The sequence below is a fragment of the Xyrauchen texanus genome, chromosome 50, assembly GCF_025860055.1.
Source record: "Xyrauchen texanus isolate HMW12.3.18 chromosome 50, RBS_HiC_50CHRs, whole genome shotgun sequence".
Classification (NCBI taxonomy): Eukaryota; Metazoa; Chordata; class Actinopteri; order Cypriniformes; family Catostomidae; genus Xyrauchen; species Xyrauchen texanus.
In genome coordinates, this window is record NC_068325.1 from 8,598,085 (window position 1) to 8,807,425 (window position 209,341).

Genomic DNA, 209,341 nt, shown 5'->3' on the forward strand with positions numbered 1-209,341 from the left:
GAGCTTGCGATTTGCTGCAAATGTCTGCCAGAAGTGACCAGCTCTTTCAGTAAACCTTTGGCGAAAAATAAGAGTTTGCCAGAAATCTCGATTTTTGTAAGGAAATACAAATTAAGCTGTATGGAACTAATCCACAAGACCATGCTATTGATTACCACAGAAAACTTTTTTTTACTTGTCCCTCAGTTTGTAAAAACACACATATATCACGCTTAAAATTACAATGGAGGTCTATGGCGCAAGGCATTGAACTGGAACAAACATTAAAGGATTTTTAGAAGTTTAGCTCAATCGACAGCATTTGTGGCATAATTTTGATTAGCACAAAATATTTTAGACTTATCCCTAAAAAAATATTTTTAGACTTATATATATATATATAAAGCATAAATCGTGGTTACAGTAAGGCACTTACCTTACAATGGAAGTGAATTGGGCCAGTCCATAAACATTCAAATACACACTGTTGGTAGTAAAGCTACAAGGCGTGCATATTATATGTGTTAATATGACTTTTGTGTGATAAAATCGCTCACTAACCATGTCAGTGTACAGATATATCCAATATAACAAATACGTTGCCATGATGGCGCAATGCCGGTAAAACCTATAAGTGTTTTTATTACACTAAAATCATGTTAACAAGTATAATTTTTACGTTTTCTGGCTATACTTTTGAAATGGTGTGTATTTTAACGTTCATGGACTGGCCCCATTCACTTCCATTGTAAGTGCCTTATTGAAACGTGATAAAAGAAATGTGAGAAAAATGAAGAGGAGAAGCAGCTAGCAGTATGCTAAGCTTATAGGCTAACTGGTTAGCTTGTGAGCGAACTGGAGAAAACAGAACATAAAAATGTTTAATGTCACTATTTATACAGTATGTTGGATTTAATAATTATTGCTAATAATAACAATATTTGTGAAATATAATTTAAAAGTTATTCTTTGTCAAATTTACACAATGAAGATGGAAGACAACATTAATCATATTGCTATTGTGTAGGATTTTAAAAGTTATTTTAGCCAATAGAATGACCTAAAGTGGGCGTTACATGGAGTGGGCGTGTCATGTTTTGGGTGTTCCTTGTTGTCTTGAGAGATGCACTTTAAAATGAAATAACACACTTTTAAAGATGAAACTTAACACAAGACAATTTGACAATTAAAGATAAAGACATAATATCTTTTGCATTTTTCCATTTTGTTTTGTAAATGTATCTTGTTTTAAGGATGTTCACTATTATAGTAAATTTGCTGTAAAACAAGACAAAAATACTGCACAATTTATTTATTTTTTGCTGTTTCAAAACAAAGATGGTTTTCTTTTCAATAATGCAGGTGGCATCCCACATCCATGTTTTCATTGGTCAACGATATGAAGTGAATGACTCATTTTTTTTATATTTTTGATGTCGGATCCCTTGGGAGAAAAAGGAGATATTAAGAATAGGAGGAAGGAGGGATGAGGGGGTGTTGTGGAGAAGGGCAAAAGCAACAGACGGGTGACACATCTCTTAGTTGGAGATTTTCTCCCCTCCGCAGAGGCAAGGTCTAAAACTATTGTAACCTAGTGCCTTCATTAGACCAGACAAAGCTCTCCACACACACGCATACACATGCTTTCATCGCAACATAGCTCTACCAAAACCCAGCACACATCAGCCATAGTCAACTCCTCACGAGCCAGTTAGAGGCCAGGAGATGAAGAGCAAAAGGGATCTTGTGCATCTCTGAGGTTCTGTGACTGCAGATGCTACATGACCCTGCTATGACTCACTGTGTGATAAGAGTGTGGGTGGAAACATGTGTGAGTGTCTGAATGTGTTTCTGGGTGAAGATAACATTCTTCAAGATGAGTTTGGTGGCTCTGACAAACTGTTAATGTGTGTCACGGAGAAAACCACTAATTAGGCCGAATTAGGATGTTAACAACAAACCAATAGGAAGAATATTGCTTAACTCTAAGGCCTTTAATTCATTTTGTTTTTAATTTAATTTGATGGAACTGTATTATGACATTGAAATGTGTACATTTCAAAAATAGGCAAAAATATTTTTGAGTGAGATATTATGAACTAACAATAAACAATACATTTTTCAAATTGTAATAGTAAGTTTTCGCATTAATAATGTCCTGACTATACATTGTGATCAGTTGAATGCCACTTTGGTGAATAAAAGCACCAATTTCTTTCCATAAGAGCAAAATCTGTACATTATTCCAAACATTTGGCCTCCAGTGTGTGTGTGTGTGTGTGTGTGTGTGTGTGTGTGTGTGTGTGTGTGTGTACACTGTATATACGTTATATAGTATTACAGTATTTTCTATATTTGTTTTATTATTTTTGTATATTATATCATGTGCTTATTTTATTTTCAAGTAACATTAAATGATATGGTATGATTATAATTCTTTATAATTTAGGAGTACAAATCACATAAACTGAAATAGTCCATGTTAGTTATTCGGATTTATAAGAAACATTTTACTAACCTGTATTTCTATTTTTATTTAAATTCTAAATTCATAGTTTGTATAATTTTAAGGATTACTCAAGGATTATTTTAATGATTACTATTTCAATTTAATGGAAATTTGTTATGAAATAAAAATTCATAAATCTAAAAAATATGCTTTTTTTTCAGTGCATTATTTGTTAATTGTACAAAGCAAGAGAAATAATTTATCCTATTAGTGATGAATTAAAATATTTTTTAAACATATTTAATACACCACATTTACAACAGCATTATATTCTCATCTTCCTCAAAGATACATAAAATGATACTTAATTTCAACACTTCTCGATTTGTTCCCATGCAAAGCATGCTGGGAAGTGGAAATCCCATGCCCAGTTTAATCAATGCTACATTATCACCACAAATAGTGTTTATGTAGTTCCAACTCAAATGGATGGAATGCAATGAAATCACGTTGTAACAAAACGGTCTAACGGTTGCTTTAGTTCATGTCATTTACGTAAATTGAACAAGCAGCAAAAAAAATATTTTTTTAATGTGTAAATTCATGAGACTGTATCATGTTTTTGGTTCAATGTGCTACTCCATTGGTTTATTAATGGTGCAGAACAACACTATCACAGGTTTCACAGTCTGATAATGGCTGAGAAACAGACAGTCCCACTGAGTGGGAGGACTGGTGGTGTTGAAGTGCTAAAATCCACCATCTTATTAAAAGTATGCAAAATTATTACAATGAGTCAACCACTTAAAAGTCACACAAGCTATATGAGTAACTGCATGCACCTCTGGAACAATCAATATATGAGACCTAATAGGCCTGTCATATACATACACATTTACACACACATTCAACATACTTTTACTGGTAGATACTGTATCTTTAACACACATGTTCTAACATCATGTCAAGTTTAACCACACACTGCTATTGCAGCATTTTTCCTGAAGTAACATGCTCACACTCACACACAAACACATTTAAAACAGATCCACAGTGTATTTAAAGATTATTCTTTGATGTACATAAACCACAAAAACACAGAGAATTGAGGTGAAGTTGCATAACAACAAAAAAATATACTGTACACATTATACATAGTTCTTTCTAATAGTAACCATAGGTCACACTTTATATTAGGTGTCTTTAACTATCGCATGCAAACATTAAAATACATACAAAACCAAGTTTTATGGTGTAACTACATGTTGTTCTGCAAAATTCCCACAAGATTCACATCTGCTGCAAATGAGGTTGAGGTACGGATAGGGTTAGGGGTAGCGGTTATGTTTCAGGGTAAAGGTTAGGATTAGGAAGTAAGGTTAACAGTGTAACTACAAGTGTAATTAACAGTTACAGTTACTTTAAATGTAAGTACAATTTAAGGACAATAAGTACATTATAAGTACATTGTATCAAATGCATAAGTGCAAAGTAGTTAAAGACACCTAAAATAAAGCGGGACCTAATCATATTTAAACTGTTATATTTATAGTCCATATGGACTATAAATCCACGGGTAAAACCTTGGATGGCTCAATGAATGGGTTTACATACACATCATTTTCTGATTTACACATGGTTTCTGGCATATTCAGAATAAACTATGAGATGAAAATTATTTTCCTGCTATCCTTCTTTATAAAATCTGGGTAATTTTTATTGCTTATTGGCAATTCTAAGCTTGTAACTGCACTTTCGCTTGTCTGTATATTGATTTACGATACTTTTCATTTAATAAAGTAAAAAATGGTCTTCTTTTTACTCTTAAATGACTTTGCTTTTTTCAAACTGCTTGTATTACAAAGCGTCCATAATTACTTTCATTTGGATGTGCAGATGCAAAAGAATTCTCAGTTAGAGAGAATATTGTGAATAAGGTGTTTTCATACGGCTGCTGTTTTATTCCAATAAAAAACAAAAAAGAATCCTTGCTAAGAATAATAAATAATGTGTTTCATTCTGTGCCATTTGTGTCATCATTGAGTCTGTGTCATGTACTTGATGCCATCTCCTGATGGCCATATGTAACAGTCACCAATCATATTTCTCTCTGCACAAATATGGATGACTTTTTTTGCACAGGTCTGAACCCAATCCGACTGGTTTAGCATTCCATGATGCTACATCATTTCCGATTACTTCATCTGATCCAGGAAATCGGGTTTTAAGCCAGACTGCAAGATACCAGATAGCCAGATGCTGTGTGCACATTGTGCTGTGTCAATTTCTTCGGATCTATTTATCCGGGCTGTGATAATCACCTCCTCTAAGTAATGGTATGTTATAATTTATGTTCTGTTTATTTTTTGAGAAGTAACAGTATAAGCAAAAATGCAGCATATGAGCAACATCTGTTCACAAGAAACATAAATGTCGAAGACATATATTTTGTTATTACTCTCTGTATTTTTGTCTGTGAGTTAAACAAATAGGTTGAAGAGCTTTGAGAGCTTTCCAACAACATATAACACACTCATATTTGATGAGTTTGATGTTTTTACTGATTACAATATATGTATAGTGCAAAATGTATAATTAATGATCAAAACTGAACAATTCTGATTTGTCTGCAAATTTTGAAGCAATTGTACAGTTTTGCTCATAATGCCATAATGCATTGTTAAGTATGGATTCTAAGCTTTTAAATGATACCTATTTTGTGTTGGTCAAGACCATAGTTTTTAATATATAGTTTTTTTTAGCTTAAAGTGTTAATGTGTTTAGATGATGCATATTTTGGAATATGAACAAATTCAGATTATAATCAGAATATTCTACATAGCACACATTATTAATTTCAATTGGACATTTGCAAATGAATACTTAGTTAAAGTTAATTTTGATGATCACACAGAATGATCACATCTGGTTAATGTGTTTACTTTGTGGATATTTCGGAATATGACCAATTTCCGGTTATAATCAGAATATTCTCGTGCATGTACAAATGTATACACAAATATTCTTCAGTAAACTAATACATTGATTGTGTCATGTAAACATGTTAACTTGATTTTAAACCATTTTATTAATTAAGTGATTAACTCATAACCACAACACATTCTGTATTTTGCATATTATTTAGTATAAGTCGAAATTCAACATTTACTGCCATTAGTGTTACTACTGCAATAAAACTGTTGTAAATTTCAGTAAGGATATCTGTAAGTCCATGCCATTTAAAAACACTTCCTTATTTTTATATGTCGAGAGTGAATGGTTTGGTCAAAAGCAGCTTGTTGACTGATGATCCATTTTTGGCAATTGGTTTAGAGAAGTTTTAATGGCAGTGTCTGTCCCTGCACACAATAATGTGGGAAAAACCTGTGTTTCTCTCGCTTACCAAATCAGTCTCGCTTTCAGGAATGAAATGGGGATGTACATGTCAAAAGCTAACCACAAATACCCTTTTTCACAGCCCAAAAATGGCTTCAGGCTGCTGAGGGGTGTGAAAGATGTGGGTGTATGTGAATTGGTGGATGGGTGTGAGAGTCACAAATGTGTATGACCATGCTCTAGTTTCTCTCTGGTCAGGTGACACTGCACCTGTGTTACTTCCCGTTAAAGACATGTCTAATCAGTGGGTGTCCCACACTAGGGCAGCAATACACATTATACACTACTGTTCAAAAGTTTAGGGTCACTTACTTATTCTTTATTTTATTTTTTTTTCATATTTTAGAATAATACTTATGTCATCAAAACTTAATGGAAACCATAAATGGAATAACATAAATGGAATTATGGGAATTATGTTGTGACTAAACAAAATCTCAAATAAATCAAAACTGTGTTATAAGCTTTTTTAAGTTTTATTATAATATAAATTAATATGTTGCCACAATTATATTTTTGTCTACAAAACTAATTTCAAACATTGAAGAATACGCCTTCAGATCAAAAGATTTTTAAGATCATAAGAAACATTTTGACTGGTAGTGTGTGTGTGACTCTTATAAATTATTTTCTATAAGTGTTTTCTACAGTTGTGGTGACACTTTCAGCTTTTAGTTATTTTTTTATTTTCCCCCATGACACCGATTAATTTTGTTTTAGACCTACTGCTGTAATTATTATTATTTTTTTCATTTCATTCAAGGTCATACTAAATAATAAAGATATTATAATAATAAAGATATTAATAATTGGCTGCCATTCTCTTTTGACATTGCTGTTACATGTTGTAACAATTAATGAATCAATTACACAATTAATTATCTGTAATGAAAATAAGTAACACCACTTATCATTTGAATTATTTACAATTCATTTCACCTGATTTCATGAATGTATATCCTTTATTAAAAACGTTATCAAATACATTTTGATAAAATAAATAGCATAGAAGAGTAACGCCACTGATTCATCATGGCCCTTCTAAAGTTTTTCACAACAAAACAATTTACATGTGTACAATTTAAAAGGATTAATTCACCCAAAAATGACATTCCCGCATCATTTACTCCCGCTCATGTCATCTCAGATGTGTATGACTTCCTCTCTTCTGTAGAACACAATGATTTTTAGAAGAGTATTTCAGCTGTGTTGGTGCTTACAATGCACTGTAAAATCTAATCAGTTCGCCATACTTAAAAAAGCATGCAATTAGATTGCTTTAAAAAAAATCTGCAAGTAAATGTTTTTATTTGGCTCAAGTAAAGTGATCTAGGAATAGCCCACTTTACTTGAACCAAATAAATGCATTTACTTGATTTTTGAAGGCAGTTGGGTTCCTCACTTTTTTTAAAGTAAAGTCAACTTATTACATTTTACAGTGCAAGTGAATGGTGGGCAGAACTTAAGCACATAAAGGCAGTATAAACATGATCCATAAGACTCCAGTGGTTAAATCAATGTCTTTTGAAGAGATATACTAGTTGTAGATGAGAAACAGATCAATGTTTAAGTCATTTTGTACTATAAATCTACAATTTAACTTTCTCTTTCTTTTGTATTTTTATTTTGGTGATTTACATTCTTCATTCATATCGCTACCTACTGGGCTGGAAGAGGAATTTATAGTATAAAAGGACTTATATGTTGATCTGTTTCCAATCCATGACTATCATATCTCTTCTGAAGATATGGATTTAATCACTGGAGTCGTATGAACTTTTATGATACCTTTATGTGCTTTTTAGGCCTTCAAAGTTCTGGTCACCACTCACTTGCATTGTATGGACTTTCAGAGTTGAGATCCTCTCCTAAAATTCTTCATACAGATCGTGGATGGCATTAAGGGTGAGTAAATGATGAGAGAATTTTCATTTTTGGCTGAAGTATCCCTTTAACATAGAAAAATTGTTTCAATCACACATAACCTTTGTAAATCAGTGACAAAGAGGCTTATGAAATGTATATATTTCTTAATATTAATAAAAAGAATTATAACTTATATAAAAACTTAAATAACTGCTAACAGTAAGATCAAGTAGTAATATCTATTTTTGCAGTATATTTTACAGTAAGGCCATAGATTGAGGCCAGATTATGTATGATGATTCTGAGCAAGTGGGGGAGCTGTTTCCTGTGGGCCACTTCCTCTTCCTGTCTCTCTGAGTGACAAAGACCAGTGGGGGATTGCTCTTCCTTTTTAACAAGAAATGGAAACAGCTCTCAGCAGATCTACACTGGCAATGAAGGGCTGCTACGCAAATGCAGGCATCAGAAACAATGCACTTCCTCAGGCCATGTAAACAATGGTCATCTGTCCAATACCTCGACGACTCAACAAAAACAAAAGAGAAGATCTTTTTACCACACCTAACATTCTGTGTTTAAGGGGAGACCGGGCTAGTTGTCACACGGGGAAGTTGCCACAAGGGAGTCAAATTACACTAATGTGTGTTTTTCTCTAGCAGTGGTTTTATATGTTGCACTGAAAAATGTTTAGCTAAAAATGTGCTTCATGTGGTAACATCTAAATTAATTGGTTTGATTTCAATCAAAAATATTAATCATGAACCAACCTGAAGTTACACCAACAAAACTCATTTTGTAAAACGGGCCTTCAGAGTCCAACCACAATTTAGTGGCAGAAACTTAAACGTAAGAAAGAAACTAGAGATGTTTAAAAACCCCATTCCTCTCCGGTGGGTGTGCAGGGTGGGGTTAAGGTGTGTTAGTGAGTGGGTCATTACTAATCAACCACAGACAAACCCTCTCATCTGTTCCTCTGAAGTGGAAAGCTTGTACTCAAAAGGCTGACAGTTCCTAAGAGGCTGTAACATGTCAGCACATGTTTCCAAAGATAGTGGGTACAAACATAGCTTCAAGCTGGTGTCATAGAATCACGTTTCAATACCTTGATTTTTACGTGGGTTGTTGTCGCTGCAGTTTCTGGTGAAATGAACACTAGAGGCACTTTTGGTCCCTTCCACACAAATCACAAGTAAAATGGCAGATTATCAAACACTTCGTCATGTTCCTCACGCAATGCTTTTTTTTTTTTTTACATCAAAACTCTACTGTAGTGCATGACTTGTAAGGTTATTCATGTAAACTGTTGCATTAAATAACCAACTACATTTACAAACTCATTCAAGTGTGATATAATTGCACGGTTGCTCAACTGATAGAGCATTGCCCTTGCGATTCAATGGACTAGGGTACGAGTCATGAAGAGCACGCAAGTTGACACGTGAGTTGAAAGTCACCTCAAACTGATGTGGTTGCTTCAGGAATTCTCACATTTGCCATTTATGACACTATCGGTTAGGTTTAGGCTTAAGGTTTATGGTAGAGAGGTATGTTTTGTTAATTTTGTCAGTTTGTTGCATTAACCTTAAAAACCACATCTGATTTCAAGAAAATGTAACTCTGTTTTAGCGCCACACAGTGGATATTTCCCCTCGGAACTGCAACAATGGGCATAAGGAATCATGTAATATCATTTTGCAAAAATGTCGCTACAGTCACATAATTTCATGAGATCAGTTGTGTATTTTTGCCAAGCAACGTAGCAATGTATTGGTTGTCTTAGCCGTTTTGTTTTGTGTATTGCTATTTAGTTACTAGAGTGATGTAGTAGGTTACCAGTACACTACTACGTATTAGCTAAAGTGTTGCTATGTGGTTGTGTGGGTGCTCTATGTGGTTGCTAGGGCATTGTTATGGTGTTGTTAGGGTGTTCAGGGTTATTACTAAGTGGTTGCTAATTGGTATGTCAAAAGACATTCTGATCCTTACATAAGGTTCAGGTTCCTCATTAGCCTCGTTTCCACTATCGGGCCAAGTGCCTCGTTTCCACTATCGGGCCAAATGTGTCGTGCTAGTGCATAACAGAGCCAGTTGCATTCCCAATGTCACTTCTGGGGCTTCATAGTGCCTCTTCGGGCTTTCGCGGGTGTCAAATGCGGGTTTCGCCGAACTTCCCAGGTTGTGTATCCAGCGCACCGAAGTACAAGTTCAGAATTTAAAAAAAAATATATGTGGGCCTAGTACAAAGCCGCTAAAATGCCCAATGGACAAAGCGGTGCCAAAAGAAATGACTTTTCACGGTACAGTGAACTTTCATAGACGGTGTACTGGGACATCATCCAACTGTTAGTGGAGAGACCACTCGGGACACAAGACTAGCAGTTACTGTCGGTGAGCTGTCAGCGCTAACGTAGCTTGCCGTTTAAATTCGATATTCTAGATAATTAGATAATGTGATAACTCAGCTCAATGGGTGGGGTGTGACATTAGCACCATGGCTGTGTATTAAGGGCAGGTTTTTGGGCAACGCTGCAGAGTTATTGGGCCAATGGTGGGAACGCAGATTGATTTTGGTCTTGCGACTCAAGATCCGTGGCTATTGGCCCTGGCTGGCCAGTTGATAGCCATGGCTCACACTGGCCCGATAGTGGAAAAGCGGCTATGCGGTATAAGTCTATGGGATTTTTTTTCTAGACCATTGGATTGCTTAGAAATGTGCGAATGCATCTCTACTCAGCAAGCCATATTATTTTATAATATAATGTCTGTGGAACAAATGTGTGGAATGGGCAAATTTTCCTTAGCAAGCACCATTATTAATGAATATGATGATACTCTGGTGTAGTTAGAGTTGATCATAGTGGCTCCAACAGGCAAGGGACCTTGTATCCCCCTGGCAACACCCCTGGCTGGGGAAGGAAACAGGAGAGAGACGGCCCGGCTGTGGAGCCCACTGTTTATGGAGCAGCATCCTGCCCATCGCCCCTCTACCCACTGAGCACACGTACACAGACACAGAGGCACACACACAGAGCTCTCACTATCTCCACACAAAGGCAATACTGCTACTGAAATCGGTCAGTGTTTAACAAAATTCAAACTACTGCCCCCAGTGGCTGAAGCTGGAGTGTTGTTGAACATATGGGCACGTGTGTGCTTCTGTTTCCAGGTGAAATTTCCACAGAGTGCCACCAAAAGAGAGTTGTATTTTAAATTGTAAACTATGTTCAGTCAACAGGAACGCATATTTTATTAACCATATTCCCTAACCCAACCCCCAACCCAAAATCCAACCACCAATGAGAGTGAACATGCAACCTCTGAATATTGCTCACCATTTTATACATGAATGCAATAACTTCATGGTTTCCCTGAGACTAGAACCCACGCCTCCGAGGTTGCTCATTAGCACCACAGAAAGGTAAACACATCTGAATAGATGTAAAAATGTATGTGGATGGCACTTGTCTGTAATTTGGCAGAATAGGGTTGATTTCAGTGTAAAAGCTTCAAAAGGTCCAAAATCTTCAATACTTGTATGTGTGTCGACGAGTGGAGACTCACACACACTGTGTTGAAATGTCAAGGCTACATGCTCTATTTTCAAGGTCCTGCTTGCGAACGGTCATCCACCGTTAATACAAGCCCCTTTTTGCCAGTCAAACTGTTATGTGCGTTGTACAGTAAGTGGACGTGTGTGTCAATGTGTGTGCAAATCTTCAAAACTGATGATGCACACACTAACAGTTCTGTCTCACCTCATAATGTGTGTGTGTGAGAGAGAGAGCGCTAACAGAGGCTGCTATGTGGGAGGCTAGCAAGTGAAACACGCCAAACACTGACGTACCTTTAAATTACACTGAAGATTACATAGAAAATGGAAGTGGAAATTGAGGTGTGTGTCAGATAGCAAGATAAATGATTTGACAACAGCAACAAAGCCTTAAATGACAGTGCAACACACACACACACACACACACAGTTCAAAACATAGTGAGCTGCTTTGCCGTCTACTGACTACATAGGCAGCTGCCTTCCTAGGCACAAAAACATAATCTGCTCAAGTACGCAAACAAGACACAATTATTTTAGTGAATGCTTTGCAAGAACATTGCATTGTTCATACTACACTAACATGCATTTTTGTGTTACAGTGGTTGTAACAATACTAAGTACTCAAAGAAGGCGATAAAATTATCTTTAAATGTCTTTACTATTAAATTGGATGTGTTAGCAGTGTTGGGTGTAATCGGATTACAAAGTACAAAATTAGTTATATGTTATAAATGGTTACTGTAATCTAATTACTTTATAAAAAAATGTAGTGTAATACATTACATTTTAAATTCTTTAATAAGATTACAGTTGAATTTCAGTAAAGGTAATTCATTTAAAATTACTTGGGTTACATATTTCTAAATAATATTACATATAATAAATTTGAATATGAATACTGTTTGTATGCATGTCTGTTTGCGTTTCTGTGACAGCTGAAGGGCTTTTGACCATGGACGAGGACGAAATAAAGCCTTATTATTTTGAAGTCATTGAGCAAAAAGAATCAGAAACGTTTCTGTTTTTTCATGCAACTTAAAATAAACATATCCATAATGTCTTTACTTTTTCACTGAGAAGTAGAGTAGTCATTTGTTGTTGATTTCAGTAGCTGAGTAACTTACCCAACACATGTTATTATTTAGTTAGCTAGCTAACTAGCTAGATGGACGGATGGATCGAACAGACTGACAGACGCTGTAGACAGACAGATTTGGTGCTCGTATCTTTCACCGCAAATGTTTGCCAGAAGTTTGCAGCTCTTCACCGGTAGTGGTGAACCTCCGGCAAAGCTTTGGCAACAATGGACAATTTGCCACAAAGCTCATTTGCATTTGAAAATTATCAGTGCCGAATTTGCAGCAAATTTGCCATGAATTCTCAATTTTTGTAAGGGAATACCAACTGAAATATAATTAATGATTTTTAACACTCTCCATAAGCAGCAACTTTGCATGCCTTGTTTGAAGTGCATGAGAGAATTGACTAATTCAAATAGTGTTTGATGTTAGCAAGTTGCTAAGCTAACAACACAAAAAGCTACTACAATAAGCATAAAAATACATAGCACTCACAAATTTTGTGTACAGTTTTTACTGATACATTATTGAATGAAATATAAGTATATTTATCATTAGCGTTTCTCTCGATTTGTCCACCATCTTGTATTTTTGCACTTACCTTGTCGCAATGCATTCTCGGGTTGTAATGTAATGGATGTCTGAAATTCTGACTTCGAATTTGGCCAAAAGGAGGTATAACACTGTTGTCTACCTTTTAGAACAGCCCTCACATCAGGAGCACCCCTATCTGTGATGTCTTAAAATACTGCCTAGCTAGGCATCTAACAAGGCTTTTGGGACAGAATCACATACACACAAACACACCAGCTGTATTAAGTCACTTATTACAGCATCTGTTGCGTGAAATACAGGAAATGCGTCTGGGTATCATGTGCCTTGTCATTCAGAGACAAAATCGAGAAACATTGAACACAGTGTTAACAGAGACTTACAGAGCACACTGACTCACACTTTACATCCTGTTGGCCGAATCGAGAGAGATTTTGCAATATATCCAGCAAACATTGAGATTTACCAAGCCGTCGTGCTGTTATGCCAGTGATTTTGCATATATTGGATTTAGGGTGTAAAAATTCTAATGCCACATTTTTTTTTTTATTATTTTAAGTATTCATTCTACTTTTGATACAATTACAAGAATGTGTTTATCTGACAGCAAACTTTCAAGAGTGATCGGCTTCAATGTAGGTGTGTTAGAGTGTGTCTGAATGTGTAGATAGCTAGCCTAAAGTATTTTAGATGTGTGTGCGTGTGTGCTGGCAGTATCGTGGCAGATACTGAGGGATGAGCTCGAATTTGTATCCAGTTGTACTGTTATGACATAAATCACTTTGATCTGCGTGTTCCACATTACACATATTCTGTTCCTCTGTGTATATTTCCCTATAACTAGATCTCTAATTTATAGTTATTCAAGATTATAGCCATAACTGATCGACTGTAATAGTATACTGAAAATGTCTGTTAGAAAATAAGAAATAATGGTTTTGAGTCAAATGCCTATTGCAAAAATGTGTGTTTCTCTAGCAGTGGTTTTGTATGTTGGTTGCTGAAGGGGAGGTCCATGCCACCCCTGGCAAGAAACCCCCCGGGCAGCTACCCATGTCGCCCATGCCTAAATCCGCCACTGTAAGTAGGTGTCATTTGTAAAAGCATAGAAACATCCGTAAAACAACAATTTTAATTTTAAAAGCAAAATTGAATAAAATGTTAATCCTTTTCAGTTCTCAGACAATATATCTTAAAATAAGTTAGGGTTAGGATAGCACTTATTTTACCCTAATTGCATAATGTTTTATCTTGTTTTAAGCATTACTCTGCATACTTCCTACGAAATTTAATAACGAATGGATGAGACTTTAGAACATTTAGAACAAAATCTGTCAGAAGAAACTTTTGGGTAAACGTCTTACTGGCTGATAAACACCTTCTTACTGCCATTGGTCCACGTTTTCGGTGAGGTAACCTAGAGCTCCACCTACTTGGAGACTGACAGTTAATTTCCATTCAGTCAGAAAAGATCAGTCAACATGAACACATCGGCATGTAGAGTAATTACCTTCATCTGTATGATCGTTCGCTTCAAGACATTTTCCAAAACCATGTCATATTAATTTTTTTATTAGAATCAAATCTACTCAAATACTCATAAGGTGCCATTCACTCATGTGTCTTTGCAGTAGTATCAGTGACATCATAAATTATAATAACTTTGTGTTAGTGTATTAGCGTCATGAATTCAGTATGTAAACATGACAAATTACAGAATATCTCCTACATATATATGTATACTGTTGCTTTAAATAATCAATGAGGGGTTAAAACAGCTTCTTTTATTGCTCTCATATGAATTCCACTCATGGAGTTATTGCTTACACATTTCAATGTCACAATTTTTAACATGTAGCATCCTCATATTTAAATACTTCTCTAAACACCTCCCACAGCGGTGTGGCCGGTGTATGAATGTTCACTAACAGTATGTCGTTGCTCAGAAAAATTACTTTGTAAAACTGAATTTATATTAAGGAAGAAGCCAAACTTATTCTCCTTGATGAAATAAAACACCTTAGGCGAGCAAAGCATTTACTCTACGTGTTACGATCCCGTGTTGTCTGCCCCGTGTTTTCTGTTTCACTCTCCACTGATCACGTTCCATGTCACGTTTTCCTTGTGCCCTGTGTTTCACTGTCCTTGTATAAACTACATTTCCCACAATTCCCGACCTCCCTCACTGCCTGCACTCATCATTGTTCTCACCTGTGTCTCGTTTAGTCTTCATTGTGTGCGTGTATTTAACCCTGTTTGTTTCTCCATTCCCCTGTCGGTCTTTGATGTATGTAGATGCCTGGTTTCCGTGGTTGTTTTCCCCGCCTGTTTTCCCCGCCTGTTAACTCCTTGTGTGCCTTTCATGTTTTTGTTTTACTTTTTCCCATTGTGGATGTTTCATTTGTTCGTGTTTTTCCGTATTGCACTTGTATTTCAATAAAGTCCCGCTGCATTTAGATCCTCGCCCCTCGTCTGCTTTCCTGCTCACCTACAAGCATAACACTACGTGACTCAGTTAACATTTAAAAAAAACATGTCACGGCCAGAACACATCCATGATTAGTTTTAACTAATAAATCAATGCTCTTGGACTAGCGGAGTTCTCCTTGGTCAAGAATTTCAGACACGTATGCGAACAGGAGAAAATGTCACCAAACGAACACCATGGCAGGACAAAAACGTCACTGCATTTCGTCATAATTTTAGTCAAACTAAAAGAAGCCTGTTAGCCTAGCAAGTACAAATTAGCATTAAGTGTGTTGTCTTAAATCTGACAACATTTGTGAGGTTTATGCTTAAAACAATAAGAAATCTGCTACTGGTGTAAAATACTATACTTAACTAAAAGTTCATTCTCTGAAAACAAGTCTATCATATTCAGTTTTGTTTCTCAAATGTTATCTTGTTTTATATATATTTTTCCTCGAAAACATGACAAAAATATTGCTTAAGATATCGAGCTTCTGTTCTGATATTAGAGCACAGAAAGGCTAATTTCTGTCCAACACAACACCTCATATTGACAAAATGCAATCCTGCTCACGTGGGCCGCAGAGGACAGTAGACAGGAAATGTATCCACAGCTTTTTTTGCATCCAACACACACACCAGCCTAACACATCAACAGAGGTGTCATTTGACGTCACTAACTGAGAGAGCAGTCAGCACATTCATGAACTGAAAAAAAAACAAACTGAGCACTGCTCTTGCTGTTTTTCCAGTTCATCAGGGACATCTTGCTAATGTGTGAAGAAACAGTGTGACCGAAAACTATGCCCAGTATTGACACACTGGAGAGAGGAACATCTTAGACTCTGTGAATGTTTGTTTGGATCCACAGAATGGGATTTGTCATTGTCATCCATCTGTCCCCTTATGTAAAGAGCAGGAAGTGACCGTTTACTTCACTCACAAAAACATTGCCGATACTCACCTCTGTGAACATCATTTAGAGCAGTGTACCGTCTCAGGGCTGATACTGCAGGACAGATTTTTTCCCGGATCTCTCTCTATACCTTTTGTCACAAAACCCCTTTTATGCTGCAAAAGAACATTGTTTTAAAAGACCCAAGAAATAAAAATATAAGTTTGGTAGCTTTTGGTTAGTTTATTAGCTGTAGGTATTTACTCTTTAAAATGTATGGGCAAATCTCACAAAACCTGTGAAGAACAATTCAGGGCCATAATTCAACCCCAAATATTATTATTTTTTTTTTATTTGTAGACAATGAAGCCTATTTTAGGACAATTATTTTATTGTATTTTTAGATTACATTCTTTGCATTGTAATTTTATTTCTATGGCAACTTAAAAGGAGTGCTCGGCATTCAGTACAAATCAACAGAATATGGCATAACAGCCACTTTTCCACCATCGGGACAGTGTAAGCCATGGCTATCAACTGGTAAGCCATGGCAAATAACCTCGGATCTCGATTTTCGTAAGGTTGACGATTTTCCATTCTCCATTGATCTGTTTAGGTAAGCTGGTAGTTAGATATGAAAAATTGGTTAGTGAGTATCTTGGTGCTAAAACCTCTGACCTAACTCAGCTAAACTCTGGATTGAGGTGCGGTCAGTGTCAAAGGCAGAGTTGGCCTTTTTTGGCCCATGGGTAATCGGCTGCCATTGGCTGTTGGCCCCAAGGAAACATGAGTTTTACACAGATAAGGTTTGTAAGTGATTTCATCACACTAAAATAATTTTAACGCATATAATGTTTGTTTCGTGACCCACCTTCATGACAGGTTCTGGTCCCAAACCAGGAAGTAATCACGTTCAATGATGAGCATGACTCTGTGGTTACATTTTCACTGTAAAATAAAAATTTTACTCCATTAACAGATAGGTTTGTATTTCGGGTTTGGGTTGGGGAATATGCGTAATAAAATATGCATTCCTGTTGACTGTATTACATAATTTACAACATGCCTTTCCAGCTTTGGCCACTGGGGGCATTGGTTAAAAATTTGGTAAACTCTGATTTCACCAGAAGAAATTTCAACCTACTGTCACCAAATTTATAGTGGGCATGTCTCAATCAGCTCCCTAGTTCAATAGTCAGGGCACTGCCATTACAAACATCAAGAGTTCATGGTAAGTTTGCTGCAAATTTCCCACTCGAACTCAAACTCTCGATTTTTGTAAAGGTGATCAGGGAGTCTGTCATTTTTAGGGCTGTCTCAATTGCAAAATCTTTCCAGTGCACTGAAACGTTCACTCCTTAACTCCTCGAATCCACCGTAAAAATCAGGGTGCATCGTTGCTCACCATGTTTTCTTACCAGTTACAAATACACTACTTTGAATATTTTTTTCCATTTATTTCATTTATCTTTCATAATAACACTGTACATTTTAATATCTCCCATGAAACCGCACAATGGTGCCATTTATACAGCGATGTTGTTGATTAATAACATCTGCATTTATACGTGAAAGCTCGTTATCGTATTGCAGGTGAATGAGTCATAAGTGTCCCAATATTCTGTGGACCAACACCCTTGCCAGTGCCCAAATTCGTGTTCACAATATACTGATTCACAACGTAGTGAGTTGATTGAGACTTAAGTACAATCCCCAACTATAAAGTATGACAGATGCTTTAACTTTAGCAAGAAATTTCTAAATAACTGCTTGATTATGTCTAGAGTCATAATAAAAAAGAAAAAAAGAAAAACAGAACATTTATAAATGAATTACTGCTTTGACCCCCTCTATCAGACACCATGTTTATTCTTTTTAATAGTGTGATTTCACTGATTTTGATTGGGATGATGCATCACAAAGACAAAGAGGAAAAATGCAAGGATTTGTAAAAAGTGATGCTCTGTCATTCTGTCACAAAAATGTTTTGCTGAATCACATTCTGATGTGGGCATCCATTGACCAATGAGAATTTCAGACAGGCAGAAATCCAATTTGATGTATTCCTGCATGTTTTGAAACTGACGCAGGCTCTTTCCACACATTCAAATTGCTTACGCATTCATATTCGTTAAACCCTAGTGTGTAAGCACCCTAAGCCCTTACCTATGACCACACTACCAGCTGTCTCTTTGACCTCACCAATGGGTGAGTCACTGATGGCCTTGAAGGCTGGTCATGGATCAGTGGTATAGATTCCTTCTTTTGGAATGAGAAAATTTGTGTCTATTAGTGATCCAGTGAGCTCTTAAGAGAGGAAGAAGTAAATTTTTGTACAGATGATTACATGACCTTATCTGATGTCTTGGTCAAGATAGCGTGGCACTGTAGGTCAATAGGTCATCTTGGAATGGGCTCAATGGAAAGTAAGCAGACAGTATGAATCAAAAGGCCAAATAGCTTGTTTTAAATTGACAAAATGATGTATTGTATTGAAAAAAATGGGTTGATAAAGAGTGAGGTGAAACCATAAAGGTTTAAGTGTCACATTGAAGGATTCAGCACTGCATTGAATGCACTACATGAAAAATACTAGTGTATGATAATAAATGAATGAACTCAATGAACCCTTTTAATCCTTTTTTTTTTTTTATCTATTCCTAAGAGGACAGCCTTTGTTGCAATAGAGGAAGATGGGAAGGAAGTCTGATTCAGATCATGTATATAGGTCCATTCCACAGCTCTTTAAGTGTTTTGAGTGTTGCTTCCACGCTCCGTCATTAAATATATTTTTCTGTGTCAATACCGCATTTTAATTTTTTTTATTAAAGCGAAATCTATTCGTGCTTTTGATTCATACGGTTTGTATACTTTTATTACGGTTATATAGATATTTTGCATACACATCTACTCAGCTAAACGGGGACTCACCATTGATTTTGATAGTTCGTAATGGAATAATTCAGGCAAAAATTTAAATTCTGCAATAATTTACTCATTCTTGTGCCGTGCCAGATCTTATTTTCTCTTCTACGAATATTCAAAACTACTTTTTCGTCTTCTGTGAAATATAAAGGATTGTTTTGCAGAATTTCCAAGGTGCTCTTTTCCAATGAAAGTGAATGGTGATTTCTAATGTCAGGCTTCTACTAAAAACAACCATAAAAATACTCCAAGTCTTCTGAAGCCATATGAGAGCTTTTCCAGACAGCGCACGTATATCTCAGAGATGTCGGTTTTAGATCTTTTAATCTGGAAAGCATTACAATTTAATTAACATCTGCAAAACATCTTACAAATGATCAGATTTATTAACATTCTAAATCATAAACATCCCAAAGACATCTGCTAAATGTCTTACTGACGTCCGAGACATACTTAATTGACAAATGTCTTCTAGACATATTGTATACAAGCAAACGACCTAAAAATTCCTTTTCTAGATGTAAACACACATCAAATAGACATCTGGGTGTATGTATTAATGCTATTATGTGGTTATGTAAAACTTTTAATGTAAAATATTGTGAACTTTTATACAGCACCTTCTATACAGCTATTGAAGCCCATTTCCGCCACATAGAAAGTAATCATTTTTAGATACTAATTCATAATTAGTATTTTTAGCGCAAATGTTTTACCTCACAATTAGGACTTATCTAAAATAAGATTTCTCATAATTATGACCATCATATAATTTTGACAATTTTATCTCAAAATTATGACTCAGTCTCTCATAATTACGAGATCAAAAACATGATTCTCATATTTTTGACATTTTCACAAAATATCACTCAATATAACTCCATATCATAAACACATATTTTATTTTTATCTCATGACAGCAATAGCATCTCATAATTTTGTTTTAGTAACATGAATCGTTTGCACAATTTTGATTAAGTATCTCATAATTATGACTTTCTAAACGTCATAATAACTTTTTACCTCAAATGATGACTTTGTATCTTACAGTTTTGACATTTAAATTTACAAAAGCAAAATTTGTTATTGTGTGTGGCAGAAATCCTTTTATTGTAATGAAAAGAGCAGCGTAAACATTCTGCTTAACTATCTATATTTTATTTTGCACATTTAGAGGTGAATAACGGTATAATTTATTAACCATTTCCCTTTTAAGGACATAACCTACATGAGTTTTTCATTAAGAAATCAGCAACACGCAAAAAATACAAATAAAAATGTCAATCATAATTCAAACGTGGCCTACAGACATCCATGATTATGCACGCCCAGCATATGCCTGAATATTAAATACATACAGAATGAGTCACACAACACGAAAGTGCTGTAGGAAGATATACGTCACGCAGGGAGCTGTCAATCAATTCTCGCAGTGACACATTCACGGTTCACGTCAGTGAGACCCTCTGCTGCTTGTATTATGTAAAATATATGTATTTAAACATCATTCATTCACATCCAGCTGCAGACCAAGTGGCTCTACCGATCTTGATTCGTAGGTGTTGTTGTTACCGACAATGAATGGAAATGTATAAAGCTGGGGCTCCATCTATTGATGTTCACACGCTATGACAGGAGTAGATTGTGTATTGACCCAAAGCCGTCATACAATATGGGGCAAGTTGTCACAATGGCACAAGGCATTATAGGCTTTTCAGCCAAATTTAACACTTATGAAACACAAAAACAAGTCAGAGAAAGCAAAAATATCAACCAATAGATACAACACAATCTTTGACACTGTGATCATTTGTTCGAGACTGTCCATTTAGAGCTGCTTCTCCCTATACAGTCACTGGCTGTGTCTCGTTTTGAAGGCTGTGTACTAGATAGGCCGCGTCCTTTGAATGCTGCAGTATACCGAGTGTCCTCTAAACACGTTTAAACGAGACGCCTTCGTAGGACAAACGGAACGTAACCTGGTTGCTATGACAGCACGCCAATCTATAAGAAGCGCGAGCGCTTTGAGTGAGAAAGTAACGAAGTCACTTTAGAAGATACTATATGAGGTACATTTTAGGAGTTATAATGACATAAAGAGAAACGAAAATAAATTTTAGAGATGTACTTTTAGTCTAATAGCTCTGACATGCATTGTTAACTGTGGGACCTTATATAGACAGGTGTATACCTTTACAAATCATGTCCAATCAACTGAATTTACCACAGGTGGACTCCAATCAAAGTGTAGAAACATCTCAAGGATGATCAGTGGAAACAGGATGCACCAGAGCTAAAATTTGAGTGTCATGGCAAACGCTGTGAATATTTATGTACGTGTTTTTTTTTTTTTTTTATAAATTTGCAAAGATTTCAAACAAACTTCTTTCACATTGTCATTATGGGGTATTGTTTGTAGAATTGAGTAAAATAATGAATTTAATCCATTTTGGAATAAGGCTGTAACATAACAAAATGTGGAAAAAGTGAAGCGCTGTGACATAAGTGCACTGTATATATTAATATAATTTTACTCTGCATCCATCTACTGAGGTACCTCAACTTGGGGATAAACATTACTTGCGTTTGAAGATTTAATAGGCCTTTTTTTTTTTTTTTTTTTTTACATACGTTGAAACAAAGTATTGTGGGTTGCGAGTGCACACGAAGTATACAACTCATGCATCCTCCGTGAAAGATCGTGAAAGTATCCTACTCGCATTTCTGAAACGAGACAGCATTGATGACTTATGCGGCCGACAAATATTTCTTTAAATGTATATCAAGTACGACATTTCATGCATAATTTGGGACTTTGGTTGCTCCACTGACTACAGCCGGCTAATCTCGACATTAACACTTGCTCGATATTGTGAGTAACTCATTATCACTGTTATTAGTTAAAACAACATAGGGTGATGATATTAATATTCTCACAACAGAATAGTTTGAGTCTCTTGTGATTAAAAACAGTTATATGTATAGGACGTGTAATGTTGTCTCTACATGACATTTTTTTACGACGCATAATAACAAGGTAAAGTTTGAGTTTCAGTTTCTATCTCTGAGGCGACATCACTGAAGTATCGTTGGGAAGTCCGATTCATTTATAGCTAATCGGTTCGTTCGGTCAAACGATTAGGCTACCGTATCGAGTCACCACTCAAAATTGTACTCAGGCCCTGTCCCAAATGGCACACTCCGGACTTGTGGACTTCCTCAGAGTCCACACTTCGGTGACGTCATGTAGTGCAGACTTATAGGGCCCCTCGCGCAAGTCCACAAGGGCGCATTGAGAAGTATTTTTGGGACAGACTCGATCGTGAAGCGTGGTTATTGTTGGACAGGAGCTGCAGGTTCGGTTCAGGGAAATATGCTGCCTATTGTTGTTGTTTTTACTATTGTGTTTGCGAGATGGCTTGCCATGCAGAGAAATCACATTTATACGCTCCGACGTCGTAGAAGACAAGATTATTTTTCATGCATACAAATGCTGATGTTATGCACGGAGGAAAGGGTAAGCAAGTAAATGTTATTGACTTTGTAGATAAACATATAACTTGTCAAAAGTCGTTAATGCATTAAGTCATTATTATTTGATTTACTGTTTAATTTTTTTTTCTTTATATACATATATTTATATGTATTTTATATTTTTATGTGTACCTTGTTTTTTTATGTCGTTTTTAATTTACAGGTTTAAATATCCATACTTCACTTACATATGACTCAGTAAAGCCCTGCCATTCGGTTCTATATAATGAATCGTTATGCGATCAGCCTATTATTCAGCGCGCTATTACTATGTTTGAGACATCAACCACTGGTCGATGACCATAATGTTTGTATAAACTGTAGGTAACAACTGGTAAAATGTACACAGTCATAAAAACCATAATGATACTTACACTTAAATATTTTCTTCTCAGCCATGTTATCAATTGTCTGTGTCCGTGAGCGAAAGCGCTCTTCACACCAGTTGTCTGATTGGCCTTTCGCAAGGACTCCTGGGTACTTGAAGTGCGTGAAGCCTGGATCTATGCGGGCTTCGCGGAAGACCGCTTCAAGGGTACAAAGGGGGCGCTGCTGAGCACACTTCAGAGCGTTAAAATGCTAAATGGGACGGCCTACGGACTCTTAGACTCAGCGAGCACGCGCAATTTAAGTCCACGAGACCGAAATGAAGTGCGCCATTTGGGACAGGGCATCAGATGTCCCAGTTCAGAATTGTACTGCTTCCGCGTTCTACATAGTGCGGCTCAGGCGTTTCCGGTTACTGGTACAGCTAAACTCTGTCCGAAATAGTTCACTCATTCACTATTACCTATATAGTGAATGGCAGTTAGTGCACTTTTTCTCAGCAGTGAACGAAATGAGTGAGTGAATTCGGACGCTGACATATGGTAAAGCAGAAACAATGACACATATGAACTTTTAAAATACTTGGGCCTTGTTATTCTTATTAATAGAATAAGCAGTGGGAACGGCCGCCACCCTCTGGTGGTCAACAGTGAAATCAACAAGTATTTGTAACGACGTCGACCAGTTATTGATGTAACAAGCACCCTTGCCTACGGTATGTTGGAGGAAACAATGTCAGTCCTAGAAGGAGCTTTGAAGAACAAGGTTGAGGATAGAAATACATTTGTATGATATTTGCAATTAATCGATCTTACAAGGAAATTCCGATGCATCGATTATGGAATTTAAGAATCGATTATTATAACTATATTAGTATCCAATGTGATTGAGGTACCGCCTCAGATGTGGAGCATGCAAGATTGAAAAGAGAAAAGGACACTTTAAAGGTACACTCAGTAATTTTTAAATATGTCTTCAACTTACATTAACACCTAGTGGTTTGCATGCAGAATTATTGAAACACAGTAGTTTTCAGTTACAGTTGCCATTGTAGAAATTTAGTATTCACAGTCAGCCATAATTAATGTAATACATGAGTGAAAGTGTCCAATAGCATGGCGGTTACTGAGATTACGTGAGTAGTATTCGGCTGGTCATGTGATTCTAACATGGCAGCCCACATGAGAGGACCTGCTCCATGTAGATTATAAAAGATTTTATAGGTTACTGATATGACTGGACTCTTCATCTCATTTGAGTGCTCATGAATTTAGACATTTGTATAAAAATTACTAGAATTAGTAGTGAAACTTTTTTAATGAAGAAACATTACTGAGTGCACCTCGAGGTCACTCCCTGTGACCCTACATGGGATAAGCGAGTAAATGGATGGATTGATGGATACTGCCAAGTTTAAATTTTTTGTATCATTATTCATAACTGTTTGCACCCATTTGACCAAAGTATGTTAATTGTCATTTTTTTCTCCAATGACGATGTATTATATTTATATTAATTTATAGTTCCATAAAATAGTTTAACCACGAATAGAGCTGAGCTTAAATAAATGTGAAGGAGCAAAATCACTCGCTCATTCACTCACTCTGTTTATAGTGAATGCTACATGTGCATTATATAGCGAATTAAGGATGTTCAGTAAAAACTTTTAAGTTTTTTTGTGCATATTTTTGAAAGTAAATATGAATCGTTCTAAACTAATTGGAGCGAATCGAATTGTGACTAAATTTCAAATTTCACGATGTATTGTAATTGATAGGGAGAAAATCGTAAGTGAATCTAATTGTTGTCTGTACAAATACTGTATTTTACACCCCTATTGTACAGGATTTGTTTTTTGTTACTTCTACAGTGGGAAGGACAATATGACTGGAAACCTGCAGCAGGATTTTCACCAATCTTTGGATGATGTCCTGCAGAGAATCAAAGACAGACACAAAACAAGCATGAAGAAAAAGTATGAGAGCTTATTTGAGGGTTCCAAACCACAAGAGAATAAAACCCCTCTCATTTACACACAGATCTTCATCATAGAGGGAGAGAATGAAGGGTTGAATAAAGAACATGAGGTTTTACAATTGGAGACAAGACCCAGAACACAAGACATTCCAATCAACTGCAATGACATATTTGTTTTACTTGAATCAGGACAAAAGAAGGCAATAAGAAAGAGAGGAGAACAAATCAAGACTGTTCTTACTAAAGGCATCACTGGAATTGGAAAAACAGTCTCCGTGCAGAAGTTTATTCTGGACTGGGCTGAAGGAAAAGTCAATCGGGATGTTGATTTCCTGTTTGTTCTTCCATTCCGAGAGCTGAACTTGATTAAAGATGACAAGTTCAGTCTTCACAAACTTCTCCTTGACTTCTATCCTGAACTTCAAGATCTGGATTCAAAGATTTGCGATGAGTCTAAAGTTGTGTTCATCTTCGATGGTCTGGATGAAAGCAGAAATCCACTGATGTTTTCAGACAGTGAGAAAGTTTCTGATGTGACTGAAACATCATCATTGGGTGCGTTGATGTCAAACCTTATCAAAGGAGATCTGCTTCCATCTGCTCTAATCTGGATCACCTCCAGACCAGCAGCAGCCAATCAGATTCCCTTGAAATACATCAACCGTGTGACAGAGATTCTGGGATTTAATGACCTCCAGAAGGAGGAATATTTCAAGAAGAGAATCAGTGATGAACATCAAGCCAGCAGAATCATCTCACACATTAGAAGATAGAGAAGCCTCCAGATAATGTGCAGCATACCAGTCTTCTGCTGGATCTCAGACACTGTGCTTCAAAACGTCCTGAAACAAGATGACAGTGTAGAAGTCCCTAAAACTCTGACTGAAATGTACATACACTTCCTGCTCATTCAGACAAATATGACGAATCAGAAGAACGATGAAAGTGATCTGCAGTCCAAGAGAGAAGTGATTTTGAAACTTGCTGATCTGGCTTTCAAGCATCTGATGAAGGGCAATGTCATGTTCTATGAGGAGGACCTGAGAGAGAGTGGCATAGATGTCACAGAGACCTTAGGGGTTTTCACTGAGATTTTAAAGGAGGAATCATTGATTTTTCAGAGGAAAGTCTACTTCTTCATACATCTGAGCTTTCAGGAGTTTTTAGCTGCTTTTCATGTATTTCAAACCTATTCTAAGAACATGGAAACACTGCAGTGGTTTTATACCTCTGAGCAAATGTCTTTGCATGAGCTACTCAGAGCAGCCGTTCATAAATCCTTGCAGAGTGAAAATGGACACCTGGATCTGTTCCTGCTGGGCATCTTGCTGGAGTCCAATCAAACACTCTTACAGAGTCTACAAACACACACAGACAAGAGCTCAAAGAGCATCAAGAAAACCATAGAGGACATTAAAGACATAATCATTTATGATGAACAACTCTCAGCCGATAGTTCCATCAATTTGTACCTCTGTCTGCTTGAGTTGAATGAACAGAGTCTGTACAGAGAGATTCTAGAGTTTCCAAAGTCAGAGAATGAACACTCCGCTGCACAATGCTCGATATTAACTTACATGCTTCAGATGTCAGAGAAAGTGCTGGATGAACTAAACCTCAGGCAATTCACCAAAACAGAAGAGGGTAGAAGGAGACTGAAACCAGCTGTGATGAGTTGCAGAAAAGCTCTGTGAGTGTTAAATGAAAGATTACTAGGGCTGTCAATCGATTCAATGTTTTTAATTGAATTCATTTCATAACTTGCCAATTAAAATTTTTTATTAATCACATCTCATATACAGTATCAATATTTGCTGAGAAGTCCCCCAAATAAACAAAACAACAACTAAATACTAGGGATGGGCATTTTCAAGTAATTTTGTAATCGAGTACTATAACCCACAAAAAACTAGTAATCGATTACTCAAATTCAAATGCTAGATAAAAATAAAAAGTATGTGAAATGTATATTTTGTTTTATTCACAATCATTACAGAGACTTCAACAAACTGATTTTCTTTTGGGAAAAAATAAATGAACAATATACATTAAAAAAAAAAAAGAAAAAAGAAACCAATATTAACGGCATTAGGATAACATACACATTAAGTCTACATAAGTCTAAATTAAGGATTTAAATTTTTTATTTCACATGTTAATATTCAGAAAACCAGTGGTGAACGTTGCTCTTTACAAAATGCTCTGTATCGCACATACACACATACTGAACTAAGCTTCTGAGTTTCTTGTACCGCTTCACAGTTTCTTTCCACTATAAAAGCAGATCCACATCCGTTGTTTTGCATGACTCCAACAAGATCCGAATACAAATAAAGTGGAATTCAATAAGAATCAAATATTACAAGTATTGCCACGCTTTGCTTGAAAGCACACAAAGACCCTTCATGTCTCCTCTCATCCAACACCACAAGGTAAAACATCCGATATTAGAGTAATGTTTTTAATAGTTGATTAGCAGTTGCAATATGAGTACTTGATTACTCATGGACATCACTAATATATACAGTATATATAAAGAGATGTTAATATGTTTGGATGTTAAGCAGAAACGATGAGGATATGTGTTAAGAGACCTTGTTGTCACACAGAATTTTACCATGCCATGTTCCATACAAGATAGCATTATTGAATCCTCCTTTGTGTACCGTTTTTTTGTCCTATGTAGGCTTGTCAGCTGTAATCTCTCTGGTAAGTGCTGTGAAATTTTGGCCTTTGCTCTGCAATCATCAAACTCTCACCTCAGATATCTGGACCTGAGTTACAACAACTTGCAGGACTCAGGAGTGAAGCTGCTCTCTGATGGACTGAAGAGTCCAGAATGTAAACTAGAGATACTGAGGTATGTATGTAAAAAAAAAAAACTGTTTTTAGCAGGCCCCAGTGTTTCACTGTGTTGTTTGTTTGATTCTCCCCCACCCAATTTGGCATGCCCAATTCCCAATGTGCTCTTAGTCCTCGTGGTGGCATAGTGACTTGCCTCAATCCAGGTAGCGGAGGACGAATCTCAGTTGCCTCCACATCTGAGACTGTCAATCTTATCACGTGGCTTGTTGAGCACGTACCCGCGGAGACACAGCGCTTGTGGAGGCTTCACACTATTCTCACCACTTGTCCCACCGAGAGCGAACCACATTATAGCAACCACGAGGAGGCTACCTCATGTTACTCTACCCTCCCTAGCAATGTGCCAATTTGGTTGCTTAGGAGACCTGGCTGGAGTCACTCAGCACACCCTGGATTCAATATCGTGACTGCAGGGGTGGTAGTCAGCGTCTTTACTTGCTGAGATACCCAGACCCAAATCTGTTGTTAGGTTGATTTATTCGATTTTTTGTTTAGTGCAGGGGTGCGCACACTTCAATGAGATTTGCTTTTTTTTGTGTGTGTTTGTTGCCTGAATGGACAAATAAACTTCAAACTCCCATCTTGCGAGGTATTCATACAAAACACAGTCAGTAATGTCAGTGTAAAAATGCAGGCAAAAAAAATATTGTGACAAAATTAGAGCTGAAACAATTAGATGGAATTATCAACCATGTCAGAAATGAATCAAACTTCATAAAAACTCTTCAAGTATTCTTTTTCATTATTGCAGTGAAAGATGCTTTAATCCTCATTATTTTTAATTTCTCATATAATTTATATATTTATTTAGGTAATTTTTATTAATTTATTTTGCCTTTAGTACAGTGACACTATAAAAGACAATTATTTAATTTTAAACATGTTTAAAACATCTCATCATCTCAATTCTCAAAAACTCATTATCCAGCTTATTACAAGACTACTTACCAAATGAACCAGTAACTGAACATAAATATTGATTTGTATTGAAACTATGTTATTATGTGAGAAGAACAAAATCGTTGAACAGCTGAATTCCACATCCAATTTGTCTGTTGGGTTCTGTTGGGGTTTATTTTGCGAAAATGACCATCTGACTGCATTATTACAAAAGTACTTGCCAAATAAATTAAATGGAAAAAAAACGTAAATGGACATGAAACATTGAGTTGAAATAGATTACTTATAGAGATTGTAAGAACGAGAAGTAGGAAAGATGACACAATTAGAGCTGGGTGATTAATCATTTTATTTTCAATTACGATTTTTGCTTCCAACGATTATGATAACAAGATAATCGAGATGAAACGATTATTGTGCCACATACCATTTCGCAATGACACACTCCGGTGTTATATCTTTAAAGCATCCTTTATTAAAATTCAAATAATAAAGAAGCGGGTTATGAAAAGAAACTCTGAAACTGGCATTTCTAAGTGCGGTCAGCACCACGTCCATAAATTGCGTGAAATGACCGGGGAAGAGATTTAATAATGCCAAATGTATTCCTTAATAAATTCATAATAATCTGAGGTTATTGCTGCTTCAAGGACAACAGCGTGTAGTCACGTGCACTTCATCTTTATCAGCACACTTGGTTGTGATTTTGTGTCTATACTGTACACCTAAATACGCAGAGTGGCAAAATGTCCAGCAGTTTATTAATTCTTTTCTTTGTTAAGTTATTTTATTCAGTGCACTTGCATGCAGACATATAAATTGTAGTGAACTAAATGTTATTTAGTATTTACTTTTGTGTCTTTTCTATAATCTCCTGATTATTTTAGTGTTGCACTGCACCCAGAGCCGCTTAGCTCAGCATGAGCTGCATGGCAAAAATAAGTTCAACACCGAAACTATCCGCTCAGTGCCCCTTCTGGGATGCATCACCTCGCGACTCACTCATAAACGGTGTCATCTTTTAAAATGGTCGCTGAAACAAAAACGCGCCCCTCACACCTCGTTCATGGAGGATGTGTGAACCAAGCGTAATGTGATGGCTTGCGACAGATTGAATCATAATACATGCGTCACGTTCACTGTGTGTATCTTATCATGATGAAAATCTGCGATATGGAGCGCTATTAAGAAGAGAGAGGGTTTTTTTGTGTTAAAGATGGGTCAAAGTGAACTTAAAGGTGAGAGATTGTAGTCTTGGCCATTATACACTGGACCAAAATAGGTTTTTGATTAGTCTTTTTTGGCTTGTTTTCAAAAATAAGATCTGTAACCCCTTTAAATCAACATATATTTACTTTAGGAGCTATACTGCAGAAGAAAAAAAATTTAGCGGCGAATGTTGAATATAATATTTAATCAGGGCTCGTCGTTAACGCTTGTCAGCTTGACAGGCGGCGTATGTGTGTGTGCTGAACATGCTTGTGCTAATGCGCACCTGAGCGGTCAAATACATTTAAAAAAGGCCTGTCTTTGTGAGGTATTCATGTAAACACCGAGTAATGTCTAAAGTGAATGTAAATGAATTTGTATTAAAATGTCATATGTATAAATGTAAGCTAATAGACCTGCTGCTGATTAGTGTAGTGTGTCATTATAATAATCAAACAACCGTAATGTGGGAGACAAGCCTCTCGTTCATTGGGAAAGGAGAAAGCAGGAACCAGAATGACAATCAAAAAGACATTAATTCAACATAAAACACTGAACTACAATAGTGCACACACAAAACACTGCTGCGTACATCTCTCTCTGTCTCTCTGGCATCCCCGGCTCCTCTTTTTATCTCTCACCCACTGATTAGGCAACTCAGCGGCGGGTGTGAATCCTCTCAGCCTGACCACGCCCTCCTCCTTGTGTCATACCCCACTGCCCGATTCAGACCAGGGGAAACTTCTGATCTGACTTACTACTTACTGACTTACAGACTACTGAAATTTTGATATTGTGATAATGTGAAGCCTTTATTATACATAGTATATCTTGCTGCAATAACATGATGAAAAAGTAGATCTCATTCCATAGAAGTGTGAGCATCCCTGCTGTTGACTACCATATGTAACCTAAAATAATTATCATATGACAATAGCCTCCTCCCTTACCCATTGCAGTGTACATTTCAAGTTCAAGGAAATCCACTGTTAAAAAAAGTTCAATAAATGTGTGATGTTTCCAAAGTCAATGAGTGTTAAATAATCGTGATCTCAGTATTAACCAAAATGATCGTGATTATGATTTTTGCCATAATCGAGCATCCCTACTCACAATATCCGGATGAGCGGTATGATTATCTTAATCCCCAGATGTGCAGATGTTTCTCAGAAATACACAAGATGGCACCACTGACCAATCAGAATCAAGTATTCCAGTGAGCCTTGCAATAAATGTTCATATCTACTGTCACTGTTAATCTCATCCAAACTGTTAATCTGTAGATTATCTGGCTGTATGGTGACAGAGGACGGCTGCTCTATTCTGGCTTCAGCTCTGAGTTTACACTCCCACATAAGAGAGCTGGATCTGAGCTACAATTACCCAGGAGATTCAGGAGTGAAGCTGCTAAATGCTAGACAGGTGGATCCATACTACAAACTGGAAAAACTCAAGTATGTTGATCATGTTTATCACAGTCAGCAGCACTCTAACAACAGAGTAATGCTGTGATGGCAAGCATTTATTTACAAATATATTCAGGCAGTGTTAAAAGAGCTAAGATATAAGCAAATATGATTGTAACTAATGATTATTTTAATAATCAAATAATTTGTCGATTATTTATTCGATTAATCGATTCACCAGATACCCTTTTTGAAGCATTTATTATGAATTGCTCCCACACTTTGGACAAATTGGGTCATGCTCTTTTTTTAAATACAGTAAAGTGAGGTACAACTAATCAAAAAATATATATTTTGAAATTATATTCACTTTTGCTTTTTAAGATTAATTGTTGCAGACCTAATCCAATCTCTACAGTATACATGTTAAATGAGAGTATTTACAGTATGTGTTTATGATGAAGGATTTCTTGTGTAATATATATATTTGTATTGTATAGGATCTGATTGTGAATCAGATGAATAGAACATGACACTATGTGTTCATTTTTTCTTCTACAGTGTGGATCATGGTGGAGAAATCAGGATTACAGCAGGACCACAAAAATGTAGGTCCACACACACACACACACACACACACACACACCGTTTTCTTTTCATATGGTGAGGACTTTCCATTTACTACTATTGATTGTTTATTGAGCTAAAAGTATTTTCTATTCCCTCCCCCTAAAACTAAATCTCACACAAACCTTATTTAGATGTTTCTATTATCATGAAAACTTTATTTAGTATGTTTATTAAAGGGCTAGTTCACCCAAACATCAGGGTAAATGGGGTAAAATGTTCTGAAAGTGTCCTAAAAATAATGTCAATGAAAGAAATCTTACTGATCCTAAATGTAGGCTTCATTTCTTCAATGCAAAATAGAATGTCATATTTTTTCAATAGTTTTTGGGGGCCAGTTAAATATGGCCAGTAGCCCTGTGTCTCATGATAAAGCACAGCTATATCTAGGTAAATATCTAGGACTGGTATTATCCATTTTATAAGTGAAATTAAATGTAATGTACACGTATATTACTCTGTATCTCATTATCTGTACCTGAAAATGATTATTTTAATGGCTTTGCAGTGTAAGCATCATTAAAATATGTAAATACATTAATATGGTAATATATGCATGTTACAGAGCACACCAGTTGAGTTCCGGAAGTAAAAATCCTATTAATTTTGTCCATAGGAAAATGCATTTTAATAATATCTTCTAAACCTTTAAAGACAGACTTACTGTGAGCTCCGATGTTGTTAATTGATGTTATATGATTCTGTTGAAGCCATCAGTCCATAGTATTTCAACTTAGTTTTTAAAAAATCGTATTAAATAACAGAATTCCTGGTGAAGAACTACACTTCCCATGATTCTGAAGAGAAAGATCGACCAATCAGAGAGCTGCAGCAAAGAAAGCATGCCAAAAGAGCTCTGCAGTGACCTAAACTAATTATATATTTGTACATATCTGAATATTTTACAGTACAATTAAAATATGTTGTTTCTATACTCATTATCTACAACTTTAAATCAATAGTTTTATGTTTAAATAATGTTTATTAGATTATATCATTCGCAATGCTTCATGGGATTGTGGTTCATTCAAAGTTTGTAATGTTGTGATTCACCTGGTTGGTTTGGTTCATGGCTTACAACTCTTTTATAAAGAATTTGATGAAATCCCTATGACAGACATTTATGGGAAAAATACTTCTAGAACCAAAACGGCTAAAAAGATGAAATAGGTTTAATGGCATGATGTGTTTTTATAAATTCTTGAACATATTTTGTGTGCTCTCTCTTCCTGTGCACAGATGCCTGTGATCTCACACTGGACCCAAACACAGCATACAATCGTCGCGAGCAGTCATATCCTGATCATCCAAAGAGATTCGATCACTACCTTCAAGTTCTGTGTAGAGAGAGTCTCTCTGGACGTTGTTGTTGTGAGACTGAATGGAACGGATTGGGTGATATGGCAGTGGCATATAAAGGAATTGGCAGAAAAGGAGAAAGTTTGGACTGTAAGTTTGGAGCCAATGACAAATCCTGGATTCTGAGCTGCTTTGGGGAGAAACTAATTGCCTGGCATAATAATGGGGGAACAAGGATTTCTCCACCATCACCTCTGTCTAACAGAGTAGGAGTGTATCTGGACTGGCCGGCCGGGATTCTGTCCTTCTACATGGTCTCTGACACACACACTCTCACACACTTGCACACATTCAACACCACATTTACTGAGCCCCTCTATGCCGGATTTGTGCTTTATACCTCTTCAGTGTCTCTTGTGTAACATTGAAAAGCATTGAATTTTAATTAATAGTTTGGTGAACTATGCCTTTAATTAATAACCTGCATGATTCCTACTCACTACAGCTGTATGTCTTTCAGTCTGTATGCCTTTTACAATTTAGCATGTCTGAGAAGATATTAATATAAGAAGATAAATTACGTTAAACTTCAGATGATCATTGGGTTGCGTTCTGCACCTTCAACCTGCCAGCTTCACCGTAATAGTGTTGGTAGCAGTGTGTATCATGAAAATGCTTTTGTGCAACACTATAATCAGCGTTGGGTAGTAATGTATTACATGTAATCTGGATTACATAATAACATTTGTAATGTAATCAAGAGATACATTAAAAGATTTAATTCTATTTTATTATTCTGGTGCACGTTGATACGCATATTAAAAGAAGATCAACATATGAAGCTAAATGAGCAGTCCAGTATTTGAGTTTGAGTGCAGTGTTTCTGGTCACCATTCACATGCATTGAATGGCCCTACAGAGCTGAAATATTCTTCTAAAAATCTTTAGAAAGTGATTCAAATCAGTGATAATATGAGGGTGAGAAATTATGAGAGAATTTTCATTTTTGGGTGAATTGTCTCTTTAAAAAAACGGAATAAATTAGTTAACGGTGAAATAATGGAATATGTCATTATAAATACTGCAGATGACTCTATATAAGTAATTGAAAGTGTTTGGTTATCTTCCCATGCCAGAGATGATGCCATTTATTATTTTAACCATAAATTTGTTTAAATTATTGTTTACCTGGATTAGGGTTACGATGCTATGTAGTATTGGCAACGAGGTTGTAAAATATATAAGTTCACACAGAAAAGGTTAGTAAGCGATTTTATCACATTAAAATCATGTTAACAAGCATATTGTTTGTGTCTTTTAGCTATAAATTTGAAATGGTGAGTATAATTAACTTTAACGGATTTGCCCCATTCACTTCCATTATAAGAGCCTCACTGTAACCCAGATTATTCTTTTTTATTCTTTTATTTATTTTTTTAAGAAAAAGAGGGTTTTTAGTAACCAATATTGTGCCATTAATGCTGTCGATCGAACTGTTTTTATGTTTTTACTGTTACTGGCCTCTAGGGCAGAGCATCTCATCATTTGGCAAAATTGGAGTTTACTTTCTTTTTCCTAAGGCAATACAGTCATTCGAAACATGAATGTATATTTCATATTTCCAAATGTCCCATTTTATATTTATCGTACAAGGTTTTGGTTTAAAGTCAAATTTCACACTAAATTGTTGCTGTTCGTCGATTAAGACTAATCTGTCAAAAAAGGCGCGAATATCTGAGAGAAAAGGCTTTCAGTTTCCCCTTTTAGAGACAAAAATCACTTCAGATCGATTTAAAGTAGTTTATAGCATCTGGGCATCACACCCCCAGATGAAAAATAAACCTAAAAAAAGCCCCATGATTTATCAACAACTGCAACATTTTACTCCTAATTGAATCGTATTGAATCAAATGCAGTAGTTACTTCCTGCCATATAATGGACAGAGATCTGTTGTAGTAGATCTGTATAGCATGAAGATCAACATAAGCCATCTGAGCGCGTTTGTGGCGTCAATCACTGTGCTTTTCACATCTGTGCAGCGCTACTGACCTCATGCGGTGTTGAAGGGAAACTACAGCAAACTTCAGTTCAAAACACTCGTGCTCTATGGACTGAATGTGCGGAGGGACTGAATGAAAGTACCAGATTGGGCACAACTTCCCAAACGCGTTTCAGGTAATTGGCTTTTAATACGCTTGACTTTTTCACGCGTCCGATCTGTTATTAGGCATATATTAGAATTAACAGGACTATATGTTGTTTATATTGAATGCAAATGCTTTCACGCTTGAGAAAATGCGCTCGTGCTGTTTCATGAATGCTTTCAGTTGCATTCTGATGAAGCAGCAAAGTGATGCATTTACGATGGGGTGGATGCGTGGTTGTCTTTGATGTAACAGTTTGCCCCTGCATTGCATTAAAGTTGTTAGTAGGTTTAATAGAGCTTTAATATACACGACCGCCATGGTTAAGCAGCAGTATATACAAGCATTGAAACGCATATGGAAGATGCATATGCATTGGCTAGTTGAGGTGTAGAGGTGAAATTGACACTGATTATTATTAAGATACCTATGCTGTGAGTGTAGGAAGGTGATAGGTACTCAAAAGTTTGATAAAGTATGCAGATGACTGATGTGTATGCAAGCTGTTCTTGTTTTATGTATTGTTGTAATTGTTGCATTACATCCTCAAATTTGGAGATCCTGATGCATTTTCATCCCAGTTGTGAAGTGCCTTTTATTAATTTGTTCTTGTAGTCAAAACACTTTAAATCTTAAGAGGTTAAGTAAAATATTTAAGCTGTCTCAAAACCTATTGAGCAACCTATCTAGTCAGCTTTTTTGGGCTTCTCTTTGTGTCCCATGTTAGAGTTTTGGGTTTATTATCAGTGTTGGGTATAATCTGATTATATATTAATTAGTTAGTAATCAAAAGTAGTGTAACACATTGCATTTAAAATTCTCATTATATTTGCTGGGTCTCAGTTAAAGTAACTACCTGGGTCACACATTTCTAAAATAATGGTATTTATAATTTAAAATACAAATTAATGTGTCTTTTTGTGTGACTGCTAAAGGGTGTGCGACAGTAAAAAATGATTTTATTTTATTTTTTAATTAGTTGAGCAGAAAAACATAGGTTTCTGTAAAAAGTGTTTTAGAAAGTAACTTACAAGTAAAATAATTTGTAGTGGGTTACATTTGAGTAACTGATTTATTATGCCCAAAATGCTGTCTAGGTAGGAAGGATGTAGGCTATACAAATATTCAAAATCTATATTGATATACCACTAATCTGAATATTAGAGTGCACGCCCTTCTCAGTGTCTATAGTGGTTACGGCCCTGTTAGATAGGCAGCTCCAATGTTAATACACACCCTGTGTCTCTTGAACAAATATGACCTCTGAGAAAACATTACTTTTCAAATCTATCTACTAATCTCTCTTTCCTAGCATTTATCCTGTGGTGTCACTGTCAAATATACCTACTAATATTGCCTTTAAATTGCAGAATTCAACTGTAGACTGTGAGACACGGGATATGGTCCTGTAAAAATCTGAAAGTAATTACATTCATATAAACAATGATTTGGAGGTTGCATTTTCACACTGGTTTAGAATTGGGTTTTGGGTTGGGGAGTATAGTTAATAAAATATGCATTCCTGTTGACTGAATAGAGCACAAAAGTGACCTCCCTCTTTTTCAGCCATCTGGGTTCCGTAAGTAATTTCCCACTCATTTCTTTCATGGACTTTTAATCAAATCCTTCATAAAAGAGTTGTAAGCCATGAACCAAACCAACCAGCTCCGAGGTGAATCACAACATCAAAAACTTTGTTTTGAGGCAAAAAAGTATTTGAAAACCTGACATAAAGACAATGGTACAAGACTGTGTACTTACCGTCTTTCATGAGGGCACAAACTACAATCCCATGAATCATTGCGAATGATGTCATTGAATAAAAAACAATGGAAATATATTAAACTATTGATTTAAATTTTGATAATAAGTATAGAAACAAAATATTTGACATTTATTGCTAAATATTCCCATATGTACCAATATATAAGTAGTTTGAGGGTGAAGGGAGACTGACTTGATTGTTATTCACAGTGCGTTATGGAAGTGCGCGGTTGCTCTGAAGCACCTTTCGTGGGTTTCCTTGGCCATAGTTCTCTGATTGGTGGATCTTGGTCTGCTGTACCATGGGTAATGTACTTGTTTAACATGAATTCTGCTATCAAACTCAATCTTTAAACAATTAAGTTGAAAACGCAGATGGATGTCTTCAACGGACGCATATACTATCGATGAACAACCTCGGAGCTTATGGTAAGTCTATCTTAAATAAATGTGTAAGTTATCATTGAAAATCAATTTGTCTATGGGATAAATGAATGGGATTTTTACTTCCAGAACCAGACTGTTGCGCTCTCTTACATAATTTACAACTGTATGACACCAAATACAACTCTCATTTGGTGCCACTCTTTGCACATTTCACTTCAACAACACTTCCAGCTTTGGCCACTTGGGGAATTGGTTTGAATTTCGTTAAGCACAGACCGATTTTATCAGCAGAACCTTCAACCTCCTGTTGCCGAATTCACAATTTGATTGTTTTTTTAAACAACCTGTCTACACCACGCATGTCCATGTACGTGACCTCTTGAGGCTGTCTAAACTGGACGTGTTGACCTGAATGTTCTAAACTGTTTATTTGTGTTCATAGCAGTAGCTGCGCCAGCGCATGCAGCACAAATGGGAAAGGGACACCCTTTTACACTTCCAGTGTAGACAGCGTCATTGATTATAATGGGTTCTATTGGTTTTGACTTGATGCGGTGCTCGTGTCAGGTGTAGACGGGGTGTGAGGGGCGGGGGATGTGTAGAACTTCGATTATGACAGGAAAACCAATTCGCCAGCAATCTGCAGATATTTCCATGTTCTGCAGGCACTCTGGTTCTGTGTAGGCCTCAAATGTGTGACCGGTGAATCTTATCGCTTTACGTGCGGTGCGATTTATTTAAGATATGTTTTAGTTTTGTATCATCTGGTCTTTCTCTTAGGAAATGGCAATGTTCCCTTTTATTTCCTTGCTCAGTGGGTGTGTTTGCCTCTGTCTCTCTCCTCACGCATTTTGCTGTTTATTTAACAAACTATTTATATACTATTGATTTAAAAAAATATATATATTTATTAATCCATTTTAATAATTAAAAAAATGTATTTAATATATACGTTTTTATATATATTGTTAATATATTTATCAACACAACCCAAAAATGTAAATGCCACAAATTCTGTCGATTGAGCTTAACATGTATTGAACCCAGAATATTCCTTTATCTAGAGGATAAGGTTTAGCTTAGACACTGAGATATATTTGACATGGCTAATATACATTCATGTATTAGACAAACACAAACTCAAACTGTTATTTCTTGCCTTGACAAGCTCTGTGGGCCAATTGCATTTCTGTGTGAGTGCAAGCGTGTTTGCACACAGATGTGTGTTGGTGCTTAAGTAGGAAAGCTTTTGGAATGCACCCGTCACTTTTATTTGAATCTTTATAGTGGACAAGCATGACTTCATCATTACCTCACTGTTGTCCATTAAAGCTTATCAGAAACAAATGAGCTCCACATGCTGACTACATTTAGCCATGGAAATGTTTCCTTTTGTTTTCAGGATTTGGGATTTTGTGTGTGTGTGTGTGTGTGTGTGTGTGTGAGCGTGTATTTATCACTTTGTGGGGACCAAATGTCCCCATAAGGATAGTAAAACCCGAAATTTTTGACCTTGTGGGGACATTTTGTCGGTCCCCATGAGGAAAACAGCTTATAAATCATACTAAATTATGTTTTTTGAAAATGTAAAAATGCAGAAAGTTTTCTGTGTGGGTTAGGTTTAGGGGTAGGGTTAGGATTAGGGGATAGAATATAAAGTTTGTACAGTATAAAAACCATTATGTCTATGGAAAGTCCCCATAAAACATGGAAACACAACATGTGTGTGTGTGTGTGTGTGTGTGTGTGTGTGTGTGTGTGTTGGTAGTATTGTTTTTATTGTGCAACTGAGTCTCGCTTTCGTTGGTCTTGCCACTTCATTTGCATCGAATTTCTAGTTTCCAGAGTAGAGACCAAAATGTTCTCTTAGTGTTATTGGAACACATGTAGTTCAACAATCTATAACCCATTGGGGAAGAATGTGGTTCCAGATTCCTGTAGTCTGCCAGTCAAACACAAGATATACCAGCCCACAAGATGCTAATAAGTAGGCCGTGGTCAGTGACATCCACATAATGTTTAGTAGGGGTATTTGATTTATAGCTAAACAAGTTAAATGACAGAGAACGCAACATATAGACAAGCAGAGTATCTGGTAAAATTATTGGATGATGTGTTGGGGCATATGACCGAGTCATTGGTGGAGTTTTGGGTATGGTGTCTCTGTGGGATTGGGGTAGGAATAATCTCTTTATACATGTGTGGGTGGAATCCGACCCCATAGAGATGCTCTCACAGGCTGTTGCACAACTCTATCAAGCCACAGGAATTAAGAGGAGGACAGGCCCCAAGGGGCCACTCTGGATGTGACACTAAGGGCCTATTTCACAGACTTTCAATAGGACTATTTCTTGCCTAAGGGTTTCTTTAGTTGTTGTTGTTGTTTTTTGTTTGTTTGTAGGAGTTACTATCAGGCACAAAATAGAATAACCAAAACAACTTATTTCAGCCAATTGTCAAGAAATAGGTCTACTGAGTGTTTAGTGTGCTCGACGGGAATAAAACACTGGATTTTCATGAATTACGTCTTTTTAAATGAGATGTCTGTCTGCGGCAGATGTAGAGCGTTAAGACTCATCACCTGGGTTGTGATTACTCTTACACCTGTCTCTCATTATAGTGATGGTGGAGGGAGACCTGATAAGGCACACCAGAGCGTCAGTGTGGGAGATAGAGCCACCGAAAGCACGATAGCAACAAACTGAGTGTGTTCATTATTTGGGAGTGCTTTCATCACAATTGAGTGTAATATTTAAGTTTCTGACGGATACCATCTAGAGTCTGAATGAGAATTATTGAATTAAAAACAATGACCTTGAACCTGTTTTGTTGTCTCCTATCACATACAGTACTGTGAAAAAGTTTTAGGCACTTGTGAAAAATGTTGCATAGTGAGGATTCTTCAAAAATAATGCCATAAATAATTTTCATTTATCAATTAACATCATACAATGTTCAATAAGCTTAAAGCTAAATCAATATTTGTTATGACCTTCTTTGCCTTCAAAACAGCACCAATTCTCTTAGGTACACCTGGACACAGTTTTTCTTGTTTGTTGGCAAATAGGATGTTCCAAGTGTCTTGGAGAATTCGCCACAGTTCTTCCATCTATTTCGGCTGTCTCAATTGCTTCTGTCTGTTTATGTAATCTCAGATTGACACAATGTTCAGTGGGGGGCTTTATGGGGGCCATGACATCTGTTGCAGGGCTCCCTGTTCTTCTATTCTAATGTTTTCTGTGTGTAAAAGTAATGTTTGGGATTCTAACATTTATATTTCCTATTGACACACTAAATTAGCAGATATAGATAACCATCTTAAGACAAATGCTTTTGTGAAACATCTTATGTTCCAAAGACTTTTGCACAGTACTGCACATCTGTTTAAACGAGATATGCATATGTTATCAGATGGTATATGATATTAGTTTTATTGCTATTTGCCTTTTAATAATTAGACAAAGTAGTTAAATGTTAAACATTTCAGAATATCAGCCAATATATCGGCATCTGTGATATCGGTCGACTGCAAATATGGACGCATGGCATAGCCTTTTAACAGGATAACTAATGGATATTCAACAAAGAAATAGCCTAAATAATTAGAAACTCTTACTGCACAAAACTATTAAAGCAAGAAAAGTAAGAGAGGCTCCAATACAAACATCACAAAATCACTTATGCCCATCCCGGATGTAGAATGACGAGCTTCATTGTACTCAAAGTGCTTTAAGTCGCAGGGATATCCACGTTCCGCTTTCAAAAGTGCATGGCTGTTAGAGTTGAATATTGCAGAGGCGCAACATTTAATTCACCGCATCCAACAGTTTGATGAGCCTTTTTGTACTGTAACTATTTACTAAGGCAGTGTCAGACAGAATCTGCCGAATAACTCCTGAAGAATACTAGACCCAAAATCCATTTACATTGGTATTTGCAGCCTTTTGCCATGGTTACGAGTTCATAGCCTGACCAAGAGAGAGAAAAAACAAGAAAGAGATGCCAAGAGCTGACTCAAATGAGTCTCAGACAAAAACGTTTGTTCCAGCCAGTTTTGTGTGTGTTGGGTCTGCTTGGCCATACTTCAAGAGATAAAAAAAAAAAAACTTAAAATGAAACTAACGAAAAGGAACAAAATCAAAAGTTTATCTTTTAAAGCGGCAATATATGCTCTTAGAAAACTGGGAATTTTCATGGCTAGCTTTCAAAATTTTGTAACAATTTTAAGTTTTACAGTTGGTATCGGGCAAGACGTGACTGTGGTTTGCAGTTACTGAATCAAATAACTCTAATTTAGTTAGTGTGGGTAACAATCTTGTTTCCTGGTGTTTTGGTTGAGGGTCGCCCATGTCAGTGTTTGGAACATTAGTAAAAATGTTCCAGGTCAGGAGTTTAATGGGCCCAATCACTGCCAGATGGACCTTTCTGTCTGCTTGCTTTCTGAAATACCAACTTTTCATTGGTGGTAACCCTGTGAACAAAAACTTAAATGTGGGAAAAACTTAAATCTTAAAATTTTGGCGAAGGAGTTCTTCATATTCATCTTATTTGCTCTGCATATTTTGATCCAGTATAATGTCATGTGTAAAGTTGTTTACAAGGTTCTGTGTTGATATAACGAGCACAACAGAGCATTACAGATGTAAGATATTGCCTAAATATAATCCAATTACTATAATATGTTTTATTATTATTATTAGTAGTAGTAGTAGTATAACAGTATATATTACATTTCTGTCATAGTTCTTTCATTTAAATTGAGCTTTTATTTTGGTGTAGCTTTTATTTTGAAGTGTTTCTGTGTTATGACCAAATAGAAATGATGCTATGACGAGCTTCCCGCTCTGGAAAAGTTATTTATTAAATCGCAAAGGCTGCTATTTAATTAAATAAATATGTACTCAGTGCTACAAAGTGAATTTGCGCTCTGTTCACTGTCATCTGCTTCAAACGGAGCACTCAATGCTCATGACTGTTTTTCCTATATTAGCCAATGAAGATTAAAAGGTACGCGCAGCTGGCGTCGCAAAACACTGTCTCCATACTTTCACAGTGCGTGGCTCATGCAAACTATATATTTATTTCATTAATTCGCAGCTTTTGTGATAAAATAATCTCACAAGGACATAACGTGAATTTTATTTGTGCGCAGAATGTTGACTTGACGACATTCGTTTGTCAGATGGTATTAGTTTTTAGTATCGGAGCATTATTATGAGTTCCAGTTAGGGCTGGGATAAACGATTATTTTTTAAACGATTAATCTAGCGATTTGTTTTTTCGATGCATCGATTAATCTAACGATTCATTTTTTTCAGTTCGATTCGATTAATCGACTTGTGACAACACCGGTAATACCGGTTTCATCGGGGGTGGGGGTGTATAAAAAGTTAAAAAAAAAAACATTTGCCGGGAGTTTGATTGACTGGCGATCTGATCAATCAATCAATCATAATACGCCATTTTTGTCCGACAAAGTAGTCAGGAGAGAGAACATTAATGTTGGTGAATTTGAATAATGGATTGTAGGCTACTGTTCTGACATCTTTCCGCGGTTAAAACAACAGTCCTTCTGATGTAGGCTACATTCATGTTTAGCCTATTTGATGCTATAAATTAACCAAGGAAAAGATGATCGGTTCACAAGCAGCTTTAACTGAGGCAATCTGTCATGACACATTAAAGAGCCACAAAATAGTAGGCCTATTTATGGTTTAATTTTCTTTGAATGACCAAATTTGAAAGTTGAGACTTTATTAAATGTTACCTGCTTGGTCCTGTCTGTGAGCACGTTGTCAGTGTCCTCTATGTATTTTTCACGACATTCATAGCTATAAGCGCATTATTAATAGCTATAAGCGAAAACTTTAGGTGTCGACAACGTATTATAGCCTACTACAACATCGAGTGCAAAGTGGGGAGTTGAAAAAAAACTTACGGTGCTCTGTCATCTGCAGATGCAACCGGGTGGCGCCTCTTCAGATGCTGGTGCATTGCCATGGTGCTAGAATGGAAGGCCATCTCCATTTTGCAAAGACGACATATCACGGAATTGTTTCCTTTTAAATTAAAGAATTCCCATACTTTAGAGGAACGAGTGCATGCCGCCTTGCACTTCTGATACTCTGAGGAGCCACTCGTGTTACTACTTCTAGCCGGCGCCGCCATCTTTGTTTTGGGTCCGACGAATCGACGCGCATATTTTGCGTCGACGAGTGTAGTATTGGAGATCTACGGAAGAGGATTAGGGCCAAGCAATAAAAAAATAAATAAAGCCATCTCGAGATTAAAGTCATTATAATGCGAGATTAAAGTCGTTAAATTTCGAGAAAAAATTCGAAATACAATCTTGAGAATAAACTCATTAAATATCGAGAATAAAGTCGTTGTGTTTTCGAGAAAAAACTCGTCAAGATTGTATTTCGACTTTTTTTCTCGAAATTTAACGAGTTTAATCTCACATTATAATGACTTTAATCTCGAGATGGTTTTATTTTTTTATTATTGCTTGGCCCTAATCCTCTTCCGTAGAGATCCCTACTTATAATCAATATTGTGGATTTTTGTTTTTATCTTGATAAATATCGAAATCGTTTTATCACCCAGCCCTACATCCATGAACAAAACTACTTGGTATTTATTTTTTTTGGTGTGTGTGTTATTTCAGTGAAATAGTCTATATTTTCTGGACATACATTCACAGAGACTGACGGGCTACAATATTTCATATTGCATATTCATATTTTCACATCGGGTTTCAAGTATTTCAGATAAACTAATTTATAAACTAAACAAACGGTGGCTTGTTACAGTAATTATGACATTCTGACTTGTAAATACCATTCACGCCTAGAATTACGAGTAGTATATTCAGAAATTTATGAACGCTTCTACTTGACCGTTGTGACGTCCTGCAAAAAGAACCAAAATGACAATGATCTAAACCATTGAAGGTAGTTTATGTATATTCCTGTTCGATATTAGCCTACATTTTATTGTAGCCACTGCTACCTGGAGCACGATCTTTGTTCTTAAACATTTTACAGGAACATGTAGAGGTAAATGAATGAATTCATGTTATGATTATATATTTTGCTGTCATCAACAACAAAGCATCACATAGGTCCATTTTGGTGTTATTACCCATAGAAGCTAATAATTCCTCAGTCTAAGGATCTGAAAAGCTCAGAGTAGAATATCTGAGTTGTCTTCTCATTGTCATTGTGTAGTCAACTCTGGCTATTACAACTAATCTGGCTGGGTGACATTCAGTGCTCTGGGTGTAAGGAGTCAGGGTAATCCTGCCAAGCACAGGGCCTTCACATAGGGCCTTCATTTTGAGTCTGATCATTGTGATCCTTTATTTTTAATGAAAGACATAAATATGTTGAGACTGCATAGAGCCCTGTACGGTGGTTTTACATCACATCCACTCTAAATGTATGATGGGCCTTTTTTGTGGTTTAAAATCAATGCAATTTCCATGAAAATAAAGACATCCAACAATTCTTTTTTACTGGCATTGATATATCGTTGTCATAAGTATAAATACTCATCTGTTTCTGAGCAGTTTGAGCTTGGTAAGTCACCATTATTATGTTTATCATGGAACTTTGGATCTATTCAGCAAGTTGCTGAGATTGAGTTTTAAATGACAATCAGTTTGGAGGAAGTGGTGTTGAATTCATGAGTGAGGTTGGTTTACAGCCCACGAAACGCAGTTTGGGGTTAGATATAAATTACAGCACTTGTCAAGCACTTTTCTTAAGACACCATGCCTAAAGTCTAGTGTCTCCCTACAGATGACATAATTGAAGGTGTGAATTGTCAAGCTAATCCTTGACTTGGGCCAATTTGCCAATGAATCTTACGGAATTATTGGGGTTTTATGAGTTTGGATTTCCAGGCCTAGAGTTCGGTTCTCTCTCACGGTTATGTACACAAACCTGAGCGCGTGTGGGCTAATGAAGATATATACAGTACATGTTGGCAGCTGTACATCCTCCCTCTGGTAAACATCTCAGCTTTCCAGGAATGCATAGAGAGCATCTTCAGGTGCGAATCTAGCCTGCAGTTATATACGTAACTTTTGTGTGTGTGATTTCTAATCTGGATCAGTGCAGTACAAGTGCGTAGATGTTGTTTTTATAGTTGCTTGTTGTTATACAGTATATTGCAAAATGGCATTTCATTTCCAGTTTTCCTGCTGCACCTCTTTTACTGTGAAAGAACAAATGGAAATGTTGTAACGTCCTATGAAAAAGATCATAAAACTTAAAATTACCATCAACATGCATGAAACAGGTACAAACAAAAGTCACTTTCTGTGTCTTGTTTTATAGTTTTCGATGCATACACTTTTTTTGTACTTGACGCAGGGTCAGGGTTCGGGGGTTAGGGTCAGGGTTCGGGTTAGGGTCTATTTTTGGCGTTAGGGTCATGGTATAGAAAATATCGTGACCTCCATATAAAAGCTGTTGCATCTAAAAGACGTCCTCAGTAATATAATATAGTGAAACAAACATCTGTGACCCTCTGGCCATAAATCGGAGGGTGGCGTGTGGCATCCCGCCCACAAAGGAAATGTGCTTTATCGCACTGATTACGCAAACAGACAAAATAAATGACCTAAATTTAACTGCTCATCTGCCTGGACGGGCACACCCTACTTTTAGTTCCTGTTTTCAAGTGGTGAATCACATCAGTGTAATTGAAAACAGCAGGGGAATCAAACTAGCTACAGGTGGTGGTGTATTCCATCAGGGGACAGTCAAACAGTTACATCAATATTTCTAATATATACAAATATTGTTGGGTATATAGAAGTATATACAGTTATTGGGATTTGTTGTAATAACCTAGGCTGCAATTTCACATTTACATTTGTGTTCTAATCCTGTAGTAAGTCATGTGGAAATATGTTTTAAGCTACTGTTCTGCAATCTTTTAAGAGAACTAGGTGATTGCAGAATTTCCCAAACCAAAATGCAGAAAGTGAAAACAGATTAGCAGGCTGGGCGATATGTAAAAATTATTTGATTGATAATCACCTTAAAAAACATCGCAGTATCCGATTACATCAACCCCCCGCCGAGGGTCTGTGAATGTTTTTGCTTTATTGATTTTGTTTTAAAAATGTAATTCATTTATTGAAACACAAAAACATAAACAAAAGACATTTCTAAATTCGAATTGCACTTTATACGAAACTAAACAGAAAAATAAATTTAAAGAGTGATAAATAAGAAAAAAATCTTATTTAACCACCTCCCCAAATCCAAACATTTATCGTCTTCAACGGCTCCATTTGCCATCATGCAAACATTCGTCAATGACAACAGGTGAAAAATTACTAATAGCCACAGATTAAGAACTAAAGATGATTATAAATGTAAAGATAATAATAATCATAATAATCAAGCCTAATAAATGTCCTTGTGTTCCTAAAATAACGCTACCAAATGTGTTCTTATTGAAATTGTGTTTTTATTGCGTTTGGAAATACAGTTAATGCTGCCTAAAGAAAAGAAAATAAAATTATATTTTAGGTTCCAGGTGAACGTGTCTTTTATTATTTTATGATTGAATCACTTTCATCTTTGTTTCTGCAGAGTTGCGTTCACAATGCCTGTCAACCGAGTGGAAATAAAGCAAACTAAATTAACAGTTTTCAGATGAATGAAACCGAGAAAAAAAGAGTGAAAACTCTTTACATGCGCTTGTTCCACGAGACCGGCTGCTGCTGCACGCCTCTGAACAAACAGCGAATCAGACACCAGCATTGAAGGCATTTCTTTTGTCTGTTCTTAAAAATATAATAATGTGTGTTTCTTCAAACGCATATATTTGTGACTAGCAGCATTTCTTGTCATGTGTCACTCCGAGACGTCTTACAAGGTCTCCCGTCTGTTGTGGGTAGATGAACAAAATTACCCGCGCATGAAATGCATTTAGACGAGGAGCTTGCGAACTGCTAGTATCACACCCTCGCCACTGTTTAATATATTTGGCGACTTCCCAGATCCATGGTTTTGCCATTTCCCGATATTGTCGATCATATTCTGTTCGCAATCAGCATCGGGATCTTTGTAAGACATCGTTGATATCCTATTACATGGCCCTAGCAGGCCGTATTGTTAAGGATAAGCAAAACTTTGAAAAGGACATTTTTCTTTTTCTTTTTTTCTTGAAGGGTTCATATGACTTACCTCAACAGGGCTTTGACGTTCGTTTCTGTCAGGCGCCACGTTCAGACATAAATAAAACGCAATTAAGTGAAGGTCAGCTTTTGGAATAGATACTTCTTGGTATCCTGCAAGGTTAAACATGTAGAGCTAGAATAAAGCATGCACTAAATGCATCGGGTATTTGTAAAGCACCATCAAAGGGTTCTAGATTTTGTCAGGAATTCTACAACAAAGAGTTTTTAGAAACATTCTAGGACAATTATGAGTTTATTGATTGTTAGGAGTGTGAGCTAGGAATGATGATTCTTCTTAAGCTGCATCTTGGGAGTCCGTTCACTTCAAACTGATAATGATTGTTTATAGTACAGGATGTATTTAGGGATGCGTTAGTCCGTATTTAATGACCAGTAGGATCGAGTTCACTACTTTGTGCTGAAATAAGACCTCTCAAGCCTTCAGAAGTTGATGCTTTTGCCAAGCTAAGAATGGACATCAACTCATTCCAAATGCATGGAATTCCCTTCTATAACTGGACCTTCAGTGTTTACAGCACTGGTCATGTTTCTCAGAGATACAAGCTGCTAAGGATGGTCAATATATCTAAAATATTTTTATTTCATACTTTTGGTCATATTCAATATTAGGTTTTATGTGATATTTATATGTTTGTTTAAAATAGCTTGAAAGAGTGATTAAAAAAAAAAAGAAAGAAATTCAGTGGAACCATCATTTCAACAGTCAACGTTGCCAAGTAGATTATCTTCCCTGTGGTCCACTGATAAATTTCCCAACCAAAACAGTCACAATTTGCTAATATATGATAATTGTCCTCGCTGTTTTTGGCCCTCTGTCTGAAATGCTCGGTTTTGGCCTGAACGCCTCCTTAAAACGTCAAAATAAATGCCAACTGTTTTTATGTTTTTATCATACAGCCTCTCAAATTCAGCAAACTCAATCAGAAGAGAATGAACCTGGACATTATTACATACGACATTATTAAACAAAATTGCACAACGCACATCCAACACATTGCATCTGAATATATTAAACCGTTCACCTCATGCACATCTATTAGCACCACAAACTATTATACAATCATGACATTTTAAATATTCATGAATGAAACTGTTCTATTTTTGAAGTGTTTTTAACTGCCCCATCCTTCAATAACAGTGCCTTTGCAAAACGCTGAAACACACACACACGAACACTGTTGTGTCTCTCTGTCTCTCCCGCTGACATAGAAATAAACAGCAATATTTGCCTGCATGTATTTTACTAACACATTTTAACACAAAAAAATTACACTCAAACTGTTTATTAAAGAAAAGCTCTGTTGCAAGTCACGCATCATCTTATTATAAATAAAAATTATAAATATTTCATGGCGATTTGAGAATTTAAACAAATACCCAACGCGGATGAAAAGCATGGCTCAAGGAGAAAAGCTTCCGAACCTCCCCTTTCTAAAAGGATGAAGGAAATATTTGGCACGTTTCCATATAATATTTTTTTTTTGCATGCCCTCACTTAAATTTAGATCTCTTGATTTACTAATTCAATTATAATATGCATTAAAATGAGGATATATTATGGATGAATATTGTCTATGATGAAAGATTTGGATACAACAAATCCCAACGAGGTGTCAGTGATTGTATTTATTTCACCTCTGTTATACTGTAGAACTGAGCCGTTCTAAAGGTAGAATCCTCTGGAATAAAAAATTATTAAACTATCGGTTAATAATTTAAAAAAATCGGCGATTTTTGCCGATAACCTATAGTTCCAAAAAACAACTATTGGCACAGATTAATCGGTAAATCCGATATATTGATCTACCTCTAAATACAATACTGCGATTACACCTTATACCGCAATAAAAGACAATTATCAATCATCATTTATCACAGTATGAAAATTTGATACCAGAACATGTATAGTTCAGGGCTCCAGACTGCTAATAATATGTTCGCAAATGCAACCAAAAGTTATTTATTGCGACTTAAATTTAAAATCATCACCATTGGCGACAGTCGGGTTGTGTGCGTTCATATGCGTTTTCATCAGATATCATCTTGTGAGTTATTGAATACATCTTTTAGAGTGCGCACCATCAATGTGTCTTGCGGCACTTTTCACCCATTCTGTTGTGATGACGAGCTCGCTGCACCTCACACAACAGCAAACACAGCACGAGAGAGTCGTGAACAAATTATTCTTTTGAACCTGATCTTTTTAATGAATCACCAGAAAAGAACTGCGGTTATAACTCAGGAGATCAGGCTAGCAGTTTGAATCAGATTAACCTTCTCAGCGAATCAGCCGTCAGTGAACTTAGAACTGGGAGCGTAGACATAGAGTCCCATGCATATTTCAGGCTTTTTTATAACAAAGTTTCTTTATTCACTTTTTTTCTTTATTGATTGGGGTTGGAGTAGTACAATAAACTGCATCTGGGATTTCATTCAATTTGTGCTCTTGTAGTCTCTGTGTCTGGACCATCTGTTAACAGTAAAAGACAATATTGTAAAGCAATTTATATAGTGTGTGTGTGTTTGTGTGTGTGTGTGAGCGTGTATTTATCACTTTGTGGAGACCAAATGTCCCCATAAGGATAGTAAAACCCGAAATTTTTGACCTTGTGGGGACATTTTGTCGGTCCCCATGAGGAAAACAGCTTATAAATCATACTAAATTATGTTTTTTGAAAATGTAAAAATGCAGAAAGTTTTCTGTGAGGGTTAGGTTTAGGGGTAGGGTTAGGTTTAGGGGATAGAATATAAAGTTTGTACAGTATAAAAACCATTATATCTATGGAAAGTCCCCATAAAACATGGAAACACTACGTGTGTGTGTGTGTGTGTGTGTGTGTGTGTGTGAGATCCAGCTTTTGACTCTAGTGACCATTGAGGGACTTGTACACAACTATAACACAAGGTGCAAACATTCATTGATGTTCAAGAAGGCAGCACACTACTATTTGCATACTATACTTTATACAATTATCTGTAATGTAGATTCTGAAGAGCAGTACTAAATGAGAATCTTTTATCTCTTATATTTGTATAAATTATGAAAGGGGTGTGAACATTTGAGACAAAAGGGAATGCAAACTTCTCAACTTTTTATTAAACCTCAGATTAATGGGTTATCCGCTGTCATCAGCAATTCTGTGATTTGATGACTAAAAACCGCCATTTGGCTCCTTAATGTTTCAGTTTAGGAGCCAATAGCTCCTTACTAATTTTTTTTAGTCTTTATCCATGATAGTATATTTATCAATTAATTAAAGTTTGCACAGAATTATGGAAATGTATTGAACTTGCAAATTTATAATTTCTACTACTGAAATTTAAATCAGAGTTGCAATTTAAACATCTCTCATACTTGCCAGTTGTGAGACAAGGAAGGATCGTGAAACTAGTCTTAATGGCTGAAAATAAAAAGTGCATTAAATCTTTGTGATTTTTGCCTGCAAAATCATTGCGAAATATACTGTAAATATTTGATATATCACCCAGCCTAATAACCTTTCCTATTCAGGTATCTGGTACACCAAATCAAACTGGATCCCAGGGGTATCCAGTTTGATTTGGCGTAAAATGACATAAATGATCTGGTTACAATAAAATCTCAGCAAACACAATACTCAACCTTTTGGCTCCAGGCTGTTAGTTTCAAGGAGAAGAAATGTAGCTATTTTTATCCAGAGTTTGATCGTGTCGTAATGGATAAAAGTTTAACTTTTTAACCTATGGTCACGTTGCAGGGTTGACGCAGGTTTGTCTGATCTGGTTAAATATATGGTGGTGTCCCCGTCCTTCAGTCTCTCATGGATTCTCTCAGCAACAAATCGCAGTTGACTCTCTTTGCGTCTGCCAATCACAGCTCTGTTTTGAGATCTTCTGGCTAGTCTCTGTAAATAGAACTGAACTCTGGGGTAGACCAACATCAACTGTGATTGCATACAACTTTGAGTGTGTGTTTGGGTCTGTGGTCTGGCAAAAACTACTCTTGCAGAGCTTGGCTAGACTTTTGGTATAAAGTTTGGTCAACAGTGAAAACCCCTTTCCTGTCAAAAAGGGCCATTTTGAACCACCAACCACAGTTCATTTTTTAAAGTGACATTTAGTGTAGGGCTGAAATGATTAGCTGACGTTATCGACAGCATAGACAGAAACAATTTTTGACCAAAATTTCCATTGTGGAATAGTCGTTTGATGTCATTTAACGTAACATGGGATCACATTAAATTCTAATGATGACACGCGAGAGCAGCACTGCAGTTCGTGCCTGACCGAGGAGAGGAAAAATTACACGGATCACAGTCCAGATGCACTCTAAACTTTCCAAACAGCTTTAGGTGATGTAGATCACAAAGTACAAGGGAATTATACAAAAATACCAAATAAGTAAATACAGAAGCACTTTTGTTGTGACACCCCGGCAGTACATATTTAATGCAGATTTATTTCATGCTTTATCGCTTAAAATTCAAATAATACAGAAGCAGTTCATGTAAATAACTACAAACTCTGAAACTGGCATTTCTCTGTGCGGTCAGAGCCTCTTCTATGAGTTGCGTGAATGTCCCGATCTGAGGTGAAGAGATTGAAACTGCATCAGGCTAATGCACACTCTGTCGCATGGACGCTCATCCCTCGAGCCTGCATGCTTAAAGGGCACCTATTATGGCATTTAAAATGTTCCTAATATTGTTTTGGGAGTCCCCAACAACAGTTTTACATGCATGCAATGACAAAAAAACACTATTGTTGTCTTATAATATGCATTTATGTTTACCTGATTTGCTCACCGACTCCCAAATGATTCGTTCAACGACTCATTTTTCCAAACCCCTCATTTGCGTGACGCTAATCTGCGGTGATTGGTCAGATGACCCAGTCAGTTGTGATTGGTATACTCTGTGCAGAGATTGTCGGAAACAGAACGCCCATCACCACTTTGTAGTAAAAAAATCAAAATCAGAGAAGAAATTTGAGTTGATTTATGTTAGCGATCATAGCCCAAAGTTCGGTGGTAAACACCCAATCAGTTATTGTTTGCGTTAGCCCAACGCATAAACATATTGATAAAGCACTGCATTACTACAAGTTATTGCTCTATTCTTTATGACAACTCCAATAACATCGACAAACATTTCACATATTTAAAAAAAATTGACATTGGAGACCTAGAAGCTGCGCTGAGCGTAACGTACACAACACACACAAATACTTATTAAGCATGCTAAAAAACACATAAAAGCAACAACTATTAATAAAACTTACAGGTTGTGATTCGGAGGAGGAAGCTGATCCAAATAAACTTGGTACTGAACCTTCCTTCAGTATCAACTGGCTCGCGAATCCACACTTGAAAGCATTCATGTTCGTAAAGCAATCGTCACTAAAATGACGCTAACACAGCACAAGGTTCGGGCTATACTTGTGTGGTATAGTTGTAAATATAAACTCTAGCCACTGATTCTTCACATGCTCGTCCCTGGGCAGTGAAAAAAAGGTCGCTTTTGATATGCACTTGAGAACACAGTGTCTTGTTGTCGACATGATGTTTTCAAGTTTTCCCTGGTGTCTGCGCGCGCAATGAGTGGGCGCGGCCAATTTGATAATTTTTCGCCTTGACGTCACAACGAAAAGGAAAATGACTCGTTGGAAAAACGATTCATTACATTGACTCAGAGTCGACGACTCCTTTTGAGAGACAATAACTTTTTTTCCGGTGAACTTTCATATATAAAACTTTGCAGGATGTTTTTGTTCACTTAAATCTATGTTACACACTACATGAAAGGTAATTTTCAAAATTCCATAATAGGTGCCCTTTAATGCAGCTAGATTTTAACACGAAGTGACACGTATGAATATATGTGTCTTTGTGCATTTCTTAACGTGAATAATTGTCAATATGCAGTTTTATTGCTAAAGAGACTTTTTTTTTTTTTGTGAGTTAAAGATGGTTCTATTACGAGAGGTTCTCTCGTATTGCGTAAGCTAGCTTACGCTACGGGAAAGATTCATCTTTTCTGAGATATTGAAGCCAAAAAATTATCCTTAATTTTGTATCATTTGTCAACGCAGTGCAGCAACTGCAGACCTTGAGCGGGCTAGCTAGCAAGCTCATTGGTTGCTCTACGGCAACTGCTGCAGCCTATAGACGAACTTGGGCGAACTCGCGTCCAATGAGAGGCGTCCGCGCGCTTACTGCATCAAAGCCCGCCAAAATGGGCATGGCTAGAGTGCATATAAGCGTAGTTCGTAGGCTGGAACCTTCATTTTCATCTCTTCAGCGAAGCTCTTCGCATCTCTGAACTGGAAGCCGTGTCGCCGTTCGAGGGGCATCTAGCAAGCTTGGACAGCGCTCGAAGAAGCCAGCCGTCTCCGCCACCTTCAGCCATCCTGCGAGCTACGCCATCCGGCGACGTATCCTTTTTTAGAGCAAACTAGTTCTTAACGAACTTCACAAAAGAGTAACGAGCGTCTTTTTTAAGATGCCTCGCACCACTTGCGCTTCATGCCGCGCCCCTCTCAGCGCCGGAGACCGCCACATCATCTGCGCTCTCTGCCTGGGACTGGGGCATGCAGAGCTCACCCTCGCTGAAGGCGGATGCGACCTCTGCGAGGAGCTTCCGATGTCGACCCTGCGGGCTCGACTTGAAGCGCTCAGAACCGAAGCCGCCGGCGCCTTCCGTTCCGCCCAGCGCAGGAAAAAGCGCCGCTCCCAAAGGCTGCCAGAACCGGTGATAGAAGCGACTGGCTCGCCGGAGCCTCTCCCTCGAGCATCGCTCTCACCCTCCCCGCCCCCCCGGGACGCGCAGTTGACGCCCAGCGGCCGCACTGCTGCCATCTCGGAGGACGAGGCGGAGGATAAGGGCTGTTCCATCATGGCTTCGGACAGCGAGGAGTGGTCAGGCTCCCACGCCTCCTCCTCGGCCCAGGAATCCAGCAGGACCCGCGCCAGAGTCGAAGGGGAACTAACACGCCTCCTCACACAGGCCGTCGACCGCCTCGGGCTCGAGTGGTCACCGCCCCCCGAGCAGGCTCCCAACAGACTCGACGGCTGCTTTCTTCAGAGCCGTCGCCGCGCAACACCCGTGGCCCGGGCCGCTCCCTTCCTGCCGGAACTCCACACTCAAGGGCTACTCCTCCATCCCCCCGGTCGAGGATTCGGTAGCAGCACACCTTTGCCCGCCCTCCGCGAGATGGCGGTCTAAGCCAGTGCTCCCTTCTAAGGCCTGCAGAGCAACTTCCGCCTATGTTGGCCGCGCCTATTCCGCCGCCGGCCAAGCCGCATCTGCTCTGCACTCCATGGCCGTCTTACAGATCCTCCAAGCGGACCTTCTTCGGGAGTGGGATGAGAAAGGCAGGCACCCAGATGCTGTTACAGATCTAAGAAGCACGACGGACCTCGCCCTTTGCGCCACCAAAGCTGCAGCCCAAGCTCTAGGGAAGTGCATGGCCTCGCTGACTGTGACCGAGAGACATCTGTGGCTAACGCTAGCCAACATGGGAGAAGCAGAGCGCTCCACATTCCTCAACGCACCGCTCTCTCCGACCGGTCTCTTCGGCTCCGCGGTGAGTGGCATTGTTGACTGCTTTTCAGAAATCAAGAAAGACAGACAGGCAGCCGCCGCAGACCGCCGCCCCCCCGCGGGCCTCGGTCTAAGGTTGCGCTGAAACCTGAGCAACCGAAGTCCTCCTAGCCTTGTTGAAAAAACGACGGCTCAGTCCTGCCGCGGCCGGACCACCGTCAAAGCTTCGCCCCCTGTCAGTCTCCCTCTCTCAGGCTACTACAGTGGTGGATTCAGCAGCCAACAAGCCGGTGATACTGCCCGCTTGCCTGCACTCAAACGCCGTTTTCACGGCGACCCAAAGAAATCTTGTAAAGAGCAAACATGCGTTATGTGTAGAAAATGTGCCCACAATCCAGTGTTCACCCCTACACACAAGCATTACACTTCCCGTGTTCCTATCAGAGCCCACTCACATAAAGCGGACACAACCCGCTCGAGTGTTAGAGTCAATAAACGCGCTCACGAATACATGCGCGCGCCCATTCTCTGCCCGCTCTGTCACACGGCCAGCAAACACTTCTCTGTATGTAAGTCCCGTGCCCGTGACTATGCTCGCGCATCACTTAACAGATGTGACTCTTTCCCCATTCACCTCAATCGGGAAGTCACTCACAGAACAGCCTGTCCCTGCTGTCTGCGAGCAGTCATGCATAAGCACAGTAAGCGCGCTCACACATTCCGTTCAGCGCGCTGTGCGCGGCAATCAGGGCGATTTGGCCATTCACCCTCTAGCGTTACACTTCAAAGCGTGGGAAGCTATCCCAGGATATCCAAATGGGTGTTAAGCACAATAAAACAGGGCTATTTGCTACAGTTCGATCGTCGCCCTCCCCGCTTCAGAGCTCGGCTCGAAACTATTGTGAACACGGAAGCAGCCTGCATGCTTCGTTCAGAAATAGCAAACCTTCTGTGCAAAAGGGCCATAGAGAAAGTGCCGCCTTCGCTGAGCGAGTCGGGGTTTTACAGCCGTTAATTTCTTGTTCCCAAGAAAGATGGCGGCCTCGGACCAATATTAGATCTCAGGGGTTTGAACAAGGTGCTTGCAAAAAGACCGTTCAAAATGCTTACAATCGGGAAACTCCTCGCGCATACGCGACAGGGGACTGGTTTATCTCTCTCGATCTGAAAGATGCCTACTTTCAGATTCAGATAAATCCCGTCACAGGCCATTGTTGAGATTCGCCTCGACGGCCAGGTTTATCAATACACCGTCCTTCCGTTCGGCCTGTCTTTAGCACCCCGTACTTTCACGAAGTGCATGGATGCGGCGCTCGCACCCCTGCGGAGTCAGGGCTTGCGAATTCTGAACTATTTGGACGACTGGCTGATTATGGCACAGTCACATACGGAGCTTCTGTCTCACAGAACAGTTCTCCTCAGCCATCTGAACAGTTTGGGTCTTGCAGTCAATTGGACCAAGAGCTCACTACAGCCCAGTCAGGCAATTTAGCTTACGTATTGCGCAAGCTAGCTTACGCAATACTCGTTCCCTCATCTAGAGAGAACCGAGGTTACGTTAGGTAACCGATTCGATTTGTGAGGTTAAAGAAGTGAACAGAAAGGTGAGAGATGTAGTCTTCGCCGCATTTTACACGGCAACAAAATACTTTTTGGTTTTGGCTTGTTTTCTAATATAAACTTTAAAACAACGCACATTTACTTTAGCAACTATATGGCAGAAGAAAATTTGTTATCTGAGAATGTTGAAATATAATTAAATATCTAAAAATCCTTTAAAAAAAAGTATGCATTCACCTGAGAAGCAGCATAGAAGGTCTTTTTTTACTGCACTCGCAGAAGTACCAAGTGAAAAAATACACGTATACACAAAATACACTTATATTTAAGATCCTAAATATCTAAATATCTTACATGTTGCTTCTCAAGTAAATTTAGCTTGTTTTAAGGATGTTTAGACGATTTTAAATGGAAAACAATACAAAAACACTTGATAACAATAGGATTTTTTTGCCATGATTTTTTTTTTACTGAATTAAACTTCCCCTTTAATTTAGTAAATGTCATTTAGAATTATTTTTAGATGATTTTGTCCTCTTTATTGTTAGTAAGCATATTTAATACAACCTTTTAAGTTGGGGCACAAGCTGAATATGATTAATCGTTGCAATAATCAGCAAAATAGTCAAGAATAATTCTAATGATTGTTAGATTAATTGATTATCAAAATAATAGTTAGTTGCAGCCCTAATTTAGAGGGAGGTAAATCTGAACTTGATTATGCCATAATAGAGCACAACAGTCCCTGTTCACTTTTTTCAGCAAAGTATTTTTCAAGTGGGATTTCATAAAGTTCTTTATAAATGAATTATAAGCCATGAACCAAATCAACCAGCTCCGAGGTCAATCGCAACATTAGAAACTTTGATTTGAAGCAAAAAAGTATCTAAAAATTGGAGTAAAGACAAAGGTACAAGACTTTGTTCTTTTTCTTTCTTGAGGGAACATACTACAAGATGATCACATGACAAGTTGTGTCGAGAATTCTAGAAACCTAAGATGGATAACATTAGGCTATGCCTACTCACTGACAAGTGCCACCTCCCATCAGAATTTTTTCCATCTGCTCAAGTGTGTATCTTCTCTTATGGCATGACCAGAAGTGTGGTTTGTTAGCAGCGAGGTTAGGCTTAGGTTTGTGTTTATAAAATACCTATGCATTCCTCTAAACTGTATTACAGCCTGTATAGCTGAAAATAACTAACTTCACAACTCCGTTTTGGTGCCCCTCCCTAACATTTAATCTGGAAAATGAAGCTCACACATGCCCATATGCCCAACAACAGTTAACGATTTGGCCACCTGGGGCAGTGTTTAAAATTTTGGTTGGCCCACACAGATTTACCTAAAGAACTCAAACTAGGGGGCCTGGGTAACTCGGCAAGTAAAGATGCTGACTACCACACCTTGAGTCGCAAGTTCGAATCAAGGGTGTGCTGAGTGAATCCAGTCAGGCTTCCTAAGCAACCAATTGGCCCGATTGCTATGGTGGGTAGAGTCACATGGAGTAACCTCCTCATGGATGCTATAATGTGGTTCTCACTCTCGGTGGGACACGTGGTGAGATGTGCGTGGATGCCGTGGAAAATAGAGTGAAGCATCCACACACGCTAGGTCTCCGCGGTAATGCGCTCAACAAGCCACATGATAAGATGTGCGGATTGACAGTCTCCGACATGGAGGCAACTGTGATTCGTCCTCCGCAAGTCGGATTGAGACGAGTCACTTTGAGGATGTAGGGAGACTGACTCGATTTAATCATTCACAGTGCATGATGGAAGTGGGTGGTCGCTGCAGAGCTCTTTTGGCGCACTTTGCCACAACTCTCTGATTGGTGAATGGTTTCTCTTCAGGATCTTGGGTAATGTAGTTCTTCACCAGGAACTGCTAATAAACCTAATTTCTTTTTTTATTATTATTATGTTGAAAAATGGATGGCTTCAACTGAAGCATATACCATTAACAACCTCAGAGCTCACTGTAGATCTGTCTTTTAAAGGTTTAATTTATCGTTAAAATTAATTCGCCTATGGGGAAACTGAATGGGATTTTTATTTCCGAAAACATACGGTTTAAAGTGTAAAGGTGCATGTAGTAAAGCTTTGTTGTGCTGCCAGTTGTATTGGACATATTCTGACACTTACCGGCATGGATACAGCATCATATAAAAACAAAAGTTGTTGGTTACCGTTGGAGAAAGGATGATCTGTGAGTGAGACTAGGCAAAGACTGTTGCAATTTGTCCTGTTGTGGAGTTCTGTCTTCTGTTGTTTTGCTTAGCACTGTTCATGGGCAGGGCCCACACTACAGCAGGAGTTAAGACTTGCGTTTTGCTGTCCTAATTTTGTTGCCGGGTTGCTAAACAGGACATGACACTCTTGAAACATGTAAAGTGCAAATGGAGGGCAATATTCTTGCATAATGTCTTCGATCTAAATACAACCAGCTCTTTACTGCTTGGAGGCTTTCTGGATATGGCAGTTTAGAAAAGGTTGAGGCCTTGATTTACAAAAACAAAATGACCCTGAAATTATGTAGCACAGCAGGTTCTGTCTGCCTGAGATTTGACACAACTGAGTTTCCTTATCTTTTATAGTGATTGATGTCCCAGATGATGTTTTAAGACTTATTTAGTCCATGTCTATTAGCTTTAAAGCCTTTTTGTTGTATACCCCTAAAAGTTGACCTCCGAGAGAACAAGACTTTTGATATGTTCCGCCAAAACTCCCTTGATTGATACAGATTTCACAATTAATATTTTTGATTCACAGGCTCTCAACTTGGTATGATTCCAAGTTTTATTCAATTTGATTCCAATTCAGTGGTTATACACGATCAGCCACAGCATTAAAACCACCTGCCTAATATTGTGTAGGTCCCCCTTGTGCCGCCAAAACAGTGCCAACCCACTATTCTTGCTATTCTTCTCAAAGAGTGTTTATCTGAGTTACCGTAGACTTTGTCAGTTCAAACCAGTCTGGCCATTCTCTGTTGACCTCTCTCATCAACAAGGCATTTCCATCCACAGAACTGTCACTCACTGGATGTTTTTTGTTTTTGGCACCATTCTGAGTAAATTCTAGAGACTGTTGTGCCTGAAAATCCCAGGAGATCAACAGTTACAGAAATACTCAAACCAGCCCATCTGGCACCAACAATCATCCATGCGATTATCTAATCAGCCAATCATGTGGCAGCAGTGCAGTGTATAAAATCATGCAGATACTGGTCAGGAGCTTCAGTTAATGTTCACATCAACCATCAGAATGGGGAAAAATGTCATCTCAGTGATTTTGAGCATGGCATGATTGTTGGTGCCAGATAGGCTGGTTTGAGTATTTCTGTAACAGCAGACCTTTGCTGGTCTGAAATATTACCACAGAGTCTTTGTCCTGTTGGTGGTGCTAAAAGGTTTTGAGTTAAAGTTTCTCTCATGTTTACATTAATAACTTTTGAACTGTAAGTCAAAATTGTAAGAGAATAATTTTTCCCCTTATTGCTGAGCTCATGCTTGGTTTCGATTTCCGCCCGACTAGATTTTACACCATTTAGAATTTTAAGGAAACGCTTTTATTTGGCTGCCTCTCCTACAATTGATGTCCAATTTCCACCAAAATTGTTTTAAAGTGATTGTGAGATCAAAAGTACATTTTTTTTTCGATCTTTGAAATCGTTCCTGAGAAATGGCTTCAAGAATTTTACACCGAGCATACCAAAATGGACTTCATGCTGTATCTTCGTAACACTTTGACAGATTGTGACAACTTGGTATGCGTCATCACCATCATGCCTCGAGGTCACCTGCAGAGTTTTGCCTCACTGCCTACTACTGGTCAGAAGATAGGAAAATGGCTATTTTGGCTTATAACTCTAGATTCAGTGAAACAAATGAGTCAAATGATACCCAATTTTCCCATGTCGACCATTTTGTATTCTGTTGCAAAATGCTGTATTTTATGAACGCATTGGCATATCGTTATGAAACTTTGTGTCATCAGGACCGTGCCCTAAAGGTGCCTGAGAAGTTTGGGTGCCACCTAGTGGTGGAATGTTTTAAAATGTTTTTACATTGTGAGCTTATAACTTTTAGTGGTGTTGCTCTATTTTCACAGGACTGGTCTCGTTAAGTTCTGGTGGAGTTGCCGAGCACAACGATACCATATTTGCTTTGATGCAATTCGCTAAAGTAGTTTCTGAACTATTTACAAAGCTGTTTGTTCGATCGGAACGAAACCACCAAAGTGTCATTTGAAAAAAAGTTTTGCAAAATATTGCTCGTAAATGCCAAAAACAAGCAGATGAATTTTTAAAGTGGTCTCTGCTTTTATAGAAATTGATATAACTCTTAAGTGCAATGCGATATTTTCACAAAACTTGACATAAGGGTTCAAACTGAGCACACACAGAAAAAGTAGCAGGATTTGGCCAGTTGGTGGTGCCATTTCAGGGAACAATATGAAAGTGGCTCAAAATACAGAAGCATTGGTCTGATTCATTTCAAAATTTGCATGCAGTATCTTTGCATTCATTGTCTTTTTGGGAGTTGCCATCATTAATCATGAGGACAGTTGCATATAATGAGAAACATGGCTGCCATTGGCCAATCATCAACAAATTTGACATTGTAAAAACTGACTTTTCCAATTTTTTCCAAAAAACCATACAAAGTGCTTGAGAATACACAAGACAATGTAAAGTGTGCAATGTTGCAATTAACACCCTCTGAGATTTGAATGTGCAACTAGTAGATTCAAATAGAACAGTAGTGTATCTTGAGAAACATGTTTTTTTTTTTTATCTTTAATTCCTAGGCATTCATCAGAATTCTAACTTAATGTGTCACAATGCTTCTTTCGCTGCTCATGCTGCTGATAATTGGCTTGACCCCGGCATTGATGCGTGCAGCTATATTTTATCATTAGTTTCATCATTTTAGTCATGTTTTAGCTTTTTATTCTTTTTTAAATGTACAAATCTATGTATTCCATCAATAATTATGACATCTTGAAATTACACATATTACATTGTACTTACATTTACATTTATGCATTTGGCAGACGCTTTTATCCAAAGCGACTTACAGCGACTTACTTTTTACAGGGACAATCCCCCCGGAGCAACCTGGAGTTACGTGCCTTGCTCAAGGGCCCAACAGTGGCCTCTTGGTGGTGCTGGGGCTTGAACCCCTGACCTTCTGGTCAGTAACCCTGAGCCTCAACCACTGAGCCACCACTGCCCCCGTACTTATATTTTGTTACACGTCTACCGTTTACATGCATAATTTGTACTATTAACAAGTATTTTCTACAAACATTTATCAGCCATTGGCCAATCACAGACATACTTAGTTACATTGTGAGAAATTTGTTTTCATATGCAAGTGATTTGCTTCATTGTTGCCGCATTGATAAAAAAATCAGTGTTGGGATTTACGAATCTATATTGAGAGCATTGGTATTTTGAAAGTAAGCACACATTGGCCTCCATGAGCAAAGTTGAAATCCTTGTCTGAGGATTCTCCTACTCCTGTGTGCACACTCAGGGTTTATCTCAAGGAATAATTAATCCAAAAATGAAAATCCTGTCATCATTTACTCATCATTACCATCCTTACAAGTCTTTTAAAAGATGTATTACTATGTTTGTGAAGAAATGTTCTCCTTACAAGTATAGCAACATCAGTACACACACAAATGGGACACTGTGTTGTCACGCTATCCCTACAGTGTTTTCCTGATGGTGAGAAACACACTGGTCACTGTGAGATAGCAGAGACTTGTATGTATCTGGCTTATCAGAGCACTGCTCAAACCTCCTATCAGAGATTCTACTGAGGATGTGTGGCCATGAAGAACATATGAAGTGTATTGTGAGTGTATGTACACACTCACTCTGTGTAGGGCTCAACAATAAGGATCTTTTCTGCTTTCCAGACCAATATATCAAATTGTTACTCGCTCTGCCAACATTTTCACTAGTTCCTGTACAAAAAAATACATATATTTTAGTTTTGCTTTTTAAAAATTTTCATTATACATCAGGAAATTCCATTCCTCTAATCTGTTTGGACAAACAACAAACCAGGAGTGCTGATATACAGTCCAGCAGCACTGGGGCACTTTATATGTGCATCACTCAGCTTCTCAGTGTTCGTGGCTTTCCAAATAGTGTTGGTAATTTTGGTTCTTGGATCATTTTTATTTCATTCACTGATTTGTTATAGTGCACATTTATGGAGATTGCATATTTACTCTAGTAGGTGGTGACAAATAAGGGTTTTTTATGTTATGAGTTGTTCAATAATTGACTGATTCAAGGTATGCACACATTGATTGGCCTCTGATGTAGATTGAGATTCTGTTATTACAAGCCCTTGCGATATACATTCACTGAGCACTCTATAAGGAACACCTGCACACCTACTTATTCATGTGATTTATCTAATCAGCCAATCTTGCGTCAGCAGTGCATTGCATTAAAAAACTTGCAGATATGGGTCAGGAGTTTTAGTAATTATTCACATCAACCATCAGAATGGAAAAAGAAATGTGATCCCAGTGATTTCTAGTGTGTTATGATTGTTGGTGCCAGACAGGCTGGTTTGAGTATTTCAGTAACTGCTGATCTCCTGGGATTTTCATGCACAACAGTCTGTTGATTTTACTCAGAATAGTGCCAAAAACAAAAAACATCCAGTGAGCAGAAGTTCTGCAGATGGAAATGCCTTGTTGATGTGGGAGGTCAATGGAGAATGACAGAAAGGCTACAGTAACTCAGATAATCACTCTGTACAATTGTGGTGAGCAGAAAAGCATCTCAGGAGGCGCAACTCATTGAACATTGAGGTAGATGGGCTACAACAGCAGAAGACCATGTCCGGCACTCTATTAGGACCATAGTGTTCCTGAAAAGTGCACAGTGAGGGTACATATTGCAATGTGTTCATTTGTAATAGTATGATAAATGCATTTTGAATGTGCAGCCCTATAATGTAATGACAGAAATACATTTATAAATGAACTTTTGCTGGAAAGTGATAGGTTATGATTCAAAACATTTGTGATTGGTTTATAATTTTCAACACATTCTAACTGATGCTACTAAGACGATCACGAGTTGTTTCTCGCAGTTTCAACAAAACCTCATCTAGGTTAGCCGGCTGGATAACATTTGCATAACAAATTGAAATAATCAGAATTTGCCAAAACAATGTTCGACACAATGACAAAATAACTGATTAGTGAAATCTGAACATTTACCAGCCAGTTGCCAAATATATATATATATACACTGTACATTTTTCTATTCTCTGTTAAGTAAAGGAAGTGCTCTTTTTTTCGACAGAGATTGGATAAGGATGATCTCGCTGGTCAACAAGCTGACAAAACGGGCTTTGAAGAAAGACAGTGTTGATGGTGTCACTTTTGTCCCTTAAATGTGCCTTTTGTCAGTGGAACGCATGTAGGTCGCATGGAGCAGTCATTGTGATCTCTCTGTTAGGGGAGGAAGAGGAAACTCTGTGTCACCAGATTGGTCTCCACCCAGTGACTGCGGTGGACCGGATAGATCTTGTACATGGTCTGTGTCACACTATCTTCATGGATATAATTTATTTTTTTGCTGTTCTTAAAGAGATAGTTCACATACATTTTTTTTAATTCTGTCATCGTTTTGGAAGGATTGTGTGGATAAAATCAAGACTGTCAATCTGACAGCAATTCAGTCTGACATTTTGCACCTTGGATGGCAGCTCTGCCACCATTGGTTTGTGAATGGTTGATTGGGACACCGTGTAAAGCGCTTTAGTAACCTTTAAGGTAAAAAAAAAAAAGCGCTAAATAAGTGCTGACCATTTACCATGTTTTCTTCATTTACATAGTTAAAACGAGATAATTCGCAGTCATAGTTACTACTTCCTGTCTTCCATCTGTTTGTTTGGGTATGTACTTGAACAGATCACACTTCACTGAACCTCCATGCCCATTACATCCGTTAGGCTTTCAGTGCTAGTTGAACCTGAAACACTTCTGCCTCGACAGTCATGTCTGTAAGAGTCACATCATGTGCTTTAAGTGACAGGGTGTGACAGCTGTACATGCAGAAGATTATAAAGGCAGAGATTTATGGCTAGTTAGCTTGAAATACTTTTAGGAAGTTGACATGTCCTGCAGTGTGACATACACTATAAAACAATTATAATCTGCAACAGTCCGGTTCCGGAAGTAAAATTCCCATTAAATGTTTCTGTAGGTGAATGAAAATGTATAAACCTTTAAAGACAGAACAACCTTGAGCTTCGAGGTTGTTAATTGATGGTATATTCTTCTGCTGAAGTCAGAAGTCCATGTTAATTCATCTTATATATTTTTTTAAAATTGTGATTAATGGCAACATTTCTGATGAAGAACTACACTACCCGTGAATCCTGAAAAGTAAGATCGACCAATCAGAGAATCACGGACAACAAAGCGCACCACAAGAGCTCTGCAGCGACTCCCATGATGCACTGTGAATGACACAATCATGTTGGTGACCTAACACTCTCAGACTATTTATATACAGTTGAAATCAGAAGATTTCATATTAGCTAACTATAGTTTTGGCAAGTTGTTTAGGACATCTACTTTGTGCATGACACAAGTAATTTTTCAACAATTGTAGACAGATTGTTTCACTTTTAATTGACTATATCACAATTCCTGTGGGTCAGAAATGCACATTCACAAGTTAACTGTGCCTTTAAGCAGCTTGGAAAATTCCTGAAATTGATGTCAAGCCTTTAGACAATTAGCCAATTAGCTTCTGATAGGAGGTGTACTGAATAGGAGGTGTACCTGTGGATGTATTTTAATGGGAAAATCAAAAGAAATCAGTTAAGACCTCAGAAAAAAAATTGTGGACCTCCACAAGTCTGGTTTATACTTGGGAGCAATTTCCAAATGCCTGAAGTTACCATGTTCATCTTTACAAACAATAGTATGCAAGTATAAACACCAAGGGACAATACTGCCATCATACCGCTCAGGAAGGTGATGCATTCTGTCTCCTAGAGAACGTAGTGTGGTGCGAAAAGTGCAACAGCAATGGACCTTGTGAAGATGCCGGTAGACCGGTAGACCAGTATCTATATCCACAGTAAAACAAGTCCTATATTGACAAATCCTGAAAGGCTGCTGCTCAGCAAGGAAGAAACCACTGCTCCAAAACAAAACAAAAAATCAAGACTACAGTTTGCAAGTGTACATGGGGACAAAGATCTTACTTTTTGAAGAAATGTCCTCTGATCTGATTAAACAAAATTTAACTGTTTGGCCATAATGACCATCATTATGTTTGGAGGAAAATAGGAGAGGCTTACAAGCCGAAGAAGATCATCCCAACCGTGAAGTATGGGGGTGGCAGCATCATGTTTTGGAGGTGCTTTGCTGCAGGAGGGACTGGTGCACTTCACAAAATAGATGGCATCAAGGAAAATTACGTGGATATATTGAAGCAACATCTCAAGACATCAGCCAGTAATTTAAAGCTTGGTAGCAAATGGGTCTTCCAAATGCAATGACCCCAAGCATACCTCCAGAGTTGTGGCAAAATGGTTTAAGGACAACAAAGTCAAGGTATTGAAGTGACCATCACAAAGCCCTGACCTCAATCCAATGAAAATTTGTGGACAGAACATGAAAAAGCATGTGCGAGCAAGGAGGCCAACAAACTTGACACTGTTACACACATTTTGTCTGGACAAATGGGCCAAAATTCCATTAACTTGTTGTGAGAAGCTTGTGAAAGGCTACCCAGACAATTTAAAGGCAACAATACCAAATCCTAACAAAGTGTATGTGAACCTCTGACCCACTGGGAATGTGATGAAAGAAAGCTGAAATAAATAATTCTCTCTAATATTATTCTGACATTTATTTTGGTACGGTTTGGTATTTATTTTGTTCAGAAAAAAATATTACTGCCAAATCCAAAGAATAATCTATTTGGTAAACATTTCAACAGGTTTGCCCTTAAATAACAATCATTGTTTTACAACAGTAACCATAGATTAACCATGGCATTTGTAGTAAAATCCGCAATATAATATCCGCAAAAAAATTAACCGCAATATAAACATGGTTACTGTCATGGTTACAATATATAGTAAAATCATGGTACTATTTATAAACTACAGTATTACTGTTTTAAATCGATGGTTGATTGTATCAAAACCATGATTTCTGTTCAGAAAACCAAGGTGACTGCAGTCATGGTTATTACAATATTACTATAGTAAGACCATGGTACATTTTTGTCAGGGTCCTTTACTAAAAAACAAACAAACATTTTCTCTAATTTACTAAATCAACATTTTAACTTAATACCTGCACTAATACACAACATGCAACTTAATTTGCACTTCAAACATATACTATAGAAGGAATAACATTGCTATTAAAATGCTTACTAGTAGGGATGTTGTGATTAACGCTGCTCGAGTATTTTAATAATACGTGGAAATCCTACACCTCAAGCGCTTTAGTTATTATTTCATGCCTGTCTGAATTAGCACTGAGTGCCTGCTTAAAAATGTAAGCATACCTGGCACTAAAGTTGTAATCAACTTTAGTGCCAGGTATGCTTACATATACAAGGAATTTGTCTTTGTGACAAGAGCTTCCAGTGCACAATACAATACATCATCAAGACCGAGATAATAATAAAAAATAAAATAAAAATTAATAGAATAAGAATAAATAGATATAAAAAGACTAAACCGTGAATTGCACATAATTATTGCTCAATGGGGTAGTTTTATCTGTTCATGAGAAGGATAGCCTGATGGTGAAAAAACTGTTGCTGTGCCTGACGGTTCTAATCATGTATCAATGTATTGGCAAAATCCATTTGACCCATGTGAAAAACAGGCGGAGCATCTACAGAGCCTTACAGGTGCATTAGCGGAGGTTGTAACTGCCTGTCTGTTTGAAGCTTTGTTTTCTTGATCAAAACTTGTGCTCCACTTAATCCATTATTAAACTTAAGGTGAACCGACTGCAGTACCAATGCTTCCCGAACTGTGGGTGGCAAACCGTGTGATTATTTGTTTTTACAGAGAACCATTACACACCTAGTGGTAGCTGCTAAGCAAGTATCAGACTGGGCGATCCCAGGGAACAGGAGGAGATCAGACAATATGGCGGTCACTTGGGACTGGACAAACTGGACAGCAGCCACGTGGAACTGGACAGACTTGGTCACCACAGGGAACTGGACAGGCTCGTCAATGGCCTCAGGGAACTGGACAGGCTTGACCACAGGGAACTGGACAGGCTCGTCAACGGAAATGCTGGAAGTGACTGGGGAACAGGAGCCCTTCTCTTCTGGAAGATCGGAAGCACTAACCCAGGAAAAGCCGCTGCCTCCTGGCGGTCAGCAGCAAGCTCCTCCGCCTCCTGGTGGTCGGTAGCAGGAACAGTCGTCACCTACTGGCGATTAGCTGGGTAGATCGAGGCAGCGCTGTTCTTCCTCTTCCATTTACGGGTCATAGGAGGATTGGAGACTGGGCTTGAGAAGGAAGGGTTGATGTACAAGCATCTGGGTCCATCTGGGGAAGTCCCTCCTGGTATGAGAAATCAGAATCTCCAAAAAGATGATCAACAAAGTCCAAATAGCCCAAGTGCCTCAGTTTCTCCATCTCCCCCTGACTGAGAGGTTGATCAAGGCAAATGTTTAATACCTCCTCATCATGATCCAGCTCATCCACTGCAATCAAAAAAAAAAAAAAAAAAACACAGGTCAGTTCCCTCAAGTCAGTTCCCCTCTGATGGATGTTGTGAAGGTGGATGAGCTGGGTCATGCACTGGTGGATGGAAAAAGGAAGATGCGCATCTTGTCTCTGCTGTGTGCTGAATTGGCCAGATTGTTCTGTCACGGTTTGCTGAGGAAGGACCCAAACGCAAAAGGCAAACAAAAACTCTCACGAGGGAGAAACCAACAAAGTAAAACAAAATCAAGACATGACCAACTAGATAAGTGGAAGAAAACAAGGCAAATAACAGGCAGTACATACACAATAGTACAAAACAATCTGGCAGAGACATGAGGGAAGAAGGCACAATATATTGGCAGCAAGTCACATGAGGAGCAGGTGAAACTAATTAGCATTAACAAGGACTAAACGTGGGAGAATGATGAGGTAACGAGGAGGAGGATTCAGGAAGCACATGGCAAGACAAACACAATGAGACTTTAGTTTTTGACCGTGGAAATTTAGCTTTTCGAAAATGCTCTACCAAGTGGATAAATTTGAAAAAGCTGTCTTCACATTTTAGTGTGGACAGGGAAATGGAGATACCTGAAATGATGACTTATTTGTTGTCATGTGATTTCAATAATGCAATCCATTCAACCCAAAGCAATCAAGATGGTGGTCCATGTTGTAGTGGCGTTGTTGTGCCAGTTGTTCACTTTGATGGCACTGTTAAAGATAAATTACCTTGTACAACCTTCACATTGCATTCCTTCTAAGGCGATGGGATGTTTTCTCAGAATTGCTGTCCGGAAACGGAACACGAGCACAATTGCATTTCCGATCGTACATGGAACAGCGATTTTTCGAATTTGTAGCAAGGGGATTTAAGAGTTTTCTTACTTTTCATTCTGGCTAGCAACCTTTGAAAAACACTTGAAAACAGCAGTTTGTGAAAATGAAAATGCTATTTTCAAATGGTTCCAGATTAATGTGGACAGGATTGAAACAGGATATTCAACTAGAACATCAGGAATATGTATCAGGAATTGATTTGATCTTAAAAAGTGGGCGTTACATAACAAACTGGAGTGAAATTAGTCAACACAATCCAGATATAGGCTTTTTAGGTTTGACTCCGTTATCAACACAAATTAAATGTGAATAAAAAAATGCAAACACTACTGCTAGCTGAAAAGCTTTTATTGGGTTTTACAGCTAATTTAATCACCCCAACCCCTTTTATTTTTGTAAAAAAATTTTTTGCAAATCTAATAAAACACAAAATTAGGGCAATAGCCCTATCATGTCAAGCAGGGTCAGCAAGTTGGGTGAATAAAATTCAGTTTGTTTTTGGCACAAATGTTTGTATTGGCTGCTATGTAATGACATAGAGACTAATCTGCATGCAAGAGGTAGGCACGCTAGTAGGTATTGGTCTGACTGTATTCATGTTTTCAGGACTTGTCAGTCACTGTGGTAGTCCGGGAGGGGTTTCATCATTTAATGGAGGGATTCCCGAGCTCATCCTGTTCTGGAATAAAGAGAGCTCTGGGATAATCACATATTGAGATGGTTTACTTAACGCTCATCTGCCCATTATTCCGTCAGGTATACTTTGTCAGGCTTTCAAAGTGGACTTCCTCTCTGTTCTCTGATAACTTTATTGGTCCAGTCAGTGTCTAGGCAGTATCACATGGAATACTTGTGTATCTCCATGACTAAAGCACTAATAGCATTTCAAATTTATAATTTATGCCCATTAGACATGATTTATGGTAGTTAAAAATATTGACTTCAGTGCTACCCTTACAAAATGTACTTTAGCAGTATTGGTGTACATGATGGTTTCATATGGTAATACCATGATAATTAATGTATTTATGTTGTACTCTAAGGTGCCTCAATGAATACATTAGTACTTCCATAGTACATGTCCAAAAAAACGATGGTATTTCCATGGTATACAGTGGCCCCAAAGGTTATTCGGACAATTCTGTGCTCTTAAATCACAGTTAAAGGAGTGAAAATTCTGTCATAATTTACTCTCCCACATGTAATTTCAAACCTGTGACTTGCTTTCTTATACGGAATACAAAAGGAGAAATTGTAATATTGTCCTGGTCTGTCATATCGATACAATGGCAGTTGATAGTGATTTACTTTAAATCTTCAAAAAGGACCCAAATGTATCATTACAAAATTGTCCATCCACGAACTGTTACAATGACCAATTTACTTGTCTGAAGGACAAGCACATGACAATCCCTAATGTCAAGTCCTATAACATTTACTACAATAAAATGTATGTCTTCGATGATGTAAAATGGGGATGGAAGAGTGGGATCATAGAAAAACTGATTGAATTTGAAAACTTACAACTAAAGCCTGTCCCCTGACATCCTCTACAGATCAAATAAAATATGTTTTCTGGCTTGTTGAAATTCTGTTTATAGTGCCCCTTAGCGGTTTAGAGCTGCTAATGATGAATAAATATATGCAGTGATTGCAGCGGTACCAGCCCGCCTGGCACCGACAGTCATTCATGTGGATTATCTAATCAGCCAATCATGTGGCTGCAGTGCATAAAATCTTGCAGATACGGGTCAGGAGCTTCAGTTAATTCACATCAACCATCAGAATGGGGAAAAAATGTGTTCTCGGTGATTTGGACAGTGGCATGATTGTTGGTGCCAGATGGGCTGGTTTGAGTATTTCTGTAACTGTTGGTCTCCTGGGATTTTCACACACAACATTCTCTAGAATTTACTCAGATTGGTGCCAAAATCAAAAAACATCCAGTGAGTGTTAGTTCTGTGGAAGGAAATGCCTTGTTGATGAGTGAGGTCAATAGAGAATGGCCAGACTGGTTTGAACTGACAAAGTCTATGGTATCAAAGTTTTGGGACTTGCAACTGCATTTATTTGCATGAGTGAATGGTCTTCAGTTGGTCTAGTTGGTCTCTCAGTCCGGCCAGATGACAGGTGCCCAAAATCCTTCTAAAACCTGCAAGCTTGATCAGGCTGAGACACCAGCAAAACAACCAAACCATATTTAGAACACATGGCCAGGTTTGTGTGCAGGAGTTACATTTTGTTGTATTTTGTATTTTTTTTGACTTGTCTCATTTTTCATTTAACAACTATTACAGATAAGGTTTTTTTTTTATTGTGTCTGTGTCTACAATTTTAATCTTTTGGCTTTCATGTACACATTCCAAGCATTTGAAGAGATAACAAGGAACTTCAGTTGTGGAGGGAGAGCACCTTGTCATTTAGAGTGTTATGATAAACCTCTGCAGTCATGAGAGAAATATTGTCCTTGCTGCTTTTTTCCTGCTTGCTTTATCACTGTAGATGAATCAATCCGTATGTTGTCATTTGCATGAGCAGTAATTTTCAGTTGTTTTTTTGCATGTGGGTACATGATTGGATTGTTGCTGCTTCTTTCATTCATTTTCTTTGCCATGTAATCGGTCTATTTGATGTGCTTTCATTGTACGCGGATCTGTTGTGGGTTTCGAAAAAGCTGGCTCCTGTCTTTTTGGCAACCTTTTAAAAAAGTTTGTCAGTTTCCTTAGCTGAGTACCAAATGACACACTATACACGAAGCGCTTTGCAAAACATACCATACCATGAATTTTTAAAGTGTAGTATCATCGGATGGAAATTGAACACTTTAAAAAAAATTTCTACACGGAAGCATTTGCGGTTTAACAGCTGACGGAAGTGATGTTTCAAGCACACGTGATGTGTTGCTGCTAGCTTTAGCGTGTTAGCCAACCTCAGTTCAACACTTGTATCTTAAACAACGTGCATATTCACACAGCTTTGGGTGATGGTAAAGCATTCAACTCCTATTTGTAAGGTGCTGTATCCACTGATGTTTCGCTAGCTGCTACATTCTTCATTATTTACAACTGTTTTTCAGACCAGCAGTGCAGCCAGATAACTCCGCCCCTTCCACTATATACGGCAAGCCACTTGCACTGAGTGCATGAAGTGTTCAACAGTCCGCACTCCATTTTGATGGTTGAAATAGTGCATCATCCGGGTGCTTAAAATAACCTTATTTTTGCTGCCTTTACAGTGTAAACTTACTACTCGCACTACTTGCATTACAAAATCATGCAGAAGTGTGCAGTTCGGGATACACATCTTGTTTTTGATTTTTTGTATTTAAGAGCATTCATCTATGTCGAGTGTAAATGCTTTTGTCTGACTGAAATATATTTTTGTGGATATATGCGTATGCTCCATTAGACAGAGGTGCTACAGTTTCAGTCAGACTAAGGGCCACATCTACACGTTGTTGTGCCTGCTACCTACTTTGATAGTGTTGTTAGATAAATGTTACTTAGAACAACCTTCACATTGTATTCCTTTAAAGGCGATGGGAAATTTACTCTGAATTGCTGTCCGGCGACAGAACACAAGGACAAATATGTTTCACACTGCACATGGAACGGCGATTTTTCGCATGTGCGGCAATGGGATTTAAGTTTTCATGTTTCATATTTGATGGAAAACTTTTAGGAAAGGCTTGAAAACGGCTGTGTGGACCGATGGCATTTTGAAAACGAAAACGCTATTTTCAAACATATTTGGATTAATGTGGATGTAGCCTAAAGTGGTTACATGACATTTTAAAAAGATGAATTGTTATCGTTTCTGTCCTACTGAAATCAAATTCTTAAGTGCATGTCAACATAATGAATGCTCTGTTGTGTATTTTAAGTGTATTTTCATGTTGTTTCTTTCAGGTGATACAGCAGTGTGATTGCTAACAGGTGGTGCGGTATTGGGCTCCCAGCAGGTAAGACTGTATTAAGCTAATTCACAGCGAGTACTTCAGCTGAACCCTCACTTGCATCACCATAGAGACCTCAAGTTACAAAATTGGTTGAATCTGGAGATGTTTTTGAATTCAAATGTTTCAGATGTGGACACAAGGTCTTGGGGTGGGGAACTACAGGAGTTTGGCAAGTTTGTTTTATTTAAATTTTTATCATAAATCCATTTTGCTTCATGAAAATACTTTATATAAAAACAAAAGTGCTTGATTAAAACATAATGTTTCCTCCGTGTAATGTGTGTCCATCAAAGATGAGGCACACTCCAGTTTAATTGAATAATGTGTCTTAATATTCTTTCTGTTCTTTACAGTCAAATAAAAAAGTAAAAAAATATTAATTGTAAGTGACAGTAACTTTTTTAGTATATCTTATACAAATTAATGTAAACTCAAAAATAAATTAATGTTTTTACTAGTACATTTTTACACATTATTCAAACAGTGTTAGCTCATATCATTATTATACAAACAATTTCATGATATAATATTCATATCATGCAGAATATTTTTACTAAATTAAATTGATTATAATAATGATGACAAATGATTAGAAAATGAATATACACTTTCAACATTCTTTTCAGGACAGGTTCTATTCCTTGTTCTGCACCTGATCAGCCTGAATGTAGCCCACTATTTTGAAAGTTATTTGTTTGTGATCTTTTCTTATAGAGAAAGGTATATGAGCAACTTTAAAACTATTATTTAAACTTTTAAGCATTTTTATTATGTATTAAAGAACTTTATTTAGCTGAAATTATAATGTGTTTTTTGCCCAAAAAGGTTCGCATTGTATATCAGACCGAATCGTGAGAACCATATTGTCCCATCCTTAAAGTTTAAAACTTGAAAATGCTTAAGGATAACTTTATTTGCTGGATGTGATTTTTTTTTTTTTTTTTTTTGGCTAAATCCACTTAATGCGACTGTTCTAATCGGAGTTACGGGTTAAGTGGATTTAGATTGTAGGATTGTAATCCTCTAAATCAAAATTCATTGTGAGCAATGCAATGAAAAAAAATCTCTTTTTATAAGTTAATAAGAGGTGATTAATATCTGGACAGTAGTCCAAAACTTAACAGGGTTTGTGTAGATGTGCTGAGGTAGACTGGATGGATTTTAAATGACAAACAAACACAAACCGCTGTCTGCTTAAGCCTTTAAGAAACAGATCAGAGTTGCTTTGTAACAACCCATCGGCCACACAAGTCATTCTCTGCTGCCTCGCTCTCTGGCTTGGTTGCAAAAAACATCTCTTCAAGCCTATGCTTCACTCCCTAAGCTGTCTCCAATGTATTAGTACATTTTTGTGCTAGATGCATTTCTGGAGAGACGTGTAGTTGTGGAAGGCTTATCTCCTTGTTATCTCTGTCTCTCAATGATGTGGCGTTTGAGGGGGCGTCCACGTTTTTCCCCAGATTGCTTTTCTCTGGGGCTCAGATATTATCTTGTGAAAACAGCAAACACATGGTGGTTGGATCACTTCCCACTTTTTTGTCTCTCTCTTCCTCCCTAAAAGAGAATGCCGAGAGAAATTATGTTTTGTGGGAATCAACATAATGCTGTCAAGTAAACCCTGCGCTGTGGTCTTGTAATGTAATAAGAGCCTGACTGCATAAAAGGACTCACTCCAAATTAATTCAGTCTGTCTAGAGTGACTTAACTGCTGTAGAATGCTGAAAAAACTTCAACTCATGAGACATATTGAGGGTGGGATTATTGTGTGTGTGTGTCCAGTTGGGTGTTTCCCTTAATAGCAGCAGCTGAGTTAACTATGATGGGTCATGGTAATGTAGTTGCTCTGTTGTTTGTGTAATTGCATGTATGTTTGTGTCTGGGTCTATGTTTACCTAAGAAAACTTCAAAAGGCATGTGTGGCAGTTAACCAAAGGCCAAGGTTATTGCGTACTAACTGAAATTGATTTGAAAAAAACAATGATACAAGATTGTTTGGCCTAGGAATGGGCAGAAGTATTCTTAAGTGACCGCATTTTTCTAAAATGTACGTGGTTCATTATACAATACATGTCATGGCGGTTCCAAGGAGAATTGTCCAATGTATGGTGCTGTAAGCAAGTTAAAGGATTAGTTCACCCAAGAATTATAATTATCTCATGATTTACTCACCTTTCATCCATCCCTATGTGTATGTCTTTCCATCCTCAGCTGAACCGAAATAAAGGTTTTTATAAGCACATTTCAGTTTTGTTTGTCCATATATGGAAAGCAAATGGGTGCCATGATGCTGATGGTTGTTTGATGGTCCAAAAGTCATATTTAGGCATCATAAATGTATTCCACAAGAGTCCAGTCGATCAGTGAATGTGTTCAGAAGCAAAGTCACAGAGCTGAGATTTAGGTCATTTCAAACATCAATACGGCAGTAAGCTGAAGCAATGATTTAAAGTTAAAAACATTTTAATTATTTATTTGTTTCTTACACAAACCTATCGAATTGTTTAGAAGACATTCATTGATCGACTGGAGTCTTGTGGATCACTTTTATGCTGCCTAAATATGCCTTGTGGACCATCAAACAGCCAGCAGCCTCACAGAACCCATTCGCTTTCATTGTGTGGAAAAATAGAGCTGGAAAGTGCTTAATTTCGGTTCTGCTGAAGAGGGAAAGACATGCACTGAGATGGCTTAAAGGTGAGTAAATCATGAGAGAATTATAATTTTTGGTTGAACTAACCCTTTAAGTGTTCTCCCAAACTGATGACGTTTTGACAATAATGTCATGAAAAGCAAATGTGCACGAAAAACACAATTGCTAAAGCAACTACGCCATTATGTGGCACTTCTATGACAGTTTCGGCATTCATATTGATATGCTTGCTCTTCAGAACTTGTTTCAGTTGAGTTACCGCAATTTGATCGAAGTCGAACAAGATTGTAAATGTAGTCGGTAATGTATAGTATGTGTTTAGATGTCATAAAATAGTATTGTTTGATGAACACTGTGGAAAGTAAGCGTTTATGAACTGATATTCTGGCTGATTATTTTACTCATGTTTCGTGTGAAAATGTTGCGCAAACCCACTGGAACGCGCAGGGTGAATCTTAGGCAATTTAGGCCAAGTCCGAAGCGTTTTCATACATTTTGGTGTGGATGAGCAATCTTTGGAAATGTTTGAATTAGATTAATGTGGACGTAGCCTTGGTGATAGTGCAGAAAAGATCAGTTGATGCAGCATTGAATTGCATGGTCTGGAGGGAGTATTATTGGATCTGTCTGATCAGATTGGATTAGATGTTCTTTTGTGGAATTCCTTTGCATAATAGCAGTTCCTTTTATGAATTTGAAATATTGTCCATTATCAGAGATGACCTTCTTGCCATTAGTAGCTAAAATGGGCTACTTTATTTTTAAATGTTTTTATCAGTTACATTTTGGGCAGGGGAAGGAACATCTCACAATGTCCCCTTCCTTGCCAGCCTGCTATGATACTTTGTGTGTCGTCATCAACAGACACTGTAATGGACTGGACTAATGTGCAGTGATGTGTTTGGCTTCTCTGGCTCGCGAACCAGAGTGAGAGAGAGAGACACTATCAAAGGGCTGTTTTATTGGTTGGTCTCTCTCTCTCTCCGGACACTCTCGTGATTGTTTGGGGTGGCCAGAGGAGGGTAAAAGCATGCTGCGGATACTCTTGATATTTCTCAGAAGCTCTTTGATGGAAGACTGTGGTAAATCCCACTTGCTATAGGCTAATCAACTCATCCTGAAGTGATGTCTGTCACCTCGTCTGACCTTGCCCAGATACATATGAATGATGTGCTCGTCCATTGACATTTAGTCTAAATTTCAGTTCATGCACCCACCCCCATTGTTTCATTGAATATCTCTGCCTCTGAGTGGACTAGAAGTTTAATCCGATAGCTGTAATCCTCCCCTTTGCGTTTATGTATAACATTTTATCATCAATAGTCGATAACATATATTTCTGATGATTTGGTTGGCATGCTTTTCCTGCTGGACTGCATACTTTGTTCTGGACATCTAAGATAAAAATTGTATTATTCATACAAGCAAGGTTACAGACAAGTAAAAACCTTTTTTAGAAAGTAAGAGCATATATAAGAGAAATAAGTTTTTAGCTATTTTGGGCTTACAAAATCTTTTTAAAAATCTTTGAACTGTGGTATTAGGGCAAATAATTAACTATGCAGTCATTCCTGAGAATGAGAGCTTTAATTTAATATATGATTTGTCTATTTAAGTGATATATTTTAATTAATATTTCTACCACATTACATCTAGGTGGCGCTGATTTGCGGTGCAAATGTTTTCAGGCCATATTTTGTTATGTTATGTAACGTAAATGTAGAAGAGATGGATATCTATGAAAAGTTCAGATTATATGCTTTCAAACGTTGCCACAGATAAGTGTAAGTCATTAGAGACTATAAAGGTTCTACTTTTATTTGAGTACACTCAAAATAACCTTGTGCTTTTGTAAAATAAAGAAATTAAAAAGGGTGCGCTTTCAGCAGTCTCGGTGTTCACGAGCATATTTCTGAAACACGTCAAAATAATGAACTGAAACTCCGCGAATACTTATCACACAAACATGAAACATATGTCTAAAGAAAGCTTAAAATGTCTACTTTTAAATAAAACAATTCAAATTTAAAACAAATATTATCCTGCAATACAATCTGTTTGAAACAAAGCGATATACAGTTTTCCTGGCTCAGCTTCATTATAGATAATGTGATCCCACCCACCAGCAGAGCACGCTATTCATACACTAATGTGCTGAGACGATCAAGGGAAATGGTGCACGACCACCGACTGTGTTCAGAGGTTTAATGTAAACACAACACAACTCAACTTTTCTGCATGCGTGTAAACTCCTGGATGTAAGGATGAGTTAACATTTTCCTCAGAAGAAGAGCGGGACTCAGATGAACATTTGTATAATGAAGAGAGACTTGATCCAGCAGAGGATACAATTTCAAATGAGTAAGTCCTTTAGTTTTCATTAGTTGACATGCTATTTTATATAAACGTACATATTTTACTAGTGGGATTGTTTCCAGACAGGATTCAAAGTATTGACATTTGAAATATGTCCTAACAAGCAAGTTTTAGTTACATTAAATGCTGTTTCAGCTAAAGCAGGTATTTAAATTGTTTGCTGTATGATATAAATATGATATGTAATATGATATAAAAATAATATGACTGTTTAGATTATATTTTAACGTGTTTATGCTGCCTCGTTGTCATCAACAAAGCTTGTGCTTGCAAATATCTGTTCAGGTGTAAATGAGTAAAATGCAATTTAAATATGCCAATATTAGAAAATCAGCATATTATAAAGATTTCTGAAGGATCATGTGACACTGAAGACTGCAATAATGATGCTGAAAATTTCGCAGCTTTGATCACAAATTGCATTTTACAATATATTCAAATAGAAAACTGTTCTTTTAAATTGTAAATGTAGAATGAGTTCACACAATGTTTTTACTGTATTTTGGATCAAATAAATGCAGACTTGGTGAGCAGAAGAGACTTCTTTTAACGGTAGTGTAGGTCTACATTCATTCTCTGTCACATTCCTCATTGATAGGCCTAGGGGAGGGGTCTTTTGTGTCCTCAGGTGTGAATTACCTCAATATTCATAATAGTTCCCGCCTCCTCGCATATGACATTTCTAACACTAAAAGTGTCTTACAAAAGTTAAAGTACTATATTGTTTTGTATGAATGAATGATCAGGATGGTTTTCACATCATTTTGTAGCAAAAACTCTAGCTACAAGATCCAGTTCTCAAAAGTCTTGTGGATAAATGTTTAGTATCTGTTATATGACCTTATTTCAGCGACTTAAAATTAGATTTTTTTTTCAAAAACCATGCATAAACGTTATTTTCTCAAAAATACAAACATGTACACACATGTTGCTCACATATTATTGTAGCCCAGTTTGTGCTGAATACAGTGTTATCAGACTTTAGCCATTAATGTGTTTTTAAGCAACTGAAAAAAGCACAAATGTCAAGGCATGTCAAAACTTCTCCAGGGCCCAAAACACCCTCAGACCCCAGAGGGTTAAAGGGTCTTTGGATAAAGACAGTGTTATGTTGGCCCATCATTATAGACTGCAATTCTGGTTTTGATTTAACGACAATATTTCTATTCCTTGGAGTACAAAAAAGTGAGGCGTAAAGGCCCATTTTTTTCCATTTTGAAATATGTGTTTTGAGCATCTTGCAACAGCCTTTCCAAATCACAGGGAGGCCCATTAATCAGCACAGATCTCAGTCGCAAAGTTCTTTTATTGTCAGGATTTTCCTTCATTGATCGTGCTTTGGCTCAGGTAGCCTAAATGACCGTCTTGAGGGTCCAGCCCCTTTCATCAACCTCCACTTATCATTCCCGTCAAAAAATACTGTTTATCTATCATCAGCCATAAATCTGGCACAAAAACAGGAAAAAAAAATGAAATTGTTACTCTAATTCAAAAACATGTACTTGTCCTGCCAGTAATAGAAGACTTATAGCCGTTTCTAAGGAAATTAGGCACAGGAGACTTCGCAATCATACAATAATTTCAAATCTTCAACTTTAGTTTTAATCCTGATTGTATTTCATCCTAAGTCTGGTGGTGACGAACAGCCTCTTTCTCTCCATGTGGTAAAATACAACTGCAAACAAAAAAGTACATTTGTTATGAGATAGTTGACCCAAAATTGAAAATTCTGCCTAATGTCTTTGTCTTTTTTTGCTCCATATGGTATTTTGCAAGCCCCTGATCAATGAAATAATACTTGAGAGGATGCATTATGGCCTTCACAGGAAAATGAATATGTACTTGGTGGATGAGAGCCAGTCAGATGATTTCTATCTTAACATATTAAAGTGTTCACTACAGGTCATGCACGCTCGATGCCTGATTGCTTTTCAAAGAGCAGGCACAGTTCATTAACAAGCTGGCCAGTCAAAATACATAAGCGCACACCATATTTTATAACTAACATGGGCATTTGGAAGTAGGACAAGATGTAACCCTAATCCACAAATTGATTGGCAATCCTGGAACTAAGTCACTAAATTTGATTTACGACTCCTCATTCTTTGTTCTTGGGCTATTCCTTTTTAATGAAACGCTTTTGTAATTTGCTTGGCAGTTGACATTTGCATGTTTCAATAGACATGCAGCATACTATTAGCTCAACGTCATGGTATAGTATGTTGCTATACCATTGCTTTGTTGCCATTTTACAACTTCGAAAGTGGCTCATCCCATCAGAATTAATTTGGAACGATCCATTTTTTTTTACTATGGAATATCCTCGACTTCAGTAAATCTTGATGGGCGGTGAGGGAAGATAAACTCACCTCCATTTAAACCAAACTCCACACATCTATCTCTTGGGGTTCACACACTGAGGGTGGTTAACACCTCGCGTGTGAGAGCTGAGACTAGAAGCACCACACTTTAGCCATTTTGAACTTTTCGACTCGTGTCACTGGAAATCACAGTGAAATGGTTTTGATGGATAGCCCTAGGCTGTTTGTTCTGCAACACTCTAGTTTGTCTCAAAATCCCCAGCTGGAGACTCTTTGTCCAAGTAAGTGTTGTTAAAGTAAAAAACAAAATGCCTCTATTTCTGTAACTCGTGATTAAGAGATGCTTTCTAGAGCACCCTATTGACTTGTTTAATTTGATGCGAATGCAAATAAGGCTGACAAAAATAGATATGTTATCTGTTCAGTGGTGTATGCACATTGGAGTTGATCTTTCAGCTGACAAAACATTTAAAATACTACTTTCTAAAAACATTGCAGTGTAAAAAAATCCATCGCAAAACATATTTTTGTGAAAATTAGACCTTACCTAAGACCTCAAATAAATAGTTCACAATTGTATTCAATTGTGAAGGCAATGCAAAGTTTGCTCTGAATGGCTGTCCAGCGATGGAACACGAGGACAATTGCATTTCAGAGCGTACATGGAATGGCAATTTTTTCGCATGCAGAGTAAGGGATTTAAGAGTTTACTAGTGTGGATGGAGAGCGTTTCGAAAACAAAAACAGTTTTCATATGCATCCCGATTAATGTGGACATAGCCTAAGAGTCTTGACATCCACCCTAGCTCACCTTGGCACATTAATGAGAGAAGCAGCCATGTCTTATTCATGAATGGAAAAAAATTAAGTTATATGTGTTTGGAATGACATGAGGGTAAGTAAATAATAACAATTTAGCCGTTTAATACAAAAACACTGTACTTTTATCCCTTACATTCTTGTTTTTATATGACTCAATGGCATCTACCCTGCCTAAGGTCAATTGGAGCCCTAAAGACCATTTTGTTTTCCTGAAAACAACAGTGTTTGCCTTAATTCATGGTTTTAGTAGCAATGTGATTTCAAATTGTATAGCCTAATGCATATCCATATTCTACAAATCATCCACATAGAGCTATTTCCTATCCAACCTGTGGTTCCTGATGTCTTTTTAATTGCCTAGGGAATGTCAAGAGCTCAGCTAGGGAGTGCATACTGAAGAAGACAGTGAAGTATAAGAGTTACGGGATGACCAAGCCCAAATTAAAGCCCTCAGCAGGGCCTCTGTGAGCACGTGTCTCTCGGGGTAGGTTAAAAATCAATATACAATTAATTATTCATCCACATGGGAAGGCCTGTTGGACACTCCGTCCAAAAGCTGTCAAGAAAAAGCTGGGAGCTTCAAGCGACAATCTGCTAATGTATAGTTGATTTACGCAAGATTCTATGTATTCCAGAAATGAAATCCTGAGATTTCCAAGGTGTCCATTCTTAACTGAAGAAATGTTCTTTGTAGTGTTTGCAATGTTTTAGAATGGCAGTCACTGAGGGGGAAGTTCTGGAAATTTCTGAAATGGAGCCAACTGTGGTGTTCAGTGCTGATGTCCTCAGGTGCAACAACCTAAATATTGAAAACACTCTCCAAACACCACATACCTGCTTAAAATAAATAGATGGATGCATAGAATGGACAGTTGAAAAATGCACACTTTCCATGATAGAAGCTTAAGGCTCTCAGTTAGGGTTTGTGATTTGAACAAACCCCTAAATAAACTCAGCAAAAAAAGAAACGTCCCTTTTTCAGGACATTTTATTTTAAAGATAATTTTGTACACATCCAAATTACTTTACAAATCTTTATTGTAAAGGGTTTAAACCATGTTTTCCATGCTTGTTCAATGAACCATAAACAATTAATGAACATGCACCTGTGGAGCAAAAACGGCTACAGACGGTTGGCAATTAAGGTTACAGTTATAAAAACCTAGAACAATAAAGAGACCTTTCTACTGACTCTGAAAAACACCAAAAGAAAGATGCCCAGGGTCCATGCTCATCTGCGTGAACATGCCTTAGGCATGCTGCATGGAGGCTTGAGGACTGCAGATGTGGCCAGGGCAATAAATTGCAATGTCTGTACTGTGAGACGCCTAAAACAGCGCTACAGGAGACAGCATCCTTGCAGTGGCAGACCACGTGTAACAACACCTGCACAGGATCTGTACAGCCGAATATCACACCTACGGGACAGGTACAGGATGGCAACAACAACTGCCCGAATTACACCAGGAACACACGATCCTTCCATCAGTGCTCCAACTGTACACAATAGGCTGAGAGAGGCTGGACTGAGGGCTTGTAGGCCCGTTGTAAGGCAGGTCCTTTCCAGACATCACCGGCAATAAGGTCACCTATGGGCACAAACCCCCCTTCGCTAGATCAGACAGGACTGGCAAAAAGTGCTCTTCACTGACGAGTCGCAGTTTTGTCTCACCAGGGGTGATGGTCGGACTCTCGTTTATCGTTGAAGGAATGAGTGTTACACTGAGGCCTGTACTCTGGAGTGGGATCGATTTGGAGGTGGAGGATCTGTCATGGTCTGGGGCAGTGTGTCACAGCATCATTGGATTGAGCTTGTAGTCATTGCAGCCAATCTCAACGCTGTGCATTACAGGGAAGACTTCCTCCTCCCTCATGTGGTTCCCTTCCTGCATGCTCATCCTGACATGATCCTCCAATATGACAGTGCCACCAGCCATACTGCTCATTTTGTGCGTGATTTCCTGCAAACAGGAATGTCAGTGTTATGCTATGGCCAGCAAAGAGTCCAGATCTGAATCCCTTTGAGCATGTCTGGGACCTATTGGATCGGAGGGTGAGGGCTAGGGCCTTTGGGCTATGTACATTGATGATACTTCAATGCATAGCCCTCGTCGGTATCCCGTATGATATTACTTTTCAAGTCGATCATACCTATGATTTTGTTAATCGAATTTTAAAACAGATGAGATGAAACCATAAACTTACAGTGTTCAGACTCTGAACTCTTGTATGTCCCTGGCCATGTCTAGGCATCAGAATATACTGTAATAGAGACATGAGTGTGGGCTCTTTTGAATTGGGGCAATGTACACAGCCTCTGTGTGGGGCCACAGCCATATCTCAACACCAGAATAACATTGAGATATGGGGGTGGGCACTTTGAACTTAAGGCAGAGTACAGAGTCCACAAGTGTGACCAGGCACCAGAATGTAGTAGAGACTAGAAGTGGACTGATGTGGATTTTGCCCATACCGATGAATAAAGTGGTGGAAAAGGTAGATAACCGATTAATCAGCTGATTAGTTTTTAAAATGGACTTATTGCATGTTAAAAACATTTTCTTAATCTTTCTTTACTGTGACGGGCACAGATATATCAGTCCAAACTGAATAAAATCCCAGATACAATTTATTGTGCATCCAAAATGACTATAATAACCAGGACAAAAATATTTGGTGCATTATGCTGGATATTTAACTATAAACGTGTCCAAAATACATGACTCTTATTTTGAAATGTCTGTGGTACCAGCTCACACAAACACAGAAGTGAAACAAAACTTAGAATCATATACAATTTGTTACAATAGAAACCTTATAAAGTAAATATTGTGATATGGGCTAATAAATACTGGATGTGTATTATGTTCCAGAGGAACAAGGAGGGAAGAAAAAAACACTAGTAGCATTGATTTTTGCAGATAACCGATAGTTCCAAAAGACAACTACTGGCACCAAATAATTGGTAAAACTGATATAATGGTTGACATCAAATAGAGATATGGAAAGCCAACTCCAAAACTGTGGTGGCCAGTTTTGCAAAAACATTGTCTTCTGAAAATTATAATTTAGTCTTTTTACATGTCTGTTTAATCTAAGTTAATTTGAACGTTTTTGCCTCACAACAATGTCACCACTTCAGAAACACAGGTTCTCCAAATTAACACTGGATTACTGGTTTAATACCACTTGTCACAACTCTCCTCAACTCCTTTGCCCAAAAGAGTTTGATGTTTTTTCACAGAGATCAACATGTGTGTTTGAAAAATTAGGCAGGTATAAGTAGCACACATATGTAGAATTTTAATCGTGCTGTAGGGGGGGAAGTAAAAGGCGTTAACTTAAGTAATGACCTCTATATTGGGAAGATATCTACATTCTTTACAGTGACATATTATGCCATATACAATAACCGTATTTTTACAGTGTTTTGGATTTGTAATGGCAACCCAGGGTTTATCCACAGTTTTCCTGACCAACCATGGATGACGTCATAATGATTCTGATGTTGTTACAGTTTCCATAAGAACCTATGTTAAAACTACCAAAACGAGCGATCCAGATGAAGAACAACAACTATTTTAAGTGTTAGTTGCAGTAAATTGTGAATTAAAATAGTGAATTCAGGCTCAACTTGTGCAGTTGTCGGCTCCCATAACGAATCAAAGTAGTTAACATTATCAACATAACTAACCTCGGCCATCACTTCATGCCATCTAACCACTCCTTAAACTTTGACAGGAGAAGCACTGTCAAAAGACACTATGGACCACGTTTTGTTTCATTTGGCCATTTTTTTTTCAAATGCAAGATGTTAAATATCTCACTATGCGCTTAAAACAGATGCTAATGTGTGTGAGGGCACATGCGTGAACTAAAACAGGTTTCAATTATGAATCGTGGAACACTTCAATGTTCAAATATCTGTCCATACTGGATCTCCATCTCTGTTTTTAGATATGCAAAGCAAAATCTTGTCTCCAATCAGCACTCTTTCAGCATTGAAGGCCAAGCTATATTGCTATCTTTTGAAAGCTGCTTCAGCTTTGTTACGGTCTGATGCTGTGCATTGTTCGGACTGTGTAACTCTTTAGAGACCAATAGATTACCACATCTGAAAAGGAAGTGCGAATACGAGAGTGAAAGTATATTTTTTTACAACCGTGGGGGAAGGGCAAAACTTTTACAGTTTTTTTTCTTACCTAGTGAATTTTTTTTTATTTCGATCCCTGCCCTATACCTACCTCCAGTTCCAGAAACGAGTGCCAAAAGACAAATGGGCAGAAAACGAGAGAAAAGAGAAACTCCAGCTTTAAACTTGAACAAAAGCCAGTCGGCAGAGCTTTATTACTGCAATGGCCTTCTTCAACATGCCAGGAGAATTTTAATCAGAGAAAACCCCTCCCTTAACGTCTTTCTCTCTTTCTGGCTTTCTCCATCGGCCACTCCTAGCTGTTTGTGATAAGTGCTGTAGTATCGTCTCCCTTTGGAGACTAGAGAGTCCAGTGCAGGAATGCTAGAAATGTAGTTGCAGATTGTGAGATTTGACAGGATAGGAAGACCGAATCAGTCCAGACTCTGAGAACAGGAAGATCTGGAACTTGAGCAGTTGATTTTTCCACTGAAGTGATTTTCTTCCTCCACTCAGGTTAGTGTGATGCTATCTCCCGTGAATATTTAAGGTTTATTCCTTCTCATTTATTATGGAGCAGAGCTGCAATGCAGAATTTTATGCCTGGATGTCTCAGAAATCAAAAATAGTTTATACAAAGACCTAAGGCAATCAATTTCGGAGTCCGAATAAGTGTGTATGAGAGATACTTAACCTTTGTAATAGAGAGGAATAGAACGGAGTTGGTTGTTTGTATATTATTGTTGAGTTCAACCTGAATTCTCAGGGCTGTCATCTTGCAGCCTGGTAAATAAATAATTCATTAGTAGGCAAGGCAGCTCCTACTCTGGGCCAGGCTCCATCTCTGAATCAAAGTCAGATGGGCTTGCCTCAGCGAAGCAGTCGTTTCCTGTGTGTAGAAGTGTATATGTTTGAGAAGTCCATTTACACAAACCTTGACAGACAGATCCTTGCTCAGGTCAGAGGTCGAGCTGTCGACAGTATGCTTCAGCAAAAGAAGCCGCTTTGCCTAAGGGTTGACTTTTTGCGTGTAGTTAAGCGAAGGTGAAAGAGGGAGTGTATGTGCAGAAATTTGTGTTCAAGGAAGAAAAGTGAATTCAATGTCATCTAGGGATGGGAAATGCTGGTCGACTTATCAACTAGTCGGTAAGTGATGTTCACGAATTTATACAGACATCATCTTCATTATTAAAGTTTAGCGTGCTGACAGCATGTCTTTAAATTAATCCTCATTAAAGGGTTAGTTCACCCAAAAATGAAAATCCTCTCGTGAGCCACCTTTAAGTCATCCCAGATGTGTATGACTTTCCTCCTTCAGCAGAACCGAAGTGAAGATTTTTATAAGCACATTTCAGCTCTTTTTGTCCATAAAATTCAAGTAAACAGGTGCCATCAGGCTGCTGGCTGTTTGACAGGCAAAAAGGCACATTTAGGAAGCATGAAAGTAATCTACAAGACTCCAGTCAAGTAATTAATGTCCCCATCCATCCACATTAAGGCCAGAAACATACTGTACCTTATGCAAGTATGCGTATACAGATGCGAGTGCTTGGCCAGTGCATTCACAATCTGCGGTGCAGTTGATCATGCTTAACATGCTCTTGTGGTACTGTGCCAATAACGAACCTCAGTACTCAAGGGGGCAAAAGAGTTAGTCTGCACTTTTAAACTTGATGCAATAAATATATTAACTTACTTGCTTAGCAATATTTTCTTCAAACTGTTCCGTGCAGCAACGTTGAGAATGCAAAACATATTTGCGTTATGAATTGTGGTCTGACCAAAATATATGAAATATGCATCTCTTGCCATTTACACTGTTTTTAGAGCTTCCAGCCCAGAGTTCACGATGATGTCAAGTTAAATATGGTCCAAATATTAGAAATGCATCAGTTCCATTTCATTGCTCTCTCCATAGCTATTTGAATGCAAGAACCCATCTTAAGTAAACGCCTCCCAAAACATATCATTTTACACACATCCATTGTAAACTGATGCTGAAACACAAGGTGCAAGCGTATTATCTCACCTCTCCAAACACTCTTTGCATGACCCCTGAGGGCCGGATGCAAGGAAGCAGTTGAATACACCAGTCAACAGGCATGTTTTTGCCTTTCATATGTTTCTTGTTTACTGACATGATCTTAAGTGGGTTTAAAAGCAGGTTTCTTACAGGCCCTTTGGCCCATAATGCTCGGAGTTTCCAGATGAATGCTTTCCGTTCATAGATGAAATGCTGTGAAACCCACAACGCTCTACACAATTGCTGCTGCCCTTTTCATAAACCTTGTGATCCGTACATGTTTGAGTGAGGGGAAATGCATTTTTATTGTAGTATACTATAAATACGTCAAACTTTGATCCGCATGTGGGCACCATCATATCATATATTTGGACAAGATATATCTAACAGCAGGCCACCAGGCTTAATCCATATCCTGCCACTTAGACTTACAGCAAGAGGTAAAGACCACATTTTAAAACTGCCTTAAATGATTTCTGCAGCACAGGTAGTATCACATAGAATTTTTAAGTAATAACTTTGAATGATTTCCCAAACACTATACAAAGGTAGTCCTGCCACAATCTAACGCCATTGGCAGAATGCTGCCTTCCTCTTTTCTGATTGGCTAACATACCCGGGTCGCAGTCAGAACACCTACATTGTTTTAGTGATATCTGTCAGGTGGTAGGGACATTTTAAGCATTGTATTCCAAAAAAGAAAAATAATTGCTTGCAGGCACTTCCATTCTTTTCCAGTCTCATTAATCTTCTGTATTTCCAGATTTACACAGATGTGGTTCTGGTTTTTCCTATAGTTTGTTTCTTCCACGGTTAACAAACCTCTTACATTTAAATCCTTGACACCCTGATTATCTGGAGTGCATTGTCAGAAATGCCACTATAAATGGTGTTATATTTGCATGCTTTCCTGAATGTATGGTTCAAACAAATTATGAACAGTTGTCACATTTTGGCTTTTTATGTCATAAAGAAGTACACTTGGTTTTCAAAAGTGTCTTCTGCATTTACAAACTTCAAAGTGACCCATTTTGACCCAGCTCAATGTTCAGATTGGTGTTGAAAACTGAACACTATAAACATTTTTATTGGATGACGTATGTAACCGTTGTCCGGATGTGTTATTCTGAGCAAGCTGTTGTGCTAAATGGTGGCTGTCATAGCGAGTGTTGGGAAAGCGGAAGAGCCTGCTCCTGGGTCTTCAGTCTAACAGTAAATCATTCTGTTATCCCGTTACATTGTCAAAAGGTACCATAACTCAGCATCACAAGCTCTGCCCACATATCCCAGAATCCCCAGAGCTGCTCAAATATATACATAAGCATCATTAAAGAGTCAATAAACTGGAGTGTGTGTGTGCCACTTTCCCTATTACTAAAATTCCTAACAGTCATCCCAAGAGAATTAAAAGCAATATTCAAGAGACTTTTCGCATTTTGCCCAAAAGCCAGACAGTATCCGGTTGCGTGTGGTTTCGACACTTGCTGTAAATTACTTCAAGGTATTACTTTTGTTCTGTAAACTGGGATCTGTAATTGAAATCCACACTGGCACCAAAGAACAGTAAATCATAAATAAGTTCTCTAATATAAGATCTCTGTTGTACCTTGATATTGATATTTTCAACGCTGTTTCAGTGTCATAAATATCACTTTATTTTTGCCCCAAGCTATTTGATGTAGTATATAGTTTTAGTATGAGGTTGGTCCTTAGAATTGTGAAATATATTTTTCTCCTAGTCACAGTTGTATAGTACATGCTAGACTAATGGAAGTGTTAATAATCTTATATTATATGTTGTGTATTACAGTTTTTGATAGTGTAGTAATTTGGTGTCTTGATCGGTTTTGGTCTTGAGATCTCTCAAATCCAGCCTTGGGCTGGGTCTTATAACTTAAAGATTAAGATTTGTATCCGAGTTTGATTTAATGGTCTAGATAAGGCCATAATCTGTTTCCAGCATAATGAAGATTATAATTAGTTGACAAACTCAACCTGCTCTCATAAAATTGTTACTATACTTACAGTTTTACAGTGTTTTTCCCCGAAAAACTAGGCTACAAGTTCTGAAGTGCAAATGAGCTGACATGAGTCAAAAGTGTCATAGAAGTACCACAAAATAACATGGTTGTTGTACAGTGTTATGTGTTACAAGTTAGGGTGTAACATACGGATGTGTCTATGTGCCCTTGTTTGTCTTGGTTATCCATAGCCCCCAGAGTGTGTAGACTAATGGTGTTTGTTTGAGACAGATTGAGTAATGTTTTTTTTCTCCCCAATTTAGAATGCCCAATACCCATTGCAATCGAAGTCCTCATGGTTGCATAGAGACTCTCCTCAATCTGTGTGGTGGAGGATAAATCTAAGTTGCCTCTGCGTTTAAGACCATCAATCCGCTCATCATGTGGCTTGTTGAACACGCTATCGTGGAGACATAGCGTGTGGAGTCCCACGCTATTCTCCGCGGCATCCACGCACAACTCAACACGCCCCCCACTGAGAGCAAGAACCACATTATAGTGACCACGAGGAGTTTACTCCATGTGACTCTACCCTCCCTGGCCACTGGGCCAATTTGGTTGCTTAGGAGACCTGGCAGGATTCACTAAACATGCCCTAGATTTGAACTCACGACTCCAGGGGTGGTAGTCAGTGTCCGTACTCGCTGAGCTACCCAGGCCCCCCAGATTGAGTAATGTTGAGTCCGGCTCAATTTTAAACTGAACCAAATGGATTTGGGCTGGGCCTTACACTGCATTCTTCTTTGGTGATGTAGATGTGACATGCTCGCAATAATCAACGAAAACCATTGGTTTTCTGCAAAGAGAGAATTTGTTTATGAACATGCTGAACTTATTGTGATGTCACTGGGATTAACCCTGGTTGATTTAGGGTATCCGAGTCTTATTTGGCAAGAAGCTGATTTGACCCACGAGGATGTGTTTTTGTGTGGGTCTGCTCTCAGTTGAAGCTTGTTTGGAGAACTTGATTTTAAAAATGTTGGCTATTTGCAAGTGTTAATCAGTGTTTCTTTATAGCAAAGCTCTCACAATGGCCATGTTTACATACACTCTCATAATGCGATTTATAATGTGATTAAGGCAATACTGCGATTTAAACTGTAGCTCTTGTATACAGAATATTGCAATTATGATATTGCAATTATGCTAATAATCGTAGTAATGATAATCGCAGTAAGATATTTGGAGTACTCCTATTTTAATCACTTTATACTGGTATGTAAACAAATTAAGTGCATTTCTTTCAGTATGACCAAAGTTCGCCTGAACCATTGCTGCTGACGGATCATGTTCCACTCAAGTACAGGTTTAAAAACATTGCGAAAAAGGAGCTGCACTTACTTTTAGGTTTCATGTAAAACAGCAGTTCCATGCACAATTTTCCAGCAGTGGTGCTCTCTCATCTTCAGCCCCACGGCAAAAGTAAATATATTTTCCCGAGTTGTGAATGTCCGTTTGCAGTCTGAATTGAATGTTGGGGAGATAAAAAGACCATATGCCACAAAATAATGGGAAGGAAACACGTCTTTGAAATGTGCTTGTGCTCGTGGGTGAAACGCAACAACATTGCGTGTATTCCGACTCACAAATGACTCTTATGAACCAATTATTTTTAGTAAATAAAACAGACAGAGCAACCAATGTAGTGGCAAGTAGCATGTAAATGGGACTGAATTGGTTGGCCCAAATCATGTAAGCATGTTAATCTAATTATTCCTTATACATGTATTGGTGTACATGTAAACGTAGCCACTGGGCACCATTTCAGCTATTTTTATTTATTTTAATTTTGTCCCCTTTTCCTCCCAATTTGGAATGTCTAATTACCAATGTGCTCCAAGTCCTCGTGGTGGCGTAGTGACTCGCCTCAATACTGGCAGAGGATGAACCTTGGTAAGGCTCGTTGGGTGCCTTACCACAGAGTCATAGTGCGTCACGTGCCCCACCGAGAGCAAACCACATTATAGCTATCACAAGGAGGTTGCCCCGTGTGACTCTACCCTTCCTTGCAACTGGGCCAATTTGGTTGCTTAGGAGACTTGGCTGGAGTCACTCAGCACACCCTGGGATTCGAACTCTCGAACTCCAGGGGTGGTAGCCAGTGTCTTTACCACTGAGCTACCTATAGAGACATTGTGATTTGTTGTGGATTTTGAATGGGTGGTGCTTGTTTGTGAAAAATTCCTCATAGTGATGCTAGGGTGTTGCTATGGCATTGCTATGTGGTTGCCAAGTTGTTCTGAGTGGTATAGAGCATGTTGCTATGCAGGTCTGGGTGGTTGATAGCTCGTTGCTGACTTGCCCAAGTCAAAAGACCCCCACCCTCAAGTCACTGAGATTCTGGTCCCTAGATATGGCTTTGGTCCTTCCTTCAGTGCAAGTTATATTTGATTTGAATATATGGTATGAGGTATGGTTGCTTGGGAAAGAAAGAGTACACCTCCTCAATAATCCTCCATGATTTGAGGTATCATTAATTTCCGTATTTAAATTGATGTGGTATAAGCTATTTGCTGAAGTTATTTGTAGAGGAATAAGTGATTCCCCTACAGTTATGGCTTCGAACAAACCTTTAATCAAAGTATGAGCAATATTAATAGATATACTTGCCTTAGAATTGAAGTAAACGTTGTCTATTTATCCTGTTTAGAGAGCAAGGTAGAGTGAGGAGGCAGTGGGTTGGTGGTACACTGGATAGGGAATATTGCTTTACGTGTTCTGGCCTTGTGGGTTCCTGGATAACAATGGATATTCCATTTCCCTCCCTGAAGACTCTGACCGGCTACAGAGGCCCAAAGCTTAAAAACTTTGACATGACTTCATCCCTCCACTTGCTCCACCTTCTCCCCCTTTTTTCCTCACTCTCTTAGTCTTCCTAAATCTCTGTTCGCTTTCTCTCTCTGTCCCCCTGTGGCAATGATTCACATGCCGTATGTGTGGCCTCATGGCCTTACATTTCCTGTCCCTTTATTCTCTGAGAGCAGCCACAGGGTCCCAGGGCCTTTGTGTCCTTCTCATGAAAAACAGCATATGTCTTTCGAAGACACAAATGGTTCGCTTAGTGTTTCTATTTCAGGGTTGTGGTGACGATTTATAATAAGATTGAGTTTCATATTAAGTATTTGAGATTATAAACAAATATTAGAGATTTCTTGCAATATATAGTAGACCTATTAATTTTGGATTGTTCCTTGAAATAAAATAAAATAGAAATGAACATTTAAGTTAATTTAATGTCACTGGGCTTAATCCTGGAGGATTTAGGGTACCGGAGCCTGATTTGGTAGGAAGATGGTTAGACTCATACGGATGTGTGTTTGTCTGCATCTGGTCTCACTTGGATATTGTTTTGAAGACTTGAAGGTGATTATCAGGTGTGAATATTTGACCTTTTATATAGGGTTAACCAACATTTCCATGTAGCAAAGAGTTTACAGTTTACATTTATTTTATGTAAGCTTTTATGTAAACATATAAGCTTACAAAACACATGTAAACATATTGCAAATGAAATTATTGAAGCCTATCTAAACTATATTAACAGAGGCATTGCAGTTTATTGCATCATTAACTTATAATATTTCAGAGATGATACTCCTGGAGCAACCTGAAGGTAAGCCCCTTGCACAAGGGTACAATGGTGATATCCCTTGCTTATTGTGAGGATTGTGAAAATTGACAGGGGAATTTAGGTGGACAGGTATTTGAAAGAGAATCTCGGATGAATCTCAGAGTCTTGGACAAATCTGTTTGTTCCTTTGCTCAAATCCAGAATCTCCTATGGAGATAATTTGATAGCGTAGCAGACCAGATGTGGCATTTACTTTAGGGAACAGTTCTCTGGACCTGTCACGGTTTCAATATCATTACTAGATCAGAGGCATTCTGTCTTCGATAACAAATCTGAAAGGAAATTAGACTCCGAGGGGCTGAATAAAGGAATTCTAGTGGCGTGAGATGAACAGACCATGACCGAGTCATATCATAGTCCGCCTTTTGCAAGGTATGTTCTGACATCTTTGATTGCACATGCATGACAACCTGGACAGCATCTGGATCAGAACGAGTTGAGGGGATGGGCTGGTTGCACTTGGAAGACTACTCCTTCCATGGCTAAAGGCCAAAGTATACTTCTCTTTTCCACATGCCAGCATGCATGTGCCTGCCATTGTGTCAAAAGTATCACTAAACAGTTTTGGCTTGTGGTCAAAAAAGTACTTTGAAGGGCTGAGCTCTCGACAGTGCATGAGACACAACAGCGCTCAGAAAAACAAAGTATCAGTTAGGCTTAACTCTGCAAAAGAAAGGAACAAAGATATACTTTTGCAGTTTGCTATTTAGGCTTGGATTAATATCACAATATCTGAATAATTCAATCTTAAATACACTTTATAATACACACGTTGACTATTGTACTGCCTGCTGAGCAAAACAAAACAAGACGAATTGCTCCTATGGCACCGACCCTATTAACATTACTACCTTGAATCTCTAAACTCTAGACTCTTAACTCCATGCTTTTGTCCCTGGGTTTTTACCACCCTTAATCCCTAATCTTAGTTTTTATCCCAGTTTTAGTCCTAGTCATAGTAGTGGTTTTATATAAAAGCCTGACAGGATTCCTGGAGTGAGTATCCAACCTCCCCATCTAAGTGTTTGTTACTTAATTATATTTCATTATATTGTATATCCGATTTCAATGTCAAGACCCCTTTCACAGTTGAGGCAGCATCCACCACTCAAGAGATACCAGCTATAGAGAGAGACAGAAACCGAGAGATGGTTACGATTTGTGCCGGCTGTTGTTTTTCGAGCATTGTCATTTCCTCTGCAGCTGAAAGAGACGAGAGGGGAAAACAACACTAAGAGTTTTGGAAAACTAAACATTTACCCAGCGTGAGTTTGGGTGTTGCTCTGTGGAGTATCAAAGAAAACAAGTTCAGGAAACAAAGATTATTTTGCACTACTTTCATCAAAGGACCATTTCTCAGTTTCCAATCTTGTACATGCATAGTAAATTTGTTGTACTCCAAGGTTGGTACTTTGAGGAAGTAGGCGTTCTACTGACTAGTTGATTAGCTATACCACTAGTTGATGCTGTGGAGTAGTTATGGATCACAAAGCATGTAATAAGTGGCCTGCATGTTGGACTTCTAAGATGTTCTTAGTTCTTGCGATCCACTTGAGACCCCTGAGACTATCCAAGTGTCGTCCAGAGGCTGAACGAAAAAACTTTGTGTTTGTTTTTACATTATCACAATGAAAACAGCATCAGTGGAGATATACAAGCTTTAGTTTCTCATCCGCATCATTTCATACCACTGATGCTGCATGCGGTGTGGTGAGTCATTTACACAAGTTCTCTTCATCTACTTTATGTTCGGATTAAACTGAGTAGTCTTGCAAGCCATAGAAAGAGGCTTTCCACATACCAGACTAAGATGCCCTCAGCCTCATGAAGTGCTCTTGAGCAATGAAAGAAATAGAGTGAGCAAAACTCCAAAACTCTGAATTGAGTCCATTGGACCAACTAGCATCAATATAACCCCCAGTGATAGAGCTCATGGTAACTGTCTGAAAGCCAGGCCTCATTAAAGGAGCCATCTGATGGATTCTGATTAAACAGTCTTGTTTATTAATTCATGGTATGGTTTTGAAATGACACACAATTAGGCCTGCAACTAATGATTATTTTGATAAACGATTATTAGAACGATTATTTGACTATTCAGTGATTATTGCAATGATAAATCATTAGCTCTTAACCTATTATTCTGCTTGTGTCCCGAATTAAAATGTTGTATTAAACGTGCTTACTAACAATAAATAGGGGGAAAATCATCTTTTAAAAATACCTCTAAATGACATTCACTGAATTAAAGGGAAAAAATTATTTTTACAAGTTTTATTCAGTAAAGAAATTCACTGCAAGAAAGTCCTATTGTTATCAAGTGTTTTTGTCTTGTTTTCCATTTAATAATGTCTAAAAATCCTTAAAACAAGATACATTTACTTGAGAAGCAGCACATAAGATATTTAGACATGCTTTAAGAGGATGTATCTTAAATATAAGTGTATTTTGAATATACGTGTGTTTTTTTCACTCTTTAACTCACAAAAATAACTCTCTCGTATTAATAAAACTGTGTATTGCCAATTTTCTTCATGATAAGAAATGCACAGTGACATTATGATTCAATAAGTCGCAAGCCATCATGTTATAATCTAGCTGCAGCAAGTGCGCTCGAGGGACGAGCATCCCCACGATAGAGTGTGCATCAGCCGGATGCAGTTTCAGTTTCTCCCCTTCAGAACATATTTTTCATCAATAGTCTATAGCATTTATTTCCAATGTCTTTTCCAGCTGGACCGCATATTTTGTTATGGACATCCAAGATATAATATTGGATTATTCACACAAGCAAGTTCACAGACAAGTAAAAAAAAAGAAGAAAAAGATTTAATTAGAAAATGCCTAAAGTAAGAGCATATTTAAAGTTTTTAGCTATTTGGAGATTACAGCAGCAGTGATCGGAGCAAAAAAGAGACGTTTGTATTTGGTCTCTTACAGAAATCATATTTCACTTTGTGATTTAGAAAAGAAAAAAAAAATGTATCTTTCGAACTGTGATATTAAGTCAGCAAAATAAACTGTACAGTCGCATTATTGAGAATGATATATGATATACTAATATATGATTTGTCTATTTAAGTGCTATTTGAAAGACCTTTTATATTCATATTTAGATTTCTACCACATTACCTCTAGGTGGCGCTGATTTGCGACTGATATTTTCAGGCCTTATTTAGTTTTTATATGTAAAATAAATGCAGAAGTGATGGATTAAGTTCAGATTCTAAGCTTTCAAATGATCACAAATATGCCTGACTTGTGTATCTGGGTACATGAAAACTTAAAAGGTAAACTTTATTCGTGACATAGCACCCCCTTTTTTGACCCACTGGCAGGTCCGCAAAATTGAAGAGATTTTAATAGTACTAAATAGTACTAAAACAAATATCATATACCATCTACAAATATGCAGATTGAATATCTTTCAAAGATTTAATTCACAAACCTAAACTTGTGCCGATCCAGCGATTTCATCCTGTGAAGTGCATATTCCTTTGGAGCGTTCAAAGAACTTCCTCTGAAACATGCATTATATCAGCCTGGATCAAAACTGTGTCCTGACTAACAAATTCTCAGTTATGGTAAGTTTGTGACAAAATTCTATGTTATGGTCAGTTACTGTTGCTGAATCTGCATGAGTGAGCAATTTTAAAGTCAAATGCTATATGTAGGAGAAATAGCTGCTTTTAATGTCATATTTAGGTCTGAATGACTAATCGAAATAACATTTAAATTGCAATACAGATCTGCACACATACAGTAAATAGAGTGAGCAGCATGTGCAAGGTATATATTCATCACAGAACTGTCACTCACTGGATGTTTTTGTTTTTGGCACCATTCTGAGTAAATTCTAGAGACTGTTGTGCCTGAAAATCCCAGGAGATCAGCAGTTACAGAAATACTCAAACCAGCCCATCTAGCACCAACAATCATCCATGCGATTATCTAATCAGCCAATAGGGTGTCTGCAGTGCAAAACATTGTGCAGATACGGGTCAGGATATTTCAATTAATGTTCATATCAACCATCAGAATAGGGAGAAAATGTGATCTCTGTGATTTGGACCGTGGCAGGATTGTTGGTGCCAGATACAGCACAAGAGTCTCTAGAATTTACTCAGAATGGTGCCAAAAACAAATTTCCTTGCTGGAAATGCCTTGTTGATGATAGAGGTCAGTGGAGAATGGCCAGGCTGGTTCGATCTGACAAGGTCTACGGTAACTCCGATAACCACACTGTACAATTGTGGTGAGAATGTTTTGAGATTTTAATTTAAATTTTTTGAACAAATTTTTATTTTATTTGAACAGTTCACGTTTTGAATTTGAGTGTATGTTATGCTAAATACAAGTTTATTTAATATTAGCAATTTTATGTACATGTTATTTACTATGTGTAAGATCAGATATTTTATCTGCATTATATTGTCCTGTCGGCCATCCTGCTCTTTAGATATCAGCATTGGCCATTAAAAAATCATATCTGATGATCACTACACAAGTCTACTTTAATTTAAAGCAGAAGTTTGTAAATTCTGCACCACTAGCACCACCAAGCAGAACTGCAAATAAATTTTTTGTTAAACTCTCCCCATTTCCTATTGGGTGGACGAACTGGTAATCCCATCCATAACTTTAGCTGTTGTTTGAGCCAGTATTATGTAACGTCCAGCCAGGCCGCTCAAACAGATTGTGATTCCATTTGGTACCTCCAGTGGCACAAAAATGTCACATTTGACCTTTAATTTGAGATTTTAAATAGGACATTAAAACGGAAAGTCTACTCTGGAAGTCTACTTCAATTTGGTTCAGGAACCTCAAAGATGATTCCTAATAGTCATTGATTCTAGAGTTGTGGTGTATATTAAAATGGAAAAGGTCAAGACATCGGATCTGTATTATGGACTCACTGGCGTTTTGGCTGGTGGAAATCAGAGTTATGGAAGCCATTAACATTCCACAGCTACATGTGGAAATTTGTTTATTTTTCCATATCTGGGTGGGGCATGGAGAGTATTGCACTGTCCTTCAATGGAGAGAGAGAAAGCGGGGCTCTCTGAGGGGGATTAAACTCCTCCACCCTCTCCACTCTGCAGAACAAAGAGAGAGGACAAATGAGTGCTGGGAGTCAGTGAAGTGGAAGAAGAGAGGTATTAGAATGGATGGATGGATGGATGGATGGATAGAGGGATGGCAGCAGTGAGAAATGTGATGGAAAGGGGAGGAGATACAGTAGGCAGAGTAGCAAAGCAAGCAGTAGACTACAAGACTATGTCCCATTCTAACATATAAATTATGTAGTGAGAGGGACCGTGTGGAGCAGAAAGACTCCACACTCTAAAGGTTCTTTCTTTGTCTGGGTTTGATTCTTTGCAAAGTTATCTGATATTTAGGTGTTAGACAGTTGTAGAAGCAGTTTAAGGAGAAGGAGACTGTTTACTCTCATGGAAAAAATAATTTGGAGATATAAATAATTTTTAGGATGGTGACCGTAGGAAATTAAGTCACCCCTTTAAATTACAGTCATGTCTAGAAGGGAACCGTCAGACTGGAAAAGTCTTGCAAGAGTCTCATTTGCAGTTACAATGTTTAGGTTTAGAGGGTAGGGTTATGGTTATGGTTAGATTTTGGGGTAAGAGTAAAGGTACAGTAGGTGTAGGGTTTCTTTGCGACTCCACATTAACACAGTGTACAAATGTTGCATGCGACTCTAATTAGACTTTCCTCAGCTTAACGGTTCCCTTCTAGACACAACCTTAGATAGATAGATAGATAGATAGATAGATAGATAGATAGATAGATAGATAGATAGATAGATATATTCTAGAATAAATCTTTTGGACTGAGGATAAAAATGTATAGTCCCTACCAGATGGATTTCTCTTGTAGATATTTTGGAAGTCTCCAAATATCTATAAGACACATCCTGAGAAGCGTCAGTGTTGCTCTAGGGGGCTTACACACTTTTGCTTCACCTTTATTAAGGACTGAATCCATCAATAGATTAAAGTCTCCTCCCAATATTAAATCATGAGGGGTGCCAGCGGCTTCCAACATCCCTTCAAGATCTATAAAAAAGCCCTGATCATCAGCATTAGGTGTGTAAATATTAGCCAAAATCAACCTTTGAAGAGAGAGAAAATCCACTCATATTAACATTTGACATTTTTATATAATTTAAAGAATAAATTGTTAAAACAAAATTTTGTTTTAATTTTGTTTACATTTTTATTAACAAAACAGAAAAAAACAGAAGAAACAGAAGAAAGAAAGTTGTGCGCATTAACCCTGTGCCTCTAATCCATCCCTCTAAACTGAAACAGTCCATATATGCCTACGAGAGCCCCCATGTCAACTTTGCTGTTGGATTGCTCAAGTTTAGTGCTCCTATACAAATATTTGTAATACAGAATTACACAACAGAAAATTAATCTATAAAACAAACTCCAGCCCATAAGCAGAATAAACACAATACATTTGTAGATTCATCGACTTAATTGTCTCGAAGGTGTGTGCCTCCACAAAACAAACTCCAGCCACTAGTGGAACCAGCTAAAAAAAAGATAACCGGCCGTTCAGTTCTTTGGGCTGTCAAACTCACTCCAATGTCCTGCAAGAAATATTGCACAAAACCAACTCCAACCAGCAGGAGGCAAAGCACCCAAAACAGGCAGATTCATCCACAAGCTGTCCCGAAGAAATTATACTACACAAAACAAACTCCAGCCGCTTGGCGGAAACTGCACAAAAATAAATGAAAAAGGAGCTCTGTTTCCTCGGACAGTCGAGTGTATGTTCAGTAAGAAAGGTCCACTAGGCAGCAACCATTCCATTGTCTTTATGAAAGACAGTGCTTGCTGTGTGCATGTAAATATTTTGCGGCCATCCTTGGTATCTATTCTCAATTTGTCCGGAAAAATCTGAGCAAAAGCGACCTTCTGTTGATGTAAGACTTTCTTGCATTCTTTGAATCGATCAAATTTTTCTCTTGTCAAATTCGCAAAGTCTGGGAAAAAGAAAATACTGTGGTTCTTCTAAGAAAGCCTTCCTTTACTCCTCACATAAAATGAGATTTTTATCAGATGATCTTGGGAATTTGGCCAGAATTGATCGGGGCCTGTCTCCCTCAGCAGATTTCCTAACCAGGACTCTGTGAGCTCGCTCGATTTCCAGCTTATGGCCTGTTATGTCAAGCAGACTCTGGGAGATTTCATCCAGAAATTTCACCATATCTCGCCCTTCTTCATGCTCAGGAATTCCATCAATTCGGACATTGTTTTGCCGGCTTCGATTCTCCAGGTCTTCCAATTTTTCCAAAACGCGTTTCGAATCTCCCTTGGTTACTAGCGTATTGGCAACTAATTCCATCTCCAATAACTCCAGATAATCGATCCATCTCTCGACGTCCGACAATCTTGGAACAAACTCTATGGAACTCTATTGTCTCTATGGAATTGATTGATGGACGTATTACAGCAAGATCCTCCAAGTCTGCAACAACCTTCGGCAGCATTGAAGACACATTCATCAATTCACGCCAGATTTCTTTCAGTTGAGTCCAGGGCTTTCGGCCTGCCACTGAGGGGAATCTGCTTAAGCACGTAAGTGTCTTTTAATATCTCCAGAGCCCGAGGATTTTGAATTCTTGGACATATTGTCTTCTTCGAATGGTTAAGAATCCGGGTGTATCTAATCTCACTGGTTTATGACACAAATATTATTAAAACTAGCAAAGTGCACAGAGCTCACCGGCCACTCCTTGTGTGGCGTCACCTAGACACAACCTTAAATTAAAAATCCAATCGTCTTTTTGCCAGTGAACAGCAGCTTAGGTTGGAGGTCTTTGGTGGTTGTGTCTTGACTATGCCTTGGCTTGCTCTTATGAGCATCTTGCTGCATAAGCATTTGGCCCTACTCTGAGTAAGGTCTATTGTTGTTTTGTTTTGGATGAAAATAACAGTGTGCAGGCCCTGCTTAGAAGATCTTTTCACTGACCATCACCAAACCTCTCTCCACCGTAATGACCACACAGTTGTGCTCAGTATCTTTTTTTGGTTGTAAATCCACATCAGTGCTGGAAAAAAAAACATGGAAATATGAGAGTCATCCACCAGTTCTGAGCTCACACACCATACACTGCCCAGGATAGAGATGATGCCTTAAACAGAGAAATAAAAGAGAAACTGAGATCACAGAGGGTGTATTAAAGCAATATTTTCCCTCACTGCATAGAAACGAGACAGTATGGAAGTGTTTGGTTTAACAGTGACTTGTAAATTCAGACGCATACTGTCTCACCTATAAAGAACCTGTATCTCATTCCCTCCCACACTCCTCCAGTCTGTCTTTCTATTCTCAGTCTCACTCTACCACGTTCTGTCTCTTTGCATGATCTCAGTGCTTCTTTGTGGCAATAGCAGTTAGCCTAGTTTCATTTGGCTCATGGTGGGTCAGCTGCCTGTTTATAGACTTAGACATTGTGCAAGAGAAAGAGAGAAAATGAAATGAAATAAAGGGAACTTGAAGGAGATTTGGACAGAATTAAATCTTGATACCTAAATTTACTTGGCTATACTTTAGGGACCTTATAGGACAAAGGCTTATAAAATATGTATTCCTGTAGAGTGCATTACATTATTTACAAAAAAAAACAACAACTCTGTTTACAACTCTTTACAACTTTTCTTTTGGTGCCACTCTGTGGACATTTCACCAGGAAACTGGAACTCACGCATGCCCATTCTTTGAGCAACATTTTCAGCTCCACTGGGGGCAGTGGTTCGAATATCAGTAAGCACAGGCAGATTTCAGTTGAAGAACTTTCGACCTACTGTTGCAGAATTTATAACTTTCAAGACAATTAAACATTTTACCACAAATTCTAGTTTCTGAGATTACCCCAAATAATGTTTTTCTTTCATTCTAAAAAAAAAAAACTAAACTAAAAAGTTTTCTCTAAGAGGTAGTCAGTTGTTATTATCTTAAATTAAAAGCAATAGAAATAGTAGAATATGTAGAAGAAATATGGTATGTCCTAATCTAGATAGCTAGGTAAATGTGTGTTTTTATGAAAGAGAACCAGTGGCCATGAGATTTCTCTTTCTGTAGCTGTAGAGTATAAGCTGAGTGTGGAATGTGTCCATTCTGAACTGGAGTATCAATTAGCACAGCTGAGAAATGCATTGCAGCATTTGCAACAGTAAAAATGAGCTCTCTCAACCTCGCAAATTTGCTCTCTTTGCATTTCATCATTCTAAATGAAACTATTCCAAGGTGACTCACCTCACCTTTCAAATCGCCAGCGAATTGCATCAACTAAAGCCCCCTCTCTTCCATTGTTCCCACTTTTTGTTTCATTACTTTCTATCTCTCTCATCTCATGAGACAGTCCTTCATTCACAATGATGCTCACTGTAATGCTGATTTCGTGATGCATCGCCTTGCCTTGCATCAGGGCAGTGTGCCATCAGACCCAGCCCAGAATGGCCTGTTGAAGCGAGCTTGATAATTTGGCTCAATGTTCAACATTCAAGAAATGTCCATCATTCCCTCAGAAGAGAATAATATATCAGTGTTTTTGGCTTCTGAGGCATGTGGGTTCCACACCCAGCGCCTTTTAATTTGTGGTGCATTGAATGTCAACTTTGCTGTGAGGAAACTTTTTAAGAACCTTTCAGGAATAGTTTAATGTCGTCAAGGGTGTAAGATTTCAGGGGAATCTGCAAGCTCTGGCACTGCGATGCAAATCTCAATCTGATTCCTCCTCCATTTCATATGACCTTAAAAAACAGGCAATGTGTTACTACAAATGGCTTTCCTGTGTTGCATTGCATGTTTACAGCAGTATTAGCAGAAGTGCAGAGTTCTTTAGAAGCGGGAGCACTGTCATCTTTAAAGGTCTGCACTTATTCATTACTCCTCCACTTCATGGGGTGTGGAAGGAAACAGCTGGTAGGACCTTTAGTCTTAAATCAACATACAGCTCATCTCAGGTGAAAATGCACTAACATGCCCCTCGGACTGCCTCAACGGCCCTGACTGTGACAACTGTGTGTGAAAGATGGGTTTTGGTGGTACTCAGGAAAGGCCTTGGCAATGGAACCAAATTTTCCATACTTGTTGGGAATTGGTTGACTCTAAAAGTTGTTTATGATGGTTACAAGTACCATCAATGGTTTCAGACTGTATACTCTTTGCAGATTCAGAAAGCCCAATCCAGAAACCTTGAATGATGTTGAACATGATTGTGATGGTTTTCCTCAATTTTCTACAATTTTGGGCTAGAAGACATTTTATGTCTTGCACAAGAGCTCTTAACTGAATTTACTGTTAGTTCTGACTCATGTCTTATTCATGGTTCTGTCTCTTTGTGTGTCATCCCAGTGGAGATTGTAGCCTCTGGCTGGCTTCCCGCCTCTCGGCAGGATCCTTTTTGTCTGTCAGGAAGTTCGGCTTCTTGCTTTCGGTCTCTTTAGCTCTCATGATCCACTTTGCCCAAACCACTGAGAGTCATCAGCACTGAGACATCAATGCCCAACTGCACAAGCAGAATTTTTTTTCTCTTCCCTACTCTTAGTTCTGCTGTTTATCTTCAACCAGACCAGTAAGTCCAGTGACAGGTCCTGTTTTTTCTTTAAATGAAAAAGCGAGTCCCACAAAATAATCTGTCTGAACGGAAAGAGCTGAACTTGAACAGTGGTTTCTGTCTGAATGGCATTTCAGCAAGGGGCGGTGCCTCATAAATGGAGTTGGCAGGGGAATTTATGGCTCCTGCTGCTGGGTGAGTGGACATGTACGGGTCACTGTCTTGGCCTGCACGTTTGGTCCAGCTTGGGGAAACTGACCTTCTGCTAGAATTTTCCGAGCCACTACTGATGGGTGTTTAGCATTGTTACACAGTGGGACATACATAAGAGAAATAAGCAATGGTTACTTTATTGATTTCTGCCAGCTGAACTGCCTCTATTCCAAACTGGCCAGATTGGAACAGCCTTGCAGCATTCAGAGCTAATATGTAATATCAAACCCAATATTCTACCACAGTTTCCACTTTCATCTTGTTGAAGATCTTCAAGGCTAATTTATACTTCTTTGTAAACAGGCTTCTTTAAGTTTGGCTTAAAATTATGATTAAAAGGACTGACATTTTCGTTTATCTAAGGTGTTCGTTTGGTGATATTTCAACTGTTCACGCACACCCCTGAATTCTTGACCTTGGACAACTTGGCAACTCAGAGCATTTTATCATTGGTTAAAGCTAATTGTGGATCTGATTTGGGAAGTGGTGTTCTTTACATTTAGTTGTATGTTTCATATGTGCGATTGTATTTACTAGCTGTGAAATTGGGTGGGATTTTTTTATTTTGTTAAAGATAAATAAAAAACATATTATCACAGGTTTTAAAATTTATTTCATTACTAAATGTTTTAGCACTTGTTTATAGTTTTAAACAAAAATGTAGGCCTATCCAACAAATAGCTAGCTCTTGCTGCGTTCAATACACAATGAAAGTTATCCAGGGAATCTCTAAAAACTCAAAAAAATTACATTTCCATGTCTTACAACATTCATTCCTAAGGGCTTGGATTTCACTCTTCAACCAGGGCTGAGGGTGAGTTTTGGTTGTCTAAGCTTGGATGGAGCAACCACATCCAAAATGCCTGTGCATGTAAAATTAAACCAATTGGTAAGTTCTTCTGTACCAAGGCCAAGGGAAGGGAATTCTATGATAAGGGGGAATGAAGGAGCAAGAAAAGCCCTAGAAAATCTCACTGCTGTAGGCTCATTCTCTACCGGAGTAAAATGACCCATAGTTATGGGAATTGACAGAGGAAGCATAGCATTAAAAAGGATAGGAGTATTATCTGATAAATGGATGACATCGTGACTACATTAGTAATAGGAAAACCTAAAGACAGAACTAGATCTAGAGTATGACCGAGCCTTTTGAGTAGGCCCAGAGATAGACTGGATGATGTTGAGTTCGTAAGTTCTAAGAATTCTCTAACCAGAGGTTTGGATGGACTACACACATGAATAGTGAATTCTCTAAGAAGACAATTATCAACAGTAGGAACAAAAAAACATACAAAATCAGAAAACTCCAGAATAAAATCTTTGTGCACTTATTTATAGACCCCCTAAATATAACAAAGTACAGGAGATGCAAGCTCTACCTTAAACAGTTGTAAATCAAAGCTGGTGTATTTTTCAGTTGAGAGTTGACGACATTTAAAATGGTTCTTAAAAACAGTTGCTAAACCCCCGCCTCGTACAGAGAATCTAGGGGAATTTAAAAACGTGCAGTCATTTGGAGAGACTTCTGCAAGAGGACTTAAGTCCACAACATCCAGCCAAGTCTCTGTCACAAATAAAAATGTACAAATTATGAGAAAAAAAATAATCATCAATAATAAAATTCTTATTCACCAGAGATCTCGCATTCATTAGCGCTATCTTACTTTTGAAAGGATTACAGATTGAGGTGAATCCAACACAGTGTGTTCCAACAGTCTAAGTTTTTTAAGATTAGGTCCTCTGTTCTGTATAAGCGATCTCGTCTGTGCACACCAAAGAGTTTCCATCAGCTGATCTGGGACAACAGGGAGGAGCCATGAGCATCTCATCTCCATGGTGACAAGTTGTGCATTTTCCGGCAGGACGCAGACGTCAGAAAACAAAGTGTTTGCATAGCTAGAGGAGGCATTTTGGAAAGTCGGCTCTCTCTTTGCCCTTAGTAATTCACTTCCTATTTTGCCTCGTTTTCTGTGACGCTTCTTTCATTGGTGGGAGCAACAATACAAGTGACAGAGTCCTACTGGTATTGACAAAAGGAATCCAGGATGCACAACGTTCCGACCACCAGGATCCAGGCGGCACCTGGCGAGCATAGAAGTCTGTATGTTAATGAGAGTTTGGTGATCGTAGGAAAGTTTACTGCCATATGACGGTGTAACAGCCAGAGCACACAAAGCTATGAGAGCCATGAATATAAACGTACACATGCAAACAACAATTGGGACCCAATGGCTTACCTACAAAGATTCTGGCGCCATCTTGGATCTATTCCTGAATAGACCCAGGAATAGATCCAGTCCCTCACAGCTGTTGACAGGTCAGATAGACACGGTAGGTCCTACAGCATTGTCTATTATAAATAGCTGTCTAACGGCATTGTTGCTACTTGCTTCAAGCATGCAGTGGTTCAGCCTTTTATTAAAAACAAATTTGGATCCCAGTGTTTTAAATTAATTCAGACCTATATCAAAACTTCCATTTTTATTGAATGTTTTGTAATTTTTTTTGTCTCAGCTTTTTAATTAGATAATGATGTTTTGGATAAGTTTCAGACAGGTTTTAGAATGTACCACATCACAGAGTCCGCTATACTTAAAGTCACTAATGACAAAATGCTGGCTGTTGATTCTGGCCATGCAGTTGTTCTAATTCTGCTTGACTCAATTGCTGCTTTTGAGATGACCAATCATGAAACTTTAAGGCATTTGGAGGGTGAGGTTGGTATCCAAGGTACCAACTTAAACAGGTCTTATTTAACAGAAAGGGCCTTTTTCATTAATATTGGAAGTTTCTGTTCTTCATCATCAACCCTCAGTTGTGGCATTCCTCAGGGCTCTATCCTTGTGCCTATTTTATTTCAAAATATACGTGTCTATTAGGTTCTATTTTCTGCAAGCATAATATTTATTACTATCTTTATGCTGATGACACACAGTTGTACATTCCACTTAAACCAGGAGATATTCACTCTTTCAATTCCCTCCTTCAGTGCCTGAAAGATGTTAAGTTGTGGTTGGTGAGAACATTTCTCCATCTTTTGAATGTATTGTGTGAGTGCACGTGTGTCTGTGGACGTGTGTGCGCGCTTGAGTGTGATCATGAGAACAGGAACTTTTCAATGTAGAAATAATGCATAAGCAACTATGGACGGTTACAAATAGCCCTGATGCAAAATGCCCAGAGGTCAGTAACTTTGAACAACAGATTGACTACTGTCAATATGCCAATTGTGGTACAATTAACGTGTTAACATGCTGGACGAAGGTGAGCTACAATTGCATTATCTTGGTTTGTTAGTCGGACAAAAGCGTTTAAAAGTTTGATTTCAGTCAGACTAAAACAATCATTTGTAAAGTATGTGTAAAGATAGTGAGAACACAATCTAATTGTCAACACAGCCCAGGAGAAACTAGCCTTTTGACTTTAGGCCATAAGCAAAGCTTTGTAGTCTGCATCTAAAATTTGTTTGTGGCTTGAATGTTCAAAAAAATTTCCTGAAAAAAACAACAACATCAAAGTGTTTTACAAGCCTTTTGGAAGGCTCTTTTTTCCTCTAGATAAAGACCCCCTGAATAAAACAGCAGTTTTTTGTCCTTCAGTTGGGGGGAATTCCTGAGCAGTACAAGCTGACCGTGTAGGAGAAAGTTCTGCATGATACATTCACTCATTCAGCGTACTTTAAAAACACAGAGACCTAGTGGAAAGAAAAGTTCTTAACTCCTCTCAACAACCCTAAGTCCTACAAATTACTCTTTTATCTAGCGGTTGAAAGGGTGAAAGGTCAAGGTCATGACCTAGAATGTATTTGTTTGCACCTATGGGATGCCTATGAAAACCTCTTGTCCTCTGAGTTGTTACTAGTAGCAGGTGGCTGATAATAACGTCTTAATCTGCCAAAGAGCTCGGTGTGAGCTCTCACATGGAGAATAAAGAAAAAATAGCTAAGAATCATTTCATGCAATCTTGCTTTTGCACCATTATTTCTTGCAGCTTTCATGCACATGGTTTACGTTATCGTGTGCAAGATAATTTCTATATGAATGACTCCCTTGAAGACTGTAAAAAGAACCATATGTGAAGTTTGAAGGAAAGGGTAGAGCAGAGGTGGGGACTTATCCAGGTTGATTGCTCTCTTAGGGTATGAGGTGGGGCCACAACATACATCCCCACTATTTGTGTTTGTCTCCCTGGAAACCTCTGATAGTGCAGTGAGTGGACAGCAGATGTTTTTAATTGTGTGTGTGTGGGGGAGTGGTCACACAAAACATGTGTGAGAAAGTGTTCTGGCTCATGGGGTAATACATCATTCTCACACACACACACATCAGGGTTTTTTTCCCCCGACTGCGAAATACCCTTCCAGGAAACGTCCCTTCCTTCATTCATGCAAGCTCTGATTGTTTAGCTTTGGTTTGCTCACTGACCAAGTCACACACACACAAAAGGCCATGCCAAGGTCATTGCATTCTGATCAGAACCTCAAAATGCAATTCTGAAAAATAAAAATAAATAAATGAAAATTGTCATTTACAAGGGGTGTAACGATTCATTATTCTCCATACATCAATTATAAATTCTGTTCTCAAGGAGTGAAATAGAACCAGCCTTATTTTACTCTGACAACAAATACAGCAAGTAATATTGTAGCCCAAGTACATGTCTTTGACTTCACAAAAATAAACAGAACATAAAATATCACATAAGAGGGGATTCCTGTTAAAACAAGACCACACACACACCATGTAATTGAATGCATTGAACATTATATAATCCACATGAAGCACAATGTGCACACAGCCCATAATATGTTATCTGGCTAAAAACATGTTGGCTTTCCTGGTTCAGATGATCGGAAATAATGTAATATATTGTCCAGTGTCATGAAACGCTAAACCAATTGTTTTAGGGTTCAGATCACTGTAACTAGAGGTGGAAGTCATAACATTTTGGGCAAAGATTATCATTCACTGTAATTACATATTGCCACCAGGATATGGTGCCAAGTAAATGACACCGACTCAATGATGACTCAAATGACACAGGGTGGAACTGAATATCTTTTTACTAATGCCTTCGTGCTTTGGAGAGAGAGAATATCTTGAGTCAATTGTTGTATTGCCATGTGTAATTAGTAGTGCCCGATCGATTTATCGATATTATGGATATTAGCCTTTCACAGATGTATCGGCGCATGTGTTTACCGATATGCGCAGAGATGAATCCTTTTTTTTTTTTTTTTGCTATAATTTGTATTTATTCTTTATTTACATGATCAGCCATTGACTTATACTATACATACAGTACTGATTTTTATTTAGTTATAATATTAATTTTATTATTTATTTAAATGGTCAGCCATTGACTGATACTGAATATACAGTACTGATTTTTAGTTAGCATAATTTTAATTTATTCTTTATTTAAATGTCAGCAACTGATTGATGCTGAACATCCAGTAATGATGTTTTAGCAATTGATTGTACTTTTATGTATTTTTTATTTTCTCAGTGTTCATTTATAGAATTTGTTGACAATGTATAATAATAATGTCAAATATTCTTTGATAAAAATATTTTTAAAAAGCAGCCTTCTGAGTACCTTTGCATAGTCATATCGGTGCAAAATCACTGAACAATCCACATAGAAAAGGTCTATGTTTTCATTCCAGCTCAAAAAAATTAACTATCGGCCACCAATATCGGCAATCAGTGAATTTCCCCCCTCTAAAATCAGTATCGTATCGGTCTCAATATCCCATTTCGGTTGGAATGTCGTAATTAGTACCATTATGTACAATTATTATGTTTTATTTGTTTCGAGATGCTTTTGGACACTTGGAGATGTTTTTGGACACTAGGTTAAGTTATTTTTGTAATGCTAAAACTTTTGATTGCTTTGTCGTATGAACACAAAATTTTACTCTGTTACAGGTGTCATGATTGTTTTTCGGAGCTACCTTATTTACATACTGAAATATGTCATATAAAATCAGAAAAATAAGATACAAATTTATTTTTGGCTCAAGTTTTTTTCCTCAAGTCCCTCGCCGGCCTGCACCACTCTCTCACCCTGCTTGAGCTCCGACATAATCTAGATCGGCGCTTCCACAAGATCCTCCAAGCTCAATGCCTTCTCCCAACGACTCCTTGACGCCTCTCAAAAATGGCTGCTGGCGGGGGACCATGATATCAAGGTGATGGTCGACTAGGTGGTGCTGGAGTAGCTGATTCATCAACTAACTTAGGGTATGGTGGAATAGGTCCAGTGCCACCGCCTGGCGTCGCTGGAGGAAGCGGTCCAATTGGCAGAGGACCATATGTCGGCGTACTCAAGGGCGGAAGAGCCCTCCCGCTCTCACTCTTCTCCCCCCTGTGTTTCGCCCGATCCCTTCTCCCTGCCCTCTCACTCTGCTCTCTCCCCACAGTTTATCCCAGTTCCTCAGAGGCATGGAATCCTGCCGCCGAAGCCAGCTTCCTGTTCGCAGGGGTTTGTTCCCCCGGTGATTGCACTGCCCCATCGCTCTCCCCCTCAAGTGGATTTTCCCACCGACGCAGGTGTGGGTGGAGCACTTGGGCCAGTCTGTTGGAGTTGCGGGGATCCGGGGCACTTCTGCGATTAATGCCCTGTGATGGAGCTCAGAACTATGGTCCGGATCCTCGACACTCCATAGGCTGTCCCGATCGGGCTGAATGGTGCAGGATACCGGTTAGAGTCAAGGGGAGTACACACCAAGCCTTGGTGGACATGGGTTGTAACCAGAACACTATCCACCAGTGCTTGGTTCAACACAAGGCTTTGGGCAAAACTAAAAGGGTGAGGGTGAAATGTGTACACCTGTGGTGACCCTCGTTACTACATTTCGAGGAATAAAGCATAGAGTGGAGGCTGTGGTTAGTTCCCGCCTCACCCATCCGCTGATTCTGGGAACTAATTGGCCGGAATTCCAAAATGTGTTAAAGGGACTGTGTGCAGATGGGTCCTGCGTGAAAGCTGCGAGATGTGAAAGGTGCGATGCTTTGCCAGGGGAGGCAGAGCAGGGGCTGTCTTCATCAGATCCATGTCAGGGTGACGTAAGGGGGAGAGGCTATGGCCCCTCACATCCTTGGGGGGGTTTCCCAAAGGAGATTTCCCTCTGGAGCAGTCGAGAGACAAAACCCTCAGGCATGCCTTCGACCAAGTGAGAGTTTTTGATGGTCAACAACTCCAGCCGAACATCGCGCTTCCATATCCAGATTTTGCACTAATAAAGGAGCTGTTGTATAGAGTGATGCTTGAAAATGTGGTTCCAGGCGGCTCATTATAATCCGAGGGTGGGTCGCTTAGGGGAGAGGAAAACAATGAACCGACTAATAGCCCGTTTTTATTGGGCGGCATTGGCAGTGATGTTCAGAGGTGGTGTTTGCGGCATGCCGCGAATGTCAGCTGGTGAATCCACCAGCCACACCAAAAGCTCCATTGCACTCCCTTCCACTGATCGAGGTCCCCTTCAAGAGAATTGGCATGGACCTCGTCGGGCCATTAGAGCGGTCAGACATTGCTTTGTATTAGTCCTGGTGGACTATGCAATGCGATATCCAGAAACAGTGCCTCTACACAACATCTCAGCGTGCAGTGTTATGGAGTTTCTCTTGAAAATAATCTCTTGGGTGGGGATTCAGAAAGAAATCCTCACTGATCAAGGAACAACATTTATGTCACGGACACTCCGCAAGCTCGATTCGCACTAGTGTTTACCATCCACAAACAGATGGCCTGGTGGAGCAATTTAACAAAACCCTTAAAAACATGATTTGTAAGTTTGTGCATGAGGATGCTAGGAATTGGGACAAATGGCTCGATCCCCTCTTATTCGCAGTACGAGAGGTCTCAAGCCTCCACTGGGTTTCCCCATTCAAGCTACTGTATGGGCGGCGCCAATGCAGTGTGCTTGATGTCATACGGGGGGGGGGGGAACTTCAACCAGTAAGAATTAAAATTAATACGTTCTTGATCTCGGAGGAAAATTCCACACTTTGGGGCAACTAACACAGGAGAATTTGCTCCATGTTTAGGAACGTCAATGCTGATTGTATAACCGGGAAACTCGGCTGCGGGAATTTGCACCGGTAGACAAAGTGCTCATATTACTCCCCACATCGGGCTCCAAATTACTCACCAAGTGGCATGGTCCATTTGAGGTCACACGATGAGTGGGGAATCTCGATTATGAGGTAAAGTGAACCGATAGAGGAGGCGCACGTCAAATATATTACCTCAACCTCCTGAAATTGTAGAGGGATGTAGTCCCTGTGTCGTTGGCTACGGTAGTTCTGGAGAGGGTGGAGCTCGAACCGGAGGTGAATACAAAACCCAATCATATCACAAGGTTAGGCACTTGCGGAGATCACCTCTCACCGTGTCAAGTTGCAAAAGGAATTTGCAGATGTGTTTTCTCCTCTGCCGGGTCATACAATCTTCATCCAGCACCGCATCGAGACCGAGCCGGGGGTGGTGGTACGTAGCCATCCCTACCGATTGCCCGAGCACAAAAAGAAAATTGTTCGGGAAGAATTGGATGCAATGCTTGATATGGGGTTAATAGAGGAATTAACCCCATAGCCAGATTATGATTAACACATGTTTCTAATTGCAGTGAGCTTGGGGAGAGTATATAAAAGGACCACACCTCTGACAACAAGCAGAGAGAGTCAGGGACAATAGACTTTATTGTGAAGCTGATGAATTATTGTTGTGAAACTGCAGAATTATTATTGAGAAGCTGTAAAGCACTGGAGTATATTAATTAACCCTCACTTGTGAAGAAACCGCTCTCCTGTGTCCTCATGCTGTGAAGCTCCTTTACAATTATTTATTTATTTTTGTAGAGTTAAAAGGCTTTGATTTGTGGCATGCCACTGAAACTGGAAATCTTGAAAAATACCTTCAGAGCTTAAAGGGTTAAATCTAATAGAAAACCAAATCTAAAATTGAATCAATTAACCCCCTATTGTTTACTCAGCTTCATGTCATTCCACACAATATGCTTTTTTTCAGTATGTTGAAATTCATTATGTTGAGTGTGTTGAAAATTCCATACCAGTTCTTATTGACCATGTCTGTTGAGCTACAAAAAAAGCACCTTAAAAGTAGTCTATATGACTAATGTGCTCTGTTTCAAGTCTTACGCTGTACGATTGCTTCGTGTGAGAAACAAACCAAAATTTCTAAAAAATAATCTTGGCCTTCAGTGTGCTGAGGGTCAAAAGAATGATTTCTTCAAAAATCTGACTGGTCCGGTTCTCGAGTTCCGCTCACTGACTCAATGACAGGATTTTCATTTTTGGCTGAACTTTCTCTCTGTCTCTCTCTCTCTCTCTCTCTCTCTCTCTCTCTCTCTCTCACACACACATAATCGGCCCCACAATGGACATGATGTGACTCAGAAATTAAATTAGTTAGAATGCAACAATGGCATCTGCAGATGTGAATGGGTCTCTTGTTCCCTTCCGCTTTGTCTATCAAATATTCATTCTTTTTTTATTTACTCATTCCCATGCCAGGAATATTGAAATGATCCATTGGGACAGTGAGATGCTTATTATGTTAAGTGCTAAAGATCGCTAAGCAACTTTTTGAGCTTGAGCTAACCAGATCAAGTTATGGCGATATCAGATCGTTTGAAAGGTTGCATTTGTAAATTATTCTCTTATACCAGGATTTACTACTAAGAACGGGTTTGATATCACCATGTGATATTCACCATCAGGATCTAATCTGTGCCTCTGCGACGGCTCTGGGGCTTGAACTTGTGTGGTCATGACTGATAGAGTCAGTGCAGTGCCATGTGATACAACGCAGCACACAAACATCCTCTTTATAAGTTTATCAACTTCATCACAAAGCAAGGTCTATTAAACATGGATGAATGGTTATTGGATAGCTCTATTGGGAACGGATGTTTTCAGTGGATCAGTTATATGGTAATTATTGATGTTTGTTTGGTTAGTGGTTAGAATTAATTGGAGGGTATTAATAATCCTCCTGGGATTAGTTGAATTGTTTATATAAGCAAAAACTGGCATGTAAAAACCTTTCTGTGTACTTTATCAAGCTATTTGCTTTTTTACGAAGCAAATTGTGTTTTTACTTGTTTTTGTTTTTTTTTGCTTTTTCTTCTGCTTTGTCTTCTTTGGTTGAGTTTAGTTTTGTTTTTGTTTTTTTCATTTGTGTTCCACGAATGCCTTTTAATAAAGAACAGAATTTTTTTTGGGGGGGTGAATTAACAAGTGATTAGCTGGCAAAATTGTACCGGTGCCAACAGAATAACTGTGTGTGGAGCAAATTAAGCGTCTCATTTCATGTCTGAATGGTTGACATCTCTATTATCCTGGATTACACTTTTGCCGCTTTCATTTTGATCAAAAGCTGAGTGCCTCTTTCTTTGTCTGCAGTCAATACATAATCACTAAACATGAACGAGCAAGCGAGCTATCAAGTTTTAACCATGAAATTAATGTTGGCACGGTTTAATCTGAAAAAACTTTGATCTGCATTGAGATTAACAGGAATGAATGGCCAATTAACTTCTAGCCAAATAAGAATATTCTGTAGTGATTGTAGGCAGGGTCATTTAAGGATAAGACACTCTCTTTGGCCATAAACACTTTGTTGCATGCAATCTGTAGCGTAATTCACACTGTCATTTATCATTGTAGGTCAATTTGCGGATTACTTAATTATGCTTTGATTTGTAAATGTTGGTGGTTATATTTTTACATACAGTTTGTGAGGTCAGTCCCATGATTTCTGATTGGTCTGTTTTTGCAGCTTAGTGTCATAGATGGTCTGGGTGTACTGAACTGTAGAGTATGTTTACATAAATGTCAGACTCTTATTTCAAAGGTGCAAGGAAAATCCTGTATCCCATTATGTCCCTTTTTAAGTCTTCCATGTGCCCTCTAGGATGGAAGAGAATCCCAGATTCCGTATTTAATAAAAACGTTCGGAAATCCGTTCAACATTCATATAGTTCAAGGTAAAAGCACAAAGCACATTTCAAGTTTTTCTCTTGTTGAACTCTCTCTAGAGAAAACACAAGGTCATGGAGAGGTAACAACTGACTGTAAACTACAGTATTTGTGTAACTTTGTCACTGTCCACCACTGATCTTTGTCAAGCTGTATCCGCTGTTCTTGAAAAAGTTGATAGACCACGCAGGAAATTTTACCTTTTACACCCTGACCAGGTCAGATTTCGACCAAAATATGACCACTTTTATCCGTCCCTCAGTTTTTTTTCAATATCCCTCAGGCATTTTGATTTCATCTTGTGTTTAGCTGATATGGTTTTATACAGGTTCTGCATTCAGAAGACTTATGTTGACTGTTTGAGAATTACCATGGTAACTATGTACACGTATCTGTTTATTGAGAATCGAAAATATGAAAACACATGATAGGGGTCAGTTTATCCACTGTGCATGTTGACTGGACTGAAGGTTCTGCTTTGCACACTTGAGGAATTTGTTGAATGCTATCAAGTGATGCTGCCCTATTGGAGCTGTATTGTTATTGATGCATCAGCCCTAAACTTTACAGTGTGCCTAACTGACAAACTGAAGAATTAAATACAGCAATAATGAGTCTAATTATGTAAATACTTAATTTTGTTGATGTGTTCATCCTTTTTCTTTCATATGCAACCTACAAATTACTTTACAATTGGAGCTTTTTCTCTTTATTCATAGAAACTTTAAAGGGCACTTGACATACTCTTTTTGTAATTGTATTGCCTTCCCTAAGGTCCACTGATAATGGTAGTAATTTTTGTTTTGCACCACAACAGTCATAATTTATTAATATATGATAATTTTCCACCCTGTCTGTGGCCCTCTGTCTGAAACTCTTCCACGTAGCTGTTGTGATTGGCTAACATTGTTCAGCCCCTTAAAAACAGCCAATTTTTAAACTCAATCGGAAGAGAACGAACAAGCTCTACAAAATTATGTAACAAAAGTCCAGGGTTTACATCCAAAAAATTGCATCAGAATATATTAAACTGTTCATCCCAAGCACAACTGTTAACACTCCGCACCATAAACAATCAAACAGTCATTTGAAATAATCAAGAATGAAACAGTTTACTTACCCCTCCTTCAATAACAGTTCCTTGGCAACGCTTGAATTGTATTATGACTGGTTCACATGCTATTCACCCTGATATGAGGCAAAAAACTAAATGTACATACATGGTGTAAAGCAAGGTGAAACAAGTCACGCATACACATAATGTACACTATTGTCTTGCACTGAAGCGCACATCACTGGAAAAACATAAAAATGGCCAAAGACTTCCATCTTGTTCATGCTTACATAAACCAACAATATCAAATAGGGCAGATGGGTGCGAGAAGGCATCCAGAACACATTTATGCTCAAAACGGCAAGAAGCATAACAGCTGATGAAACTGAATTGGGTCTCCTTTTCAGAGTTGTAACTTGACATCACGTCTTTTAAAAGCGGCACAAGATACATGACAATGGTTAAAGACGTCTGTCTTGTGCATGTTTATATACAAAAACAATTCAATTCCTTTGTTGTTCAGGAATAGTTAAACCACAGTAGGCCTGTTTGTCCTGCTCTCTATCTCTTAGTACAAACAGACTGCCAGTGAGCGGGGCCAAAGGTGCTGTGATTTAAAGTAGGCTTTAATGTTTTTTCTCTGTAGAGGCGGTCATGAATTAATCTACCCCTAGCGTTGTAGGATAGTCACGGAAGTAGAGGTGGTTGGGCAACTTGGGTTCAATTAATGCTTTTATTGCATTGGGGATTAAGTTTTGAGTTCTGAAATTTAAAGTATGTTTTTATAGACCTCTTTGATTGTCGTGGCTCCCCCTGAACAGCCAATAAAAGCTTGTACCTGAGTTGGAGGAACCTGTTTTCCTGTATCATCCTTGTTCCCCCTACACTCTTATATGTCAAAAAATCAAGGAAAATTGTATTCCTCATGACATGACCCCTTTAAAGCAAACATATGCACTAAAATCTCTGAATCATCTAGATTCACTACTTCAGAACTTTTCTCTTAAAGTATTCATTTCCGTGCCTCAATCCATTTGTCCAACTGTGTGTGTGTGTGTGCGCGTGTGTGCGCGTGTGTGTGCGTGTGCGCGTGTGCGAGTGTGTGTGTGTGTGTTTATGATCTTCTGTAATGCTTGAGTTCACCTGCTTAATGAGCATGTCTCTGTTCCAAGTGCAGGTGTCACTAACTGTGTTCGTGAGTGGAGCAGTTGTTCGGCATACACTGCATGTATTGTTCATAAGTCAGGGCAGGTTCAATATTAGCCTGTACTGTAGCTGCAATGATTCTGTCCTTCCCTGAGGAATCATACAAAGCCAAGTGGCACTCTGACGGAACATGAGAAATGATGGCCTGATTTGATATGACGACAACATTTGTGTGTGCCAATCCCACCCACAACTGCAGTGTTTTATCACTGCAAAAAATGGGTTCACACAGAAAGCAAACACTTTTTTTGCTGCAGATGTGTGTCATAAAAGCCATAAAATAGGTGCTACTGCAATGGCTTATGTTGGGCTGGGCTGCAGAAATACACAATAAAGGTCAAAGTATACTTCGGTTTTCTGGGTGGCAAACTTTTGTGCACAGTGTGTGTGATTCCAATTTCGTCATCGGCACAGTATGCACAAACAATACGTATGCAGCCAGAACAGGGTTAGCACTGCATTTGCAGGAATAACCCTGAATTGCGGGGCCAAAGGTATACAGGGTGAAACAATGTGGTATTATAACCGAGGGTAAAGTATGAATGTTGTGAAACATTCCGTTTACCCAGGGTTTAGAATGAGCCAGGGTTAACGATTTCAAGTGTGAAAAGCCCTTAACTGTCATAAGTAGTCATGTTGCGTTTGTGTCCGTTTGGGCTCACAGTCAAATGAGGATACTTTGCTAGAGTGCTCGACCGTGTGCGAGATGTAACGGTGCACAAAAAAGCAAAGTATACCCTAGCCTTTAGCCATTTTTACAACAGATCTTTTGGTGTGGACCAGAGTCTGTTTGCAGTCACAGTTCAGTTCGGTTTGGTTGGCGTAAAAGCTGGGTGACCACCCATGGAACTGCATCCAAGACTGCTTAAATACATCAGTCTGGGGAATGATACATATTGACCTTTGTATGGTTCGCAATTGTAATCTGGCCCAATTTGTTGAAATGATCCAGTTTTGGTGACAATCTTTGCATCTCAAGTGCTATTCTCAAAAATAAAAAATAAATTATTGGTTACCTAGCTACCCTACAATGGTTAACCGCTGCCACTAGTACTAACGTAAATTATGCAAATGCTCTGTGGTTCACAGATAAATACATAAGGATGGGGGTGGAATAGAATTCTGGTTCAAACCAAGTGTGAAAACAATCTCAGTCATCTTTAAAAAATGAGAGCAGGTCCTGATAATGTTCCAGAGTCCTGGGTGTTTGTTATTGGATGTAAATTAAAGCAGTCTGCTATAGGAGGTCAAGTGTTTGCATTCCAAAGTTTTTGCATCACATAATGCACCTGGGCCATTCAAATAGAATGAAAGATGATCAAAGAGTTAATACCTGGAGATTTGTTGTTCCGCACACACCAGTGCCAAAAGAGAGCAAACATGGCCTGTTGAATAGTACCTGTTTGCGTAAGAGCACAGGGAAATATACATTCACTCGCACCTGTTCTGTTGGTATTGCACAAGTTATATAATGGGCAGTGCAGTGTAAATAATTGAAAAGGGAGGGAAAGAGATATCAGGACAGTCTCCATAAAAGTGAGACTTTATTTCTGGCGAAACCACAAGAGAGTTTTCCACTTGGGTTTGCTGGCTCTCAGGGACTCTTTCATGTCCTCGGACTGTGTCTGATTAATTGACCTCCCACCGGTCTGTCCAGAAAAGTCTCATGGAAACCATTTATTTATAGTCTGTCTGACCCTGTTTGTCTCTCTCTTTCTGTATCATTGCTTTGGTTTGAAAGAATGAATGTACTGGGTTAATTATTCTTTAATCTTTGTAAAAGCATAACTGATCATATCAAAATGCTGGCAGAATTCAAGTAGGTATAGCTGCAGGTCGGAGAGCTCCAAATGGCAGTGAAATCTCCAGAAGAGGGTGGAGTTACTCCAGAAGGGGACATGGTTACTCCTAAATGGGGTTGCGCCAACTTCAAAAAAAGGTGCGTCACTTCCACACATGGTTGGGTGGGGGGGTGGGGAAGGGTTAGGTGAGGGGCTCTCTTTATCTTTGCTGGTGTTTTGGAGCTCCCACCCCTTTTGGAGCTCTAATTACTCTTAAGTCAGTTATTTTGGATCTATAGTGCGAAAGTCACTGCGGTGTCATGCACAGTGAGCTACGTGATAAGATGCATGGATTGACAGTCTCAGAAGTGGAGTAAACCGAGACTTGTCCTCTGCCACCCAGAGTGAGGTAACTGTGCCACCGTGAGGAACTATTAAGTAGTGGGAATTGGGCATTCCAAATTGGTGAGGAAAAGGGGATGAAAAAATTATTAAATGCATTTCTTATTTTCAAATATTGTTTCCTCAGAAATACTTAAAAATCATTAATGGAACCGCTAAAGAGCTGGTATTGCACAAGGAATATAAACCAGAATTGTTAAATACTTTTATTCCCATCCCTAGTACCTAGATGGATTGGACAGATCCAAGATGGCGGCGTGGTAGCACGCAGCGGCCACTACGGATCCAAAATGGTGCTATTTTTGTTAAAAAAGCCAGACTTTTGCGGCACATGGACATCGGAGCAACCGGTGTTCGTGTCTACCATTGCCATACACTACTGAAATATAAAACTCATGCAAAAACCAAGCTGCATTATGACCTGCAGGAGGCGCTACGCGTACTCTGCTTGCTGCGGAGACCAGGCCTCCAGTCCTCGACGTCGCCTGATGCCGGTGGCCGTGGGAGAGGATGTCGTAAGCGGTGTGCGCGGCAAGAGGGCGGGGTCCGTGCTAGGCTAAAAACAAACCCTAGCCGGCTGGCTCTCCCGTCTGTCCTGCTCTCAAATGTTTGCTCCCTGGACAATAAACTGGACTATATCCGACTCCATCATGCTATGCAGCATGAGTTTATAGATTGCTGCGTCTTTGTTTTCACTGAGACGTGGCTCAGCGACAGAGTTCCGGATGCCGCCATTCAGCTAGACGGGCTCGCCTCGTTTCGTGCCGACAGAAATACAGCTCTCTGCAGTAAGACTTGCGGTGGTGGCTTGTGTGTTGCAAGAACTCTATGCTAGTCTCTAGTTACTGTTCATCGCTGTTGGAGCTTGTGACTGTTAGATGCAGACCTTTTTATTTACCACGGGAATTCACCACTGTTTGCATAACCGGAGTTTACAGTCCTCCCAGCGCTAATGCTAAGAAAGCGCTCTGTGAACTGTATGGGGCTATGAGCTGAACTGCAGAACGCTCACCCGACAGACTGTTTATTGTCGCCGGAGATTTCAACCATGCGAATCTCAAGACAGTGCTCCCTAAATTCCATCAGTATGTGGACTTTGCAACGAGAGGGCTGAACGGCTTGATCTTGTTTACACAAACATCCCAGGTGCGTACCGGGCGGAGCCCCGCCCCCACCTCGGCTACTCAGACCACATCTCTGTTATGTTAATTCCAGCATACAGACCGCTCGTCAGACGCACTAAACCACTTCAGAAGCAGGTGAAAACCTGGCCAGCAGGAGCCATCTCTGCTCTTCAGGACTGTTTTGAGTGTACTGACTGGCACATGTTCAGGGAGGCTGCAACATATGGTGATTCTACCAACTTGGAGGAATACACGGCATCAGTGACCAGCTACATCAGCATGTGCATTGATGATGTCACTTTCTCCGAGACCATCACCACACGCTCCAACCAGAAGCCGTGGATGACTGCGGAGGTGCGCACGCTGCTGAGGACCCGAGATTCCACCTTCAGAGCAGGCAATAAGGCAGCCCTAAGAACAGCTAGGGCCAAACTGTCCCGGGCAATCAGAGAGGCAAAGCGCACACACGCCCAGAGAATCCAGTCACTTCCAGGACAGCTGTGACACGCGGCGCATGTGGCAGGGCATCCAGGCCATCACCAACTACAGGACAACATCAGTTGCCTGTGACAAAGATGCCTCCCTTCCAGATGCGCTGACCGACTTCTACGGTTTGAAGTGCAGAACGATGTAGTGGCGAAGAAGACCACCCCTCCTCCCAACGACCAGGTGCTCTTTCTTACCACGGCGGATATGAGGAAAACTCTACGTAGAGTCAACCCACGGAAGGCTGCTGGATCAGACAACATTCCTGGCAGAGTGCTCAGAGGATGTGCAGACCAGCTAGCAGATGTTCTTACCGACATCTTCAACATCTCTCTAAGCAGCGCCGTCGTTCCAAAGTGCTTCAAGGCCACCACCATCATCCCCATGCCAAAGAAGTCTTCAGTGTCCTGCCTCAATGACTACCGTCCCGTCGCACTCACACCAAACATCATGAAGTGCTTCGAGAGGCTCGTCATGAGGCACATTAAGACCCATGCTGCCCCCTTCACTAGACCCACTGCAGTTTGGGTATCGTCCACAACCCTCCATATGGCCCTCACCCACCTAGACAAAAATGACTCATACGTTCGAATGCTGTTCATAGATTTCAGCTCAGCATTCAACACGATAATTCCTCAGCACCTGATTGGAAAGCTGAACCTGCTGGGCCTGGACACCTCCCTCTGCAACTGGATCCTGGACTTCCTGACTGGGAGACCTCAGTCAGTCCGGATCGGGAACAGCATCTCCACCACCACCACACTGAGCACAGGGGCCCCCCAGGGCTGTGTGCTCAGTCCACTGCTGTTCACTCAGCTGACTCACGACTGTGCAGCAATGCACAGCTCGAACCACATTTACATTTATGCATTTGGCAGACGCTTTTGTCCAAAGTGACTTACAGTGCACTTATTACAGGGACAATCCCCCCGGAGCAACCTGGAGTTATGTGCCTTGCTCAAGGACACAATGGTGGTGGCTGTGGGGCTCGAACCAGCGACCTTCTGATTAACAGTTATGTGCTTTAGCCCATTACGCCACCACCACTCCCCATTACGCCACCACCACTCCAAAAATGGAATTTACATTTATGCATTTGGCAGACACTTTTATCCAAAGCGACTTACAGTGCAATTATTACAGGGACAATCCCCCCGGAGCAACCTGGAGTTAAGTGCCTTGCTCAAAGGCACAATGGTGGTGGCCGTGGGGTTCGAACCAACAATCTTCTGATTAACAGCCCTGTGCTTTAGCCACTACGCCACCACCACTCCTCTTGTGGTGGTGGCGTAGTGTGGTGGATGAGGTCGTGTCATCGTCAAGTTCGCAGATGACACGACCTCATCAGCAAGAACGATGAGTCGGCATACAGAGAAGAGGTGCAGCGGCTAACGGACTGGTGTAGAGCCAACAACCTGTCCCTGAATGTTGACAAAACAAAAGAGATGGTTGTTGACTTTAGGAGAGCACAAGGTGAACACTCTCCGCTGAACATCGACGGCTCCTCTGTGGAGATCGTCAAGAGCACCAAATTCCTTGGTGTTCACCTGGCGGAGAACCTCACCTGGTCCCTCAACACCAGCTCTATCACCAAGAAAGCCCAGCAGCGTCTCTACTTTCTTCGAAGCCTGAGGAAAGCACATCTCCCACCCCCCATCCTCACTACATTCTATAGAGGGACTATTGAGAGCATCCTGAGCAGCTGCATCCCTGCCTGGTTTGGGACTTGCACCGTTTCGGACCGCAAAGCCCTGCAGAGGATAGTGAGGACAGCTGAGAAGATCATTGGGGTCTCTCTTCCCTCCATCAAAGACATTTACAAAAAACACTGTATTCGCAAAGCAACCAGCATTGTGGACGACCCAACACACCCTCACACAAACGCTTTACCCTCCTGCCATCTGGCAAGAGGTACCGAAGCATTCGGGCCCTCACGGCCAGACAGTGTAACAGCTTCTTCCCCCAAGCCATCAGACTCCTCAGTACTCAGGACACGTGTGTGTCAAACCAGTCTCTGAGTTGCACTTTAATTACTGTCACTTTATAACTTTCTGCTACCTCAATAACTGCTGTGTGCATAGAACACTATCTCATAGTATGTTATGTTTAAGTTTTTAGAAACTGTCATCTTTTTGCACTACTGTGTACTGGTCGGCGCTGCACTGTCTCTCAATGTGCCTATTGTCCTGTCCTGTTCATTGTCAGAAATTACTTGTACTGTCCCGTACTTTTTGCACGTGCACTTTATATAGGTGTATATATATAGGTATTTTATTTAGTTGTATAGTCTCATGTGGTCCTGTGTTTGTCCTATGTTGTTTTTATGTAGCACCATGGGTCCTGGAGGAACGTTGTCTCATTTCGTTGTGTACTGTACTAACTGTATATGGTTGAAACGACGATAAAAACCACTTGACTTGAGATATGGTCCCTCCTTCAATGCAAGTATAAGGGATTATTTTCAGCCATTTTATTACCTGCCAGGTGAAAATTGTAAATCTGATTGCTTAGAAAAGTAATAGCACCTTTGCCACAAGTAACACAATTTAAGGTATAATTCGCGTAGCAGCACAAATTGTGCAGAATGAGTTACACATCAAAGTTTAAAACTTGGAGTTAGGGGTTTGTTCATATCTCTAACATTAAGTATGAAAATAATGATGCTTGCCTTATTGAATACCACTTTTAAGAAAGCTGTAATAACTATTTTAAAAAAGAACTGGTCCAAGATTTTTTATCAGTCTGGATATATTATACTGACAAACTATAGCTACAAATCTGTTCACAGTCTAGTTTAAATGTTTTATAACTGCTCAGTTACTGTATCTGTAAGAATTGTTGTCTTTATGGAGGACAGTCATACAGGAGGAATGAGCTTTACTTCCCTGATGTTGATAAGCGAGTTATGTTTATGCGTATGTTGGCGGGAAGGGTTTACTAGAGCGATAAAGACTGTTGGTTCACATATTCTCTCTCAAACACACATGGGTGGGATGTTGGCCAACCGTGTTATGACAACTCTCCGGTCAAAGGAGTAACAAGATTTCACACCTTCTGTATGACACAGCAGTATGTGGATCTGTGTATTTAGTGTAACGCATAAAATTTTTAATTCTTATAATCAGATTACAGTGACTGACTTTCAATTGAGACAATTAATTTTGAGTAGCCTACATTATTTTTTTTGGTTTTTCCCCGATAATTTTGACTGTGTTAATGCGAACGGCATACATTTTGCCAAAGGTGTGTATTTTTGGAGAAATTTTGATAGTTCAACCTCAGTTCCTATAATACATCTATAATATGATGTGTACACACAATAGTTTCATTTAGGACCTTCAGGACAAAAATGTCCCCATTGAAACCCATTAAAATGGCAATTTTTGATCCCAGTGACAAAGCATAAAACCAAGAACTCTGTTATTATGCTTTCATTTCGGAGCCCTGGCTTCCAAAAAAAAAAATGTTTTCTCCATTTTCCACCAGATGATGCCATTTTTCTCATGTTTAGACTATGGAGCAATACATGCTTTTTGTCCTATTTTCTGTTTGCTGTATTATAGAGCACTGCAGAATAAATGATGCAGCTAAAATTGTGTGGGTGTGTTGGTATGGATGTCAGAGTGTGTTTTGTATGTGTGTATTGAGAAATGTGTGTGTGTGTGTGTGTGTGTGTGTGTGTGTGTGTGTGTGTAAAAACAACAGTGGCATATGTAAACAAACTGGCATTTAAAGGGTTAAAATCCTGAAAATGAATGAATATTTGTTTCATTCTGGATGAACCTATAGTCAGGACTGATGTTTGTTAAGATTAATTGAAAGTGAAAAAGAATATTAATGTATAATATTATTATGATAGTTTTTTTACGTGTAACTTTTTTACACAAGGGTTAAAATATGAATGGACGAGGAGTTATACTTTGGTCTGTTCTAAGGGACCTGGATTAAACCATGGAGTCTTATCAATTACTTTTGTGCTGCATTTTTGTGCTTTTTGAAGTTTTGTCACCATTCACGTGCATTGTGGACATACTTAATTATTCTTTTAAAAATCTTTGTGTTCTGGAAAATAAAAAGTCATACACATCTGGGATGGCATGAGGGTGAGTAAACGATGAGCGAATATTAGTTTTTTTTGGTGAACTATCCCTTTAACTTGGACCGGGAACATTTCTTTATCCTGGAATTGTCCTCTGTTAAGCGATAAATCGGACAGAATTCTTAACACAAAATGGATGTGCTGATCACAGCTGTATTTTAACTGCTTATGAGATAGTGTAATACTTGAACAGTGTGTTGTGTGGGTTTCTTGTGTACTGTGAGGATATAATTAATTTACATTGGGGATTTGTGTCGTGGCTGTACAGTGCTAGGCAACGCAATCATTCTCTCTCTCAAACACAAACGGAGTATAGTAAACACTAGCTGAGGGCGGGGCACCTAGGCAGTCCTGTGCTCTGATTGGTCAGTCGGGTTTGTGTGCGCTGTGAAGGGGACGCGATTACTTGGTCACATGGTCGCATCAGTTTCTCACTCCTTTGAGGCAGATCCTCGCGAACACTCTCACATTCAAACTCACACTACATCTGAAATTCCCCCTTTTTAACGAGGGGAGAGGAGTGTCGTTGTGCGAGAGTCGCATTTTTCGCAGTGTTGTTTAATTTTTTGGATTTTTTTTTTGTGGAGTGTTGGAGGTGTTTTGTCGAGTTTAATCCTCCTGAGGTAATCTGGGATTCAGAGCGGGAAAAGAGATGCGCTCAAGCGCTCACTGGACTTTCACTCTGTGAGTCGCAAACAGGTGGGTTTAAAGCCATTAAACACTGGAAATACACACAAACAATGTTTTCTTTCCTTTACAGTTCTTTAGGTATCTATTGTGGGTATAAGTGAATATATTTAAGTAAACCAATACATTGCTGAGTGCAACAGACACGGTGAAGTTAAGTGAGTTAACGTGTTAAAAGCCCTCAATGCGAGACCTATTCGTCAACACGGGGTTGTGCTTTTAAATGAGATCTTTTTGTCTCCTCGTGTAGATTAATTGTTCTTGTGCGTTTCTCCATTTATTTTCAGTCATTTTCTGAGCGAGCACGCGCGTTTATATTCCGACATCCTGAGCGCAAGACGGTCTTTCGTGCGATTGAAATCCGATACTAAACATCTCTCGCGAGTTGCGCTCTATTTATAGAGCTGCTAAAGATAAAAGGGCATGATGATGATGAAGGGGGAGGGGGTGACATACATTACTGTGGCCTCATAAAGCATTTGGACACTAAAGCCAAGCTTAAAAGCGTAAATGAATGTCACTGCATTTGATAACAAAATACTAAACCATGTGACGTTGTTTAAAGAACAATATCCAAAGCACGTTAAGTATACATTGCACAGGAAGAAGTTTGTAATGATTAAACAAAAAAACTATTGTTAAAATAATGTATTTAAAAGTATTTGAACAGAGTGTTAGCTAGTTGTCAGTTTTAGTGTATAGGTGCATTTAATAGGACACATGTGAGGACTTCACTTAATACATTTACTACAGTGACCTTCGAGTCAGTTGGTTGAAAGTCATTGGACACAGTTTTGAGAAGCATACCATGAAATAAAGTTTGGAGATGCCACTTTTTTTACATTATCTAATGCATTGATATTCATACTTTTTTTTATGTTGCCTAAGATTATGCATTTACTTACCGTTTCATGTCACTCTGTTTCAGTGAGTAATTGTGTCAGTTTACCATCAGTGACCTAAAGATAATGTTTTGTATTAGTCTGGTGTCTAGGTTTACAGTCAAGGTCTGGAAACTTAATTGTTTATTTACAGTATATGCAACATTATATATATATATATATATATATATATATATATACATACGCACACTGATCAGTCACAACATTAAAACCACTGACAGGTGAAGTGAATAAAATATATTATCTTGTTACAATGGCACCTGTCAAGAGGTGGGATATATTAGGCAGCAAGTGAACAGTCAGTTCTTGAATTGCATGTGTTGGAAGCAGGAAAAATGGGCAAGCGCAAGGGTCTGAGCAACTTTGACAAGGGCGAAATTGTGATGGCTAGAGGACTGGGTCAGAGCATCTCCAAAACCCCAGTTATTGTGGGGTGTTCCTGGTATGCTGTGGTTAATATCTACCAAACGTGGTCCAAGGAAGGACAACCGATGAACCGGCAACAAGGTCATGGGTGCCCAAGGCTCATTGATGCGCGTGGGTGGGGCAAAGACTAGCCCGTCTGGTCCGATCCCACTGAAGAGCTACTGTAGCACTTAGGGGTTAATGAACATCTAATTTTTATATGGCTAAATTGCAATATTCTGACAGTGTGACTAAGTTCACCTTTACTTACTTCAGGCTCGTACTGTTAAACTACAGTAATCTCTTTGGATTTCTGATGACAAACTAAACAACTTGCATTTTTCTACAATCGAGAGTATTACAAGAAAACTGATTTTACACATTAGGAAAACCGGTAGCTTGGTCCTTAGTAATTAAGATCATGTATCACATTTCTTCCATAATATCCACAGTTTTATCAATTACATTTGTAATAAGACTATGGTCACCAAAGGTAAAACCATGCTTGGCTCCTACATACCATGGATAGTGACTGGTTTCTATATAAAGACCTATGGCATTTTTGAAAATTATAAACGGCAGTCTAAATTCATTTAAAAGCTTTTTCTGATACAAATACAATAGTTAATACAGTTATTGTTATTACAGTAAATCTATGGTAAATGTTTATAAGCATTGTGATGTGAGGATTGAAAAGCCTTATTTATTTTCTCCTTTTTTTCTTTGTCAGTGCCTTTGAGAATGTGGAGGGCTCTTTATTTTAAAGTAGTTTCATTGCTGAGACAAAAAGGTTTTGCAACAGACAGTCTGTACAGCATATAAATGGGTTTTGCAATTCCTGCTGTTCATTTCACTGGTTCACAGGTGCTTTTAAAATAATCTGTGTGTTTGAGACCAGTCCATGAATTACCGCACCTGCTCTGCGCTCCTGCTGCTCTTATCCATTGAGCAGTGTCGCTGATAAATGGCCCATGTAGCACTATTTCAACTGAGACGTTGCGATCCCCTGACATCCTACGTTTCAGAAATGAGCTTGTGGGTCACATGAAATGAAGCGAGTTTGGCACGTGTTATATGCGGTGATGTCACGGAGTATGTTGTGGATCTCTTTCTCAGTGTACAAAGCACACAACCGACTGGGGCTGTCAAGCATTATGTTGCACCAATAATATTAAAATAAGCATGTGAAAAAGTAACAGAGGCGCTCCTGTTGTGGTGTTGCACTGTGTTACACTGCTGCCACACGATTGACTGATTAGATAATCACATAAGTAGATGTACAGGTGTGCCTAATAAAGTGGCCGGTGAGTGTAGATAAAGTGTTGTCTAGTTTATAAGATGATTCTCACAAAACCTGTCAAGAAAATCTTTGTATAGATTTGGTCTTTATTTGTCTATATTTTATCCTAAATCAAAATAAATATGAAAAAAACATTTTGCGTATAGAAAACAAACCCTGATTTTAGGGCCATTAGGATTTTTTTCATTGCAACATTATTTTCATGACAGTTAAACGCATTGTACCCCCCAATTCGCATTACCGCAAATAAATGCATTTTATTTATTTTGAAATTCTGCTTTAAGTTTTCCAAAAATTCTTGAGAGTTCTGTTTTTAAGAGTTTATTTATATTTTATCATTAAAAAAAACGGTCCAATCAAATAAATTCTTAGAACTTAAATCAAAGGAAAACAACATTTCTTTTCAACATACTTTTTACATTTTTCATACATTATTTCTATTTTTTATTTTTTTTTAAATCAAATTATTACACTTTACATATGCTCACAGTACAATCCAAAACACAACTTTGGAGTTATTTTTTTTTTATTTTTTTGTCAAATCTTACACCTCCAGATAAGCAGTTCACTTAATAGTCTAATGTGCTTTTTAAACTGCAAAAGGCTGCGATGTAAATATGTAGTCTGCATATGCTGGGCACTTCAAGGTAACTCTGTCATCTACACACACACACAGACGACGCGTGATGCTCATGATCAGATTATTTAGCCTTGAAAGGGACATATCTGTTTATGCTCTGTTGTCAGTGTATGAGGGGCTTGCTTTACATGTTCATTTTGAAGTGTGCAGCACATGTAGACTATATTTACAGTGGCAAGAAAAAGTATGTGAACCCTTTGGAATTTCCTGCATTCATGTATAAATTTGTCTTGAAATCTGGTTTGATCTTCATCTTAAGTTACAATAATGAACAAACACAATCCATTTGAACTAATAACACAGCAAGTATTGTATTTTTCTTGTACATATTGAATGCATAAAGCATTCACAGTGTAGGTTGAAAAAAGTATGTGAACCCCCTAGGCTAATGATGTCAACAAATTCAAATTAGAGTCAAGAGTTGGGAAACTTTGCATCCAATTAATTCAACGATATTAGAGGTGTGGGTTAGAGCTACTTGACTTATAAAAAGCACTCAAACATTTTGAGTTTACTGTTCACAAGTAGCATCTGCTGACGTGGAAGGCCTACGATCAAGAATTGTTGATTTGCATAAAGCTGGAAAGGGTTGCAAATTTATCTCAAACAGCGTAGCTATTAAACTGTCCACAGTTAGACAAATTGTCTATAAATAGAGATGATTTAGTACTGTGGCTACTCTCCCAAGAAGTGGCTGTCCAGCCAAGATGACTCAAAGGGCACACCGCAGAATGCCTAATGAGGTAAAAAAAGAAACCTAGAGTGACCGCTAAAGACTTAATGAAATCATTGAAACTGGTTAACATCTCTGTTCATGAGTCTACTATATGGAAATCATTGAAATATGCATGGTGTCCATGGCAGGGCACCAGGAAGGAAGATGCTGCTTTCCAACAAAAACATTGCTGCACGCCTGAAGTTTGCCAAAGACCACCTTGACACTCCACAACACATTTTGGAAAATGTTTTGTTGGTTGATGAAACTAAGGTTGAATTGTTTGGGAGGAACACACATATTGCTACGTATGGCGTAAAAAGGGCATTGCATACCAACATGAAAATATCCCAGTAGGTGAAGGCCATGATGTGTGCCATCATCAAAGAAAAAATGTATTCCCAAGTTTATCAAGATATCCTACAGGATAATGTCAGGGTTACTTTGCACCAGCTGAAGCTCAGTAGAAGTTGTGTGATGCTGCAAGACAATGACCCTAACATCCAGGGTTTCCTGCAGCACTTTGAAACTAAGGTGGCCGCCTAAGCAACACACGCCTGCCGCCTTAACTACGTCGTCAAAAAAATATATATGAGCGATATTCGCCGTGTTACTCTGTCCTGTTTTCTCCCTTTCCATCTTTAAATATGTGATAAGCCTTCGTGTTCGCTTCAGTCTTGTTATCAGCGCGTTCTTCCGCAGCGGCGCCGAGCGTGTGTGTGTGTGTGTTCATCTGAGCCTCATTGGTCTGTCACTGCTCGTCAATGTCAGAATATTTGAGATGACCAATCAGATCAAAGTAGGCGGGCTTTATGTTCACAGCGCAAATTTTAGCAGAGCGACTCGACGCGCTTCAGTTTACGGTCGGTCAAGTGCTAGATAAGATGTAAGTTGCTAAACTAAACATTTGCTATTTGACTGTTTTTTAGGTCATAAATGTTATTTATGAAAATATGCATAAATGGTCCACTCGTAAAAGAGTGCAATTACCGAAGGGCCCTTGAAATGTTTTTTTCTAAACCAAGGAGGATAGCCTGTAGCGATGCTAGGTGTCAGCTCTGCCATAAGCAGTGATTGTAATAAGCTTTGCACATTTTGACGGACTATTAGATGTAATGTTATTACCTTGACAAACTAATACATCATTAAAAAGATATGACTCAAGTTTCAGTATTTGTCTTAATTTGTGTCAGGAGTTATGCAACTAACCCCCCACCACCTTAACTAACAAATTTTCTGCGGGAAACCCTGCTAACATCAAAGTAAATCCACTACAGAATGGGTTCAAAAAAAGAAAATCCACCTTTTAGAGTGGCCAAGACCTTAACTCAATACATTTACACTTATGCATTTGGCAGACATTTTTATCCAAAGCGACTTACAGAGCACTTATTCATTGCATACAGTCCACTTATTGGTCCACTTGCATACAGAGCACTTATTACAGGGACAATCCCCCCGGAGCAACCTGGAGTTAAGTGTCTTGCTCAAGAACACAATGGTGGTGACTGTGGGGTTTGAACCAGCGACCTTCTGATTAACAGCCCTGTGCTTTAGCCACTACGCCACCACGCCACCACCACTCAATAGAGATGGTGTTAAAGCCGTTCACACCAGACATCCTAAGAATATGACTGAGCAGAATCAGTTCTGCAAGTAAGAATGGTCCAAAATTCCTAATGAACATTGTGCAGGTCTAATCCGCAGCTACTGGAAATGCTTGGTTGAGGTTATTGCTGCCAAAGGAGGATTGGCCAGTTATTAAATCCAACAGTTAACTTTTTGTCACAGCACTGTAAATATTTAATGGGATGTGTTCAATAAAAACATGAAAGATTAAAATTGTGTGTTGTTAACTTAAGCACATTTTATGACAAATTAATGTAGAAAACCAGCTAATTTCACATACTTTCTCTTGCCTGTGCATTTCAATAAACTGCAGGCTTTCATAGTTTAGTCATCACACTAGGATAAATCATAGTTTTAATTTGATTAGGGGAAGTGACCCAATTAAGCCCAAGTACTATCTATATAACCCCACTTAAGGTTTTATTTTGAAATATAAAAAGACAAAGCAAGAGAAAAACATTTTTACAGAGGACATGCACACATTTAACTTTTTATTTGGAGGCAATCAGATGTTTTTGTTCTTGAGTTATTTGGGAACAATAAATGTGCTTAACTATCTTGAAAATAGTGTTAATGCAAAATGGTCCTAAATGTAGACCATATTTGTTTATGTAAAATATAATTTCTTAATGTTAAATCAGACCAGGACATTTTGTTTGAAGGGTTCAGGTCAATACCTTTCATAAACATTAAGTTCACGTGAAAGCTGTCTGTAAGTAGTTAATCTTACCATAATTTATGAAGCCTGTGTGTGAATTACTGCACAATAAGACACTGACCATAGACACACAGTGTGAATCTTGTGATTAATTCTGCTGGTGTCTCAGTGTTTTATATTGTCTTGTGGCAGTTGTATTACTAGTGTCTTCTCGTGTGTTTGTTTGTCATTGTAGCAATGGTATCTCTCTGTCAATGCATGTGTGCAAGAAATCCTGCACACTAGTTCATCACTGCCTTTATTCAGAGACTGAATAGCTGTTGCTGTGGGCATTGAGACTCACTCTGCCATATTTTATACACACTTTTTGTTTTTCTTGCGTATAGCCCAGCCCTATTATTTACTCACTTGTGTGAGATATGAACATTAAATTATATATTACAGTGACTACGAGGGTTCTGCAAAAGGCCTGTTGTGGTCATTGTCTGATAATATCAAACAGCTGTTGTTGCTGTCATTGTTATTTGGACTTTTTCCTGAGTTTTACCTTTCAGGCTTTGACACACCCACCCAGAAGGCACAATACAAAGGCTGCAAAGTTGTCGTCATCTGTTGGCACATGACAGTTGTCACCAGGGCTTACTAGATTTGATTAGGCTATTGCATCATCTGTTAAAACACGTGAGCATGCTGTGTGTGGTTTGTTATCTTGACACCAAAACAAAATGATTTATTCTGATTACAACAAAAGCTGTAATGTGTATCTTTAACCGGACATTGAATTTCACAAAACTTTGGCCGATTCACTTTTTGTTTTTCACCCCTCTTAAATGTTTGTATCGCTAGGATGCAAAAACCTTTTTAGGGTTAAGATGGCTCTTCACTCTCTTATTGTTGTATGAGTGTGGTGTAATATTGCCGCTTGTTGGCATGGGCTCTTACAGTGAGCCTTGTGTGTGTTTGTGTGTTAGTGTTATGCCTCCTACACACTACACGACTTTCAAAGATGTCGGATTGTGTTACCGTTCATATTACACAATTGAAATTACATGACGAATCGGTGACTGTGAACACATTACAAAACATTTCACTATCGACAAATCCTTGATGACTCTGCCTGGACTCCAAATCACATTTCACAACAAAGTACTCACGAGAAGTGATACGAGATACTAAAACAAATGCATAATCATATGTTATGCATTTCAGGATATGATGTGTATGTTTTTACTCACCTAAAAGCATCATATATTTTATTGGTTACAATATGAAAAAGTACATCCTGCTGTAAAATCTACATATTTGCTTACCTGACTGTCCAAGTGAATTGGCAATTTTTCTCCAACTCTTCTCTTTCTCCACCGGTTGTGATTACAGTTCAGATGAAACATCAAATAGGCACTGGTGCTCCTGCCAATGTTCCACACATTTTTCCTCCATTTCTTTGGTCCAGTGAGACTTTCTTTATACCGCAGCCATGCTAGTTGATGTTCTGTTTTAGGACTCCTCCCACTGAAACTTCCCGTGCCCTTTTTCTTGCTTTCTCATTGGCTGTAGGTCAACGCTGCAGTTGTTTGCAGTCAAAACATATTTCACATTGCATGATTTGGAATCGCAGACAGGCCCAGATATTTCAAATTCTAGATATGAATGTCAATGACATCGGCAACACATTGGCGCTTCTCTCAGATCACAACTTTGATAATTCGTATAGTGTGTTTGTCATTCACAGGAGCGAGCTCTGATTTCTTGTAGTGTAAACTCTGCATTAGTGTTGTCAAAAGTACCAGTATTTCCGTACCAAGTCGATACTAGAATAAAAAAGATGTAACGATACCAGTGTTTCTGCAGTACTGAGCACCGACTCAATCCGGTACCGGCGTGCAGTATGACACGTCAGCTTTAAAATGCTCACAGACTTATTTTGAAATTGTGCTCTGTTACTCCTTGTAAACTGAAAGACAATTAATCAAATTAAAATCGTGAAAAGTCCTAGTGTGTTTTAATAAACCGCTAAAGGCTGCAATCTTACTTTGGAAGAGATGCGTTCTTTGAATGTATAAATTCGACTGCTCATCCACTATAAACTCCACAGACATCGAGAATCATTCACGTTATATGAGATGACAGAGCAGAGCACTTCATCTCACACCATTGTGAACCATGCAGCACATGTAAAATATATATTTATATAATTAAAATCACAGCAGCATTTGGCTTTAATCGCAGCCCAGCTATATTTATATAGCATTTAAAACAACAGAGTTGACCAAAGTGCTTCACAGTAATAAAATTTAAAACATGACATTTCAAAATTATCAAATACACAAACACTAGTAATCTCAAATGCAAACACTTCAAAACTGACCTACATTTCATTTGTCAGACAAGTGTAAAGGTGCGTACACACTGCCAGCGACATCGACTCCATCCCATTCATTTTCAATGAGAGCACAGCGACTTCCGGCGACACGAGCTGTCGCGACCGTTGGCGACTAGATGTGGGCGTGTCCAGCGACGCAACAAAGTTGAGACAAGTTCAACTTTATTCAAATGAAGAGCGACTAACGGAAGCGACAGCCAATAGGAGAGAAGACGGGAGAACTCACGTGATCCTTCTCTCTCTCTCAGCTCCTGCAGTAACGGAAAGATGGAGGAAAGGCTAATTCTTGCTGTTAGAAATTTTCCAGTGCTCTATGATGTCTCTTCCCACGTACAAGGACATTTTTAAGAAAAATACTGCGTGGAAAGGTGTATCTGAGATCGCGGGGATTTTGTGGACCCAGACAGACCGGCATTTACATTTTCGCCGCAGATAAACAGCCGCTATGGCAAAGAGCACGACTTGTTTCTCATTCATCTTTGATATAAAGCATTTTATGTACTGATTCCACTTAGTCTTTTCCCTCCAAAATGTTTGTTTTTAGCGGCAAGAAAAGTGATTCGCTGTCAACAGCCATGTGGAATGACATCCGTGAATGTCATTTATAAACGTTATAAGGCAACCAGTTGTGGGAACGCCCACTAGCAACTTCACCGCCAGCCACTGGCGACCTGCAGCGACAAAGTCGCTGGCAGTGTGTACGCCGCTTTAAGAGATGAGATTTCAGACGTAACTTAAAAGTCTTCAATGATCACACTGGGCCATGACATGAACTGTTTATCTGGAAATGTGAAGCTTACGGCAAAAAACATGTCATAATAAAAGCACGATTCAAAATAAAATCTAGATGCCTAAAATTTAAGAAACTTTATACAAATAGATTACAGCTGTTTAGTAAAATTATATATTTACTGTAATAATAATAATTAAAATATCAGCTGTTGAATAAAAGTTTGGCAAAAACAATACAATGACATGTTTGAAATGTTGTATTTTCACTTGTTAAAAGTTAAAGAATATATTGATTAGATTTATCAACACAATTTTGATGATGAAATTAAATTAAACAAAACAAAATCCTGGAAAGTTCTGGAAAATAATAATTATTTAACTATAATTGTAATAATATTAGCATAGTTTTGCTGTGGTATCGAAATTGGTATCGAGAACCATGAAATTTCACTGGTATCGACTACTGAAATTTGGGTACCACGACAACACCTGTGTGCGTTTCTGGCAGAGCTGTGTGTCTTTAATCTGAACCATCTTTCCAAGTACCATTTTGACCTGAATGAGAAGCTTAGCAATGTACAGCAGAAAAAAAGAACCTCTCTCCACCCCCCTGGAATGAATCAGAGAATTGTGTGTGTGTGAGAGAGCACAAAGAGAGACCGATATGCAGGTGAATACTTTTTACTGAGACTTGGGCAATGCCTTCAGGGGCTGCCAGAAAAAAAGTGATTTGAAAACAGACTTAACAGAATGTATATGTATTAATTGTTTTTGCTAAGGCAAGCATCATACTGCTTAGTAATGTGCAAAACTCATCCTGCACAGTTTTAGAATCACACATACTGACATGCTTCAAGATTTTGGAACACCCTAGAAACTATTCAGAACACCCTAGCAACCATTTTCAAACAATTCAGAACAACCTAGCATAATGGAGGCAAAAAACATTTCAGAAGTTTTGCTTTGTCATTTTTAATGCTCTGCCCCTTAACCCACACTAAAAAGATGAATACACATTGTGTGAGTGAGTGTGAGCGAGCGAGCAAAATTCAGGCTTCTTCAAACCTGAAGAAGCCCTATCCATGTGCAACAGGATAGTGTTCCTCTCCTGTTGGTTGACCCGACGCCACCCTTCTCTGTTGGCGGGACAAACACTTTTTTTCAGTGTTTGTAGAGGGGGAACAAAGCCAAAATCCTGTGGGAATAGTGATACACTCAGCAAGTGAGTTTGGCTGTAGGGAATTACTGATTGAGTCTGTATTTCTTGTCAAATGAAATGACTTCCTGTCTCGGGACACTTGATTCAGTGAGTTTGCACATGTTTTGTATTGATGCTGAAACTAAATCTCTCTCTCTCTCTCTCTCTCCCCCCCCAGGTGAAGACTAGAGCAGGAAAATACAGTAGAGATGAGTGAAGAGTCAAGACAGGAGGTGGTGACGACTCCTCCCAGCATGGGGCAAAAAGAACGTTACTTTGACCGCATCAATGAGAATGACCCCGAATACCTGCGTGCACGCAACATGTCGCCTGACCTGCGACAAGACTTTAACATGATGGAGCAGAAGAAAAGAGTCACACAGATGCTACAAAGTCCAGTAAGAACAAATGCACTGATCCAAAGCAAACGCTTCCCCACAGGCCACGTCGCACTAATAAACATTTTGAAAAATCTGAAAATTTAGCTGCGTTTTCCGCCTTTCATCAACATTAGAACAGTGTTTACTTCCATCAAAAATAGAACCTTTGGAAAACCCTCTCCATTACCATATATTTTGGAAAACTTTGACGTTAGGAAATGAAAATGTAGTTTTCTAGCAATAAAACTAAATTGATTAGTGTTGATGTGGCCTCAGTATGAGATGTTGCAGAAATTCCTGTGTGAATGTTGTTTTGGCTCCATTTTAACAAAGGTTTACTGCACATGGATGTTTTTCCACTTATTGTGTTTATAACGTGAAAAATGTTTACTTTTAGATTTTACAGGCTGTCTGAAGCCTTGTGGTTTAGAATAGACGCTGTACCGCCAAGAATTGGCACAACTTCTGAAGTTATTTTGAACCCTGTTACACCTTAAAGTGCCTCTCTGTTCACTATGAAAGATTTATGGGTTATTTGCATCAGATGGGTAGGATTGTCAGCAAGTTAATCTTGTGTTTTTGTGTGTATGTTTGTGTATATGATTGAACAAAGTCTTCAACAAAGCCACAGTTGCACCACCACCATAAAACCCCTTTAGAAGACCACGCCCTCATTATACACACCACATATATCCACTTCACTCACACATGCTCTCAGATATAATTGAAATCCTGCACTGAATCCAACCACCGAAGTGCAGCCCAGCACCTCTGACCTACAGAAGAGAGAGATTGTAGAAAACGCATACAAGATTAGGGTTAACACACGCTGGAGAGATTAAAGTGAACATACTGCACTGATTGCAGACTTGCAGACATTTCAGTCCGAACATACTGTGTTTAAAGGAATGTTCTGGGTTCAAACCCCTATTGACAGCATCTGTGACATGCTGTCGATTACCACAAATATAAATTTCGAGACTCTGTCTAAAAAACAATTTTTTCATTTACAGTACTGCTTTTACTATGGAAGTTCCAGGCATTGTAATGGAATAAACACTCAAATATACACAGTTAAGTAAGTATAGCCACAAGACTTTCGAACTTTTAAAACTGTGTATTTTAACGTTTATGGGCTGTTCCCATTCACTTCCATTGTAAGTGCCTTACTGTTACTGTACTGTGATAATCAGCAATATATCACACATGCTGTTAATTAAGCTGAACTTCTATTGAACCTGGAACATTCTTTTAAATCCACAGGAATGCCTTGGCCCATTTACAGTGCTTCCATTATAAGTGCATAGCTGTAAATGTGATTTTATATTTGCTTTTACAAACTCAGGGATGAGATGGAATTATTTCCAGTGGTAACAAATAGGGATACTGCTGCTTATGGGGCTGCATAGCCACTGACCGTTCAGAGTGCCCATGATGACCCCCATTTACTGTCGAAAGCACCTAAAATGGGCATGTTTTAAAATTTTTGTTTTAAAGAATCTAAAAGCACCCATTCCAGCTATTAGTGATTCAAGTTTATTCAAGTTTTGTGGAACTTGAATAGTTGTGCAAAATTAGCTGCAAAATAAGGAGTATTTTGGTGAGGCTTGCTTCTGTTTCATACATTTGTAAAATTTTATTAACTTTAGGTCAGTGACCCCTTCTGGAAATGTCACTAGGTGGCGACAAATGAGCGTCTTATGTGATATGAGTGAGTCAGTGAATCATTTGAGTCGTTCATGACCAAAATCTACCAAGAGACTTTATAGTGTTTAAGCATGTCCAAAAAGACAATAATAATCTAATAATAGTGAGTTTCAATGTCCTTAACTTCTCCTTTATTAAAACTTGCATGGCTACAAATCTACTGACTTCAGTATAAGAATTATAAACACAAAGCAGGTCTATGGTATCATTTTCCTACTGTAGCCTATTTAAAATGCTGAGCATGACTTTTATCAGAAAAGAACACAATAGACAAATAATAATTATTGAGTTTCAAAAATGTTCTTTCGTCTTAAGTGCATATCACATGAGTTGAGCTGAGGCGTCAAAGCTCCGTTCAATGCCAGTGTCAAGCACCGCATTGCCCTCCACATGACAAGAGTTGTAGAAAACGTCACAAAGGCGATTTTATGAGTTTGCCAGGAAAAAATCAGAAGGTGTGCACAATAAACTTTGAAAACATGTATTTGGAAGAGAGAAAAAAGCTTGCAGTTGCTTTGATAGCAGAAAGTCATAAAAGGACTTGTTTATATTTAGGTCGAAGTATTTTCTTGGTGAATTTAAATTAGTTCAATAAATGGGGTCTCTGAAATTCTTAAACGATAATGTAATATTTAATTAAAATAAATTACGAGGCATTCAATGTCTCCACAAATTTGGACAGTTTTTAAATATTTTTTGTTGCTTAGCACTCTCAAAGACATTATTGATGAAGCAAAAACGTGTGTGAAAAACACTGGTGTAAAGTGGCGTCACATCATAGACGCAGCGCTGATGCTAGTCATGTGAAAGACCCTTAACCCATATAAATATCAGTCACTTTTGCACATTAATCATTGCTCTTCACAATCACAAAAGTGACCAATTATGGTTTAAAAATGGCGAATTTCTCAGAAAGGTGAGGAGTTTGTATCCCTGAAATTATTCTTTTTTTCATGCATTTATATATTTTGTGGAATTTGATAATTTTCCACAGCACACCTGACAATCTGACACTCTAGTGTGCCGCTGCACAGTGGTTGAGAAACACTGGTGTAGCCTGATGAGTCCTGTTTTCTTATATATGATGTGGATGTCCGTGTACGTGTGTGCCGTTTAGTTGGGGAAGTGTTGGAAATGGGATGCACTGTGGGAAGACAACAAGCTGGTGGAGTGAGTGTGATGGGCATTGTTCTGCTGGGAAACTTTGGGTCTGGATGTTCATGTGGATGTAAATTTGACCCGTGCCAACTACCTAAACGTCGTTGCAGGCCAGGTACACCCCTTCATGGCAATGGTATTCCCTGATGGCAGTGGCATCTTTCAGCAGGATAATGCGCCCTGCCACACTACACACATTGTTCGGGAATGGTTTGAGGAACATGATAAAGATTTCACGGTGTTGCCCTGGCCTCCAAATTTTCCAGATCTCAGTCTACTGAGCATCTGTGGGAAATGTTGGGCCAACAAGTCCGGTCCACGGCAGCTCCACCTTGCAACTTACAGGACTTGAAGGATCTGCTGCTTATGTCTTGGTGCCAGATACTGCAGGACACCTTCAGGGGTCTTGGAGAGTCCATGCCTAGGTAGGTCGGCACTGTTTTAGCTCCACGCGGTGGTCCCACAGCATGTTAGGCAGGTGGTCAAAAGGTTTAGGCTCATTGGTATACATTTAAAGATAATTTTTTTTTTTTTTTTAAATCACATTAAAAATAGAAACTTTTTAAAGTATACTGTTTTGACCCCCTCGTGTCTCCTTTTCTCATCCAATACCTTGACGTAAGACTTCCACAGTGCCCCGCAGTGGACTTTTTTTGTAACTTTGAGGTTTGGTGAGAAATTCAGACTAAAATTACAGTATAATTCAGTGCTGCTCACAGTAGGCAAATGTGCAAAGAAAAATTAATTTGTGATTTATTAAAGTTGTTTTTTTATTTATATATATATTAGTCAAAAAGCTGGTGCAGAACGAGTACTCGATTACTCGTGCACATCCCTAGTAATAAACCACAACTTCTGCACGCTGAAACATAGATATGAATATGTATTGAACCTAGAACATTGAACTCTGAGAGTGGACGCAGCAATATAGAACATAGAGAAGAATTTTAGGTTTTGAGCTCTTAAAGTGTCAGTGCGAGAAAGTTAAATGCATTCTTTCTTTCACTGTGATCTCTGTGTCATTGATAAAGACAGAGGCAGTGTGACAGCACGGTTAATTACAGCATCGCCCGAAGGGGTTTATTAGCGAAAGCTCCTCTAGTATTGAGCATGTGTTACTATGACACAATGCCATTCTCACCCCTCCCTCTCCCTCTCTCGTGTGTGTATGGAGAGGAGCCAGAGAAGGGTAGGCAGCAGGTGTAGTCACACAGGGCTGTGTGTTTGAGGACTGACTCAAGCTTCTCTTTCATGTATTTCTCTCTCTGTTAGTGTCATCTGCTGCGATTTGGCGCTGCGCTCTCACGAAAGAGAGCTGTGTAAATTACACGTCTGTCTGTAGACTGTGTTTATGGTCAGACTATTATAGGCAGTTCTGGGTTTACTATGCTTGGACCTCATCTCTGCTGTCACAGTCTCTTAGACCAAAATGAACGAAGAGATGGAGTTAATAATGAAAACTCTGGAAAAATAACATGTTGCTCCAAGGGATTGCAGCCATTGCAAAGGGGCTGCAGAATTATGACAAAAATCATTGTCAATTATTTCCCTTGATATTGTAATCACAATTATTAATTTTGATTAATTGAATTTACATTAAAATGCAAGTGATATTCGGGCATTTCCAGCATTAAGGACGTGAAATTTGCTGGGAAACCTCAAATTTAACATCACATTTGAAGTACTTCTGACCATTATATCAAACCATTTGAATGAATGCAGATAGAGTCCAGACATCAAATCATTTTCATTCTAAACAAGTTTTCTTTCATTAAGATCGGAAAATTAACTTGCGGACATGACTAAAATAGACTACCGTAATTTCCGGACTATAAGCCGCAACTTTTTTCCCACGCTTTGTACCTCGCGGCTTTTACAATGACGCGGCTAATATATGGATTTTTCCCGCTTTCAAATTTTATATATATATATAAAAAAAAAAAAAACATTCTGTGACGTGCTCAGTTTTTTGGCGGCATGAAGCTTTCATTAGACCAATGAAATTGCCGAACGGGTTAAGGTCAAAACAACTTTTTTTGTTTACTGTTTAGATTAACTTCGAAGCGCTCAAACTTCCCATCATTCTGATTACGGTAGTAATTTTGTCACCCTCACCATGGCAAAGACATGGAGAAACGCATATGATGCTGCTTTCAAGTTGAAGGCGATTGATCTGGCTGTTGGAAAAGGAAATAGAGCTGCTGCACGGGAGCTTGGTCTTAATGAGTCGATGACAATACGTTGGAAACAGCAGCGTGAGGAATTGACTCAGTGCAAAAAGACAACTAAATCTGAGGCTATTCAACTCCGAAACCGAAGGAGATGACTTCAGTGGTTTCAGTGCACAGGACGAAGAAGATAGTGACCAATGACTTTCTTGGTAGGCTACTGTTTACTGCAAATGTTTTATTACAAGCCGTGTGTGGCGAGCGTGGTCAAGCGCCGTCCGGAGAGAAAAGCTGTAAGAGCTATACCTGCGCTAAATTATGTCTAACACCGGTGTTACACATAATTTAGCTCAGGTGTAAGCGTCCTACGCTTCTCTCCGGACGGCGCTGACAACGCCCGCTGCCACACCGTGTTCAGTATTTATTTTTGTTACAAGCCGTGTTTCGTTAAAGCCTGAGTAAAGTTAATTTGTTTCAATGTACCGGTAGGCACCTGCGGCTTATAGACAGATGCGGCTTATTTATGTTCAAAATAATATTTTATTTAAAAATCAGTGGGTGCGGCTTATATTCAGGTGCGCTCAATAGTCCGGAAATTACGGTAGAGTTTTTGGGAGACCGCACACTTTGTAAAAACTGTGAACTGAAAATCACAATCCAGAAATAATACTAGCCACATACTGTAGGACGATTGGCACTCATAAGTGTAATATTTAATTATTATTAATTGTTGTTTTCACATAAATGGGAGAAAAACCATCGTTTCGACATCTATTCATTATGGATGTGACAGTTGTGAAAGCAGCACTTGCATGATGAGGGGAGAACCATTAAAAATGCTAAAACTTGTAGACTTTGGAGACATCTGTATATGATATCATCAAGGCTGCATAATGTATTGTATTAAGATTGAAATTGCGATATGGCCTTGCATGAATAGTAAGCTGTAAAAGGCTGCATATGTCTGCATTGACCACTTCAGACAGTGCTGCGTGAGCAAAAGGTTTCCTGACAGGAGTAAAGTATAAGCTAAATATGCAGAGAAAGCACAGCAATATTATATTATGTTGATCATATTACAACTCAAATCGCAAATTTTGTCAAAATGGTCCCTCTATAAATGCAGTAGCTTGAAACAAGCCACAGAGCAAAGCCATTTTCAGTTATCTATCACAATCATCATGGTAAAAATCGAGTGGTGGAGGTTTGTGATTCTCTCACTGATATTCATATGATTTGATATTAAGCATCCATAACAGTCATGCCCGTATTTATATTATAATTGTTTCAAGTAATGAAGGGAGACCATTTGTACATTAGTTAGCTTTGTACAGAATGTATCAACTTATTTGAATGGAATATTACTTGAGTGATATACACTTATCTGCTAAAACATTACGGACGTGACGGCGCTAAAACTTGGCAACATCATAAATGTGTCTCTTATAATGTAAAAAAAAACAAAAAAAAAAAACAATGCTGATATGACAAAGTAGTGGAATTCAGATAATTCCTTGTCTCTCTGGAAAATGATTTTTATTAACAAAGTGAAAATAAATAGTCCATTGATTCCTCTCTTGCAATAATAAAATAGGGCTGTTTTGAAAATTTTGTTTTAGAAATGGTGCACCCCTCACGTGAGGTTGATATTGCCATTTCCTAAAATAAATCCATTAAAGCACTATAATACATTAACCGATATAATTGAGCAATTTTATAGGGGCTTTGTGACTTTGCTTAACTTTAGTTTTCCATGGTATGTTTGACATTTTCATGTAATTGTTCATTCTTTATATAGGCTACACTTCCAAAAACTAGCTGAGAATTGTGAGTATTGAAGTCCTTAATTACTTCACTGCTGTTATATATATATTATGGTTGTACATGAGTAGTTGACTAATTGAGTAATCATTCTGCACCAGCTGGTCGACTATAAAAAAACACTACTTTGAATCTCTCATCAAATCTTGCAGTTACAACTCCACAAACACTGTCCACTGTGGTGCACTGTGAATGTGTCGTCAAGATGTTGGATGATGAAAGGAATTATAATGGTGACTTTGGCCATGTTTGGCAATAATTGTAATGGGATTTATACTATGAGTATACTTCATTCTCATACTGATATTTTTAATTACAGTTCTGTGAAAAGTATTTGCCTCGTCCTGATTTCTCATAATGAATTGTTTCAAAAATTGTAACAAAATCTAACATAAAACAAAGGCAATCTGAGTAAACAAAATACAGTTTTTAAATGTATAATGTTATTTACTGAAGCAAAAGTTATCCAATACCAACTGAGCCTGTGGGAAAATGTATTTGTTACTAAATCCCAAATCTATGAAACCGCATTCATAATGGGGTTCAGCTGGACTAGACACACCCAGGCCTGATTACTGCTAGCCCTGTCCAATCAAGTCAACACCTAAATAGAAATTTTTCAGCAGCATGAAGTTGGCTAAAAGGTCTCAACCAGTAGCACACTATCCTAAGGTTGAAAGAAATTCTAGAAAAGGTGATTGAAATACATAAGTCTGGAAAAGGGTTACAAAGCTATTTCAAAGGCTCTGGGACTCCAAAGAACCACAGTGAGAGCCATTATCTCTAAATGGAGAAAACTTGGCACAGTAGTGAACCTTCTCAGAAGTGGCTGACCTTCCAAAATTCAACCAAGAGCACAGTGACGACTCATCCAGAAAGTCACAAAAAAGCCATATCAATAAATCAATAAATGTCACTGTTCTTGACACCACTATCAGAAAGACACTGGCCAAAAATGGCATCCAGAATGCCAAGATTGGCGATGCGAAAACAACTTCTTTCCCAGGAGAAAAAAGTTATCCTGCCAAGAACAGTGAGCTATTGTTTTATATTTATGGTGTATTAGATATCGGTAGGTCTATTAGGGTTTTACAGTTAAAGTCTGATATTGTGATAAATTAAATTTGTCCCACCGTTAACATTCAGTTTAGCCATAAATGACCGTTTACATTAATAACTTACCCAAGACTGCAGTTTCACAAAGTGTATTTTACCATTTAGGCTCACATTACCACAACTCCGTGATTTCAACAGTCGCAATTAATTGGAAATGTAATTTTTTTTTTTAACCAAGCAATGGGGTTGATTGGAACCTTTGTTTTTCAAAGAAATCAGGGTCATGCTTGGAGTCAAGCAATATTATTCATAGACATATACGACATCTCATCAAGTCCTGTGATGTGCTCTCCAACAGCAAAACCAGTGCAGCTGGCCCTCTGCTTTGACTATGGCCTGAATTACAATGTTACCAAGCCCAGATAGCACCCATATTCCTTTGTACACCATGACTGATGTATTTTTGTGGTTTATATGAAAGTAGTTACACCATGATTGTTTTGTGATGAGGTAAGATTATAACAATGATTTATGACAAGCGCAGACATGTTAACATGTTTATGCGCTTACGTACCCTGTGCTAGCACGTTAGCTGTGAGCCTGTTTTGGTAAAGGACTTGATTCCCACAGTTAATCTTTCATCATGCCTCACTTTTACCTCTGAAGAACCTCTATGATCAAAACGTGCACATGGCAAACTTGATGCTGGATGTTTGTGCATTTAGTATATAAACATGTCAGATTTGCACATATTTAGAAGTGTTTTCCAAGGCAAGGATCAGTATTACTATTGCTTAATTTTAAGGAAAGGGATTTTAATTAACCACCAAGTATTAGCCTGAACTTCTGCAATCATGAAATGTACAAGATGATTGATTTGATCTCTTTCCTGTTCTTTCTTCTCGTTTCTATATATCCATCTATTTCCATTATTTTCTTTCCCTCTGCTTTCCCTTTGTTGCGTTGTTTGTGGAGCAGTGTGGTATAGAAGGCTCTCATTCAAAAGCAAACAAATGTAAGACCAGATTTATTCCTGTGTAGTTTGTTATCCCTGACTATGGTAATCAAGCAAACCACATGAACAGATTAATCACACTTTTACACACAGGGATGTCAAAAGTACCGGTACTTCGGTACCAAGTCTATATTAAATTAAAAAATATATTTTATTTTACAAATAAACCATTTTTGCATAAGAAAACAAAATATCAAGCCAAGTGGCATCTACAAGATGCCCAACTTAATTTTCCATGCCGTTTTTTGCAGACTTATCTCAAGGTAATTTTGATGATGTTTGAAGTTCCTTCAGGTTTTCACAGGAGCCCTAGTAGAGTAACCACTGGCTTAATTCAACAGTAAGAATGAATCACCATCATAACTGAGGTATTGTGTCAGTGTGGATTCTCCTGTCATTACCTGGAGCATGTGGGCACTTATCCTAAACACAGGACAAACAGTCAACGTCTGTTTATCTTGTGATTCATTCTGTTGTCATGTTTTAAATCTGAACTCTTTGATCGTTCTGTGTCTGAGAGACAGATGTGCATAATGACAGCGTGACCCACAGAGTAGCTTTACACAGGTTGCAGACTTCAGCAAGAGAAGAGACTATTTAGCAGATACGGGCAACTTCTATTAAAATGAATGAAAGGAAGTCCCTTAAACTTTTGGATACAGACATCGCCTGTCAATCAGCTCGAGAACACGCATGCGCATTAGCTATACAAGACAGGAGAATTGCGGTTGTTTTTAGCATAATCTGAGGTAAAGAAGCACAATTTATGATTCCAGCATGTCAGGTTTTACTGCTCTTTTGAAATGTTCTTTGATTGTAATCTTGACCAACCATTTTGGAGATTTCGGTGTTCCCTCATTTAAGTAGATAGAAGCTGAACTTTCATGACTTCAAATAGATTCCCGAGAGCATTCCAAAGATGGCTGACAGTGGACTGACTTGCTGACAATGTTTTTCATTTGAATTGAATTTGGCAATATGGCCAAAATTGTTATCACTATAATCTTTTTATTAATATTAATATTGTTCGGTATCGATATTTATCACGATATACATTTACACAAATACACTTTCTTTTTTTTTTTTATTTCAAAGTTGATGGAAGAAAAGAGGAAAACATTTATTCTAAACAGTCAAAATACTCTCTACAAAACTGCACAGGGGGTCCAGAGACAGCCAAAGCAGTGGGGTCTGCGGGGTCTTTTACCATTTAGCAATTGAAAATGATTGTTAAAAGATCATCTGTTTGTTCTGAAGCATAGTGACAGCAGTCCAGTATTTGTTGGAATATTTTTACATTAAAATGAAATATTTTTTATATTTCTTTAGATTCAGATACCCAAGTATGGGGTATAGAAGCCCTTGTGACTGGAATGATGCTGAATGGGTTCGGGGGTGTCCCGAGAGAACATTTAAGTATGGTGGTGGCGTTTACAGTATGGTGGCGGCGTAGTGGTCTAAGCACGTAACTGTTAATCAGAAGGTTGCTGGTTCGATCCCCACAGCCACCACCTATGTGTCCTTGAGCAAGGCACTTAACTCCAGGATGCTCCGGGGGGATTGTCCCTGTAATAAGTGCACTGTTAAGTCGCTTTGGATAAAAGCGTCTGCCAAATGTAAAATGTAAATGTAAAACATTTAGAAAACGTTTTTTTTTTTTTTTTTTTTATGTAAAAAACATTTGGATATTTTCATTAAAGTGAGACGTCTACCAACTAGTAATTTTAGTCTTTCCTTATCCATTCCAGACATCTAATTAATTTTCACAGAAATCGATTTGTTTATTGTTAAAGGCTCTTAACATGCTGATTAATAAAGATACATTTAGAAGGGAAAAACGTTATGGTCTAAAAGGTGATTTGAAACATGTTAACTCACGCAGCGCTTCATGTCTACACACATGCAGAGAATAGAGGCATGCGGAGCGGAGTGGGACAGGGCAGACATTATGCATGTTTGTTGCTAGAGAACAATATTCAAGATTACAGCACCGAACGATCAGAGCTGTTGTCCACATCACTGTTGTTCTGTCGCGCTCTTCACTAGAGATGATGAGAGGGCGCAACCGTTGTCATGAAGTCTTGCGGTGCGGATGGAATCAATCCGGTGTCCGACGTAGCCTAATCGTTAGCAAGGCAGCTAGCATTAGCAAGTTCATCCAGTCTGACCCTACATTACCACTGGCGCGTTGTGAGCGAAGCTGAGAGTGTTTTGAAGTAATTACTATAAAAGCTGAGTGTCATGCTTGCAAGGTGAATCATGGGATTTGCAGCGGTGCGGAGCAAGCTATCGCTTTGAGCAGATTTTGTCGCCCCAGTGGAAACGCAGCCTGAGAAAGCCGAACCACTTGTGTTTTAGCAACACGCAGTAAATATCGTAAATTCCTCAAAAGCTTATCGTGGATTTTCTTTATCATGATATATATCGTTTTAGCACCCAGCACTAGCGGTTTGGTTGTACATGGTAACTACATATATATAAAAATTAAATACAACTTTAGTCATTTTGGCAACCCATCGATTAGTCGAATAATATCTGTTAAAGAAGCTCTGTATAATTATGCTGGTTTTGGGTTGATCTGACCATGATCAGATTCTTAAGCTGCCTTTTCACTGCATCTGACAAATGATAGATGATAGACTGGAAGTAGTTAATTTCCAATGGAGAGTTGCACCGACTTGCATGGAGTTCTGATCATCTGGGGATGTGGAATTTTCTGATCCAATTTGACCATCGGATGCTTTCAATTCAACTTGAGCGACGAGACCCTGTGTGACCGCCTGACATACTAATCAAAACATTTATAAAAGAAGAATTCTAAAACTAGTTGACATTTATATAGTTGACCACTGTGACCCATCCCTAGTTGATTGTTTAGACAGTGAAACATTGGAATTATGTCTTACCACAAATTTCCAGTGGACTAAAAATATAAGTTGTGAAATTTAGACATGATGCAATACCTTAAGACCCTGTCCCTCACAGTTTACATCTATAGCTAACTTAAGATCTTTTTGGCCTCAGTGGCACACTTTAGAGTGAGTGAAGTAGGTCTCTGGGTAATTAGACTTAACTAGTTATGTTGGCAAATAGACCTATCACGATTATTAAATAACTGTTTTATCATGGTTATTTGATGTGACCATGTTTGAGGCAACCGCAATTATTGAGCATTCTAATTCCAATCACATATTAATGCCCAAATAAAGGAATTTTAAGCGAAAATACTGTATAAATGCTACGAATGGCGCGTTTGTGTATCATTCAGTTGAACTCCCAAATGTCACTGAGCCCGCTGTCTGGAAGAGCGCGTGTAGAGCTTCTCAAGCGCTCTGAATCAGAAACACAAGCGGGAGTTTGGCACGAGCCTCTGCTGACAGGGCAAGCATGACGCAGAGGCTCATGCTAAACTCCAGTAAAAATATAAATGAACAAGTATAAACTATGATGGTGAACGAAAAGCACTCCGGTTTCACTTTAACCGATCATGTAATGGCAAATGTTCCTGGTTCATACACGCAGTGACACAGAGATGCACACTTTATTTCTGTGAAGTGATGAAATGATGAAACGAAATCTCAAAGGTTTTGCTTCATGAGAAACAAGGGCTCATGGTTTTAATCAGAGCATTAAAATAACATTCTATAGTAACAAAATATTCACAAGTTTTTAAAGCCTTTAAAATAAATCACATATCACTATTTTATTATTTGATTTTATGTTTCAAGTTAAGTATGTAAAATGACTTAAGGTATATGAAGCACACATGCAGAAAAAAGCACACCTTAAGAAATATGACAATTAATCTTGAAAGCCCTTAACGAGATAAATAATCGTCATAGCCCTAAAATTATTTAATCATCACAATTATTTGTTTGACAATTTATTGTCAGGCAAATTTTATAGTTGTTACATCCTAATTGTCAAGTTTCAGGCTGGAAAAAAAAATGCATATATAAAGGGTTAAACATTTTAGTGCTCCGAGTCTTTGCCACACTTCATGTCTATCGTGTGTGTGTGTGTGACATATCTAATCTTTCTTTGTTTCCCTGTCTCTCTGTTAGGCATTTAGGGATGAGCTGGAGGGACTGATCCAGGAACAGATGAACAAGGGGAATAACCCTGCCGGACTGCTCGCTCTGCGGCAGATCGCAGACTTCTTCATGGCCAGCTCTGTGGCCGGATTCTCCACCTCTCCCCTCAGTGAGTATCGGCATGGAGCATCTCATCTCCACAGCTGACTGGAACATTCCTCCAGTGTCTCAGACTGTCCCAATCTTCCACCTGCTCATAGTTATACAGGTTGCTAAAAAAATAGCTGAAGAATTCACACCTCTAGTCTAAACTGCATCAGAGAGTCTGTAGATGATCCACAGGTCTTTAAGAGAATCTGCATTGAGAAAAACAGGATTTTCTTTGCTCTTTTGAAGACAAACACTTAACACTCATAACGCAAAGCTTTGTGTCAACCCAGACCATTTATGGAAACTAAGCTGCAAAAGCAGGTCATTCAAAATGCATCACGGTTATTTCTGAACCATTAAACCAAACTACACTACACTCTGACCTATATGAGAGTGGAGAGCCTTTGAAAATTTGGTTCAACATTTTGGGATTCCCAGATCTCAATTTTTTTGGTATTTACAGCTGTGTCACCTTCTGTACTATTTTTGGGAGTAGTTTACACCCCCCTAAAGCGGCGAACACTCTGGGAGTGGTGATTACTGCTTTTGGAAAAGGTCATGAGGCATCAATGTATTACTCCCTGCTAATTCAGTGTCTGGGGGAAGGAGCTTTATATTCTATGAAGAGATTATGTGAGAAAGATTTAAACTTGATATTGGAGGAGGGAGTGTGGGATAGGATTCTAAAAAATATCAAGCCTGCATCTAGAGAAGAAAGGGTGGACCTTATGCAATTCAAGATTTTACATCAATTATATTGGACCCCCTCTAGATTGTATAGACTTTGTTTTAAAGACACACCCACTTGCTGGCAATGCCAATCAGAAGATGGAGACTCAACCCATGTCTTTTGGTGGTGTGTTAAGATCCAAGAATTTTGGTTGAAGGTTCAGAGTTTTGTGACTTATTGGGCACTCGGTTTAATTTAGCCTCAGACCCTGTATTTTGGCAATGGGGCAGTTATCAATTTAGAGAATAGACACAAAAAGTTGGGTCCTAACCAGTGTCATGATCACCAGACAGATAGTTGTAAGGGGATGTAGGTTGGCTGGAGCACCCCAATTTCAGGAGTGGTGCTTGGAAATGGGGAAGGTGGTGGCTTTTGTAGAAGGGTCATCTGGAAGAACGGAGAAATTGGACTTGTTTGTGGGGAAATGGGGGAGGTGTAGTTGGTAATATGTGTGATTTATAATTTTTATATATATAATATGCACTCACCTAAAGGATTATTAGGAACACCATACTAATACTGTGTTTGACCCCCTTTCGCCTTCAGAACTGCCTTAATTCTACGTGGCATTGATTCAACAAGGTGCTGAAAGCATTCTTTAGAAATGTTGGCCCATATTGATAGGATAGCATCTTGCAGTTGATGGAGATTTGTGGGATGCACATCCAGGGCACGAAGCTCCCGTTCCACCACATCCCAAAGATGCTCTATTGGGTTGAGATCTGGTGACTGTGGGGGCCATTTTAGTACAGTGAACTCATTGTCATGTTCAAGAAACCAATTTGAAATGATTCGAGCTTTGTGACATGGTGCATTATCCTGCTGGAAGTAGCCATCAGAGGATGGGTACATGGTGGCCATAAAGGGATGGACATGGTCAGAAACAATGCTCAGGTAGGCCGTGGCATTTAAACGATGCCCAATTGGCACTAAGGGGCCTAAAGTGTGCCAAGAAAACATCCCCCACACCATTACACCACCACCACCAGCCTGCACAGTGGTAACAAGGCATGATGGATCCATGTTCTCATTCTGTTTATGCCAAATTCTGACTCTACCATCTGAATGTCTCAACAGAAATCGAGACTCATCAGACCAGGCAACATTTTTCCAGTCTTCAACGGTCCAATTTTGGTGAGCTCTTGCAAATTGTAGCCTCTTTTTCCTATTTGTAGTGGAGATGAGTGGTACCCGGTGGGGTCTTCTGCTGTTGTAGCCCATCCGCCTCAAGGTTGTGCGTGTTGTGGCTTCACAAATGCTTTGCTGCATACCTCGGTTGTAATGAGTGGTTATTTCAGGCAAAGTTGCTCTTCTATCAGCTTAAATCAGTCGGCCCATTCTCCTCTGACCTCTAGCATCAACAAGGCATTTTCGCCCACAGGACTGCCGCATACTGGATGTTTTTCCTTTTTCACACCATTCTTTGTAAACCCTAGAAATGGTTGTGCGTGAAAATCCCAGTAACTGAGCAGATTGTGAAATACTCAGACCGGCCCGTCTGGCACCAACAACCATGCCACGCTCAAAATTGCTTAAATCACCTTTCTATCCCATTCTGACATTCAGTTTGGAGTTCAGGAGATTGTCTTGACCAGGACCACACCCCTAAATGCATTGAAGCAACTGCCATGTGATTGGTTGATTAGATTATTGCATTAATGAGAAATTGAACAGGTGTTCCTAATAATCCTTTAGGTGAGTGTGTGTATATATATATATATATAGTATATATGTATATATATATATATATATATATATATATATATATATATATATATATTAGGGCTGTCAGTCGATTAAAATTTTTAATCAAATTAATTACATGGTGTTCCGATTAATTAATCGCATATACAAATATTGGCTGAGAAAGCCCCTGATATAACAATAATTAAATATATAATGATTAAATAATTATACATAGTTATCTTTTTAAATATTAAAAACAAAAAAAAATTATATATATATATATCCATCCATCCATCTTCAACCGCTTATCCGAAGTCGGGTCGCGGGGGCAGCAGCTCCAGCAGGGGGCCCCAAACTTCCCTATCCCGAGCCACATTAACCAGCTCTGACTGGGGACTCCGAGGCGTTCCCAGGCCAGTGTGGAGATGTAATCTCTCCACCTAGTCCTGGGTCTTCAGGCAACTTTGCCTGAAATAACCACTCGTTACAACCGAGGTATGCAGCAAAGCATTTGTGAAGCCACAACACGCACAACCTTGAGGCGGATGGGCTACAACAGCAGAAGACCCCACCGGGTACCACTCATCTCCACTACAAATAGGAAAAAGAGTCTACAATTAGCAAGAGCTCACCAAAATTGGACCGTTGAAGACTGGAAAAATGTTGCCTGGTCTGATGAGTCTCGATTTCTGTCGAGACATTCAGATGGTAGAGTCAGAATTTGGCGTAAACAGAATGAGAACATGGATCCATCATGCCTTGTTACCACTGTGCAGGCTGGTGGTGGTGGTGTAATGGTGTGGGGGATGTTTTCTTGGCACACTTTAGGCCCCTTAGTGCCAATTGGTCAATGCCACAGCCTACCTGAGCATTATTTCTGACCATGTCCATCCCTTTATGGCCACCATGTACCCATCCTCTGATGCAGGATAATGCACCACGTCACAAAGCTCGATTCATTTCAAATTGGTTTCTTGAACATGACAATGAGTTCACTGTACTAAAATGGCCCACAGTCACCAGATCTCAACCCAATAGAGCATCTTTGGGATGTGGTGGAACGGGAGCTTCATGCCCTGGATGTGCATCCCACAAATCTCCATCAACTGCAAGATGCTATCCTATCAATATGGGCCAACATTTCTAAAGAATGCTTTCAGCACCTTGTTGAATCAATGCCACGTAGAATTAAGGCAGTTCTGAAGGCGAAAGGGGGTCAAACACAGTATTAGGATGGTGTTCCTAATAATCCTTTAGGTGAGTGTATATGTGTGTATAATAGGGTTGGGCGATGTCCCCTAAATTGGCAGTTGACGATGTTGACAATAAAACATCGCGATGGACGATGATATCGTCGGTGGGGTGGGGTGGGGTGGGGTGGGGGGTTTATATAATTTCATATAATTTTAAAAAATTATATGAAAAATTATCATTTCGTTATTTTACTAACCCAACCCATCGTCGGCGCTTTATCAGTAGGTTGCAGGACACGTGAAGCATTTTTTTTTTTTAGCTTTCACTTAAGAAGAGTTGTGCACTTTTTATTTTAATATATCTCTTTACATAAATACTATTTTCCACTTAAAAACTATAATTTCGTTATTTTACTATCCCAACTGACTCATCCGCGCTTTCCAATAGGTTGCACGTAAGGGGGAAAAATATTTCTTCCACTTAAGAAGAGTTGTGCACTTTTAAGCACTTTTTATTTTAATATATCTCTTTACATAGATATTTTTTTTCTACTGAAAAACTATAATTTCGTTATTTTACTAGCCCAACTAATTAGTACTCATCCGGGCTTTTTAATATATTGCGCCTAAGAAAAAAAAAGTCGTCTTTGGGCAGCCTTCTTGCGAAGAGAGCGGCCACAGCCACGCTCACTGATGAGCAAAAGTTTGAGGCAGAAATGACCATGTACCTGCAGGAAATGGCCATTGATGGGGAAGAGGACCCGCTGACTTGGTGGAAAACGAACGACAAAAGGTTTCCGTTCATGGCAAGATTAGCACGGAAATATCTGTGCATATGTGCTACCAGTACTCCATCAGAGCGGGTCTTCAGCACAGCGGGTAGTGTAGTTACTCCAATCCGCAGCTTATTAAAACCAGGTAAAGTGAATATGTTGGTATTTCTGGCCAGAAACATCGAAATTTAAACATGGTCTATGGTGAAAGATATTAGACTTCTTTACGCATTTTTCGCCATCCGTTGCGGAGCTATTCGATTTTGAATATTATTTTTTAAACGTTCATTTGTGTAATTCATATGACCACTTTACATTATTTCAATAACATAATTTATTTTGTAGCCTGTGCTGAAGTTAATTGTGCTGCTAATTATAAGTGAAATGTTAATGCCGAGCTTCGGTCTGAGTGTTGTTCCGTTTTCTTGTTCTTTATTTGTTGTTCTTCTATGTTTTAATAAATGTGTGTTATTCATATTCAACTTGTTTCTTTCATTTGATTTGACATTATGGATTTATGGCCAAGGAAATTTTTCTTTAAAAGTATTAACCAGACAAAAGTTATTTGACGTTCAGCTGGTCTGGGTTTATCTTAAACTGCCGCTTCAGTGTATACAAGAGCTATGTGACAATGAGCAAGATTTTCTGAGACGCTACAACTACTAATAATTAATTAATAAAGGCTATTTTCTTGTAGCCTACAACATAAAATATTTTAATCTAAATGTACAGTGTAAGACATGTAAAAAAAAGACAAGAAGCTAACAATGTCAAGATCAATATTTGTGTAGCCTGCCTGACATGGTATTTTCACAGACTAACACCTCACGTCTCTGGCATATACTACAGTATTTAAAATGGCATATATGCATTAGTTATATTCTCAGTTTAATTTACAGAGCAATCCCTGCAAAGTTTTTAGGTTAACTATAGAAGAGACTAGGATTAGTGAGTCACACTAGCAAGACTCGCAAAAGGGGGCGTGGCATCACGATGGTGGCTCGACATCGTGATGTTGGTCAGCCATCACGATGGACGATGATATCCTCCATCGGCACAACCCTAGTGTATAATTATTATTATTTATTTATTTTTTACAAAATATGTTTATGATTTGTTTTTGTTTTGGATTGTTTTCCAATAAAAACATCTAACTTTTTTAAAACAATGTACATTTACTTAAGATAAAAATTGTTATCTGAGAATGTTGAATATAAAATTAAAAATACAAATATTTTTAAATATCTAAAAATCCTTTAAAAAAAAAGATGCATTCACTTGAGAAGCAGCATATAAGTTATTTAAACTTGCTTTTAGAGAATTGATCTTGAATAGACGTATATTTTGTCTTTACTGCACTCGCAGAAGTATAACCAAGTGAAAAAAAATACATGTATATTCAAAATACACTTATATTTAAGATACATCCTCTTAAAGCAAGTCTAAATATCTTACATGTTGCTTCTCAATTAAATGTTTCTTGTTTTAAGGATTTTTAGACCATTTTAAATGGAATGCAAGACAAAAACACTAAAACAATAGGATTTGTTTGCAGTGAATTTCTCTACTGAATTAAATGTAATAATGTTTTCCCCCTTTAATTCAGTGAATGGCATTTAGAGGTATTTTTAAAAGATGATTTTTTTTTCTCTTTATTGTTAGTAAGCACATTTAATACAGCCTTTTAAGCTGGGGCACAAGCTGATTAATCGGTTAAGAGCTAATGATTAATCATTGCAATAATTGCCGAATAGTTGAATAATCGTTCTAATAAGCATTAGATTAATCGTTAGTTGCAGCCCTATTGAGGGCCAGGGTGGTTTGGGGGGAGGGGTAATAGTGGGGGTTAAATATTGATTCTTAATATATGAATCAATTGAAAAAATTGTCCTTTTATCACTCTTTTGCAATTATAAAATATGGCTGTTTAGAAAATTTTGTTTTAGAAATGGTGCTCTCCATGGTGCATACATGTGAAATGGATAAACAATACTATTTCCTAAAAAAAAAAAAAAAAAATTGCATTATAATACAGTAAATAGAGACATAAATGTACAGTTTAACTAAAAGAGGTTTTGTGTCTTTGCTTTGCTATGGTTGACATTTTCATGGAATTGGCCTTGAGTCAGCTTTTCTGTTTTGCTGCTTAAATTTATTATTGGATTTGCTTATACCAGAATCCCTAAATGTTGTTAATAAGCCATGGCAAATTGATTACAGGAATGTTGTTTTCCAGTATTTAGCTATATAAACCACATAAACCTAAGCAAAACATCTTGATAAGATTAAGGCATATCAAAGACTATTTCATGAACACTCCTGGGGTTATTATCAATTCATCAGGACACAACCTCTGACTTTATTTTTAGAGTACGAGCTGGATTACTATCGAAGAGTACATTTACACCACAGTTCGGGGCTCATAATTGCATAAGAGCAGTACTGAAATGTCACATTTAGGCTGTATGATCATGTTAGCTTGCTTATTGGTTGTTAATTTGAACTTCTAATTGATCATTGATGGTTTCTAAAAGGTTTTAACTTGTTAGCCAAGAGAAGTGTGAAAGAAAAACCAATAGTAGAGACGTTTATCCAAGTACATAGCAAGTTGTTCATTATCCATTTTTGGTCTCCTCTTAGAAGGTTCATTGTTTCTCTGTTGTTTCAGGTTTGGGCATGGTGACTCCAATAAATGACCTGTTCAGTGTGGAGTCCTCTACTATGGTGAAGGGAGAGAAGCAGACCCGCTGCAAACTGGCCAGCCTCTACAGACTAGTTGACCTGTTCAGTTGGGTTCATTTCACAAGCTGTTACATAACCGTAAGGCACAGCTTTTTGTCTTTACACTATTAAATACTCCATGAAATGGTTTGACGAGGACAGTTTTGTGTCCTGTTGACCTATTCTATAATTCTATATGCTGGATATGACCTTCCCAACTCAATCCATGAAGCTGATTCACTCTCTATCTTCAAAAAACGGCTAAAAACACATCTTTTTCAAAAACACTTAACCAGTCACTAAAAAAAAAAAAAATATTATAAAATAAAAAATGATTTACAATTCTTGTTACACTTAAATCTGTTTTGTATACTATCCTGATGATAGTGAAACTTTGTAGTATGCCACTTTTCGTACCACTGTCTCCTTAAGATGGTTCGCTTATGTTTTACATTTTCACATTTTATGCATTTGGCAGACGCTTTTATCCAAAGCGACTTACAGTGCACTTATTACAGGGACATTTCCCCCAGAGCAACCTGGAGTAAAGGTCCTTGCTTTTGGCATCTTGGTGGTGCTGGGGCTTGAACCCCTGACCTTCTGGTCAGTAACCCTGAGCCTCAACCACTGAGACACCACTGCCCCACCGTTTTTCTCTTTTGTAAGTCGCTTTGGATAAAAGCGTCTGCCAAATGAATAAATGTAAATGTAAATATACTCTTGAGAGTAAGATCAGTCATCAGTATCTTTGGTCAATTTTACTGGAAGAAAAAGACTGTGCATTTTAAGTTATATCTTATAAAATATTTTTAGGTGTGCACAATCATCTGCCTCAAATTGACCTTAAATGCTAATAGACATGGACTAAAAGCCACAAATTCTCAAAAGAATTTAATCAAAAAAATTTTTTGATTTCGTTGGGTCTTTAATATTATTAGTGGATAAGTATTACATTTTTTGTGTGTAAATATTAACAATACGCAGTCTAGTTGTCTTAGAATCAATTTACTGGAATGCTTGTTAAGAATATTTGTGTATTTCCAAAACTTGTGTGTTTTCGTTTGTGTAGGTTCGTGTTAGTAAGGAGCAGGATCATATCCTCATCATCCCCAGAGGACTGTCATTTGCTGAGGCCTCTGCATCCAATCTGGTAAGCAAACCGCCTGTCTTGGATTATCACAGCAGAGCCTGATAGCAGTTCTGGGAACAGCTCTATCATCATGCACGGGGCTGCCGGGGTCACTTCAAGCAATGACCTCAGTCTGAACTTACATTCCAGTTAGACTAAAAATAGAATTGATTTGTGCTTTTGTCCGTTATCCATTTGGAATAATTTTATCAGTTACAGATTATGTTGGTTGAATGCTAAATCAATTATTACTTCTTTTTTTGTATCATCTGTGTGACGTGAAGGTTTGTTTAACCATAAACAAATGGTTTATGTTTAGACATTAATATTACCCATTTCCTAATAGTAGTTGGTGTGTGTGTGTGTGTGTGTGTGTGTGTGTGTGTGTGTGTGTGTGTGTGTGTGTGTGTGTGTGTGTGTGTGTGTGTGTGTGTGTGTGTGTGTGTGTGTGTGTTTGTATTTTTTTTTTTTAAGTTTTGTTTGCATGTTTGTGGTCTGAATGCGTGCTCTTGGGGGAGTTTTGGAGTCTGATCTGTGCCATGCACAGAGGAAAACATTGGCAGACCTTGACTAAGCTCTGTTTCGTTGTCCAATGTTTCACATCTGCTGTATCTGGCTGTTATTTATTTGAAATATCAAGAGTGGCTTTTGGATTCCTTGCAGCCTGGCAATCTAACTCCTGTGTTCACATCAGTTGTTAGCTTTTTGTGCCTGTAGCTGTTTATGTTTATTATTTTGTATACAGTAGTATAGTGAATGGGGGTAAAGGTTTGAATATCTGCTCTAGGTGCTATAGACTCATCTATAGTTTGCTCATTTGGAGTTCTGATCAATCCAGATTACCAACTGATTTGTCTTCACTTATTCCTACTGGATCTCAAGCTAAATCAGATTCTGAACTATTTTTTTGCATAATTTAATGCCTGAAACATACCCTACACAAGTACATGAATGCAAATGCTTCGGTATGCAAGCTTGATTGCACATGTTGCGTTACAAAATGTCAATCAAAGTCAGCCTATGTTGCAAACTGATTGAATTATAATTATGAGGTCATGTTTGGTGTGACAAACTTCAATCCTTCGGAAATATCTGATGTTAAACACAGTTGTTAACATCTGATGTTAAACACACTTGTTAACATTTTATGAGAGAGAACATTATGTAAAAAAAATGGACTTGGCAGTTCTTTAATTAATAGATGTAATTTAAATTAATAAGTCCGTTTTTTCAGTCTGTTGCTTTAGTATTTTAGAAACAGTTTCTGAATATTGTTATTGTTCGTATTTGCATATTTAAATATACTACTATTATTATATATATTTTTAAGTATCATATTTCAATCAAGGACCAAAAACTATGTTTTTCATTTAGGTTCATTCTGAGCAGAAACTGTATTTTTTTTGTTCTGGTCCTAGTTTTCCTCAGCCTCCAACTGGTAACCGGTTAGAAATAAATAAAAGTACGGTTAATAATGTTCTTTTTAAAATGAGAGCAATCAGTGGTTTGGTGGGTGATATACCAGTTGAAGTGTTGTTAAATCTCATAAGAGAAGCAAGCGACCTGTTGTGGAAAAACATGCTCACAATTAGGGACTTGACACCCAAAATAAGCTAAAATATATTTTATTAAATTTGTTTTTACCAATGTGGGGGAATTAACAGCATAGAAATCATAGCTGGCATAGTATACAGTAGCCTATATAAAATCATATCTAGTATGCATTCTTACTGCTGGATGAGATATATTGGTAGTAAAACTAAGATACTTTGATAATTTGACAGGGATCTATTGTCCCTAAAAATGTACATTCTGCTGTGTAGAATGTTTTTATATAAACAACAGCAGTGCTCAATGCATCATATCATTAAAAAGTCAAACAATCATCAATGTATGAATCAAACTTACTCAGACTGCTGACCTTTTCCATTCATCATTTTATAATATCCAAGTATGTGCTTACAGACAAATCATATAGAACAGTGAAATCGTTCACAGGAACTTCTCTATCTTGCCTGCACTCAAATCCATAACCTCAAAGGAGACAGATGACATGAGCTCACTGAAACATTCTTCACTCCTATTGGTTGTCGCTGCCAAAAGTCATCATTTTCTCAACGTTGTCATGACGCTCGCCGCACCCACATCTAGTCACCAGAGGTCGCTGTCGCTCTCATTGAAAATGAATGAGATGAGGTCGCTGGAAGTCGCTGCATAAGTGAGACCAGTTGGCAGCATTTGTGGCATTTTTTATATATATATATATATATATATATATATATAAATATTATTTTATGGAATGTTATACAGAAAATGTTCAGAGAAAGGTATTACTGAAATTTGTGTCCTGAGATATCTCAACGATCTCTGTGACAGCACTAGACTGTGTAAACCGCAAACAAAAATGTGTCTGCGAGAGGCTATCTTTGACGCTTTGCCTATCACTAATTTTGCACGTTCTCATTGTGTTGTAGTTAAAGCGGATCTTTGTGGCTTAAAGCCATATTCAGTAAATTGTCAATTAAGGGGTGCTATTTTGCTACTACACACACTAACTGTGCGTTCACACCAGAGGCAGCGAGAGCGTCAAATCAACCGGAAGTCATTCATTTTCTATGACAGCCAGCGTCTCTCGGCGGCGAGTCTTGGGCGGTGTGGGCGTCAGAGGAAAGTTAAAGTGCAGCCAACATTATGGTAATGAGCTTTGACGCGGTCTACGGTAACCTATTGGAATATAGAAGTGCTCCGCTGTAGCGAAGTCTAGAGAACACAACCGTGTAAACTTTGGTTCCCACCAAACAATAGTTCCGAAGACAAAATGGAAGAGAAACTGATTATTTCCGTGGCGGGTTTTCCCATATTATTTGATCTGTCCCTGTTTGTTTACAGGGATATAAATAAAATTAAAAAACGATCCGTGGACAAAGGTGTCTGAAAATGTTGGTGTGCCAGGTGAGTTGATGAAGTGGATATTATGGTTTATATAATATTATATAATAATATATAAAAATATTTCATGAGGATATACGCTACATCCTAATAATGTTAACTTAAGGGAGCATGTTGTATGTTGTGCCACACCATTATCAACTATTTTTTAGATCTGATGTGTGGTCATTTATGCAAACAAAGTGGTAGCCATCTGACATGTAACAACCCAGTCAGATGACATAAGTAGGTCATTTGTAACTCTGACATAAAATGTAAAGGCTCTAACTCTGTCGCCACTTGCAAAGAGTATTTGTCTGGGCTAAGCTGTGCAACCCCTTTGTGAATATTAATTGGTTCAATTCTGTTTGTCACTTCTTGAGGTTTCACTTTTTGAAGTCTTTTTCACCTGCCGGCATAATCGTGAGTTTTTACACGCTGCTCGTGGAGGTTGCTGTTTTGTTAAATTCCTCACAATCATGTGATTAATGCTGGAATTAATTTGTGAAGCAAATTTTTCCTTATGCCTACAGCATGTATGACCCAATGAACAGTTTAAAATGCTTGAGGCATGCAGCACCCGTGTGCTGGATAATGCAGTTTTTAATGCTGCCCTATGCTGTTTAGGTTACAATCGTGGCCGTTGCCATGGCAAACACATTTTTCTCAGTCAAAAACAAATTATTCCCTCATTGTGCCATTTAATTTTATGTGTCCTTGAATCTGGCTAAGTTTTGGTCTTGGCCTATGGGTTGTGTGCAGACTTCAATAGGTTCATTTTTACCTTTTCCATGGATCAAAGCCAGTACAGGTTTGTTCAGTTCCTTCACTTTTCTGTTTTTTGTTTGTGTATGTGTGGGCCCTTGTGTTTTAGTGCAAAAGAGTGAGAAAAAGACAGGTCTGTTTTGCATAGTCTGAAACATACAGGGTGTTTTTGTGTGTGTGTGTGTGTGTGTGTGTGTGTGTGTGTGTGTGTGTGTGTGTGTGTGTGTGTGTGTGTGTGTGTGTGTGTGTGTGTGTGTGTGTGTGTGTGTGTGTGTGTGTGTGTGCTGGAATGAGGGCAGCAATCTGGGTCATAGTTTTATTAACCATGTACAAGATCTATCACTTTTACTCTCCTGAATGTATTATGCTCTAACTTAGGGTTGGGCTATATGGCCAAAAAATATTATCACTATATTCTTTTTCATTTCGTTTTATATAGATATATATCACGATATGCATTCACATTTTTACATTGCACCTTTTTATGAATTTCTAAGTTGGCAGAAGAAAAGAAAATAAATCCTATACAGTAAAAATAGTCTACAAAACTGCATTGGGGGCCCAAAGACATTCAAAGCATTGATGTCTGTGGGATCTTCTACCAAAATATTTGATAGTTTATTAATCGAGTGCAGTTGGATATGAATGTTAAAAGATCATCTGTTGGTTTTGAAGCATAATGACAGCATATCATTTTATATTCAAATTATTTTTTATATTTCGTGAAAAATTGTGAATGGATCATTTTTATATTTTCATTAAAGTGAGAAAGACTATACTACAAACAAGTAATTGTATCAGAAATCTATGAGTTTATTATTATTAAAGGCTCGTAACTTGCTGATTAAAAAAGCTAAATTTAGAAGGGAAAAAAACGGTACGGTCTAAAGGCGCTCTGGAACATGTTAATTTATGTGGCAGCTCATATCTAATCACATGCGGCAAAAAGAGGCAACGCATGCTGAACGGGAAAGGGCATAAATGAAACGTGATAAGTAAGAGAGAATGATTCAAGAATACAGTGCAGAAAGATCAGATCTGGTGTACACAGCACTGTTGTTTTGTCGCTCTGCTCACTAGAGATGATGAGAGGGTACAGCTGTTGTCATGTCTTGCGGTTCGGATGGAATCAATCCAGGGTCCGGACCACGGTGACTGTCTTGCTAATGTTAGCATCTTCTTACAGTCTGCAAAAGCCGAACTGCTTGTGTTTTTAGGGACACACACCTGATCTTCTAGATGTAGAACACAGGCTAAATATAGAAAATGACTCAAGCTTATCATTGATATTTTGGATTTGTTTTTATTGCTATAAATATCTAGATTGTTTTATTATTTAAAATACTTTTCATACTCTGTAGTTTATTGAATTTGAATGCCCTGTTAAGTATAGCCATCTCAGGGAATTTGTGTAGTTCTTAAGGTCAGGAAAATTCCCTCCAAAATATAATTTCCTGCACTTCACAAATTCTGTATTTAATAGAATTCAGTGGTGGAAATGACGGTGATTGAAATAAATGTTTTATTGTTTTTATGTCTTGCTAATTTCATATCTAACATTTCATGTATTTTAAATAAGTTTCCTGCTTCCTGCATAATTTGGCAAAATTACAGCTTCATTGGAAATGACGGCCAATAAAAATATTCTGCTAAGAAGTGATATTTACCTTGAATTGTATTTATTTTTTTAACCATCACTAATATTTCATTTTAAGCATGCTCTCCACTGACAGTTTTATAGGGCTCCAGACTTTGACTAAATTGTGGCGTTTTGCAACAATTTCTCCTGAAGGTGTGACTGCAAAATTGCTCCACTCTTATTTAGAATGCGCTGCCATTCACTGCTGCATATGAGAAATGCAAGTCAAATGCTCAGATTAATGAAGCAGTGCTACCCCTGTTCAGTGGTAAACACAGTGCTAGTCGCTCTACCCATTTGAATTCAACATAGAATTATCTGTTATACACCCGTATGATATGGAAACCTTAAAAGCTCTGTGCTGAAGCTAGTTGAAATCATATTAAACGCCCTCAACATTGTAAACCGCATTGACGAGGTAAACAGAAAAACATTGTGCTATGCACATCTGTAATTTTAGGCGTTTCAATCCACACATCAACACCCTTATAGAAATTCACCTTGCAGTTACTGTAGGAACACTTAACTGTAGAAACTATGGTGTTTTGGCTGAATGTTGTGTGTTTATGTACTGTATACTATTCCTCTAAAAGTCATTTTTAATGGCAGTTGTTTTATAGTTTCTACATTTGATTAGAATACTGTTTTTTTTATTACAAATTCCATAGTTTGTTTTGTAGAAACCATAATTGCATCTACATTTACAGTATATTACATTTATGCATTTGGAAGATGCATCCAAAGCGACTTGCTGTGCATTCAGGATATACATTTTCAGTTAGTGATTAACCATGTTAATGAGGAGCATGGTTTTACCTGTGATTACCATGATCTTACTTACACCACAGTTAAACTCTGGATCCTATGCAAGAACTATGGTACATTTTCATAAGGGCAAGTACAAAGGAGAATTGAACAAACAAGCTTTAAAATGTGGACCCCCATGAATTAAGGACTAATATATTATTATTGGTTTCTGTCCTTAATTTTTTGTGCGTGTGTGTGGTATTGTTTCATTTTTATTTTCAATTCAAGGCCCTAAAACCCAACGGTGCTTTCAAATCAGGTGCTGGTGCCAACATCTGTAGAATTTGGTGGCACCAGTTTCACTACTCTCAGATATTAATCTGAAACCCTGTTTTATCAACTTCTTTGACAAGTACACCAACTTCTGAAAAACTTTGTTAGGGGCAAAACATTTTGGTGTGTTGGAAATGATGCCACAACTGTGGGACAGATTTTCATTGTTTAATATTCAAAGTCTGGATCTGGAACAAGGCTAAAACTATAAAATGTAAACAGTGCTGGGTAGATTACTTCTGAATTGTAATCTGGCACTGATGTTAAAACATTTTTGTAATGTAATCTCTTGTTAATTCAATTAATCCAAATAGGTAATCTAATTTGATTGTTTTGGATTTCTTCTGCTCTAATTCTTGTTTATTTGATGTTGCATACATTTAAGTAGAATAAACTTGTACAATTTTGACAATATTACTTAAATGCATTTAAGTAAACTTAATGGATGAAAATATGAGAATTAATTTATTTTTTTGAGTAAATTATTTTCATTGTCTGTTTCTGAGTAAAAATAAAAAATGCACTAAAAATGTTCTTGCTCCAGCAATTTTGCCATTTCAAATGGCATCCATGTGTGATAACAGATCAGACCAGTTATATTTGTGAATCAATGTAAAAAAGTGCATTCATTTACATTTTTAAAGCCCTGTACAAAAGCAATTCACTGAACTAAAACTAATCCATCTCCAGTGTAATTATGGCTGGAGGCTTGTATAATGTCTGTGGGTGCAATTTATAATTGCAAATGCAAATTATTTAAAAGGAAGACTAAGAGGGATCATTAAATTATGAACAATTTACAAGTATTTTAATCCATAATCTAATTACAGGTACTTGATTTTTGTAATCTGATTAGATAAACCAGATTGCATGTAATCTGGTACTAACCAGCATTGAATGTACACATAAAAAACATTTTGAAAAGTACCCAAACATTTTTTGAAAGTTTTTAATGATATCTTCAAAAAACTATACCGTTAGTTTTAATAAAAATCAGACCTGTGACATGAAAGATCTGAAGTTGAAGAAACACCTAATGGCTATAATACAACCAATGTCAGTATAGAAGAGGCCCAACTTCCTGTAGGCATATGGCAATATAATAGTCAAATCTGTTTTAACCAGTGGGGAAATAAGTCACGCAAAAGAATGATTGGAAATTTGTTTGTGTACCAAATCACATGTGCTTAGTGGCAATCTGTATATAAATGCAGTCAGCAGGCCTGAATGTTGATGTCAGACTGAGCTTGTTAAAAAAGCAGTGGTACAGTGGATCTATTTTGGGGTGTGGCATCGAGAGGTATGTGAAGGGCGTGTGTTGGTTGGCCTGTAACAGCACCAACATGTGATGAAAATCAATATTCAATCTAAAACTCTAGATGAATTACACATGCATCAGCACCTTCATGAACTCTCCATCACAGAAAGAGCTATCGATCTGGTGTTCTCTTGCACTCTTTCAATTAGTCTCACAAACACCATTGATTGATTAATACTTTATAAGGAGAAATAAATTAATGTTTGTGAATTTCAAATAGAGCCCGACTGATATGAGACTGATACCGGAAAATTCACCAATTACCGATATGGTGGCTGATATAGTTAATTTGAGCTGGAATGAAAACGGAACTTTCTATGTGGATTGTTAACAGATTTTGCACCGATGTGACTATGCAAAGGTACTCAGAAGGCTGCTTTCTTAAACAAATATTTTTATCAAAAAATATTTGACATGATTATTATACTTTGTCAACTAATTCTAGAAATGGGTTAGGAAAATAAATCAAATAAATAAATAGAATTTATTTATAATAGAATAAATAAAAATACAATAAATAGCTTAAAAATATCAGTACTCTATGTTCAGTATCAGTCAGTTGCTGACCATTTAAATAAAGAATAAATAAAAATACACTTTATAGCTAAAAAAACATCAGTACTGTTTAGTATCAGTCAAATGCTAACAGTTAAAATAAAGAATAAATACAAATTGTATAAATAGCTAAATAATCATCAGTAGTACTGTTTAGTTTGTCAAATGCTGACTCTAATAATACTGCCAGTCAATTATTTGCAGGTTGTAAAACAAGAAACATTTACACCTGCCGAGTCAAAAGAAAAACAGCGGCAGTGGTGTTACACCGTATTCTGCTATACAAGTTCAGGGGAAACATTCAACGGTGGAAAACCAGACTTTTAAATATTACATTTTATTAATGCAACGACTGGAATTGTTCACTTGAAGTGGGTACCAAACTGTGAATCCTGTACAAAACAGTTTGGTGAATATATGTTTACACATTAGCTTCCACTCAGCTGACAAGCAATGAAAGTAGCTGCATGGTTAGCTAGTTAGCTATAAGCTTGTTGTCATGGAGAGTAAAAGATGGACTTTATTTTCTTTCCAGCATTGCATCTCACCAACTAGGTAACAACATAGCGTGAAATCAACACTCAACAGACACAATCCACTACCGCACGGTTGTCTACTGAGCTGTAAAAAGATGCTCTGATGTTTATCTTTCAATCTGCTACGTTACTTACTGCACTGACAAACTATAGCTGGCTAACAGCAAACAGACATGATTTACATGGTTGTCAGGGACAGGGTTAACATTGTATTAGTTATATTGAAAAGGGAAAATGATGGGGTCATTTTTTATTAACTTTCCAGTATGTATTTCACAAACTAGTTAGCAACTTGCCGAGAAGACACCGTTTAACTCCACCCTGTCTGCAGAGCCACTGTCAGTTCAGTTCTGTAAACAATGGAGTCGGAGCATGCTCTGCTAGACAAACTACGTAATGACACCAATTCTAAAGCATTGTTTCTGCATTATATGTTCTGAAAATGTTTTCATATATGTGCATGTCAGTAAACATATACGCCAAAACCAATAATTCGGTCGGGCACTAATTTCAAATATGGTAAAGGTTAGCATGTTTATAGACTTGTTGCAGTCCCTTGGATAGCAGAAATTAGAGGCTTAATCTAATAATCCAACAGTTCTCAGTTTATCTGTGAGGATGTTTCCCTCCTGATTAGGTTCAGAATGTTAAGATTAATGGTACAGTTGAAGTCAGAAGTTTACAAACACTTAGGTTGAAGTAGGTCTGCACAATTAATCGAAAACTACGGCTGCCACGATTAATTGAAATTAAATTTAACGTTCAATTTAAATCTGCTCCTGTTGCGTCAATGATTTCTATTTAAAACGTGTTTTTGCAGTGGTTGTGTATTCTAACCAATCACTAACATGTCCGTTGAGCAATGAAATGACAATAGCCAATCAGAGTCACTTAGAGTAGTCCTCCGTCCTATCTGTAATGACAACTGATCCTAGTGCACAAGTGTTAAACCATCTGAATGCCTAGATGCTTGCTTTAAAGCCGTGGCCAAAAGTATTGGCAGTGACATAAATTGTGTTTCGCAAATTTTTCTGCTTCAGTTGTTGTGTTGATTTCACATTGTTCCTAGATTATTGTGCAGAGTGATCAGATGCATTTTAAATGATTGCAAAAAGCTTCATTGGCCAAAAAACTTTATCACAAAAACCCAAATATCACTTTTTTGGTCCTGTCACAAAATGACCAGCCAACGTAATTTCACTAATCATATCAGCAGCACCTGGGAAAGTGTGAATGAGTACTAGTCAGGTGAAATCACTCTATCATTCTGATTGGATTATAAGAGCAGACTGATTGCTATAACATGAGGGAAGAAGTGCTTCCAATCATTGTGTTCTTGTTAGAAATGGTTACCTCTAAAGAAAGACGTGCAGCCATCATCGCTTTGCATCAAAATGGCCTCACATGCAAGGAAATTACTGCAAAGAATATTGCACCTGAAAGAAACATTTACCAGATCATCAAGAACTTCAAGGAGAGAGGTTCAACTGCAGTGAAGGTTTCAGGACATCCCAGAGTGTCCAGCAAGAGCCAGGGCCATCTCCTCCTGTGGAGTCGGCTACAGAAGGTTTACAACACCAGTGCAGAGCTTGCTCAATATTGGCAGCAGGTTGGTGTGAGCGCCTCACTGTGTGTGCAGATGCAAAGATTTTGGACAATGGCCTTGTGTCAAGAAGGGCAGCAAAGAAGCCACTTCTCTCCAATTTTTCAATTTGGGGCAGCTGTGGCTCAGGTGGTAGAGCGGGTCGGCCACTAACCAATTGGCAGGGTTGGCGGTTCGATTCCTGGCCCACATGTCTCCACATGCCGAAGTGTCCTTGGGCAAGACAATGAACCCCTAGTTGCTCCCAATGGCAGCTCTGCCATTGGTGTGTGAGTGTGAATGGGTTAATGGGACACAGTGTAAAGTGCTTTGGTAACCTCTAAGGTTAAAAAAGGCGCTATATAAGTACAGACCATTAATAGCATATTTCAGGAATCACCGTCATTATTGCGTCCGCTCTAATAAGACCCATTTGCCACGCAGCTGGTATTAGTAGATTTAATATTTTCACGAATCGCACAAACTCTGATCGCAAATAACTTTTTATGTTTTTATTTTCCAGAGTGCAACCATTGAGGCCAAAAATGTATCTAACAATGATCTTACATGAACAAGATCACCAATGAAGATCTAACGTGATGAATAGTCCTCTGTCTAGCCACCAAAAGGCTTACTGAACGCAGTAACTTGGTCGATGTAAATCAGCTTTTAACCTGTTGATACGCATTTGCTCGCACTCGGGAGTGGCGTCACTCTGCTTACATTTAATATATAATTTACCGTCTATATATGTAATTAATGTTAACAAATTATACATTTTTTCAAAGGTCTAAGGGTTCAACATTGATATCCTATCTCTGTTTCACGATAGCAATGCTCCAGAAACAGCAATTTGTTTATTTGTGCCAGGAGTACAAATGAAAACATGCTATATCAAAACGGGACTTCATACATTTGTTATGAAATCGTGATTGCCAGATGAATCCAATTTGCCACACTTTGGTCAAATATCCATGACAAGGGTTCATTGTATAACATCCAATATGGACTTTTTGTCCATAAAATTGATAAATCTGAGAAATATCGATATATTCTCCATTGTTTACATGAGCTCTCGCCTTGAAGAATTACCCTTCGTTGTCGTTCTTCAACAAACTGCAATCTGAGCAGCATTCATGTTGTAAAACTGTATATTATCTTTATACAGTGGGTACGGAAATTATTCAGACCCCTTTAAATTTTTCACTCTTTGTTATTTTGCAGCCATTTGCTAAAATCATTCAAGTTCATTTTTTTTCCTCATTATTGTACACACAGCACCCCATATTGACAGAAAAACACAGAATTGTTGACATTTTTGCACATTTATTAAAAAAGAAAAACTGAAATATCACATGGTCCTAAGTATTCAGACCCTTTGTTCAGTATTTAGTAGAAGCACCCTTTTGATCTAATACAGCCAGGAGTCTTTTTGGGAAAGATGCAACAAGTTTTTCACATCTGGATTTGGGTATCCTCTGCCATTCCTCCTTGCAGATCTTCTCCAGTTCTGTCAGGTTGGATGGTAAACGTTGGTGGACAGCCATTTTCAGGTCTCTCCAGAGATGCTCAATTGGGTTTAAGTCAGGGCTCTGGCTGGGCCATTCAAGAACAGTCACGGAGTTGTTGTGAAGCCACTCCTTCGTTATTTTAGCGGTGTGCTTAGGGTCATTGTCTTGTTGGAAGGTGAACCTTCGGCCCAGTCTGAGGTCCAGAGCACTCTGGAGAAGGTTTTCGTCCAGGATATCCCTGTACTTGGCCGCATTCAACTTTCCCTCGATTGCAACCAGTCGTCCTGTCCCTGCAGCTGAAAAACAACCCCACAGCATGATGCTGCCACCACCATGCTTCACTGTTGAGACTGTATTGGACAGGTGATGAGCAGTGCCTGGTTTTCTCCACACATACCGCTTAGAATTAAGGCCAAAAAGTTCTATCTTGATCAGACCAGAGAATCTTATTTATCACCATCTTGGAGTCCTTCAGGTGTTTTTTAGCAAACTCCATGCGGGCTTTCATGTGTCTTGCACTGAGGAGAGGCTTCCGTCGGGCCACTCTGCCATAAAGCCCCGACTGGTGGATGGCTGCAGTGATGGTTGACTTACTACAACTTTCTCCCATCACCCGACTGCATCTCTGGAGCTCAGCCACAGTGATCTTTGGGTTCTTCTTTACCTCTCTCACCAAGGCTCTTCTCCCCCGATAGCTCAGTTTGGCCGGACGGCCAGCTCTAGGAAGGGTTCTGGTCATCCCAAACGTCTTCCATTTTAAGGATTATGGAGGCCACTGTGCTCTTATGAACCTTAAGGGCAGCAGAAATTGTTTTCTAACCTTGGCCAGATCTGTGCCTTGCCACAATTCTGTCTCTGAGCTCTTCAGGCAGTTCCTTTGACCTCATGATTCTCATTTGCTCTGACATGCACTGTGAGCTGTAAGGTCTTATATAGACAGGTGTGTGGCTTTCCTAATCAAGTCCAATCAGTATAATCAAACACAGCTGGACTCAATTGAAGGTGTAGAACCATCTCAAGGATGATCAGAAGAAATGGACAGCACCTGAGTTAAATATATGAGTGTCACAGCAAAGGGTCTGAATACTTAGGACCATGTGATATTTCAGTTTTTCTTTTTTAATAAATGTGCAAAAATGTCAACAATTCTGTGTTTTTCTGTCAATATGGGGTGCTGTGTGTACAATAATGAGGGAAAAAAAATGAACTTAAATGATTTTAGCAAATGGCTGCAATATAACAAAGAGTGAAAAATTTAAGGGGGTCTGAATACTTTCCGTATATTAGTCTTATAAACAAAACAAGCCCATCTCCAAAGTCTATTTTAAAAAAGTAAAATTAGTTTCATTCATAATAGCCAAGTAGTACCGTCGGAGATTGTGTTGAATTTGAGAGGCGGAGCCTTAATTTTACTCAATATGCTTCCAGCAATTTACAGAGAAAAAATGCTCACAGGAGCCTCTCTTCAAATTTGAAACATAACTTCTTTAGACTTGTGGCTTTGAGAACATTGTATTTCTGGGTTGTCTTGGCACTTTTATTTTTTTAAATTATAAAAACATGTGCCCTGCGATGGACTGGCGACCTGTCCAGGGTGTCCCCCGCCTTTCGCCCAATGTTAGCTGGGATAGGCTCCAGCCCCCCGTGACCCTGTACACAGGATAAGCGGTTGACGATGGATGGATGGATGGATGGATGGATAAAAACATGTTCAGCATGAAATATTTCCATTAATATAAACTTAGTTTAGTTCTCTGACTTTAAAAAATAACAACATATATTAATTCTGAAATAAAGCCCAAAGTGTCTTCTTTCAAAATATACTATAACTGTGTCCATACTTCAAAGGGTCCAATAAATATATCTGCATGACACAAGTCATTTTTCCAACAATTTTTTACAGACAGATTGTTTCACTTTTAATTGACTATATCACAATTCCACTAGGTCAGAAGTTACACCAAGTTAACTGTGCCTTTAAGCAGCTTGGAAAATAAAAAAATTGTGTCAAGCCTTTAGGCAATTTGCCAATCAGCTTCTGATAGGCGAATTGGAGTCAAGTGGAGGTGTACCTGTGGATGTATTTTAAGGCCTACCTTCAAACTCAGTGCCTCTTTGCTTGACATCATGGGAAAATCTAAAGAGATCACCCAAGATCTCAGGAAAAAAAATGTTGTGGACCTCCACAAGTCTGGTTCATCCTTGAACGCCATTTAAAAAATGCCTGATTGTACAAACAATATTATGCAAGAATAAACATTTTTATTCTATATATATATATATATATATACATATACACACACATTGTTAGTCATGGGTCATGTATGGCATTAAAAGTTTTTTACAAAATGGCATTAAAAAAGGCATTAAATTAGATTTGATGATACCTGCAGAAACCCTGAATGGGCTAAATGTCCAGCAACTTATGATGAAGTCTTGTGGATGGCTACCCAAAATGTTTGACCCAAGTTTAACAATTAAACGGCAATGCTACCAAATACTAACAAAGTGTATGTAAACCTCTGACCCACTGGGAATGTGATGAAAGAAATAAAAGCTGAAAAAAATCATTCTCTCTACTATTATTCTGACATTTCACATTCTTAAAATAAAGTAGTGATCCTAACTGACCTAAGACAGGGAATGTTTTCGACGATTAAATGTCAGGAATTGTGAAAAAAACGAGTTTAAATGTATTTGGCTAAGGTGTATGTAAACTTCTGACTTCAACCGTGAGTGGAAGTTTAGGATATGGGAAAGAAGGGAATAAAGACCTAGGTTTGTCATGTCATCTTGTTTTCATTATGAAGGTTTGCGTACTGGTTTATTTACAGTAATAACTAGGGCTGCATGATTTGGTTATCAAATGGTGAGAAGCAATTCAATATTAGGTTTTTAATATCCTCTTCATTCCAAAACTGGTGACAAGCTGACAAACATCTCTATTCATAAACTATTATGCCACTCTACTAATTTCTCTCTTTCTCCAGATGAAGGTGAATATTCTTGGTGATGTTGTCGATCAGGGTTCCACCAACCTGCAGATTGACCCGGCTGGCTTCAGCCCTCACGCTGCCATCTACTCCATGAGGCCCGACGTGCGCTGCATCATTCACATAAGCACACCGGCTACTGCTGCTGTAAGCATCCGCCCACTACACCCTACAAAATGTAGTTTGATACACACAGGCACTCCATCTCCCCAAAAATATAATTTATAATGGAGCTTATACACAATATGGAGTATGCATGAAACATGGAGGATATTCATGAATAAAGACAGGTGTCCCCAACACAATCAATGTTATATTTTGAGTTTTAAACACTTTTTTTATGTAGTGCATCAGTTTTAGTGGATTCATTATCACTTTTAATCGTTTTATTGTGTTTCAATTAACTTGTTTTTTTTTTTTGTGAAAGCTGTAGTTTATTTTACACAGGGTATCTGAACACATTGATAATTTTCATAAAGTTTTATTGGTTTTATTTCACATGTTACAACTCTGGTGTTCCCAGTCTAAAGATCTACTTACAGGGTTTCCGCGGGGTCTTAAAAAGTTTAAAATTTCAAAATCACAATTTAAGGCCTTAAAAAGTCTTAAATTTGCTGAAGTATTGTGTTCTAGGTCTTAAATCATTTTAAACAGGTCTTAATTTTCCTACGTCCATGTAAATCTCATTTAAATGCTCCCGCAGCGCTTTGGAATGTTTTTTTTTTTTTTATTCCGTGGTGTTGTAGTTTCTTATTTCGCTAGTCCAAATATAATTCGCTGTATTACGACTACAAAATAGACCAACATGCAACAGCCAATCAGCTTTGAGCTTTCGTGTTATTGGCGCGAGTCTCTCGGATACCACAGAAAGACGTAAAACGGATTTATTCAGCTATGGGGAAGTGCAAGTTTAGCGATAATTGGCATGAAAAATCTGAATTTCGTGCTTGGTTAAAGCCAGTTGCAAATAAAGCATTTGAAGCCTACTGCTTCTTATGCAAGAAAGCTATTAAATTGGGAACGTTGGGTGTACGGGCGCTGGAGTCTCATTCAAAAAGTGAAAAACATCTAACTGCTGTGAAGGATCTCCAGCAAACGGCAGCCATCAGCCAGTTCTTGCAAGTATCTGGCGGCTCCAGCACTACTTCTACACTGCCTAGGCTAGGCCCACACAGTAGCTCCGCAACTCCCGCAATCGACCTCCGTGTTGCTTTTGGATCAGAGCCAACACTAAAAGCGGAGGTGCTCTGGGTTCTCCACACGGTGACAAGACACCAGTCCTACAGTGCGAATGAGGAAATCGGGGAATTGTTTCAAACAATGTTTCCGGACTCTGATATAGCTAAATCCTTCAGATGCGGGAAAGATAAAACGTCCTACATTACGCGCTTTGGAATAGTGGATTTTATAAAAAGAGAACTAATTTCCAAAATCACGGGACCGTTCGTGCTGATGTTCGACGAAAGTCTGAATCGCACCACCAAAACGAAACAGCTGGACCTGCACGTACGTTTTTGGGAGGGCGGGCAGGTGCAGTCAAGATACCTGGGATCCCAGTTCATAGGTCATGCAACTGCCGAGGACTTAATGAAACATGTGAAAGTAAGTAAATGTTTTATTTTAGCAAAGAAATAAATTTTAGCTAAAATTATTTTAGCTGTTACGACTTTGTTTATAGATTTTTTTTTTTTTCATTAGCAAAAGGGTGATTAGAGTGGTATTTTCTGTTGTATTAAATGAGAACTCCGGTCAATTTTAACATTGAGCTAATTTTTTGGTAAATTTGGAGTGCTGTCAGTACAGAGAACAACGACAAAAATCGGTGTTGCCTACACCGTGTTATCCTCTTTTTAAAACGTGCACCCTGTTGACTTAAATGGGGCGCGTTCTCTTGAATTGCTTAGTTACCAATGATCGCGCGCGTTGAACTCGACAATCGACTACTGTGGACTTCGACCGAAAACAGGAAGGCCCTGCCCCAATATCCACACTACGCCCTAAGGTCTTCCTCGAAGTGGACACTTGTTGAAAGTGCACTTAGCAGAGTAAGTGCGCAAGGGCCCGAAGCTGTGAAAAGCAGAATTGGGACAGTTTTGCACACGTCACTATCTACGTCACTTCTGTTGTGATCAGGAGAGCAAACACCGGTCATTTGGCTAATGCGTGTGCTGCTTATAATAGCTGTAACATGACACAATCCTTTGAATTTATTAATATCTTAATTTGAAAAAATTAATATCTTTTTTTACTCTTAGCTACCAACCTTTCTATTAATTTTATTAATACTAAAACAGTTTTTGGTTAAGATAAATTGTGATTGAGGTTTACCTGAGCTTCCACTGTCTTACCGTATTCACAGCGATTCGAAATGCAATTTTAATTATGTTATTATGGAAATTGATATATGAAATTCTTCCCATACATGAAAAAATACATGACGTGTTGGTGATATATTATATATAGGCTATATATTAAAATAGTGTTACATAGGCTATATGAAATAAAATGACACAACCCTGTCTCTTTTTGTTAAATTTCAGTTTTATTGATCAATAATAGCCATTATTAAAGTATAAGTAGCCTAAAAGGTATAAGAAGCTATATAAGTCAAGAAATAAAGCAAGTTAAAAGATTCAGTCAAACATAAGTCAACAGGCTCATGTTACAGTTAAATAGCCTAAATATATAAAGTTATGTTAGGAGGGCCAGCAAGGAAAAATCAGCTGAGCTCAAGAATATTGAGGAGGAGATTCTGGCCAAGAGAGAAGAGCTGAGATCAATGTAGTGCACACTCACGCATCCGCAAACTCAGGTCAATGTGTTTCTGTTTTTTTTCTGTAGTTCAAAAATGCTGTCTTCAGTACTATGTTCAGTTTGAATAAATTCATTTTCTTTGCAAGTAATTTTGAGACTCTGCGTTTCCTTTGTACGTTTTTTTTAATGTCGTGATATAGGTCTTAAATTTCATTCATAATTGTCTTAAAAAGGTCTTAAAAAGTCTTAAATTTGACTTTGTGAAACCTGCAGAAACCCTGACTTATATTATGTTGTGTTTGGGCTCGTTTGAATCAGGATAGTCTGTTGTAAAGTCCAGATTCTAAGTTTTAAAATGACACATTTTGTTAGATCAAGCAAGTGGTTATTAATTTATTAAATAATAATTATTGCCTCCCACTAGTCAGGTATAAGCTCAGGTCAATGATTACTTCAATAAAAATGTATTCTTTTAAATATTTAAAAAAGTAAAAAAATCTGTTAAATACTATAAACGAAGTTGAAAAAATATCTAATTCAATAGCTTGGAATAATATATGCAATATGAGAGAGATTTTTTTATCAGTCTTAGTGGTCTGGTCATTTTTGAATGGGAACACAAAAGGTGTTAGAACAAACAAACAGTGCAAGGGTTAAGGAAAAAACAAAAAAATATGTATCAGATTTTTTAAACATAGACAATAAGGGCCATAGAAGGTGATTTTTCATTAACATTTTCATAACATAACATCTCCGCCTTGGTGATAGTCCGTACTAGGGATGGGCATGAGTACTCCGGTACTCAGACGTGGCAGCAATGATCGATCATGAAAACGATGATCGATGGTGATCATGCATGATGTGACTTTTCACTTAATTCAAAATTCAGTGACAATTACCTGACAACTGCACACAGCCCGAGTTGACTTGTGCATTCCACGTTGGGCTGAAAAGTCAACTGTGTGAGAGACACAATAAGCTGTGTGTGGGTGTGTCAAAGATATTGTGTGCTGAAAAACAATTTTATTTTGTGTCACTGAAAAGTGTTTTTAATAAAAGATGTTTGCCTGGCTCTTGCCTCCATCCATCAGAGAGAGCCCAGCTGACAAGTTGTCCTTGTGTTGGCCATTGCGTTTCACTTAGTACTTTGATGTATTTATGTGTGAGTTCAATGTCGCTATTAAACGAATGTATTTTGTTAAATATTGATTCTCCAAGAATCTTGTTTCAGTGTCAAAGGAGCTTATTTTTAATTTTGAGATCGATTACATTGTGATCTTGAGGGGTACATTGATTGTCAGAGACGTCTCATAGAAACCAACTGATATACGACGCTGCAATGCTATCTTTACGATAATCAAAAGAGAGTATAATTAACCATGTTTTGAACACCTGTATCTGCAAAATGTTTGCTAAACACATTTGATTATCCTTTAATGTAAGACCTTTTGACTTGTTAACGGATGTTATTTAATAAAAGTGTTTGTCACTGCCTGTAAACCTCCATGCCCTGGGTGCCGAAATGTTTGCTTGATTAACACTCACCTGCATCATGACAAAATGAGAGTTGAAGATTTCCATACGAGTTTCCAAGTTAGAAGTCCGACATAAGGTGTCATTCCGTTGCGCTTTCCCCAGTTGAAAGGTGGAAATTCCAACTCTCTTGAGTTGAATGGAACGCTTCATGAATCATCACAGCAACAACAATACAGAGCATCATGGCTTTCCCCACAGGATCAAACATGTGCGGAGACATGCACAAACACACCAGTTGTGTGGCAGTGGATGCACTGCTCTGAAGAAGCGCATATACAGCAGGCAAGTGTTTCAAACAGCTAGACAGAGCGCAGCTAAATGAAACGGAATGCAGCATATTCAAAACTGAACTTCAACTTAACATGCATATTAAAAACGCTATGGTTATAGTGTCTCCTGTTAAGCCAACCGTGATTTGAAAATAGACTATTCAGACAGTCACTAAAAAATCAGAAGGAAGTACAGACAGACGCGCGTTGTGTTAATGTTTTCATTGAGTTGGGCAGCGAATCTTCACATAATGACAAAATATGAAGCATTTTATTTTGATTATACAATCTTTTGTAACAGATTATTTTATAACTGTCTATAATAATGAATAGATGATACACTGGAACAACAATACATAATGCAGCTGCCAAATATATTTGTCAGGAATGTTATTATATGTTCAGTTATGTACATGAGTATTGAGTTGACAAAATGACCAAAATGCCCATCCCTAGTGCATAACAAAATAATTTAATATCATGATTTCTACATGAATCTGTCTTGTATCTTTGTCATGTCAGGTGTCGTCTATGAAGTGCGGTATTTTGCCAATTTCTCAAGAGGCTCTCATCTTGGGTGACATCGCCTACTACAACTACCAAGGCAGCCTGGATGAGCAGGATGAGCGTAAAGAGCTCCAGAAAGCTCTCGGACCCTCCACCAAGGTAAACCACAAACTCTTTTGACTCTAGAATGCAAAACTCAAGGATGCATGCTATTGAGTATGAAAGGTAAGAAACTTATCATCTTATGCCCTTTATTTCTCACCAATGAAGTAAGTGTGTGTGTGTGTGTGTGTGTGTGTGTGTGTGTGTGAGCGTGTATTTATCACTTTGTGGGGACCAAATGTCCCCATAAGGATAGTAAAACCCGAAATTTTTGACCTTGTGGGGACATTTTGTCGGTCCCCATGAGGAAAACAGCTTATAAATCATACTAAATTATGTTTTTTGAAAATGTAAAAATGCAGAAAGTTTTCTGTAAGGTTTAGGTTTAGGGGTAGGGTTAGGTTTAGGGGATAGAATATAAAGTTTGTACAGTATAAAAACCATTATGTCTATGGAAAGTCCCCATAAAACATGGAAACACAACATGTGTGTGTGTGTGTGTGTGTGTGTGTGTGTGTGTGTGTGTGTGTGTGTGTGTGTGTGTGTGTTTTCTGCAGGTGTTGGTTTTAAGGAATCATGGGGTTGTTGCTCTCGGGGAGACCATTGAAGAGACCTTCCACTACATTTACAATGTCAAAATTGCCTGTGAGATTCAGGTAATGTGCTCAAGAGCCTGGATTGAGTTCATCATTGGAGCTGCATTGTATTTAAAGATATTTTTAATTTTCAAAGCCTAGTGAGCTGCCTACCTAGACAGCAGTTTTGGGTACAATCAGCATTTAAATTAAGCAAAACAAGAACATGTTTTTTCTCCAACTGTTTGATTTTCTGTCCCTCTTTCTCAGTCTCATGTTCTCCTTCCTTCCCTTGCTGATTTGTACAGTCCTTTATTGGATTTTGTTGATGTTTTCAAATGCACATGCAGTTACACACACCTTACAGGAAGTAAGGTTCTGTTTCATTCCTACTGACCGCCAGAGGCAGTGCAAAGCACTAGTGGATAAATCGCTGCGCCAGCTAGATAGATCGAGAAAAATATAACAACAAAGTCACGTCATGACGCAGACCGAGACGCAAGGATATAACCCACAGCGACTCGGTGCCCAGCCTCTTTCGCTTTCTCGCTTTTGATAGGTCGTTGTTTTTCACGCTGTCCCGTGCAGCTTTCCTGAGTTGCGAGGATTCGCCCTCTCAAGCTGTGACAGCGGCTCTACACTATCATCAGGACGGATATCTTGGATTTTTCCCCATTACGTGAGTGTATACAATTATTGTGGTTGTGTCGGCGATACTCTGTGCTTCACGGTACTATCCGGTGGCTGGTTTCGACCGCGCTTAGGTTGCGTCCACCGCATACCTATAACGTTATGTCTGTTTTCACATCTTAGATTAATTGTATACTTGCCATTGTGCTTGTCATCGCATGCCTCGTGGTTCTATCCAAAGGCAGACTTGACTTTATGTACTTGTAAGAGCGTTTCATTATAGAATTTTCGGTGGGTGTTATTACAGTTATAAGTGCCTACGGTGCTAACCGAGGACGTGTTATTGACGGAGTCATGGATCATAGCTCTGTCATCTCCGTCTCAAGATGCAAGTTGTGTCCGAATACACTTCTTCCCGACGACGGACACGATCGTTGCCCATCATGTTTAGGTGCTCAACATCTAAAGGAGGCCCTGACTGATCCGTGTTTGCAATGTAGTATGCTACCGATGTCAGAGAGACAGCTTCGCCTTGCTGAGTTAGACATTAATTCGCCTGTTTGCCTCGCACAACAGCCGCGACGCGCTCAAAAGCGTCGCGCGTCAGCAGCGGCCGGCGCTCCGCAGAGCAAAAAGAAATCTGTAATACAGATAGACACTTCAGAACACTTGTTATCGAAGACGGTAGCGTCTCTCTCTTCAGAAATGATGGAGATGAAACGTCTTCTTCAGTCTCTACAACCCCCAGTGTCGGCCCCACATACTGAGAAAACACCAGTGGATGAGAGTGATTTCCAACCCCCACATGCTATAGATTTTGACGCTCTCTCCATGAGCGCGTCTAATTCACATTTTCTTGATGGAGAATCGGTGGAACCTGACATACAACCCACCCTCCCAAACGATGTTTTTTCTAACCTATATGCTACAGGTGGCTCGAGCGGTGGGTCTGTACATTCATCGGGCGCAGGCCCATCTTCTCCAGATGATGTGTTATCTGTTCTGCAGATGGCAGTGGCTCGTTTGGGTCTTGACAAATCACCTGTCCAACCCATTCAAACCAATGTGTTCTTCAGACAAGCTGCTGATAGTAATGTGTTCACAATGCCACCGTGTAAGGATTTTGTGACAGAATTCTCCAGTGCACTTACCAGTCCCAATGTGCCTAAGAGGAGGTCAAAGACAGCCCGCACTCTTGCCACAATGGCTGAGGCTGACTCCATTGGGGTAGGGCGGGCACCTGCAATTGAACAGCCAGTTGCAGCTTTGGTTGTATCACCAGATGAGGCTCTAAGAGGCAATGTACGCTGCCCAAGTGCACAATGCGGACGTACTGACACTTTCTTAAAGAAGGCATACGAGTCGGTAGCCTATATAACTCGAGCTGAGAATACTATCTGCCAGCTGCTCCTTGCCTGCAGCAACACATTAGAGTCAGCGGCGTTGGCGCTTCTGCATCTCAGTTCTTACAGACGGCTCTGTTGACTATGGGTCATGTGACTCGGGAACTTGGGACACTTTCAGCGACCCTCCTAACAGCCCGGCGTCAGGTATGGCTTGCTCAGGCAAAGCTACCTGAAGATTGTAAGAAGACACTGAGAGAACTGCCAATTGTACCAGGACATCTTTTTGGCCCCAATGTTTCTGAGGTATTGGAGAAGAGAATGAAGTTGTCAGAAGCCACACGACAACTGACTCAGGTTCCACGAGCACCACCTTTTAGAGTGCCTCTGACTCCGGCTCGCCCACACTATCTGGGCTCAGAGCATCGAGTCGCGGCAGCCGGACATTTCTCAGCTTCAGGCTCCACGGCAGCATAGAGGTGCAGAGGAGGCTCAGGGGCGTCGCCCGTTTCACCGTCACCAGCAGGGGAGACCACGTCAGCGCCCCCACGGGTCCTAAAGGCAGAGGCCAAAAACCCTGAAGCTATGGGGCGGTGGTCGGTCGTTTCACTGTCCAGCATCTACATTACTGGGAAAATACAGTGTCCGACCCCTGGGTTCTGGCGACTTTGAGCAGAGGATACACTCTACAATTCCGGCGCCGGCCTCCGAAGTTTTCAGGAATCTTTCCGACAGTTGTCAAAGATGTAACCAGTTCAATGGCCCTTTCCTTAGAAATTCATTCACTGTTACTGAAAGGAGCCATAGAAAAAGTTCTTCCCCTCAGTCAGAGGGACGGGTTTTACTCCACGTACTTCCTTGTTCCAAAGAAAGATGGAGGTTTTCGGTCCAGTTCTGGACCTGAGGCGCCTAAGCGTGTTCTTGAAGTCTCTTCCTTTCCGAATGTTACGCACAGTCGACGTTCTTCGATCTGTGACGAAAGGAGACTGGTTCGTGAGTGTGGACTTGAAGGGCGCTTACTTCCATGTTCCCGTTGCTCCCCACCACAGGAAGTTCCTAAGATTCAGCTTTCGGAATCAAGCCTATCAGTTCAGAGTTCTACCATTCGGTCTATCTCTGGCTCCTCGTGTTTTCACAAGATGCATGAGTGCGGCCCTGTCTCCTCTTTGGTCCAAGGGCATGAGGATTCTGCCCTATTTAGGCGATTGGCTGCTCTGTGCCCCAACAAGACGGCATGCGTTACACAACACCAGGATTGTGCTGGAACATATCCAGAGGTTGGGCCTTACTGTGAACGGCACAAAGAGTCATCTGGTTCCAGTACAGACCATAACCTTCATAGGAATAACACTCAATTCAATCACAATGTCTGCCACATTGTCTCACGCACGAACAGACAATATTTGTCAGTTACTGACTCGTTTCGGTCAGGGGACAAAACTTACTTATGGTGTTCTTCTGCAACTAATGGGGATGTTAGCGGCCGCTGCACCCGTGATCCCCTTGGGCTTGCTTCACCTCAGGCCTCTTCAGAGGTGGAGCAACAGCTTGGGGCTAGATCCAGCAAGACATCGCCATTGTATGATTGTCGTTTCGCCGGCCTGTGTCCGTGCATTGAAACCCTGGAAAAAGGTAACATTTCTAAAAGCCGGTGTGCCTCTAGGGGTGGTACCCTCTCGCCGGGAAGTGATCACGACAGATGCTTCACTAACAGGATGGGGGGCAACGTGGAACCAGAGGGGAATTGGTGGTCACTGGTCACCCAGGGAGGCCTTAGAACATATCAACATCCTGGAGTTGAAGGCAGTGTACTTAGCTCTACAACACTTCTTACCAAACCTGATGGGTGCGTCATGTGCTTGTCCGGTCCGACAACACGTCGGCGGTCTTTCATTTGAATCATCAGGGCGGCACCAGGTCTCTTGCATCTTTAATGCTAACTCGCAAGATCCTCACATGGTCTCAGGGCCGGCTGGCCTCATTAAGGGCAGTTCATCTTCCGGGATTGGACAATCAAGTGGCAGATGCTCTGTCCAGGGATCTGCTGCTCCGGAGAATGGAGACTTCACCAGGATGTAGTGCAGTTGATTTGGCAACAGTTTGGCAAGGCAGAGGTCGACCTGTTTGCATCAGAAATGACCACTCATTGCCGCTTGTGGTTCGCGAGAACCGAGATGTCCAGCCCGTTGGGGCAGGATGCTTTAGCCCACAAATGGCCGAGTTGCCTATTGTATGCGTTCCCTCCATTTCCACTTCTGTGGGAAACATTACATCGTATATTCCTTTACAAGCACAGGGTGCTTTTAGTGGCACCTCGATGGCCATCCAGGCTATGGTTTCCTCTCCTTCTGAGTCTGTTGCAGGGCTGAACCATGGCAGCTTCCCACCAGGCGGGACCTTCTTTCTCAGATGAGCGGCCGTGTTTGGCACCCAGATCCAACTCGTCTTCAGCTCTGGGTTTGGCCCTTGGGTCCAGATCACAGTTAATGGATTGTGAACCAGCAGTAGTGAACACTATCGGCAACGCTAGGGCTCCTTCAACACGACAGCTTTATGCTGCTCGTTGGAGGATATTTTCTTCTTGGTGTGGGGATCAAGGAATTGACCCAGTTCACTGTACTGTGCCGACAGTTCTGAGTTTCTTGCAGCATCTATTTGACAACAACAGGGCGGCCTCCACTTTAAAAGTTTATGTTGCTGCCATATCGACTTATCACGACCCAGTTTGTGGTGCATCCCTTGGGTCTCATAACCTTGTTTGTAGTTTTCTAAAGGAGCGAGGCGTTTGAAGCCTGTTCGTTCTACTCCCTTTCCTGTGTGGGACTTACCGCTTGTTCTAGAGTCCCTTTGTACATTACCATTTGAGCCGTTAGCTGTTGCAGATATTAAGTGGTTGTCCTTAAAAGTGTCTTTTTTGTTGGCCGTTGCTTCCACTAAACGCGTTGGTGAACTTCATGCCTTGTCAGTGAGCGATATGTGTTTACGCTGGTTACCAGAGGATTCTGGGGTCATTCTTCGGCCTAATCCAGCCTTTCTCCCTAAAGTTTTGTTACCACAATTTGTGAATCAGTCTATTCATCTGGCTGCTTTTCAGCCGCCTTCCAATCACACAGATATAGATGGGGGGTCTCATCTTCTGTGTCCTGTACGAGCTTTAAAGTGCTATGTTAAGTCTACCGCTTCTTTCAGACAAACGGATCAGTTATTTGTCTGTTATGGTGAGAGTACGCAAGGGTGCACCTTTGTCCAAACAGAGGTTATCACGCTGGATTGTCGAGGCGATAAAGTTGGCGTACAATAAATCTCATCTGCCCTTACCAGGGGTGTTACTTGTCACTCCACGAGGGCCGTGTCTTCATCCTGGGCCACTTTACGGGGAGTTTCCTTGGCAGATGTCTGCGAAGCTGCTACCTGGTCTTCTCCATGTACCTTCGCGAGGTTCTACAAGGTTAACGTGGCTGCTTCCCATGATGTGAGCTCTGCAGTCCTTCTGGAGCAACCCTGATGTTACAGGTGGGTGGCATTCCTCATGACTGTGTTGATATGCGTCATCCACTAGTGCTTTGCACTGCCTCTGGCGGTCAGTAGGAATGAAACAGAGCGCTAGTTACGTATGTAACTGTGGTTCTGTGAATTCGGATGACCGCCAGAATCCTCGTCACTCGGAATGCGCGAGAAAGCATTCTGAGGCTGGGCACCGAGTCGCTGTGGGTTATATCCTTGCGTCTCGGTCTGCGTCATGACGTGACTTTGTTGTTATATTTTTCTCGATCTATCTAGCTGGCGCAGCGATTTATCCACTAGTGCTTTGCACTGCCTCTGGCGGTCATCCGGAATTCACAGAACCACAGTTACATACGTAACTAGCGTTTTCATTGGATTTATCTGGTGGCAAAGACGAGACAAATTGTCTCTTTAGTGAGACATTGCCAAATTAAATCTCTACTCCTGGCTTCATTTAGAAAAATACATCGCTGAACTTGATGGACTTGAATTATGTCCATTTATTTTGTAGATTCCTGTCACAAAAATGCCTCTGTCTCTCTCTCTGTAGGTGAATGCATTCTCATGTGCGGGGGGAATGGAAAACTTGATCGTGTTGGATCTAGAACAGTATAAATCCCGTACGCAGGGGGTGGCAGAAGCCGGAGTCAACATGGGCTCTCAACACAAATGGAGACTGGGAGAGCTGGAGTTTGAGTCACTCATGAGAATGCTGGACAACCTGGTACGCTTTTGTGTGTAAAAACATTTGCTGTATTCCGATAGCTGGTTTGAGCTTGGCATTAGCAACACCAATGTCAGGGAACAAATACTTTATGCACAAAGTATGTATAGGACACTCAACCACTAATTAAACTCTATAAAGGAGGAATCATCACACTGGAAAAACTGGAAAGTCACATCTTTGTCACATATATTGAGAGTGTTCTTGCCAATAAAATATTTTAAAACGTATGAAACGCTTATCATTGATTTCCAGTATACCATAGAAACATGTGAAAAAATGATCTTCAAATTCTGAAGCAGCAAACTTTGCAAAACACAAAATTTATGTCACTGCCAATACTTTTGGCCACGGCTGTACATTTATGTTATTGTTCTCGGCAGATACCTTAAACAAATACTTTAACAGGTAGTTAAGGGGCAGTTCACCCAAAAATAAAATTTCTGTCATTATTCACCCTCAAGTCTGTATGAATTTGCCCCTTTCGTAAAACAAAAAAGATGTTAGGCAGTATGCCTCAGTCACCATTCACTGTACCTGCATCTTACTTTACATACATAAAAGTGAATGGTGATTGAAACTAACACTCTCCCTAACGTCTCCTTTTAAGTTCCACGGGAGACAGTCATACAGATTTGCAACAACATAAAAGTGAGTGAGTGATTTACAGAAATGTCATTTTTAAGTGAACTATCACTTTAAGAGTACATGTCAATACTCAATCGCTACTTAAAAATTTACAGTTAAACAAATTAAATCCTGTGAGAATCTTGCAATATAATATGTATATTAATAATAATTAATTATGACAATAATATTTTCATTGTATGTATAGTATTAGTATTAAAGTATTAATATATAATTATTGTTTATGTATATTACATACACCAATCAGGCACAACATTAAAATCATCTGCCTAATATTGTGTAGGTCCCCCATGTGCTGCCAAAACAGAGCAAACCCGCATCTCAGAATAGCATTCTGAGATTATATTTTTCTCACCACAGTTTTACGGAGCGGTTATCTATAATAATAATAATAATAATAACTTTATTTTGTATAGCGCTTTTAAAAGTTAATTCTCAGAGCGCTTTACATAAAGAGACATGATCACACAATACAAAATATTTCACACAAGATTACAAACCTAAAAACAACAAAAAATAAATAAATATCAAGACAGAGTAAAACCATAAGATACATCTCATTAACAACCACTAATAGCACCTTTACCCAAATGCTTCCGTAAAATAATACGTTTTAAGGGATGTTTTAAACCTTTTCAAAGATGGTGCAAATCTTATTTCGGAAGGCAAGGAGTTCCATAACTTTGGGGCGACTGAAGAGAATGCCCTATCACCCATTGTTTTTAGATTCGTTACCGGAACTGCTAAAAGACCGGCATCAGCAGAGCGAAGATTACGTGTTGGGATGTAGGGCATTAAAAGCTCGGTGAGATATTGAGGAGCGAGTCCATTCAATGCCTTGTACGTCAACATCAGAATCTTAAAATCAACACAAAATTTAACAGGTAACCAATGCAGGATCTCTAAAATAGGTTTTATATGATCTCTTTGTCCTGTCAGAATACGTGCGGCAGAGTTTTGTACCCACTGAAGTTTATTCAGAATAGATTTTGATGCTCCTGCTAACAAGGCATTGCAATAATCAATTCTAGAAAAAACCAGAGTATTAATTAATTTTTCAGCTACAGGAAAGGACAGCATGGGCCGTAATCTGGATATATTTCTAAGATGAAAAAAAGAAACTCTAACAGTATTACGTACGTGAAGATCGAATGTTAAATTAGAATCAAAAATTACTCCCAAGTTTTTTAGTTTTGATTGGAACTGGATTTTAAGTAATCTGAGTTACTGTTGACTTTGTCAGTTCAAACCAGTCTGGCCATTCTCTGTTGATGATGTTTTTGGCACTATTCTGAGTAAATTCTAGAGACTGTTGTGCTTGAAAATCCCAGCAGATCAGCAGTTGCAGAAATTCTCAAACCAGCCCGCCTGGCACCAACAATCATGCCACGGTCCAAATCACTGAGAACACATTTGTTCCCTATTCTGGTGAACATTAATTTAAACTCCTGAATCGTATCTACATGATTTTATACACTGCGCTACTGCCACAGGATTGCCTGATTAAATAATTGCATGGATGATTGCTGGTGCAGAATTATAACAGATACAGTGGGTACAGAAAGTATTTTTCACTCTTTGTTATTTTGCAGCCATTTGCTAAAATCATTTAAGTTCATTTTTTTCCCTCATTATTGTACACACAGCACCCCATATTGACAGAAAAACAGAATTGTTGACATTTTTGCACATTTATTAAAAAAGAAAAACTGAAATATCACATGGTCCTAAGTATTCAGACCCTTTGTTCAGTATTTAGTAGAAGCACCCTTTTGATCTAATACAGCCATGAGTCTTTTTGGGAAAGATGCAACAAGTTTTTCACATCTGGATTTGGGTATCCTCTGCCATTCCTCCTTGCAGATCCTCTCCAGTTCTGTCAGGTTGGATGGTAAACGTTGGTGGACAGCCATTTTCAGGTCTCTCCAGAGATGCTCAATTGGGTTTAAGTCAGGGCTCTGGCTGGGCCATTCAAGAACAGTCACGGAGTTGTTGTGAAGCCACTCCTTCGTTATTTTAGTGGTGTGCTTAGGGTCATTGTCTTGTTGGAAGGTGAACCTTCGGCCCAGTCTGAGGTCCAGAGAACTCTGGAGAAGGTTTTCGTCCAGGATATCCCCGTACTTGGCCGCATTCATCTTTCCCTCGATTGCAACCAGTCGTCCTGTCCCTGCAGCTGAAAAACACCCCCACAGCATGATGCTGCCACCACCATGCTTCACTGTTGAGACTGTATTGGACAGGTGATGAGCAGTGCCTGGTTTTCTCCACACATACTGCTTAGAATTCAGGCCAAAAAGTTCTATCTTGGTCTCATCAGACCAGAGAATCTTATTTATCACCATCTTGAAACTCCATGCGGGCTTTCATGTGTCTTGCACTGAGGAGAGGCTTCCGTCGGGCCACTCTGCCATAAAGCCCCGACTGGTGGATGGCTGCAGTGATGGTTGACTTACTACAACTTTCTCCCATCACCCGACTGCATCTCTGGAGCTCAGCCACAGGGATCTTTGGGTTCTTCTTTACCTCTCTCACCAAGGCTCTTCTCCCCCGATAGCTCAGTTTGGCCGGACGGCCAGCTCTAGGAAGGGTTCTGGTCATCCCAAACGTCTTCCATTTAAGGATTATGGAGGCCACTGTGCTCTTATGAACCTTAAGGGCAGCAGAAATTGTTTTCTAACCTTGGCCAGATCTGTGCCTTGCCACAATTCTGTCTCTGAGCTCTTCAGGCAGTTCCTTTGACCTCATGATTCTCATTTGCTCTGACATGCACTGTGAGCTGTAAGGTCTTATATAGACAGGTGTGTGGCTTTCCTAATCAAGTCCAATCAGTATAATCAAACACAGCTGGACTCAATTGAAGGTGTAGAACCATCTCAAGGATGATCAGAAGAAATGGACAGCACCTGAGTTAAATATATGAGTGTCACAGCAAAGGGTCTGAATACTTAGGACCATGTGATATTTCAGTTTTTCTTTTTTAATAAATGTGCAAAAATGTCAACAATTCTGTGTTTTTCTGTCAATATGGGGTGCTGTGTGTACAATAATGAGGGGAAAAAAATGAACTTAAATGATTTTAGCAAATGGCTGCAATATAACAAAAGTGAAAAATTTAAGGGGGTCTGAATACTTTCCGTACCCACTGTATAACAGAATATTATTAGGCCTACAATTGTATTATAATTACTAATATTATATTATGATACCCAAGCAATATTTCTCTTATAATTTAATAAACTTGCACGCTGCATTGCTGTAAGATCTGTTTTAACTTTAGAGATGATCTCATCTCCTCTTCTGTCTACAAAAACCTTGTGTCATAGAGTTGTTTAAGATTTTTTTTCACAAAAGGTCATATCTTGATTATATTTAGATTTATCGTTTAGCCATACATAATGCAATAGCAAAATGCATTATTTTGCGGCACACGCTAATTTTATCTCATCACGTTCAATTCAGACTGCAAGCCCACAACTTGACTTAGTGGCGGAGAACCACTGCTGAATAGGTACAGGAAATACTGCTCTGTGCATCTTTCTCCAGCTTTGCAGACAGTTCTTTTTTTTTCTCTCACCCTTTGAGATATGGAAAAGCAAGCATGTGGAAAGTCTGTTTTCTCACCCGGGAGAAAAGAATGGAGTGGAAGTGGAATAAACTCTGAAATGATAATGATATGGTGTGGTGTTTAGTGAGCAGCTACAGAGACTGTGAGAGCTGCTGACACCAGCTTCCAATGAGCCAATATGTTTTTCCTGCTTATGCTGGAAAATTTTAGGGTATGGTTACATAATGTGTTTGTATTTGACTTTTCACACACCTTTAGCAAATTTTCTTAAGCGTAACTCATTGTACAAACCAATTCAAAGAGTTTAATTATTGATCTCATTCATGAAGGCCTTTTGAGTCATTCATCTCTGAAGGCAGTAATTGAATGATTTCAATAGGGCTCATCCTTCCTCCATTTATTGTCCTGTCATGTGAGGATGAATTGTATGTACACTACAGGAGTTGGTCTGTGGATGGGTTATTGTGATTTTGAAAATGTCAATAGTTTTTATTGTATTTTAATTTTCAGTTCAGTTTCGGTTTTAAGTCAGAAATAATTTTGTTTGTATTGTTTATTGTTTATTTAGTTTCTGTATCATTTTAATAAAGCAACTCAAATTGTTTCATTTTCCACACTAAACACTTTATCAGAAAATGCAACAAGTGAACTGTGATTGGTTGTTTTACATGGCAATCAGATGACCTTTCTTTGTCTAATAGAGTGCAAAGTGCCTGCCCGTCTTTCTTCCGAAAGTATTTTTCTTTTAACAGGGATATACTAAAATTCTTCATAAGAGTTGTAAGCCATGAACCAAACCAACCAGGTCTGAGGAGAATTACAAAGTTAAAAACTTCGATTTGAAGCAGAAATGTATTTGAAAATCAGACAGAAAGACAAAGGTACTTAACATCTGTAATGAGGAAATTAACTACAATCTGATTAAGCATTGTGAATGACAATCTAATTAATGTTAGAAAATATAAAACTACTGGTTTAAAGTTGATTATAAGTATAGAAACAGGATATTTAAACTTGCCAAATAGTCATTATTTGACATGCACTGTTTGATTTGATTGGTTGATTGTTTTCCTTCAGGATCATGGATATTGTAGTTTTTCACCAGTAATTCTACCATTTAACTCATATGGACTGATGGTTTTAACTGAAGCATATACCATTGATTAACAACCACAAAATTCATGGTAGACCTGTCTTAAAAGTTTTATAAGTTATTGTTAAAAATCATATCTCCTATGGAGAAAATGAATGGGATTTTTATTTCTGGAACCAGACAGTTGAGCTTTGTTTTTACAGAATACACTATTATAAATTTAGACTTTTTGAAGATTAATATAATTATTGTATTCATTGTCATTCAAAGTTTTCATTTGTATTTTAGTGCATTTTTAGTCCATTTTTAGTTTTTTTTTTTTTTTTTTTTTTTCTCAAAGTTATTTAGTTAACCAAGATATTTTTCACTTCCAGTGTTTGTCTTCATATTAGTTTTTGTTATTGGTAATAACCTTTTGATGATTATGAAATATTTTATAAATATTTTGTATTTATGACTTTCAGGGTTACAGAACAGGCTACACATACCGGCACCCTATTGTGCGGGAGAAACCACGCCATAAGAGCGATGTGGAGATTCCAGCGACGGTAACTGCATTCATGTTTGACGATGATGATGCTCCACGCTTCCCTCTAAAGTTGCAACAACAGAGACAGCAGAGAGAGAAAACACGCTGGCTCAATTCACCCAACTGCTACATGAAAGTTAATGTTGCAGAAGGAGCTAGCGAGGAGAATGGCCGCCCCAAGACCAAGGTAAGGATGACCTGCAAGTTCATAAATAACACAATTTTAGTAAACATTTACACAATCCAGTCCTGGAAAGCATTAAATGCTTAAAGAGGAAAGGGTTTAAGGAGCGAAGGCAGTAAATCTGCCTCTTCAGAGTCTCTATCAGAGTCTTCAGGTGGATTTTGGGTTACAAAGATCAAGAATGTGTGTATTTCCTGGGTGTTCCTGATGGTCTAGCTGCAGACAAAATAAACTCTTAATTCTGTCATCACAGATGAACTTCCCTGAAGAAACGTCTGAAGCTTTTGAATATACTGTAGTTTGTGTGTATTTTCAAGCTATGTCACATGTAAAGCTCTCTTCTGTACTCTTGTGGGTTATTGTAGTATTACAGCTTTGGGTAAACCGTAAAAGCCTATTCTTATCAAGTGTGACAAAGCCCTACAGCGTAATCCAATTTTTGTCTGGCTCTGCAAAACATTTGCATACCTAAATGAAAGCATTCTGGTCATTTACATGCTGTAATGTACAGATTCGCTTGAATGCACGATAAAAAAAACATTTACATTGAAGTTGCACTGAAGTGACTCGTCCTGTTTTTAAAAATGGCCAATAGGCTTTATTTTTCAGAAATACATAAGCACACCTTTCCACTGTGCTGCTCATGTCAGTGAAGAGAAATTGTTGTGAGTGGGTGGGGGGTGCACTCAAGTTATAGTTTTGGATTAAAGATTAAGAGGGCAAACCATTTTAAAAATGTCTTAAAATCAGTTTTCCAAAATTTAAGGCCATAAAAAGTCTTATGTAGATGCAAATGATGCAACAAAAATCTTAATTTTTATATTTTGGGATGGAAAGACATGAATCGTGATATGACCTAATGTGATTATCAAACTTCAAAAGAATATGATTTAATTAAATAAATGCAAGCGCTGCGTCCTTTAAAGTGAAAATGCGGCACTGTTGCGGGGGCTTGTGAGTGTTTCCAGCTATTACAGAGGAGTTCACAGTCATTATGCCATATCGGAAATGAATGACAAACTTACAAATGATCAACTGTTGATGATGATATAGTGTAGATGAAATTTGACAATGTTTTGCTTTTAATTGTTAACATTCTAATACGTTGTAGATTATTGCGAATGCATATTTTATATCCCTAAATTGTTTGAATGAGCAGCTGGAAGCTGTGAAGCACAAACATTACAAAATAAGAGTACCCGATTATTTAAACGTTAAAGTGCCTTTCAAGTTATATGTTTCACGCTATGAATCAAACTTCCATTCAAACTGCTAGACAAAGCGCAGTTGAATATAACAGAACGCAAATGTCTTCAAAACTATTTTCAACTTATCACAGCGTTTTAAAAACAGGATGTTTATGGCGTCACTGGTCAAGCTGAGCATTTTTCAAATACACGGTTCAGCCAGCCAGGACAAAACAGTGGTGTATGCTAAAGATAATTACAGTAATCTGTAAGAAGAGCAGAGACACTCGCTTTCTGAGCAGTTTTTTGTAGAGTTGGCCAGCGAGTCTTAATGACAAAATATGATGCATTATATTTTGATTATGCCATATTTTACACTTTCTGTAATGGATTGAGTCATAAAAGCCTATTACAATGAATAGGAGAGACACTGGAACAACGAAACACAATGCATATATTATGTCATGTTCATATCTGAAGAAGAAAAAAAACATCCAAGACATGTCGTACTCAAGTAGACAAAATGACCAAAATGCCCATCTCGAATTTCAACCAGCTATTTTTAGAATGACACCAAACTCAAAGTACTTGCAGAGGGCGACATTACCTTTCTGAGTGGTTCCTAGTCTGGAAGACTGATTTACATTTTTTCTCCCTTATTTCAGTGGATGAAGTCAGATGAAGGGAGTAACACCAGTGGTACTCCAATCTGCATTGAAGATCCCAACCAGTTTGTCCCTCTGAACACAAACCCCAATGAAGTCCTACAGAAGAGAAATAAGGTGAGTCAAATGTTTGTATAAAAATTCAGCACAGTTATCTAAACACATCAACTGTTTTTTAAAGCTAGAGTGCTGCCTAACTAGGCAACATTTTTAGGCACTATAGGGATGTATCATTCTTGATTGGGGCCTGTTCCAAACAATAGTTAGCAAAAGTTTGCTGCTTTATACCAAATGTTTTTATTTGCGTTGCTTTTTTTTGTGATGAATTTAGTCCAGAGAAATTTTCAAGATTTTTTTATTCAGTACTGAAAAGTATTGATTGAAAAGTGCTATCATTAATGTAGATTTTTTTTCCCAATATATGTGGGTGCTTTTTTTGCAACTTATCTAGGTTCTGAAACCTCTGGAGACCCACTTGTTGCTTGGTCTAAAACCACTTTTCTGGTATTGTTTCAGATCCGTGAGCAAAACCGCTTTGATATGATGACAGCTGGCCCACAGTCACAGCGGCTTGCAGGAATTGTGGTGGAAAGACCGCCGGTGAGTGCCACAGATACATTGCCCACAAATACAGTGTGAATCCTGTACAGTCAAGCAGTAGGTGTATAGTGATCTTTGACTCTAGGTGGCGCCAGATACTATGAGACAGTTGATGTGTAGTCATGTTCTGTCAGTGACATTTTTCTCAGCATATGGGGGAAAGCCTCATATTTTAAAGCAGGGTCTTATGTAGCTCTGTTTTTCTCTTCAAGGTCCAGTTGTCAATTAAGGTAAATTCCATCTGAGGGTTTTCTGATTGCTGCTTATTTAGTTTGATCTTTTCAAAATATGAAACCACAATTCAGTTCAGTTTTAAAATGTCTACCAGGGTTGGGTGGTGTTACTTTGCAATTGTAGAAATGTGTCAGCCAGTAGATATATTTGCATGGCTGTCAGTGGGCAGACCTGCTTTCCGGTATTTACACGTGAGTGTAGTGTATACATTTGAAATTATATGAGAAAATACGGAGTAGGAAGTGTCCCAAGTCAAGTCATTGAAAAACGAATCAAGTGGTATTGCTACACCCTCTCTACACCGGTTTCGAGCAGCGCAGAGCATCAAAAGCAAATAGATCCTATTATAAATGGAGCTGTCTACTTTTAAAATATCATGTGTGAATCTTTCTGCCACAAATTATGTTTGTTACATATATACATAAGTAACTTCTGATTACATTAAAGCCAGCTTATGTTTCAGGCCTATGATCTACTAATTCCAATGATCTTTTGTTTCTAACCACATGTAAATGCAGTTTTAGCATCAATAACATTGCAAATAAAATAGGATACAGGTTATTCACTCATTTAAATGTTGCTGAAGAAGTAGAACTTGTGTAGACAGCCTCAAGCTGTTGTGTTGACTTGCACTAATTGATGCTCCCGGTGTAGACGGTTTAAGATACAACACAAAGCGGACCAATGTCTCAACTTTATGCACAATAACTGGAAGTGTCCACATTTTTAATAAAAACTGAAAAAATAATCACCACATGGTTACTAAATTTATTTATTTGTATTTATTTCCAGCATAAAATATTGTTACATACTATTACCATGATATTACATTTCTTAGACTGTGATATAAAATCACAATGTCATAACAGCCACTCCTAACGTCTGCAGTTGCAAGTGTTACAATGATGATGACTACTGTTTTGCATTTGTGGTTCAAGTTAATATTGAATTCTTATGGTATTTGTGAAATATATTTAGGTTTTGACTACTTTGACATTTCTTCACACTTGTTTCCTCCTGTATATGACTCACTTAAACACAGATGCACATAGAGGTTAGTGCGCTGTCTTATTGTGTTTTCTCTGCTTTGCCCACATGTACACATATATGCAGCCATACATGGGCAATGACGAGGAACAGATGGGCCCTCTACCTCCTAACCCCTTCAGTGATGAGCATGAGGGATACCACAAAAGATTAGATTGCCAGCATCTCTGCATTGATGGTAAAACATGCTCACATGTGCACTTAAAGAGCTGCTTTGCCTTCTAAACAGTTTGGTGCTATCAGTTAGAACGCCCGTTCATTCATTTCAGTCCGAAATGTTGCTTGCAAAATGTATATAATCAGAAGACATTCCACTTTTAATTGGCCTGCAATGGATAAACAGGTTTTTGTCAGCATTTTGGTGCAGTTATGACCTCTACCAGTAAGGGTGTGCTTCCAAAGCTAACCAGCCAAACCCTGACCCCTGAATGTAAATTAACAAATAAGTACTCCTGAGATGCATGCCACTTCTTTTAAGCACACTTAATTTCCTGTTCCCATAGTCACACTTAAAAATAGCTAATTGTATAACTCAATGCCCCTCAATGCTAAAATCAATATAGTGTTAGACAGATGTGCAAATGTCCAGACAGCACTGAACTAACATAAATATATACAGCCATGATAAATTACTCTTGCCTGAGAGCTGTCTTTTGTCTTTGCATGTCTACCTCTCTTAACTGTGTGTCTCCCTGCCTGTCTATCTGTTCACTAACCCAACTCACTCCTGCAGATGACGATCTTGAGCAGCTCACATCAGATGATGCTTCCACACTGTCTCAGTCTGTGTCCCAAACTCATTCTCCACAAAACACTCCAGCTACAGAAGGTATAACTGACACGGCAGCTGTATTACTGACCTACAGCTGGTGTGTGTGTGTGTGTGTGTGTGTGTGCGTGCGTGCGTGTGTGTGCTGCACGATTAATCATATCGCAATTGCAATGTCAGCCTGTGCAATTATATGATGGCAAATGCTGCAATTTTATTAAATAAATAATTGCATGCATGGACGTGACAGCCCATCCTCTCTGAGAGCTGTTTGTCCATTTTCTACACCTAATAAAAGATGACCAGTCAGTTTAGGGAGGGGCACGTGTGGTCATGTCATGTGAGTTTCCGGTGTTCAGCGTGGAAATCAGGTGAAGATGGATGCCAGCAGACTGACACTGAACTGGTGGCCAGAAAAAATAACACAGAAAAACAGATAACAGCTTGGCGATATGTCTTATAATAATGTCTCTTAATAATTTAAGTTCATATAATATGGGAGCGTGCCATGTAAATAAACACAAACTCCAAAACTGTCATTCTCTGTGCGGTCAGTCGAGACCGTGAGAGATTTAAAGTTCTGCCGGCTGATGCGCGCACTAACACGGAGACGCTCGTCTCTTATCCCCGCTGTCTACAACTTGCAACGTGTTGCATCATTGATGAGATCATCATAAGATCAATCTTATGTGAAAAATAACATTAAAATTACAACAACAATATAATGTGTGTATGTATGTATGTATGTGTGTATATATATGTATGTGTGTGTGTATGTGTATATGTATATGTATATATATATATATATATATATATATATATATACACACACACACACACACACACACACACACACACACAGTATCTCACAAAAGTGAGTACACCCCTCACATTTTTGTAAATATTTGATTATATGTTTTCATATGACTACACTGAAGAAATTACACTTTGCTACAATGTAAAGTAGTGAGTGTACAGCTTGTATAACAGTGTAAATTCGCTGTCCCCTCAAAATAACTCAACACACAGCCATTAATGTCTAAACCGCTGGCAACAAAAGTGAGTACACCCCTAAGTGAAAATGTCCAAATTGGGCCCAAAGTGTCAATATTTTGAATGACCACCATTATTTTCCAGCACTGCTTTAACCCTCTTGGGCATGGAGTTCACCAGAGCTTCACAGGTTGCCACTGGAGTCCTCTTCCACTCCTCCATGACGACATCGCAGAGCTGGTGGATGTTAGAGACCTTGTGCTCATCCAGCTTCCCTTTGAGGATGCCCCACAGATGCTCAATAGTGTTTAGGTCTGGAGACATGCTTTCCCAGACCATCACCTTCACCCTCAGCTTCTTTAGCAAGGCAGTGGTCATCTTGGAGGTGTGTTTGGGGTCGTTATCATGCTGGAATACTGCCCTGCGGCCCAGTCTCTGAAGGGAGGGGATCATGCTCTGCTTCAGTATGTCACAGTACATGTTGGCATTCATGGCATTCCCTCAATGAACTGTAGCTCCCCAGTGCCGGCAGCACTCATGCAGCCCCAGACCATGACACTCCCACCACCATGCTTGATTGTAGGCAAGACACACTTGACTTTGTACTCCTCACCTGGTTTCCGCCACACACGCTTGACACCTTCTGAACCAAATAAGTTTATCTTGGTCTCATCAGACCACAGGACATGGTTCCAGTAATTCATGTCTTTAGTCTGCTTGTCTTCTGCAAACTGTTTGCGGGCTTTCTTGTGCATCATCTTTAGAAGAGGCTTCCTTCTGGGACGACAGCCATGCAGAATTCTATCGCAATATTAACCTCAATAATCACAATAGGACTTTTTTCCCCCAAATCGTGCAGCCCGTGTGTGTGTGTGTGTGTGTGTGTGTGTGTGTGTGTGTGTGTGTGTGTGTGTGTGTGTGTGTGTGTGTGTGTGTGTGTGTGTGTGTGTGTGTGTGTGAGAGAGAGATCATTCACACTGATGCATTTGGGATGTTTTCACACTTGGTTTGATGTTTTTGTCTGAACTCTTTGCTTCCGAATTGTGGCAAGTTTGAGGAATTAATTTGAAAATTATTATTCTTCAGCATCAATGCCAGTTTACTTCTGCAAAGTAGGTCATACTGCTTTCATACCAATTGAAAATCCATGTTAACTTTATTCCAAACGCTTTCAGTTTGAAAATGGCTTTCATACCAACCAAACAAAACAAACTCAACGTTTGGAAATGCTCATAATCAGCTGTCTGTTCTCAATGGACTGTTAATACAGGTGTTGTAAAACTTTCTGGCAGGGTATATCAAAGGAACTTACCTTTCTATTCTGTTACAATGCCGTTAGTCATATAAGCAAACCCTTTAAGTGAAATGTTTACTGCTTATGTATTCTAAAGCAATACCTATTTATTTAGACATTATTTTACATGAGAGCAATACCTGTTTCCCATTTTATAATTCAAACAATTTCTACAGGAAATTGACTGGAAAATCTGAATACAGCAACTTAACTTAAACTCATTGTCAGGGGAGCAGTGTAGAGACCCTTACATAAACTGAAGATAAAGTCTTGCATACACTAAAGAAATACTGATATGCGTTACACACGGCAGGGATAAAGTGTTATATGTGGTGTAATAACAGTATAGAAATTCAACACATTCTAGGTCAAATTTGAACCAGGACATATTTCCTTAGAGCTACATTTAATGATGATGCAATGTTTAACTTCTGAAACCTTGGACATTACATATTTAGAAGTGAATCTGATGTTGAAAAATATTATCAAATATTTACTGTAAAATAAGCAGTAAAATAGCATCCAGAATCAAGTTTTAAACTCATTTTTATGGCTTATTTCAAAACATGCCATTAAAAAAATCCTGCACAGTTCAGGTTTCTAATGAAGTGGCCTCTAAGCAGGTGAATTTAACAAGTTTATTGTTGTGTTTACAGTTTTTCTCTTCAGTCATGTATGTTCAAAGTTCAGTAGCTGGCTTTCCTTCCACATGTCTTTATGCAAATTTTGGCATATCACATAAGATCTGCTGTATAGAAACCCCAAAATGCAAATAAAATCTCCAATGTGCATAAACATATCAGCTCCCTTGGGGTGGATAAATTTTTTATTCAATACAAAGAAATGCAAATAACTATGATCGAATTAATTCCTATTGATTTTTTTATGATTACAAGATGCGCATGTGACGTCACATCTGAAATGTTGGTCTGGTCAACCTGAAATAACTGTGTCTAGAAATCCTAGTTTTCAAGGCAAATAAGGCAGATACAAACATGAACTGTGCTGAAAAGCAGGTTTATTGACACACATAATATGATCCGCACGACAAAGACATAAGGAAGGAGGAACGCATTGCTCCCAGACATGAGACCAAAGTCTTCTAGGGTGTTTTAAACCGCAAGTATTTTATTAATAAGAGTCACTGTGGCTACAATTTCTTCAGAAGTGACTATTTTATGTTGAACACGTGGGATGGAAACGCGGCTTTATTCGCACATTGTTTTTTGCATACTTTTACTGTTTGAATCACTTTTGTTACATTGTTAATTAATTATTTCTGCTTTCTTCACTATTCCTCATCCAGAGAACCACACCGGTGTGCTGCTGAATGGTAAAGACAACCACGGTGGTGAGGAGGAGCTCATCAAGCGTGTGAGTCAGCTGACCACCAGCGTGGAAAGCATGGAGATAAATGTGCGTTCGGGAGAGAAAATCGAAGAGGCTTTGACGCCCGAGAGCTCGCCCTCCAAATCTCCCAACAAGAAGAAAAAGAAGTTCAGAACCCCATCATTCCTGAAGAAGAACAAAAAGAAAGAGAAGGCTGAAGCCTAGAGGAGACTAGATCATGCCCACCCTGTCTGTGTGTCTCTGTCGTTTAAAGTTTTTAAGTTGTCGTTTTCTTTTTTTTTTTTTTTTTTTAGTTCATTGACAGAAAAAAAACATGGCACATTTTTGGGGGAGTTAAAGGGGTGAATAGATGGAGTGACGTCCATGTTTAGCATGTGCCCTGTTCGAATGGTCATGAAAATAGAAACCGTTTGAATGGTTTTAAATGGGAAGAGAAGTGATCGAAACTCCTGGGAAACTTGCTCCTCACCTTATGAAAAAGACTGAGAACACAGATGTAGTCCTTATGATTTTAATCTCATTAATGAGCCCATACTGTATTGTTATTTTTGTAATACTGTATGTTTTTGAGTTGAGCATACAGACCCTTTTATGAGCCCCTTTTCTAGCTGCCACATCATCTCTCATGGTGTCAGTTCTGCTTGTGCTGTTTCTCCCACTGTAGGTGGACGGTAGGTGTAATTGGTTACACTACACAGGAGACACTTAATAATCACACTGGAAACTGTTCTGGGATTATTTTAATAGGGTTGTGTTTTTTTATTTTTTTTATTATGTTGTCTGTGATTTTTGAAGAAATGGGTCTGAGATTAGCAGCCACAAACTGCACGTGTGATAATCCTGTGTAGAGCCTCTCCAATCTCCTCTGTGCTGTTCTTTGCCAAACAAAATATTTAAAAGGAAGAAAAGAAAAAAAAGCAATCACGTTTTAGTGAACTGTAATCTTGTCCGTCTTTTCTGGCATTTTGATTTCACAGACTCCTCTTTTGGTATGAAATATTGTATCTTTTTTTAAAATTGAAACAATTTAGTTTTTATCCATTCAGTTTTTTACTCGTTTCTATACTTTAACGATTGAAAACTCGAAATTTTGATGCATGTTTTGCTAGAGTATGAATTATATGGCTGATAATGTAGTGGTGCCTGAATTCTTCAGTCGTGTAATAGCTCAGATTACTAAACAAATGTAACAAAAAATATATATGAGAAAACTGGAGTGATGTTAATTACATATAGATATATAATATTTTTCTGCTGCACTTTTTAATGTGGTATATACAGCAAAACGAGTATATGAATGATTTCAGTAGCTGAAGGAGATTTGAAGAGAAGGAATGATAGAGGCAAAATACAAAAAACATAAGTGAGAAATATTTTGGCATATTGAAAAAGGGCGGAGAAGGGAAACTCAAAATATAAGGAAATATATATATTTGTTAACTGTATTTTTTTTTTTGTGTGTGTTTGGGTCCTAAAGAAATGCAGAAGTACATGCTTATGACTCATGGGTGTTTGGTTAAAATCTTATAAATGCAAATCATCTCATTCATAACACAATGTTTAAACTTCTCTTTAATTTTGGGCCTTTGTTTCCATTGTATGTCACACATGACATTTCATTACAGTCATAAATCACCCCATCACATTCCCGCAGACTTATAAAGGGCTTAAAGGAATAGTTAAACCCAAAAGGGAAATTATGTCATTATTTACTCACTCTTTTGTGGTTACAAACCAGTATGCTGTTATGAAGAGAGAAAAAACACACCACAAATGTAATCCATTTAACTTGCACTCTGTATTCCAAATCTTCTGAAGCCATTTGACATCTTTCTCTGAGGAACAGACCAGAATTTATGTCAATCAAAATAAATGACTTCAAAAGATCTCGAATCATATCTACTTTTATAATGCTTTTTTAGTTTTGAAGCCACCTGGGAGCTTAACAGTCACCGTACATTATCATAATTTCGAAAAAAAGATGCATCAAGATTCTTCAAAATTCCCAATTTTTTGTTCCACAGAGAAACATAACACACAGGTTTAGAACAATATTAGGGTTTATGTAAATATTGACAGGATTTAAATTTTTGCAGGAAATTCTCTGTAGTGTCAGTGGTAAAATGATTACCTGGGAATCTGCATTCTGCTGTTATTTTCTGTTTAAAAGTGGATCTCTGTCAAATGCAAGCTCATTGCTGTGCGGTCAGGGTTGCTTGTTTTACTGTTTTGAAGTGACGCAGCTCTGCTGAAAGAACGAAGTCAGGTTTGCCACCAAAAGCTAATCTTTTACGGTTTTTAAATTAGCAGGGAGAAGTTTGACCTCAGTTTGAACTCCCATCAAGCCCCGATGTGGTCATCATATATCCCAGAGGGGGAGACAGGACCACAGAGAGTGATGTATCCCAGTGGGCAATGTGAAGTACCTACGTAGGCATGAAAAGAGACATTTCTAAGCTGTGTAAATAGCAAGTGGTTTTGAATGCGAGCCAGACATGAATGAAACCCATTTAAAGCTGGCCCAGTTGTGAGTTTAGGCAGAGAGAACGGGGCGGGCGAGAGATGTAACTAGTTTAATTTGCTTTAAATTGCATTTAACTTTTGTTGGTTTTGGCTCTTTCCAGTTTCCATGTGCACTGCGGTTTTGCTTTCAGGAAGTTTTTGATTTTACAGTTTAAGAATAACCATACAAGCACCAAACTGTTCTCAGCTCAAGGAATGTGCATCACCTTTTTCTTTCTTGCGCGTTTCTTCTTTCTTCTTCTTTTTACCCCCTTCTGGCCATTGTGCACCTTGATTTACTAATGCCTCTGTTGTAGACTTTGATTCAGAAGGCCTGTTGTTTTGGCATGCAAGTTTGAGCCAAGCATCTTTGTGACCTGTGAAATCGTATATATAAAAATGCTTATCTAATAAACTTGCTTTTAGTTGTATTGCTAATCAGTGTAAATTCACAAACAAATAAACTATTTTAAGAAGCAAACGCTATGCTCAAAGTCTGTGGAGAAACACTGCATTTCACTCTTTTTTTTTTTTTCTTCTTTTTTTTTCTGCGTCTGTATGCATTTAAAGTCATTCATTGCATTTATCAGTTCTCATTCACATTTCAGTTATACAATGCAAAATAACTTTTAAATAAACAGGTATTTCTTATTATACATAAGCAGTAAACATTTAACAAAGGGATGGTTCACCCAAAAATGAATATTCTGTCATCATTTATTCACACATATGTTCTTCCAAACCATTTGACTTCATTCCTAAGAACAAAAAGATGTTTCATTAACATTAGTTAATGCATTAGGTATCACGAATAACATTCAATAATTTATTAAGCTTTGTTGATTATAAGTTAATAAAATTACAATTATTCATTGTTGGTTCGTGTTAGTTCCTAGTGCATTAACTAATGTTAACATATACAACTTTTAATTTAAAAAAATATGTTACTATGTGTTGAAATTAACAAACTAAAATTAATAAATCCTATTAAGGATTGTTCATTGTAAATTCATGTTAACTTCTGTTAACAAAATTAACCTTATTGTAAAAAGTAAACTTTTTTTTTAATATACAGCATAAGCATACACTTCAAAATGAACACAATAATAAAGATGTTTGTATGACTTGTGCGCTATATTCCAAGTCTTCTGAATAAAATTTAATGTTTAAATACTCAAAAATAAACTCTTGAAATTAGTTTTCTTAGCTTAAAAATACAATGTAATCCTAACGCAAATACTTTGTGAATAGGGAACCTAACTGAATTAGGTAAACCCAACAAAATTTGACAGAGTATCTCAAATGAATCTTTTATTTCTTCATATACTAGCTAATGACCATGAATGTTGGCATGCTAAATGCATGTTGGTGTGAAGCTCTAAATAGTGCATCTTGGTTGCTATGATACAAGCATGGAAATTGTAAACTTTTATATTTAGCAACTCAGTGAAATTAAGTTCACTTGATTACATGCATTTTTTGAGTAATATAGACAAGGGGAGATTGAACAATAGTGCAAGTAGACAGCCTATGACATGCTGTCAATTTCCACAGACAAAAATGTCCACATCCATCAGTTTGCATAAAACATGTCGATGGTTACAAGCTTACAATGGAAGCCTAAGGGGCAACGCACGGCCATTTTGTACATTATGCAAAATGTCTCCCTTTCATTGAACGACACGAGGGTGACTAAATGATTGCAGAACTGTAACTGGGGCCTTTTAGAAGATGTCATTTCTAGAATGAGGAAGTTGTTTTAAAGATCTTTTGGCTGTGGTCAAAGTTTCACTGTTATTCTCACTTTCAGTTCTGGGACTTCTGACACAGCAAAACAATTTCCTGAATATCACGTGTATATTTGTAACTTCATACTCGTACAGAAACAAGAAGTGTTAGTTCCTAGAACTTGCATATTGCATTTATTTATGAGATGGTAATAGAAGCACTCAAATATTTAATTGAACAAAAGTACCTTCTTGTCTTTTAGCACATTAATATTCAGTATACACCAAAACTACTGAAGACCACCCCTGCTAGAAGCTATTGAATAATGTCTCTGTATAGCAGAAACAACACTTTTACTTCACAAACAGACTATTCTCAAAGAATATAATGCATTTCTAACATCCATATATCAAGTATCATTTTGTGGTTTCCTTTTAACTTATCTGAGAATAAATATGCATTTGATTACTTTTGGACAAGTAACAGCCTGTTAGTGTGAAAGAAAGGCGCTTTACTGTTGTGCTTGTGCCAATGTGCCTTTCTGCATTGTTCCCACAAATGCAACACCTGAAATATGCAACATATGCATTTGACTTGGACACTGACTCGAGTCACATGGCTGTATGTGTTAGTTAAACACTATGCATGAAAGTGGGCGTTATTCTAGATGAGGCTGATTTTGGATGCAGATTTGCTGGTCAGAAAGGGTTCAGGATAGGCTGATTATAGATTGGTGATGTTAAGGCCATGTTGCTTTCAGTATACCTCTATGGACATCTAATTTGATTCTGAATCCTCTCTCATATAACTTTCATAGTTCCTGTTTAGAGCCACGGAATAATGTCCTGAGGGCAGATCTGGGGTCAGCCTCTGCATAGTAAAAGACTGAAACAAAAAGGTGAAATTGTTTTCAGATTAGCCTCTAATGGTGACCCAAATATGAATGTTTTGAATGTGTTTTGGTTGTTTACAAAGCATCTATATTAAATGGAAATGAGTCAAAGGCATTGTGACTTCTTGTGACTTTATTGTGTTTTTATAACCACTTTATTTAAATTCCTGTTGTGAATTTCCTGAGACTAGACTAGATTTAACTTTGTTGTCATTGTGCAGAACAGCTACAGAGCCAATGGAAAATGGTTAGCATCTAACCAGAAGTGCAAATAGTATATACACATCATTTATGGTAAAGTGCAACTGTAAAAAAGCAGTATATATAAACTGGAAATGATTACATTTGAATTATATAATTGTAAATCTGAAGATATTTGTATAAATCCAAATATATATAATTGTTCATATGAATATATTCTTATAACTCCTGATATAAATCTGAATATATAGATATAAATCTGAATAAATGCTTGTAATTCTGAGTATTTCATTATAAATCTGAATACATGTAAATCAGAATATACTTCTGAATTATGTATATATATATTATCTGAGTATGTAGTTATAAATCTGAATATATAATTGTGAATGCAAATTAATAGTTATAAATCCTGAACATATAAAAATAACTCTGAATATAAAGTTGAAAATTTAGAATAAATGGTTATAAATACTGTATGAATATATTATTGTAAATCTAAATATATTGTATAGTTATAAATCCTGAACCAGTCCTGAAAACTGTATGTAGTTACAAAATCAGAATATATATTATTATAAATCTGAAAACATACTAGTAAATCTGAATATACAGTTTAAAATCAGATTATGTAGTTAGAAATCTGAAAATATAAGTGTAGATATGAATATATTATTATAAATCTAAATATATGGTTCTAAATCCTGAATATATTGTTTTAAATCTGAATATATATATATATACATATATATATATATATATATATATATATATATATATATATATATATATATATATATATATATACATACATATATTAGTCTGAATCTAATTATATATCTGAATATATAATTGTAAGTCTTAATATACAATTATAAATATTCATATCTAGATATAATTCCTGAATATATACTTATAAATCCAAAAACATACTTGTAAATCCAAATACATAGTTATTAATTGGAGTAAATTGTTATAAATATGAATATCAGTGTATATGTGAATATACAGTAAATCTTAATACATGGTTACAAATATGAATATGTCATTGCAAATCTGAATAAATAGTTATAAATCCTGAATATATAGTTTAAAATCTGAATAGATTTTTTGAATAAATTCTACAAACAATACCCCATAAATGTCAGTGAATTCTGGAATAAGGCTGTAACGTAAAAAGTGAAGGGCTGTGAATACTTTCCGGATGCACTGTAAAATGTGAAGATGCCTATTTCATTTTTTTTTTTTATAGCTTAAGAGGAATTTAGCCACATAGAGAGGAATACACTAGGTGTTCTAAATAAACTGCATAGATAGTCATTAAAGGTTGCTCGAGTCCTTAAAGATTGTATGTTTTTTATTTATTCTTACAATTCAGTATAAACCATGTAATGTTGCAGTTCCTAGTTAGTTACTTAGAATCCAATGTTTTCTCAGATTTGGCAGTTGGCCTGTGTCAATTTTGTTCTTCAAGTCCCCCCTTCTATATAAACAACAATTATCAAGAGCAACATTCAAGTAGATGTTAAAAAAAACGTTTCAGTGTAAACACAACTTGGAACGTCATAGCCCAGCATCAAAGTTTTCAACCACATGTGCGGATCCCACAGCACAGTAATGTCCGTCCTGTCAGGAAGAAAGGCCCCCCGGTTCCCAGCTGCATTGTCATTATGTGTTTGAGACGATGAGTTCAAGGAGCTGTGGGAAGTTGGTCAGTGGGCCAAAACGTCAGCCCCCAGACAATACAGCCATTCAGATCTGGGGAGAAAAGAAAGAGAAAGAAAGAGAGAGAGAGAGAGAGAGAGCTGGGGCAATGCCTGGAAAGAGGGCGGGAAACTGAGGGCTTTCTTTGGTTGTTTTATTTAAATGTAAAAATGTTGTTCTAGGCCATGTTCACACTAACCCATGAAACATCCATTTGCAGTTTCCCAATATGATCTTTGCCCAAAGTGTAGATGAGAGGAATAAACATAGCAAAATCAATACATTTTGAAGCCAAAACGAATTAGGGTGGATGTGGCTTAAGGAATAGGTCAACCCAATATGTCTTTTTCAAATATCTATTTCAAATAATGCCCACCCTGAGGTGGTAATGCGGCCATGTTGTGCAGAGACTTATTTGTTCAGTAATTCAATGGTAACTTATCGTGTTGTAATAAGTTTCCACACATCGTTCAGGGTTTTATCTCATGAAATGTTTTGGTTTTCATCACTAAAGCGCTCTCGTGAGTGGAACTACTTTCTTCCACCACAGATTTAGAGTCTAACTTTGATACAGTCCAAGACTTCATTGCTACTTCAAAAACGTCATTTTAGAACTAGCAACGAAGGATGCACTGCTTTTCAGCATTGGAGTGTCAAGGTTGTGTGTGTGTGTGTGTGTGTGTGTGTGTGTGTGTGTGTGTGTGTGTGTGTGTGTGTGTGTATGTGTGTAAGTGTGGGTAAGATGAGAGCAAAATTACATGAAAATGTAGGATATAATAGAGATTCATTGTAGTTTTTATCCAATTTTCTTAGTCAATGATCTTTGCTTTGTGGTAACTTGTAGGGCTCTTTGAAATAACTGAAATAATTTGGCGAATTGATATGGAACTGTTCTACGGTCAAGACCTGGAACTACTTCAGAGCTGTGCGTTTCCTTGAAACATAAATCCACACCTTAGAATGTCCATCAACCAATCAGAATCAAGCATTCAACACACCGGTGGTATAAGATTAGTTATACAACTCAAAATGTAAGTAATTTAACAGTGAAAATGTTGACGTCCAGTCCACGTTAATGAGCGCTCTGAGAATATTGTTCCTTAAACATTTTCCTTTTGTTTTATAAGTAAGAAAGAACTCATAAGGCTTTAGAAACTACATGAGGGCGAGTGAATTACGACCAGATTGACATTTTTGGCTGAACAATTCCTTTAAACTTCGGCAGGTAACTTGAGGCCAAACCAGTCTCATGAAATGTCGTACATAATTTACAAGGTGGCTATTTCGTGTGATGTTGCACTATTTTGTATGCATAAACTCGACTGTACGACTTCATCACGTGCAAATTCCTGGATGTCTAAAGTGGAAGTAAGCGCGAGTTTCGAGCACGAAGCCTTAAGGACATGCGTATTAATATTATGCCCTTACCCAAACCCTTATCAAAGCCTAACCTATAAGTAGAGTTTGCAAACATGTTAGGAAGCTGTTGTGTGATAGAAGCAAGTAATTGTTGTGTATTAGATGGAAACAATGTCCAGCAACAATGAAATTCGTAGGAATTCAAACGAGTGCAGTTGTAAGATATCATACGAATTAGCCAAATTTCGAAAAGTCATATGAATCCTTACGATTTCACAGCGAGAGTGTGTTTGCTTGTGGCACACCATTTGGTTTTTGTGACTGTTTGCGGAAACATGGGCATATTTGTAAGTGATCAACTTTATGATTATTTGCCTGAGGGCGATAAAATTGCAAAAATAAATTACAAAGGACCCAAGCTAAATGTAGGGATCAGAATATAATAGAGAATTGAAGGAGGGTTAATGCAACCACTTACAACACCCTAGCATTACGGCAGCATCACTGATACCCCATCATTAAACCAGTAAACAGTGAGAGGAAATTGAAGGTGGGGGTGCAGAGAGAGAGAGAGAGAGAGGGAGAGAATCGGGGGCCCCAGGTCTCCAGACAGAGTCTTGCTGTGAGTGTCAGAACAATAAGGCAGCTCAACTCCAGATGGGTGCCCAGCCAGAGGGGATAAACAACCCCGAACAAATACAGCATTGCTCCCTCTATAGGAACCTAACAGCAAATGCTGAGTTATAAACTCTTTGGAGCATACTGGGTGGGTGATTTGTGTCTGCAAATCCCATGAAGACACAAGATCGTAGACTCTTTTTTCACTCTTACATTCTTTCGTCACTCCTACATCGCTCGTCCCCTCCTTACAAAGACAGAACAGTTTGTTCATACACTCTTTTGGACAGTCTAAACTGAACTGCCAGATACACAATGTTCTTTATGAGCCTCGCCAAGTTTGGCCTCTGGAGTTTATTTGAGTTAGAGATACAAAAGGTCAGAAAAAACACTCAACCCGGATCAGCAGCAAAAACCGCCATCTGAAATGCGTAATAATGCGTATTTTTATGCTGTAAAACGTCATTTGTAACCTGTTAAATTAGATCACCCAAGGTCAGTAACATAATCTAAATACTTTGGATTACTTCTTCAGCACTGGCAGACTTTTTCACTTGTTTTGAATATAAACCATTTAATAACAAGTGAAAAAATCTGCCAAATAGTAGAAAAAATACACTTATTGACACTGTCTACCACCCTTGGATTTGCAAGTTCGAATGCAGGGCATGTTGAGTGACTTCAGCCAGGTCTCCTAAGCAACCAAATTGACCCAGTTGCTAGGGAGTGTAGAGTCACATGGGGTAACCTCCTCGTGGGCACAATTAGTTGATCTTGCTCTCAATGGGGCGTGTGGTAAGTTGTGCGTGGATCACGGAGAGTAGCATGAGCCTCCACATGCTGTGAGTCTCCGTGGTGTCATGCACAACAAGCCACATGATAAGATGCACGGATTGTCGTTCTCAGAAGCAGAGGCAACTGATTCCTCTGCCACACAAATTGAGGTGAGTAACCACATCACGCCATACATTT

The 209,341-nt window shown here is 38.5% G+C and overlaps 1 protein-coding gene across 6 annotated transcripts; it reads left to right on the top strand.

Moving 5' to 3' along the window:
• The first annotated feature begins 35,403 nt into the window (after positions 1-35,403).
• Positions 35,404-204,753, top strand: LOC127641038 (gamma-adducin-like). 6 transcript variants are annotated; one of them, XM_052123783.1, is made up of 16 exons: positions 35,404-35,482; positions 73,399-73,451; positions 136,814-137,033; positions 150,005-150,143; positions 157,175-157,326; positions 158,297-158,377; positions 173,261-173,410; positions 178,345-178,488; positions 178,989-179,087; positions 185,034-185,207; positions 190,978-191,229; positions 193,079-193,195; positions 193,595-193,678; positions 195,026-195,137; positions 195,693-195,788; positions 199,322-204,753. In XM_052123783.1, the coding sequence occupies exons 3-16, from the start codon at positions 136,845-136,847 to the stop codon at positions 199,567-199,569; spliced, it is 2,037 nt and encodes a 678-aa protein (XP_051979743.1). In that variant the 5' UTR covers positions 35,404-35,482; positions 73,399-73,451; positions 136,814-136,844; the 3' UTR covers positions 199,570-204,753. The 6 variants fall into 6 exon arrangements, with proteins under 6 accessions (XP_051979743.1, XP_051979748.1, XP_051979747.1 ...); XM_052123788.1 differs by lacking the exon at positions 195,693-195,788 and having other exon boundaries at positions 199,322-204,752; XM_052123787.1 differs by lacking the exons at positions 35,404-35,482; positions 73,399-73,451 and adding an exon at positions 75,893-76,142.
• The last annotated feature ends 4,588 nt before the right edge of the window (positions 204,754-209,341 follow it).

What these genes read in the sequence shown, in the direction of transcription:
- LOC127641038 (XM_052123783.1), top strand. Translation starts at nt 136,845, where the DNA reads ATGAGTGAAGAGTCAAGACAGGAGGTGGTGACGACTCCTCCCAGCATG. An exon ending in CACAGATGCTACAAAGTCCA is followed by an intron (nt 137,034 to 150,004) that starts GTAAGAACAAAT and finishes TCTCTCTGTTAG; the next exon opens with GCATTTAGGGATGAGCTGGA. An exon ending in GCACACCGGCTACTGCTGCT is followed by an intron (nt 173,411 to 178,344) that starts GTAAGCATCCGC and finishes TTGTCATGTCAG; the next exon opens with GTGTCGTCTATGAAGTGCGG.